This window comes from Bubalus kerabau, chromosome X (genome assembly GCF_029407905.1).
Source record: "Bubalus kerabau isolate K-KA32 ecotype Philippines breed swamp buffalo chromosome X, PCC_UOA_SB_1v2, whole genome shotgun sequence".
Lineage (NCBI taxonomy): Eukaryota > Metazoa > Chordata > Mammalia > Artiodactyla > Bovidae > Bubalus > Bubalus kerabau.
This window is the reverse complement of record NC_073647.1, coordinates 63,402,045-63,690,402: the sequence shown is the minus strand read 5'-3', so window position 1 is coordinate 63,690,402 and position 288,358 is coordinate 63,402,045. Positions and strand designations below refer to the sequence as shown.

The 288,358-nt window shown below is 40.4% G+C and overlaps 4 protein-coding genes and 2 non-coding genes across 24 annotated transcripts in view; 3 read left to right on the top strand and 3 right to left on the bottom strand.

Moving 5' to 3' along the window:
- Positions 1-67,401: 67,401 nt before the first annotated feature.
- SYTL4 (synaptotagmin like 4) lies at positions 67,402-162,745 on the bottom strand. 10 transcript variants are annotated; one of them, XM_055565744.1, is made up of 20 exons: positions 162,642-162,745; positions 160,536-160,642; positions 146,061-146,205; positions 133,677-133,873; positions 100,833-101,004; positions 100,376-100,591; positions 100,129-100,238; positions 99,789-99,891; positions 90,069-90,170; positions 89,519-89,594; positions 88,776-88,866; positions 88,560-88,663; positions 84,143-84,235; positions 82,340-82,518; positions 81,944-82,046; positions 81,262-81,423; positions 74,525-74,633; positions 72,557-72,656; positions 71,331-71,539; positions 67,402-69,069 (listed from the first exon to the last, which is right to left on the bottom strand). In XM_055565744.1, exons 5-20 carry the CDS (start codon positions 100,940-100,942, stop codon positions 68,921-68,923), a joined length of 2,016 nt encoding a protein of 671 aa, XP_055421719.1. In that variant the 5' UTR covers positions 100,943-101,004; positions 133,677-133,873; positions 146,061-146,205; positions 160,536-160,642; positions 162,642-162,745; the 3' UTR covers positions 67,402-68,920. The 10 variants fall into 10 exon arrangements, with proteins under 10 accessions (XP_055421719.1, XP_055421717.1, XP_055421720.1 ...); XM_055565742.1 differs by lacking the exon at positions 162,642-162,745 and adding an exon at positions 162,068-162,624; XM_055565745.1 differs by lacking the exon at positions 146,061-146,205.
- CSTF2 (cleavage stimulation factor subunit 2) lies at positions 162,678-194,431 on the top strand. 7 transcript variants are annotated; one of them, XM_055565752.1, is made up of 16 exons: positions 162,678-162,867; positions 164,010-164,088; positions 164,635-164,804; positions 165,487-165,623; positions 166,389-166,508; positions 166,602-166,739; positions 170,859-170,931; positions 176,794-176,859; positions 179,267-179,329; positions 182,146-182,205; positions 182,837-182,978; positions 183,758-183,933; positions 184,219-184,496; positions 191,143-191,253; positions 191,975-192,099; positions 194,221-194,431. In XM_055565752.1, the coding sequence occupies exons 1-15, from the start codon at positions 162,810-162,812 to the stop codon at positions 192,095-192,097; spliced, it is 1,794 nt and encodes a 597-aa protein (XP_055421727.1). In that variant the 5' UTR covers positions 162,678-162,809; the 3' UTR covers positions 192,098-192,099; positions 194,221-194,431. The 7 variants fall into 7 exon arrangements, with proteins under 7 accessions (XP_055421727.1, XP_055421726.1, XP_055421731.1 ...); XM_055565751.1 differs by having other exon boundaries at positions 170,808-170,931; XM_055565756.1 differs by lacking the exon at positions 176,794-176,859.
- Positions 194,432-196,953: 2,522 nt separating this feature from the next.
- NOX1 (NADPH oxidase 1) lies at positions 196,954-232,897 on the bottom strand. Its single transcript, XM_055565759.1, has 14 exons — positions 232,798-232,897; positions 232,425-232,579; positions 228,918-229,013; positions 221,060-221,170; positions 220,509-220,593; positions 220,030-220,175; positions 219,751-219,932; positions 219,530-219,662; positions 204,170-204,262; positions 202,896-203,131; positions 202,516-202,678; positions 201,941-202,087; positions 201,628-201,752; positions 196,954-197,683 (listed from the first exon to the last, which is right to left on the bottom strand). The coding sequence occupies exons 1-14, from the start codon at positions 232,838-232,840 to the stop codon at positions 197,557-197,559; spliced, it is 1,842 nt and encodes a 613-aa protein (XP_055421734.1). The 5' UTR covers positions 232,841-232,897; the 3' UTR covers positions 196,954-197,556.
- Positions 232,898-237,373: 4,476 nt separating this feature from the next.
- On the top strand, positions 237,374-237,445 carry TRNAW-CCA (transfer RNA tryptophan (anticodon CCA)). The gene has a single exon. It is a non-coding gene; the product is annotated as a tRNA-Trp (tRNA).
- Positions 237,446-254,382: 16,937 nt separating this feature from the next.
- Positions 254,383-254,455, top strand: TRNAE-UUC (transfer RNA glutamic acid (anticodon UUC)). Its single transcript has one exon. It is a non-coding gene; the product is annotated as a tRNA-Glu (tRNA).
- Positions 254,456-287,466: 33,011 nt separating this feature from the next.
- XKRX (XK related X-linked) overlaps positions 287,467-288,358 on the bottom strand; it is a 13,284-nt gene continuing 12,392 nt past the window's right edge. For 3 of the 4 annotated variants that reach the window (XM_055565647.1, XM_055565649.1, XM_055565650.1), the window contains one exon: positions 287,467-287,748. In XM_055565647.1, the coding sequence (XP_055421622.1) occupies positions 287,679-287,748 (70 nt within the window). In that variant the 3' untranslated portion in view covers positions 287,467-287,678. The other variant, XM_055565648.1, reaches the window with a different exon arrangement.

Here is a 288,358-nt window from a genome sequence, read left to right as displayed (position 1 = left end):
CGTCCACTGAGTCAGTAATGCCATCCAGCCATCTCATCCTCTGTCGTCCTCTTCTCCTCCTGCCCCCAATCCCTCCCAGCATCAGAGTCTTTTCCAGTTAGTCAACTCTTCGCATGAGGTGGCCAAAGTACTGGAGTTTCAGCTTCAGCATCATTCCTTCCAAAGAAATCCCAGGGCTGATCTCCTTCAGAATGGACTGGTTGGATCTCCTTGCAGTCCAAGGGACTCTCAAGAGTCTTCTCCAACACCACAGTTCAAAAGCATCAATTCTTCGGTGCTCAGCCTTCCTCACAGTCCAACTCTCACATCCATACATGACTACTGGAAAAACCATAGCCTTGACTAGACGGACCTTTGTTGGCAAAGTAATGTCTCTGCTTTTGAATATGCTTTCTAGGTTGGTCATAACTTTCCTTCCAAGGAGTAAGCGTCTTTTTAATTTCATGGCTGCAGTCACCATCTGCAGTGATTTTGGAGCCCAAAAAAATAAAGTCTGACACTGTTTCCATATATGTGTTAATAGATGATATTTTTGTTTCTCTTTATTACTTACTTCACTCTGTAGAACAGGTTCTAGGTTCATCCACCTGAGATTGATGCCCTGTGGTAACCTAAAGTGGTGAGATAGGTGGAGGTTAGGAGGGAGGCTCAAGAGAGATGGAATACATGTATATTTATGCCTCATTCATGTTGTTGTGTGGCAGAAACCAACACAACATTGTAAGGTAATTATCCTCCCGTTAAAAATATATTTATAAAATGATTCAAAACTGGAATATAAAACAGTGAATTCTAAAATTGAAAATAAAATAGTCTGGAATTAACATATACATACTACTGTATATAAATAGATAACCAACAAGGACCTATCATATAGCAGAGGGAACTATACTCAACATTTTATAATAATCTATAAGGAAAAGGAATCTGAAAAAGAATATATATACACTTATATGCAACTGAATCTATAAATATATATATGTGTGTGTGTATATATATATTTATATATATATATATATATATGAATCATTTTGTGTATCTGAAGCAAACACAACATTGGTACTTCAAGAAAAATATAAATAACATAAAAACTACATTAAAAGTATAAAATCTTCAGAATTATACACATGATTAATTAAACATTAATAAAATGAAGGTATGGAGGTTAAAGTGATTAACTTCAGTGGCAGGGAATGTGGCTAATTCCTCATGGAGTTGCAACACTCTAGTAGGGCCAGGTTTAGATCAATCCAGTAGATATGGTACCATTTGAATACAGACCTCTGATGGTACAGGAGGCGCTTCTGCTATTACCAAGGGCACAACAGGAATATCAATCCATAGGGTAACTGGCTCTACTCAAGTGAAGACCTGAGTTTCAATAAGGGCTCAGTGTAACTCCAGATATTGCCTCTCCAGATGGTACATGGAGGCTCAGTACCCCGAATCCCTGCATCACTCAAGGGTAAACTACATTAGTATATTTGAATGAATGAATTTTTGAGAATGTATGTGAGTCAATGTGTGAGCTTTTTGGTGAATGTGAACCCATTCCTACTTCTGAGCATATTAGTGTGGATGTGAGTGAATATGAGTGTATGTATGTAAGCATAACTATGATCGTAATGTATGTGTTCTTTTCTGTGAGTGAATCTGATTATGTTTGTGTATCACTAAATGTGTGTTCCTTATGTAGAAATGATAATGTGAGGGTGTCTATGTGCATCTGTTAGCAAATGTGTATTTTTGTTTGTGTGAGAGTGTGAGTGAATATGATCCTGTCTATATGTGAATGTGTGATCATGTCCATGTATGTGCATGAGTGTTTTCGGTGTGTGAATGTGTAAATGTACATGCATGTGTGTTTATGAACCTGCAGACCATGTGAATATGTGAGTGTTTGTGTTGGTGAACTTGTTCACACATGAGTGATTTGTGTGTTAGCATGTGGTTTTTAAGATAAAGGTGAGAATGTGTGAACATCTTGAGTGGATGTAGGGAGTGTGTGTGTGAGTGTATAATTGTGTCTGTATGTAGGTTCATGAGAATGTGTCTATTTATGTGGGAATGTGAGTGAAAGTGGGGGTCTACAGTCGTTAGTGACCTATTTGTGAGCACATCTGTGTGTCTGGAAATTTTCATGTTTAAATATGATAATGCATGAGTGAATGTCTGAGTATGCTTCTGCATGTAAGCATGAACATGTGACAATGAAAGAGTGAAGACATTTGTGTTTTGAGCATGTTCATGTGCAAGTGTAAAAGCTTATATTTTTGAATATATGAATTTGTATGTTCATTCATGTCTGAGTGTGTGAGCATGTGCATATATGTAAACACGTTCATGTGTGAAAATCAAGGCATGAGCAAGTTGGTCTGTGTGAAGGTATTAAAGGATAATTATTTTCCTTGATGCAACTGAATATGTAAGCAAGTTCATGTATTGAGCACAATGCAAAATTTTAAGTGAAGTTTTGAGTGTATGTGGGTGTGCATTTGTACATGAATTAATTTGTAAGCAAGTTCATTTCAGTGAATATATCAATATGTTTGTTGGAGCTTGTTTATACATTTACATTATCACTTGTTTATGAGTGTCTACGTGGGTTTGTGTCTGTGACTGAATATTATTATGTACACTTATGTGAAACTTTCTTTTGTGTAAAGTGTCTTTGGTCACTTAGTGCAATTTTTTCCAGGGCAAGCTTCAATAAATGGGACTGGTACTAGAGGAAAAAATCGTTATAAATAACAAATGAGAAAAGAAACCAATAGTTGTAAGGGTATACATTTTGGCAGGGTTTACATTCATCATTATGCCAGGGATTAGGAAGAGCTATGCAAAAGTGAAAGTGTTAGTCACTCAGTTGTGTCTGACTCTTTGCAATCCCATGGAATGGAACTCACCAGGCTCCTCTGTCCATGGTATTTTCCAGGCAAGAATACTGGAGTGGGTTACCATTCCCTTCTCAAGGGAATTTCATGAACCAGGGATTGAACCTGGGTCTCCTGTATTGCAGGAAGACTCCTAACCATCTGAGTCATTTTATCTAATTGCAATCACATAGACTTTGTTAGTATGGCTCTGCATTACAACACTCTTAATATGACTGCCAGAGAAGGAAATGGCAACCCACTCCAGTATTCTTGCCTGGAGAATCCTGTGGACAGAGGAGCCTGGTGCATTGCTGTTCATGGGGTCACACAGAGTCGGACACAACTGAAGTGACTTAGCAGCAGCAGCAATATTACTGCACCAATCACAAGGATCCTGGCTGTAATACTGGGTGCATTCTATCTCTGGGCATTCCGCAAACAAGACTCAAAAGACTGTGGCTCCATGTGGTTAATGGCACTAGTTAATCACAGTGGGTCTCATTTGATCTGAGGTCAAAGTTGGCTCTGACAGTTTTCAAAGCATCTGTGACTCATAGCTGTATCTAAAGAGTCTGGCTTATACAGAATGGGTGTTGCTAGTAGTAGAAGAGACAGGAGAAAGTTGCTAGCCTCTGTGTTGGTATCTGTGGTCATGATAGTAGGATGACCAATCTGAATAGACAACATGATTCCCATTTTCCCCAATCTGGCCTGTGTTGTAAGACTCCCTGTTATGTGCATGTGGTATGGTCTCCAGACAGACCTTGTCAATAGTAGCATGTAGATTACTAGCCCTGGGAGAACCACCAATACACATGGAGTCAACACTGACAAGGGTAGGAACTTCTCAGGTGAGAAGGGACATGGTAACACTGTAGGGCTTAAGGTCACCTGTCAGCAGTAGGGGACCCTATTGTCCCTGGGTAAAGTGTACATGGTGTTACCTGGTCAGAGAGATGTTTAGGTCCACCTTTTGGCTTCCACAGTACCTTCAGTGGACTAAAGTACATGGATGGTGAATAAGGTCACCTCTTTATCTAGAAAGTGGTAGGTAGTTTGCTTTGGTTATACTGGATGATGATAAAAACAGGATAAAGATGGTTTCAGAATCATTGGTATGTGTCAGGTTCTCATCAGGATCAAGAAAGAGGTGGATAAGCTCTGGATTTTTTATGAGGGAGACAGGAAAGATGAAAGTACCAGGTGAATGTTTCTTTTCTACACATAGCAGTGCTTGGGTTTCCATGTCTGTCAAACCAATAACTGGGTTGTGTCTGGTGTGTCTGTGTACACCAGCAGAGATAGAAAGGTCTCTTGGTGGGTTCCTCATTTGTTGTGAACTTAAATATGGTGGAGTTATGCCATAGGGACATGAATTTAATATAATCTAAACCATGGACAGTATTTTTGACCACTTGAAGGACCACTGTCCTTCAGGTTCTCTCACTAGCCCTTGATTTAAAAGTCCATTATGACTTTCCATGATACTTGCTGCAGGAGGGTGATAGGAAAGGTAAAAAACCCAAAAAATGTTTTCTTGTAATGTCCCTTGTTATTTGGCTTTACACTGATATGGGAACATTGGGTTTCCTGTGTAATTTGTATGGCAGTCCCAAGGGCTATATAAGCTATTTTGTTAAACCCTTAATAACATTGGGAGGAGCTGGTGCTTTGCACAGAGAAACTGATTGGAAGGCTTCTATAGAAGGCCAGGAGCACCAAGCTGAGCTCCATGTGCTAGCAGTTTCCCACTAGCTATCTACCTTACATATATTAGTACCAATACATCAATCCTCCTGTCCCAATTCATCTCACCCTCTCCTTCCCCCCTGTGTCCACAAGTCCATTCTCTATGTCTACATCTTTATTCCTGCCCTGCAAATAGGTTCATCACTACCATTTTCCTAGATTCCATATACATGTGTTGATATACAATGTTTGTTTTTCTCTTTCTTACTTACTTCACTCTGTAGAACAGGTTCTAGGTTCCTCCACCTCAGCTTGGAGCTCTGTGACAACCTAGAGTGGTGGGACAGGCAGAGGTTAGGAGGGAGGCTCAAGGTAGAGGGAATAAATGTATACTTGTGCCTGCTTCACAGTGTGGTATCACAGAAACAAGCAAAACATTGTAAAGTAATTATCCTCCATTTATTTTTTTTTTAATTTTATTTTATTTTTAAACTTTACATAATTGTATTAGTTTTGCCAAATATCCAAATGAATCCGCCACAGGTATACATGTGTTCCCCATCCTGAACCCTCCTCCCTCCTCCCTCCCCATTCCATCCCTCTGGGTCGTCCCAGTGCACCAGCCCCAAGCATCCAGTATCGAATAACCCTGTGTACGAGACAGCAAAAGAGACACTGATGTATAGAACAGTCTTATGGACTCTGTTAGAGAGGGAGAGGGTGGGAAGATTTGGGAGAATGGCATTGAAACATGTAAAATATCATGTATGAAACGAATTATCCTCCATTTAAAAATACATTTACAAGAAGAATCAAGAGTGGAATTTGAAACACTGAATTACAAAACCCTAAAATAAAAAGTACTTTGGGATTAAAATATACACACTAATATATATAAATAGATAACCAACAAGGACCTATCATATAGGATGGGGAATTATATTCAACATTTTGTAATAATCTATAAGGAAAAAATATCTGAAAAAGAATATACACACACCTATATACAGGTGAATATATACACATACATATACATATATCTGAGTCACTTTGTTGTATATCTGAAACAACATAACACTGTAAATCAATGGTATTTCAATAAAAATGTAACATAAAAATTAAATGAAAAATATACTCAAGGCTATGGTTTTTCCAGTGGTCATGTATGGATGTGAGAGTTGGACTGTGAAGAAAGCTCAGTGCCGAAGAATTGATGCTTTTGAACTGTGGTGTTGGAGAAGACTCTTGAGAGTCCCTTGGACTGCAGGGAGATCCAACCAGTCCATTCTGAAGGAGATCAGCCCTGGGATTTCTTTGGAAGGAATGATGCTAAAGCTGGAACTCCAGTACTTTGGCCACCTCATGCGAAGAGTTGACTCATTGGAAAAGACTCTGATGCTGGGAGGGATTGGGGGCAGGAGGAGAAGGGGACAACAGAGGATGAGATGGCTGGATGACATCACCGACTCGATGGACGTGAGTCTGAGTGAACTCTGGGAGTTGGTGATGGACAGGGAGGTCTGGCATGCTGGGATTCATGGGGTCACAAAGAGTCGGATACGACTGAGTGACTGAACCGAACTGAACTGAGTATTATACACATGGGATTAATTAAACCTTGATAAAAAGAAGGCTGGGAGGTTATAGAAAATTAACTTCAGAGGCAGGGAACGTGGCTATTTTCTCATGGAGTTACAACAGTCTACTAGGGCCAGACATAGCTCCATCCAGTAGATACATTACCATTTTAATACAGACCTCTGCTATACGAGGAGCTTCTGCTATCACCCTGCTATCAGTGTTTCAAATTCCACTCTTGATTCTTCTTGTAAATGTATTTTTAAATGAAGGATAATTACTTTACAATGTTTTGCTTGTTTCTGTGATACCACACTGTGAAGCAGGCACAAGTATACATTTATTCCCTCTACCTTGAGCCTCCCTCCTAACCTCTGCCTGTCCCACCACTCTAGGTTGTCACAGAGCTCCAAGCTGAGGTGGAGGAACCTAGAACCTGTTCTACAGAGTGAAGTAAGTAAGAAAGAGAAAAACAAACATTGTATATCAACACATGTATATGGAATCTAGGAAAATGGTAGTGATGAACCTATTTGCAGGTCAGGAATAAAGATGTAGACATAGAGAATGGACTTGTGGACACAGGGGGGAAGGAGAGGGTGAGATGAATTGGGACAGGAGGATTGATGTATTGGTACTAATATATGTAAGTGATATCTACCCTGCTATCACCCAGGGCACAATAGGAATCTCAAAATTGTCAGTCGCTCAGTCGTGTCCAACTCTTTGCAAACCCGTGGACTGTAGCCTGCCAGGTTCCTCTGTCCATGGAATTCTCCAGGCAAGAATACTGGAGTGGGTTGCTATGCCCTTCTCCAAATAGGACTCTCAATCCATAGGTTAACTGGCTCTGCTACAGTAGAGCCTTGTGTTTCAATAAGGGCTCAGTGTACCTCCAGAAGTTGTCTCTCCATTGGCAAATACCACTGGACTGAGTCTTTGACTGCTTATGCCACTTAGAGGGGCATTTGGTCCAGTGGCTCCCAGAGTGAATTTTAGGGTGACTCAAACTTCTACCAGTAAGACCTGCCCTCAGAGCACTAGTGGGAGAGCAGAAACGATAGTCTTCTTTAGTTTATCTAGTGCCTATTGTTGCTCAGGTCCCCCCTGAAAAGTGGAACTCCTGAGAGTGACTCTATAGAAGGAGGCCAGCAAATATTGGAGGCTGGCAACAGAGTCCAAACAGAGTCCTGCCATATGTTGGATCTCCTCTACCAACATGGAAGGTTGGGGCACCAGGAGCTTTTCTTTTACCAAATTGAGACTAGTTCACCTTTTCGAGTTCAATTACACCCCCAAATTTAATGAACTAGGAGGTGTCTTGTACATTATGGATGGCAATTGCCCGTCCCCTCAGTGAGGTTAATTAAGCAGGGTGACAATAAACAGCCTTGACCTACCCTTTTTCCTATTTGGAACCAGTCTGTTGTTCCATGTCCACTTCTAACTGTTGCTTCCTGACCTGCATACAAATTTCTCAAGAGGCAGATCAGGTGGTCTGGTATTCCCATCTCTTTCAGAATTTTCCACAGTTTCTTGTGATCCACACAGTCAAAGGCTTTGGCATAGTCAGTAAAGCAGAAATAGATGTTTTTTCTGGAACTCTCTTGCTTTTTCGATGATCCAACGAATGTTGGCAGTTTAATCTCTGGTTCCTCTGCCTTTTCTAAAACCAGCTTGAACATCTGGGAGTTCACAGTTCACATAATGTTGATGTTTGGCTTGGATAATTTTGAGCATTACTTTACTAGCATGTGAGATGAATGCAATTGTGCGGGAGTTTGAGCATTCTTTGGCACTGCCTTTCTTTGGGACTAGAATTAAAATTGACCTTTTCCAGTCCTGTGGCCACTGCTGAGTTTTCCAAATTTGCTGGCATATTGAGTGCAGCACTTTCACCACATCATCTTTTAGGATTTGAAATAGCTCAACTGGAATTCCATCACCTCCACTAGCTTTGTTCATAGTGATGCTTCCTAAGGCCCACTAGACTTTGCAATCCTGGATGTCTGGCTCTAGGTGAGTGATCACACCATTGTGGTTATCTGGGTCATGAAGATCTTTTTTGTATAGTTCTTCTGTGTATTCTTGCCACCTCTTAATATCTTCTGTTTCTGTTGTGTCTATACCATTTCTGTCCTTTATGGAGCCTACCTTTGCATGAAATGTTCCCTTGGTATCTCTAATTTTCTTGAAGAGATCTCTAGTCTTTCCCATTCTATTGTTTTCTTCTATTTCTTTGCATTGATCACTGAGGAAGGCTTTCTTATCTCTCCCTTGCTTATCTCTCCTCTCCCTCTGTAAATGCACCCCGAAGTCCTCAGGCTATTCTCCCATTGAGATCTTATACAGGAGACCACCCCCAGTAATAGAAAAGCTCAAGGGAAACCACCAACAACTAGCTGACCTGGAGATGTCCTGACACCTCCAGGCCCTGGAAAAGTCTTCTGCCATATCACACGAGAAACCTTAAAAAGGACACCCATTCCTTGGGCAACTGGGTTCATCCCTATCAGCCAGGAGATGAGATGTGGGTTAAAGATTAAAAGAAAGAACCACTTCAGCCTGTTTGAGCATGCCATCACATGGTCACACTGGCAACCCCTGCTACTGTTAGAGTTATAGGCATCATCCCTTAGATCCACCACACCAGAGTCAAGAAGGAAGTGGCTTCCTGTGATAAGGACACCTGGAAAACAGTTCAGGACCCCCAAAACCTCCTCAAGGTCAAGTTACAAAGACAACATCCCTCACCTATGAAGGACACTGAGCCCTGCTCTAGTCACTCTGGGAGCTGACTAGTCAACGCATGGCAGAAGCTTGAGGATTCTTCAGCCTTGCTCCAGCCACACTCTGGCAGCTGGATGGTCAATGCACAGTGGAATCTTGAGGGTCCAGCTATCAAAATATCAATGGATTTTCATTGTCAACCCTGGCCTCTATCCCTGATAGGTATTATTGGTGTACTTTTCATTACAGGACCAACTAGACTCCCTGGTTGAGGTGGTTTTACAGAATAGGAGAGGGCTAGACCTACTGACAGCTGAAAAGAGAGGACTCTGTCTCTTCTTAAATCAAGAATGCTGCTTTTATGTAAACCAATCATAAATAGTCAGGGACATGGCCCAACAGCTAAGGGAACAAATCATAAAAAGGAGAGAGAAACTACCTAATTCCTGGGGTAATTAGAACAATATCTAGAGCTGGGCATAGTGGCCTCTCCCTTTAGGTCCTCTCTTCATGCTCTTTGTGGTGCTCTTGTTTGGCCCTTGTATTCTCAATGCAGTTACCCAGTTCATAACCCCTCGGACTGAATCCATAAAGTTACAAATGGTAATAGCTCAATATAGCCCCCTAAACAATGGGGAGCTCTGAATGTTCTACCAAAACATGAGATGATGGTTTCTACAAGTGATAGAAGCATCAAGAGGGGGGAATGAAGAGGAAAAGTTAAAATTTTATATAACCTCCTGCTCCTTCTGCCTCTGTAACCCAGCTTGCTCCTTGCAAAGTCTAGATCATGCAAGTCTCAGAAAGTGGGGACTCACAATACTAGGAACTGGAGCTTATCTCACTCACCCTTATCCTGCTCTTTGCAATCACCTAGCCCCTGGAAACCCACAAACCTGCTTAATCATGCAATGTCCTGCCGGGAGCCACCACAGGAGATCCCACCCATGACAAAGGTCATGCGGAGAAGACCTGACAGGCAAAGGCGGATCAGGACTTGAGGGACCCCCTGGACCTGCTCGAGCATCCACCCACAAACCAGAATCTGTCTGTCTTACTATTTTATGACTGTCACCAACTCCTCTGACATCAACGGGGGGCTATCCCCAACCACCTTTCTCTGAAGGACATCAACTTAGAGCTCTAGTTAATAAGTCTCCTAGGCACAATAGGAGCGTTTCAATCCAAACCCCTCAGATAGCTTTCTAACTTGCCTGACAGGTTTATCCAGACTCTTACAGCTATGCATGTAATTGTTTACAGCCTCCCAACTGCGAGAGGCATGGGAAGCCTAAAACATTCTAACAATATAGAGCCTTTTGAGGAGTTAAGAATTATTAGAATAGAACTGGTGAAGGATTTCACTGTTGAGCCCATGCTTGCTGCCAAGTTTCCAATCCCTTACCCACTGTGTCCCTGGGAGTATATTAATTGATATAATCGGTATATAGAGAAAATAAGTAGTAACCTTGATGTTAATCACCTTAGACCCTTGAGTTAATAAATTCTTTCCTTGTTATCCCCCACTGCACCTTTGCCCTATAGGAATGCAACTTTATCTAGTGCTTTCGGGGAGTGGTGCCAAACTTTAGAGAAATCACCTTTGGAGAAAATAAGTTTTCTGGTTGACTAACCTTTATAAGAGAAAAAATGTTAACAGGCCTCCTGGCCAGAAGATGATGTAAATCACCTAAAGCCTTTGTATATGATAAGTTTGCAGAAAAAAAGCCTGGTCTCAATAAGGGTCAAGGACTGTTGACCTTGCATGACTCCACACCCCCATAGTATCCTCTATGTACAACTGAGGGTATAAAAGCTCCTTTTAAAAATAGAGTTGTGGGCCTTGCTCATCAGACTTGGTCTCCCCATGTCATTCTTTTTTCCTTTTCTCTCTTTTTCCCTCTCTGTTCTTCTTTCAGGATGACTACTTGGAACACAGGGGCTCTCTGAGTTCACTTTTTTGCCTGGACTTCTAAGACCTGATCGGTAAGGCTCCCTGCACCTTCACTAGGGAGAGGGCGTCCTGCGTCCTCACCCCACTGAGAGGGCGCCTGTGGCCTCCGTGAACAGAGCAAGTTCCATATCAGGAGCTTTATTGGCTTTCTGTGTAAACCAAGGAAGATCAAGCCTCTTTCTCTCCCCTTTTACTTTCCCCATTTGCCGACGCTGTCCTCCTGAGGGAATCCCTGGATCCTACTGGGGCTGGACCCTGGTAATGTCCATGTATAAAAAAGCCTGTAACCTCTTTTTTCGGAGCTCAGAGCTTGGAGTGCCAACTCCTCTGGGCATGCCAGTGTAATAAATCTGAGTTCTCCAACTCTCCGAGTGTAGTGCTTGGTTTCTTGAGTACTGGTTTCTGCAACAGAGAGAAGTTGGGATGCTGTTGCAGTAATTCAGGAGGAAAATCACCAAGGCCTAATCTGGAGGTGACTCATGAACAGTGGAGAGAGAAGTACAGAGGTGGGATGTTTTCTGGAGGTAGAACAAATAAAACCCAGTAGGAGTTGAAGACTTGAGGGCAGAGGGGCAAGCAACTTGGTTGGGGTAGGTGAGGTAGATAAGATAGATCATGTGCTCAGTTTTTAACAAACTCAATAGAGTGAGAAGCCAGGGTGCAGTGAATGTGTGCTCAAGTGCCTTCCCCATAGAGCCTGACAGATGGAGCAGAAAATTCTACCTTGAGCAGCATAGCACCCATGGTCTGCACAACCATTTCTTTGGATAGTGCTCCTCTAGTCACACCAGGGTGTGTACTTCATGTGCGCATCCATCTCAAATGAGTGTAGAGAAAGCAGAAGGCCTCTGGCATGTGAATCCAGAGAAATGTGAGAAATTTCAGGGTCAGAGCAAGAAGCCTGGAGGTTGGGAACCTGGGAGTCCCCCCATTGTTGGTCCCTGCAAATCAGGAAGTTGGGATCTGGAAAGGCAAAGTGTAGAGCCTGGGGGAGTGTTACTGTTAAGTTTACATGGTGGGGCTGTTTGATGTGTTTCAGGTATATTCAACTTAACACAAGAGTCTCAAGTGTCATAACCTCCCTTGTGGTCCACTGGTTAAGAGTGCACTCCCTATATAGGGTGCCTGGGTTTGATTCCTTGTCAGGAAACTAGATTCCAAATGCCACAATTAAGAGTTTGCATGCTGCAACTAAAGGTCACATGCCACAAGTAAAGATCTGGCATGCCATAACTAAATACTCCACATGCCACAACTAAATATCCTGCATGCTACAACTAAAAGATGTCACATACTTCAACTGAAATATCCCTCATGTCGCAACTGAAAAAAAACTTGCATGCCCCAACTTAAAGAACCCCAAGACCACAACAAAGATCACACATACTACAACAAAGATTCCACATATCCCAACTAAAGATCCAATGTGTCACATTCCATGTGTCACAACTAAAAGATCCCGCATGCTGCAACTAAAATAATCTCGCATGCCACATCTAAACAACTAAAGATCCCACATACTGCAACAAAGATCCCACATACCTCAACTGAAATATCCCATGTGCCAAAACAAAAGATCCCTCAGGCAGCAACTAAAAAGATCCTGCATGCCCCCAGATAAAGATCCTACATGCTGCAACTAAAGATTCTACATTCTGCAACAAAGATCTCACATGATGCAATTAAAAGATTCCACGTGCCATGACCAAAACACCACATGCTGCAACTAAAGAACTAAAGATTCCACATGCCACAACAAAGATCCCACATGCCAAACTAAAGATCCCAGATGCCACAACTAAAGAACCCACATGCCGCAACTAAAAGATCCTACATGTCACTACAAAGATCCCATATACCAGAACTAAAGGATCCCCGCATGCTAGAACTAAAGATCCTACATGCCACAACAAAGATTCCACATTCTGAAACTAAAAGATCCCCCATGCTGCAACTAAAGATCCCATGTGCTGCAACAAACATCCTACATGATGCAACTAAAACATTCCTCATACCACAATGAAATATCCAGCATGCCACAAGTAAAGATCCAGCATGCTGCAACTAAAAGATCTTACATGGCATGACAAAGATCCCACATGCCACAATTGAAAAATCTTGCAGGCTGCAAATAAAGATACTGCATGCCACAACTAATGATTTCACATGCCAAAACAAAGATCCCACCTGCAGCAACAAAGATCCCACATCAAAGATTCCACATGCCACAACAAACATCCTGCATGACACAACTAAAGGAACCTGCATACCACAACAGTGAAACAACATGCTGCAAATGAAAGATCCCACGTGCCACAACTAAAGATCCCACATGCCACAAGAAACATGCCACATGTCACAACAAAGATCATGCATACCTCAACAAAATATCCCACACACCAAAAGTAAAGATCCTGCATGCTGCAAGTAAAGATTCCACATGTCACAATTAAAAGATTTCCCATACTGCAACAAAAGATGACACATGCTGCAATAAAGATCCCAGATGCCATGACTAAAAGATCCAGTATGCCACAACTAAAAGATCCTCCATGGCACAACAAAGATTTCACATGCCGCAACAAAGATCCCATGTGTCACAACTACTGATCCCATGGGCCATAAGAAAGATGCTGCATGCTGCAACAGAGATCCCACATGCTGCAACAAAGATCCTGCTTGCCATAACTAAAAGATCTTGCATGCTGCATCTAAAGAACTAAAGATCCAGCATTCTGCAACTCTGATTCCACATGCTGCAACAAATATACATCATACAAGAACTAATGAATCCCACATGCTACAGAAAAATGATCCTGCATGTTGCAACAATGATCCCACGTTTGCAACAAAGATCCTGCATACTTCAGCTAAAAGATCTCAAATGCCACAACTAAAAGATCCACATGCCGCAACTGAAAAGATCCCAGATGCCACAGATAAAGGTCCCACATGACACAAAGATCCCAATGCAAAGGTCCCACATGCTGCAAGATCCTACATGCCACAAGAAAGATCCCACATGCTGCAACTAAAAGATCCTGCATGTCACAACTAAAGATCCAGCATGCTACAACTAAAGATTCCACATGCCAAAAGCTCCTGTATGCCACTATAAAGATCCCACATACCACAAAAGAATGCCACAGTTCAAAAATATCCTACATGCCAAAACCAAAAGATCCTGCATGCCACAACAAAAAGATCTTGCAGGTGGCAAATCAAGATTGTATATGTCACAACTAATGATCCCTCATCATGTAACAATGATCTCACATGCCACATCAAAGATACATATGCTGCAATAAAGATTTCACATGCCTCAACAAAGAACCCGTGGGACACAACTAAAAGATTCCATGTGCTGCAACAACAACAACAACAAAAAAAAAAAACTGCATAATGCAACTAAAATATCCCATGGGCCACAAATAAAGATTCCCATGCCACAACTAATGATACTGTATGCTTCAAAGATCCCAGTGTCACAACAAGTTTCCACATGCCACAACTAAAGATTCTGCAGGCCACAACTAAACATCCCAAATGCTAAAACTATAAGATCATGCATGTCACTACAAAGATCATACATACAGCAACTAAAGGATCCCATGTGCCAGAACTAAAGATCCTACATGCTACAAAAAAGATCCTACATGCCACAACTAAAAGATCACCCATGCCACAACTAAAGATCATGCATGGCACAACAAAGATCCCACAGGCTGCAACTAAAAGATCCCATGGGCTGCAAATAAAGATACCGCATGCCACAATGAATGATCCAATGTGCAGCAACAAAGATCCCACATGCCAAAACAAAGACCCCATGTGCTGCAACAAAGATTCTACATGCCACCACAAAGATCCCTCATACCACAACTAAAAGATCCCACATACTACTACAAAAATATCCTTTGTGTTGTAACTAAAGATACTGCATGCCTCAAATGAAAAGATCCTGCATGTGGCAATGAAGACCTCAGATGCCAAAACTAAGACCCAACATAGCCAAATAAATTTTAAAAATATTCAAATATTAAATATAGGAAGATTCATTTAAAAACCTTCACCTGTCTACAAATGAACTTATCTATGAAACAAAAACAGTTTACAGACACACAGAACAGACTTCTGGTTGCCAAGGCAGGGGTGGAGAAAGGTTGTAGGACAGGAATGGATTGCAAGTTTAGGATAGCAGATGCAAAAGATTATACACAGAATGGATAAACAACAAAGTCTTACTGTATAGCACAGGAAACTATATTCAGTATCTTGTGATAAATCATAATGGAAAAGAAAATGAAAAGAGAATGTCTAACTATGTAACACTGAGTCACAATGTTGTGCACTTGAAAATAACACAACACTGTAAAATAATATACATTAAAAAAAAAAAAAAGTGTGTCGAATCACCTTACTGCCAATATATGGACTCAGGGGATATGATGTGGCGTCACTACCCTGTTCAAAACCTTCAGAATCATTTTCATTGGCATAGTTTTTGCTGAAACAGAGAAGTCACTGGTCATCAGTAAATGCCATATTATTTCTCAGAGAACAACAGCAGAGAGTACCCCAGCTGTTACCTTTCCAGGGCCGTGCCTTCTCTGGCATGTAAACATGTACAGTCCTAAGGGTACACATTATATCCCCTACTCCCTTCTCTCCTGATGGTGAGTCAGCCAGAAGGACACAGTGACACAACCTCCTCTTCCTCCCCAGCTTTTATCCAGAGGATGGGGCACAAAACCTGGGTCTATGTCACCAGGCAGGATGAGGGACTAGGTTAGAGGGGGTAGGCATTCTTGCAAGTGGGGAGGAGAGGAAGCAGGCAGAAGGAAGCTCTCAGGAAGAAGTATTACTTCAAACCCCTAAAGAGCCCCATCTGGGAATCAGCATGGACACACCTCTCCATGTTGGTGTGGATCCATCCAGAGGCAGCTGACTGCCCCGGGAAAAGTAATCTTCCACCCTCAGTGTTCTTCTGAGCTGAGCTAACCAGTCTGTATTCTCCAGCACAAGTCACATTTCCCCACTGAGCTGCGACTGGCATTTTGTAGCCACATCCATGTCAACCTTGCTCGTGTATACCTCTGTTTTTAGGGCTGGCAAATGGTTGGACACTGAGAGAACCTTCTGGCACTCGCCCAACAAAATTATTTCAGATTCTTAGGCCTCAAGGTTGTCTTCTCAAAGACATTCATTCTGGGAGCTATTATTTATCTCATGAATCACATGCTTTCAGCCTGAAGGTGTCCTGGATGAGTACAGTTGGCCTCTCCAAAGCTTTCTGATGTGCTCACCCAAGACACCTGAGACCTTCAGGAAGGATGTATTTCCCCAAAGAGCATGGGAATGGGAACAGGCCCTGAGCATCACTGTGATCCTATGGTACTTTCAGATGATGACCAAGGAATATCAGTCTCTGCAATGTGTTTGTGTCTGTTCAATATATATTATATAAAGTCAATACAAGTAATGAATGACTACTAAAATATTGCTCCTAGGGGAAATAAAGGGTTAGGCTCCTGTGGGCCTCTGGTCACAACATTTTCATCAATCAATCAATATATAAACTTGTTTTATATTTCTTTCTGTGGGTAGTGATTCTCCAGTCACATCAGAGAGTATGCTTCAGGTGTAGGTCCTTCTCAAGGAAGTGTAGAGAGAGCAGAAGGCCTCTGGCATGTGAAGCCAGAGAAGTGTGAGAAATTCTAGGGTCATAGCAAAAAGCCTGGAGGATGGAACCTGAGAGTACCCACACTGCAGGTTTCTGCAAGTCAGAAAATTGAGATCTGGAGAGGCACAGTGTAGAGCCTGGGGGAGTGCCAGTGGTAAGTTTACACGGTGGGGCTTGTTTGCTGTGTTTCAGCTCTATTCAACATGACCTGAAAGTCTCAAGTGTCATGACTTCCCTGGTGGTCCACTGGTTAAGAGTGCACTCCCTATATAGGGTGCCTGAGTTTGATCCTTGGTCAGGAAACTAGATCCCAAGTGCCAGAACTAAGATTTCGCATGCTGCAACTAAACGTCCCACATGCCACAATAAAGATCCTGCATGCCACAACTAAATATACCGCATGCTGCAACAATGACCCCACATTCACAACAAAGATCCCACATACTTTAACTAAAAGAACCCACATGAAACCACTAAAAACATCCCACAAGGTGAAAAGAATGGACATACTGCAACAAGGATCTCACATGATACCATTAATAGATCCTGTGTGCCGCAACAAAGAAACCACATACCACAACTAAAATAAACAACTAAAGATCCCACATGACACAACAAAGATCCCACATGCCACAACTAAAGATACTGAATGCCACAACTAAAGCTACCACATGCTGCAACTAAACAACTAAAGATCCCATTTGCCTCTAACCTTATGCTCTAACTAAAGATCCTGCATGTGGCAATGAAGATCCCATGTGCCACAACTGAGACCCAACATTAAAGAAATATTTAACTATTAAATATAAAAAGATTCATTTAAAAACATTCATCTGTCTACAAATGAATATATCTATGAAACAAAAACAGATTAAAGACACAGAGAACAGACTTATGGTTGCCAAGGCATGGGGGCGGGGGGATATAGGAGAGGAATGGATTGGGAGATGCAAAATATTATACACTATATATATTATGCAAACTATTATACACAGAATGGATAAACAAGGTCTTACTGTATTGCACAGGGAACAACTGTATTCAATATCTGTGATAAACCATAATGGAAAAGAAAATGAAAAGAGAATATCTAAATATGTAAAATTGAGTCACTATGCTGTGGACCTGAAACCAATATAACACTGTAAGTCAACTATACTTCAATTTAAAAAAAAAAAAACCTCAAGTGTGTACAAATGGCTTAGGGATAGTACAGGGAGGGAGGAGGGAGGAGGGTCCAGGATGGGGAACACGTGTATACCTGTGGCGAATTCATGTTGATATATGGCAAAACTAATACAATATTGTAAAGTTAAAAAATTAAATTAAATTAAAAAAAAAAAGAAATGGCTTACCTCCAATATATGGACTCAGAGAGACACAATGTGCTGTCAGCACCCTGTCTGAAACATTTAGAACCATTCTCATAGTTTTTGCTGAAACAGAGAAGTCACTGGTCATCAGTAAATGCCACATTGTTTCCCAAAGAACAAACAACAGAGAATACCCCAGATGTCACGTTTCCAGGACCATGCTTTCTCTGGCACACATGTAGACGTGTATAGTCATAAGTGTACACATTATTTTCCCCGCCCCCTTCTCTCCCTATGTTGAGTCAGCCAGAAGCAAGCATGCAGTGAGGCAGCCTCCTCTTCCTCCCCAGCTTTCATCTGGAAGATGGGGTGCAAAGCCTGGGTCCATGTCAACAGGAAGGATGAAGGGTTGGGGTAGTGGGGGCAGGCATTCTAGCAAGTGGAGAGGAGAGGAAGCAGGCACGGGGAGCTCACACACAAAAAAGCATTACTTCAACCCCCTAAAGAGCCCCATCTGGGAATCAGCATGAACACAGCTCTCCATGTTAATGGGGATCCATCCAGGGGCAGCTGATTGCCCCAAGAAAAGTAATCTTCCACCCTCAGGGTTCTCTTGAGCTGAGCTAACTAGTCTGTGTTCTCTAGCACAAGTCACATTTCCCCAACTGAGCTGGGACAGGGATTTTGTTGTCACATCCATGTCAACCTTCATCTTGTATACCTCTCTTTTTAGGGTGAGCAAATGGCTTGACACAGAGAGAGAGTCTTCTGGCCCTCGCTCAACAAAATCTTTTCATATTCTTAGGCCTCCAGGCTGTCTTCTCAAAGACCTTCATTCTGAGAGCAGGCATTTTTCTCATTAATCATGTGCTTTCACCTTGAGGTGTCTTGGATGAGCACATGCAAGTACCCAGACTAAGCCCCGCAGAGAGTTGGCCTTTCCAAAGCTTTCTGACATGCTCAAGAAAGACACCTGAGACCCTCAGCATGAATGTTTTGTCCCAAAGGGCATGGGAATAGGAACAATCCCTGAGCATCACTGTGATCCTTTGGTACTTTCAGAAGATGACCAAGGTATATCAGTCCTTGCAATGTGTTTGTGTCTGTTCACTCTATATTCTATTAGGTAATGAATTAGTGACTACTAAAACATTGCTACCAGGGGAAATAAAAGGTTAAGTTCCTGTGAGCCTCTGATCACAACATTTTCATCAACCAATATATAAACTTGTTTTATACCTGTTTCTGTCTAAAGTTACAATTTAATCCAATTAGAAGCCCAGAATTTACTAAAACAATTTACATTAACAAAATGATAAATCCTTCCAACAAAAGACTCTAGAATCTGTCCATGTCTAAATCAATGGACATTCCCATTAGTGTCTCCAGAGGTTCCTTCACTGTTGAGGCCTTAGTAACCTTTACCTACACCCCCTGGCATTTTTGGACCATCCATGACAGCTATAAGTTGCCCACAGGCCACTGATGCAAGAAACTACCCTTCTAGACCTTGTACTACAAACAACTAGAGAGGTAACTGTAGGTCACGTACTGGGCCATCCTCAAAATAGAGGTCCTCAGAGACCCTGAGCCTGCTACGCTCCATACCCAGTTGCCCAGCATGCCTTGGGTCATGGAACCAGCAACCCAAAACCTCAGCATGGTACTGAGGCCTTCCTGATACAAGAGAGTTTTCTGGCATATACTTCTTGCAAGAGGGCACGGTCTACTGTCCTTAGTCCCTTGTGAGATGAGATAGTGGAGAAGAAGTCATCCCTCTCTCAGACGTCTTGGCTACCTGAGGAGCCCCTGTAATCAACTGAGTGGACAATATTGGGTGTTTGTATACTACATATGTTCTTGTCTCCATCATCCCCTGGAGGGATGGAAAGCAGTCATACAAATGATGGTGACAATACCCATGATAAAGGATGGGACCAATCGGTCAGCACAACTGGCCAAACTTCATTTTACTACTGGATGCCCTGGATAACAAATGGGCCCATCTGTACATTTTTATAAACTCTTGGGCCACTGCCTAAGAGTGTCCCCTTTGAGGTAAAGAACTCTGGGAATCACTTGCCTTGCACACATCCAAAATATAAGTTGAGATGTTATGAACTGAATCCTATTCTCTCAAAATGGGTATCTTGAAACCTTAACCTACAATGTGACTGTATTTGGAGATATGGCCTTTAAAGAGTAATTAAGATTAAATGAGGTTTTTTATTTTATTTAGTATAAGTTTATTTATTTTAATTGAAGGCTAACTACTTTACAATATTCTATTGGTTTTGCCATACATTGACATGAATCCGCCATGGGTGTACATGTGTTCCCCATCCTGAACCTTCCGCCCACCCTCCCTCCCCAGCCCATCCCTCTGGGTCATCCCAGTGCACCAGCCCCGAGCATCCTGTATCATGCATCGAACCTGGACTGGTGATTCATTTCACATATGATAACATACATGTTTCAATGCCATTCTCCCAAATCATCCCACCCTCACCCTCTCCCACAGAGTCCAAAAGACTGTTCTATACATCTGTGTCTCTTTTGCTGTCTCGAACAGTATGGAGATTCCTTAAAAAACTGGAAATAGAACTGCCATACGACCCAGCAATCCCACTGCTAGGCATACACACCAAGGAAACCAGAATTGAAAGAGACATGTGTACCCCAATGTTCATCGCAGCACTGTTTATAATAGCGAGGACATGGAAGCAACCCAGATGCCCATCAGCAGATGAATGGATAAGAAAGCTGTGGTACATATACACAGTGGAGTATTACTTAGCCATTAAATGTCTTTTTAAATGAGGTCTTATTTAAGATTAAATCTTTAATAAAGATTAAATAAGATTAAATGAGTAATTAAGATTAAAAGCATGGAGCTGTAATCCAACAGCAGAGTATCCTTATAAGAGGAGACACCACAGAGCTTTCACTCCCTCCCCACACTAAACAAAGAAAACACCACGTGAACACAGTAAGAAGACAGTTGTCTGCCAAGGACAAAGGTATAAATTCTTTTAGCACATTTTAGATTTCCAACTGGATTAAAGTGTAGGCCATTCAAATTCTTTCCTCCCTCTGTATTCAAGTTTTCTGATTTCTTTCTCTCTCATCCATTTTGCTTCTTTGTCACTGGATGTACTTTGTGTGTGTGAATGGGGAGGTGTCTACTCTGCTCATATTTATGCATTTCTTCTTCAGAGAGCCTCAGCTCAGGTTCGTTAGGACTAGGTGCCTCCCCTATGACAATGGTTGCTTAAAAAGTTTTAAGGACTCTGGCTTAAGTTGGGTTTGATTTCATCTCATCACTGTGTCACAAAAGTGCCATGGTCATTTTGCCCTATAACTAGGATGATTAGGATTTTTACTGCAAAAGAGACAAACGTAACAGAGTGGCACAGCAGAACATTGCTGGGCCCTCAATCCAGACAGGGCTGGACTGAAACCATATTCTGCTATGTTGCTGCCACATTGGTTGCATGGAAATCTTTCATTTTGTCTTTTCTCTCTGTACAAAGTTGTTCAGAATCTTTTTTTGAGCAGTGCAAGTTTACTGCTTTGGATTTTGTCTCCATTTAATCATGAGTGGTCCAGACCTTCTGGGTGGTTATGGGGAAAGGTTCAGAGGCTCAGTGACTCACCTCTTGGGTAGCCCAGGAAAGGAGGACATTTCTGCAGGGCAATGTAGGACACATGAGGGTAGCATTCTGGAACAGACTAAATCAGAAGGGTCGGTGGCAAGAGGGTTTTGCAGTATTAAGTGGGTGAGGTAGCCCCTGATTCCTGAGCAAGATGTGATTGGGTTCTTTGAATGATTCTGCTGGCAGAAAAGGAAACACTATTAAGGGAGAATATGCAGGAATGCATCAGGTGCATTCAATAAGGAGGGTTTCTGAGAGGACCCTATCTGGTGGAGCAGAGTGAGGAAAGAAACTTGGGATTAGGCCATTCAAGATGCTCTCAATTTTACCATGTTAACTCAGCACAAGCTATTAATTTTAGCCCTCACCCCACAACTGGCCGCTCCCTGCACAAGCACACGGGTGCATGTGCATGCACACAAGCACACACACTCACACACACATGAATGGTACATATGGCTGAGGAGAACTCAGTGCCTGGACATGGATGGGTGGATCCTTGGTCATGAGTTCCCCACTCTCTGTGATTTGGGTGCTGTTAGCTACCACAATAACATAGGCACTGAAACAAGAGGACTCCATCTCAACCAGACGTCCCCTTCTCTACCACCAATTCCTCTAGGGACTGGACAGCAGGAAGGGTGCATGGGTAGAGGTTTAAAAGCTCAAGCCAATGTCTACCCGAGCTGTCTTCTTCTAAAATGTATATTCGTTCACTGCCCTCCCAGCGCCTGGCAGCCTGGCAACCCCTGCTTATCAATTAAAGAAGTCCAGAATGACTTTAGGAACATCAGAGGAGAGGTTAGATGTCAAAGTTGAATGTCCAGTTGGGGTTGTTGTCATCACCCTTCAAGAGCTGGAATCTGGTGAGCAATATGGGCACAGGGACTTGCCACTCATCTGGACACCATAGCTCTGAATTGGAAAACACTGGAGACTGCTGGAGAGCTGGTGGAAGACAGAGGAGGGGTGAGTGGGCTAACCATGAGATGGGGCTGGGAGCCTGTTATTCCGCAAATAGCCGCCTCTCACCTGAGACCATTGTGGGCAAGGGAGACAGGGAAGCTGGGACTCGATCAGGGAACCTGAACGTCAGAGCAGTGAAAAGAGCAGCTGCCCAGCAGCTTGACTCCAGAAGCACACTGCAAACCAATCCCTTGGCTTCTAAGAGTGCTAGGTCTGAGGCGCTTCTGGCTGCTAGCGAGGGAGCAGGAAGCCTAGCACGCAACTGGTTCTGCCCACCCTGATGGCATTGCCAGTTTAGTAAATCCTGCAGATGCCAGGAGCCATTCAAAATGATGTCCAATCCTGCCTCCTCCTGTGCTTAGGCACCACCCAGCCCTCTGCTCATTCTGGCCCCTATAGTCATTCCTGGGTCAGCTCCAGAGGAGCTGGAGCACTGGGCTATGGGTTGGTGGTGTGGGGCACCCCTCCCTGCACCTACCCTCTGTAAAAACACAAAATCTTCTTTTCTCTTGAAAGAGCTTATGCCCAAGAGTTTGCTTTGTGTAGTGAAAGGATAATTTGACTGCCCAGCTTGAATTCTGAAAGATTTGGACACCTTTGACGGATTGGGAAATAGATGACTGGGGATCACTTCCAGACCCTTGGGCTTTCAGTGAACTGGAGTGCCTCCCCTCTCCTTGGGAAGGGATGGAAGAGGTTCAGCCAATGTGTTTTTTGATAGGACTCTTGAGCCTCATTAGGACAGAAATTGGGCTCCAGTAGTACCCCACTCCCATTGCAAAAGGAGGCAAAGATGAAGTGAAGGTTCTTGTCTGACATCATAGAAGGGGAAAAGAAGGTAAAGGTCAGTGTATCATATCTTCAGGGCAATTAACTCCTGGAGAGCATGCCACTCAAATGCTCTAGCATTCTGGCCCCAACATGTAGAGAAAAAAACCTCACATTTTTATTGTTGTTGTTGTTGTTTAGTCGCCAAGTGGTGTCACATTCTTTTGCAATCCATCATGGACTGTAATCTTCCTGGCTTCTCTGTCAATGGGATTTCCCAAGCAGACTACTGGAGTGGCTTCTCATTTCCTTCTTTGGGATCTTTCTGACTCTGGGATCAAACCGGAGTCTCTTGTGTCTCCTGCACTGGCAGGTGGATTCTTTACCATGGGAGTAAATGATTTCTTTACCATGAGAGTACTCTTAATGGATTAAAATCTGCTTGTTTGGAATATATTGGATTGGCCAAAAAGATTTTTCAGGTTTTTCTGTAAGATGGTAAGGATAATCTGAACGAACTCTGACCAACCCAATATTTAAACCAATTGGTGTGTAAAAACTGAGTTTGGTACTGCCCGACTTTTCAGCTAATGGGTTACAGCCTGCTGTGAATAAGTAAAGTGAGGCCATCTATGGTTCCTTTATATTGCGGTGTCTGTGTGGAAAAATGAATGTGTGAGCCTCTTCAAGTGTGAGTGTGTTAATAGGAATATAAATTTGTGACTAAGGATATTTGTGCATGTTCATATGCATGAGTGAACAAGTGACCATATCAATGGATATTACCATGTTGGGGTGTGTGTGTGTGTGTGTAAATTTAAGCTTGATTATTCGTCTGATATTTTGGGGAGGGCATGTTGCACAGGTTTCAGGATCTTAGTTCCCTGACCAGATATTGAACATAGGGCCACAGCAGGGAGAATGTCGAGTCCTAACCACTGGACTGTCAGGAAATTCCCCTTCTAATATTTTAAATGCACATCTGACTCTTAAACAAGAGGAGTTTAAACAGGTCTACTATTAAACAGATTTGTTCAATAGCAAATACTGCAGTACTACATGACAGATTATTTGAATCCATGGAGGCAAAACCCAGATTGACAGAAACATCATATTGTGAGAGCAGATTATATGTCAAACATATTCAAATACACATGAATGGACAGCACATCTAACCTCTGCATCACTCCATGGTCAACTATATTAGTATATTTGAATGAATTTGTGTGAGTGAATGTGAGAGTGTCTCAGTGAGTGTGATCACATTCCTACCTCTGAGCATATTAATGTGTATGTGAGTGTCTATGAGTGTATGGATGTTAGTATGATTTAATTTGTTGTCACATTCAGGTGAATGTGTGAGCAGTAATTATGAGTGAATGGGTGTTGGAGCATGTTTGTGCAAGTGAATGTGACCTTGGACATGTACATAATCACATTTATTTGTGTGAGTGATCATGGGAGCCTATTTAAACATATGAGTTTGTATGTTGAAATGAATGGAAGTTTTCATATGGATGAGTGAATGTGTGACCATGGTCATGAATGTTAGCATATTCACATGTGTGAGTGAATGTGCATGTTTGTGAGCATGTGAAATTGATGTATATTTCTGTGAGTTATTGTCCAAGTGTGTGTGTGTATGCTAGAACATCTCTTCATGTATAAATGTGTGAACTTCATGGTAAATGTGAGCATATTCATCTGTAAGAATATGATTATGATGCTGTTTGTGAGTGTCTCGTACCTGGGGAATTGTATATGATGGGATTATATGAGAATGTGTGTGAGTGAATGTGTGAGCTTGTTTGAGGAAATGTATATGTAAGGACATTTTCATGAGTGAGTGTGTAACTGTTCATTAGTATAAGCTTGTTAATGTGTAATTTCATTTTTGTAAAGATGATATGAGTATGTGCTTGTGAGTTTATATGAGTGCTGGTGTGTGTGAAAGTATGAGCTTAGTGATGCCTGTGAGAAAATTTGTGCTCACATATATACGTGAAAATGTTGCTGTTTGTGAGCATATTAATATGCACATGTAAGGGCATCTGAGTATATTGTTGTCAGCATATCTGAAATTGTAAGCATGTTCATGTGTTAGTGGCATGTGAGCATTTTGTGTGAGGGAATGTGTACGATTGTATATGAGTGTCTATGAAAGTGTTAGCTGCTCAGTCATTTCAGACACTTTGTGACCCCATGGACTCTAGCCTGCCAGGCTCTACTGTCCATGGATTTCTCTGGATTAGAATACTGAAGTGGGTAGTCATTCCCTTCTCCAGGCGATATTCCCAAGCCAGAGACCAAAGCCAGGTCTCCTGAATTGATTCTCCTGAAAGATTCTTTGTCATCTGAGCGACAAGAGAAGCCTGACTGTGTCTATACACATGAATAGATTGGTGAATATGTTTTAAGTCTGTGAATATGCTTCAATATTAGAGAATTTGGGTCTGTTGTGCATGTATGTGAACATTTCTTATATCTCAGTGAATCTGTGAATGTGTTCATGTAAAGAATATTCTGTGAATTTGAGTGACTAGTGACCACACAAGTATATGCAAACATGTTAATGTTTGTGTTTCTTACAGTTTTGTTTCCCTGTGATTGATATCTAGTCTCATAGCATTGTAGTCAGAAAAGATGTTTGATACAATTTCAATATTCTTAAATTTTATAAGGCTTGATTTGTGACCCAAGATGTGGTCTATCCTGGAGAATGATAGACCAGGAGAATGTTCCATGTGCACTTGAGAAGAAAGTGTATTCTTCTGCATTTTGATGGAATGCCTGGAACATAAAAGTTAGGTCCATCTTCTCTAATGTGTCACTGAAGGCTCGTGTTTCCTTATTAATTTTCTGTTTTGATGATCTGTCCATTGGTGTAAGTGGGGTGTTAAAATCCCCTACTATTATTGTGTTACTGTCACTTTCCTCTTTTATGTCTGTTAGTGTTTGCATATGTATTGAGGAGCTCCTGTGTTGGGTGCATAAATACTTACAATTTAAATGTCTTCTTCACAGTTTTGAAAGGTTGCTGCTAATATGAGCCATGAACAACGCCAGGATTCTTGGCCTCCTGAGGAGAGGAATTCAATCCGGGGCCAGTGACAAGGCTTAATTGCTCAGAGCTTTTGTGTAATAAAGTTTTATTAAAGTATAAAAGAGATAGAGAAAGCTTTTGACATAGACATCAGAAGGGGGCAGAAAGAGTGCCCCCTTGCTAGTTTTTAGCAAGGAGGTACATAACTATTAGCAAGCTGCTAATTAGAGAAAATAAATGCCTCAAAATTGAGAGAGTGGCTCCAGGCCTCTCGGCCACAACATACCTTTTGAGATAGCTTTGGCATAAGGTGAGTCATCCTGGGCCATAAAACAATTGACATGAATCTTGAAGAAAGACAGATTTCCAAGCAAATACATAGTTTTATAAACATAGCTTAAGAGAATATTTCCATGAGTAAAACCTGCTGGTTTGTTGAGCCATTATTGGTTCTGAGTCTTAGGCAGAACTGACTTGAAGAAAGGTAGATTCTGAGGTAAATACAGAGTTCATTAACATAGCTTACAGAAAACATATCCATAAGAAAAATGCATTGGTTAGCTCAAGGTCTGAGAAAAGTTAAGTTTAGGTGGAACCAGGTGTCGTCATGGCAACACAGAATTTTAAAAGAAACTTCCTTTTAATTTTGTATAGAGAAGGGGGAAAAATGTCTGAAATTTGTAGTTTGTTTCCTCCTGCTGCTTGAGAGAGAAAAAAAAAGTCTGACATTTGCAGTCTATTTCCTCCACTTGGGGACCCCTAGCCTTCTTGCCTGTTACCTTCTCAGTTTGATGACTTGATCATTAGGGAACTGCAGGGAGCTGCCCGTGAGAACGGGGTCCTTTGTCCGAAGGACACAGCTCTGGGAGCTGCCTCAGTCCTTGAGGGTTTGCTTGCAAACATAGCTCTCTGTCCCGCCACCCCAGAGATTAGGTGCTTATTTACTGCAGGCACCTGGAGTTCTGTGCAAACTTCTCACGCACAGAGAAATGTTATCTGGTGTAAGAAATAATAACAGGGTGCCATTCCCATGCTCTCAAGATTTCTTGTGACTGTTTGTAAGATGTGTAGGTCAAACAAAGAAAATGTTAACTATCTTGTCTTTCTCACGCTCTTCTGTATAAACATGAGATGCTGAATAAAGTTGGTGTCAGACTGCGTCCCTTCGTGGAGACGTGTCTGAACCTCTCGACCCCATCTTTGTTGTAGATTTCTCTTGCTTTAGTTTCTTTTCTCAGCCCCGCCGTGCACATTCTCGGGACCTGATCGACTTTGCTGGCTGGCACCGGCAGGGAATGTCCTTTATCTCTTGTAATATTTTATATTTTAAGGTCTATTCTGTCTGATATGAGAATTGCCACTCTGGTTTTCTTTTGATTTATATTTGCATTGGAATAGCTTTTTCCACTCTCTCACTTTCAGTCTGTATGTGTCTTTAGGTCTGAAGTGCATCTCTCGTAGACAGCATATATATGGGTCTTGTTTCTGTATTCCTCAGCCAGTCTTTGTCTTTTGGTTGGAGCACATAATCCATTTATATTTAAAATAATTATTGATATATATGTTCCTATTGGCATTTTCTTAATTGTTTTCCATTTCTTTTTGCAGATCTTTCCCTTCTCTTGTGTTTCATGCCTATAGAAGTCCCTTTAACATTTGTTGTAAAATTGGTTTGGTAGTGCTAAATTTTCTTAACGTCTGCTTTTCTGTAAAGCTTGTATTTCTCCATCAATTTTGAATAACATCCTTGCTGGGTAGACTAATATTGGTTGTAGATTTTTTTTCCTTTCAGTACTTTAAATATATCCTGCCATTCCCTCCTGGCCTGCAGAGTTTCTGCTGAAAGATCACCTGTTAATCATATGGGTTTTCACTTGTGTGTTACTTGTTGCTTTTCCCTTGCTGCTTTTAATCTTTTTTCTTTGTGTTTAATCTTGTTTAGTTTGATTAGTATGTGTCTCGGTGTATTTCTCTTTTGATTTATCTTGAATGAGAGCATTGGCTCTCCTCCGAATTGACTATTTCCTTTCCCAACCTGGGAAAGTGTTCAACTATAATCTCTTCAAAAATTTTCTCAGACCCTTTCTTTTTCTCTTCTTTGTGTATTAAGTCCCTTCACTCAGGTCCAACTCTGTGCAACCCCATGGACTGTAGCACACCAGGCTCCTCTGTCCATGAGATTCTCCAGGCCAGAATACTGGAATGAGCTGCCATTCCCTTCTCCAGGGGATCTTCCTGACCCAGGGATTGAACCAGTGTCCCTTATGTCTCCAGCATTGACAGCTGGGTTCTTTACCATTAGAGGAACCTTGGAAGCCATTCCTCTTTGGGACCCCTATAATTTGAATATCACTGCATTTAATATTGTCCAAAAGGACTCTGAGACTATCCTCTATTCTTTCCATTCTTTTTCCTTTATTCTGATCTTCAGCAGTTATTTCAACCATGCATCTTCCAGCCTACTTAACCATTTTCTGCCTCAGTTATTGTTATTTTTTCCTTCTAGAGTATTTTTAATTTCAGCAATTGTGTTGTTCATCTCTGTTCATTTTTATTTCTTCTACGTCTTTGTTCAGTTCAGTTCAGTTTAGTTGCTCACTCATGTCTGACACTTTACAACCCCATGTACTGCAACATGCCAGACTTCCCTGTCCATCACCAACTCTGGGAACTTGCTCAAACTCATGTCCATTGAGTCAGTGATGCCATCCAACCATCTCATCCTCTGTTGTCCTCTGATCCTCCTGCCCTCAATCTTTCCCAGCATCAGGGTCTTTGCCAATGAGTCCGTTCTTCACATCAGATGGCCAAAGTACTGGAGCTTCAGCATCAGTCCTTCCAATGAATATTCAGAACTGATTTCCTTTAGGATGGACTGGTTGGATGTGCTTGCAGTCCAAGGGACTCTCAAGAGTCTTCTCCAACACCACAGTTCAAAAGCATCAATCCTTTGGTGTTCAGCTTTCTTTATGGTCCAACTCTCACATCCATACATGACTACTGGAAAAGCCATTGCTTTGACTAGATGGACCTTTGCTGGCAAAGTAATGTCTCTGCTTTTTAATATGCTGTCTAGGTTGGTCATAGGCATGCTTTCTTCCAAGCAGCAAGCATTTTTTAGTTTCAGGGCTGCAGTCACCATCTTCAGTGGCTTTGGAGCCCCAGAAAATAAAGTCTGTCACTGTTTCCACTGTTTGCCCATCGCTTGCCATGAAGTGCTGGAACCAGATGCCATGATCTTCATTTTTTGAATATTGAGTTTTAAGCCAGATTTTTCACTCTCCTCTTTCACTTTCATCAAGAGGCTCTTTAGTTCCTCTTTCCTTTCTGCCATAGGGTGGTGTCATCTGCATATCTGAGGTTACTGATATTTCTCCCAGCAATCTTGATTCCAGCTTGTCCTTCATCTAGCCCAGAATTTCATATGACATACTCTGCATAGAAGTTAAATAAGCAGGGTGACAATATACAACCTTGTTGTTCGCCTTTCCCAATTTGGAACCAGTTCATTGTTCCATGTCCAGTTCTAACTGTTGCTTCCTGACCTGCATACAGGCTTATCAGGAGGCAGGTCAGGTGGTCTGGTATTCCCATCTCTTTAAGAATTTGACTTTGTGATCCACAAAGTCAAAGGCTTTGGCATAGTCAATGAAACAGAAGTAGATGTTTTTCAGGAACTCTCTTGCTTTTTCTATGATCCAACATTTGTTGGCAATTTGATCTCTGGTTTCTTTGCCTTTTCTAAATCCAGCTTGAACATCTTGAATTTCTCGGTTCACATAATATTGAAGAGTCTGGAGAATTCTTGAGCTTGTATAATTTTGAGCATTACTTTGCTAGCGTGTAAGATGAGTGCAATTGTGCAGTAGTTTAAACATTCTTTGGCATTGCCTTTTTTGGGGATTGGAATGAAAACTGACCTTTTCCAGTCCTATAGCCACTGCTGAGTTTTCCAAATTTGCTGGCATATTGTGTGCAGCACTTTCACAGCATCATCTTTCAGGATTTGAAATAGCTCAGCTGGACTCTTTACAGTAGCTAAGGCATGGAAGCAACTAGATGCCCATTGGCAGACAAATGGATAAGAAAGTCGTGGTATGTATACACAATGGAATATTACTCAGCTATTAAAAAGAATGCATCTGAGTCAGTTCTAATGAGGTGGATGAAACTGGAGCCTATTATACAGAGTGAAGTAAGTCAGAAAGAAACAAAAAACCAGTACAATATATTAACGCATATATATGGAATTTAGAAAGCTGGTAATGACGACCCTATATGTGAGACAGCAAAAGAGACACAGATGTAAAGAACAGAATTTTGTGTGTTTTTTTAATATAAATTTATTTATTTTAATTGGAGGCTAATTACTTTACAATATTGTATTGGTTTTGCCATACATCAACATGAATCTGCCACGGGTGTACACGTGTTCCCCATCCTGAACCCCCCACCCACCTCCCTCCCCATACCATCCCTCTGGGTCATCCCAGTGCACCAGCCCCAAGCATCCTGTATCATGCATCGAAGCTGGACTGGCGATTCGTTTCATATATGATATTTTACATGTTTCAATACCATTCTCCCAAATCATCCCACCCTCTCCCTCTCCCACAGAGTCCAAAAGACTGAAGAGCAGAATTTTGGACTCTGTGGGAGAAGGCGAGGGTGTGATGATTTGAGAGAATAGCACTGAAATGTGTATATTACCATATGTGAAAAAGATGACCAGTCCAAGTTTGATCCATGAAACAGCACTCAAAGCTGGTGCACTGGGACAACCGAGAGAGATGGGATGGGGAGGGAAGTGGGAGGGGGGTTCAGGATGGAAGGACACATGTACACCCATGGCTGATTCATGTCAATGTATGGCAAAAACCACCACAACACTGTAAAGTAATGAGCCTCCAATTAAAATAATTAATTAAAAAAAGAAATAGCTCAGCTGGAATTCCATCACCTCCACTAGCTTTCTTTGTAGTGATGCTTCCTAAGGCCCACTTGACTTCACATTCCAGGATATCTGGCTCTAGGTGAGTGATCACTCCATCGTGGTTATCTGGGTCATGAAGAGCTTTTTTTGTATAGTTCTTCTGTGTGTTCTTGCCACCTCTTCTTAATATTGAGAGGGTAACAGGAGGAAGGCCAGGGGTCTCCAAATGGAGGAAATAGCCTGCAAGTGACAGACTTTTTTTTTTTTATCTCTCTTAATGGGCAGGAGGAAACAAACTAGCGATATTTTTTCCTTCTCTATACAAATTTGAAAGGAGGTTTCTCTTAAAATACTGCATTGCCATAATGATACCCGGTTTCGCCTGAAGTTAACTATTCTCAAACCTAGAGATAACCAATGCCTTTTTCTTATGGAAATGTTTGTCTTAAGCTATGCTAATGTACTATGCATTTACCCCCAAACTCGGTCTTTAAGTTGGTTCCGCCTCTTGGCTCAGAACCTACTTGACAAACCAGTATGTTATACTCAGATATTGTTCCCCTAATCTATGTAAATGAAACTATTTGTATGGTGGTCTGCCCTTCTTCAAGATTCAAGTTAATCATTTTATGGCCCAGGATAAACCATTTGGCGCCAAGATTATCCCAAAATGCATCTTATGGGTGAGGGGCCTGGTGCCATTCTGAATTTTAAGACATTCCTTTCTTTCATTAACAGACTGCTAGTGACTATATAACATCCAGCTGAAGACTAGCAGGGGGGTACTCTTCTGCCCCCTTCTGATGCCTATGTCAGAAGCTTTCTCAATCTCCTTTATACTTTAATAAAACTTTATTACATAAAAGCTCTGAGCGATCAAGCCTCGTCTCTGGCCCCAGATTGAATTCTTCTCCTCCAGGGGCCAAGAATCCCAGTGTCTTTGTGTGATTCAACAACAACCTTTCAATATCTTCTGTTTCTGTTAGGTCCATACCATTTCTGTCCTTTATTGTGCCCATCTTTGCATGAAATATTTCCTTGGTATCTCTAAATTTCTTGAAGAGATCTCAAGTCTTTCACATTCTATTGGTTTCCTCTATTTCTTTGCATTGATCACTGAGGAAGGCTTTCTTATCTCTCCTTGCTATTCTTTGGAATTCTGCATTCAGATGGGTATATCTTTCATTTTCTCCTTTGCTTTTCACTTCTCTTCTTTTCTCCACTATTTGCAAGGGCTCCTCAGACAACCATTTTGCCTTTTTGCATTTCTTTTTCTTGGGGCTGCTCTTGATCACTGTACAATGTCACGAACCTCCATCCATAGTTCTTTAGGCACTCTGTCTATCAGATCTAATCCCTTCTATCTATTTGTCACTTCTACTGTTAAATGTGTTGATTCTTGCATTTTCTCCATTCTGTTTTCAAGCTTTTCAGATCATCTTTACTATCATTGCTCTGAATTATTTTTCAGGTAGTTTGCTTATTTCCTCTATATTTGGTCTTGATATTTTCTAACTTGGTTCTTCATTTTCACAATATTGCTCTGCCTTTTCTTTCTTTCTTTTTTTTTTTTTTTGTAACTTACTGTGTTTGACGCCTCCTTTTCCCAGACTATAGGGTCATGTTCCTTCTTCCTTTTGGTTTATGCCCTCAGTGCATACGTTTGGTTGAGTGGTTTCTGTAGGCTTTGTGATTGGAGTAACTTGTTCCTGCATTCTGGTGGGAGGAGGTGAATCTTTTTTTCTTTCTTGATGGGCAGGGTTATGTGAAGTGGTATATTTTAGGGTGTTTGTGACAATCCTGTCTGCTGATGACTGAGTTTTGTTTTTGTCTTTCTCTTTACTTTGATGAGGCATCCTGCCCTGGGTGCTGCCACCAGTTGGGTGATTCCAGGTCCTATACACAGGTGGAGGCATTCATGGGAGTTCTCACAAATTAATACTCCCTGATGATAGGAGTTCTCTGGCAGTCTAGGGTCCTGGACTCAGTGCTCCCACTCTAAAATCTCAGGTCTGATCTCTGGCCAGGGAACTGAGATTCCACAAGTAATTTGTTATGGCATTAAGGGGGATAAAATAAACACACAAAACAAAAAGCAAAACATAACAAGAAACAAAAGGTGAACCCAGACAAATGGTAAATACAAAATCAAATAAAAAATCAAATAGACTAATAACAAAAACAATGGTACACAACACACACATACACACAAACTGAACCACAGATGGACAAAGAAAACAAAGTACAAAAGAGTGATCTGGCCAGCAAAGTAAACCAAAGATGATACTGACCAATTAAAAACAAAAATAACTTAAACACAAACTGGAAAACAAAACTGAAACAGAGTGCCAACTGGGGAATAAAGCAAAAACCAAAACAAACAAACATGCTGAAAAAAAAAAGGAAGAAAAGAAAACAAAAAATAGAAAAGCAGTTGTGTGTGTGTGTGTGTGTGTGTGTGTGTGTGTGTTAGTTGCTCAGTCGTGTCCAACTCTTTGCAATCCCATGGACTGTAGCCCACTAGTCTCCTCTGTCCATAGAATTCTCCAGGCAAGAATATTGGAGGCTGTTGCCATTTCTTTCTCCATGGTATCTTCCTGATCCAGGGATTGAACCCAGGTCTCCTGCATTGCAGGTAGATTCTTTACCATCTGAGCCACCAGGAAACCCCAAGCAGTTATATAAAGTATATAAAATTATATATATATATATATATATATATATAAAAGAGTAGAGACTGAGCTATCAAGACAAACATTGGACTAAGATCTGGTCCAAACACATAATTCTCTTGACTTAGTGAAATTGTTTTCCCAGATTTCTCACATGATAGTCACTTCTTTTTGACATCTTAATATGATCCCCTTCTTTGTCTCCTGCCCACAAATGTACAATCACAGGAAATTCCTCTATGAACTAGTACTCAAGAAAAATTTTCAAAAGATGACTTCAAATCCAGAAGCAATAAGGGAAAGTTCATCTATTTGTAGTAGAAACGTTTATTGTTGTTCAGTCCCTCAGTCATGTCCAACTATTTGTGACCCCATAGACTGCAGCATGCCAAGCTTCCCTATCCTTCACTAGCTCCTGGAGGTTCTTCAAACTCATGTCCATTAGTTGGTGATGACATCCAACCATCTCATACTGTGTTGTCTTCTCCTCCTGCCTTCAATCTTTCCGAGCATTGGGGTCTTTTCCAATGAGTCAGCACTATGCATCAGGTGGCCAAAGTATTGGAGCTTCAGCTTCAGCATCAGTCCTTCCAATGAATAGTCAGGGTTGATTTCCTTCAGGACTGATTGGTTTGTTGTCCTAACTGTCCAAGGGACTCTTAAAAGTTGCCAGCACCACCATTTGAAAGCATCGATTTTTTGGCTCTCAGCCTTCTGTATGGTCCAACTTTCACATCCATATGTGACTAATGGAAAAAGCATAGCTTTGACCATATGGACCTTTGTCAACAAAATGATGGCTCTGCTTTTTAATACACTGTTTAGGTTTGTCATAGCTTTTCTTCCAAGGAGCAAGCTACTTTTAATTTCATTGCTGCAGTCACCATCTGCAGTGATTTTGGAGCCTAAGAAAATAAAGCCTGTCACTGTTACCATTATCCCCATCTGTTTGCCATGCAGTAATAGGACAGGGAAGTCTGGCATGCTGTAGTCCATGGGGTCTCAGAGTTGCACATGAGTGAATGACTCAAATTAACTAAACACAGCTCAGATATGGAAGCACAGAGAGTTCAGGCAACTTGCCTAGGATGACACAGATCAGAAGTGGAAGCACAGAGAGGTTAGGAGGTGGCCTAAGATCACACAGCTCAGAAACAGAAGCACAGAGAGGTTAGGCAACTTGCCTAAGATCACAGACCTCCAAAACGGAAGCACAGAGATGTCAATTTGCCTAAAATCACATAGCTCAGAAGTGCAAGCATAGAGAGGTTATACAACTTGTGTAAGATCACAGAGCTCAGAAGTGGAAGCACAGAGAGGTCAGGCACATTTACTAAGGACACACAGCTCATATATGGAAGCACAGTGAGGTCAGGCAACTTGCCAAGATCACACAGCTCAGAAGTGTAAGCATAGAGAGGTTATACAACTTGTGTAAGATCACAGAGCTCAGAACTGGAAGCACAGAGAGGTTAAGCAACTTGCCTAAGATCACACAGTTCAGACATGGAAGCTCAGAGTTTTTACACAACTTGCCTAAGATAAAACAACAAAGATGTGGAAGTTCAGAGAGGTCAGGTGGCTTGCCTAAGATCACACAGCTCAGAAGTGGAAGCACAGAGAGGATAGGCAACTTGTCTAAGATCACACAGCTTAGATGTGGAAGCACAGGGATGTTATGCAACTTGCCTAAGATTACACAACTCAGATATGGAAGTACAGAGAGGCTCATCAACTTACAATCACAGAGCTCAGAAGTGGAAGCAAAGAGATGTTAGGCAACTTGTCTAAGATCACACAGCTTAGATGTGGAAGCACAGAGAGTTTAGGTAACTTGCCTAACATCATGTAGTACAGAAGTCGAAGCACAGAGAGGTAAGGCAACTTACCTAAGGTCACACAGCTCAAAGATGGAGGCACAGAGATGTCAGGCAGTTTACCTAAGATCACACAGCTCATATATGGAAGCACAGAAATGTTATGAAACTTGCCTAAGATTACACAGCTCATAAATGGAAGCACAGACAGATTACACAACTTGCCTAAGATCTCACAGCTCAGATGTGAAAGCACAGAGAGGTCATGAACCTTTGATAAGATACACAGATCAGAAGCAGAAGCACAGAGAGGTCAGGCCACTTGTCTAACATCACACAGATCAGAAGTGGAAGCACAGAGATGTTGCAAAATTTGCCTAAGATCACACAGATCACATATGGAAGCAGAGAGGGTATGCAACTTGCCTAAGGTTACACAACTGATATATGGAAGCACAGACAGGTTATGAAACTTCCCTAAGTTCACACAACTCACATGTGGAAGCACAGAGAGGTTTGGCAACTTGCTTAAGATCACACAGCTCAGATGTGGAAGAACAGAGAGTTTAGGCAACTTGCTTAAGATCACACAGCTCAGATATGGAAGCACAGAGAGGTCAGGCAACTTGCCTAAAATCACACAGCTCAAATATGGAGGCAAAGAGAGGTCAGGCAGCTTGCCTAAGATCACACAGCTCACAGGTGGAAGCACAGAGAGGTCAGGCAACTTGACAAAATCACACAGTTCACTAGTGGAAGCACAGAGAGATTGGGCAACTTGTGAAACGTCACACAGCTCAGATATGAAAGTACAGAGAGTTCAGGCAACTTGCTTAGTTCCCACAGCGCTGAAGTGTAAGCACAGAGAAGTTAGGAAACTTGCCTAAAATCACACAGCTCAGAGGTGGAAGCACTGAGAGGTCAGGCTACTTGCCTAAGATCAAACAGCTCAGAAGTTAAAGCAAGGAGATGTCAGGCAACTTGCCTACGGTCACACAGCTCAGAATTGGAAGCACAGAGAGATTACCCAACTTGCCTAAGAACACAGAGCACAGAAGTGGAAACAGAAAATTTAGGCAACTTGCTTAAGATCACATAGCTCAGAGGTGGAAGCACTGAGAGGTCAGGCAACTTGCCTAAGATCACACGGCTCATTAGTGCAAGCACAGAGAAGTCAGGAAACTTATCAAAGATCACACCTCAGAAGTGGAAGCACAGAGTGGTTAGGCAAGTTACCTAAGATCACACAGCTCAGATATGGAAACAAAGACATCAGGCAACTTGCCTAAGATCAAAGAGCTTCTGTGGAAGCACAGAGAGTTTAGCCAACTTGCCTAAAATTACACAGTTCACAAGAGGAAGCACAGAGATGTTAGGCAGCTTACATAATCACACAGCTCAGAAGTGGAAGCACAGAGGTCAGACATCCTGCCTAAGATCACACAGCTCACATATGGAAGCACAGAGAGTGTTGGCAACTTGCCTAAAATCACACAGCTCAAATATGGAAGCACGGGGAGGTCAGGCAGCTTGCCTAAGACCAGACATCTCAGATATGGAAGCACTGAGAGGTTAGGCAACTTGCCTAAGATCTCACAGCTCAGATTTGGAGGCACAGAGAGGTCAGGCATCTTACCCAAAATCACACAGCTGAAAAGTGGACACATAGAGATGTTCGGCAACTTGCCTAAGGACACACAGCTCATATTTGGAAGCACACAGAGGTCAGACTTCTTGACTAAGATCACACAGTTCCGAAGTGGAAACACAGAGAGGTTAGGCAACTTGCTAAAGTCACACAGCTCATGTATGAAAGCACAGAGAGGTCAGGCAACTTGCCTAGATCCCATAGTGCAGAAGTGGAAGAAGAGAGAGAGGTCAGGTAGCTTGCCTAAGATCAAACAGCCCAGAAGTGGAAGGACATAGAGGTCAGGGCAACTTGCTTAGATCACACAGCTCTTATGGAAGTAAAGACAGGTCATGGAACTTGCCTAATATCACACAGGTCAGAAAGAGAAGCACGGAGATGTTAGGGAACTTACCTAATGTCACAGAGCTTAGATATGGAAGAACAGAGAGGTCAGGCAATTTACCAAATATCACACAGCTAAAAATGGAAGCACAGAGATTTCAAGCAACTTGCCTAAGATCACACAGCTTGAAGTGGAAGCACAGAGAGACTGGCAACTTGCCTAAGATCTCACAGCTCAGAAGTTCAGGCACAGAGCAGATATGCAACATTCCTAAGATGGGTGCAATCTCAGAAATGACACAATGATCTCTGTTCATTTCCACAGCAATCCACTTGATATCACAGTAATCCAATTCTATGCTCCATCCACTAATGCTGAAGAAGCTGAGGTTGAACAGTTGATGATGACCTACAAGACCTTCTAGAACTAACAGCAAAAAAAAAAAAAAAATGTTTTTTCCATCCACAGCAAACTGGAATGCAAAAGGAGGAAGTCAAGAGATAGCTGGTGTAACAGGCAACTTTGGCCATGGAGTACAAAGTGAAGCAGGGCAAAGCCTGACAAAGTTTTGTCAAGAGAATGCACCGGTCATAGCAAACACCCTCTTCGAGGCCCCCAAGACCTGACTCTACACACAGACATCACCAGATGGTCAATACTGAAATCAGATTGATTATATTCTTTGTAGCTGAAGATGGAAGCTCTATACAGTCACCAAAAAAAAAAAAAAAAGCCCAGGATGTGACTGTTGCTCAGATCATGAACTGCTTATTGCCAAATTCAGACTAAAGTTGAGAAAGTAGGGGAAACCACTAAAGCATTCAAGTATGACCTAAATCAAATCCCTTACGATTATACACTGGAAGTGACTGATAGATTCCAAGCATTAGATCTGATAGAGTGCCTAAAGAACTATGGACAGAAGTTTGTGACATTGTACAGCAGGTGGTCATCAAGACATCCCCCAAAAAATGAAATGCAAAAAGGCAAAATGGTTGTCTGAGGAAGCCTTACAAATAGATAAGAAATGAACAGAAGCTAAAGGCAAAGAGAAAAGGAAAGATATACCCATCTGAATGCAGTGATCCAAAAAATACCAAGGAGAGCCAAGAAAGCCTTCCTCAGTGATCAGTGCAAAGAAATACAGGAAACCAATAGAGTGGGAAAGACTAGAGATCTCTTCAATAAAGTTAGAGATACCAAGGGAATATTTCACGCAAAGATGGGCAAAATTAAGGACAGAAACGGTATGAACCTAACAGAAGCAGAAGATATTAAGAAGAGATGGCAAGAATACACAGAAGAATGATACAAAAAAGATTTTAATGACCCAGATAACCACGATGGTGTGATCACTCACCTAGAGCCAGACATCCTGGAATGTGGAGTCAAGTGGGCCTTAGGAAGCATTACTATGATCAAAGCTAGTGGAGGTAATGGAATTCCAGTTGAGCTATTTCAAATCCTAAAAACGATGCTGTGAAAGTGCTCCACTCGATATGCCACCAAATTTGGAAAACTCAGCAATGGCCACAGGACTGGAAAAGGTCACTGTTCATTCCAATCCCAAATAAAGGCAATTCTAAAGAGTGTTTAGACTACCACACAATTGCACTCATCTCACACGCTAGCAAAGTAATACACAAAATTCTCCAAACTAGGCTTCAACAGTACGTGAACCAAGAACTTTCAGATGTTCAAGCTGGATTTAGAAAGGGCAGAGGAACCAGATATCAAATTGTCAATATGTTGGATCACTGAAAAAGCAAGAGTGTTCAAGAAAAACATCTACTTCTGCTTTATTGACTATGCCAAATCCTTTGACTTTGTGGATCACAACAAACTTTGGAAAATTCTTAAAGAGATGGGAATACCAGACCACCTTATCTGCCTCCTGAGAAATCTGTATGCAGGTCAAGAAGCAACAGTTAGAACTGGACATGGAAAAACAGACTGGTTCCAGATTAGGAAAGGAGAACAACAAGGCCGTATATTGTCACCCTGCTTATTTAACTTCTATGAAGATTACATCAAACGAAATACCAGGCTGGATGAAGCACAAGCTGGAATCAAGATTCCTGGGAGAAATATCAATAACCTCAGATATGCAGATGACACCACCCTTATGGCAGAAGAGAAGCAGAACTAAAGAGCCTCTTGATGAACGTGAAAGAGGAGAGTGAAAAAGTTAGCATACAGCTTAACATTCAGAAAACCTAGATCATGGCATCCAGTCTCATCACTTCATGGCAAATAGATGGGGAAACAGTGGCTGACTTTGTTTATTTTTTTTGGTCTCCAGAATCACTGCCAATGGTGGCTGCAGCCATGAAATTAAAAGACCCTTGCTCCTTGGAAGAAAAGTTATGACCAACCTAGACAGCATATGAAAAAGCAGAGACATTACTTTGCCATCAACAGTCTATCTAGTCAAAGCTATGGTTTTTCCCATAGTTATATATGGATGTGAGAGGTGGACCATAAAGACAGCTGAGCACCAAAGAATTGATGCTTTTAAACTGTGGTGTTGGAGAAGACTCTTGAGAGTGTCTTGGACTGCAAGGAGATCCAACCAGTCAATCCTATAGGAAATCAGTCCTGAATATCATTTGGAAGGATTGATGCTAAAGCTGAAGTTTCAATACTTTGGCCACCTGATGCAAAGTACTCACTCATTGGAAAAGACCCTGATGCTGGGAAAGCTTGAAGGCAGAACGAGAAGGGTACGACAGAGGATGAGATGATTGTATGGCATCACTGACTCGATGGACATGAGTTTGAGCAAGTTCCCGGAGTTAGTGATGGACAGGGAAGTCTGGCATGCTGCAGTCCTTGGGGTCTCAAAGAGTCACACATGACTGAATGACTCAAATGAACTGAACACATCTCAGAAACAGAAGCACAGAGAGTTCAGGCAACTTGCCTAGGGTGACACAGATCAGAAGTGGAAACATAGAGAGGTTAGGCAGTAGGCTAAGATCACATGGCTCAGAGTAGAAGCACAGAGAGTTTAGGCAACTTGCCTAAGATCACAGAGTTCAGAAACCTAAGCACAGAGTGGTCAGGCAACTTGCCTAAGATCACACAGCTCAGAAGTGGAAACACAGAGAGGTCAGGCACATTTACTAAGGACACACAGCTCAGATATGGAAGCACAGTGAGGTCAGGCAACTTGCCATGATCACACAGCTCAGAAGTATAAGCATAGAGAGGTTATACAACTTCCGTAAGATCACAGAGCACAGAAGTAGAAGCACAGACAGTTTATGCAACTTGCCTAAGAGCACACTGGTCACATATGGAAGCACAGAGAGGTTAGCCAACTTGCCTAAGATCACACAGTTCCGAAGTGGAAGCACAGAGAGGTCAGGCAACTTGCTTAAGTACCCACAGCTCAGAAGTGGAAGCACAGAAAGGTTAGGCAACTTGCCTAAGAACACATAACTCACGTGGAAGCACAGAGAGGTTAGGCAACTTACCTAAGAGCACACAGCTCACATATGGAACCACAGAGTGCTTATGCAACTTGCCTAAGATCACACAGCTCAGAGGTGGAATCACAGAGAGGTCAGGCAACTTGCCTAAGATCACAGAGCTCTTCAGTGGAAGCACAGTGATGTCAGGCATCTTGCCGAAGATCTCACAGCTGTAGTGGAAGTTCAGAGAGGTCATGCACGTTGACTAAGCTCAAACAGCTCACAGGTGGAAACACAGAGAGGTCAGACAGCATGCCTAAGATCACACAACTCAGATGTGGAAGCACAGAGTGTTTATGAGACTTGCCTAAGATTACATAGCCCATAGTAGAAGCACAGAGAAGTCCAGCAACTAGCCTAGGATCAAACATCACAGATGTGGAAGCACAGAGAGGTCAGGCAACTAGACTAAGATCACACAGCTCAGAAGTGGAAGCACAGAGTGGTCAGGCAATTCCCTAAGATCAAACAGCTCTAGTGCAAACACTGATAGGTCAAGTAACGTGCCTAACATCGAACAGATCCAAAGTGAAAGCACAGAGAGGTCAGGCAATTTGCCTGAGATCACACAACTCAGATATGGAAGCTAAGAGAATTTAGCCAAGTTGCCTAAGAAAACACAGCTCTAGTGGAAGTAAAGAGAGGTTAGGCACCTTTCCTAAGAGCACACAGCTCATTTATAGAATCACAGAGATGTTAGGCAAATCTGAAGGTCAAACAGTTCAAGTGGAAGTACAGAGTGGTCAGGCACCTTCACTAAGGTCATGCAGTTAATAGGTGGAAACACAGAGATGTTAGGCAATTTGCCTAAGATCACACAGCTCAGAAGCGGAAGCAAAGAAAGGTCAGTCAACTTACCTAAGATTAGACAGCTCAAAAGTGGAAACACAGAGAAGTCAGGCACCTTTACTAAGGTCACACAGCTTATATATGGAAGCACAGAGAGGTCAGGCAACTTGCCAAAATCACACAGCTCAGAAGTGTAAGCATAAAGAGGTTACCCAACTTGGATAAGATCACAGAGCTCAGAAGTGGAAGCACAGAGAGTTTACAGAACTTGCTTAAGAGCACAACACTCACATATGGAAGTATAGAGAGGTCAGTCAACTTGCCTAAGATCACACAGCTCAACAGTGGAAGCACAGAGAGGTTAGGCATCTTGTCTAAGAACAAACAGCTCATATGGGAAGCTCAGAGATGCCAGGTAACTGCACTAACATGACACAGCTCTGAAGTGGAAGCACAGAGAGGTTAGGCATCTTGTCTAAGAACAAACAGCTCATATGGGAAGCTCAGAGATGCCAGGCAACTGCACTAACATGACACAGCTCTGAAGTGGAAGCACAGAGATGTCAGGCACCTTGCCTAGGATCACACAGCTTAGAAGTGGAAGCATAGAGATGTTCAGTAACTTGCCCAAGATTACACAGCTCAGAAGAGAAAGCACAGAGAGGTCAGGCAACTTGCCCAAGATCACAAAGTTAAGGAGTAGAAGCACAGAGAGGTCAGGCAACGTGCTTAAGATCACACAGCTCTTTAGTGGAAGTACAGAGAATTTACAGAACTTGCCTAAGAGCACACAACTCACATAAGGAAGCACAGAGAAGTCAGACAACGTACTTAAGATAACAAAGTTCAGAAGTGGAAGTACAGAGAGGTCATGCTCCTTGACTAAGGTCACAGCTATGAGCTAGAAACAAAGAGAGGTCTGGCAACTTACCTAAAATATAGCTTGCCAGTGGAGGGACAGAGGTCAGGCAACTTGCCTAAAATATCACAGCTCAGAAGTGAAACCACAGAGAGGTCTGACAATCTGGCTAAGATCATACATAGCAGAAATGGATACACAGTGATGTCCCACAACTTGCTTAAGATCACAGAGCAAAGAAGTGGCACCTGAGAAAGGTCAGGCAGCTTGCCTAAGATCATATAGATCAGATGTGGAAGCACAGAGAAGTTAGCAAGCTTGCTTAACATCACACATCTCACATCTGGAAGCAGAGAAAGGTTAGGAAACTTGCGAAGGATCTCACAGTTAAGATATGGGAGCACTGAGAGGTCAGACATCTTGCCTAACTTAACAAAGCTAACAAATGGAAGCTCATAGAGGTCAGGCAACTTGGCTAAGATCCCACAACACAGAAATGGAAGAACAGAGAGGACAGGCAACTGCCAAAGATCACATACCTCATAAGTAGAACATCAAAAAGCTCAGACTTGGAAGCACAGAGATTCAGGACACCTCCTTGACATCATAGAGCTCAGACATGGATACATAGAGACATCAGGCAACATGACTAAGAACACAGAACTAAGATCACCCAGCTCACAAGTGAAAGCCAAGAGAGGTCAGGCACCTTGACTAAGAGCCACAGTTCACATATGGAAGCACAGAGATATTAGGCAACTTGCCTAAGATCACACAGCTCACATTAAAGCACAGAGAAATCAGGCACCTTGAATAAGATCACACAGCTCAGAGGTGTAAAAACAGAGATGTCAGGCAACTTGACTAAGATCACATAGCTCAAGAAGCAGAATCATAGAGTTCATGCAACTTTCATTAGAAGACACAGTTCCAAAGTGGAAGCACAGAGAGGTCAGGCAACTTGCCTAAGATCACACAGTTCACAAGGAAAAGAACAGAGATGTCAGGCAACTTGACCAAGATCTCACAGCTCAATAGCGGAATCACAGAAAGATCAGGCAATTTGCCTAAGATGAAACAGCTCAGAATGGAAACACAGAGAGGTCAGGCATCTTGCTTAAGATCACACAGCTCAGATGTAGAAGCACAGAGAGGTTAATCACGTTGCCTACCAGCACACAACTCATCAGTGGAAGCACAGAGAAGTCAGTAAATTTTCCTAGGATCATGTAGCTCAGAGCTGGAAGCACAGAAAGGATAGGCAATTTGCTTAAGATCACATAGCTCTTAAATGGAAGCAGAAAGAAGTTATGCACTTTGCTTAAGAGCACACAGCTCATACATAGAAGCACAGAGAGGTTAGGCAACTTTCCATAGATCATACAACACAAAAATGGAAGCACAAAGAGGTCAGGCAACTTGCTTAAGATCACACAGCTCAGAAGTGGAAGCACAGAGATGTTAGGCACTTTGCCTAAGAGCACACAGTTCATACAAAGAAGCACAGAAAGGTTTGGCAATTTGCCTGATATCACACAGCTCGAAAATGGAAGCAGAAAGAGGACAAGCAACATGCTTAATATCACACAGCTTAGAAATGGAAGCACAAAGACATCAGGCAACTTTCCTAAGATAATACAGCTCAGAAATGAAAGCACAGGTCAGGCAACTTTCCTAAGATCACACAGCTCAGTGGTAGAAGCACAGAGAAGTTAGGCAACTTGCCTAATATCACAGAACTCAGAAGTGGAAGCACATAGAAGTCAGGCAACCTGTGTATAAGATCACACAGCTCTGAAGTGGAAGCACAGAGAGTTGAAGCAACTTGCCCAAGAACACACAGCTCAGAAATGGAAGCACAGTGAAGTTAGGCAACTTGCCTAACATAACACAGCTCAGAAGTGGAAGAACAGAGAGGTCAAGCAACCTGTCTAAGATCACTCTGCTCAGAAATGGAATCACAGAAAGGTTAAGCACCTTGCCTAAGAGCACAGAGCTCATATATGGAACAACACAGAGGTTAGGCAACTTTCCTAAGATGATCCAGCTCAAGTGGAAGCACAGTGAGGGCAGGCAATTTGACTGAAATCACACATTTCACAGGTGGAAGCACAGAGAGGTTAGGGACCTTACCTAAGAGCACACAGCTCATATATTGAAGCACAGAGAAGTTAGGCAACTTGCCTAAGATCACACAGCTCACAAGTGGAAGCATTGAGAGGTCAGGCAACTTGCCTAACATCATACAGCTCAGAAGAGAAAGCAGAGAGAGGTCAGGAAACTTGGTTAAGATCACAAAGCTCATAAGTAGAAGCACAGAGTGGTTAGAAAACCTTCCTAAGAACACATGGCTCACATGGAAGCACAGAGAATCAGGCAACTTTGCTAAGATCACAAAGTTCAGAGGTGGAAGAACAGACAGGTCAGGCAACTTGGCTATGATCACCCAGAGAAGAAGTAGAAGCACAGAGAGGTCAGGCAACTTGCCTAAGATCACACAGCTCAGAAATGGAAGCACAGAGAGGTTAGTCACCTTGCCTACCAGCACACAGCTCAGATGTGGAAGCACAGAGAGGTCAGGAAACTTGCCTAAGATCACACAGCTCTTAAATGGAAACACAGCGAGGTCAGGCATCATGACTAAAAGAATACAGCTCAATGTTGGAAACAGAGAGAGGTCAGGCAACTTGCCTAAGATGAAACAGCTCAGAAGTAGAAGCACAAAGGGGATAGGCAACTTGCCTAAGATCACACAGCTCAGAAATGGAAGCACAGAGAGGTTAGTCACCTTGCCTACCAGCACACAGCTCAGATGTGGAAGCACAGAGTGGTTAGGCAACTTGCCTAAGATCATACCACTCAGATATGGAAGTACAGAGAGGTCAGGCAACTTGTCTATGATCTCACAGCTCAGAGTGGAAGCACAGAGAGGTGAGGAAACTTGACTAAGATCAGAGGTCACAGGTATAAACACAGAGAGGTCAGGCAACTTGCCTGAGATCAAACATCTCAGAAGTAGAAGCACAGAGTAGATAGTTGCCTTGCCTACCAGCATACAGCTGTTAAGAGGAAGAACAGAGAGGTCAGGAAAGGTTCCTAAGATAATGTAGAACAGAGCTGGAAGCACAGAGAGGTCAAGCAATTAGCCTAAGAACACACAGCTCTTAAGTGAAAGCATAGAGTGGTTAGGCATTTTCCCTAATAGCACACAGCTCAGAAGTGGAAACAAGGAGCTGTTAAGCAACTTGGCTATGATCACACAGCTCAAAAAGAGAAGCAAAAAGATGACAGGCAACTTGCTTAAGATCACACAGCTCAGAAGTAGAAGCACATAGAAGTAGGGTAACTTGACTAAGATCACACAGCTCGTAAGCAGAGGCACAGACAGATCAGGGAAATTGCCTAAAATCACACAATTCACATACGGAAGCACAGAGATGTTAGGCAACTATCCTACGATCACAGAGCTCAGATACGGAAGCATAGAGTGGTCAGGCAACTTGCCTAAGATAACACAGATCAGAAGAGGAAGCAGAGAGAGGTCATGCAACCTATCTAAGATCACACAGCTCAAATGTGGAAACACAGAGGTCAGACTACTTATTTAAGGTCACACAGCTCAGAAGTGGAAGCCCAGAGAGGTCAGGTCACTTGCCTAAAATCAAACAGCACTTTACTGGCAGTACAGAGAGGCCAGGCAACTTGCAGAAAATCACATGTCTCACATAGAGGTTAGTCACCTTGCCTACCAGCACACAGCTCCTAAATGGGAGCACAGAGGGGTCAAGAAATTTTCCTAAGATCATGGAGCTCAGAGCTGGAATCACAGAGAGGTCAGGCAATTTGTCTAAGATCACACAGTTCTTAAGTAGAAGCACAGAGAATTTAGTCACTTTGCCTAAGAGCACACAGCTCATAAATAGAAGAACAAAGAGGTCAGGAAACTTACTTAAGATCACAAACCTCAGAAGTGGAAGCACAGAGAACTTAGGTAACTTGTGTAACATCACACAGCTCAAAAGTGGAAGCACAGAGAGGTCAGGAAATTTGCCTACAATCACATATCTCAGAAGTGGAAACACAAGTGGTTAGTCACCTTGCCTACCAGCGTACACAGCTCTTAAGTGGAAGCACAGAGAGGTCAAGCAATTAGCCTAAGGACACACAGCACATCAGTGGAAGTACAGAGTGGTTAGGCACTTAGCCTAATAGCACATGGCTCAGAAGTGGAAACACGGAGGGTTAGGCAATTGGACTAAGATCACACAGCTCAGAAGTAGAAGCAAAGAAGTTAGGTAACTTGTGTAACATCACACAGCTCAAAAGTGGAAACACAGAGAGGTCGGGAAACCTGCCTGGGATCACACAGCTCAAAAGTGGAAGCAAAGAGAGGTTAGACAACTTCCCTAAGATATGCCACTCATAACTGGAAGAACAGAGAGGTCAGGCAAATTGTATAAAATCACACGGTTCAAGTATTGGAAGAACAAAGATGTTAGGCAACTTTCCTAAGATCACAGAGCTCAATTATGGAAGCAGAGTGGTCAGGCAACTTGCCTAGTTAACACAGCTCTGAAGAGGAAGCAGGGAGAGGCCAAGCAATCTGACTAAAATCACCCAGCTCAGATGTGGATGCACAAAGAGGTCAGACTACTTATGAAATGACACAGACATCAGAAGTGGAAGCACAGAGAGGTCAGGCAACTTGCCTAAAATCACACAGCTCTTTGTTGGAAGCACAGAGAGGTCAGGGAACTTGGCTAAGATCACACATCTCAGAAGTGGAGGCAGAGAAAGTTAGTCACCTTGCCTACCAGCACACAGCTCCTAAGTCAAAGCACAGAGAGGTCAGGAAATTTTCCTAAGATCATGTAGCTCAAGCTAGAAGCATAGAAGTCAGGGAGTGTGGCCTAAGATTTCAGAGGTCTTAAGGGGAAGCCGACAGAGGTTAGAAACTTTACTGAAGAGCACACAGCTCATACATGGAAGAACAGACAGGATAGGCAACTTGTCTAAGATCACACAGCTCAAAAATGTAAGGACAAAGAGGACAGGCAACTTGATAAGATCACGAAGTTCAGAAGAGGAAGCACAGACAAGTTAGACAACTTCCCTAAGATATGACAGTTCATAAGTAGAACCACAGAGAGGTAGGGAAATTGTTTAAAGTCACACAGGTCAAATATGGAAGCCCAGAGAGTTTAGGTAATTTTCCTAAGATCACAGAGCTCAGTTACGGAAGCAGAGTGGTCAGGCAACATACCTCAGAAAACACAGATCAGAAGAAGAAGCAGTGAGAGGTCATGCAACATACCTAAGATCACAGATCTCAGATATGGAAGCACAGAGACATCAGACCACTTATTTAAGATCACACAGCTCATAATTGGAAGCACGGAGAGGTCTGGCAACCTGCCTGGCCTCACACAGCTCAGAAGTGGAAACAGGGAGAGGTCAGGCAATCTCCCTAAAATCACCCAGCTCAGATGTGGACGCACAAAGAGGTCAGACTACTTATGAAATGACACAGACATCAGAAGTGGAAGAATAGAGAGGTCAGGCAACTTGCTGAAGATCACACAGCTCTTTGTTGGAAGCACAGAGAGGTCAGGAAACTTGGCTAAGATCACACAGCTCATAAGTAGAAGCACAGAGTGGTTAGGAAACCTGCCTAAGATCACATGGCTCACATGGAAGCACAGAGAGTCAGGCAACTTTACTAAGATCACAAAGTTCAGAGGTGGAAGAACAGACAGGTCAGGCAACTTGGCTATGATCACCCAGATAAGAAGTATAAAGACAGAGAGGATAGGCAACTTGGCTAAGATCACACAGCTCAGATATGGAAGTACAGAGAGGTCAGGCAACTTGTCTATGATCCCACAGCTCAGATTGGAAGCACAGAGAGGTCAGGAAATTTGACTAAGATCAGAGGTCACAGGTATAAACACAGAGAGGTCAGGCAAGTTGCCTAGGATAAAACAGCACTTTTCTAGAAGCACAGAGAGGCCAGTCAACTTGCCTAAGATCACACATCTCAGAAGTGGAAGCACCGAGTAGATAGTCACCTTGCCTAGCAGCATACAGCTGTTAAGAGGAAGAACAGAGAGGTTGGGAAAGGTTCCTAAGATGATGTAGAACAGAGCTGGAAGCACAGAGAGGTCAAGCAATTAGCCTAAGAACACACAGCTCTTAAGTGGAAGCACAGAGTGGTTAGGCATTTTCCCTAAGAGCACACAGCTCAGAAGTGGAAACACGGAGCCGTTAGGCTACTGGACTATGATCACACAGCTCAAAAAGAGAAGCAAAGAGATGACAGGCAACTTACTTAAGATCACACAGCTCAGAAGTGGAAGCACATAGAAGTAGGCAACTTGACTAAGATCACACAGCTCATAAGTGGAGGCACATACAGGTTAGTAAAATTTCTAAGATCACACAGCTCAAAAGTGAAAGCACAAAAAAAAAAAAAGTGAAAGCACAGACAGATCAGGGAAATTGCCTAAAATCACACAATTCACATATGGAAGCACAGAGATGTTAGGCAACTTTCCTAAGGTCACAGAGCTCAGTTATGGAAGCAGAGTGGTCAGGCAACTTGCCTAGTTAACACAACTCAGAAGAGGAGGAAGGGAGAGCTCAGGTAACCTTCCTAAGATCACACAACTCAGATGCAGAAGCACAGAGAGGTCAGACCAATTATTTAATGTCACATAGATCAGAAGTGGAAGCACAGAGAGGTCAGGCAACTTGCCTAAGTTCAAACAGCTCTTTGGTGGAAGCTCAGAGAGGTCAGGAACCTTGCCTTAAGATCACACATCTCAGGAGTTGAAGTACAGAGTGGTTAGTCAGGTTGCCTACCAGTCAAGCTCCTAAGTCGAAGCACAGAGAGGTCAGGAAATGTTCCTAAGATCATGTAGCACAGAGCTTGAAGCACATAGAGGTTCAGGCAATTTGCCTAAGATCACACAGCTCTTAAGTGGAAGCACAGAGAGCTTAGGCACTTTGCCTAATAGTGCACAGCTCAGAGGTTGAAGCACAGAGACGTCAGGCAACTTGCCTAACATCACACAGCTCAAAAATGGAAGCACAAAGAGGTCACGTAACTCGCTTAAGATCACACACCTCAGAAGTGGAAGCACAGAGAAGTTAGGCAACTTGCCTAAGATCACACAGCTCGTTAAGTGGAAGCACAGAGAGGATTGGCAACCTGCCCTGGAACACACAACTCAAAATGGAAACAAAGTTTTGACAACTTCCCTAAGATCTCACAGCTCATAACTGGAAGCACAGACAGATCAGGCAATTTGTATAAAATTACAAGCTCAAATATGGAAGCATAGAGAGGTCTAGAAACCTGACTGGGAACATATGACTCAAAAGTGGAAGCAAAGAGAGGTTAGACAACTTCCCTAAGATCTCACAGTTCATAACAGGAAGCACAGACAATTGCATAAAATCACAAGCCTAAATACGGAAGCACAGAGAGTTTGGCAACTTACCTAAGATCACAGAGCTCAGATATGGAAGCACAGACTGGTCAGGAAACTTGCCTAATAACACAGATTAGAAGAGGAAGCAGAGGAGGCCAGGTAACCTACCTAAATTCACACAGCTCAGATGTGGAAGCACAGAGATCAGACCACTTATTTAAGGTCACACAGCTCATAAGTGGAAGCAGAGAGAGGTCTGCCAACCTGCTTGGGGTCACAAAGCTCGGAAGTGGAAATGCAGAGAGGTTAGGCAACTTTCTAAGATCACACACCTCATACATGGAAGCACAGACAGGTCAGGCAAATTGCCTAAAATCACACAACTCACATATGGAAGCACAGAGGGGTCAGACCACTTATTTAAGGTCAAAGAGTTCAGAAGTGGAAGCACAGAGAAGGGAGACAACTTGGCTAAGATTACATAACTCAGAAATGGAAGAACACAGAGGTTAGGCAACCTGCTTAAGATTAAACAGCTTGGAAGTGGAAGCAGAGAGAGGTTAGTCACCTCTCCTACCATTACACAGCTCATAAGTGGAAACACAGAGAGGTAAGGAAATTTCCCTAAGATCATACAACTCAGAGCGGGAAACACAGAGAGGTCAGGCAGTGTGCCTAAGATCACACAGCTCTTAAGTGGAAGTACAGAGAGGTTAGGCACATTGCCTAAGAGCATAGAATACGTACATAGATTCAGAGAGGTTAGGCAACTTGCCTAAGTTCACACAGCTCAAAAATGGAAGCACAAGAGGTCAGGAAACTTGCTTAAGATCACACAGCTCAGAAGTGGAAGTACAGAGAAGTTAGGCACTTGACTAAGATCACACTGTTCTTAAGTGGAAGCACAGAAGTCTGGCAATCTGTGTGGGATCACACAGCTCACATATGGCAGAACAGAGTGGTTAAGCAACTTCCCTAAGATCACACAGCTCAAAACTGGAAGCACAGAGAGGTCAGGCAAATTGACTAAAGTCAGACAGCTCACATGTGGAAGCACAGAGAGGTTAGGCAACTTTCCTAAGTACACAGGAGCTGAGAAATGGAAGCAGAGAGTGGTCAGACAACTGACCAAGTTGACACAACTCAGAAGAGGAAGCAGGGAGAGGTCAGGTGACCTCCCTAAGATGACACAGCTCTGATGTGGAAGCACAGAGAGGTCATACCACTTATTTAAGGTCAAAGAGTTCAGAATTGGAAGCACAGAGAGGTCAGGCAATTTGCCTAAGATCAAAGAGCACTTTTGTGGAAGCACAGAGAGGCCAAGCAACCTGCCTAAGATCACACATCTCAAAAGTGGAGGCACAGAGAGGTTAATAACCTGCCCTACCAGCACACAGCTCCTAAATGGAAGCACAGTGAGGTCAGGAAACTTTGCTAGGATCATGTAGCTCAGAGCTGGAATCACAGAGAGTTCAGGCAATAAGCCTAAGATCACACAGTTCTTAAGTGGAAACACAGAGAGTTTAAGCACTTTGCCTAAGAGCACACAGCTCATACATATCCAAGAGAGGTTAGGCAACTTGTCTAAGATCACACAGCTCAAAAATGGAAGCACAGAGGGCCCAGGCAAATTGCTTCAGACCACACAGATCAGAAATGGAAGCACAGAGAGGTTAGGCACCTTGCCTAAGTCACAAGGCTCATAAGTTCAAGCACAGGGAGGTCAGTCAAATTGTTTAGAATCACACAGCTCACATATGGAAGCACAGAGAGGTTAGGCAACTTTCCTAAGAGCACTCAGTTCTAGAGTATAAGCACAGAGACGTCAGGCACTTTGCCTAAGAGCACACAGCTCAAACATACAAACACAGACCGGTTAGTCAACTTGCTGAAGATCACATGGCTCAGAAATGGAAGCACAAAGAGGTCAGGCAACTTGCTTCAGTTCACACAGCTCAGAAGTGGAAGCTCAGAATGGTAGGCAACTTGCCTAAGATCACACAGCTCAGAAGTAGAAGCATAGTGTGGTCAGGCAAATTGCCTAAAATCACAGAGCTCACATATAGAAGCACAGAGAGGTTAGGCAACTTTCCTAAGATCACAGAGCTAACATATGTAAGCAGAGAGTGGTCATGCAAATTGCCTAAGACAACACAGCTCAGAAGAGGAAGCAGGGAGAGGTCAGACAACTTATTTAAGGTCACAGAGCTGAGAAGTAGAAGCAAAGAGAGATCAGGCAAGTTGCCGAAGATCACATAGCTGTTTGGTGGAGCACTTAGAGGTCAGGCAACTTGCCTAAGTTTTCACAGCTCTGTTAGTCACCTTGCCGACCAGGATAGAGCTCATAAATGGAAACACAGAGAGGTGATGAAATTTTCCTAAATCATGTAGTTCAGCACTAGAAGCCAAGATTGGTCAGAAATTTCTCTAAGATCACACAGCTCTTGAGCGGAATCACAGAGAGGTTAGGCACATTGCCTAAGAGCACACAGCCATACATAGAAGCACAGAGAGATTAGGCAACTTGCCTAAAAACACACAGCTCATAAATGGAAGCACAAAGAGGTCAGTCAACTTGCTTAAGATCACGCAGTTCGGAAGTGGAAACACAGAGATGTTAGGCAACTTCTCTAAGATCACACAGTTCATAAGTGGAAGCACAGAAAGGTCTAGCAACCTGCCTGGGATCACAGGGCTCATAAGTGGAAGCACACAGAGGTTAGACACCTTCCCTTTGATCACAAAGCTCATAAGGAGAAGCACAGACAGGTCAGGCAAATTGCTTGAAATCACACAACTCACATATGGAAGCACAGAGAGGTTATGCAACTTTTGTAAGATCACAGAGCTCAGATATGGTAGCGCAGAGTGTCAGGCAACTTGCGAAGTTAACACAGCTGAGAAGAGTTAGTAGGGAGAAGTCAGGCAACCTTCATAAGATCACACAGCTCAGATATGGAAGAACAGAGAGGTCAGACCACTTATTTAATGGCACAGACATCAGATGTGGAAGCACAGAGAGGTCAGGGAATTTGCCTAAGGTCACACAGCTCTTTGTTGGGAGCACAGAAATGTTAGGCACTTTGCCTAATAGCACACGGCTCAGAGTGGAAGCACAGAGAGGTTTGGCAACTTGCCTAAGATCACACATTTCAAAAATGGAAGCACAAAGAGGTAGGCAACTTGCCTAAGATCACACAGCTCAGAATTGGATGCAAAGAGAAGTCAAGCAATTTGCCTAAGACCACAGAGCACATAAGTGGAAGCATTGAGTATTTTGGCCACCTGCTTGGGATCACAGAGCTCAGATGTGGAAGCACAGAGAGATTAGGCAGCTTTCCTATGACCACAGAGATCATATATGGAAGCAGAGTGTGGTGAGCAACTTGCCTGAGATAGTATAGCTCATAAGTGTATGCACAGACAGGTCACGCAAATTGCCTAAAATCACGCAACTCACATGTGGAAGCATGGAGAGGTTACACAACATTCCTAAGGTCGCAGAGCTCATATATGGAAGCAGAGAGTGGTCATGCATATTTCCAACTTAACACAGTTCAGAAGAGTTAGCAGGGAGAGGTCAGGCAACCTCCCTAAGATCACACAGCTCAGATGAGGAAGCAGAGAGAGGTCAGATCACTTATTTAATGTCACAGACATCAGAAGTGGAAGTAAAGGGAGGTCTAGAAACTTGCCTTACATCACACAGCACTTTGGTGGAAGCACAGAGAGGTCAGGAAACTTTCCTAATATCACACAGCTCATAAGTGGAAGCACAGAGAGGTTAGGCACTTTGCCTAATACCACACAGCTCAAAAATGGAAACACAGAGAGGTTAGGTAACTTTCCTAAGATCACACAGCTCATAAATGGAAGCACAAAGAGGTCAGGAAACTTGCTTAAGATCAGACAGCTCAGACGTGGAAGCACAGAGGAGTTAGGCAACTTGCCTAAGAACACACAGCTCATAAGTGGAAGCACTGAGAGGCCTGGCAACCTGCCTGGGATCACATAGCACAAAAGTGGAAACAAAGAGAGGTTAGATAATTCCATAAGATCTCACAGCTCATAAATGGAAGCACAGAGAAGTTAGGCAACTTTCCTAAGATCACAGAGCTCTGATATGGAACCATAAAGTCGTCAGTCAACTTGCCTAAGATAAGACACATCAGAAGTGGAAGCACGGAGAGGCCAGGCAACCTACCTAATCAAACAGCTCACATGGGGAAGCACAGAGAGGTCAGGAAACTTGCCTAAGATCACACAGCTTAGAAATGGAAGCACAGAGAGGTCAGGAAACTTGCCTAAGATCACACAGCTTAGAAATGGAAGCACAGAGAGATCAGGAAACTTGCCTAAGTGCACAAAGCTCATACATAGAAGCACATAAAAGGTCACACAATTTGCCTAAAATCACACAGCTCACATACGGAAGCACAGAAATTAGGTAACTGGCCTAAGATGGGTGCAGTCTCAAAAATGACAAAATGAACTCTGTATCCAAGGCAAGCCATTCAATATCACAATAATCAAAGTCTATGCCCCAACCACTATTGCAGAAGAAGCTGAAGGTGAACAGATCTATGATGCCTGCAAGAACTTCTAGAACTAACACCAAAAAAAATGTCAGTTTCATCACAGCAGACTGGAATGCAAAAGGAGGAAGTCAAGAGATACCTGGGGTAATAGGCAAGTTTGACCTTGGAGTACAAAATGAAGCAGGGCAAAGGTTAACAGAGTTTTGACAAGAGAGTGCACCTGTCTTCCAGCACACAAGGAAAGACTGTACACTTGGACATCACCAGGTGGTCAATACCGAAATCAGGTTGATCATATTCTTTGCAGCTGAAGCTGTAGAAGCTCTATACAGTCAGCAAAAACAAGACCAGGAACTACCTGTGTCTCAGATCATGAACTGCTTATTGCAAAATTCAAACTTAATTTGAAGGAAGTAGGGAAAACCACTAGACTGTTCATGTATGACCTAAATCATATCCCTTATGATTATACAGTGGAAGTGACAAATAGATTCAAAGAATTAGACCTGATAGACACACTGCCTGAAGAACTATGGACGGAGGTTCATGACACTGTACAGGAAGCTGTGATCAAAACCATCCCCAAGAAAAAGAAATGCAAAAAGGCAAAATGGTTGTCTCAGGAGGCCTTACAAATAGCTGAGAAAAGAAGAGAAGTGAAAGGCAAAGGAGTTAAGGAAAGATATACCCAACTGAATGTAGAGTTCCAAAGAATAGCAAGGAGAGATAAGAAAGCCTTCCTCAGTGATCAATGCAAAGAAATAGAGGAAAACAAAAGAATGAGCAAGACTAGATATCACTTCAAGAAAATCAGAGATATCAAGGGAACATTTCATGCAAAGATGGGCAAAATTAAGGACAGAAATGGTATGGACTTAGCAGAAGTTATTAAGAAGAAGTGGCAAGATACACAGAACTGTACAAAAAAGATCTTAATGACCCACATAACCACGATGGTGTGATCACCCACCTAGAGCCAGACATCCTGGAATGTGAAATCAAGTGGGCCTTATGAAGCATCACTACAATGCCAGTGGAGGTGATAGAATTCCAGGTGGGCTATTTCAAATCCTAAAATATGATGCTGTTAGGTGCTGCACTCAATATGCCAGCAAATTTGGAAAACTCAGCAGTGGCCACAGGACTGGAAAAGGTCAGTTTTCATTCCAATCTCAAAGAAAGGCAATGCCAAAGAATGTTCAAACTACTGCACAATTGCACGCATGTCACACACTAGCAAAGAAATACTCAAAATTCTCCAAGCCAGGCTTCAACAGCATGTTAACTGAGAACTTCCAGATGTTCAAGCTGGATTTAGCAAAGGCAGAGGAACCAGAGATCAAATTGCAACATCTGGTGGATCACAGAAAAAGCAAGAGCGTTCCAGAAAAACACCTACTTCTGCGTTATTGACTACACCAAAGCCTTTGACTGTGTGGATCACAACAAACTATGGAACATTCTTAAAGAGATGGCAATACCAGAGCACATTACCTGCCTCCTGACAAATATGTATGCAGGTCAAGAAGCAAAAGTCAGAACCAGAAAAAAACAAAGGACTGGTTCCAAACTGGGAGAGGAGTACATCAAGGCTCTACATTGTCAACCTGCTTACTTAACTCCTGCAGAGTACATAATGTGAAATGCCAGCCTGGATGAAGCATGAGTTGCAATCAAGATTGATGGGACGAATATCAATAACCTCAGATATGCAGATAATACCACTCTTATGGCAGAAAATGAAGTGGAACTAAAGAGCCTCTCGATGAAAGTGAAAGAGAAGAGTGAAAAAGCTGGCTTAAAACTCAACATTCAAAAAACTATGATCATGGCATCCAATTCCATCACTTCATGGCAAATAGATGGGGAAACAATAGAAACAGTGACAGACTTTATTTTCTTGGACTCAAAATCACTGCAGATGGTGACTGCATCCACGAAATTAAAAGATGCTAGCTCCTGGGAAGAAAAGCTATGACCAACCTAGATAGCATATTAAAAAGCAGAGACATTACTTTGCTAACAAAGGTCCATTTAGTCAAAGCTATGGTTTTTCCCATAGTCATGTATGGATGTGAGAATTGGACCATAAAGACAGCTGAGTGCCAAAGAATTCATGCTTTTGAACTGTGGTGTTGGAGAAGACTCTTGAGAGTCCCTTGGACTGCAAGCAGATCCAACCAGTCCATCCTAAAGGAAATCAGTCCTGAATATACTTTGGAAGGACTAATGCTGAAGCTGAAGCTCCAATTCTTTGGCCCCCTGATGAAGAACTGACTCATTGGAAAAGACCCTGATGCTGGGAAAGATTGAAGGCAGGAGGAGAAGGGGACGACAGAGGATGAGATTGTTGGATGGCATCACCAACTTGATGGACATGAATTCAAGCAAGCTCCGGGAGTAGGAGATGGACAGGGGAGCCTGGTGTGCTGCCAGGGTCACAAAGAGCGACTGATCTGAATTTAACAAAGCTCAGACATGGAAGCACAGAGAGGTTAGGCAACATGCCTAAGAGCACACACATCTCAGATATGGAAGCACAGCGGGTTGTGGCAATTTGCCAAAGATCACACAGCTCAGAAGTGGAAGCACAGTCAGTTAGACAACATGCTTAAGATCACAGAGCTCAGGAGTGAAAGTACAGAGTGTTTATACATCTTGCCTAAGATCACAGAGCTCAGAAGTGGAAGCACATAGAAGTCAGGCAACCCGTGTACAGGATCACACAGCTCTGAAGTGGAAGCACAGAGAGTTGAGGCAACTTGCCCAAGAACACACAGCTCAGAAATGGAAGCACAGTGAAGTTAGGCAACTTGCCTAACATAACACAGCTCAGAAGTGGAAGAACAGAGAGGCCAAGCAACCTAAGATCACTCTGCTCAGAAATGGAATCACAGAAAGGTTAGGCACCTTGCCTAAGAGCACAGAGCTCATATATGGAACAACACAGAGGTTAGGCAACTTTCCTAAGATGATCCAGCTCAAGTGGAAGCACAGTGAGGGCAGGCAATTTGACTGAAATCACACAGGTCACAGGTGGAAGCACAGAGAGGTTAGGGACCTTACCTAAGAGCACACAGCTCATATATTGAAGCACAGAGAAGTTAGGCAACTTGCCTAAGACCACACAGCTCACAAGTGGAAGCACCGAGAGGTCAGGCAACTTGCCTAACATCATACAGCTCAGAAGAGAAAGCAGAGAGAGGTCAGGAAACTTGGCTAAGATCACACAGCTCATAAGTAGAAGCACAGAGTGGTTAGGAAACCTGCCTAAGAACACATGGCTCACATGGAAGCACAGAGAATCAGGCAACTTTGCTAAGATCACAAAGTTCAGAGGTGGAAGAACAGACAGGTCAGGCAACTTGGCTATGATCACCTAGAGAAGAAGTAGAAGCACAGAGAGGATAGGCAATTTGGCTAAGATCACACAGCTCAAAAGTGAATGTACAGAGAGGTTAAAACCTTGCCTAAGAGTACACAGCTCATATATGGAAGCACAGAGAGGTCAGACAATTTATCTAAGGTCACACAGCTCATAAGTCAAAATACACAGAGGTCAGGCAACTTGCCTAAGATCACACAGCTCAGAAATAGAAGCACAGAGAGGTTAGTCACCTTGCCTACCAGCACACAGCTCAGATGTGGAAGCACAGAGAGGTCAGGAAACTTGCCTAAGATCACACAGCTCTTAAATGGAAACACAGCGAGGTCAGGCATCATGACTAAAAGAATACAGCTCAATGTTGGAAACAGAGAGAGGTCAGGCAACTTGCCTAAGATGAAACAGCTCAGAAGTAGAAGCACAAAGGGGATAGGCAACTTGCTTAAGATTACATTGCTCAGAAGTGGAGGCACAGAGTGGTAAGGCTACTTACCTATGATCACACAGATAAGATTGAAGCATACAGAGTTTAGGCAACTTGCCTAAGATCACAGGGCTCAGAAGTGGAAACACAGAGAGGTCAGGCAATTTGCCTAATATCACACAGCTGAAAAGTGGAAGCACAGAGAGGTCAGGGAACTTGCTTAAGATCACAAAGCTAAGAAGTGGAAGCGTAGTGAGGTAAGGCAACTTGCCTAAGATCACAGAGCTCAGACTTGGAAGCACAGAGATGTCAGGCAACCTCCCTGACATCACACAGCTCAGAATTAGAAGCACAGAGAGGTCAGGGAACCTGCACAAGATCACACAGCTCAGATGTGGAAGCACAGAGATGTTCAGGAACTTGCTTAAGAACACACAGCTTATATGTGGAAGCACACAGAGGTCAGGCAACTTGACTAAGATTACACAACTCAGAAGTAGAAGCACAGAGAGATCAGGAACTTCACTAAGATCACAGCGCTCGAAAGTGGAAATACAGAGAGGTAGCAACTAATCTAAGATCACACATCTCCAAGTTGAAAGCACAGAGAGGTCAGGCAACGTGCCTAAGATAAGAGACTCAGAAGTGGAAGCACAGAAAGATCAGGCACCTTGCCTAAGATCACACAACTCAGAAGTGGAAGCACAGAGATTTTACACAACTTGCCTAAGGTCACACAGCTTAGATATGGAAGCACAGAGGTTAGACAAATTGCCTAAGATCACACAGCTCAGATGGGTATCACATAGCACACAGATGCCAGAAAACTTCCCAAATATCACACAGCTCATAAAGAAAGCACTAGAGGTCAGACTATTTGCTTAGGATCACACAGCTCCAAAGTGGTAGCACAGAGAGTTCAGGTAACTTGCCTAAGATCACTCAGCTCAGAGGTGGAAGAACCGAGAGGACAGGCAACTTGCCTAAGATGACACAAGTCAGAAGTGTAAGCACAGAGAGGTCAAGAAGCTTGCCTAAGATCACACAGCTCAAAAGTGGATACACAGAGAGGTTAGGCAACTTGCCTAAGAACATAAAACTCACCAGCAAACAGAGAGATTAGGCAGCTTGCCTAAGAGCTCACAGCTCGTTAATGGAAGCACAGAGAGGTTAAGCAACTTGCCTAAAATCACACAGCTCAGACATGGAAGCACAGACCTGTGAAGCAACTTACCTAACATCACAAAGCTCATAAGTGGAAGCACAGAGAGGTCAAGGAACTTGCCTATGATCACACAGCTCAGTGGAAGGACAGAGAAGTTAGGCAACATGCCTAAGATCACACAACTCAGATATCGAAGTACAGAGAGATTAGGCAAGTTGCCTAAGAACACACAGCACAAATGGAAGCATGGAGATTTCTGTCACCTTTCCTAAAAGGACACAGCTTATATATGGTAGGACAGAGATGTTAGGTAACTTGTGTAAGATTGGATATCTCAGATATGGAAGGGCAAACAGGTTAGGCAACTTGCCTAAGACCACACAGCTCAAATTTGGAAACACAGAGAGTTTATGCAACTTGCCTAAGATCACACAGCTCCCATATGGAAGCACAGAGAAGTTAGGCAACATGCCTAAGAACACACAGCTCATGTGGAAACACAGAGAGGTTAGGCATCTTGCCTAAGTGCACACAACTCACATATGGAAGCACAGAGATGTTAAGTAACTTGCCTAAAATCACACAGCTCATGTGGAAACACAGAGAGGTTAGGCATCTTGCCTAAGTGCACACAACTCACATATGGAAGCACAGAGATGTTAAGTAACTTGCCTAAAATCACACAGGTCAAAAGGAAGCACAGAAAGGTCAGGCACCTTGACTAAGTTCATACAGCTCATAGGTGGAAACACAGAGAGATCATGCAAATTGCCTAAGATCACACAGCTCTTAAGAGGAAGCACAGAGAGTTCAGGCAACTTGACTAAGATAAGACAGTTCAGAAGAGGAAGCACAGTAAGGACAGGCAACTTGCCTACAATTGCACAACTCAGAAGTGGAAGCACAAAGGGGTTAGGCAACTTGCTTAAGATAAGACTGTTCAAAATTAGAAGAACAGAGTGGTCAGGCAAATTACATATGATAACACAGGTAAGATACTGAAGCATAGAGAGGTAGGCAACTTGCCTAAGATCACAGGGCTCAGAAATGGAAACACAGAGAGGGCAGGATACTTGCCTAAGATCACATAGCTCAGAAATGGAAGCAAAGGGAGGTCAGGCAACTTGCCCAAGATCACACAGCTCATAAGTGGAAGCACAGAAAAGGTCACACAAATTGTCTAAGATCACACAGCTAAGATATGGAAGCACAAAAAGGTTAGGCAACTTGACTAAGATCACACCACTCACATATGGAAGCACAGAGAACTTAGGTAACTGGCCTAAGATGGGTGCAATCTCAAAATGACAGAATGAACTCTGTTCATTTCCAAGGGAAACCATTTAGTATCACAGTAATCCAAGTCTATGCCCCAACCACTAATACTGAAGAAGCTGGAGTGAATGGTTCTATGATGCCTACAAGACCTTCTAGAACTAACATCAAAAAAAAGAAGTTGTTTTCATCTAAGATGATTGAAATGCAAAAGGAGGAAGTCAAGAGATATCTGGAGTAACAGGCAAGTTTGGCCTTGGAGTACAAAATGCAACAGGGCAAAGGCTAACAGTTTTGCCAACAGAACACACCTGTCATCACAAACACCCTCTTCCAACACACAAGGAAAGACTACACATGGACATCACCAGGTGGTCAACACTTAAATCAGATTGATTATATTCTTTGCAGTCGAAGATGGAGAAGCACTATACAGTCAGCAAAAACAAGATCAGGAATGGACTGTGGCTCAGATCATAAACTCCTTATTGCAAAATTCAGACTTAAATTGAAGAAAGTAGGGGAAGCGACTAGACCATTCAGGTATGACCTAAATCAAATCCCTTATGATTATACAGTGGAAGTGACAAAGAGATTCAAGGCATTAGATCTGATAGACAGAGTGCCTGAAGAACAAAGGACAGAGGTTTGTGACATTGTACAGGAGGTGGTGATCAAAACCATCCCCAAGAAAAAGAAATCCAAAAGGCAAAATGGTCATCTGAGGAGGTCTTACAAATGGCTGAGAAGAGAAGAGAAGTGAAAGGCAAAGGAGAAAAGGAAAGTTATACCCAATTGAATGCAGAGTTCCAAAGAATAGCAAGGAGAGATAAGAAAGCCTTCCTCAACGATCAATGCAAAGAAATAGAGAAAGACAACAGAATGGGAATGACTAGAGATTTCTTCAAGAAAATTAGAGATACCAAGGGAACTTTTCATGCAAAGATGGGCACAATAAAGAACAGACCTAACAGAAGCAGAAGATATTAAGAAGAGGAGACAAGAATACACAGAAGAACTACACAAAAAGATCTTAATGACCCAAATAACCATGATGGTGTGATCACTCACCAAGAGCCAGACATCCTGGAATGTGAAGTCAAGTGGGCCTTAGGAAGCATCACTATGAGCAACGCCAGTGGAGGTGATGGAATTCAAGCTGAGCTACTTCAAATCCTGAAATTGATGCTGTTGAAGGGTTGTACTCAATACAGCAGCAAATTTGGAAAACTCAGCAGTGGCCACAGGACTGGAAAAGGTCAGTTTTCATTCCAATCCCAAAGAAAGGCAATGCCAAAGAATGCTCAAACTACCACACAATTGCACTCATCTCACATGCTAGCAAAGTAATGCTCAAAATTCTCCAAGCTAGGCTTCAGCAATACATGAACTGAGAACTTCCAGATGTTCAAGCTGGATTTATAAAAGGCAGAGGAACCAGACATCAAATTGGCAACATCCTCTGGATCATAGAAAAAGCAAGAAAGTTCCAGAAAAACACCTATTTCTGTGTTAATGAGTATACCAAAGACTTTGCCTGTGTGGATCACAACAAACTGTGGAACATTTTCAAAGAGATGGGGATACAAGAGCACCTTACCTCCCACCTGAGAAATATGTATGCAGGTCAAGAAGCAACAGTTAGAACTGGACATGGAACAACAGACTGAAACGAAATTGGGAGAGGAGTACGACAAGGCTGTATATTGTCACCCTGCTTATTTAACATCTATGCAGAATACATCATGTGAAATGCAAGGCTGGATGAAGCACAAGCTGGAATCAGGATTACTGGGAGAAATATCAATAACCTCAGATATGCAGATGACATGACCCTTATGGCAGAAAGTGAAGAAGAACTAAAGAGCCTCTTGATGAATGTGAGAGAGGAGAGTGAAAAAGCTAGCTTACAACTCAACATTCACAAAACTAAGATCATGGCATCCGGGTCCCATCACTTCATGGCAAATAGATGGGGAACCAATGGAAACCATGACAGATTTCATTTTCTTGGGCTCCAAAATCACTGCAGATGGTGCATGCATCCATGAAATTAAAACACGCTTGCTCTCTGGAAGAAAAACTATGACAAAGCTAGACAGCTTATTAAAAAGGAGAGACATTGCTGACAAAGTTCCATCTAGTCAAAGCTATGGCTTTTCCAGTAGTCATGTTTGGACGTGAGAGTTGGATCATGAGCACTGAAGAATTGATGCTTTTGAACTGAGGTGTTGGAGAATACTCTTGAGACTCCCTTGGACTGCAAGGAGATCCAACCAGTCCATCCTAAAGGAAATCAGTTCTGAATATGCATTGGAAGGACTGATGTTGAAGCTGAAGGTCCAATACTTAGGCTACCTGATGCAAAGAACTGACTCATTGGAAAAGACCCTGATGCTGGGAAAGTTTGAAGGCAGGAGGAGAAAGGGATGACAGAGGATGAGATGGCTGGATGGCATCACTGACTCGATGGACATGAGTTTGAGCAAGCTCCAGGAGTTGATGATGGATAGGGAAGCCTGGTGTGCTGCAGCCTATGGGGTCTCAAAGAGTGGAACAGGACTGAGCGACTGAACTGAACTGAACATAGCTCAGATATGGAGCACAAGAGGTCCCTCAACTTGCCTATGATTACACAGCTTACAAGTAGAAGCACAGAGAGGTCAGGCAACTTGCCTTGGAACACACAGCTCAGAAATGGAAGCAGAGAGGTCAGGCAACTTTCCGAACATTACACAGCTCAGAGGTGGAAGCAGAGAGGTCAGGCAACTTACCTAAGTACAGAGATTTGAAGTGGAAGCACAGAGAAGTTAGGCATCTTGCCTAACATCACCCAGCTCATAAGTGGAAGCACAGACAAGTCAGGCAACTTGCCTAAGATTACACAGCTCAGAAGTGCAAGCACAGAGATGTAAGGCTACTTGCTAAGACCAAACAGCTCAAAAGTGGAAGCACAGAGAGGTCAGGCAACTTGCCTAAGATCACACAGCTCACCTATGGCATCACAGAGAGGTTACACAATTTACCTAAGATCATACTGCTGAGATATGGAAGCACAGAGTGGTCAAGCAAATTGTCTAAGATAACACAGCTCAGAAGTGGAAGCACAAAGAGGTTAGGCAACTCCCCTAAAATCACACAGCTCAGAATTTAAGCACAGAGAAGTCAGGGAACTTGCCTAAGATGACACAGCTCAGATGTAGAAGCCCAGAGAGGTCAGGCAACATGCCTAAGATCACACAGCTCTTAAGTGGAAACACAGATGGGTTAAGCAGCTTGCATAAAACCACACAGCTGAGATATGGAAGCAGAGATTTAGGCAACTTGCCTAAGGTCACACAGCTTAGATATGGAAGCACAGAGAGGTTAGTCAACTTGCCTAAGATCACACAGCTTTTAAGTGGAAGCCCAGGTAGGTTATGCAACTTGCCAAAGATCACATAGCTCAGATGTGGAAGCACAGAGAGGTTAGGCAACTTGCCTAAGATCACACAGCTCAGATGTGGAAGCACAGAGAGGTCAGGAAACTTGCCAAACATTACTGAGCTCACAAGTGGCAGAGTCAGGATTTAAACCAAAATGGCCTAGCTCCAGAGCCATTGTTCCTAAACAGGGTGCTATACTGTTTCTGTTTCTCTTTCTACTTTTCATTTAAAGACAGCTGAAAACTCTAAGCAAGGAGAAGTTTTCATCTTTTGTAATTCCACTCAGATGGAAAACTCAGAGTTTGCCCAGGAGGAAAGAGGGAAAAGAAAAGCTCTCAACCCAATAAAACTCACTGTCTCAAGCAGAATGATGGAATGGAAATCGAATGTCCATGACCTATGGATGCAGTGGTGAGTCATAGAGAATCTATTCCACTGAGCTGGTTAGTGAAAATCATTTTAAAAATGAAAAATTAAAAGGCAGTTTCTGGGTAGAATTGGAAAAATAGCAAATGATCCAACTTGGAGCACAAAGGTCCCTTTTCCCTCCCGGGAAATACAGGAGCTCTGAAAGGCAGGAAGCAAGTTATGGGCAGAAGGCAAAATATAGTGAGTCAATGTGGGAAATCTCCAGTCAGACAGGGTCTGTGGCTCCAAAGGCAAAGATTGCACATCAGGTAAAATTAATGCCTTCTTTGTCTTTATCACTCATGCTCCATGTGGCAAGCCAGGGCACGCCAGGGGGTCAAAGGCCTGAGTGAAAACCCAAGGAGGCCTATGGCCTCTCAAGCAGAGTTCCCACCTGGGCCTGATTCTCTATATAAATGCTCCTCTAGCTTAAAAAAATTCAGGAGCTTTTGTTTTGTTTCACTTTATTGCATAGTCAAAACAAATTAATTTTGCTTTATTTCAGTCAAATTTTACTGTTACTTCCTTTGGATTATTAGTCAGGAAATTCTAACTCCTTAAAATAGGGGAAGGAGACACAGTGGAGTCAGATTGCCAGCCAGACCCAAAGGGGTTACTAGACCCAACCCTCTAGGGCCTACACACAAACAAAAACACACACGCTATTCCGTCAGTCTGCTGACTAGGTAACATCAAAGCATTCTAATTGTTCTGCCCTGTGAGCAAAACTCCTTTGAGATATTTCAGAAGAGCCATCCCTTCCTTCAAATCTTGGCCCCTGACATGCATATCATCTTCACAGGAGGCAGCATGTTCCAGCAGAGTCAGACCTTGATTCACATCCCCACTCTACTGCCTGAGAGTTGGTTGATTTTCCTCACCTGTGCAAAGAAAGTTTTCCTTTCCGTTGCACAGCCTCAGTAGGGAGGCCAGAGGTCCCCAAGTGGCAGGAGGAAACAAAACTAGAAGTGGCAGAACTTTTTATCTTTTCTCTTTTTTTTTTTTTGATTTATTTATTAATGTGTTTTCATGGTGACACCTGGTTCTGCTTGAACTTAACGTTATCTCAAACCTTGAGCTAACCAATGCATTTTCTCATGGAAATGTCTTCCTTAAGCTATGTTAATGAACTATGTATTTGCTTGGAAATCTAGTCAAGCTATGGTTCTTCTAGTAATCATGTATGGATGTGAGAGTTGAACCATAAATAAGGCTGAGCACCAATGAATTGATGCTTTTGAACTGTGGTGTTGGAGAAGACTCTTGAGACTCCCTTGGACTACAAGGAGATCCAACCAGTCCATTCTAAAGGAGATCAGTCCTGGGTGTTCTTTGGAAGGACTGATGCTAAAGCTGAAACTCCAGTACTTTGGCCACCTCATGCGAAGAGTTGACTCATTGGAAAAGACTCTGATGCTGGGAGGGATTGGGGGCAGGAGGAGAAGGGAACAAGAGAGGATGAGATGGCTAGATGGCATCACCAACTCAATAGACAGGAGTTTGAGCAAGCTCTGGGAGTTGGTGATGGACAGGGAAGCCTGGCGTGCTGCAATCCATGGGGTTGCAAAGAGTCAGACACTACTGAGTGACTGAACTGAACTGCCTTTCTTCAAGATTCCTGTCAACTGTTTTATGGTCATGGATGACTCACCTCGTGTCAATGCTATCTCAAAATGCACGTTGTGGGTGAGGGGCCTGGTGCAACTCTCTCAGTTTTGCAGCTTGCTAATAGGTATATAACTCCTTGCTAAAAACTAGCAAGGGGGCACTCTTTCTGTCCCCTTCTGATGTCTATGTCAGCAGCTTTCTCTATCTCTTTTATACTTTAGTAAAACTTTATTACACAAAAATCTCTGAGCAATCAAGCCTCATCACTGGCCCCAGATCAAATTCCTGTCCTCCAGAGGCCAAAAATCGTAGCGTGGTTCACAGCTCATAGCAGCAACCTTTCAATAAGGACTTGGAGTAATTAGGGAAATAACATGTGCCTAGCAGAAAGCTTTGTACCCAAGAGGCATTCAATATATTTTCATTCCCTTTTGTACAAGAGATCAAGAATCACTTGGGCTTTACCCAGAAACCCAGAGCTTTATTTTTGAGATGGGTCACTAGGCATCTGGGTTATTTATCTCTCAAAATTACATAGTGGAAGTAGGAGTGATAGAAAAGGCCCCCCTTCTAGAGAAAGTAAAAGATCCAGAAAGAAACAGCAGAGGATGTCTTTCCTCCCCTGTGTACTTTTCTCTCCTTCCTGAAGCTGCAGAGATGGGGTGGGGGTGGCTACAAAACTAAAGGAGGGGTTCCTTTGATACTTTACAGAAAGACAAGCATTGGCACTCCTAAGGTGGGTTCTCATTCTCTCCCTATATACCAAACACAGATCAATGCATCAGACCTCAGAGGAGGTATCGGGCAGTAATGTGGGGAGAGGGAAATTTTCTTTGAGTCAGCAAATGATGCTTAGGGAAGGGCATTTGTCACTTTGGTTCTTATCCTTCAAACCATGTGAAAAGCAACAACAAAGTCAGGACATCAGAGACAAAAGTGTCTAGAGAACTAGGGAATGCAAACACTTGACAAGGAAGAAAGTTTTATTGAAGCACACAGACATTTCAGGGGGGTTGGAGAACAAAGGAGCAAGTGACAGTCCAGGATCCCAAATTATGCTTTCCAGTACAATATTAATCCACACCAAATACTATTTTGTTCACTTCACACATACAACAGAAACCACAGTATCCACCCTCAATCCTGCAGCCTCATAGGACAGGCAGCTGGCAGCTGACTCTACTGAAAGGAACTTCTTCTCCGGTATAGACTCCCTTTACAGATGACTTTGGGAAGGTACAATTGTGAGAATTAAAAGGTCAGTTTGGGACAGTGGGTTTCAGAAAATGAACCTTAGGTCAATAGACCCTTCTTAGGAAGGTTTCAGCCCACCACACCCAGGTTACATCTAGGTCAACTTTGGGAAACAAGAGAAAAAAATAGGAACTGAAGCCACTTCAAGAAGGAGGTCAGAAAAGCTGTGTTCTCTGAACACACTCTCTTGGACACTAACAGCGCCCAGCCCAGAGAAAACACTGGACTGGTTTAGACCATAGCTGGCTATTCAGGCTGATATAACAGTTCAGTTCAGTTGCTCAGTCGTGTCCGACTCTTAGCGACTTCATGAACTGCAGCCCACCAGTCTCCTCCGTCCATGGGATTTTCCAGGCAAGAGTACTGGAGTGGGGTGCCATTGCCTTCTCCATAGGAGCTTTCTAACGACTGCTATATCAGTTTAAAATGCAAAGAATCAGCACGGGCTGAGAGATGCTCCATTGCTGGTCCTCTGGGACCACTGAGAAGCCTGTACTGTGCATGCCTGTGACCTAGTCCAAAGGCCATTATCTAATTAAAGTGCTCTTCTAAAGCAACTCTATTATAAGGGTCCTGCAGAGGTCTAGGGAAGGTGTTCAGAACTGGAAGCAACTTAGACATCTTCTTACCATTTCCAGGAGAACTATTAGACCCAAGCAAGGCAGAAACTGCTCCAAACAAGAGTTAAAAGCCAAGTTTCAGAAATGTGTCAAGGTAGAAATGGAGTGAAAAGCATAAAGTGGAGAAGAAAGAAGGGACCCAGTCACCTCTCTCCAATCTTCTTCTGTCTTTAGTAAACCACCCTTGCCTCCCAGAGCCTTGGCCTCAGACCAGGCACACCCTGAAACACAGACCAGTACAAGTGCCAAAGGCAGCCAGGGCTTCCAGTGCAAGGAGGAACCAGGATAGCAAGACAGGCGATTAAAAAGTTGTTTCAAAAGATAAATTAATTAAATCTCATAAAGATGTAAGAATCATGGATTCTGAAAATATATAGTAGTTAATGCACAAATAAAAATATTTTGAAGAGACCCTTATTCTTAAGCCTGCTTTAAAAAGGGGAAGTCTACATCACTCTAGCATAATGAGATCTGTAGAAATACACATTTATATACACACACATACATCACACACACACACACACACACAAATTATAAATCTTCACCCTTGGATTCTTCGCTTCCTCTGACTTGCCCTGGACAGGGATGGACCTGCAGAGCAGGACAGGGCTCACAAGCCCAGCTTCTGCTTGGCCATTGAGGAACGGAGTTGCAGAGTCCCTTCGGCCCAAGACCCTGGGTACTGTCGCATCTTCTGCCACAGGCTCACTTCTTCCCCAGTCGAGTCCATCCAGTCCACCACTTCCCCGTTACTGATCCCTGAGGAAAAACACCAGAGGAGGCTGAACAGAGATCCCACTCCTCAGCCCACCAAGGAAGATGGGTTATGCATTAAGGGCAGCATCCCATAAAAGACAGTGTGATATGAAGATGGGCTAATGGGGACAGTGTTCTGGGAACAGCTCCCTGTTGACTCTGCACTGCCATATTTCTCTGCTCCTGAGATTCCATCAAGAGACTTAAAGTTGATAAAAGAGGGCTCCAAATGGCACACGGTAGCTCGAGACCTCTTATTCTAAGGCTATTACAGCTAGGGCCATTCTGTTACTGCCAAGTTGACTTATGATGGAAAGGGAGAGGAGGGGAATGCAGGGAAGGGAGGAAGAAAGGAAGAAAGAGGGAGAGAGGAAGGAAGGAGGGAGGAAAGGAGACAGAGAGGGTGAGGGAGGAAGGAAGAAAGAGAGTTAAACACTTTTATTTTCTAGCTGTAGACTCCAGGCTTGAAGTTTGGATCATATGGGGCTTCATTTCTATTCTCTTGTACATTCATTCATTCAGGAAACATTTATCAAGTGGCTACTGTGTACTAAGTACTCTTCCAGGCTCTGGAGGTACAGTGTGAATAATACAGAAAAAGTTCTGCCTACAGGCAGCTTATGTTTGAATAGATAACCTGCAATTAAAATAAATAAATTTATATTAAAAATGATAATTAAAAAAATAAACAAACAAAAAAAGAAAATACAGAAGTAAACCAACAAGAGTGAGATAAGCATCATAAAGCGAATAAACAGAGTGATTTGTAGTGCCTAGATCAGGGTCTCCCTTAGATGAAGTGGTCTTCGGGCCCCTCTGAGAAGGAGATATTTGAGTTAGGAGCTGAAGGATAGAAAGGAAGCAGCCCTTCCGGACAGAGGGAACACTAATTGCAGAGGTTATAAAGTAGGGAGAAACTTGGTATATTTGGAGAACAGAAAGCTAGTCACCATGTTTAGAGCACAGCGAGCAAGCAGTGTTACAGGACAGATAAGAAATGAACAGAGGGTCCAGATCACACAGGGGCCTCTTGGCATGGTGAGAACTTTGGGTTGTTTTCTAAGTACAGTAGGAGCTCCTGAAGGGTTTTAAGCAGGGGACTGACATGAACCGGCTTACATTTGTGAGAACATCATTCTACATGCTTTGTGTTAAATACTTTGTATGAATTAACAATATACAAGTAATAGTCACAGTCACAGGAATGCAGACTGTAGCGACAGAAAAAAGTATTCAAGACTAAGCCTTGAGAACCACCAATATTCCAAGTTTGGCTAGAGAATGAGGATGCCCCAAAGAAAAGTGTGGTGTCAACAGAAGCTAAGTTATTTCAAGAAAAAGGGAGTGATCAGCTATGTTAAATAGCATGAAAATTCTAGAATGATGAAAACAAAATTTTGACACAAGCAGTTGCTCAGTGGAGTGGTGGGACAGAAGTGGGATCACAGTGGACTGAAGGCTAAAGAAGACACGAGGACATGGGGATGACTCTTTTTCAGGGATTAGAGGGGGGACGTAGGCTCAGGAAAAGGTTTGTTTCTGTTTATTAAGACTAGAAATACCAGAGCATATTGACTTTCGCCTCCAATAGGGAGGTAGAGAGAATAAAACTGATCAGACAGGAGACACAGGAGATTCCAGAAGAAAGGTCACTGAGAAGGTGAGGGTGTTGTGATCTAGAACACTTGGACAGAGCTTGGCCTTTGCTAGGAAGGACCCCTTCTTTTATATAACAGGATGGAAGGTGGAAATCAGAGGTACAGATATAGGGACATTTGGGGATGTTTTTGGTGGGAAGCTGATGGCATTTCTGGGCATTCAGGGTACCGTTTATCTGTACACCTGACAGTGTATGAGCTTGGCCTCCCTCCAGCCCTGCACATAGTAGGCACTCAGTACATCCTGTCTGAATGTTCACTGAAAGGAAAGAAGACAACTCTTGACATAGAGGAGCTATGCAGGGAGGAGCTATGCAGTGAAGGTGGCTCAGTCGTGTCCGACTCTTTGTGACCCCATGGACTGTAGCCCACCAGGCTCCTCTGTCCATGGGGATTCTCCAGGCATGAATACTGGAGCGGGTTGCCATGCTCTCCTCCAGGGGATCTTCCCAACCCAGGAACTGAACTTGTGTCTCCTGCATTATGGGCAGATTCTTTACTATCTGAGCCACCAGGGAAGCCCATGCAGGGAGAGGGATGGGTCTATTCAGAGTGAAATATCTAAGAGGCCCTGAAGACAGTGAGGGTGAGGGGAGAAGCTCTCACCTGTGCCGACACTCAGCCTGACCCCACCCAGGAAGTCATTGCTGGCCAGGGGCTCCCGGTCCCACACAGTCAGTTCCAGGCACATGTGTTGGAGATCTTCCAGCCTCACACCATTGTAGACAAATGTATGGTTATAGTGGGGATTCAGGGTCTTCTTCACCACAGGAGTTTTACGCTTACTGGCCTTGTTCCTCAGGGGAAGGAGGTATCTGGCAGACAGTGTGGAGGAGTCAACAACCTACTCAAAGCTAGCAACATCTTTCTAAATTCCCCTTTCCTCTCCCACAGGCCTAGCCCAGGAAAGTGAGTCAAAACTGGGATCCAAGAACACATATTCCCTCCTTTGAATCTGAGGAAGCACAGTTCCTACCACCTCCACTAGATCATTCACCTGATTCAATGCCTTTAACCTGGAGAGAAAATTAACACAATGTTATTAGGGAGCTGTTGTCTATACTCCACCAAAAATGCGTTTTGAATATCTGGTTCCACCTCTATTGGGCAAAGTCCTCTTTAGTAAAAAGCAACAGTAATAAGCAATTCTTGTTGTTCAGTTGCCAAGTCATGTCTGACTCTGCGACCCCATGGACTGCAGCACACCAGGCTTCCCTGTCCTTCCCCATCTCCCAGAGTTCGCTCAAATTCATCTGCACTGAATTGGTGATGCTATCTAACCATCTCATCCTCTATCGCCCTCTTCTTCTCCTGCCTTCAATCTTTCCCAGCATCAAAGTCTTTTCCAATGAGCTGGCTGTTCACATCAGGTGGCCAAAGTATTGGCATTGTAATAAGCATAGGCATTGCCAAACATGATTTCATATTTGCTAGAGAACTGAAGTCAATGGGGGTGAACTGTAACTTGGGAAAAGCTGGCATTGCTTAAATACTGTGGGGAACAAAGTCCTGAGTCCCCATCTTGACAGTCAAGGAATGCAGATTTTTATTCAGGATTAAGAGCACAAATCTATAACAAAGGAAAAGTTGGATCTAACTGTCCACCACTCTCCTTTTTGGAAATCAGCACTGCAGCCCAGTCCAAACTGAGCTCCAACCAGTGCCAACACAGTAGTGGAGGTTGGGCCATTACCTAATTTCAAGAACAAAGTTGGCTGCTGGAGGTGGCAGGACACACAGGGATAATATCCACAGAGAAAGGTTTAGCTAGATTCCTCTCTGAGCTCTCATGTCCTGAAACCGGTTAATTTGGTGCTGGTCCATGGACTCACCCCTTTACAAAGCTGTCTGAAGTCCCTCCTAATTTGGCAGCTGTCAGGTTCTTGGCTTCTTTGATCCACACCTGGAGCTCTCCCCCTTCCCCACCTTTACCTGGAAGGGATATCAGCCAAAGCAAATGAGTTCTTATACCTTCACATTTCTCTCGAGCTTTATCTACATAGCACTTTCTTTCCTGGTTCCTGAAGACAGCCAGCTCCACGATAAGCGGACCACACCTGCCTTGTATTTGCAGTACCCAGCACAGTGCCTGACAATGAGCAACAGGCACTCAAGTCATAATAAAAATAGCAATAAAGGCTTACTGAAAACTGGCTATGTGCCATATTCTACATTAAGCATTTATTCCTCAAAACAATTATATGAGATATAGACTATCATTGTCCTCATTTTACACATGAGAAGATTGAGGCATAGAGAAATAAAGTTGCCTGATATTTGTTGAATGATTGAAAAAAGGAAACTCCTCCACTTCTGTTCTGGATCCCATCCCCATGGCATCAAGACTCATCAGGCATCATCAATTTCAACCCCCAGCTCGCATTTTAATATCTCATTCTCTACTAGTTCCATTCCTTTCAGTCTAAATAGATGCTAATCTCACTTATGCTTTAAAAAAATTCTTTTGAAAGAATATTTCCCTTCACCCTATCTCCTTTTCAAGCTCTCCTCCATTGTTCTCTTTTCTTTCACTATCAATTTTCCTAGAAAATAGAGTCCACATGCATCACTTCTACTTCTTTGCCTCATTCACTCAGCCTAGTTTCTAGTAAAATCTGGCTTCTGCTTCCACTGAGATCCACTGAAAATGTAATCTAACGCCGAGGAGTTGTGTCTTCTCATTGGGCCTGACAGGCCAGTAGGTATTTCAATACTGTTGACAACCCTTGCTCCCTTCTTCAAGCTCTCTTCCAGCATGGCTCTCTTCTGATAAGCCTCTACCTCGCTGGCTTCTCTTCCCCCTCTTCGTACTTTAAATTGTTCCTCATGGTTCTCTCCTTGCCTTTCTTCTCTAGTCATCCTGCACACCCTCCTTGGAAATCTCATTGACTTCCCCAAATCCTATAGATTAAACCTTGCTGCAAGTAACTTTTTAAGAAATTTTTCTTTAAATTTCTTGATTTTCTTGCATTGCCAAAGCATCAAGTTCAACTTCTTACCATTACGTCCATGGCCCTTTATAGCCAGGCTCCAACCCCATCAACAATTCCATCTCCACTCCCACATCTATATACCAGAACTCCAGCCCCACTTAACTAAGAAGTTAACTGCCTCACAGTCACACATCACCTCACATTTACCATGCTTTTTTCAAACCTTTGCTCCTGCTATCTCCTCTTCTTAGAAAGTGCTCTTCTCACCCCATTCTCTTCCTTTTCTGCCTGGTAAAGTCTTAAGTCAAATATCATCATTACTTCCTCTTTAAAACTCTCCCAAATACAACCAGACAGAATTCATCACTCCTGTATCTGTGTTCTTTGAGCAGATGACTGTCATTCTTTCTAAAATAAGCTGTGCAAGGGAGGGCAAAAATCATGTCTTATTCACCTACATATCCACAGTCACTAGTACAGTGCTTGGTGTGTTGACTTACTCTTCCTCAGCCTTCAACTTCCTGTCCCTTATACTTATACACCACCCTTTCCAACCACCTTCTCTCAGTCCTGAAGTTTCTGTTCTGTTCTGACCTCTTAGTAGCCTTCTAGAGCTGGACCAAGGCCAAGTTAGTTTAATGGCATCAAAAAAAGACATAACAAAAAAATAATTTCAACTTGAAGGCATTCCCTTCTGGTTGAAAAACAGAAATGGCTTACTTACTACAGAAATCTTCCTTAGAAGACAATCCAGTGTGAATCATAATCTGGTCTCTCCAATAGTGCTAGCCACTAGCCAGCACCAACCTTGCACAGATCAAGTGCAGAAAACTAAGAGTTAAATCCAAGGCCCCAAAGAAAACTTACTCTTTTTCCGGTCACTTCCAACGGGGAATTTGGAGGCTGGGATATATTTCAATGAAACCACCAACTCGCCTTTGTGTGCTGGCAAGCTAGTCGAGGACTCAGCACTGATCTGAAACACAGGGAAACCCAACAGGTCAGGCTGGGCTATTCAGACTGTTGAGACCTCTCACGGAGGCAATTCTAAAATTATCCTCAAGAAGAGCTTCACAACATAAAATTATCCTCCTCCTTATGAATACCATCCTGGATCCCTAGGCCATGGAAACCAAAGGATTCTAGGCAGTTTCTTCAGAAGGAGCTGCAGAAGAACTAACAAAGAGTCTTCTGTGATGCTGACTGTTTTGCTACTATGGGGATACTGTTACTAGATTCCAAATACCCTTGAAGGTCTTCAAGCAAGGCTGCCATACAAAATGACGTGGGACCGACACCATGATGAAGAATCTTGTTACCAACATTGTTAGTGATAGCCCCAAAGTGGAAACAATCTAAATGTCAATCAATATAGGAAAGGTTAAATGAGTGATTTTAATGCCCTTGTATGGCATATGGCATGTGATCCTCAAAAAGGATGCCGTGAATCTCTACACGCTAACAGGGAAAAATATCCAAGATGTACTGTTAAGTCAACAAAGCAAGATGCAGAAAAAGTATCACACTTATATTTAAACATATTCTTATTTGTATATGTGAATATATATATATGTCAATAATGATTATTATCATTATCACTCATACAGTACTTACTATATCTGCCAGGTATTGTTATAGTATTTTAAGTATATCATTTTGTTTAATCCTCAAGATACTCCCTATGACATGAGTATAATCACCCCCACTTTACAGATTATGGAACAGAGGAACAGAGATGTTAAGTAACTTGCCCAGGGTCACATAGTAATTGGCAGAGCCAGGATTCAAATTCAGACAGACTGGCTCTGGAATCCATGCTTTTAAGCACTATGTTACACTGCATAGAAAAACCCAGAAAGATACAGACAAACTTAACACTTGTATCTTCTAAAGAGGGGAGTAGAATGGGCAAAGGAAAATCGGCTTTCACTTTTTACTCTCTATGCATCTATAGTGTTTTTTTAATGAGAAAGGCAAGTTATCACTTGTATGATTTTCAAAGATCAGAAGTCTTTTTTAAAAAGAGAGCTTGCAGATATTTGAGGGCTCAGTGAAACTTTGTTACTAAGATTTGAATATGCCACAATTTTAACTTTATGTTAGTTTTGGTTAATGACTCTCTCTACCACTAGAATCTAAATGCCAGGAGACAGGAATCAAGTGTTTTTATCATTGTTCATCCTAGCATGCCTGACACTTAGCAATGTACCTGGCATATATAGGTGCTCTACAAATATTTCCTGAATGAATGCAAGAGGGAATGAGTGGGTGTCAGGTAGTATGAGCAGTAAGTGGCCATGAGGAGCAGGATGGTTTCATTCTGCTGGCTCTCTTGGCATGGCTGTGCTCCTTATGCCTTGGAATCCAGAGCATGAGCTGGTGCAGATCAGAGGTGCTCATTCACTGCCTGTGTTCACAGCGGCTCCTCTAACATAGGGCCTCAGCTCTGAGTATAGCAATACAAGGAAGGCATAATCCCCATCAGTCTGGAAAAATGTACCATATACCAAGAATGCACAGCAGTGTAATGGATGAAAGAGACATAGAAGGATAGGGAGGTGGATGCCAGGAAGAGAAAACTGAATGGGAGCAAACGGATCACTAGGGCAAGAAAAAAAAGAAAAATCAGAGACAAAAAATGGAGAATGTTTTCAGTTAAAATAAATATGCAATATTGGAGTGGTCTTTTTGTTGTTTATAAAGTATCTATACAATTTGTTAGTCTCTAGATTGTGAGCTTCAGTGGACTCTAAAAAATTAGGGTTTAACCTTAGCTGGAAATTGGCATAATTGGCGTATTTGTTTCAAGAGCATATTTTCATTCTGGCTCAAAATAATTTCAAAGAGCAAACAGTTCCATTTCAGTGCAGGTTTTTCTTTTGATGGAAGGCATTCTTTGCTGGCAGTAGTTCATGACGGTTTACAATGACATTTCCATTATAATTGTATCAACTGTAGGCCCTTGAGAGAATGACTTATATGCCAAATGCTTAAGAAATTCTAAATTTCTAATAATATGCTATAGTTTTATTATAATGGCTTTCCAATTTTTATTAGTACTTAAAGGGAGATTTTTAATATTGTTACTATATTTTTGGAGGGCAGTAGCTTCAAAATATCGAATGTTCATTTCCTTTGACTCAGCAATTCCACCACCAGAAATTTCTCCTACAGTTACACTCACAAAAGAAGGACTAGATATAGTATACCATAGTTTTAACAGAGAAAAAAAGAGGCAAAAAAATTAAATGCCCATCAGTGAGGGAACTGTAAATATAATACAGGTACACGAAGAATGTGTTATGTGTCCTTAGTCACTCAGATGTGTCCTATTCTTTACAACCCCATGGACTGTAGCCCACCAGGCTCATCTGTTCCTGGGATTCTCCAGGCAAGAATACTGGAATAGGTAGCCATCCCCTTCTCCGTGGGATCTTCTGGACCCAGGGATTGAAACCAGGTATCCTGCACGGCAGGCACATTCTTTACCATCTGAGTCACCAGGGAAGCCCACACGAAGAATACTATCCAGCAATTAAAATGAGATAAACCTGTAGTGATGGCATAGAAAAATGTCCATTATAAATGACAAAGTGTCAAATGAAAAAAATCAAGATATATATACACACAATGAGAAGAGCTCATTTGCGTAAAAAGGAAAATTTTAAATCCATATTTATATATCTGTGCTGCTTAATACAAAATTTCTATAAAGATATTCAAGTAGTTGATAACAGTTCTAACCTACTTTTCTTTTTATATACTTCTATATTGTTTTATGCAATCTCAGAAACAACAGAATGATCTCTGTTTGTTTCTAAGGCAAACCATTCAATATCACAGGAATCCAAGTCTATGCCCCAACCAGTAACACTGAAGAAGCTGAAGTTGAACAGTTCTATGAAGACCTACAAGACCTTCTAGAACTAACACCCAAAAGAGATGCCCCTTTTCATTATAGGGGACTGGAATGCAAAAGCAGGAAGTCAAGAAACACCTGGAGTAACAGGCAAATTTGGCCTTGGAATATGGAATGAAGCAGGGCAAAGGCTAATAAGAGTTTGGCCAAGAGAACGCACTGGTCATAGCAAACACCCTCTTCCAACAACACAAGAGAAGACTCTACACATGGACATCACCAGATGGTCAACACCAAAATCAGACTGATTATATTCTTTGCAGCCAAAGATGCAGAAGCTCTATACAGTCAGCAAAAACATGACAGGGAGCTGACTGTGGCTCAGATCATGAACTCCTTATTGCCAAATTCAGACTGAAATTGAAGAAAGTGGAGAAAACCACTAGACCATTCAGGTATGACCTAAATCAAATCCCTTATGACTACACAGTAGAAGTGAGAAAAAGATTTAAGGGATTAGATCTGATAGACAGAGTGCCTGATGAACTATGGACGGAGGTTCATGACACTGCAGAGGAGACAGGAATCAAGACCATCCCCAAGAAAAAGAAATGCAAAAAAGCAAAATGGTTGTCTGAGGAGGCCATACAAATAGCTGTGAAAAGAAGAGAAGCGAAAAGCAAAGGAGAAAAGGAAACATATACCCATTTGAATGCAGAGTTCCAAATTGCAAGGCGAGATAAGAAAGACTTCCTCAGCTATCAATGCAAAGAAATAGAGGAAAACAATAGAATGGGAAAGACTAGAGATCTCTTCAAGAAAATTAGAGATACCAAGAGAACATTCACGCAAAGATGGGCTCAATAAAGGACAGAAATGGTATGGATCTAACCGAAGCAGAAGATATTAAGAAGAGGTGGCAAGAATACACAGAAGAACTATACAAAAAAGATCTTCACGACCCAGATAATCACGATGGTGTGATCACTCACCTAGAGCCAGACATCCTGGAATGTGAAGTCAAGTGGGCCTTAGGAAGCACCACTACGAAGAAAGCTAGTGGAGGTGATGGAATTCCAGTTGAGCTCTTTCAAATCCTGAAAGATGATGCTGTGAAAGTGCTGCACTCAATATGCCAACAAATTTGGAAAACTCAGCAGTGGCCACAGGACTGGAAAAGGTCAGTTTTCATTCCTATCCCAAAGAAAGGCAATGCCAAAGAATGCTCAAACTACCGCACAGTTGCACTCATCTCACACGCTAGTAAAGTGATGCTTAAAATTCTCCAAGCCAGGCTTCAGCAATAACTGAACTGTGAACTTCCTGATGTTCAAGCTGGTTTTAGAAAAGGCAGAGGAACCAGAGATCAAATTGCCAACATCCGCTGGATCATCAAAAAAGCAAGAAAGTTCCAGAAAAACATCTATTTCTGCTTTATTGACTATGCCAAAGCCTTTGACTGTGTGGATCACAATAAACTCTGGAAAATTCTGAAAGAGATGGGCATACCAGACCACCTGACCTGCCTCTTGAGAAATCTGTATGCAGGTCAGGAAGCAACAGTTAGAACTGGACATGGAACAGACTGGTTCCAAATAGGAAAAGGAGTACATCAAGGCTGCATATTGTCACCCTACTTATTTAACTTATATGCAGAGAATATCATAAGAAACGCTGGGCTGGAGGAAGCACAACCTGGAATCAAGATTGCCGGGAGAAATATCAATAACCTCAGATATGCAGATGATACCACCCTTATGGCAGAAAGTGAAGAACTAAAGAGCCTCTTGATGAAAGTGAAAGAGGAGAGTGAAAAAAATTGGCCTAAAAGCTCAACATTCAGAAAACGAAGATCATGGCATCCGGTCCCATCACTTCATGGGAAATAGATGGGGAAACAGTGGAAACAGTGGCTGACTTTATTTTTCTGGGCTCCAAAATCACTGCAGATGGTGATTGCAGCCATGAAATTAAAAGACGCTTACTCCTTGGAAGGAAAGTTATGACCAACCTAGATAGCATATTCAAAAGCAGAGACATTACTTTGCCAACAAAGGTCCGTCTAGTCAAGGCTATGGTTTTTCCAGTGGTCATGTATGGATGTGAGAGTTGGACTATAAAGAAAGCTGAGCACCAAAGAATTGATGCTTTTGAACTGTGGTGTTGGAGAAGACTTTTGAGAGTCCCTTGGACTGCAAGGAGATCCAACCAGTCCATCCTAAAGGAGATCAGTCCTGGGTGTTCATTGTAAGGACTGATGTTGAAGCTGAAACTCCAATACTTAGGACGCCTGATGCAAAGAGCTGACTCATTGGAAAAGACCCTGATGCTGGCAAAGATTGAGGGCAGGAGGAGAAGGGGATGACAGAGGATGAGATGGTTGGATGGCATCACTGACTCAATGGACATGGGTTTGGGTGAACTCCGGGAGTTGGTGATGGACAGGGAGGCCTGGCGTGCTGCGGTTCATGGGGTCGCAAAGAGTCGGACACGGCTGAGCAACTGAACTTAACTGAACTGATATTGTTTTAATTTTGAACCATGTATACATAAATCCTTTTATTCTTAATGTTCTTGATAAGCAATATATGTAGACATGGTAAAAATTTCAAATGTTATAAAAAGGCATATAGAGAAAACTAAATCACCCTCCCACTTCAGTTTCTCTTTTTAGAAGCAGTCACTACTACTACTTCTATGTCTATCTTTCCCAAGTTATTCTATCTACCATGAACTATTTTTAGCATTGAAAATGCTAATGCTTGGGGCTGGTGCACTGGGACGACCCAGAGGGATGGTATGGGGAGGGAGGAGGGAGGAAGGTTCAGGATGGGGAACATGTGTATACCTGTGGCAGATTCATGTTGATATATGGCAAAACCAATACAATATTGTAAAGTTAAAAAACAAAATAAAATTAAAAAAAGAAATTAAAAAAAAAAAAGTTTTACAGAAGAATCTTGCCGCTGAAAAGTTCTGATAATCAAGAAGTCCTAACTCTGTTTTAGCAATTTCATCTTAACCTGAATGACTGTAACCTACTGAACATCTTTAATGTGCCAGGCACTGATTGGTACTCTGTATACGATCCTGCAGAAGAGAATATTATCATCATTTCCACTTTATAGATGAAGAAACTAAGGCCCACAGAATTTAGGTGACTTACCTAAGTTAGTTTTTAAGTTAGGTAATTTACTTAGCTGTCAAATCACAGTGTCTGGACTCAAATCCAGGTCCACACTCAGATCCCAGGTAATATTACACACTGTGCTACACTCTCCCCTGGGATTCCATCTCCAAAGTAATACTTCCCCTGGCTTGTATGACAAAGAGCATGGGAAGTGGAGCTCCATGAATTGGTTTACTTCCCATTTCTGTAGTGAAAAGGGTAGTTTGGAAAAACAGCACAGATTAGGATACATCCAAAAGGTTAGCTTGGAGAAAAGGCACAAGTCAGAATGTTAGGATACACCCAGACTCTAGAAGATTAGAAAGCAAAGTTTGACACACATATATATGAAAGACTTCAAAGGGGAACCACGGCTTCATCGTTCACCTGGCTTGTAACAGAAGAGATGACTGACACTTGCCATCCAAGAGCATCTGAAATTACTGTTAAACTAGGAAACCCCAGCAGGGGGCGCGAGAACGCCACAAACTACAATCAAAACTGTTCCTGCAGAAGTCACTGCAAATAATTCTACCTCAGATGCAAACTCTACAAGGAGTTGTTAAAGCAGACTACCTTTCCATGTAAAGGGAGACAATGATCCAGTTTCTTATCAAGCTTCCAGGAATCCATCTGGACCTCTGCCTCTCCAAGAAAAGTGTTTCTGCCAAAACGACCATGATGCCACACCGAGAATTGCAAAGTCCTCTGGGCTAAGAGAGATTCTGGGATTTCATACTGTGAAAGGAAAGGAGATACCCAAGATGATTAGTTCACAGTAATTTCTCAGAAAAATATTATTCCAAAATCTGAGCAAGCATACTCAAAGTCCATAGTCCTGATCAAATCATTTTAGTCCCTAAGTACTTTGAGCTTCATCCCTCAAAGCCTTTACTTATCCCATTTCACAAAAACCTACCATACTCCAGGGGAGGACCTGGGATATAAATTTTTCCTTCAGTGAGTGAGAGAACACTGGAATATGCAAAAGAACTGCCAGGGAGACTCCTGATCACAAATGACCCCTTAAAATGAGATTTGTGACCATGAGGCCCTCCAACTTCACCAGAATCCAAGAAAATCAAACCAGCTTTGTTTGCTGAGAAGTCAGGATGTGAACAGATGCCCACAGTGTATCCTCAAACACAGACATGGCCGCTGAAAACCATGTTGACCAGCCATACAGTAGAGGAATTGCTACAGCTCAGCACACAAGACAGAACAAGTTCTCCTATCCTCTTAGACTCTAGCTACTTACTCTGAGGATCTCATCATATAACGGATTAATAGTGTCCTGCTTGATGCTGGTTTTTCTTTTTCCTTGGCGGGATTTGTCTGGCAGAAGATAAGCCTTCACATATCTAAAAGCCAAAGAGAATACTGAGTCATTTGCTGTCTTTTTGGAAACCTGCTTCTCACTTTCCTGCCCTCCATACACATATGCCATGATGAAATGAAAATATCACATCAAGCCCTCTTCTACACACCATTCTTGGATTTTCCTAATCCTGGCCCCTTTCCCACATCTCCCCTAACCACTCTCAATCACACCTCCCTGTCTGCCCAGGAAGTGAGAGCTTTGGTTCAAGGGTGCCCAGAGAGATGTTGGGGTCTGATCATCTCCAAGCACTGCGCAGGGTCCAGAAGCACTCACGGATTTGAGCGCTTCTTGGCTTCATCAGCATAGGCCAACTGTTGGCACTCCTTCACGTGAATGACCAGAGCCTGTGTTTGCTGCTCGTACTTCAGAGAAAAGGCAATCTTTCCAGTCACAAAGATGTTCCCGAAATCACCGGCTTCACTATAGATGCTCATCATGCTGCCAATCGTACTCTGAAGATAAAGCACCCACATAACAGGTGGTAACTAGACTTATCATGGTGAGCATTTTTAAATTTACAGAAATCTATGTTGTATAACAGGAACTAACATAGTGTTATAGGTCAATTATACTTCAAACACAAACAAAACTCATAGAAAAAGATAGCAGATTTGTTGTTATAAGAGGCAAGGGGTCAGGGGAGGGGGAATTATATGAAAGTGGTCAAAAGGTGCAAACTCCCAGTTATATGATAAATAAGTGCTAGGGATATAATACACATGATACACACACACACAGTATAATTAACACTGCTGTGTGTTATATATATATTAAAGTGGTTAAGAGACAAATACTAAGAGTTCTCATCACAAGGAAAAAACTTTATTTCTTTAATTTTGTATCTATATAAGATGATGGATGTTCCCAAACTTATTGTGGTAACCATTTCAAAATGTATGTTAGTCAAATCATTATGCAGTACACCTTACACAGTGCTGTATGTCAGTTATATCTCAATAAAACTGGAAGAAATAAACAAACAAGATAAAGCACCCATAAACATCTGGTGAAGGCACACTGTCCCTGCCACATTGTTCACATTTTCACTCATGAGAAAGTCATAGTCACTAAACAAAACAAAAGCCCCTGCAACTAACCAGTACTGCCAATGGTCTTGTACCCAGAATATAAGAGACAGCTAACAGCACACTCACAACTGCTTACAAGTGCTCAGGTTTATCAATCAGCTCACCTAGGCTCTGAGCTGCTCTTCTTATTCTCTTTTTATACATTTTTATTGTTAATTTTCAACTGCCCCAGAAGGTGGGCAAGGAGTAGAGGCAGCGTGCAGCTGAGTCTGATTTTGGTGTATACTATGTATGTTACGATGTTGGTTAGAAGGGATCAGTTATCAATTAAAACAAGGAGCGTTAATTATCTGTGGGTCTCTTTTATCCACCTTATCCCTCTCAAGGCCTACAGAGAAAAGTGACTGTGTCAGATTTGGAGGGAAAACCCCACCTGAGGTGAAAAGCTACGTTCCTCTCAGCTAATAATCAACTCTGCAAGCCTACTGTTCTCTTCCTGTGTGTGAGTGTGATCATCTATTCACCCTGCTTTCTGACTCTGTTTCCCCTAAACATCAATCTTCATACTTAATGACAGAACTAGGCCCCAATTCTTAAATGTCCCTTTAACTTTATGATTCCGATTGGTATAGTTTTCCCTTAGCCATATCCTGATGCTAGGTAACCCTGCCAAGACCCTTCTCATGGCATTCACCACCCTTGAATGTGAGACTTGGGGTGTGCTCTGATGAGAACACCTGATCTTTCTCACTTTGTGGCCTGGGTACCTTTTTAGGGTAGAAGTTATAGGTTACTGTTCACAAAGCTGTGATGAACATCTCTAGCCCTAACTACCTGAAATAAGAATTTCCAGGGCAGAGACTGAGAAAGTCACCTAACTGCACTAAGCAATTATGGTCTAACTTGAGAAAAGGAACAAACAAATGCATCTCACTTACCTAGAAAGAATAACCAAAACTTCCCCACATCCTGACTCTGCTCTAGGGAAGTAGTTCCATTTTACCTGGTACCCCAACATGTCCACAGCCACAGAACTAACAGAACTTACCATGGAGGAACCACTTCTCATGCTGCTTCTGGCTAGCTTCTGACGATGCAACTTCACCAGGTGGTCAATGTCTTCTTCTTCTTCTTCCTCTTCCTGGAATGATAAATTTACATTCAGAGTTAATAGAAAAAATAAAAAGTTCAAAAATGAATATCTTTCCTTTAGTAGGGGCCATAATTGTTGCTAAGCTCTGAGGTGTCATGTGCACACATACATGCTTATCTCTATCTTTGGGTTTCCCTATTTCAGGCTCCCAAACTACATCCCAACCATCCTTCTCAAATCACAAAATAGTAAGAATATCTCTTTCTAATTTGACTGCCCCAACCCAGCCATCTCTTTACATTTTATTAAGTGTGGCATAAATCCCTTGGAGATTGCCATTAGCCCCACCATTGAGCCACGGAACAGATGACCCACAAACTGGAGAACAATTATATCAAAGAGTGTCCAGGAGTCTCCAGTGGACGCATGGGTCAACAGTGGCCTGCTGCGGGGTCAGGGCACTAAATACAACAGACCTGGGAGCTGCAGAGCACGCTGGCATAAGTCCTTTTGAAGGAGGTCACCATTACTGCCATTACCCCTATCATAGTTCAGGCCAAAATACAGGGAGGGAATATAGCCCCACTCATCAGCAGAAAACTGGATTAAAGATTTACTGAGCATGCCCTGCCCCCATCAGAGCAAGACCCAGATTCCCCCACAGCTAGTCCCTCCAATTAGGAAGTTACCACAAGCCTCTTATCCTTATCCATCAGAGGGCAGACAGAATGAAAACCACAATCACATAAAACTAACCAAACTGATCACATGGATCACAGCCTTGTGTAACTCAATGAAACTATGAGCCATGCAGTGTAGGGCCACCCAAGATGAACAGGTCAGGGTGGAGAGTTCTGACAAAATGTTGTCCACTGGAGAAGGGAATGGCTTCAGTATTCATGAACAGTATGAAAAGGCAAAAAGATATGACACTGAAAGATTAACTCCCCAGGTTGGTAGGTGCCCAATATACTACTAGAGAAGAGTAGAGAAATAACTCCAGAAAGAATGAAGAGGCTGAGCCAAAGAGAAAACAACACCCAGTTGTGGATGTGACTGGTGATGGAAGTAAAGTTCGATGTTGTAAAGAACAATATTGCATAGGAACCTGGAATGTTAGATCCATGCATCAAGGTAAATTGGAAGTAGTCTAATAGGAGATGGGAGTGAACATCGAGATTTTAGGAATCAGGGAACTAAAGGGACTGGAATGGGTGAATTTAATTCAGTTGACCATTATATCTACTACCGTGGGCAAGGATCCCTTAGAAGAAATGGAGTAGCCCTCACAGTCAACAAAAGAGTCTGAAATGCAGTACTTGGAAGCAATCTCAAGACAACAAAATGATCCGTGTTACAAAGGCAAACCATTCAGTATCACAGTAATCCAAGTCTATGCCCCAACCACTAATGCCAAAGAAGCTGAAGTTGAATGGTTCTATGAAGACCTACAAGACCTTCCAGTACTAAGACCAAAAGAAGATGTCCTTTTCTTCATAGTGGACTGAAATGCAAAAGTAGGAAGTCAAGAGATACCTAGAGTAACAGGCAACTTTGGCCTTGGAGTACAGAATGAAGCAGGGCAAGGCTAACAGAGTTTTTTCAAGAGAATGCAGTGGTCATAGTCAACACCTTCTTCCAACAACACAAGAGATGACACTACTCATGGACATCACCAGATGGTCGATACTAAAATCAGATTCACTATATTCTTTGCAGCCAAAGATGAAGAAGCTCTATAGAGTCAGCAAAATCAAGACTGGGAACTGACTGTGGCTCAGATCATGAACTCCTTATTGCAAAATTCAAATTTAAATTTAAGAAAGTAGGGAAAACCACTAGACCATTCAGGTTTGACCTAATACAAATCCCTTATGATTATACAGTGGAAGTGACAAATAGATTCAAAGAATTAGACCTGATAGACACACTGCCTGAAAAACTATGGACGGAGGTTCGTGACACTGTATAGGAGACTGCGATCAAAATCATCCCCAAGAAAAAGAAATGCAAAAAGGGAAAATGGTTGTCTCAGGAGGCCTTACAAATAGCTGAGAAAAGACAAGAAGTGAAACGTAAAGGAGTTAAGGAAAGATACCCAACTAAATGTAGAGTTCCAAAGAATAACAAGGAGAGATAAGAAAGTCTTCCTCCATGATCAATGCAAAGAAATAGAGGAAAACAAAAGAATGAGCAAGACTAGAGATCTCTTCAAGAAAATCAGAGATATCAAGGGAACATTTCCTGCAAAGATGGGCAAAATTAAGGACAGAAATGGTATGGACCTAGCAAAATAAGAAGATATTAAGAAGAGGTGGCAAGAATACACAGAACTATACAAAAAAGACCTAATGATCCACATAACCATGATGGTGTGATCACCCACCTAGAGCCAGACATCCTGAAATTCAAAGTCAAGTGACCTTTAGGAAGCATCACTATGAACAAAGCTAGTGGAGGTGATGGAATTCCAGGTGAGCTATTTTAAATCCTAAAAGATGATGCTGTGAAAGTGCTGCACTCAATATGCCAGCAAATTTGGAAAACTCATCAGTGGCCACAGGACTGGAAAAGGTCAGTTTTCATTCCAATGCCAAAGAAAGGCAATGCCAAAGAATGTCCCAACTACTGCACACTTGCACACATGTCACACACTAGCAAAGTAATGCTCAAAATTCTCCAAGCCAGGCTTCAACAGTACGTGAACCAAGAACTTTCAGATGTTCAAGCTGGATTTAGAAAAGGCAGAGGAACCAGAGATCAAATTGCCAACATCTGCTGGATCACTTAAAATGTAATGGAATTACAGAAAAACATCTACGTCTGCTTCATTTACTACACTAAAGCCTTTGACTGTGTGGATCACAACAAACTGTGGAACATTCTGAAAGAGATGGGAATGCCAGACCACCTGACCTGCCTCCTGAGAAACCTGTATGCATGTCAAGAAGCAACAGAACAAGACATGGAACAATAGACTGGTTCCAAATTGGGAAAGGAGTACATCAAGGTTGTATATTGTCACCCTGCTTATTTAACTTACATGCAGATAGTTACTGTCACCCTGCTTATTTAACATCATGCAAAATGTCAGGCTGGATGAAGCGCCAGCTGGAATCAAGATTCCTAGAGGAAGTATCAACAACCTCAGATATGCAGATGACACCACCCTTATGGCAGAAAGTGAAGAAGAACTAAAGAGCCTCTTGATGAAAGTGAAATAGAGTGAAACAGCTAGCTTAAAATTCAACATTCAAAAAACTAAGATTGTGGCATCTGGTCCCATTACTTCATGGCAAATAGATGGGGAAACAATGGAAACAGTGACAGATTTATTTTCTTGGGATCCAAAATCACTGCAGATAGTGACTACAGCCATGAAAGTAAAAGACACTTGCTCCTTGGAAGAAAAGCTATGACCAACCTAGACAGCATAATAAAAAGCAGAGACATAACTTTGCTGAGAAAGGTCCGTCTAGTCAAAGCTATCATTTTTCCAGTAGTCATGTGTGGATGTGAAAGTTGGACCATAAAAAAAGCTGAGTTCCAAAGAATTTATGCTTTTGAACTGGGGTGTTAGAGAAGACGCTTGAGAGTCTCTTTGACTGCAAGGAGATCAAACCAGTCCATCCTAAAGGAAATCAGTCCTGAATATTCATTTGAAGGACTGATGCTGAAGCTGAAACTCCAATACGTTGGTCACCTGATGTGAAGAACTGACGCATTTGAGAAGACCCTGATGCTTGGGAAAGATTGAAGGCAAGAGGAGAAATTGACTCGATGGACATGAGTTTGAGCAAGCTCCAGGAGTTGGTGATGGACATGGAAGCCTGGCATGCAAAGAGTTGTACATGACTGAACAACTGAACTGACTGACTGAAGTATTTACTTGAGCCTCCAACCATATATCAAGCAATGTTTAGAAGACAAAAGAGATAGTGAAATATAATCTCTTTCTTTAAGCAATTTAGCAATCAGATTTACTCTAGAATTGAGAGAGAAATCAAAATTCATGTTGCCTTTTCCTAAGGAACTAAACAGGTAAATTGAGAGTATCAGGTAGTAAAGTCAACTTTGCTTGCGTGCATGCTAAGTTGCTTTAGTAGTGTCTGACTCTTTGTAACCCTCTGGTCAGTAGCCCACCAGGCTCCTCCCAGAATCCTCCATGGGATTCTCCAGGCAAGAATACTGCAGTGGGTTGCCATGCCCTTCTCCAGGGGATCTTCCCGACCTAGGGATTGAACCCATGTCTCTTACATCTCCTGCATTAGCAGGCAGGTTCTTTACCACTAGTGCCACCTGGGAGGCCCAAAGTCAACTTTATATATATAATTTTTCATATGGTTACCAAATGAAATACAAGGGTATTTACCATATCCACACTGAGGCCTGGGACAGATTTGCTCCTGTCTCCCAAGGCGCCACTTTCATGCCCCACATCTTCCGGGCGAAGATCGATCACAGACTTAGTATATTCTGAGTGGAAAATCAAAAACCAAAGCAAAAGAAACATACTCTTCTCCATACCAATAACCCACCAAGTATTCCGAACATCAATCTCAAAAGGCCATGAAGGGAAACCAGCTACCTGAAGGCCTGAGGATTTTTCTGGTGTTCTTCTTGAATATCATTTCACCCTCGTCCACAGATACCACATTTTGACCCCTAGGCTGAGCTTCCTAGGAACAGATAAGGGCGAAATAATGGAAAAAGACAGTTGGGTAGGTGGAAGAGTTGATTAGGGGAGAAGACTCAGATATTCACTAAATTATGACAAACTTAAAGATTAATTTAATCTTAGGGCTTTAACTTAATCCTAAGAAGTTGCACAAAATCTATTTTTTTTTGTTTGTGGTTTACACTAACTTCTTAAACTTTTATTTTGTATTTGGATATAGCTGATTAACAATGTTGTGATAGTTTCAGGTGAACAATAAAGGGACTTGGCTATATATATACATGTCTCCATTCTACCCCAAATTCCCATCCCATCCAGGCTGCCACATAACACTGAGGAGAGTTCCACGTGTAATACAGTAGGCCCTTGTTGGTTATCCATTTTAAATACAGCAGTGTATATATGTCCATCCCAAACTCCCCAATTATCCCTTCTCCTCATCTTTCCTCCTGGCAATCATAAGTTCATTCTTTAAGTGTCTTTCTAAAACCTATTTTCTCACATTTCAACCAAAACCTTAGAAAATGCTACCAGAGATATCTGAACTAAAATTTGTTTGCTTCAATTCTTAATTTAAATTCTTCCTGAGAAAGGAAGGAGAGAGAGACAAAGACAGAAAGACAGAGAACAACCAACCAGTAACTAAAGCTTACCTTTTCTACTTGAGGTTTTGGGGCAGACATCTTCTTCCATTCTGGAAAAAGGCCAGATTTATCCAGAGAGTCTCTCCTGGGGGCAGATACAGAAACTGTAATAAAATCACCTCCTCCTCCCTTCCCTGTCTATCTAGGGACCCAAGCTCTGTGGAAGGAAAGCCACTGGCTTAAGGTCAGTAACTAAATACAGAAGGTAAACTTCACATCTGATTTACCTTGAAGGAATGTAGACAATCAGATAAGTAGCTTTGTACAAATACAAACACTCACACCCCCATGCCTAAGGGATAGCAGCATCCATTGCTGCTGGTCCAGGGGTCCAAGAACACTCTCCAAGATGCAGCAGCCTGTGGAAGTTAGTGTGTTTCAGAAGGCTGTGCTCAGAGAAGTGCTAGTGGGAGACTTGCAGCAACAGAGAAAATACTTCATTAGCCTTACCAAGTACAGAAGTCAGGAACACTGAAGGCAGGAGAACCCCACACCCTGGCTCTAGAGAACAAAACAGGAGCTCGGTTGAGCAGAATGGCTGGGACTGGGGACATCTCACCTGGACATGGTATCCGAGTCAGCTGTATAGCTATCCAGGCTCTCACTCTCGGCTTCCAGTGCACTCCTTCCACTTTTCAGCTTGGGCACTTCAAATGACATGCTACAATAAAAACCAAGAGCCAACACATAAAGAAAGTGGGCTCTCCTGCTGGGTGTTGGGCTTCCTTCCAACTCCTTCACAGTGGTAGCCTAAGTGATCTTTCTAAGAGCTGAGTACACTTTTAAAACTGCTCAGAGGTTCTCTATTGCCCTTGGGATTGAGTTCAAACTCCTTAGCATGGCAAGAAAATCCTTACGAGTTGACCCCCTGCTCATTTCTACAGACTCATTTTTCACCCTCTACCTCTCCTTATACTTTACATTTATGGAATGATGAAGCTCTCTTGGTTCCCTGAATATGACAAAACTGCTTTTCTTCCCTCTTCTCTCTGCCTGGGATGGTCACAGTGGCCATTTTTCTTGTTTACTTGAAACTCCTGGCTAAATCTACTCATTCTTCCAGTCTCTCCTTACATGTCAATTCCTCCACATCTCTGACCATGCCCCAACCCCAAGTATGGATTAGTAGCCTTCCTATGTGCTCCTAAAGCAACCTGATGTCTTTGTAGTAATCATATGCATAATTATGTCCTTTATACAAATTATTTAATTTGCTTGATAATTTGCTTGATAAACAAACAACTTGTTTAGTGTCTTTTTCCTCCATTAGACTAAGTTCCAGGAGATCAGTGATCACATATTTTGTTCACTGCTATGTTCCCAATGCCTAGCAGAGAAACCAGCATAGACTGGGCACTCAATTATTTGTTGACTGAATTCTTGACTAAATGCCTTCAGTGGGGCTTAAAGTATGTTCATAAATAAGCAGTATGCTTTGAAGATATTATTAAGAAGACCAGAATTTCTTTTCAGTTTAATGAAGGATGACCCTGGGCATTCAAAACAACAGTCCTCATCTCTAAAGGGAAGGACACAATTCCTGGACCCCTTACCTCAAGGAATGCTTGTAATAATAATCTCCTAACTGAACTCCCTACTTCTGCCCTTGTCCCCATACAATCTATCCTCAACACAGCAGCTAAAATGAGCTTTAAAAATATAAACCCAGGGAATTCTCTGGTGGTCCTGTGGTTAGGACTCCACACTTCCACTGCCAGGGGCCCAAGTTCAATCCCTGGTTGCGGAACAAAGATCCTGCAAGCCTGGCAATGTGGACTAAATACACACACACACACACACACACACACATATATATATACAACTATATATATATATATATATATATCTCCAATACAGAATTACCACACAAACCCAGCAATTCCACTCATAGGTATCTACCCAAGAGAACTGGGAGCACGTGTCCACACAAAAAAATTGTATATAAATGTTCACAGAAGCATTATTCACAATAGCCAACAGGTGGAAACAGTCCAAATGTCTATCAACAGATGAACAGATAAAGGAAATGTGGTACAGCCATAAAATGAAATCTTATTGACAACAAAAAGGAATGAAGTTTTACACATGCTACAACATAGATGAACCTTGAAAATATTATGCTAAAGTGAAATGCCAGACACAAATGGCCACATTCTGTATGATACCATTTATAGGAAATGTCCAGAATAGGCAAATCCATAGAAACAAAAAGCAGAATAGTTGCTGCAGAAATGAGGAGTGACTGCTTAATGGGCACAGTGTTTCTTTTTGGAGTGATGAAAATGTTCTGAAATCAGGCAGTGGTGATGGTTGCACAATATTCTGAAAGTACTAAAAGATACTGAATTGCATACTTTAAAACTGTTAAAATGATTAACCTTATGTGAATTTTACCCCAATTAAAAAAAATAATATCACATAATTCAGAGCCCTCCTTCTAACTTGGAATAAAGACAGAGTCCTTACAAGTGTCAAAATCTTACATGATCTGCTTCTCACCCAGCCTCTGTCTTTATCCCCTACCCTCTCCCCTTGCTTGCCAGTTCCAGATGACTCATACTGCCAAACACAAACTCACTTTAAGGTTGTTATACCTGCTGCTTTCTCTGCCTAGAAAGTATCTCTTTCCCCCAGATGCTCTCAGGGTTTGTGTCCTCTTTGCTTGTCTCCTCTCAAATGTCATGTTATTATTATTTATTATTATTATCAATTATGTATAATAATTATTAATTATTATTAAATCTTTCCCTGCACTGGCCTAGATAAAACTGCCTGCATACATACATGCTTTCCTGGTACTCCCTTTCAGACTCCTTCAGTTTTCTCCACAGCGCTTGTCAACATCTGACATATATTTACTTGATTATTCACTTACTGTCTGTGTCCCCCACTACCAAATCTACACTCCTCAAGCAAGGAACTTTGTTGTCGTCACCAGTATATACTATTGCCTAAAATAGTGCCTGGAAAATAGTAGGCATTCATAGACAAACAAATGAAGGAATTAATAAGAAAAGAACACAGAATGAAATAGCCAAAATGTATAACGTCTTAGGCAGGAGAGAATAAATTTTCCAAGTTATCATAACATGATATTTGAGATATCTCTATGAAAACAAACAGCAGGGGTTGAAATCCTAGGGCATGCCAGAGGTGAAACAGTGTCATTTCTTGAGAGATATATTAGCTTTATAGTCAAAAACACGCAGGGAGCTTGATTTCATTTTCACTTTAGAATCATTCTTTTTCCCCTCTTTGCTCCAAAGAACAAAGAACCCAAAGCAGAACCATTCCTCTAGAGAGATAGTTTAATAGTGGTCCATGGAGAGTGTTTTCTGCTTGTATTTTTTCCTAAAGATTAATACGTACTGATCCAAAGCTGATACAAACCACTCTAGGGCAAAAAAGCAATTATTTGACATCTGTGCAGTAGAAAAATAAACTTAGAGATGGGAGTCCTGGGCTCTAACTATCTGATGATCTGAGGTAAATCACTTACCCTGCTTTCTTTTCTGCAAAAATAAGGGAGTTGAATTAGATTATTTGTGAGGCTCCATAATTTTATGAAAAATATCATTTATGGCCACTTAATCCGTTTTCATGTTTAGGATAAATGAAAGTCTTCTGGGTTCAATGAGACAAGAAGTCATAGACAGCCAGAAGCAGTGGGCTTCAGAAATTACATTATGACCAGTGATGTCAGATGTGTTCAATCAAGTTCAGGAAATAAAAGCCATTTTTATCCACAAAAGAAGGGGAGGGGCTCATCACCTAAAACAGATGAGTCACCCAACCAAGTCTGTGTGGATAAAATCATAGTACATACATACAATGACATACCATATGAGAACAAAAAGAATGAGGCAGACCCCTGGGGCTGACATAGAAAGATGCCAATGTTATATTTTTCTGTCATTTTTTTTCCATTTGCACCTTGGGCTATAACTAACATTAATAAAGTGCACGTGTTTAAGTGTTTGATTTGATGAGTTTTTTTATTTATTTTAATTGGAGGCTAATTACTTTACAATACTATGGTTTTTGCCATACATCGACATGAATCAGCTATATGTATACATTTGTGAAACCATCACCACAATTAAGCTACTGAACATGTCTATCACTCCCCAAAGTTTCCTCATGCCCCTTCATAGTCCATTTCTCCCTCCTCAGACCTGTCTTCAAGTAAGTGCTGATCTGCTGTCATTAACATTTAGCTTGATTTTTCTAGAATTTTATATAAACAGAGTCATACAGTAGGTCCTCTTTTTTTGTTTGACTTCTTTCACTCAGCATGATTATTTCAAGATTCATCCATGTTGTTGCATGTATCGGTAATCCATTCCTTTCCATTGCTGAGTAGTATTCCACTGTATAAACAAAGCAAAGTTTATCCTTTCACCTGCTGATAGACACTGGAGTTATCTCTAGGTTTTGGCAATCACAAAGCCGCTATGAATATTCATGCACAAGTCTTTGTATGGACGTATTCTTGTGTTTCTCTTGAGTAAATATCTAGAAATTTAAAGGCTGATTCACAAGGTAGGTGTACGTTTAACTGGTTAAGACACTACTAAACTCTTTTTCAAAGTGGCTTCACCATTGGATGTTCCTACCAGCACTGTATGAGAATGCCAGTTGCTCTACATCCTCATCAAAAATTGGTATGGTTGGGGATCGGGTCAAGATGGCAGAGGAGTAGGACGTAGAATTCACCTTTTCCCACAAATATATAAAAAATACATGTGAAACAATTCTCACAGAATATCTACTGAATATTTTCACTGAATATCTACTGGAAGAAGACCTCAGACTTCCAAAAGGGCAAAAAAATCTCCATATAACTGGACAGGACAAAGGGAAAAAGGAAGAGAGAAAGGAATCAGGACTGGGACCTGTGCCCCTGAGAGGGATCTGGGAGGGAACTGTGAAAGTGAAAAGGGTTCCACCCACAGGAAAGTTCCTTCACTGGCGAGAGATCAGCCAAGACAGAGGAGCAGCTTTAGAGCCTCAGAGCAGAGTGTAGTAACAGGTCTGCAGAGGGCAAAACAGACAGGGACCTGCACAGACAGTGCCAATGGCATTCCCCAGCCTGAGACACTGGTCTTTTAGGGCGGGTCGGGGCTAGGTGCTGAGTCTCTATAGAGGCCAGAGCTGGGGAGAAGACTGGGGTTGCCTGCATAAAGACAGTCTGAGGGGGCTAGTGTGTGGTGCGCCACATAACAGTAGTACAAGAAGAAGCCTGGGCCCACCAGAGAGCCAAGGTGCCATTAGAGGGGGGTGAGCTAGGAGAGGGGTGGGCTCGCCATAGAAGCTTCTTTCCCCAACCATGTACTCTCATATTGGCAAGGCACTGCCTACAAAAGCTCCAGGCATGGGTGCGAGCCACCACTGCCATCTCAAACCCCAGAAGAGGGCACAGTCTGCTGCTAACAGTGAGGGCCCCACAACCGGGTGCCAACTGCTGTACCTGCCTTCCTGGGAGCGCACTTGCACTCTCCCTGTTAAGGGGATAACAGCCAACACACTGAGGAAAGAGACAGCAAGCATCCAAACCAAAAACAGCCCTCATGCCAAAAAAATATTAAACACACTACGCTATGCAGGAACACTCCTGCAGATAAACAGCCCTTCTAGAATAAAGTAGATATTTGTTTCTCCTAAACTCACAAAGAGAAACATAAGCAAAATAAAGAAGCAGAGGAACCACTCCCAGTTAAAAGACCAAGAGAACTCCCCTGAAGGAACAAACAATGAAATAGATCTCTTCAGTCTAATAGACACCAAGTTCAAAAGTGGGGTGATGAAAATACTGAAGGAATTAAGAAAGCATAGTAAGCATAGTGTTAGTCACTTAGTCGTGTCCGACTCTTTGCAACCCCATGGACTGTAGGCACTCGACTCCTCTGTTCATAGAATTCTCCAGGCGAGCATACTGGACTGGGTTGCCATGCCCATCTACAGGGGATCTTCCTGACCCAGGGATCAAACCCGGGTCTCCTGCACTGCAGGCAGATTCTTTAGCATCTGAGCTACCAGGGAAGCCCAAAGAAAGGAATTAAGAAAGATGAGTATCAAAGAATTGATGCTTTCGAATCATTTCTATGTCGAATCATTGACATAGAAAGATGTCAATGTTATATTTTCTGGAGAAGACCCCTGAGGGTCCCTTGGACAGCAAGGAGATCAAACCAGTCAATCCTAAAGGAAATCAACCCTGACTATTCATTGGAAGAACTGATGATGAAGTTCCAACACTTTGTCCACCTGATGTAAAGAGCTGACTCACTGGAAAAGACCCTAATGCTGGGAAAGATTGAAGGCAGGAAGAGGAAGGGATGGCAGAGGATGAGATGGTTAGACAGCATCACTAACTCAATGGACATGAATTTGAGCAAACTCCAGGAGATAATGAAGGACAGAGGAGCCTGGCATGCTGCAGTCCATGGGGTCACAAAGAGTCAGACACAACTTAGCGACTGAACAACAACAATGTATACAGTATGATCTTTTTGTAAAAAGAAATTAAAATTTTAAGAATCCAACTCATATTTGTACATTGAGACAGTGTGGTAGTCTATACACCAGAATTATTAATGACAATAAGAACTGTCTGGGGCAGAAAAAGTAAACTTACTGGGGACTCATTTGATATATTTCTATATTGCTTTTCATCAATCATATAAAACATGATAAAATCTCGTTTCTCTTTGGATGAGGGAAAGTTGGGGGGGAAAAACACAAATAAAAAATCAAAACTTCGCCAGCAGCAACCAAATGAGGAAAGGAATAAAGCCTCAAGATATGAAGTTTGAAAAGTGAAGGCTAATAAAACAGAAGAAAGATCTAGCTTGGCTAAACTTCTTCCAATGTGTACAGATTAAGTGAATGAGTAGGGAATCCTGGGGTAAGATAAAGAAAACAAAAATCCTCAAGATTTATACCCCAGATATCAATGGGCACCCCAACCAAGGCAGACAAGCCTTCTGTGGGATGTCATCTCTCAGGGCACTGGTATGAACTAGAGGATGCATATAGAGCTAGATTGAGTGAGACCAGACACTTAAGACTGAGTGAGCCAGACAGGGAAGCCTGGTATGCTGCAGTCCATGGGGTTGCAAAGAGTAGGACATGACTGAGAGACTGAAAAACAACAAGACACTTATGAGAATTTCAGGAGACTGAAACCTAGTATCCCCAAGTTATCTTTTGCCCCTCCCTTCAGTTTAGTTCAGTTGATCAGTCGTGTCCAACTCTTTGCGACCCAATGGACTGCAACATTCCAGGATTCCCTAACACCAACTCCTAGAGCTTGTGCAAATTCGTGTCCATTGAGTCAGTGATGCCATCCAACCATCTCATCCTCTGTTGTCCCCTTCTTCCTCCTGCCTTCAATCTTTCCCAGCATCAGGGGCTTTTCGAATGAGTCAGTTCTTCGCATCAGGTGACCAATGTATTGGAGTTTCAGCTTCAGCATCAGTCCTCCCAATGAATATTCAGGACTGATCTCCTTTAGAATGGACTGTTTGGATCTCCTTGCAGTCCAAGAGACTCTCAAGATTCTTCTCCAACACCATAGTTTAAAAGCATCAATTCTTTGCTGCTCAGCTTTCTTTATAGTCCAACTCTCACATCCACACATGACTACTGGAAAAACCATAGCTTTGACTAGATGGACCTTTGTTGGCAAAGTTATGTCTCTGCTTTTTAATATGCTGTCTATCTTGGTCATAGCTTTTCTTCCAAGGAGCAAGCATATTTTAATTTCATGGCTACAGTCACCATCTGCAGTGATTTTGGAGCCCCCCAAAATAGTCTCTCACAGCTTACATTGTTTCCCTATCTATTTGCCATGAAGTAATGGGACCAGATGCCCTGATCTTAGTTTTCTGAATGTTGAGTTGTAATCCAGCTTTTAAATTCTCCTCTTTCACTTTTATTAAGAGGCTCTTTAGTTCTTCTATTTCTGCCATAAGGGTGGTGTCATCTGCATATCTCAGGTTACTGATATTTCTCTTGGCAATCTTGATGGCAGCTTGTGCTTCATCCAGCCCGGCATTTTACATGATGCACTCTGCATATAAGTTAAATAAGCAGGGTGACAATATACAGCCTTGACATAATCCTTTACTGATTTGGAATCAGTCTGTTGTTCCATGTCCAATTCTAAATGTTGCTTCTTAACCTGCATACAGATTTGTCAGGAGGCAAGTAAGGTGCTCTGGTATTCCCACCTCTTTAAGAATTTTCCACAGTTTGTTGTGATCCACACAGTCAAAGGCTTTGGAGTAGCCAATAAAGCCGAAGTAGATAATTTTCTGGAACTCTCTTGCTTTTTCCATGATCCAACGGATGTTGGCAATTTCAAATCTGGTTCCTCTGCCTTTTCTAAATCCAGCTTGAACATCTGGAAGTTCTTGGTTCACGTACTTTTGAAGCCTAGCTTGGAGAATTTTGAGCATTACTTTGCTAGTACAATTGTGCAGTACTTTGAACATTCTTTGGCATTGCCTTTCTTTGGGATTGGAATGAAAACTGACCTTTTCCAGTCCTATGGCCACTGCTGAGCTTTCCAAATTTGCTGGCATCATCTTTTAGGATTTGAAATAGCTCAACTGGAATTCCATCACCTCCACTAGCTTTGTTCGTAGCGATGCTTCCTAAGGCCCACTTGACTTTGCATTCCAGGATGTCTGGCTCTAGGTGAGTGATCACACCATTGTGGTTATCTGGGTCATGAAGAACTTTTTTGTATAGTTCTTCTGTGTATTCTTGCCACCTCTTCCTAGTATCTTCTGCTTCTGTTAGGTCCATACCATTTCTGTCATTTATTGTGTCCATCTTTGCATGAAATGTTCCCTTGGTATCTCTATCCCTTTGTAATCCCTCCCTTGGGTTATAGAAAAGAAGTATATAAAAAGCAATTCCTTTTTTCACTAAGTATTTTATTTCATTATTTTTAATTTATTTTTAAATTAAAGTATAGTGGCTCAGACAGTAAAGAATCTGCCTGCAATGCAGAAGACCCAGATTCAATCCCTGGGTCAGGAAGATCCCCTAGAGAAGGAAATGGCTACCCACTCCAGTATTCTTGCCTGGAGAATGCTATGGACAGAGGACCCTGGCAGGCTACAGTCTATGGGGTCACAGAGTCAGACACAACTGAGGGACTAACATGTCCACGTAAAAACTCATTACAAATGTTCATAATAGCATTGGTCCAAAAAGTGGAAAGAACCCAAACATCTATCAACAGATGAATGGATAAACAAATGGGGGTATTTACATATAATAGAATATTATTAGGCAATAAAAAGAAATGAAGTACTGATACATGCTTCAACATGGATGAACCTTGAAAACATTATGTTAAGTGAGACAAAACAGTCACAAATGACCACATATTTTATGATTCTATTTAAATAAAATGTCCAACACAGAAATTAAAAGTAGATCAGAGACTGTTTAGGGATGGGGAATGATATGGAGGTGGGTGGGGGGCAGTGATAGCTAAAGGTTACAAGGGTTTGTTTTTAAGGTAATAGAAAGTTATAAAATCAATCGAGGTGGTGGTTGCACAATTCTGTAAAATCTACGTCATTGTACACTAGTAATGGGTGAATTACATGGTCTGAATTATAGCTTGATAAGGCTGTTACCAGAAAGATACTACACAAAAATGACTAACTGCTCGGTGGTTTTCATAATATTTTTTCTTAAGTTTAGAGGGATACTAATGATTAATATCCTTTACAGTAAAGAAACATTCATCTGAAGATTAGTGATTCCTGTATTTTATTTCAGTGTTTATTCTGTTAAATTCAAGTATAATGAACCACAGCTTTTAATTTAATATATTATGATCCAATATTATAAAAGTTTTTTTGATTTATCCATCCACCCATCCCTTTATCTATACATATGCAAAAAACATATCTGAAATAACTTCATATAATATGAATACTGGGGTAGTAAGGTTTTGGGTGATTTGTTGTTTTCTTTATTGTTTTCTATACTGGTTAAATGTTTAATAATGAGTTTGTGTTATTTGTATTTTGTCTTCAAATTGTTCTTATAAAGAAAAAAGTAAATATACCAAAATGTTAATGTTTATATGTAGGTTACAGGATTAGGAATTTTTTTTCTTCCTTGTTTACTCTTTTCTGTACTTTCCAAATTTTCCTACAATGAATATCTATTATTTTATAAATAGAAGTTAAAAAATAAAACAATTAGAAGCATGTATAGTCTTTTCTTTAAATGATTGCTTGGTTCTTACCTGGGCTCCTTCTGTTGCTCCTGAATGATCTTTCTTCCTGGCCAGATATCACCCAATTGTGACTGATGAAGGAGAGACTGTTCCACTGTCTCTCTTTTATTCACTTCAAGACAAACAAAAGCATGGCATATGGGTGATGATGGGGGGGATGTGGGGGAAGGGGAACACAGCATGCTTACAGAAAGGATGGCAACATAGTCTTTATGTTGCCCACAAATGGGTTGAGCCCACGGAATGAAGGAAGACACACCACCTGTAAGAATACACTTAGATTCCACACCAGAGGGTCTATGACTGAAGTCAAGCACCTCAAGGAACCATATCCCAACAGGTCTGGTACCTGCAGGTTTGCGGCGCAGGGACATCCTGATTATCTCACTGCCGGTGTGGTAAGCAAAGCGATTCACTTTCTGGTCATAAAACCAGTCTCCAGTTGCTTTCTTCAGCTCTCTGGGAAGGAATAGAAGAAAACAAGAAATGGATTTTTTAAAAAATGGCCCTTGACATTCAACTAATAAAGGACAAAGGGAGAAATGCTAACCACAACTGGGGCCCTCTTTCTTCTCTCAACTCTAAGTAACACTCACATTTCCTTGGCGCACACCTTGCACCTCCAGCTACCATTGCTTTCCTGAACGCGGCAGTCCCGACACACCAGATGATTACAACTCCAACAAGTGTTGGTCTTGGGAGTCAAACGGCCCAGGCTCTCCTGGCACCGGGCGCAGGTCCGATTGCTATAGCGCTGGCTGCCCCTTTTGGCCCCTTTCCTTTTTATCTCCAGTAAGTCGTTCTTCAGTCGCCTGCCAATACCCAAAAGAGAAGCACAAGTGATTTGAAGGCTGCATGGGCTGGATAGAGATGGGTTGAGAGGTGGAGACAGTGACTATTTAGTTCTGTGAAAGCAACAGAGCCCAACCTGACTCAGTGAGGAGTTGTAAACCTCATACACAAGTTCCTCTGAAAGTTAGATGAGAAGTATAAGGAAAAGTCCAGTTATCATTGGTTAAAGGCCTGGGAACAAGATTTTTCTGGGACTCTTACCTAATCCTTTTCTCATCTGCTTTTCGGAGTTCCTCATCTCGTTGTAGAACACTGAGGATCAAATCCCTTTCCATCTCAGACAGAAAAGAGAGATCAAGTATCTCCGACATGACTTGTCCTAGTTTTTCCTTCTACTCTTCTTTCTTCAAATCTACCAGGCCACCAGATTTGCCTGAAATAAGATAAAAACTAATTTTGCACAGATAACTATTTCCCCCTTGAGCAGGCTCAACAGACAACACAGCCCATGTGACCAACGCGCCATTCCCACTTCCAGGCAGCTCCTACCCTGAAAATGAAGAGACTAAGTTTTCAAGAAGAAAAATTTATTCATGACTCTGGCAAACAGTTGGGTCTTTCAACATAAGCTTCTTAGTCTGGAAAGAGGACACAACAGCTGAGTCAAATTCTCCTTCTACCAAGTGGATCCTCAATTATCTAATTTTCAATACTTTTAATGTTCTCAAGTCACAAATCTATTAAGCCAAATAATCAGATAGCTCATCTCTGTAGTGGAGAAAACCACACAGGGACCTCTGCCAGTTGAAGCCTATTTCCTTCCAAACCTTTCCTGACCAGAGTTCTGGATTCAGTCAGCTTTCTGCTACACTTCAAAATGGCCATCACCTACTCTATCTCCCAAAGTTCTTATTGCTAACACTACCTCAAGAGTATCTTCACCTATTTCACCCACATTTGTTGAGAACCCACTCTGACAGGCGTTGTGCAAAGTGCTATAGATACAAAGATGAGTGAGGTACAGTTCCTGTGCTGAAGAAGATCACAGAAGAGAAAGGTACACACAAACACAGTACAGTGTACTAAGCACTCTTGCTAAGTCGCTTCAGTCGTGTCCGACTCTGTGCAACCCCATAGACGGCAGCCCACCAGGCTCCCCACCCCTGGGATCCTCCAGGCAAGAATACTGGAGTGGGTTGCCATTTCCTTCTCCAATGCATGAAAGTGAAAAGTCAAAGTGAAGTCACTCAGTCGTGTCCGACTCTTAGAGGGATAATAAATTGTTGTGGGAACTTAGAGAAGGGAGTAATTTGTTCTATCTTGCCTAGAGAGGGACGAGACAGAACTACATACATGTGGAAGGTTTTATAGAACAGGTGGATTTTGCCTTATAGAACAGAGTATATGTTTGTTTGTTGGGGAGAATGGTAGGAAATATAGCTGGAAACCTGATTATGTAATTCTCAAATACTCTTAAAAACTAAGAATTTGTAAATTGATGACACAGCGAATAAAAATCCATCAAACACCTTTGTTGCTGCTTTGTTTTTGATATTGGGAAGTCACATACTCAAATTTGTTTTACAAAGATCACTCTAGCTATAGTATGAAAGGCTGTTTCAAAAGACAAATTGAAGTACAGTAACACATCGTTGTTCAGTTGCTCAAGCAAGTCTGACTCTTTGCGACCCCATGGACTGCAGCATGCCAGACTTCCCTATCCTTCACCAACTTCAGGAGTTTGCTCTAACTCATGTCCATCGAGTCCGTGATTCCATGCAAACATCTCTTCCTCTGTCATCCCCTTCTCCTGCCTTCAATCTTTCCCAGCATCAGGGTCTTTTACAATGAGTCAGTTCTTTGCATCAGGTGGCCAAATTATTCGAGCTTCAGGTTCAATAACACATTGTAAAATGTGCATACTCCAAAAGCAAGCAATACCACATCTAAGAATCTAGCTAATAGAAATATTCACATAAATGTGTATTCAAGGTATATGTACAAGAAGGTTACTGCAATATTATTTGTAAGAGCAAAAACAAGTTCTTTAACAAAGAAATCTTTAAACAAAATAATATTTCCATATGATGGCATACTACGCATCCATTTTTAAAATGTGGTAGATCTGTATGAAAATAGATCTTGAGTGAAAAATAAGAGTCATTTTAGGACTATACTTGAATGATCTGTTTGCTAAAGCATCTATCTATACATTTGTATATGCAAAGAAAAAAGTCTAGAACAAAACCCATTATCATTGGTTCCTCTTGAGAAGCAGAACTGAGGGGGGCAACTTTTACTTTTTATTTTATACAGCTCTGATTTTTTTTACAGATAAGTCTTACTTTTAAATTTCAAGAAAGAAAACATTCAAAGAAGACAGATTACTGGACAAAAAGACAACCTAAGTTTATTTAACTATGCTTTTAACCAACTGGGCAAAGTCACTGTGTCTCTGTCATCCTCTGGTTTTTCAACTACAAAATGAACTACTTCTCAAAGGTGTCAAGAAAATTGAATAATGTGTGCTAAAAATCCCATCAGTGTTTGGAACACACATTTGGAATACATGTACTCACTGAATCTGCTGCAGGGCAGACCTAAACCAGAACAGGAAGACAAGAGAACACAAATAGGTTTGAGAAGTAGAACTGACAAAATGGAGTGACTGACTGAATGGAAAGAATGAAGGTGAAGGCAAAGATGCCTAGTGTGCATGTCAAAGTTAAGCACCTGGCTAGTAAGAGTTGTAACAGTGACAGGGGCTGTAAGAGAAGAAACAGGTATAGAAGTAAGGCAAGAAGCTTTGTTGTAGTCATGCTGCTGCTGCTGCTAATTCACTTTAGTCATGTCCGACTCTGTGCGACCCCACAGACGGCAGCCCACCAGGCTCCCCCATCCCTGGGATTCTCCAGGCAAGAACACTGGAGTGGGTTGCCATTTCCTTCTCCAATGCAGGAAAGTGAAAAGTGAGAGTGAAGTCGCTCAGTCGTGTCCGACTCTTAGCGACCCCATGGACTGCAGCCCACCAGGCTCCTCCATCTATGGGATTTTCCAGGCAAGAGTACTGGAGTGAGTTGCCATTGCCTTCTCCATGTTGTAGTCATATTGAGAGTCAAAAATGAGGATCATACTTACCTTCTCTGTTCTCCCTTGAAATTACATAAGTGCTTCACTTTTTAAAACTAATTACCAACAAGACAATAATAGAGAGTACAAACAAAGCAATGGCAACCCACTCCAGTATTCTTTCCTGGAGAATCCCACAGACAGAGGAGCCTGGTGGGCTACACTCCATGGGGTCGCAAAGAGTCAGACATGACTGAACACACTGAGCACAAACAACATACCAAAGCTACACAGGTTCTGGAAATATCAACACTTTCTTGATTTCATTATTTCTTGGTCTTTATTGAACTATAAAATGCTAAGCCTCTTTTATAGGCTCTTTCTTAGGAAGTCTTGAGGAAATATCCTTAATTTCCACCCTCAAGGAGAATATACTCTCCATGAGAACAAGGACTTTTTCAACATCATTCTATGTATCTGGCCCAGCACCTAACACTGTATTTGGCACATTGTGCTGTTGCATATGTCACCACTACTGTTGATCACCATCACTGTCATCATCAACGCCAACAGTTCCATTCATTGAGAATTTATTACATGCCAGGCAACAAGTACTTGACATACATTAACTTAATGCTCACAACAACCCCAAGAATGAGGTACTATTATTATCCACATTTTATAGATGAGGACTCAGGAGAGGTTAGGTTAGCTGGCCCAAGAATAAACAGAGGGTAATTGAAGGTTGCTAGGATTCAAGCCCAGGCAATTGCATTCAAGAGCTAGGGCTCCACTGGCTCTATCCAGGCAGGATCATGGCCAAAACAATTATAAAATATTGAACACAGCAATCAAAAGCACTGTGGAAATGAATTCCCATACGTGTAATTATGGTTGAAGAACTGGCCCAAAAAATCAGCGGCTCCTGGATAAACTAGGTATCACCAATTGACCGGCAATTAAAGACCAAGGATGGCAGAGACACACTGGAAATGAAAGCAAAACCAAATTTATTAGACAACTGATATTTATGGAGAGGCAGCAGAGTTCTGTGATGAGACAAGCACACTGGCACAATAATGAGACCAACTAGTAGTAAAAGCCAAGGAAGTAAGAGTGTCATTGGGGAATCAAAGATAGCATGACAACAAAATGGAACTGCTAATACTGTACATCTTCCCTTTATTTTTCACTCATGGAATTGACCAACCAGGACTGACTCTCTGAAATCTTAAATTCAAGAATCCCTATTTTTCAATTACAGCTTACTCCCACTATACCTATCTACAACCTTACCAAGACCACAGTCTCTTGAGCCTTCCCTCCACTTTCTCTTGGTCTACTTGCCTCCCATTGATCTATCTTCCTTCCCTATCCATCCTGGACTCCAGATAGTGCAACATTTGAACCACTCTCACCAATATCTTCCATATCCATGCACCTTCATCCCACTGCAGCAACTGTCCATCAAAATCCCAAACCTGTACCAAGGCTATATAGTCTGCCTTGTCTGCTCCTATACCCAGGTCCTAAATAATTCCTGGTCTACAACCTCAGCTGTACCCTCACTGTCATCTATAAGTCTTATTACTTGCCTTTAGTTCAGTTGGTGGCTTCCTTGGTGGCTCAGATGGCAAAGAATCTGTCTGCAATGCGGGAGACCCAGGTTTGATCTCTAGGTCAGGAAGATCCCCTGGAGAAGGAAACGGCAACCAATCCAGTATTCCTGCATTGACAGGTAGGTTCTTTACCACTGAGCCACCTAGGAAACCCCCCACTCCAGTATGCTTGACTGGGAAATATTATGGACAGAGGAGCCTGGTGGACTTTTAGAATCCATCAGCATGACAAAGGTAATAAAAAGTAATTAAACTAATTATTAACAAGATAATAGAGCATATAAACATCACAGCAAAGCTACACAGGTTCTGGAAGTATCAATATTTTCTTGACTTCACTATTTCTTGGTCTTTACTGAATTATAAGATGCTAAGCCTCTTTCACAGGCCCTTTCTTAGGTAGTCTTGAGGAAATACTCTTAATTCTCATTCCCAAGGAGAATATATAAGCCATGACCTCCATCAGCTTCTTGCCTCCTCTGCCCTATCACTTGCCAATCTGACTACTTTCAGTAAAGCTACATTCCATCCTCAACCTCACCTTAGATGATAGGTTGCTATTTTCAGTGTTAACCCTGTTACTAGCCAGCTCACTTGAGATGTGATCTTGTAGAGTCAGTAATGGGGAAATAGAATAAGGAAAAAAAAGTTAAAGGCAAGGAGAAAAACCATAGAAAAATGAAATAAATAGAAAACTAAACATAAGATGGTAAAAAAAAAAAGCTCCAATATATCAACTAACATTTTTAAATGTATAAGTAAAATTCATACTTTAAAATACAGAGGTTAACAGACTACATCAGAGAAGGCAATGGCACCCCACTCCAGTACTCTTGTCTGGAAAATCCCATGGACGGAGGAGCCTGGTGGGTTGCAGTCCATGGGGTCACTAAGAGCCGGACACAACCGAATGACTTCACTTTCACTTTTCACTTTCCTGCATTGGAGAAGGAAACGGCAACCCACTCCAGTGTTCTTGCCTGGAGAATCCCAGCGACAGGGAGCCTGGTGGGCTGCTGTCTATGGGGTCGCAGAGTTGGACACAACTGAAGCGACTTAGCAGCAGCAGCAGCAGCAACAGACTACATAAAATTTAAAAATCCAGGTATGTGCCATTTCACAAGGGACACATCTAAAACATAAAGATCACGAAAGACTGAAAGTAAAAAGATGGAAAAAAGATATACCAGGTAAATGAAAACCAAAATAAAGTTGAGACAGTTATATTAATAGCTAAAAAATAAAATTTAAAAATAATAAAATCATTATAAAAGACTACTACATAGAGTTAAAAAAAATCAAGTATGTTTTATTAACATGCACTCAGGAAGTCCCTCCAAATATATAACAGAAGATTATGTACAACTAGAGAGAGAAACTGAAAAATTACCATCAAAATGAGAGATCATATAAAATAAGCCAAAAGGATACAACACAGGGAATATAGCCAATATTTTATAATAACTATAAAAGAAGTCTGGGCTTCCCTGGTGGCTCAGATGATAAAGATTCTGCCTGCAATACAGGAGACCTGAGTTCAATCCTTTGGTCAGGAAGATCCCCTTGAGAAGGAAATGGCTACCCACTCCAGTATTCTTGCCTGGAGAATTCCATGGACAGGGGAGCCTGGTGGGCTACAGTCTGTGGGATTGCAAAGAGTCGGACATGACTAAGTGACTAACTCTATCACTGTCACTTCTAAATGGAGTCTAACCTTTAATAACTGTAAATCACTATATTGTATACCTTACATATAACTATATGTAACATATAATAATGGAGAAGGCAATGGCACCCCACTCCAGTACTTTTGCCTGGAAAATCCCGTGGATGGAGGAGCCTGGTGGGCTGCAGTCCATGGGGTCACTAGAGTAAGACACGACTGAGCGACTTCACTTTCACTTTTCACTTTCATGCATTGGAGAAGGAAATGGCAACCCACTCCAGTGTTCTTGCCTGGAGAATCCCAGGGACGGAGAAGCCTGGTGGGCTGCCGTCTATGGGGTCGCACAGAGTCGGACACGACTGAAGCAACTTAGCAGTAACATATAATAAAGTATATTAACTATTATTATTGTTGTTTAGTCACTGAGATGTGTCCAACTCTGTGCAACCCCCTGGACTGCAACATGCCAGGCTTCTCTCTCCTCCACTATCTCCCAGAGTTTGTTCAAATTCATGTCCATTGAGTCGATGATGCTATCTAACCATCTAACCCTCTATCGTCCCCTTTTCCTTTTGTCTTCAGTCTTTCCCAGCATCAGGGTCTTTTCCAATGAGTTGGCTCTTTGCATCAGGTAGCCAAAGTACTGAAGCTTCAGCTTCAGCATCAGTCCTTCCAATGAATATTTAGGGTTCATTTCCTTTAATATTAACTATACTTCAATTTAAAAAGAAAATATGATGCAATCTATGTAAATTAGCACTATACTGATAGGTGTAGTCAAGATATAAAATAGAATTTAAAAAAAAAAGAGGGGAAATAACATACTTCTTTCAATTATTAATAGTATAAGCAGATAAAAAATTACTAAATATAAGACAAGTTGAACAAAATAGGTCTAATTTAATGAACATATGTAGAATTCTATATCCAGTTGGAACATTTACTGCCCACCCCACCAAATGATCATGTACTAAGTTACAATGCAAGTCTCAGTAGATTTCAAAGAAACCCATTCTCATACAGACCATGGTCTCTGACCTCAAGAAAATTAAATATGAAGTCAACAACAAAAAATAATCTTTAATCCTGATACTTTTTGGAAATTTAAAGATACTTCTTAATAATTCATATGCCAAAGAAGAAATCATAATTTCATAACTGTACTAAACCTATCATTAACATCTTAAAGAAGAAACCTGCTCCCTGCCTCACCACCACCACCATGCCCATACCATAGGGTAGAATGTTTCCTAGAAATTCATAAATGAAAACAAGGTATTTGCAATGACTTAAGTGATATATTTTTATGGCAAATGGCATATCACATTTTGAAAAACAGAAATCAAAAAAATACTGAGGCACAAATAAGAAAGCCAGACAGATTTGCATCACAGAAAACCTGTGACCTTTCATTTTCTCACAATTGACAAACACAGTACTAAGATTTAATGGAGAGACCAAAGCCCAAGAAAACTTTAGTCCTTCACTGAAATTCAATTACAGGTATACTGGCGGCTACAGTCCACAGAGCCAAAAAGAGTCAAACACAACTGAGCAGCTATCACTATCCAGTCAAAAGTGTAAGGATTATCCACTGAAAAGAACCCCAGCTCAGATAACATGAGTGTCCAAACCCAAGCTCTGATGGACAGTTTGTTCCACGTTAGTTGTGGGGTGTCAAGACTCAGCTGAAACATCTTATGGGCTTCCTGCCCACAAGAAGATATTTTAGGAAAGATGGTGCATTGAGTTATAAAGTTACAAATACTTATTACTCAAAATTCAGGAAAATATTGTAATGCAAATACCTACAAATCAAGTTGCTGCTATTGTTTAGTCATTAACTCATGTCTGACTTTTTTGCAACCCCATGGACTGTAGCCTGCCAGGCTCCTCTGTCCATGGGATTTTCCAGGCAAGAATACTGGAATGGATTGCCATTTCTTTCTCTGGGGGATCTTCGGAATTCAGGGATTGAACCCATGTCTTCTTCACTGGCAGGCAGATTCTTTACCACTGAGCTACCAGGAAGCAAGAGGGAATTGAAAAATCTACCATCAAAATGGGAAGTTAACCACAATATTGTAAAGTAATTAGCCTCCAATTAAAATAAATAAATTAGTTTTTTAAAATGGGAGGTTAATATACATCTCTCAATTACTGATAGCACAGCAGATAAAAACTTTGTGTATGTGTGTAAACTTAAACAACACAATAATCTTGGTATAATGAACATATGTAGAATTATTTATCTAAAGAGATATATCTATTTTATATCCTATTCCTGTAGATTAAGAGAACATTAACACCAACACTAACAGAGCTAGTTTTCAAGAAGGGGTGGGGGAGCTCTCTTGAATTGTCTTAAATTCTGCTGCTGCTGCTGCTGCTAAGTCACTTCAGTCATGTCCGACTCTGTGCGACCCCACAGACGGCAGCCCACCAGGCTCCCCCGTCCCTGGGATTCTCCAGGCAAGAACACTGGAGTGGATTGCCATTTCCTTCTCCAATGCATGAAAGTGAAAAGTGAAAGTGAAGTCACGCAGTCGTGTCTGACTCTTCGTGATCCCATGGACTGCAGCCTACCAGGTTCCTCCATCCATGGGATTTTCCAGGCAAGAGTACTGGAGTGGGGTGCCATTGTCTTCTCCCCTTAAATTCTGAAGACCAGCTAAATAGAGCAAAGATTTTTATTAGTTATATGATCTTGGGCAATGGCCAAAATATAAAAAAAAGACCATCAAAGACATAGAATGCCTTGTAAGAACAGTGCTTGATTTAAAATCTTTGTGGTATTCCCAAAACAGAAACTAATGTGAATTAGAAAAATATCAAATAATGTCCGTGTAGTGGCCAGCAAATAAAACAGATTTTTTTGTGTTTAATTTGTGGGCACATCGGTACCCCTCCCTCTCTCAAACATGCAATGCACATGGCACATGTAAATGGGAAGATGGTAATACTTATGCTCAAACTAGAAACTTCTACCAGATGTGGCCTTCTTGAAGGTAGGCACTGTATCGGGACTTAGTACCCCCAAGAGCTTACTTGGCACAGTGTCTGATACACAATATGAAATCAATAAACTTTGCTGAATGTCTTCACCCAGAAATCTATTTGTATTTATATGCTTAAATTTAAACTCACAGAAACTGAAGAGTGGCACTAGAGCTGAGAGCAAAGTGTTTTTATATTCTTGTGGCAGTCTGGTATCAGGCCAAAAACATGGCCTTTGGACCCCAACTGCCTGAGTATGAATCCCAACTTTATTAATGACTATCTGTGTGACCTTGGGCAAGCTACTAAACCTCTCAGTGCTTCAATTTCTTCATTGGTCAAAGGAAGAAAACTGTGCATGTGTGCTAAGTTGCTTCAGTCATGTCCAACTCTGTGTGAACCTATGGACTGTAGCCCTCCAGACTCCTCTGTCCATGGGCTTCTCTAGGCAAGAATACTGGAGTGGGTTGCCATGCCCTCCTCCAGGGGGTCTTCCCAACCCAGGGATCGAATTCATGTCTCTTATATCTCCTGCACTGGCAGGGGGGTTCTTTACCACTAGCACCACATGGGAAGCTCCCAAATTCTTCACTGGTAAAAGGAAGAAAACGGTACCTACTGTCTTGGGTTTATTATAAAGATTCATGAGTTTTTAAAATATGCAGCAGTGTTCTTGCCTGGAGAATCCCAGGGACAGGGGAGCCTGGTGGGCTGCCGTCTGTGGGGTCACACAGAGTCGGACACGACTGAAGCAGCTTAGCAGCAGCAGCAGCAAAGTAATGTGAACAGAGAGAGTGCTAAACTCTAAGTTTTAGCTATTTTTATTTTTGTCAGTTTTTATATGTGCATTTGTTCTTTAAGATGTAACTGGGTCTTACAAAGTGACATTGATTTTCTATTAAAGAATACAGATGAATTGTGAGTTAAACTGCATTTAAGTTTAAAGTTTCAGGCCTTTTTTCCAGTGAGAAACTATGCTGACAACTTTAGAGATGTCAGAGAATTCCAGAAAAACTGAACTATGCTTAAGGGCAAAAAGACTGAACCAGTATTAAATTATTCCTCTAAACCTATGGGTAATAATTATGTGATGGTTTTGCATATAAATCCTATTCCATCATCAGTCATGTCCCATTTAAGTGATAGAACAAAAGCATTTTGCTGTTTGGGCCAAGGGCAATGGACAATTTTGGTAAAGTTTATAGCTCACTGAAAATGAAAAAGTGAACCAGTGTCTTTCAAAGGACATTAGTTTAACCAAGAAACCCTGAATGAAACTGCTATCATTAAGCAAATGATGGTATGCTTTACACAGAAACTGATAAGTGATATGGAGAGACTTGCATTGCTGCATGTCATTCTGAATACTTTTGAACAGATATTTAAAACTGATCTAGCTATGTCAAGAAACATGATGATGTATACATTTTTTGAAAAATTAGAACTGAAATGGAGCTACAAATTATAATTGCTCATGAAAATTGGGGATTATAAAATGTCAGTGGCCTTCTATTTCTGGCCAAGAATGGATTTTTACCCTGCCTGAACCCCCTCCACCTCCCCAAATGAATAAAATATATAAAACAATGGTAATTTTGAAGACACGGAGTATCAGGCAATGGAGGACTGTGATCCCTGGGAGACAGGAAGCAAACAGGGTGAGCCCTCTGACTTTTCAGGCTCATTGTCTTGAGAGAGTTTCCAGGCCATAGTGCAGGGAGGACAAATACAGGCAGGGCCCGGTGAACTCCCTGAGTTGTGGTGACAGAGATGAGAGTCTGGCTGGAGTTCATAGGACAGAGTACCTGAGAGAGTCACAGAGAGAGAAGTGCAGGGGGTCTACAGAGGGTCTCCCTCACATATTCAGCAAAGGACGGGTCAACAATGTGGCATGCCTGTGAGGAAATTACACTAGGCCAGAGAAAGAACCCTAGCTGAAAGGATTCAAAAGAACAGTGCCTGTCACTCAAACATGACCAGAAATAGTGCCTGTTCCACCAGTCAAACTGGAAAACCGCATGATTCACAGGGTACTGGGCAGAGTACTCAGAAGGATCTTGCCTATATAATGGGAAATAATTAGTCCTAGATTGTGCACTGCCTAACAAATCTAAACAGAAGAGCCTGAAAGGATTAATCTATTTCAAGTAACTCAAGTGCATCCAAGAACAGACCTCGAGCATATCTGTACTAATATAAAAATATCAGCACCCAACAAGGTAAAATTTATATCTAGTATCCAATAAAAATAAATAGGCATGCAAAAAAGCAAGAAAATACAGTTCATGATGAGAGGAAAAATTAATCAAAAGCTGACCAAGAATGGACACAAATGTTAGAATTAGCAAAGTCATTAAAAGAGTTATTGTAACTGTATTCCATATTTTAAAAAGCTAAATAAAGACATGAAAGGTGTTTTTAAAAAGACTCAAATCAAACCTAGAGATAAAAAACAATGTCTTCATGTTGATGTATGGCAAAACCCACCTCAATATTGTAAAGTAATTAGCCTCCAATTAAAATAAATTAATTTAAAAAAACAATGTCTGTCCACAGAATTGGATTAATAGCAGATTACACATTGTAATAGAAAAGATTATTGAAGTTGACAGCAATAGCAACTATTCAAATGAAACAGAAAAAAACACAGAAAAAAACAGAGCATTGAGCAGTTGAACAACTTTCAGCTGCCTAATATGCATGTCATTGGGGTCATCAAAGGAAATGGGGGCACTGAAAAAATATTTGAGAAAATACTGGTCTAAGTTTTTTCTAAATTTGATGAACAGTATAAATTCACAGATCGAAGAAGCTCAATGAATTTCACAAGCAGCAGAAAGAAAACTGCACCATATGGGACAGCATAGTCAAATTTTTTAAAACTAGAGATAATAAGAAATTCTTAAAAGCAGCCAGCAGGTGGGATGCAGGAGAGAAACAACATACCATACTCAGAAGAATAAAGATAATGATGAAAGTAAATTTACCACTGGAAACAATGCAAACGAGAAGACAGTAGAGCATCTCTAAAATACTGAAAGGAAAATATCTGCCAACCTAGAATTCTAAACCCAGTGAAATGTCATTCAGAAACAGAGGTGAAATAAAGACTTTTTTTTAAATGTAAAAATTGAAAGAATTAATCACAATCAGATCTGCAACTATAAAAAATGTTAAAGGAAGTCCTTCAGGCAGAAGAAAAATAACACCAGATAGAAATAATAGAAATATGGATCTATAAAAAGTAATGAAGAACACATGCTATAGTAAATATGTGGGTATGTGTGTGTCTTAGTCACTCAGTCGTGTCTGACTCTTTGCGATCCCATGGACTGTAGCCCACCAGGCTTCTCTGCCCATGGAATTTTCCAGGCAAGAATACTGGAGTGGGTTGCCATTTCCTACTCCAAAATATGCAGGTAAAAAATATTATTTTCTTATTTAAGTTTCCTTTAAAATATAATTGACTCCTTAAAGCAAAACAATTTATAAAACATATTGTGAAGTTCAAGACATATACAGAACCAAATTAAAAGAGTTACACAATCTGTTTTCAAGACTTATAAATCTACAGTAATCAAGGGAGTGTTTTAGTAGAATACAGGTAGACACTGGAAGAGAACAGAGCCTAGAAATAAATCCTTATGTTTATAGTCCCTTAATTTCTGATAAAGATGTAAGGGAGGAGCTTCCTTGGTAATCCAGTGGTTAAGAATTTGCCTACCAATGCAGGGGACATGGGTTCAATCCCTAGTCCAGGAAGATCCCACATGCCGTGGAGCAACTAGGCCCATGTGCTACAACTACTGAGCCAAAGCACCACAACTACTAAAGCCCACCCGCCGAGAGCTTGCGCGCCACAACAAGAGCAGCTACCACATGAGAAGCCTGCACACAGCAAAGAAGAATAGCCTCACTCACCGCAACTAAAGAAAGCCTGCATGCAACGATGAAGACCCAGCACAGTCAAAAATTAATTTTTTTTAAAGATGCATGGGAATTCAGTGGAGAAGTGACAGTCTTTCCAACAAATGGTGCTGAGAAAACTGGGTAGACATATGCAAAAAATGCAGAGATTTCTTAGATATAATAGCAAAAGCGTGATCCAGAACTTGCAAAAACATAAACTAAAAACTCTGCTCTTTGAAAAATGCTAATAAGAAAAATTTTTAAAAACTATATATATGGGAAGAAAATATTTGTAAACAGTATATCTGATAATGACTTGTATCCAGAACATGTAAGGTACTCTTAAAACTACACTCTACAATGTGGTATCACCTCATACCAGTCAGAACAGCCATCATCATTAAAAAACTTACAAACAATAAATGCTGGAGAGGCTGTGGAGAAAAAGGTACCCTCTTGCACTGTTGGTAGACATGTAAATTGATATAACCACTATGGAGAACAGTATGGAGGTTCCTTAAAAAACTAAAATTAAAATCACCATAGGACCCAGCAATTCCACTACTGGGAATACACCCTGAGAAAACCATAATTCAAAAAGAAACATGTACCCCAGTGTTCATGGAAGCACTATTTACAGTAGCCAGGACATGAAAGCAGCCTAGATGTCCAACAACAGATGAATGGATAAAGAGAAGTGGTATGTATATACAATAGAATATTACTCAGCTATGAAAAGGAATGAAATTTGTCATTTGTAGTGATATGGATGAACTTATCATCTGCCATATAGAGTGAAGTTAGTCAGAAAGGGTAAAGCAAATATCATATATTAATACATATATATGGAATCTAGAAAATAGTACTGATGAACCTATTTGCAGGGCAGGAATAGAGATGCAGATGTAGAGAACAGACATGGTGTGGGGTAAGTAGAGGGTGGGACAAATTGAGAGAGTAGCACTGATATATATATATATATATTGCTGCTGCTGCTACTAAGTCACTTCAGTTGTGTCCGACTCTGTGTGACCCCATAGATGGCAGCCCAACAGACTCCCTCATCCCTGGGATTCTCTAGGCAAGAACACTGGAGTGGGTTGCCATTTCCTTCTCCAATGCATGAAAGTGAAAAGTGAAAGTGAAGTTGCTCAGTCGTGTCCGACTCCTAGCTACCCCATGGACTGCAGCCTACCAGGCTCCTCTGTCCATGGGATTTTCCAGTCAAGAGTACTGGTGTGGGGTGCCATTGCCTACCCTGTGTAAAATAGATAGCTAGTGTGAGGCTTCTGTATAGCACAAGGAGCTCAGCTCAGTGCTCTGTGAGGACCTAGAGGGATGGGAGGCTCCAGTGGGAGGCTATATATGTATACTTAGAGCTGATTCATGCTGTTGTACAGCAGAAACTAACACAACATTGTAAAGCAATTATGCTCCAATTAAAAAAAAAAAAAGTAGTTCTTGCTATTCACCCCCACCAAAAAAAAAAAAGAAACACAGGATTGGGACACAAGAGCCAAGAAAAATCAATGCTTTGTGTGTGTTAATGTTTATCTTTACTTAAAGATTTTTGAGACAAAAAAATTCTAAACTTTTTAAACGAACCAAAAATTTAGGCAAATGTATCACCAAAGACATATAAATAGCAAATAAGCATCCGAAAAGATGTTCAACATCATTAATTCTTAGTGAGATGCAAACTAAAATCACAACAAAATGCCACTACTCACTTATTAGAATGACTGAAACTAAAAATGTAACAAATGTTGGCCAAGATTTGAAGCAACTGGAACTCTCACACACTGCAGTGGGAATGTATTAATAAAATGATACAACCATGCTGGAAAACATTTTAGTAGTTTCTCAAAAAGTTAAACATATATCTCCCATATGGCCCAGACTTTCCACTTCTAGGTATTAACCCAAGAAAAGCAAGAGCATATGTCCATGCAAAGACTTGCATGTGAATGATAATAACAGCATTATTCATAATAGCCAAAAACTGGAAACAACCCAAATGCCCATGAAAAGGTGAATGGATTTGTCTTACTTGAGGTATATCTATATAATAGAACATTGCTCAACAACAGAACAGACTGAACTACTGACAGCAATATGGACGAATATCAAACTAATTATGTTGACTGAAAAAAATCAGACAAAAAAGAACACACAGTAGTACATTATTTCATTTACATAAAACTGGTAGAAAATGAAAAATAATGTATAGTGACAGAAAACAGATCAGTGGTTGTGAGAAAACAGGGATATAATACAGAGATGAACAGGAAGAAAGGATTGGTGTGGTTTGTTTAGTCACTAAGCGGTATCCAACTCTTATGACCCCATGAACTGTAGCCCACCAGGTTCCTCCAAGGAAGGATTATAAAATAGCAAAAGCAAAACTTCTGAAGGTAATAGATATGATTACTTTCTTGATTTTGGTAATTGTTTCATGGATATACAGAGATGTCAAATTTTGTTAAATTGTATACTTTAAATATGCACAGCTTATTGTATGTAAATGATGACTTAAAAACGTACTTTTTAAAGTTTTAAGGTTAAATGTAACTAAACATTTTGTAACCAGCAGCTTTATACCCCCAAAATACCTCTAAGGCAGTAGGAGACTTTAAATGCATTCAAACAGTAAAATATTTTTTTATCAAAGGGGCTTTTATAAAGAATACAGAGTAGATTTGAAATTTTTTCTATTATTATTTAATTATTACCTAAGAGATGTATTTCATTTTCTAATCCTTCCAAATGAAGATATTCCATGAGTATTGAACCATATGTTAAAAAGACGAAAAGACAGCATGCTGAGAGCTAAGAAGATGGAACAACAAAACGTCTGTATAACTGTTTCCTGAAATTAATATTTATACTGTTATTTAGTAAGTGCATCCAACAATGCACTTTTTTTTGTATTTTTTATTTTATTTTTTAACTTTACAATATTGTATTGGTTTTGCCATATATCAACATGAATCCGTCACAGATACACACGTGTTCCCCATCCTGAACCCTCCTCCCTCCTCCCTCCCCGTACCATCCCTCTGAGTCGTCCCAGTGCACCAGCCCCAAGCAACCAGTATCGTTCATCAAACCTGGACTGGCGACTCGTTTCATATATGATATTATTCATGTTTCAATGCCATTCTCCCAAATCATCCCACCCTCTCCCTCTAGTTTTGTGAGGTATCCTTTTTCAGCTACAACAGTCATTAAACTCAAGTATAAGGGCTTCCCTGGTGGCTCAGTGGTAAAGAATCTGCTTGCCAATGCAGGAGACACGGGTTTGACACCTGATCCCATGCTGTGCAGCACCTAACCCCACATGCTGCAGCTACTGAAGATTGGGTGACCTAGAGCCTGTGCTCTGCAACAAGAGAAGCTACCTCAATGAGAAGCCATGGATTGCAACAAACAGTAGCCCCATTTGATGCAACCAGAGAAAAAGCCTGTGTGGCAACAAACACCCAGCACAACAAAAAATAATTTTTTTAAAAAAATCAAGTATTAAGATAAACAACTTAGAATCAGACCCTCAGGTAGCCGTATACCATAAACCAAGATTTTGTTCAAATGAAGCACCACAGTGTCACTGCTCTCAAAGTGAGACAGCAACGGTTGTTACACTATTAATAAATATTAAAATTAATCTTAAAGAGGGTTTGTTTCATCTCATACCCTTCTTTATTTTTGTAAATGCCTTATAAAATATTGGGACAGTGAGAAATATATAGTTTGTAAATAAATTTATGTGTATTTTTTGTTGTTGTGTAGTTGCTAAGTCATGTCCAACTCTTGTGACCCCATGGACTGTAGCCCACCAGGCTCCTTTGTCCTTTGGATTTCCCAGGCAGGAATACTGGAATGGGTTGCCATTTCTTTTTTCAGGGAATCTTCTCCACCCAGGGATTGAACTCAGGTCTCCTCCTTGGCAGGCAGATTCTTGACCACTGAGACACCGGGGAAGCCCTTGAGTATATTAGAGGTGATCAAAAATTTTGCTGGTAAGGGCGAGTGATCAAAAAGTTGGGAAACAATTTGCTTAAAGGAGGGTGAAGAGAAACAATTCTTACTAATTGCCATGTATTATCATGATTCTGCTTACATATAGTTATATGTTAATTAGGAAAGAATAAATCATTCTGATGACTGTAATGCAGTTGCCCAGATGCAAGCAGGGCAGCTTAATGAATGAAGATCATGCTGCCACAAGGTACATTCCACAGTGGACTCTATTAGCTAATTGTGATGAAGGCAATTACCGTATCTGAAGCAGACCAATCTATCACAGTCAGAATTAATCCTTATTATGTGTGCGGGTTTCCAAAACATGAGTGAAGCATACCTAGCAAAATCCAGCCCACTTTGGAGGAAAAGAACTAATTATTTTAAAATCTAAAGGCAAAAGAGAGAGGATTTTAGAGCACGGAGAAATGAAACCCAAAACATGTTATGTGGTGAGTCTGCCAAACTCACCCTTGCCCCCCAAAAATGTCTCCATGTAGAAAAGAAAGTTCCCAGGGATGCAGGGCTTCCCTAAATCCCCTTGTTTGGATCCAGCCATCTATATACAAAAGCACCAACTGAGAACATCCTCTTAGTTGGTAACAGCTGAGTGACATGCAACATTGCTTATAGTCAAAAGTTTTACATTAGGATACTATGTTGGTTATTTTATCAATCGTCCCTTTCAATTTTAAGGTGATGTCTGTCCAAGAAAAGAAATCTAAATGTTTATTAAAATGTCTCTGTCTTCTATATCTAGTCAAGGTTGCTCAGACAAATTTAAGGTAGATTCAAACTGCAAAGGTGCTAAGTCTGGTTTCTCAGATCTTTCCAATTTTTATTGGATACAGACTCCCACTCTTATCCCCTGAAGTCCCTGCTGGCTCCTAGATTAAATGACGTAAATGTATCTGGCCCCAAAGATTATTCTGTGAGATCTCCCTCTCCTGTACTGGTAGTTATCTCTGAATGTCTGTGTGGTTTCAGGCCTTTGAAATTCTACTTCTTTCCCTGACGTGGAGCTCTGTATTCTGCACTGTTTACAGAACTGCTGACTATTTAGGAAGGCCAACTATGTGCTAAGTGCCGTGCTCACAAAACAATGCAGAGTATCTGCCCACAAAGAACACACAGTCTATCGAAGGAAATACTTAGAGAGACAGTCATAAAAGAACATGGTAATCAAAGAAATATACACACAGGGTATTATGAGAATGCCAAGTTGGGGCATCTATTCCAGCTTGCAGAAAGGGAACTAGAATGAAACAGCAGTAGCACATGAAATGGTTGTAAATATCTACTAGATGGTTAACCAGGTAGAGGGCACAGCATTTACAAAAGCAAAAGCATAAGCATAGAGGCACAAAGCAATGTGGTACAGGCAAGAAGTGCACTGATATTGTATAGCAAATTGTAAGGAAGGATGTGGAAGAGGCAAATGGGGATCAAAGGAGGAGCTTGATATGCTATGCTCAGAGACATGGATAATTAGCCTTGGACAATGGGAATGACTGAAGACTTTTCAGGAAGGCAAGGACTCATTAGATCACTCTGACAGTTTTGCAGAATATAGATTTGAGGAGGATCTAGTATAAATCCAGGGGGAAGATGATGAGAGCCCAAAGTAGAGGGCAGTGATAGAAGAGATGCAAAGGGGCCATACTGAAGATTTAACACTGAGATAAAATCTGCCAGACCTGTGAATGTTCTATAACACAGAACAGCCTCTTCTACTAGGACTTGGAGTTCTGATTTGCTAGGTTTCTAATTAAGAGCAGTATGGCATAGAAAAGTGCCTACAAGGACTGGATCTAGAGCGTTCAAATCATAGCTTCACTACTTTTTAGCTGTGTGACCTTGGGCCAGTTATTCAACCTCCCTGAATCTGTTTCCCCATCTGCAAAAAGTGATTAATAATAAGAGCCACTTAAAGCTGTGAGGATTCAAGTATAATCACTAGTAAAGGGCACAGCATAGTGCCTGGTCTAGAATAAGCATTCAATTTTGGTAGCTGTTTAATTTTATTATTATTAACCATATGCTTTAGAAAATATATGAGCAAATTGCAGTTTTGACATCTTACTACAAAATTTAAGAAATCAAATCAGCACTCTTGCCCAGATAGAAAGTCACCATACGTCTATGCAGGGAAGAGGCTGACAAGCATAAATATTAAGCAAATGCTAGTAATTAGAAATGATCAGTTTAAAAGATATTTATACACCGTCCCAGACTACATTTAAAGTGACTCATAAAGATACATAGTGAAGTGAGTGAAGTCGCTCAGTCGTGTCCGACTCTTTGCGACACCATGGACTGTAGCCTACCAGGCTCCTTCGTCCATGGAATTTTCCAGGCAAGAGTTCTGGAGTGGGTTGCCATTTCCTTCTCCAGAAGATCTTCCCGACCCAGAGATTGAACCTGGGTCTCCCGCATTGCAGGCAGATGCTTTACCATCTGAGCCACCGGAGAATATAAAGATATATAGAACAAGATAGCAGAAATTTAAAAACCAGTATCAAAAAGAAGAAAAGCAAGAGCGGAGACAAAACAGAGTAAAAATCAAGGCTTCAAAACAAAAGGGCAACTGAGGCTTCTCAGTGGTCAGGAGGGTCTCCAGACCCCCACAAGCCCACCAATGGAGCAAATCTACACAAATCTACAGTAATCTTGCCTGAAAAATTCCATGGACAGAGGAGTCTGGCGGGCTATAGTCCAAAGGGTCACAAAGAGTCAGACATGACTGAGCACACACGAAAAAGAATAGAATGCTTTAAAACCCAGGTCATTTATATGCATAAAACACTTTTAAGTCTAGTGAGAGTCGATGTGTCATTTTTTCAATAAGCCTTATCACCATCACCGTGTGAAACTCCATTATCTTTCCTTAGTCAACCAGCTTTGATAAACCAGCATGCCCCTCAGGGAAGATCTTCTTCTCATGCCTGGGTCACAGATGGTGGGGATTTCTAAACTGAACTCTAGCTAGCATCTAATTTTTTCTTGCAGGACACATCACCTAAAAATCACCCACGCAGTCCCCTTAAATGAGAAATCATGATGGTTCATGACTAATCCAACCCATGTTCACACGTAGCTGTGATTTCCTGCATTTGGTTTCTTTTTTAATTTTAGGGATGCTGTGATCTAGCTATGGCCACAGAAACTTTAAACACAATGAAATAACCTGTAGTTGAACTTGAATTGAACTATATATGTGGCAGATAATTTTACGGTGTTATTTAAGGCCTACAAGACATAAAATAAATGCTAATTTCCTTCAAATATAACATTAATAAATGTATATATGAGTATATGTAAGTGGAAGAGTAGGTATAAATTGGAGAATATAAAATAAACATACAATATTAACGTACAGGCTCTCTTTGCCTCCCAAACTGCTTAATCATAATTACACATTACATCAAATCCCTAGAACAAGATTAGTACATGTATTATCAACATCTGGTCAATAGCTAGAAGCAATATCCTAATATTTAAAAAATACTATAAAAACTCCTAAAAATAGTTTTTATGTATAGTTCACTATGTATCTTTATGAGTCACTTTAAATGCAGTCTGGGACAGTGTATAAATATCTTTTAAACTGATCACTTCTAATTACTAACATTTGTTTAATATTTATGCTTATCAGCTACCTCCCTGCAGAGACGTATGGTGACTTTCTATCTGGGCAAGAATGCTGATTTGATTTCTCAAATTTCATAGTAAGATGTCAAAACTGCAATTTGCTCATATATTTTCTAAAGCATATGGTTATAGTAAAAAATACTATGAAAACTACTAAAAAAAGTATAAAAAAATTAAAACTGCTAAATATTCAAATTTCATGTGCATATATTTGTTTTATCTTCAATTGTGACACAGCATATAAAGTACCTTTAAAAGTTCCAAGGGGGGAAGATAAATTAATTTTCATTATTCAGTTAATGTAATTTACAATAAAGCAAGGCACTAAGTCTAGATGGACTTTCCTAGCCCCATATACATAAACATTTGACCTTGGTATTACTATTATTTCTAAACAGAACTACACAATCAGTAATCAGCATATCAATGAGGTGCCCTTTCACTTTATAAAAATGAATAATCTCCCTCACTAGATAATTAACTATATGAGAGAGGGGGCTTTGTTTTGTTCATCTCTGTGTCATTCAGTGCCAAGAGTGCTGTCTGGTACATAATATGCCCACAATAAATGCTTGTTGAATGACTGAGCTGGCATTAAAAATACCATAGATCACATTTAGCCACACCCAAAAGTTTATCACCCAGGACTTCTCTACATTTGACATCATTAAGTCAAATACCCCACTGTAGCTACAGTCGCCTGTCCTTCTGGCCTGTTCATTCAATGACCTCTCCCAGCCCTAGTTCTCAGTTCTCAGTTCTCAGACCTCATGGCGGGGAGGTAGTCCTCATAGACCTTTCACTTCCGCTCTGTCAGCTCCTTCCTGTCTTCACTTCTTTTCCTAGACAGTTTGGATTCTATTGTTTCAACTGCACTCTTGTCATCATCCTCAATAACCCATTTCATTGCAAGTATCTAATAAAAACGTAACCCTGGAGGAGCCCAACTGTTGTGCTTTATGCCGCACTGGGACTACTGAGATCTGCTGGAGAAAAAAAAATCACAATATGGTGGATTATGATCAATATGAATTCTTGGTTGCCAAGCTCACTTCAACACTGCCTGACACTCCAGCTATGCTTCTGTGGTCCTAGCTTGCTCTCCTGTTCATTACAGTATTTCTAACTTTCCACAAGCACCTCAATACTCCATCCCAAACCCTGCTTCACTTCAACCCCTTGCTCTAAGAGGATTACCTTTCCTCTTCCATCATAGAGAAATATAACACCCTCAGACAAGCTCCTGCCACCGAATCTATAAACTTATTGTTATCTATATCTATTCACTTTTTTTTTCCTTCAAAACTGTAATGTCCTTCCTCTTGTTTAAGGGTAATCTCTCCACTCCATTCTGGGATCCTCTCCCATCTGGCATAAGGACTTGATTTGGTAAGGACTTTGCTCTATCAATTATCTCTTTCCATAAGCCTTTAAAGACATCTAAGTCTTCCTAAATTTAAAAAAAAAAGAAAAGAAAAAACTTCTCTGGATTTCAATTTTTCCCCTACTACCACCCTTTCTTTGCTCTTCAGAGGCAAATTTGTCTAAGGAATTGTCCATATCCACTGCCTCCACTTCCTCATATCCCCAAATATTTCCCAACCCATCAAAGTCTAGCATTCCACACCCCACTTCCCTGAAATTGCTGGAAGGTCACCAACAACCTCCTAAATCCAATGGATAGTAGTCAGTTTTTATTATCGTAGACACCTCTGAATCTTTAGCAACATTGACTATTTTTTAATGGAGCCATTCCATCTTGAAAAACTTATCCTCCTGATATTCGAGTAGATACACAAATATATATTCTAAGAATGTTCAGTGTTTAAACCAGCAAAAAAATTATACAATTTAAACATCAATACAAAACTGATTAAATAAACTATGGCACATACATATTATGGAATGCAATGTCACTGTTAAAAAGAAAGAGGTAAGGGACTTCCCTGATGGCCCAGTGGTTAAGATTCCATGCTTCTACTGCAGGGGACAAGGGTTCCATCCCTGGTCAAGGAACTAAGAACCCACATGACACACAGTGCAGCCAAGAAAAGAGAGAGAGAGAGTTTTACATATGCTAACACTGAAAGCATGCCACAAATGTTAAGTAAAAAATACATTCCAGAACATACGTATGATAATTCCATTTGTATTTTGTAACATGTAACTACAGACAGGATGGATGAATAGACTAATGGAAGGAAGGAGGGAAATATTTCATATGGGCAGGGAAAATGTCTGAAAGGGGATACAAATTTAATATTGTTACCTGTGGGAAATAGGATATGGAGAGGAGAATGGATTACTTATATGTTATCTTTTATTGGGTCAAGTAATAAAAATGTAGTCAGATCCCTAAGCACACCAACATTTCCAAAGCAGGTAAGAAAGAAGTTCAAAGCAGATCAAAAGGGAATGGCCAGAGAAACTGGGTAAAGTATATTTTAGTGTACCAGAGATAAGGTAGGAGAGAGAGAAAGGTAGCTAAAGGTTTTAAACATGGAAAGAAAGATCTACTAAAACTAAGAAGAGGGAGGTGTACAATAAATAAAGAGCATGATTTCTTGAAGAAGGTCAAATGACCAATAGATGTAAAAGAGAAAAAAGTTTCACTCTTACTTACTGGTAATAAAGATTTTTTTAATGTTTGCCTATCAATTAAGCAAAATTTTAAAGACAATATTCAATTTTAAAAGGGAAGATGTAAGAAGTACTCTCACACTTCATTAGCAAATGCAAAACAGTTTTGATCTAATAAGGACCTACTGTATAGTATAGCATAGGGAACTCTACTCAATACTCTAATGACCTCAATGGGAAAAGAACCTTAAAAGAAGTAGATATGTGTATAACTGAGTCACTTTGCTGTACAATAGAAACTAACACAGTAATTTAACTCTACTCCAATAAAAATTAAAATAAATAAATTTAAATTTGATTTATAAAAAACCAAACTTCATACAACTTATCACAATTGCAATTAAATCATTGATTATAAAATATGTTCCTTTTTAAAACATATACTCCCTGGTTGAAATAAGTTCTACTCCCAAAAAAGGGCATCATCTACCTTTTTATACACTCCATCTCAAGCACCTAGTCTAGAAACTGGCACCCTGTTGACTCTCAGTAAATAAACCCATGCATGCATGCATGCTCAGTTGCTTCAGTCGTGTCTGACTCTTTGCGACCCTATGGACTATAGCCCACCAGGCTCCTCTGTCCATGGGATTCTCCAGGCAAGAATACTGGAGTGGGTTGCTGTGCCCTCCTCCAGAGGGTCTTTCTGACCCAGGGTTCAAACCCGAGTATCCTGCATCTCCTGCACTGCAGGCAGATTCTTTACCACTGAACCACCAGGGAAGCCCAAATAAACCTATATTTTCTGAAAAGTGACAAGCAATAGTTTAAAGACACTGATACTAAAGTTATTATAAAAAATATTTATTTATTTATTTGGCTGTTCTGGGTCTTAGTTGTGGCATGTGGGATCCAGTTTCTTGATCAGGGATCGAACTTGGACCCCCTTGCATTGGGAATGAGGAGTCTTAGCCACTGGACCACCAGGGAAGTCCCACTAAAGCTATTCTTATGCCTGAGTTGACAGAGATACAAACAAGAAACAATGCAGAAGTCAAGGAAATTTTCCATCTCTTATGAATTGTTAAACATCAAGTTAGGTTTAGATAGACACAGATATGAAAGCCACAGTGGTCCATCACTTCAACTATTCTGGCAGTACTGTCCAATTTCCTACCCTCTTATATTTCTGAAACAGCCACCCAGAAATGTCCCCCAAACTAGATAGTCTCCACGTTGTTCCTATACCTGGGCTGATGAGGGCTTCTGGAGAGAATGGATACAGAGTTCTGTGACTTGGAAGGAGACAAATTCAAGTTATCCAAGCCTCTCTGGGCTCACTATGATGTGGCAATCTGGATGATTTGCTGCTAAGGGGCTCCTCTATTCATCCTTCTCAAATGCTGTTCCAACCCATCACCACTCTCATCAGTTGGGATCACCTCCAAAATCCTGTCCTTCCACAGCTCCTTCCTTCTTCACAGCTCCAACAATCCTGCTCTCATTCCCTCCTGCCTCAATGGAAGAGCTAGCTCTCTTTCTCGAAGACCCATCTTTTCACCTCTTTCATGCTGAAGCCCCCACCCTCCTTCATCCTCCAAATCAATCAACCTGGCATCAATCAAGCTCTGAAACGGGTTCATCTCTCTCCTATATTTAAAAAGAAACAAAATTAACATTTTCTTCTCCCCTGTGCTCCACTGTCTATGGGAAACACTCTCCTTCCCATCAGAGCCAAGCCTCTTCAAAACGTATATCATATTCCCTATCAGTCCCTCTAAATGCTACTCCCAACCCTCTACAATCTGCCTCTCTCCTCCTGCTGCATTGATATCATCACTGACATCCTAATTGCCAAATCTAATGAACATGTTTTTTAAATGTTTTATAGTATGCTTTATCTAATTACAAGAGGGGTACACATCATGAACAAAGTTACGACTATGGCAGACTAAAGAGAAAAAAAAAACTTGCATTGTGTAATAGACAATGGGTAAATATCCCTAAAAAATAGTGTTCTTATAAATAAATGAAATATATAATCCAAAAGAGAAATGTGGGAAGGATGTTGAGAGGAAGTCTCAGGAAAAATACAAGTAGCTAACACACATGAAGATACTCAGCCTTACTAGTGACCAGATAAATGAAAGTTAAATCAGTTAGATACTATTTCTCATTGTCAGATTGGCAAAAATTAAAAAGACTGTCCATCCTCAGCAAGGAAATGAGGAAAAACACTCTCAATGGAGACAGTGTAAATTTCTTGGATGCCACTTTTCTGATGCCTATTCACATTTTTAAAATGTGCATGTCCTTTGACCCAACAACTATCCTACTAGAAAGCTGTCCAGCAGAAATACCTGTGTGTTTACCTAGCTCTACATACATCATTGAGCACTGTGCAAAGATGCTTATTGCAGCATGTGGTGGCTTGGACTAGGGGGATAGGCAGAGGAGATGGAGACATGGCAGAATATAATAACATGATGGATAGGATTTGCTGATGAATTGAGTGTAGGGAGGGGGAGAGAGAATGAGAAGAATCAAGGGTGACTGTAGGTCTTTGGTGTGAATGGATGATGGTGTCATTTTACTGAGACAGGGGAGGGTTGAGGGAAGGAACTAGGGATTTGAGAAGACTCGAGCCCTGTTTTGGAAACAGACTCAGAGACATAGAGAACAGACTGGTGGCTGCCAAGCAGGAGGAGGTTGGGGAAGGGATGGATTGGGAGTTTGGAAGTAGTGATGCAAACTAGTATATGCTGCTGCTGCTGCTGCTGCTGCTAAGCCGCTTCAGTCGTGTGTGACCCTGTGCGACTCCATAAACAGCAGCCCACCAGGCTCCCCTGTCCCTGGGATTCTCCAGGCAAGAACACTGGAGTGGTTGCCATTTCCTTCTCCAATGCATGAAAGTAAAAAAATAAAGTGAAGTTGCTCAGTCATGTCCGACTCCTAGTGACCCCATGGACTGCAGCCCACCAGGCCCCTCCGTCCATGGGATTTTCCAGGCAAGAGTACTGGAGTGGGTTGCCATTGCCTTCTCCAAAACTAGTATATAGAGGATAGATAAACAACAAGGACCTACTATATAGCAGAGAACTATATTCAATTATCCTATGATAAACCATAGTGGAAAGAATGTTTAAAAAAATAATGCATAGGGAATTCCCTGGTGGTCCAGTGGTTAGGACTGCACACTTTCAATACCAAGGGCATGGGTTCAATCTGTGGTCTGGGAACTAAGATCCCGTAAGCTGTGTGGCAGGGCCAAAAATAATGTATGTGTGTGCGCCTATATATATAACTGTATAAATATATATATATATATATATATATGTATGTATACATAACTATATATATGTATACCTGAATCACTTTGTTGTACAGCAGAAATTAACACAACATTGTAAAACAGCTATATGTCAATAAAAAAATTTTTTTAAGAGTATTGTTTTGGCCATGTTAAGTTTGAGATGCCTATTTGATAGCCAAGTAGGAATGCTTAATAGCTCATTAGATCTATGAGGCTGCAGCTTAGAAGAAAGACTTGGGACAGAGACATAAATTTTGGAGTGACAGGGTATTTAAAACCACTGGGCTGGATGAATGCTTCTAGAAAGATTCTGGATAGAGAAAAGTCCATGGACTGAGCCCTGGGTCACTACACTATATGGAGAAGTTGAGGAGAAAAATTGAGCAGAAGAGGTTGGGCAGAAGTTTTTTGTACAAACCAGTTTCAGAGAAGTTATCATTCATTAAATGGTGGAGAATCACATATTTACCAGTGTATCAAGAGTCCAACTCCTTCCAGCCTGTCTTTGGAAAGATTCTAGCCTTATTTTTTTTTTTTCTGAATGTTTCAAAACATTTAAATAGAACAGTACTTTTTTTCTTTCCTGTTACATAGTGGTTCCCTCACATGGTATAATTCTCCTAGTATAAAACTTGTCAAGTACCACACAAGCAGTAATCAGCAATGGGTTTTTCATAAAGTTAATAATCCAATAAACACATCATGCCTAAAAGGCTAAGAGTGACTTGAGGCCAGAAGCTTAATTTGTTAGGCATCTTTTATTCTTTTGAGCTGTTCACTTCCCTATCACACAGCAACTTTCTCCAGCTTATTACTGAGCTCACTGGATAAAGGCCTTAAGACATCTGACAAGCCATACCCCTCTTCCTAGTGCAGACCACAAGGAACACAGCATCTTAACATTTCCACCTTAAATTTTAGAAGTTTCCATCCAGAGACTCATGCCTTAAAAAAAAAAAGAGAGAGGAAGTACTTCCAAGGAGGTCAAAGTTGTCATCAGGCATGCAATCTCAAAGCAGAATTGTATGAGAACTGGGCCTGGGGCAGACTGAGGACACTTAAGTTTCTGGTCCAGGAAAACATAAAAGCGTGTCAATTCCTACAATGGTGATGTCATATATTAATTTATTTAACAAATATTAGCAAGCACCTACAATGTGCCAGGCTCTGTTATGGATGCTGGGGTCCACTGGTGAATGAAACAGACAGCAATCTCTGCCCACATAGAACTTACACTATGGAGGGAGAAGAAAATTAAAATGAATAAGAAAGAAAACAAGAAAATAAAAAGAATAACAAGAAAGAAAAATGAATAAAATACACAAAATATTACATTAGAGTAATAAGGTAGGGAAGGGGCATATATCAACAGAATGTTCAAGGAAGGACTTAAAACTTTAAAACTTATTTAAATAAGTTTAATTAGGGTGGTTAGGGATGACCTCACTAAGGTGACATTTAAGTACAAAGTCCTAGCTGTAGATTCAAGTGCCTCAAAATAGCATCTTCTGTACTTCAGTCCCATCATCACCTGACCTAAGGCCCTTGAAGGGCCCTTGAAGGGATGGTATCCCCAGGTCCTTGTACAAATATTTGTTAATCTCTTGTGCTCAAGACAAAGGGAGCTCCAAGATCTAGACCTTGTCTTAGATTACAACCTTCGAGATGGAAAACCAACTGTGGTCAGCACATACTCAGTCACTTAGTCATGTTTTGACCCTATGCACTGTAGCCCGCCAGGCTCCTCTGTCCATGGGATTTTCCAGGCAAGAAAACTGTCATGGGTTGTTATTTCCTTTTCCAGGAAAATCAACTGAGAGAGGTTTTAAGAGATTTTCCTGAGGTGTAAACAAAGAGTTTTAGGACACAGAATAACTGGAAATTCTGCTTAGGGGAAGGAACTGTGTGTTCAGTAAGGTTGTCCCACAGGAGGTGACTTTAGAGCTAAATCTTGATGAATAGGAATTAATGGCAGGGAAGTGGGTACAGGTGACAAAGTTATCGCTTCAGGGAAAAAAAAGAGAGAGAAAAGAGAGAGAGGAAAAAAAGAGTAATTTAAGCAAAGACCCAGAGATGGGATCAGGAGGGAAATTTTCTCATGGACTGTTCTTCCCTAAGGTAGTCCATCCATTCCATGATAAAACAAGCCCACGCTAAGCCTCAGACATTCTGGCCTGGCTGTTGGGAAATCCTTACCACTTTCCACACCCTACCTAGTGGAAAAGGAAAAAATTGAGCCAGGCACACATCCCTAGAATCAAGGGTCACCTTCTCTAACTTCAGGACAATTCCCTCTGAGCTGATAGCCCTGGAGGTTCACTCACCTGGGTACACGGGGCCAGGTGGGGGGGATGTGCTTATAGTGGCAATGTGGCAAGCATTCCCACAGTGGAAGTGAAGTGGGTGAGCCATCAGTGAGGTAAGTGCTCCAAAGTCTCTGCAGTCCCTCTCAGGTGGAATCAAGGACCAAAACTTAGGCTTTAGCTTGGAAGGGAAATTTTTCATCACTTAGCCCTCATCTGTGAGCTATTTAGTGTTCCTAACCTCATGCGAAGAGTTGACTCATTGGAAAAGACTCTGATGCTGGGAGGGATTGGGTGTAGGAGGAGAAGGGGACGATGGAGGATGAGATGGCTGGATGCACCACTGACCCGATGGATGTGAGTCTGAGTGAACTCCAGGAGTTGGTGATGGGCAGGGAGGCCTGGCGTGCTGCGATTCGTGGGGTCGCAAAGAGTCGGACACGACTGAATGACTGAACTGAACTGAACTGGACTGAACTATCTAAGACAGCAGAGTCGGTGTGATAGGGGAGAAGAATACAGCTCAGCTGCAGTCAGATGACCCAGCTCTGGCCCTCATCAGTTGGGTGATTTGAGACAAGGTACTTAAACTCTCAGAGTCCCCCTTTCATTATGTTGTTGTTGAGTCACTAAGTCATATCTGACTCTTTTGCCATTCCACGGAATATTAGGCTGCCAGGCTCCTCTGTCCATGGGATTTCCCAGGCAAGAATACTGGAGTGGGTTGTCATTTCCTTCTCCCCGGGATCTTCCCGACCCAGGGATCGAACCCATGTCTCAATATGTACTGAAGACTAATTTCTGCAACAAATGTACAAGGTCTAGGATCAACCCTGCCCAAAGCAGTATTCTGGAATGCTAGGTCCTCTGGTCTTGGAGAAGCAGGCAGGATACTTCAGGAAGAAAAGTTTGGTTAATTAGAAACATCACCTGTTCCAGTCGCCAAAATTCTAACCCATCTTATTCAACGTTAAGAGTTGGAGGGACATCTTTTCTACCCCTTTACAAACCATCACAGATGGAAATGTTCTATGTCCCTTCTGAAGGCTCTGAGGACCCTCTTTCAGAAGCGTTCCTCGCTGACCTCTGTAAGTTGTCCTTTAGTGGCTAAGTCGTGTCAGACTCTTGTGTGACCCCATGGATTGTAGCCCATCAGGCTCCTCTCTCCATGGGATTTCTCAGACAAGAATACTGGAGTGGGTTGCCATTCCCTTCTCCGGGGGATCTTCCCGACCCAGGGATCCTGCATTGGCAGGCAGATTCTTTACTGCTGAGCCACCAGGGAAGCCTAAGGGTGGCAAGATAAAGAGGTTCAGCTCCAGAGCACACAGCCAGGTCCTCAGCCCCAAGCGCAGAGGGTGCCCACTGAAGCAGGACTAGGGGCCAACCGGCCTCCAGCCTTTACCTGCGGTGGATCCGCGGAGACCAGGGAAGTGGACGCCGTGAGGGCCGAGGTCCGGAAGCAATGAGGAGCCCAGACACCGCAGAAAAGGTGACTCGACGCCTCGGAGGGCGTAGTTCCCACTAGGAGATCGGCCCCACCCCCGCCACTAGGGCCAGCTCCCGGGAGGTGCCCCGGCTCCCGAGGGCGGGAAAAGCCGTCCACACTGGAGGAAGCAGAGCCCCGACGGGCACAGCCCTCGGCGGCGACGGATGGGCCGGGGAAAGGGCCTGGAGACTAAGGTAAAACAAAGTGGTGGGGAGGGACCGCCCAAGCTGACGGGAGTCAAAGCGTGGGGGTGCGGTCCGCCCAGGCGGACGGGGCCAAGGGACAGAGGGTAAGCTCCTGACAAAGCGAGACTGGGAGACCGGGAGCGGGGAGGGAAGAGCGCAGGTCCCCTAGATGGGGGTGGGGGCGCTTAGGCAGTGAAAAGGGGCTGGGGGCCCAGGAGGCGTCCCGGACCGAGTGCGGAGGGACGGCTGTGGGCCATGGACCTACCTGTCACCTGCAACAGGTGCCACGAGAGGGTGAGACGTCCCAGTGCCGGATTCAGGGAAGGGTCTCCTGCTCCGGGAAAACCGCAGCCCCGCTCCGGCAGCCAGCCCTTCTCACCCTCCCTGGAGGCGGAAAAAGCTGCAACTTTCCCTGGAGCGGGGAGGAGCTGGACTCTTAAAGGGGCCGCACAGCACTCCGGGCTCCATAACAGGGGGCCGCGCCACCGGCCACCCGAAGGGGAGCTCTGAGGACCAAATCCTTAAGGCACTGGAGGGATGCGGTCCCAGGTTAGCAAAGGGAGCTTGACGACTGACATAGGAGTCTGACTAGACCTGGGTTTCATAGGTGGTCCCTCTCTCAGATGATACATCATGTCTCTCTTCAGTTCAGCTGAGCCACAAATTGTTGTGTACTTCTAAGAAGCGAAGACTCTCGACCATATAATTTGGGAAGAAAAAATACAATGCTATTCTGATCCTTTGACTTTAAGTTTTTTATGGCAAATAAAAGTGTCTGTCCAAAACAGAAACGTTTTGGGGAAAGGACATAGAATAAATTCACACACAGACACAACTGGTTAAAATATTCAGCTCACTAGTAATCTAAATGGAGTAAATTAGAACCATAATGAAACTCTTTAGCAAGGGTTTTTGTTTGTTTGTTTGTATAACACTTAATGAAGACAAAGTGGCCACAAAACAAGCTCTTTCATAATTGCTAGGAGGAGTGTGTTTTGGCTTAAAACCCTTTTAGAAAGCATGTGAGCAGTATATATCAAGAGACATTAAAATGTTTATATTTACCCAATAATTATAGATTCCTCTCCCCAGTCTCCCTACTCCCCCTCATTCTTCTCATCAGCTATTAACCAGGCTCAAGTCCCTTCCATCTGTCATCAGCAATTAAACATGCTCAAGTCTCTGTCACCTTGAAAAAAAAATCCTCCCTACACACTAGGTACCTCTCTAGCTCCTCTTTATGGGCAATTTCTATCCCCTTCTTACTCAGCAATTTGGCTTCCTTCCCCCCAACACTCCACTGAAACTGCTCAACAAGATACTCAACCAATGAACTCTGTGTCAGAAAAGCTATATTAAATAAATAAATGCGGTGTTTTCCCTGCTTATCTTGCTTGACCTCCCCCCTACATTTAACACTGTTAACCATTTCCTCCTCCTTGAAAGTCTTCCTGTGGCATGCCACACTCTTGCTTTGCCTCCAAACCCTTTGCCCTCTCTTTGGTCTCTTTTGCAGATTCCACTTCTGCTATCTAGCCTCTGAAAGCTGGACATTCTCAGGACTAGGCTACCTATACTCTTTCCCTGTATGATCTTTCACTCATTTGGCATGAATTACCATCTATATGACCACATCTGTAATTTTATACCTCTATCCAGACTTCTTCACTGAGCTCTGCTTTCTTGACATTTCCACTTGGATGTCTCAAACTCAGCACATCTGAAGCTGAACCCACCACCTTTTCTCTTAAATTTGCTCCTCCTCCTTATCTCAGTAGCTGACAACACGTCACCCGAGGCAGAAACTTTGCACCAAGCATAGTACCTGGCAAACAGTAAGTCCTCACTAATATTTGCATATAATGAATGAATGAATATTTCCTAAGGAAACAGAAACGTACACAAATTTTTTGCAGAATGATGTAAATCCCAGTATTACTTAGAATAATAAAATACTAGAAAAAATCCTTATGGTTCACAGTGATAAGAGAACAGACCCTCTATGATTTCAATACCTTTAGACCATGAATCTTTGCATCTTGTTCTATGTCCCTGGATATATTCCAGTGTCTCCTGGCTTATATAGTCTGTGAGAACTCAAATAGAATTTGTTTTCTAATGTTATGTGAAAATTGTTTAAAACTTAATTATGTTGAAAAAAATTCTTATGGTTCAAAGGTTAAGTAACTTATAGTATAGTCACAGAATATTATATAAACAATAAAAATGATATTTACACATAATTCCTAATGACAGGAAAATGTTTATACTCTAGGATTAACTGAAAGTATGTGCTGTACTTACTTGCTCAGTGCTGTCCGACTCTTTGCAACCCTATGGACTGTAGCCTGCTAGGCTCCTCTGTCTGCGGGATTCTCCAGGTAAGAATACTGGAGTGGGTTGCCATGCCCTCCTCTGGGGGATCTTCCCAGCCCAGGAATCGAACCCAGGTCTCCTGCATTGCAAGCAGATTCTTTACCGTCTGAGCCACCAAGGAAGCCCTGAAAGTATAATACAACTTTAATATAAGATATGATCACAAGAATTAGTGGAAATGAGTGGAAAAGGCTAAAAAGAAATGCGGAAAATAGTAACAGTGGCTGTCTCTAGGTGGTATAACAAAATGAAGTTTTGCTTTCCTCCTTTTTTTGTATTTTCAACTTTTTTTCTTATTTCTATTGAAGTATAGCTGATTTACATTGTTGTTAATTCCTGTTATACAGCAAAGTAATTCAATTATACATATATATATACACATTCTTTTTTAAATATTCTTTTACACTATATTTTTTTCTGTGACTGTGGTTTTCAGTCTCTCTGCCCTCTGATGGAGAAGAATAAGAGGCTTATGGAACCTTCCTGATGGGAGGAAATGACTGAGGGGGAAACTGGGTCTTGTTCTGATGGGCGGGGCCATGCTCAGTAAATCTTTAATCCAATAAGATTAAAAATCTTTAATCCACAGCCTTGTCTAACTCAATGAAACTATGAGCCATGCCATGTAGGGCCACCCAAGATGGATGGGTCATGGTGGAGAGTTCTGACAAAAGGTGGTCCACTGGAGAAGGGAATGGCAAACCACTTCCGTATTCTTGCCTTGAGAACCTCATGAACAGCATGAAAAGGCAGAAAGTTAGGACACTGAAAGATGAATTCCCCAGGTCTGTAGTTGCCCAATATGCTACTAGAGATCAGTGAAGAAATAACTCCAGAAAGAATGAAGAGACAGAGCCAAAGCAAAAACAAAACCCAGTTGTGGATGTAACTGGTGATGCAAGTAAAGTCCAATGCCACAAAAAGCAATATTGCATAGGAACCTGGAATGTTAGGCCCATGAATCAAGGCAAATTAGAAGTGGTCAAATAGAAGATGGTAAGAGTGAACATCCACATTTTAGCAATCAACAAACTAAAATGGACCAAAACGGGTGAATTTAACTCAGATGGCCATTATATCTACTACTGTGGGCAAGAATCCCTTAGAAAAAATGGAGTAGCCATCACAGTCAACAAATGAGTCCGAAATGCAGTACTTGGATGTAATCTCAAAAATGACAGGATGATCTCTGTTAGTTTCCAAGGCAAACCACTCAATATCACAGTAATCCAAGTCTATGCCCCTACCAGTAATGCTGAAGAAGCTTAGATTGAACAGTTCGATGAAGACCTACAAGGCCTTCTAGAACTAACACCCCCAAAAGATGTCCTTTTCATTACAGGGGACTAGAACACAAAAGTAGGAAGTCAAGAAATACCTGGAGTAAGAGGCAAATTTGGCCTTGGAGTACAAAATGAAGCAGAGCAAAGGCTAATAGAGTGTTTCCAAGAGAACACACTGGTCATAGCACACACCCTCTTCCAGCAACACAAGAGAAAACTCTACACATGGACATCACCAGATGGTCAATTCCAAAATCAGATTGATTATATTCTTTGCAGCCAAAGATGGAGAAGCTCTATATAGTCAGCAAAAACAAGACCGGAACTGACTGTGGCTCAGATCATGAACTCTTAATTGCCAAATTTAGACTTAAATTGAAGAAAGTAGGGAAAACCACTAGACCATTCAAGTGAGACCTGAATAAAATCCCTTTATGATTATACAGTGGAAGTGACAAATAGATTCAAGGGATTAAATCTGATAGACAGAGTGCCTGAAGAACTATGGACGTAGGTTCACGACATTGTACAGTAAACAGGTATCAAGACCATCCCCCCCAAAAAAGAAATGCAAAAAGGCGCAATGGTTGTCTGAGGAGGCCTTACAAATAGATATGTGAAAGGCAAAGGAGAAAAGGAAAGATATACCCATTTGAATGCAGAGTTCCAAAGAATAGCAAGGAAAGAAAAGAAAGCCTTCCTCAGTGATCAATGCAAAGAAATAGAGGAAAACAATAGAATGGGAAAGACCAGAGATCTCTTCAAGAAAATTAGAGATACCAAGGGAACTTTTCATACAAAGATGGGTGGGTACAATAAAGGACAGAAATGGTATGGACCTAACAGAAGCAGAAGATATTAAGAAGAGGTGGCAAGAATACACAGAAGAACTATACAAAAAAGATATTTACAACCCAAATAATCATGATGGTGTGACCATTCACCTAGAGCCAGACATCCTGGAATGTGAAGTCAAGTGGGCCTTAGGAAGAAGCACTACGAACAAAGCTAGTGGAGGTGATGGAATTCCAGTTGAGCTAATTCAAATCCTAAAAGATGAGGCTGTGAAAGTGCTGCACTCAATATGCCAGCAAATTGGGAAAACTCAGCAGTGGCCAAAGGAGTGGAAAAAGTCAGTTTTCATTCCAATCCCAAAGAAAGGCAATACCAAAGAATGCTCAAACTACCACATAATTGTACTCATCTCACACACTAGCAAAGTAATGTTCAAAATTCTCCAAGCTAGGCTTCAACAGTATATGAACCATTAATTTCCAGATGCTCAAGCTGGTTTTAGAAAAGGCAGAGGAACCAGAGATCAAATTACCAACATCCGCTGGATCATCAAAATAGCAAGAGAGTTCCAGAAAAACATCTACTTCTGCTTTATTGACTACGCCAAAGCCTTTGACTGTGTGGATCACAACAAACTGTGGAAAATTCTTAAAAGAGATGGGAATACCAGACCACCTGACCTGCCTCCTGAGAAATCTGTATTCAGGTCAAGAAGCAACAGTTAGAATTGGACATGGAATAACAGACTGGTTCCAAATTGGGAAAGGAGTACGTCAAGGCTGTATATAGTCACCATGCTTATTTAACTTATATGCAGAGCACATCATGGCACAAAGGAAGAAGAACTAAAGAGTCTCTTGATGAACATGAAAGAGGAGAGTGAAAAAGTTGGCTTAAAACTCAACATTCAGAAAACTAAGATCATGGCATCTGGTCCCATCACTTGATGGCAAATAGATGGGGAAACAGTACAAACTGTGACAGACTTTATTTTTGGGGGCTCCAAAATCATTGCAGATGTTGACTGCAGCCATGAAATTAAAAGACACTTGCTCCTTGGAAGAAAAGTTATGGGCAACCTAGACAGCATATTAAAAAGCAGAGCCATCACTTTGCCAACAAAGGTCTGTCTAGTCAAAACTATGGTTTTTTCCAGTGGTCATGTATGGATGGGAGAGTTGGGCCATAAAAAAAGCTGAGCCCTGAAGAATTGATGCATTTGAACTGTGGTGTTGGAGAAGACTCTTGAGAGTCCCTTGGACTGCAAGGAGATCCAACTAGTCCATTCTAAAGGAAACCAATCATGAACATTCAATGGAAGGACTGATGCTGAAGCTGAAACTCCAATACTTTGGCCACCTGATGTGAAGAACTGACTCCTTGGAAAAGACCCTGATGCTGGGAAAGATTGAATGCAGGAGCAGAAGGGGACAACAGAGGATGAGATGGTTGGATGGCATCACTGACTCAATGGACATGAGTTTGAGTAAACTCCGGGACCTGGTGATGGCCAGGGAGGCCTGGAAGGCTGCAGTCCATGGGATCATAAAGAGTAGGACTCGACTGTTTGACTGAACTGAACTATATTTTTTAAATTTTAATTTTCAACTTTCTTATAATGAGCAAATATGGCATTGATGATATAAAATTTTTGGAAAAACCTTAAAAGGGAAAAAAAATTATTTTAATTCTAACAGACAAAACGGCAAAATTCAGCTTTTCCAGGCTCTACCCTTATTTTTCTTCCATACTTTAGTCCTTCAGTACCCTGCCTACAGCCTGAAGTGTGAAGAAGCCACTTCAAAAAGGAAATCCTTTTGTTCTGTCTGGCTTTGCCAACTCAGCTCACAAAGCCTGCTGCTCAGCCCTGGGCTATGAATGTGTTCAACTCCCTATCCTGGCCTGTGGGGAACTCAGACCAAGCACTTCTCTGCTTCTTCTTTGCAGGTGGTCTTTGGCAGAGCTGGTAATACCTTCATCCAGTAGAGAATTCAGAAAATATTTAGTCCAAACCCCTTATTCCTCAGTAATAGTATTTTGTGTTCTTACTTCTTTCTGTATATGCACTTTCTTATTCTCCAAGGTCTACCTTATTAAGGAGAATGTTAGGATCTGACTCCTTTACTCTAAGACAGTCTCACGAACCAGCTACAAATACACAGGGACAAACATAAACGATGAACCAAAACAGTTAGTCAGCGGCCTATTTACACAGATTCCATGCCTTACAAACTGCTGTCTATTTCTGTTTGAGCCTCCTTGTTTGCCCCAAGGATATTGTGCTTAAATCTTATACCAAATATTGTGAGGGGTCCAATGCAAGCAAACCCAGACACTCACAGTTCAGTTCAGTTCAGTCATTCAGTCGTGTCTGACTCTTTGCAACTCCATGGACTACAGCATACCAGGCCTCCTTGTCCATCACCAACTCCCGGAGTTTATTCAAACTCATGTCCATTGAGTCAGCAATGCCTTCCAGCCATCTCATCCTCTGTCATCCCCTTCTGCTCCTGCCTTCAATCTTTCCCAGTGTCAGGGTCTTTTCTAAGGAGTCAGTTCTTCACATCAGGTGGCCAAAGTATTGGAGTTTCAGCTTCAGCATCGGTCCTTCCATTGAATATTCAGGACTGATTTCCTTTAGAATGGACTGGTTGGATCTCCTTGCTGTCCAAGGGACTCTCAAAAGACTTCTCCAGAACCACAGTTCAAAAATAGCCAGACTGGTTTCCCAAGTGGCTACAGCATTTTACATTCCCACCAGCAATGTATGACAGTCCTAATTTGTCCACATCCTTGGTAACAGTGGTTATTATTGTGTTGTTGTTTTTTTTTGATTAGACATTCCAGTGGATGTGAAGTGGGTTTATTATTGTAGTTTTGATTTGCATTTCCCTAATAACTAAAAGGGAGAAGGCAATGGCACCCCACTCCAGTACTCTTGCCTGGAAAATCCCATGGACGGAGGAGCCTGGTAGGCTGCAATCCATGGGGTCGCTAAGAGTTGGACACGACTGAGCGACTTCACTTTCACTTTTCACTTTCATGCATTGGAGAAGGAAATGGCAACCCACTCCAGTGATCTTGCCTGGAGAATCCCAGGGACGGCGGGGCCTGGTGGGCTGCCGTCTATGGGGTCGCACAGAGTCGGACACGACTGAAGTGACTTAGCAGCAGCAGCAGCAATAACTAAAGAGTTGAGCACCTTTTCATGTATTTACTAGCCATTGGTATATCTTCTTTGAAGAAATGCCTATTTAAATCCTTTGTCCATTTCTAAATTAGATTATTTGTCTTTTATTATTAGTTGTTAGGGCTCTCTATATATACTACTTATACTCTTGAAAAGAGAGGATGGGTTGAGGGAAGGGAAAAGGGAGAAGGACATTCTTAGGAGAAGTGGCATGGAGTTGAATGCAGATGTTAACAGCAGGTTTTGCTGTTTGATTCAAGAGGAGGGTTGACATCAGGGTTAAATGTTCTGAATTTTATTGAGAATGGGTCCTTTGTGATTATGGCCAAAATAAATAAATGCAGGACTGGTTTATTCTTTGAGGGTTGGTAACTTTTAAGAACTATTCAAAGATTTATTCTGAGTGGTCATTCATTCTAATAAAAGCATTTCTGAAGGAAGGAAATCCATTATTTACCAGGCTATGAAAGCAAAAGATAGGGGCGCCTTGTTACAAAATGTAATGACCTATGTGTTTTATTTTCCTTTGCCACTCTAGCAATGTTTGATGCTATTGCCCGCTTCTTACTTACTTAAGTCTCTTCTCCTATGAAAGTGACAAAGTGTTAGTCACTCAGTCATGTCCAACTCTTTGCAACCCCATGGACTGTAGCCCATCAGGCTCCTATGTCCATGGGATCCTCCAAGCAAGAATACTGGAATAGGATGCCATGCCGTCCTCCAGGGGATCTTCCCAACTCGGGGATCAATCCCAGGTCTCCTGCATTGTAGGCTGATTCTTTACTGCCTGAGCCAGGGAAGTTCTCCTCCTCTCCTATCATTTCTGGAATATCATAGCTTCCTGGTTCTCCTCTCTCTGTTTTTCTTACTCTTCTCAGACCACACTTTGCCCACACTTTAACATTCAAGGCTTAACCATCACATTTACTCAGGAGAAATCTGTGGGCACTAACATTTACTGCTGCTGCTGCTAAGTCACTTCAGTCGTGTCCAACTCTGTGCGACCCCACAGACGGCAGCCCGCCAGGCTCCACCATCCCTGGGATTCCCCAGGCAAGAACACTGGAGTGGGTTGCCATTTCCTTCTCCAATGCATGAAAGTGAAGTCGCTCAGTCGGACACGACTGAGCAACTCCCTGGACTGCAGCCTACCAGGCTCCTCCATCCATGGGATTTTCCAGGCAAGAGTACTGGAGTGGGTTGCCATTACCTTCTCTGCTAACATTTACTAGTACTTATTAAATGCATTGGTTTTGGAGCTGGAAATGCAGCAGTAAACAAACAAACAAAGATCTTGCACACACGGAGCTTACATTCTAAGTCAAAGAACAATAAATAGTAGCACAGTAGCAAACACACATCACACTTACTATTATTCCAATTACTATTCTAAGATATTAATCTAAGACACACACATACACATTTAGTCCTCACAAAAAAATCCTGTGATATAGATACCATTACTACTCCCATTTTACAAATAAAAAAACTGAGGCACAGAGAGGTCAAATGGTTTAAGTTGGGATTTGAAAAATGGCTCCAGAGTCTATGTTCTTAACTAGTATTTTATATTGCTTCTCAGTTATAAATAATCACATCAAATAAGTACTAAGAGGTAGCTAAACTGGTATTTCAATTATCATTACTCACCAGTCACCTCCCTTACATCCAGGAGAACTCTAGAAATTAATTCGAGGAAGAGAAAGAGAATGTTTAAGAGGATTCATGGGAGTAGAAGGCACTATGGTTCCCCTGTTAAGTATGTTAGTCACTCAGTCATGTCCGACTCTTTGCAACTCCATAGACTGTAGCCCACCAAATTCCTCTATCCATGGGATTCTCCAGGCAAGAATACTGGACTGGGTTGCCATTCTCTTCCCAGGGGATCTTCCCGACCCAGGGATGGAACCCACATCTCCCACATTGCAGGCAGATTCTTTACTACCTGGGCCAGGGAAGCTCTGTTCAAAGCAAGCAAAAAGGTCTCAGTTAAACCTTTCAAGAGGTGAGACTGGTATCTTAATCTCAGGTTGAAGGCTTGCTGCACTACAGAAATGTTTAGGCCTGCCTATGTAGCCACTAAAGCAGGAAGGGTTCGTGGGAGAACTTAACATATGTCCTGTGGTGTTTGAATAAGGCAAGCTTGTGCTTGACTTTCACCTGAAGAAAACTGAAGGCAGAAAACTGGTTGAAGTTGTTCACAACAGCAGGACAAAGAGAGAGGTCTAGACTTCCAAGGGACCATGTTTTCTATGGGCCAGGTAGTTTCCTTAGAGTGTATCTGGCAACTCCAGCAGAAAAATGAGGATCCCATGAGGAGAAAGTTGTGTGAGCAAGAGCCATAGGGGAAGACAGTCAAGTCAGTGTATATTGTTCCCATCAGGAATGGCACAGGGAGGAGGTCCACTAGGGGAATGGGAAGTGAAGGCGTCTCTGAAGAAACCACAAAAATACATTGCAAGAAAAGGCAGTGCTGGGGCACTGATAGCCAGATTACACCAGATCCACTCAAAGATCCACTCAGTTAAGCCTCACTGTCCCTTTAAGCGGAGAAGGCAATGGCACCCCACTCCAGCACTCTTGCCTGGAAAATCCCATGGACGGAGGAGCCTGGTGGGCTGCAGTCCATAGGGTCACTAAGAGTTGGACACGACCGAGCGATTTCACTTTCACTTTTCGCTTTCATGCATTGGAGAAAGAAATGGCAACGCACTCCAGTGTTCTTGCCTGGATAATCCTAGGGACGGGGGAGCCTGGTGGGCTGCCGTCTATGAGGTCGCACAGAGTCGGACACGACTGAAGCAACTTAGCAGCAGCAGCAGCAGTCCCTTTAAGACTCTCTCTTCCTACCTACTGGGACTGTCAACACTAGAGGAACGTGAAGCAGCAGAGCAAGTAGGGCAGGAAGGAGCCAGGAGAGTGAAAGAACAGACTAAGTCACTTTTCTTCATTGAAGATCTGTGGGATCTCCAGTCAACTGCACTGGAGGTAGGGGGATGAAGAAGCTTTAAATTGAATGTGAGAAAAAATTTTAATTTTAGTGGTTGAACTCTGTAATGCCTATTGATTATACTATTGTAAATATCTGAGAGTAGCCTAAAAGCTAACGGGTCATATATGTAGCATAATGTGCAATTGTAATGTGTTACCAAATGAAAGCAGGGTAAAGGAATAGAGTGATGAGGTGATATTTTACATAAGTTAGTGAAGGAACGTTTCTCAGAGGATGTGATACAAATGAAGTGAAGAACCAGGCCCTAGGAATATCCTTAGCCCTCATCCCTTTTCAGTATACACATTCTCCTTGGACTATTTCATCCATTTCCATGGCTTGTTTCTCCTGATGACTCTCAATCTTGAATCTTTACCCTAAATTCTCTCCTGATCTTCAGGCTCATATATTTAATGTCTACTAGATATCCCCACCTCAGTGATCACAACTATTTCAAATTCAACTTCTCCCAAATTAAACTTCATCTGCCTACCAAACCTCTTCTATCCCCAATGTTGTCCATCGTAGTGAATAGCATACAAACAGGACAAACCAGAAATTGTCCCCATACCTAACTCATCCCCAGATCCTATTGTTCTCATCATATACACAAATCTTGAAATCCTTCTCACTGCCACTACCCTAAGTCAAGTCATAATCATCTCTCACTTGGACTACAATAATAACCTCCTGACTGGTCACCCTACTTCCAATCTGTCTTCTACCCTGCAGCTAAAATAATCTTCCTTAAAGTCAAACAAGATAATGGAGAAACTCAATGGCTCTTGATAGTTCTCAGAGTTGTCTTTCATGTGGCTTAGAGGGACTTTCATGATCTGCTTCCTATCTTTTTTTTTTTTTAATTTTCAATCAGCTTTATTTTTATATTCTCAAAGTTTTTGTTAAAGGGTAGGCTCTCTTAGCTATTTTTTAAATGTTATTAATATTTTTAGCTGGTGGAAAATAGTTTTACAGTTTTGTGTTGGTTTCTGCTGAAAAACAACATGAACCAATCAAAATTATATATATATATATAAATATATACACAATCAAAATTATATATATATATATAAATATATACACACACACCATATATATATATATATATATATATATATATATGGTGTGTGCGTGCTCAATCATGTCCGACTCTTTGCAACCCTATGGACTGTAGCCTGCCAGGCTCCTCTCTCCATCAGAGTCTCTAGGCAAGAATACTGGAGTGGGTTGCCATTTCCTTCTCTACGGGATCTTCAGTACCCAGGGATTGAACTGGGATCTCTTGCAACTCCTGCCTTCACAGGTGGATTCTTTTACCACCGAGCCATGTATATATCCCTTCCCTCCTGCCTCCTAGTTCTTACATGCCATCTCTTCCACACTCTTTGTTCTTGAATGCTCCTCTCCCAATCAACCTAAATGATCTGCACTTCCAACCAAACCCCAAATTCTCTTACGTCTCTTCCATCCTCCCTTTATCTTTGCCAGGCTAATCCTTTCTCATTCTTCAGCTCACATATGATCTCTTCTGGAAAGCCTTTCCTGTACCCCACTAATATGGGTGCCTGACCTCTGGGCCCCCACTGCCCCACAGCACCTTCTATATATCTCGGACGCAGCACTCACTCCATGGCATTCTCGTTGTTCAAGTGGTGGACCTTCCCATTAAAACATGAGCCCCTTGAGAGCAGAACCTATGTCTTATTAATCTCTGTATCAGTAAGACCTGAAATATAACACAGGTTCTCTTTCAAAGTTCAGAGTGTTCCTCGCCTGAATTCTTCTTTTCTTCATTCTTCCTTGCCCTTTAAATTACCAATCCTTCCTAAAGATTTCATTAGCTTATCCTACAGGATGTTTGTGTGCTAAACAGCTAGCAGATTCATTTCTCCTAGGTTCTCAAAGTTGCCTCTTGTCCCACAGGACATTTGGCAATATCTGGGGGTACTTTTGGCCAGCACAACTAGGGGAAGGAATGAGGTGCCACTGGCATCTAATAGGTAGAGGCCAGGGATGCTTCTAAAGAACCTGTAGTATACACTGGAGTAGGTTGCCATTCCCTTCTCCAAGGGATCTTTCTAACTCAGGGATCAAACCCAGGTCTTCTGCATTGCAGGCAGGTTCTTTACTGTCTGAGCCAGCAGGAAAGCCCCCAGTATACAGCACAGCCCACCACCCCCACCCCCACCCCTGCAACAACAAAGTAGTATCCAGGTGAAAACATCAATAGTATGGAAGCTAAGAAACCCCACCCAAGGACAAGCAAAGCCCTCATCTCTGGTGGAATTTCTAGCCTTGTTTTTCTTATGCTGAAATACAGAGCTGCCTATGAAATCCAGTCCTGTCTTCTGGGGTCTAAGATAACAATGAGGAGGAAAAAGGAGTCATAAAGATGAAGCCCTTGTGGTCCTGGGTTTTCCTGGATGAGCAAAACCACATTTCAGTGTGTGTTAAAACTCATATTTGGAAAATACTTTCTCTACAGGGAGATGTACCATTCTACACATGGCCCAAAGTGCTTTAACTAGATTCAGAGAACTCTTTAGAGCTACTATTTTTGGCTTTACATGCATATCTCTTTTAATCCTCACAATAGCCCTATAAATTAGGCAATGTTACTATCTCTGCTCTACAGATGAAGAAACTGTGGCTCAGAGAAGTTACTGCTAAGTCGCTTCAGTTGTGTCCAACTCTGTGCGACCCCATAGACGGCAGCCCACCAGGCTACCCCGTCCCTGGGACTCTCCAGGCAAGAACACTGGAGTGGGTTGCCATTTCCTTCTCCAATGCAGGAAAGTGAAAAGTGAAAGTGACGTCACTCAGTCATGTCTGACTCTTCGCGATACCATGGACTGCAGCCCACCAGGCTCCTCTGTCCATGGGATTTTCCAGGCAAGAGTACTGGAGTGGGGTGCCATTGCCGTCTCCACAGAGAAGTTAAGTAACACATTAATGATAAAGGAAGGAATAAGTACTTAAATCCAACACCTTTCTATTACACCATGCTAGGATGATTCAGTACTGAAAGCATAGAAAAATCAAGTTCTCAACACAGAAAATATCTTCTAATTCTTCCAACAGTTTGTTTGCTTCTATCAAACTTAAAAAAGAAAAAGTAGTTTGGTATCCACTCTTCAGTCCAGTTAACCCTTTGCTTGATTCTTCACACTTGAGTAGGACCTATCTTCCTTTGGTACATTTCCATTAGGGGCACTGTAGTCCAAAAGGATCAGGCCTGGGCTGAGAATCAAAAAGATATAAACTCAATTCGATTAATCATGTGTGCTTAAAAAAGTGATTCTCATGTACATCACTGTTCCTTGTTTTCTCACCTTCAAAATGATAAAGTTTGATTATGATAACAATAGGATATGAGAGGTGTGATATATCCCACATAAAGGCTTTTCTAATATGCAACTTTAGTGTCATTTCTCAGGCTCAGGTCCAGTCCCTAGCCAAAGGTCCCTAGGATTCCATCTGCTTTTCCTTCTTTGCAAAAGTGCTGCCGCCATTTCTATTCCCTTGAGGTTCCCATCAGTATTCCCATTCTACCATTCTGTAGAGTGGGAAACCATCTCAATACTCTAGATGACAACCACAGGAGTTCATTTTATGTAATTTGTTATATCATCACAAAACTAACCCTTCCCTTACAGGAAGTGACTATTACACGGGCAAGAATCAGAGGAAAGCATGGATTGTACAGCTTTTCTGTTGTTAATAAGAACACTATAGAAGACTGTTCTAGCATCATATATAATGCTTCATAAGAATGGTAGTCACCGTAATAAGATTGTGCTAGCCTTATAATGCCTCAGTTAATTAAGCATCCACATGCCTCCAAGCAAAGGACAGTTTTTGCTGATGCAGTAGCCTATAGTCTAATCATTTCATACCACAACCTGCATTACTGATCTCTCTCCCATTCTGCTTATATCAATTCTCATACCACAGGCTTAATCTTCAAGGATCTGGAGGTCACATCTCCATCTGTCTTGCTGCTGCCATTCCTTTTTGATAAGGCAATTCAAAATTTCTCTCTTTAGACTTACAGGGAAGGGCTGTCTGCACATCTCTTCACTTAGGTTTAATCCCTGCTTTTTCTCTTTGAATTCTCTTTGTGGTTCTTCTTGCACTCCTGATTGACAATCTTGAGGCTATTTCCAGTGTGTAGCCAAAGGTATGTGAGGATGAAACCTGACAAAAATAGATTAAAATTATATGTGCAACTAGTAACTGGGAAGCTTCACCAAATTTTCTGTGTCCTAGCACCAATTTTGAGTAAACAAACAAGTGCACTGAGTGTCTACCCTTTCCTATCTTTCTATTTGAAGTTCAGTAAACTGACAGTTAGGGGCTTCCCAGGTGGTACAGTGGTAAAGAATCTGCCTGCCAATGCAGGAGACACAAGAGACGTGGGTTTGATCCCTGGGTCAGGAATATCCCCTGGAGAAGGGAACGGCAAGCCACTCCAGTATTCTTGCCTGGGAAATCCCATGCACAGAGGAGCCTGGTGAGCCACAGTCCATGGGGTCACAGAGAGCACACATCCAAACTGATAACTATCTCATCTCTGGATGAACTGAAAAGTTGCAACAGGATTTAGAAAAGAAAGATATTTAGCTAGAGGACTTAAAGTGGTCTTTCTTAAAGAAGAAGATTAGTTCCCTCTGAGCTCTAAATCCTATGACTGGCCTGTGTCAAAGTTTTCAGATGGTATCTCTTTCTGTAGGTCTTCAAAATAATCACAACAGGAGGTTTTTTTAGAGTAAAACTAGGGCCTTGAAGAAAAACAGAACAGGAAAGAAAGAACAAGGATGATGTCAAAACTCCATCCTTCCATTGCTTCTGAGGAAGAAATTGGTAGAAAGTTGATACTTCTGTTTCTCTGAAGCAGTGACGAATAGACAATCAGATAGGACACCCCCCAGAGGGGGAAAAAAAAAAAACAACTGCACATTGGCATCAGCTAGGTCAGAGTAGCCTCCACTCTATATACACCTGATAGCTTATGGTGAACGACGTTAGATTCATGATCTCCGAAGAAGATATAGCTTCAGGACCAGGGACCAGGCTTGATCACTCCAGAGCTTTGGTGTAGCAGAGTTTTATTAAAGTACAAAAAGGGACAGAGAAAGCTTCCAACAAGAGACATCAGAAAGGGGATGGAGAGTGCCCTACTCACTAGTCTTATCAAGGCCTTATATACTTTTATCAGACCCACTCCCCCAACATACATCTTAAATTAACAAGATTCAGTTCAGTTCAGTTCAGTTCAGTCACTCAGTCGTGTCCAACTCTTTATGACCCCATGAATCGCAGCACGCCAGGCTTCCCTGTCCATCACCAACTCCCGAAGTTCACTCAAACTCACATCCATCGAGTCGGTGATGCCATCCAGCCATTTCATCCTCTGTCGTCCCCTTTTCCTCCTGCCCCCAATCCCTCCCAGCATCAGAGTCTTTTCCAATGAGACAACTCTTAGCATGAGGTGGCCAAAGTACTGGAGTTTCAGCTTTAGCATCATTCCTTCCAAAGAACACCCAGGACTGATCTCCTTTAGAATGGATTGGTTGGATCTCCTTGTAGTCCAAGGGACTCTCAAGAGTCTTCTTCAACACCACAGTTCAAAAGCATCATTTCTTCAGCACTCAGCTTTCTTCACAGTCCAACTCTCACATCCATACTTGACTATTGGAAAAACCATAGCCTTGACTAGACAGACCTTTGTTGGCAAAGTAATGTCTCTGCTTTTGAATATGCTATCTAGGTTGGTCATAACTTTCCTTCCAAGGAGTAAGCGTCTTTTAATTTCATGGCTGCAGTCACCATCTGCAGTGATTTTGGACTCCAAAAAAATAAAGGCTGATACTGTTTCCACTGTTTACCCATCTATTTCCCATGAAGTGAAGGGACCGGATGCCATGATCTTAGTTTTCTGAATGTTGAGCTTTAGGCCAACTTTTTCACTCTCCTCTTTCACTTTCATCAACAGGCTTTTTAGTTCCTCTTCACTTTCTGCCATAAGGGTGGTGTCATCTGCATATCTGAGGTTATTGATATTTCTCCGGGCAATCCTGATTCCAGTCTGTGCTTCTTCCAGCCCAGTGTTTCTCATGATGTATTCTTCACATAAGTTAAATAAGCAGGGTGACAATATACAGCCTTGACATATTCCTTTTCCTATTTGGAACCAGTCTGTTGTTCCATGTCCAGTTCTAACTGTTGCTTCCTGACCTGCATACAGATTTCTCAAGAGGCAGGTCAGGTGGTCTGGTATGCCCATCTCTTTCAGAATTTTCCAGAGTTTATTGTGATCCACTCAGTCAAAGGCTTTAGCATAGTCAGTAAAGCAGAAATAGATATTTTTCTGGAACTCTCTTGCTTTTTTGATGATCCAGCTGATGTTGGCAATTTGATCTCTGGTTCCTCTGTATTTTCTCAAACCAGCTTGAACATCTGGAATTTCACAGTTCACGTACTGCTGAAGCCTGGCTTGGAGAATTTTGAGCATTACTTTACTAGTGTTTGAGATGAGTGCAATTGTGTGGTAGTTTGAGCATTCTTTGGCATTGCCTTTCTTTGGGATTGGAATGAAAACTGACCTTTTCCAGCCCTGTGGCCACTGCTGAGTTTTCCAAATTTGCTGGCATACTGAGTACAGCACTTTCACAGCATCATCTTTCTGGATTAGAACTAACAATAGAAAGGTCTTACTAGACCTTACAACATACCTCTTAAGATAACAAGATTAGTCGGAAGGTTCTTGTTAAGGAGAAACATGTCCTTGAGCAAAATACATTGCTATACTAAGACAAAGCAATCTAGAAAAAAATGTTTGTCCTTTTCTCCTTCTTGACAGCCCCAGACCCCTTTCTGCTCCTCAGGGACCCTGGACTTCTTATCAACCTGCCTAAGAAGTATCTCTCATTCCCCCTCTTTTCTTTTATATCCAATGAATATTTTCTTCATATCCAATGAATATTCAGGACTGATTTCCTTTAGGATGGACTGGTTGGATCTCCTTGAAGTCCAAGGGACTCTCAAGAGTCTTTTCCAACCCCACAGTTCAAACGCATCAATTCTTCATCATTCGGCTTTCTTTATGAATCCAACTCTCACATCCATACATGACTACTAGAAAAACCATAGCTTTGACTAGACAGACCTTTGTTGGCAAAGTAATGTTTCTGCTTCTTAGTATTCTGTCTAGCTTTGTCATAGCTTTTCTTACAAGGAGCAAGTGTCTTTTAATTTCATGGCTGCAGTCACCATCTGCAGTGATTTTGGAGCCCAAGAAAATAAAGTCTGTCACTGTTTCCACTGTTTCCCCATCCATTTCCCATGAAGTGATGGGACCGGATGCCATGATCTTGTTATAAGTATATATAAAGTTATAAACTTTATATAACTATCTCAGTTATAAGTTTATATAAAGGCCTGGCAAGTTTCCCATAACTCAGAATCCAAACGTGCAGTAGCCTGTAATGCCTAAGAATCCTCTCAATAGTCTTAAAGTCATAGTTAGAGGATGATTTAGCATAGGCTTAATTCTAGAAAGCATCCTTCAAATCAATGACTGAAAAATAATTGGCTGGTTCAGGGATTTTGGACAATAAAATATAAGGATTAGGCACCACAGGGTGTAAAGGAACCACAGCCAAAGCTCAGAGCCTTGTTAGTTAGCAAATGTCTTTCCCAGAAGAGAGCCTATCTGCAAGGCTGTTTTTAAAAACAAAACAAAACTAATTTTCCATTTAAAAAATTACAAAGCATACAAAGAAATAGGGGGAAATGCCACATTCAAAGGAAAAAAATAAAGTGGCAGAAACTGTCCCTGAAAAAGCACAGGCACAGAAGTACCAAAGACTAAAACAACTATCCTAAGTATGCTCAAAGAACTAAGAGAAAATACAAAGAACCAAAGGAATCAGGAAAGGGATATATTTTTTTAAATGAGAATATCACAAAGAGGTTAAAAATTATAAAAAGGAATAAAAAAAGAAATTCTAGAGTTGAAAATACAGGAGCTCAACAAAAATATCCACTAAAGGGTCTCAACAGTAGACTGAAACAAGAAGAAAGAATCAGTGACACTGAAGATATCATGTGAAATGATCAAGTCTGAGGGGCAAAAACAAATGAAGAAAAGTCAACAGAGATTAAAAGACTTATGGGACACCAAGTAACATATGCATTATGACAGTCCCAGAGACTGAAAGAAAAAAGGAGTAGAGAGGTTATTTGAAGAAATAATGGCTGAAACCTTCCCAAATTTGAGGGAAAATATGGATTCACAAGTCCAAGAATCTCAATGAACTCTACGTAAGATTAACTGAAGAAGCTTACACCAGGATACATTATAATCAAACTGCCAACAGCTAAACTGAGAATCCTGAAAGGAGCAAGAAAAAGTGATTCATGTGCAAGTGATCCTCAATAAGATGATCAGCAAATTTCTAAGTGAAAACCTCAGAGTCCAGAAGTGGCATAACATATTTATAGGGCTGAAAGAATAAATGTTAACTGAGACTTCTATATTATATCTGACTAAACTGTCCTTCAGAAATGAGGAAGGAATTAAAACATTCTCAGATAAACAATGTTCAATATCAAAAAGGAAATTTTAGCCACAGAAAGTAGACAAGAAAATTAAAATAAAAGGGATCCAAATTGGAAAGGAAGAAGTAAAATTATCTGTTTGCAGATCATGTGATCTTGTATGTAGAACTTTCTAAATATTCCTCCCCCAAAAAAATCTCATTAGAACTAATAAACTAATTCAGTAAATTTGCAGGGTACAAAATAACATACAAAAACCAGTTGCATTTATATATACCCATAATGAACAATCTGTAAAGGAAATTAAGAAAATAGTTCCATTTATAATAGTATCAAAAAGAGTAAGTATAGGCAACAAAACCAAAAATAAACAAGTGGGACTACATGTAACCAAAAGGCTTCTGTACAGCAAGGGAAAGCATCAACAAAAGAAAAAGGCAACCTACCACATGGGAAATATGTCTGATAATATTTTAATATTTAATTAAGTAATATTTAATTTAATATTTGCAGATAATATGTCTGATAAGGGGTTAGTATCCAAAATATATAAAGAGCTCATAACACTCAAAGGGGAAAAAGCAAACAATCTGATTTAAAAATGGGCAGAGGATCTGAATAGACTTTTTTCCAAAGAAGACAAACACATGGTCAACAGATACATGAAAAGGTGCTCAACACCACTAGTCTTCTGGGAAATGCAAATAAAACCACAATGAAATGTCACCTCAGATCTGTCAGAATTGCTGTTTTCAAAAAGGCAAGAGATAACAAGTATTGGTGAGGGAGTGAAGAAAAGGGAATTGTTGTGCACTGTTGGTGGAAATGTAAATTGGTATGGCCACTATGGAAAACAGTATACAGGGTCTTCAAAAAATTAAACATAGAACTACTACATGATCTAGCAATTCCAATTCTGGGTATTTATCTGAAGGAAACAGAAACACTAAGTTGAAAGTAATTATGTGAACCCAATGTGGACTGCAGCATTATTTACAATACCCAGAATATGGAAACAGCCTAAGTGCCCATGTACGGATGACTAGAAAGAAAATGTAATACACATATACAATGGAATATTTCTGTTGTTTAGTCACTAAGTTGTACCCAACTCTTTGTGACCCCATGGACTATAGCCTGCCAGGCTCCTCTGTCCATGGGATTTTCCAGGCAAGAATACTGGAGTGGGTTGCCATTTCCTTCTCCAGGGCATCTTCCCAACCCAGGGATCAAACCCATATCTCCTGCAATGGCAGGTGAATTCTTTTACCTTTGAGCCACCATTCAGTCACAAAAAGAAGGAAATATTACCATTTGTGACTACATGGATTGACCTTGAGGGCACTATGTTAAGTGAATTAAGTCAGAGAAATACCATGTGAGGTCTCTTATATGTGAAGTCTTATTTAAAAAAAAATCCTCACAGTTATACTAGACTGGTGGTTGCCAGGGGCCAGGATTGGTGAGTGGGTGAAAAGGGTGAAGGTGGTCAAAAGATACAAACTTCCAGGTATAAAATAAATAAGACCTGGGATGTAATGTACAGCATGGTGAATATACTTAGCAATACTTCATTGTGTACTTGAAAGTTGCTAAGAGAGTAGATCTTAAAAGTTCCAGAAGAAGAAGACAAAAAGAAAGGCCATGAGAAAATACTTGAGGAGATAATAGCTGAAAATTTCCCTTAAAGGGAGAAGGAAATAGCCACCCAAGTCCAAGAAACCCAGAGAGTCCCAAACAGATTAAATCCAAGGCAAAACACCCCAAGACACATATTAATAAAATTAAAAAGATAAAACACAAAGAACAAATATTAAAAGCAGCAAGGGAAAAACAACAAATAACACACAAGGGGATTCCCATAAGGATAACAGCTGATCTTTCAATAGAAACTCTTCAGGCCAGAAGGGAATGGCAGGACATACTTAAAGTGATGAAAGAGAAAAATCTACAACCCAGATTACTGTACCCAGCAAGGATCTCATTCAGATATGAAGGAGAAATCAAAAGCTTTACAGTCAAGCAAAAGCTGAGAGAATTCAGCACCACCAAACCAGCTCTTCAACAAATGTAAAGGATCTTCTCTAGGCAGGAAACACAGAAAATGTGTATAAACTCGAACCCAAAACAACAAAGTAAATGGCAATGGGATCATACTTATCAATAATTACCTTAAATGTAAATGGGTTGAATGCCCCAACCAAAAGACAAAGACTGGCTGAATGGATACAAAAACAAGACCCGTATATGTGCTGTCTATAAGAGACCCACCTAAAAACAAGGGACATATACAGACTGAAAATGAAGAGATGGAAAAAGATATTTCATGCAAATGGAGACCAAAAGAAAGCAGGAGTAGCAATACTCATATCAGATAAAATAGACTTTGAAATAAAGGCTGTGAAAAGAGACAAAGAAGGACACTACATAATGATCAGAGGATCAATCCAAGAAGAAGATATAACAATTATAAATATATATGTACCCAACATAGGAGCACTGCAATATGTAAAGCAAATGCTGACAAGTATGAAGGGGGAAATTAACAGCAGCACAGAGACTTTAATACTCCACTCACACCTATGGATAGATCAACTAAACAGAAAATTAGCAAGGAAACACAAACTTTAAATGATACAATGGACCAGTTAGACCTAATTGATATCTATAGGACATTTCACCCCAAAACAAGGAATTTCACCTTTTTCTCAAGTGCACACAGAACATTCTCCAGGATAGATCACATCCTGGGCCATATATCTAGACTTGGTAAGTTAAAAAAATTGAAATCATTCCAAGCATCTTTTCTGATCACAATGCAGTAAGATTAGATGTCAGCTACAGGAAAAAAAAACTATTAAAAACTCCAACATATGGAGGCTAAACAACATGCTTCTGAATAACCAACAAATCACAGAAGAAATAAAAAAAGAAATCAAAATATGCATAGAAACGAATGAAAATGGAAACACAACAACCCAAAACCTGTGGGACTCAGTAAAAGCAGTGCTAAGGGGAAGGTTCATAGCAATACAAGCTTACCTCAAGAAATAAAAAAAAAAAGTCAAATAAATAATCTAACTCTACATCTAAAGCAACTAGAAAAGGAAGAAATGAAGAACCCCAGGGTTCGTAGAAGAAAGAAATCATAAAAATTAGGGCAGAAATAAATGCAAGAGAAACAAAAGAGACTATAGCAAAAATCAACAAAGCCAAAATCAACAAAGCCAAAAGCTGATTCTTTGAGAAGATAAATAGACAAACCATTAGCCAGATTCATCACAAAACAAAGGGAGATGAATCAAATCAACAAAATTAGAAGTGAAAATGGAGAAATCACAATGGACAACACAGAAATACAAAGGATCGTAAGAGACTACTTTAGCAACTGTATGCCAATAAAATGGACAACTTGGAAGAAATGGACACATTCTTACAAAATTGAACTAGGAAGAAATAGAAAATCTTAACAAACCCATCACAAGCAAGGAAATAGAAACTGTAAACAGAAATCCTCCAGCAAACAAAAGCCAAGGACCAGATAGCTTCACAGCTGAATTCTACCAAAAACTGAGAGAAGAGCTAACACCTATCCTACTCAAACTCTTCCAGAAAATTGCAGAGGAAGGTAAACTGCCAAACTCATTTTATGAGGCAACCATCACCCTAATACCAAAACCAGATAAAGATGCCACAAAAAAAGAAAACTACAGGCCAATATCACTGGTGAACATAGATGCAAAAATCCTTAACAAAATCCTAGCAAACAGAATCCAACAACATATTAAAAAGATCATACATCATGACCAAGTGGGCTTTATCCCAGGGATGCAAGGACTCTTTAATATCCACAAATCAATGTAATACACTACATTAACAAATTGAAAGATAAAAACCATATGATTGTCTCAATAGACCCAGAGAAAGCCCTTGACAAAATTCAACATCCATTTATGATAAAAACCCTCCAGAAGGCAGGAATAGAAGGAACATGCCTCAACATAATAAAAGTTATATATGTTAAACCCACAGCAAACATTATCCTCAATGATGAAAAATTGAAAGCATTTCCCCTAAAGTCAGGAACAAGACAAGGGCGCCCAGTTTCACCACTACTATTTAACATAGTTTTGGAAGTTTTAGCCACAGCAGTCAGAGAAGAAAAAGAAATAAAAGGAATCAAGGTTGGAAAAGAAGAAGTAAAACTCTCACTGTTTGCAGATGACATGATCCTCCAAATAGAAAACCCTAAAGACTCCACCAGAAAATTACTAGAGCTAATCAGTGAATATATAAAGTTTCAGGATATAAAATTAACACACAGAAATCCCTTGCATTCTTGTACACTAACAATGAGAAAACAGAAAGAGAAATTAAGGAAACTATTCCAATCACCATCGCGATGAAATAATAAAATACTAGAATAAATCTACCTAAAGAAACAAAAGACCTATATATATAAAACTATGAAACACTGATGAAAGAAATCAAAGATGACACAAATAGATGGACAAATATACCATGTTCATGGATCAGAAGAATCAATGTGGTGAAAAATGAGTATACTACCCAAAGCAATCTATAGATTCAATGCAATCCCTATCAAGCTACCAATGGTATTTTTCACAGAACTAGAACAAATAATTTCACAATTTGTATGGAAATACAAAAAACCTCAAATAGCCAAAGCAATCTTGAGAAAGAAGAATGCAACTGGAGGAATCAACCTGCCTGACTTCAGACTACACTACAAAGCTACAGTCATCAAGACAGTATGGTACTGGCACAAAGACAGAAATATAGATCAATGGAACAAAATAGAAAGCCCAGAGATAAATCCACACACCTATGGACACCTTATCTTTGACAAAGGAGTAAAAAATATACAATGGAGAAAAGACAATCTCTTTAATGAGTGATGCTGGGAAAACTGGTCAAGCACTTGTAAAAGAATGAAACTCGAACACTTTCTAACACCACACACAAAAATAAACTCAAATGGATTAAATATCTAAACGTAAGACCAGAAACTATAAAAGTCCTAGAGGAAAACATAGGCAAAATACTCTCCAACATAAATCACAGCAGGATCCTCTATGACCCACCTCCCAGAGTAATGGAAATAAAAGCAAAAATAAAACAAATGGGACCTAATTAAACTTAAAAGCTTTTGCACAACGAAGGAAACTATAAGCAAGGTGAAAAGGCAGCCTTCAGAATGGGAGAAAATAATAGCAAATGAAGCAACTGACAAAGAATTTAATCTCAAAAATATACAAGCAGCTCCTGCAGCTCAATTCCAGAAAAATAAATGACCCAATCAAAAAATGGGCCAAAGAACTAAACAGATATTTCTCCAAAGAAGACCTACAGATGGCTAACAAACACATGAAAAGATGCTCAACATCACTCATTATCAGAGAAATCAAATCAAAACCACAGTGAGGTACCATCTCACGCCGGTCAGAATGGCTGCTATTCAAAAGTCTACAAATAATAAACGCTGGAGAGGGTGTGGAGAAAAGGGAACCCTCTTATACTGTTGGTGGGAATGCAAACTAGTACAGCCACTATGGAGAACAGTGTATAGATTCCTTAAAAAACTAGAAATAGAACTGCCATACAACCCAGCAATCCCACTGCTGGGCATACACACTGAGGAAACCAGAATTGAAAGAGACATGTGTACCCCAATGTTCATCACAGCACTGTATACAATAGCTAGGAATGGAAGCATCCTAGATGTCCATCAGCAGATGAATGGATAAGAAAGCTGTGCTACATATACACAATGGAATATTACTCAGACATTAAAAAGAATACTTTTGAATCAGTTCTAATGAGGTGGATGAAACTGGAGCCTATTATACAGAGTGAAGTAAGTTGGAAATGAAAAACACCAGTACAGTATACTAATGCAATATATGGAATTTAGAAAGATGGTAATGATGACCCTATATGCAAGACAGGAAAAGAGACACAGATGTAAAGAACAGTCTTTTGGACTCTGTGGGAGAAGGTGAGGGTGGGATGATTTGAGAGAATAGCATTGTAACATGTATATTATCATATGTGAAATAGATTGCCAGAACAGGTTCAATGAATAAGACAGGGTGCTCAGTACTGGTGCACTGGGATGACCCTGAGGGATGGGATGGGGAGGGAGGTGGAAGAGAGGAACAGATGTACACCCATGGGTGATTCATGTCAATGTATGGCAAAAACCACTACAATATTGTAAAGTAATTAGCTTCCAATTAAAATAAATAAATAAAAAAAAAAGTTCTCATCAGAAGTGTGATTATGTGGGGTGATGGATGTTAACTAGACTTATTGTGGTGATCATTTTGCAATATATACAAATAGGGAATCATTGTGATGTACATGTAAAAATACAATGCTATATATCAAATATATATACACATGCATATGTATAAAAAATAAAATACTCAGGAATAAACTTAACCAAAAGGTGAAAGTCTTTTATGCTGAAAATTATAAAAGGTTACTGAAAGAAATTAAGGAATACACAAATAAATAGAAAGCCATCCATGTCTAGGAATTGGAAAATTCAATATTGTTATGATGCCACCAAAATCAATCCTTATTAAAATCCCAGTGACATTTTGGCAGAAATTTTTTAAAATATCCATCCTAAAACTCCTATAGTATCTCAAGGGATTTTGAATAGTTACAAAAATCTTGAAGAAAAAAAAGTTGGAGACCTCATACTTCCCGATTTTGAAACTTAGTACAAAGTTACAATAAACAAAACAGTGTGTTACTAGCAAATACAGACATATAGATCAATGGAATAGAATTGGGAGTCCAGAAATAAATCTTCACACATATGGTCAATGGTCACACGATTTTCAACAAGGGTGTCAGGGCCATTCAGTGGGGTAAGGGCAGTCTTGAACAAATGGCACTGGGAATACTGGATATCCACAGGCTAAAAGATGAAGTTGGATCTTTACCTTAAACCAGATACAAAAATTAATTCGAACTGGACCAAAGACTTAAATGTAAGAGATAAATCTATAAAACTCTTAGAAAAAACATAGAAGAAAGGGTTCATGACACTTGATTTGGCAAAGTTTTCTTGGAAATGATACCAAATGCACAGGCAACAAATAAAAAAAAGATAAGTTGATCTCTATCAAAATGTAAAACTGATGTGCATCAAAGGACACTATCAACACAGTAAAAAGGCACCCCACAGCATGGGGGAAATATTTGCAAGCCATATAACTGATAAGGGATTAGGATCCAAAATATATTTTTTTAAACCACTACCACTCAACAACAACAAAAAACCAAACAACCAGATTAAAAAATGGGGAAAGGAATTAAATAGACATTTCTCCAAACATATACAAACAGCCAAAAAGCTCATTACTCCTTAGGTGTGAGATAACAGAAAACATATATATTTGGTTACATTCTTGGTTTCTAGCACAGAACTCCTAAAACCCTTTCCTAAGAGCACTAGGAGCACCTCTTATTCTAATATTTGGTCTTTCACCCCAGTGGTAAGAGCACTAGGAGTATCTTTGTTCTAATGAGGCAACTCCGGGTGAGCTCCTAGATGCGGGCTGGTTATCAGAATGACCAAGCTAGGATCAGAAGCTTGGACTTTTTGGCTCCACTTTCTCCCTATCCTGCAGAGAGGGGAGAGAGACTGGAAATAGAGCAATAATTGATCATACCTATGTGATGAAGCCTCCATAAAAATCCCCAAAGTAGGAGTTCAAAGAGTTTCCCAGTGGGAGAACACATCCAACTACCAGAAGGGTGATGTACCCCAGCTCTTCAGAGACAGAAGCTCTCGTACTCAGGACCCTCACAGAGCTCATCCTATGTATCTTTTTATATGGATGTTCAACTGTATCCTTTGTCATATCCTTTAATAAACCAGTAAATGTAAGTAACTGTTCTCTGGAGTTCTATGAGCCACTCTAGTTAATAAGTTGAAACCAAGGAGGGAGTCACTGGAACCTCTCATTTATATAGCCAGTTAGTCAGAAGTACAGGTGATAACCTGAACTTACAACTGGCACCTTAAGTGGAGGTGGAAGGCAGTCTTGTGGGACTGAGCCTTTAACCTATGAATTTGATGCTATCTCCAAGCAGATAGTGTCAGAATTGAGTTAAATTGTAGGACACCCACCTGGTATCACAGAGAATTGCTTCATGTGGGGAAAAACACAGAAGTATTAAAAGTGAAGTGTTCTATGTTAAAGTAAAAGAGACACACAGGAGAGGAGAATGGTAGGTTTTTCCAATATAATAGGGAAATGCAAATCAAAACCACAATGGAATATCACTTCATACTCATTAGGGTGGACTGTATTTAAAAAAAAAAACAAACAAACAATGTTGCTGAGGATGAAATAGGAACCCTTGTGTACTCCTGGCAGGAATGTAAAATGATAGGATGTAAAATGACAGAATGTAAAAATAGGATGGTTCCTCAAAAAGTTAAACATAGGGTTTTCCCTGGTGGCTCAGTGGTAAAGAATCTGCCCTCCAATGCAGTAGATACGGGTTCGATCCCTGACACAGGAAGATCCCATATGCATTGGAGCAGCTAAGCCTGTGTGCCAAAACTATTGAGCCTCTGCCCTAGAGCCTGTGAGTGTTACTTGTTCAGTCATATCTGACTCTTTGCGATCCCATGGACTGTAGCCCGCCAAGCTCCTCTGTCCATGGAATTTTCCAGGCAAGGATACTGGAGTGGTTTGCCATTCCCTTCTCCAGGGGATCTTCCTGACCTAGGGATCGAACCCAGTCTCCTGCATTGCAAGCAGATTCTTTACTGTCCAAGCCACATGGACTGTAGCCCACCAAGCTCCTCTGTCCATGGGATTCTCCAGGCAAGAATACTGGAGTGGGTTGCCATGCCCTTCCCCAGGGGATCTTCCTGATCCATGGATCGAACCCATGACTCTTATGCTTGTTGCATTGGCAGGCAGGTTCTTTACCACTAGTGCCACATGGAAAGCCCCGCCCTAGAGCCCATACTCCGCAAGAGAGGCCACTGCAATGAGAAGCCCACACACCACAACTAGAGAGTAGCCCCTGCTCCCCACAACTAGAGAAAGGGCCACACTGCAACGAAGGCCCAGCACAGCCAAAAATAAATAAATAAAATTATTTTTAAAAATTAAACATAGAACTACCACACAATCCAGCAATTCACCTTCTGCGTATATACCCAAAAGAACTGAGAGCAGGGACTCAGACAGATATTTGCACACCCATGTTGATAGCAGCATTACTCACAATAGTCAAAAGGTAGAAGCAACTCAGGTGTTCAACAACGCAAGAAGGAATAAACAAAACGTGGTATATACACACAATGGACTATTATTTAGCCTTAAAAAGGAAGGAAATTCTGATACATGCTACAACATAAATGAACCTTGAAGACATTATGCTGTTAAACAAACCATAACCAAATAAAAACAGTGCTATAATTTCACTTATGTGAGGTATGTCTTCAAATTCATAGAGACAGAATGGTGGTTAACAGGGGCTGGGGAGAGGGGGAATTAGTGTTTGCTGGGTACAGAGTTTCGGTTTTTGAAAATATGAAAGTTCTGGAGATGGACAGTGATGATGGTTGCACAAAGTGACTATTCTTAATGCCACTGAATTATACACTTAAAATGGTTAAAATTATAAATTTTGTTATGCATATTTTATCACAATAAGAAAAAAGACAGCACACTAAAACTGTCTCCCATGTTTTGTGAGAATCAAGTGAGATCTATGTAAAGAAGCTCTGTAATCTATTGGATTGGCCCCAAAGTTTGGGTTTTTCTGTAACAGCTTGTGGAAAAACTCAAACTTTTGGGCCAACCCAAAATATGGCCCTTCACAAATAGTAACTCTTTTTAATCATCACCCTGTTTATCCCAACCTAATACCATTATCCACATGCTCAATCAAGCCCTGCTCACCTAGCAGCATACTGTTGGAGTTTAAGTGCTATCCAGTGATGTCCACCTTCATTTCACTAGGCCCTGGATTCCATGTGCCAAGGCAATGGTCTCCCAGATTTCTGGTTCTGAAACAGAACAAGACCCCAAATTGACAAAAGTTTTAGACAAGCCTGGTGGTTTCTATATACAAAAACCTAAAAGACTTCCTCCTTTTAATCAGTTTTCCCCAATGCTTAGTTTGGAAGCAGTCCTCAATCAGCAACAAGAGGTCAGCATGCCACTGCCAAGAACAAATGAAATCTTCCAATTCAGCTGACTGCCCAACTCCCTGGTCTGCTACCAAGCAAAAGATCTCATAAGGCAGCCTTTGGACAGGTGAAGAATCCCAAACCTCCTTTGAAGGAACAGGATTCTGGGAAAGGAATATAGAAAATATATTCATTAAGCATGAATTAAGAAAAGTAGCTAGATAAGAAATAAAAAATGAAAATGTTAAAACCAAAAGACTGAATAGCCAGCTTTGATGGATTAGACAATTATCTGTAGAGTAGCCTCAGAGCTGAACCCTCAAGCATTCTCAGAAAGTATAAACACTGGTGCAGAATCAGTGTGATAATGCAGTAGTGCAAAACCTAGGAATGATGTTTCTTTCTGGAAAGCAAGGCAATTGGTACCCATAGCCAGATACTGATCAGGATCTGTGTCAACATTCAGGTGCTCTCTGAGGGTCCCAAGTTACCTTATGTCTGCAGGCCTCCTAGAGGATTTTCTTAACTTAGGTAATGCTACAAGGGCTATTTTGAATCTTTTTCCATGAAAAGACGTCTATCCAGAAGTTGCTACCTTTCAGAGGGGGATGTAATTCCATGACTCTCTGAGATGTTATACCTATAACAGCATCAGACAACACCTTCTGTCTTCATTTGGCTACAAACTGGAGGCAAAACAAATGTGCCTCTCTGGGAGTGAAGCAATATAAGGGAAAAGACAATCATGGACAATAGCAATGAAACGTAGGGTCATAGGTATCTAGCCTGTATCTGAAACCTCCCCCCCCCCCCCAAAAAAAAAAGCTTAGGAAATATCCCTTGTACACATCTCTTCTTTTTTTTTTTAAAATTTTATTTTATTTTTAAACTTAACATAACTGTATTAGATTTGCCAAATATCAAAATGAATCCGCCACAGGTATACATGTGTTCCCCATCCTGAACCCTCCTCCCTCCTCCCTCCCCATTCCATCCCTCTGGGTCGTCCCAGTGCATCTCTTCTTTTTTAACCAACAGGAGTGGTTGATGAATTGACAGAACCAACAGTCCATTCTCCACAAATGGCTGAAGGCAGAACAAGCCTTGGTGCCTCAACCTGTTCTTTAGTGGTTCATTATTATGAGCCATTGATCCACCATCACTGGGCCCTATGCTCTAAGTTCTTTCCCCAAAATGATTTCAAGTTACGCCATTAAAATTCTGAGTTATATTTGAAAGTAGTAGATATAACACATAAACATTCATCCTCTGGAGCCAAAGCAACCCGAGTTAAAATCATACCTTAGCTGCTTGCTGTGTACCAGGGATCAAAGATACTTCCAGTTTCGATGTTTTCTGATACCCTGCCTGCCAATATCCTCCGTCGCCCCGCCCCCTCACCACCAAGCAAACGGAGCCCACAGGCTACATGAAAGCAGGCGAATTTGTTCTGCTTTTACTTCCCCATATCCTCAGCTATGTTGACGCCTTGACACTGAGCAACCCTCATTCTCTAGGATGCCTCGACTCTCTTTCTCTCAGTCCGAACGTTCACAGCTTTTGCAAAAGAATAAAACTCACGCCGCTGGAGCGGGGCCATGCGTTTCCCTTCCCTAACAGGGAGGAACTAAAGTTAAAGTGCCAGGGTTGTTTATCAAATGACTTCCCTGTTACTATGGTAAAGCCGCCGCCGCAATCATTTTTGTGGTCGACATTCACTTGCGTTAGCCTAAGGAAAAAATGAATAATAAGAAATTCTATATACTAAAAGCCTTCAAATTAGCCGAGCTTTAGCTCAGAACCGTTATTCTCAAGCGGGGTACGGGGAGAGAGGGGCAGGGGCGACGGCAAGTGCTCTAGTGAAAGTAATACGTACCGACTGTGACGGAATGACGCCGAGGGAGGGACCTTGCGTCCATCCGGCCCAAGCGTCTCTGTCTCAGGCGCTTCCGGCTCACCGGCCGTAGGGAAGTGTGGTCCGCGCTGGGCTGAAGCACTGTACAGAAGTGATCTTCGGCACACCGGAAGCCGCAGGAAAAGAGCGATGGCGGGTTTGACTGTGAGAGACCCTGCGGTGGATCGTTCTCTACGTTCCGTGTTCGGTGAGAGAAATTATGTGGAACTGTCCATCGGGGAGGGACAGAAAAAGACAGGGAGCGACGGCGAATCCCCTCCCTGCGCCTCAGGAATCGCCATGGGAGCCATAGGTCGGGCTTACAGCTCGATCCTGTGGGGCCCCCAGCCTGATAGACTCGTGATCAGAGTGATGCACCCCTTCCCCCAAGGTCTCTCAGCAAAAACTACCGTGTTGCAAAAAACTACCGTTCAGCTTCTATGCGTTTCTCTTTTCATGAGCTTCAATTATTAGCCAGAAGCGAGGGATCATGGCAATGTCCTGTGGTACTTCTCACCCTCTAGCCTAGAATACAGGTTGTGTGCTGAGGGTATAGAGCCTTGTGTTCACTTCCCGCCCTCTCATAAGGGCTTTCATCCTCTGCTTTTTACCGGTTACATTTTAGTTCGTGTTTATTAGTAGTGGCTACCTGGCGTCTTAAGGTAGATTGTAAATGAATGAATGAATGAATGAACGAACGAACGATTAAAACCTAGTTGAAGAAATTTTTAAGAGGGTCAAGTCTATTCTGAGTAATCTCCAGCCGAAATAAGTTGGGGTTTTGTTTGTTTGTTTGTTTTTTAAGTACGCGTGGTGATTTTAAAGCATCTTTTGGAAGAAACGTGAGGAAACAGTTCCCAATATATTTTGTTATAGTTGTTTTACAACAGAATAATTTTTAAACATCCTCTAGTACACTCATGGTCATTCTCCTTTGAGTGCATGTATATGTAAAAATAAAGACATATGCGCCAGCTTTAAAAATTATAATATTGACATTTTTAGTAGTTAATGATAAAACTTAAACAACTTCAGATAAATACCAATGCCTAAGTATTTATTTTCACCGTAGTTAAGGGAAATCTAACACTTGTCAGTCTAGTCTGAAAACTGATACTTAAAGAATGCCTACTTTTTTGTGTCCAGTCTCAGTGGTTTTATTTCTCTTGTAATTAAAGTCAGCAGCCAAAATTAAAATCTTATCTAAGGGACTACCAGGAAACTGGGATTGAAGGAACATTGTATTTGAACCAGTTATTACATTGTCAGTGATATATTCAGATACTTTGTCACTAAAGATCTAGGTTACAAAAATCAGAATTTTGATATGTTATCTATTTTCTTCCTTAGTGGGGAACATTCCTTATGAGGCTACTGAAGAGCAGTTAAAGGACATCTTTTCTGAGGTTGGACCTGTTGTTAGTTTCAGGTGAGATCCCCTTTTACTACTTGGTGGAAGTTTCTTAAGAATCACCACAGGTTTGGCCCTTAGTAATAATGGTAAGATTTTTACTGGTGAGTTTTCACATGCATTCTTCTTCTTTGTTAGTTTGTAACAGCTTCATTGAGATTCACATACCATAGGATTCACATTCATTTTTACTAAGATATATTGTTTTCACTTAAAAAGACGTGTAAAAAATGTTTCAATGGGACACAGCAATGGGGTTATCTGTCTTAGGTACACCAAATTACAAGGCAGTGGTAGTGGGAGGGGCTTCCCAGGTGGCTCAGTGCTTAAGAATCCGCCTGCCAATGCAGCAGACTTGGGTTCAATCCCTGGGTTGGGAAGATCCCCTGGAGAAGAGAATAGCAACTTACTCCAGTATTCTTGTCTGAAAAATCGCATGGTGGGTTACAGTCCATGGGATCACAAAAGAGTTGGACACAACTTAGCGACTAAAACAACAGTAATGGTAGTAGGAACCCTGTGTGTATGTAACATTTGCACCTGATGCTTGCTTCTGCTCTCCAGGCTGGTTTATGATAGGGAGACAGGAAAGCCAAAAGGTTATGGCTTCTGTGAATACCAAGACCAGGAGACAGCACTTAGTGCCATGCGAAACCTAAATGGGCGTGAATTTAGTGGGAGAGCACTTCGAGTGGACAATGCTGCCAGCGAAAAGAACAAAGAAGAGCTGAAGAGTGAGTATACTTCCAAGCTGTATATAACATGAGTTAGTAAAGATGTAACAATGAAGATTTCTCACTCACTGATATGTTTTAGTATCTGTTGAAATGGTTATCAGCCTTTTTACTTGACCCACCTAGTGCTTAGGGAAGTGTGTGTGTGTCTTTGAGAAATAAGGTAAAATTGGCTTAAGCCCTTCCATCTCCAAGGAGTTGATTTCCAATTGAAGATGAATTTCAGGCTTACCAAGCCATAAGTCATGTTAACTGTCATTAGTGTTTGCCACTCCTGTAATTATGTTGCCAGATCTGTAACTGGTGGGGATACCAAGGCATTCTCATGGCTTTTTTCACAAGGTAATAGATCCAGAAATTCCATTTTGAAATTAGAATTTTTTCTGTTTGAACCTTTTGCTTCTGAAACGACTTGTGAAAGGAAATGGATATGCCTAGTCCCTAATTTAGGTTAACACTGTTCACCTGTATGATCTTGGTCTCAACTTTCATCAGAGAACAGAAAATACACTCTGTGACTTTACTTCACAGAAATAAAATATTTGCAAATCACTGATTTCTAGGCTCCAGAAAATTTAAAGTTATCAACAAGTTCTTACAGCAGCCTTGGAAAGTAGATACCTGAAGTGATTTAGCTCTTTATTTTACCTCCTTAACATTTTTGTATCTTCTTCCCAATCAGGCCTTGGAACTGGTGCCCCTGTCATTGAATCACCTTATGGAGAGACCATCAGTCCTGAGGATGCCCCTGAGTCCATTAGCAAAGCAGTTGCCAGCCTTCCACCAGAGCAGATGTTTGAGCTGATGAAACAGATGAAGGTGGGAGGAGGGATTAGGTTATGATTAAATCATATTTTATCATATCAACTCTTCAAGGAGTCATTGATAAGTTAATGGAAATGATATCCTGAGCTCAAATAGTAGATGTGCCTGTTAACCAACATTTCTTACACCTTCAATATTCCACATGTACACAGTGTATTATATATTTCATACAAAGAGTTTTCTATTTTTTGTGCACAGACACACCTACACAATCTGGCTGGGTTTTTGTAGCCCATAGATATCATATGTAGATGTTAAAATGTGGCTTTTTTCCCTAAATGGTGGTATTATGGTATTTGAAATACCTCCTCCTATTCTGGCCTGCCATGCCCAAGATTTTCTGTGCTGTGTAAAAATTGATAATTGCTTCTTTTTTTAAAAGTAATTAATTATCTATGGCTGTGCTGGGTCTTCATTGCTGCACGGGCTTTTTCTAGTTGCAACAAGTGGGGCTAACCTAGTTGCAGTGTGCCAACTTCTGATGTTGCAGAGCATGGGCTTTAGAGCATGCGGGCTCAGGACTTGTGGCACATAGGCTTAGTTGCCCTGCAGCATGTAGAATCTTCCTGGACCAGGGATGGAACCAATGTTTCCTGCATTGGCAGGTGGATTCTTAATCAGGAGACCCCCAGGAAAGTCCCAGTAATAGCTTTAAAAGCCTCTTGCATATTACATTTCTCAGATGAGAATAGCTCTAAATCACTGTCAATTTCTGAGTAATAAGTATTGAACCTATGATGAATCTGTTTATCTTCACAGCTCTGTGTCCAGAATAGTCCTCAAGAAGCACGGAACATGCTGCTTCAGAACCCTCAACTGGCTTATGCTTTGCTACAAGCACAGGTAGTCATGAGAATTGTGGATCCAGAAATTGCCTTGGTAAGTGCTTCTGGTTCTTTTATGGAAATGCTAAGGTAAACCATGAGTAGGAAAGAAACAGACAGCACATAGATTTGTCTTCTCACTTTTTAGAAAATTTTGCATCGCCAGACAAATATCCCTACGCTGATTGCAGGCAACCCTCAGACAGTCCACAGTGCTGGACCTGGCTCAGGATCCAGTGTGTCAATGAACCAGCAGAATCCTCAGACACCTCAGGCCCAGACTTTGGTAAGACTTTATCCCTTAACATTTTTTTAAATCTGCCTTGAGAATGTCATTTTCATTTTAGAAGGGTATATTGAAAGAAGAATGTTCAGCAGCCAGAGATGATAATTTCAATTTCCAGGCATAAAAACAGTTAACAAGGTTGCATAGTACATGACATCTAAATGAAGACATATTTGGTGCCAAGTTTGTAAAACAAAGATCCTTGCTTTATGCCCTTTTTTATAAGCTAATTTTGTGTATATGCATGCATGGCACTGTGGTTGGCACTTTGTTCTTCCATAGATACTATCTCATTTAATACTTAGAGCATTGTATGATGTTGGCAATCTTATCTCCATTCTTACCGATGAAAAAAGTGAAGCTAATTTTCCAAGTGTGACACAAAACCTTGGAGCCATGAAAATCAATATATTTGAAAACTGAAAAATCCTGTATGGAGAAAAAGAAATAAATACCGGAGACAAACGACAAATTGGAAAAAAGTATTTGCCATACACATAATGCACTGCAGGCTGACTACTTAAGTTAGTCATGTTCTAGAATATTTCTCACCACTTTATAATAGTGAAAAATTGGAAACATCCTAAATGTATAACAATGGAAGAATGGAGAAAAGTGTATTTATTTAATGAAATACTCTGTAACAGTTCAATAAAATACATTGTGTCACTATGAATAACTTTCAGAATGTAGTTTCATGTAGCAGTTAAGGTGAACTAGGATACATGCTATCAACACAGATAACTCAAAAATGTAATGCCGTACAGAAGTGAAAATAAGTAAATGGGCAATGGCACCCCACTCCGGTACTCTTGCCTGGAAACTCCCATGGACAGAGGAGCCTGGTAGGCTGCAGTCCATGGGGTCGCTAAGAGTTGGGCACGACTGAGCGACTTCACTTTCACTTTTTACTTTCATGCACTGGAGAAGGAAATGGCAACCCACTCCAGTGTTCTTGCCTGGAGAATCCCAGGGACAGAGGAGCCTAGTGGGCTGCCGTCTGTGGGGTTGCACAGAGTCGGACACGACTGAAGCAACTTAGCAGCAGCAGCATTTCCAAAATATGGGATGTATGTGTCTGTACATATCCCAAAAGCATGTTGAATGAGTTGCAAAGAATATGTTCAGTATGTAATTGATTACCTAAAACTTCAAAATATCCATCAGAATTGTTCAGTGGTTGTCTTAAGAGGGAGATGCAGGGTGCAACTGGGAAAGACCTATGGGAGATTTCAATTGTATATATATATGTGTGTATATAAATGTATACACATATATGTATATGTGTATGTGTATATGTATGTATATGTGTGTGTGTGTGTGTGTATATATATATAAAATATGTTTCTTTGGGCTGGATGAAGCAGAAGCTAGAATTAAGATTGCAAGGAGAAATATCAATAACCTCAGATACGCAGATGACACCATCCTTAAGGTAGAAAGCAAAGAGGAACTAAAGAACCTCTTGATGAAAGTGAAAGAGAAGAGTGTAAAAGCTGGCTTAAAACTCATTGTTCAAAAAACTAAGATCATGGCATCCAGGTCCCATCACTTCACGGCAAATAGATGGGGGAAGAAATGGAAACAGTGATGGATTTTATTTTCTTGGGCTGCAGAATCACTGCAGATGGTGACTGCAGCCATGAAATTAAAAGACACTTGCACCTTGGAAGGAAAACTGTGACAAACCTAGGCAGCATTTTGAAAAGCAGAGATGTTAGTTTCCTAACAAAGGTCCTTCTAGCCAAAGCTATGGTTTTTCCAGTAGTCATGTATGGATGTGAGAGTTGGACACTAAAGAAAGCAGAGGGCCAAAGAAATGATGCTTTTGAACTGTGGTGTTAGAGAAAACTCTTGAGAGTCCCTTGGACAGCAAGGACATCAAACCAGTCAATCCTAAAGGAAGTCACTCCTGAATGTCCATTGGAAGGACTGATGCTGAAGCTAAGGCTCCAATATTTTGACCACCTGATGTGAAGAACTGACTCATTGGAAAAGACCCTGATGCTGGGAAAGATTGAAGGCGGGAGGAAAAGAGGACGACAGAGGATGAGATGGTGCAATGGCATCACCGATTCAATGGACATGAGTTTGAGCAAGCTCCAGGAGCTAGTGATGGGCAGGGAAGCCTGGCATGCTGCAGTCCATGGGGTCGCAAAGAGTCAGACATGACTGAGCAACTGAACTGAACCAACTGAGTATGTTTCCTAAGATGTATGGTTATTTTATTCTCTCTATAACATATATCTGGAATTTTTCACAATAAACAACAACAACAAAAAAGACCTCAAATAAATTAATAAGAAACTTGCCAGTAACCCAGTAGAAAACTATGCAATGGACATGAACTGTTCATAAGCATAGAAATGCAGATATATATTAAATGTGTGAAAACTGTTCAACTTCACAACAAGATAAATGTGAATGAAGTACAATAAGCTACCATTTTTCACCTATTAGATTGGCAGAGGTAAACAACTTGGATGACTCATACAAAGGTTTATGGTAAGGGTCAGCAAACATCTTCTAAATGGCCAGATAGTAAATTTGGGGGCAGCTTTGCAGGCCATGGGATCTGTCTTGATTACCCAACTCTGCCATTAGAGTATGAAATGAACCATAGGCAATATGCAAACAAATGTGCATGATTGTGTTCTGGTAAAACTTTATTTATGAAACCAAGCAGTGAGCCAAATTTGGCTCCATGGGTCATAGTTTACCAACCCATGCTCTGATTCAGTAAATGTGGAAATAAATTAAGATCCAGAGAGGTTAACTGCTCCAAAAATAACAATCTAAGTGGCAAATCCAGGATCTGAACCTGGTTCTATCTGTCCTCATAGCCTGTTTTCTCTTAACCACCTCACTATACAGTTTTCTTTTTTCTGTTCTAGAGTTTCGTGTGTGTTCTCTGAGACCATGTGATTTTTAAAATACTTGTATACCTTAGTTTTATTCTGTATTTATTGAGCTCTTTCTATTCCAAGGGACTCCTCAGTTCTCTTGGAAATACACAGATGAAAACATAACATTCCCTTTCCCTCCAGGAGCTTTAATGTAGCATTAAATTGTTTTGTTGTTTACATTCCCCTCAAACAAGAATTGTATCTAAGAAAAGTGATGAGAAAAGAATGGTCAAAAATTTTTTTTTCACCTTAAAAATATAGACTGCCAACAGTTCCATTTTTAAAAGGAAAAAGTCCTAAATTCTTTCCTCTTGGTTTCAAGGCACTTAAAAAAAAAAAAAAAAAACCTCTTACTGCCAGGCCCTGGTCTTGAAGTCAGCAATAGGTGTTATATATGGCCTTGGAAGAAAAGTTATGACAAACCTAGACAGCATATTAAAAAGCAGAGACATTATTTTGCCAACAAAGGTCCGTCTAGTCAAAGTTATGGTTTTCCAGTAATCATGTATGGATGTTAGAGTTGGACCCTAAAGAAAGCTGAGTGCCAAAGAATTGATGCTTTTGAACTGTGGTGCTGGAAAAGACCCTTGAGAGTCCTTTGGACTGCAAGATCAAGCCAGTCAATCCTAAAGGAAATCAATCCTGAATATTCATTGGAAGGACTGATACTAAAGCTCCAATACTTTAGCCACCTGATGGCGAAGAGCTGACTCATTAGAAAAGACCCTGATGCTGGGAAAGATTGGAGGCGGGAGAAAGGGATGACAGAGGATGAGATGGTTGGATGGCATCACCGACTCAATGGACATGAGTTTGAGCACACTCTGGGAAATGATGAGGGACAGGGAAGCCTTGTGTGCTGTAGTCCATGGGGTCACAAAGAGTTGGACACAACTGAGCCACTGAACAAAATGGCCTCACTGCACAAACAAGACTTGTGTATCTCTACTTTTAGAATATGGTCTCTCTTAGTCGTGTTCTGTGTAACCAGGCTCATTGTATGTATTGCAACTTCTGTTCAAAGTGTTATAAATCTAATGTTGCATTAGACATGCTGTAGGAAAAGGGTATTTGGTAGAATATTTGGTGGTATCCATCTGAAGACTTTGCATGTTGAGTCTCCACAGAGGCATATACATACTCTGGTTTTTCTCTTGGTCAGAGTGGAATGCATGTCAATGGTGCGCCTCCTCTGATGCAAGCTTCCCTGCAGGCTGGAGTTGCAGCACCAGGTCAGATACCAGCCACTGTAACAGGACCTGGCCCTGGTTCCTTAGCTCCTGGAGGTATGTTTTCATTTAGAGTCTTTGCCATTTTGGTGTTTTGCTAGAGTTTCGTTATAGCAAATGGCATAGTATATAGCAAAATTATGATGTGGCAATGAGATCTTGATACTAATGTATAGCTAGGCAGTATATATCCTAGGTGGAAGAAATAGTTGATTTATTGTATACAAATTTACATGTCTGATTATGAGAGCAAGGCAAAGAATGATAAAATTCCAAGTTAATGAGGAGAAAAATAGAATGAATGGGAACTAGACCAAATCAACAAATACAGAGAAAAGGAAACGACATTGTGAAGTTATAATAATAAACACAGAGTTAAGGTGGAAGGAATAAAGTCTCATGTAGTCATTCTGCTAAATGTGAATGGACTGAATTCTCCCACTAAGAGCCAGAGACTGTTAGGTTAGGTTAAAAAGTACATGGGGTGGGTTGGGGGTGGGAAACAAAAACAAAATGCCTCGTCATGTTCGTTGTTACCATTATGTTTAACAAACATAACACTGTATTTCATGAACTATAGTGCTGCTAAGTTGCTTCAGTCGTGTCCAACTCTGTGTGACCCCATAGTGAGACAACAACAAAAGGAAGAAAAGAATTTTAAAAATTAATATGTTCACTAAAATTGTGTATGTAGGAATTAATATTACACTTACAGCTTTTCATCATTCAGCAACCGTAACTTAGAATGTTATGGGTGGAATAGTGATTCCTCATATGAAACACCTGTGTGAACATATGACCTGTATTTCAGAGAAGGCAATGGCACCCCACTCCAGTACTCTTGCCTGGCTGCAGTCCATGGGGTCATTAAGAGTCGGACACGACTGAGTGACTTCACTTTCACTCTTCATTTTCATGCATTGGAGAAGGAAATGGCAACCCACTCCAGTGTTCTTGCCTGGAGAATCCCAGGGACGGGGGAGCCTGGTGGGCTGCCATCTATAGGGTCGCACAGAGTCGAACACGACTGAAACGACTTAGCAGCAGCAGCAGCAGCATGCAACAAACTTGTTTGTTATTTTATCTAATCTGGGTTAGATTAACTAACACAACTGATAGGTGATAATTTGGACTTAAATTTTTCTGCTTTATAAAGAAACCAGTCTAAAGATCTAAGTTGACAGGGAATGGGAAAAGGGATTTTTATTAATTTATTTATTTATTTTAATTGGAGACTAAATACTTTACAGTATTATAGTGGTTTTTGCCATACATTGACATGAATCAGCCACAGGCGCACATGTCTTCCCCATCCAGAACCCCCCTCCCACCTCCTTCCCCATCCCATCCCCTAGGGTGATCCCAGTGCACCAGCCCTGAGCACCCCGTCTCATGCATCAAACCTGGACTGGCAGTCCACTTCACATATGCTAATATACACGTTTCAATGCTACCCTCTCAAATCATCCCACCCTCGCCTTCTCCCAGAGTCCAAAAGACTGTTCTTTACATCTGTGTCTCTTTTGCTGTCTCGCATATAGGGTCATCGTTACCATCTTTCTAAATTCCATATATATGCATTAGTATACTGTATTGGTGTTTTTCTTTCTGACCTACTTCACTCTGTATAATAGGCTCCAGTTTCATCCACCTCATTAGGACTGATTCAAATGCATTCTTTTTGATGGCCAAGTAATATTCCATTGTGTATATGTACCACAGCTTTCTTATCCATTCATCTGCCAATGGACATCTAGGTTGCTTCCATGTCCTGGCTATTATAAACAGTGCTGTGATGAACATTGGGGTACACGTGTCTCTTTGAATTCTGCTTTCCTCGGTGTGTATGTCCAGCAGTGGGATTGCTGGGTCATTTGGCAGTTTTATTTCCAGTTTTTTCAAGAATCTCCATACTGTTCTCCATAGTGGCTATACTAGTTTGCATTCCCACCAACAGTATAAGAGGGTTTCCTTTTCTCCACACCCTCTCCAGCATTTATTATTTGTAGACTTTTGGATAGCAGCCATTCTGACTGGCATGAAATGGTACCTCACTGTGGTTTTGATTTGCAGTTCTCTGGTAATGAGTGATGCTGAGCATCTTTTCATGTGTTTGTTAGCCATCTGTATGTCTTCTTTGGAGAAATATCTGTTTAGTTCTTTGACCCATTTTTTGATTGGGTCGTTTATTTTTCTGGAATTGAGCAGCAGGAGCTGCTTGTATAATTTTGAGATTATTTGCTATTATTTTCTACCATTCTGAAAGCTGTTTTTTCACCTTGCTTATAGTTTCCTTCGTTGTGCAAAAGCTTTTAAGTTCAATTAGGTCCCATTTGTTTTATTTTTGCTTTTATTTCCATTACTCTGGGAGATGGGTCATAGAGGATCCTGCTGTGATTTATGTTGGAGAGTGTTTTGCCTATGTTTTCCTCTAGGAGTTTTATAGTTTCTGGTCTTACATTTAGATCTTTAATCCATTTTGAGATTATTTTTGTGTATGGTGTTAGAAAGTGTTCTAGTTTCATTCTTTTACAAGTGCTTGACCAGTTTTCCCAGCATCACTTGTTAAAGAGATTGTCTTTTCTCCATTGTATATTTTTTCCTCCTTTGTCAAAGATAAGGTGTCCATAGGTGTGTGGATTTATCTCTGGGCTTTCTAGTTTGTTCCATTGATCTGTATTTCTGTCTTTGTGCCAGTACCATACTGTCTTGATGACTGTAGCTTTGTAGTAGAGCCTGAAGTCAGGCAGGTTGATTCCTCCAGTTGCATTCTTCTTTCTCAAGATTGCTTTGGCTTCTGAAATTATTTGTTCTAGTTCTGTGAAAAATACCGTTGGTAGCTCGATAGGGATTGCATTGAATCTATAGATTGCTTTGGGTAGTATACTCACTTTCACTGTATTGATTCTTCCAGTCCATGAACATGGTATATTTCTCCATCTATTTGTGTCGTCTTTGATTTCTTTCATCAGCGTTTTATAGTTTTCTATATATAGGCCTTTGTTTCTTTAGGTAGATTTATTCCTAAGTATTTTATTCTTTTCATTGCAATGGTGAATGTGATTGTTTCCTTAATTTCTCTTTCTGTTTTCTCATTGTTAGTGTATAGGAATGCAAGGGATTTCTGTGTATTAATTTTATATCCTGCAACTTTACTATATTCATTGATTAGCTCTAGTAATTTTCTGGTGGAGTCTTTAGGGTTTTCTGTGTAGAGGATCATGTCATCTGCAAACAGTGAGAGTTTTACTTCTTCTTGTCCAATCTGGATTCTTTTTATTTCTTTTTCTTCTCTGATGAAGAAAAGCCAGAACTTCCAAAACTATGTTAAATAGTAGTGGTGAGAGTGGGCACCCTTGTCTTGTTCCTGACTTTAGGGGAAAAGCTTTCAATTTTTCATCATTTTTCATCAACAGGATAGTGTTTGCTGTTGGTTTATCATATATGGCTTTTATTATGTTTAGGTATGTTCCTGGAAGAAGGGATTTTTAAATAAATTTCAGCAAACAGTTTTCCCTTATCCTATAGAGTTACCGTTGAACTTAAATTACCTTTCACTGAAAGAAAGAGATTCCATGTTTTATATATTTTCTTGTGTTATAGGTTCCTAGCTTACCTTAAAATATCACAAGTTGTATGTAACGTGGTCCTACTACACATGGCAAGTGTGCAACTTGTGACATGCAACTCATTACATGAGTTGAGAAACACCTAAGCTGGTCTATACCCTGTTCAGTGAGCCTAGTGCACATCATGCATTTGTATGTCACAGCAGTGTCAAGTTTCTATAAAAATGTCTGCTATCCATTTCTGTACTTAACATTGTTATGAACTGTTAACATACAGTGTATAAATCATTGTCATCTGTAGACAAAACATAAGTAAGGATGTTGAAAAATAAAATAATGGAACCAGTAAGCTTGATTTAACATAGACAGCCTTACATATTTTAACTAGAAAATATACTCATCCCATTAAAAAGTGACTACTTAGCCATAAAAAATAAAAACAAGTTTTAATATGTAGAGATTTTACATGCTGCATTCCTTGCTTATAAGCCAATACTGCTACTGCTAAGTCACTTCAGTCGTGTCCAACTCTGTGTGACCCCATAGACGGCAGCCCACCAGGCTCCCCCGTCCCTGGGATTCTCCAGGCAAGAACACTGGAGTGGGTTGCCATTTCCTTCTCCATTGCATGAAAGTGAAAAGTGAAAGTGAAGTTGCTCAGTCGTGTCTGACCCTCAGCGACCCCATGGACTGCAGCCTACCAGGCTCCTCCATCCATGGGATTTTCCAGGCAAGAGTACTGGAGTGGGGTGCCATTGCCTTCTCCATATAAGCCAATAAAGATAGGAATAAATAATTAAAAAGCAACTGTAAAAAACCTTTTAGAGTTAAGGAGCATATTCTTGGTAGTCCTTGAATTAAAGAGGAAATAAAAAGAAATTTATAAATTATCAAAAATACAACAAAAAGTAACACACTCCATTAAAAAGTGTGTGGGGAAATAGTGAAAGCAGTATTTAAAGGAAAGTGAATATCCTTAACACCTTATTAAAGAATAAAGGAACTTTGCTAGTTCTAGAGTATTAGACAGAGAAGGCAATGGCAACCCACTCCAGTACTCTTGCCTGGAAACTCCCATGGACAGAGGAGCCTGGTAGGCTGCAGTCCATGGGGTCACTAAGGGTCGGACATGACTGAGTGACTTCACTTTCACTTTTTACTTTCATGCATTGGAGAAGGAAATGGCAACCCACTCCAGTGTTCTTGCCTGGAGAATCCCAGGGACGGGGGAGCCTGGTGGGCTGCCATCTATGCGGTTGCACAGAGTCGGACATGATTGGAGCGACTTAGCAGCAGCAGCAGCAGCAGAGTATTAGAAACAGAAAGTAAGTGTAAAAGGAATTTAAGTAATTGAATTTTCAAGTTTTTTTTTTTTAATGAGTTTGTAGCATTTATAGTTCTAAAGTTATTAAAACTTCACTACAAGTTTTGGGATACCCTGTACGAAGCTCTTTGGCAATTGCTGAGAAGGGAAAACAAACTAGTAGAAAAGTAAGCAAAGAAAATGAGTAGGCACTTCATAGAAGAGCAAAGCCAGATGGCAACAAAAACATTGGTTTCTTTTCAGGGGATTGCAAATTAAATAACAAGATTTCACTATACTTGAGCCTAGCAGACAAGCAGAAGTTTTCAGAGATGACACTTGGTGGAGGGAGTGATACTATACATTGCTAGTGGAAATGTGAAGTTTTTCATCCTTTTAATAGTCTCACATTAAAAATTCATGTACACTTTAACCCACCAATTCCACTTCAGGGAAGCTAGCCCGTACAAATAAAGGTGCCGTTATGTAATAGTGTAATGAGAAATTAGGCCCATGATGCCTTCTGCTACTGCTTACCTCAGATCCTACATCTTTGTATTGTTTTGGTGAGTGGTCTGAATAAATCGTAGCATGTTATAGCTAAAAGAGAACTTTGAAATCATTTAGACCTCAGATGTTAATGTGCATTAGCTTCACCAGAAGGGCTTATTAAAACACAGATTACTGGTCTCCACACCCAGACTTTCTAATTCAGCAGGTCTGAGGTAGGGCTCTGGGCTTTGCAGTTCTGACACATTCCTGGTGATGCTGATGCTGCTCATCTGGGGACCATGTTCTGAGAAGATACTCATTCCCTGTACAGATGAGCAAGCCTGGAGGCTATATTAATTTTATCAAATCAGTTGTCTAAAATGACAATTACTTAGTAACATTTTTAGGGCTAGCACAGATTCAGGTTCTCAATTTATGGCTCTTTGGTGCCTGACATGTTAAATGGGATAAGAGAATGTGACATGTTCTTGGGTATTTTAGATAAGTATTAAAGAACTGCAAATAGTTCAGCCTGTCTTTTCTCCCCTTTTGCAGCAAATATTACTGTTTTGAGGAAAAGAAAATTACTGCTGTGTGGGAAGAACCAGACAAGTATTTATGGTATATGTTTAGTCTTTGTATAGCAATCATACCCCTGCTGGTTAGAGTAGACCTGTCATTCTCAACACTATTAGACCCAGTGACTCCTTTTTGTAACAGATATCTTACACTGATGCTTTCAGTTCAGTTCAGTTCAGTTCAGTCGCTCAGTCGTGTCTGACTCTTTGTGACCCCATGAATAACAGCACGCCAGGCCTCCCTGTCCATCACCAACTCCCGGAGTTCACTCAGACTCACGTCTATCAAGTCGGTGATACCATCCAGCCATCTCATCCTCTGTCGTCCCCTTCTCCTCCTGCCCCCAATCCCTCCCAGCATCAGAGTGTTTTCCAATGAGTCAATTCTTCGCATGAGGTGGCCAAAGTACTGGAGTTTCAGCTTTAGCATCATTCCTTCCAAAGAAATCCCAGGGCTGATCTCCTTCAGAATGGACTGGTTGGATCTCCTTGCAGTCCAAGGGACTCTCAAGAGTCTTCTCCAACACCACAGTTCAAAAGCATCAATTCTTCGGCGCTCAGCCTTCTTCACAGTCCAACTCTCACATCCATACATGACCACAGGAAAAACCATAGCCTTGACTAGACGGACCTTTGTTGGCAAAGTAATGTCTCTGCTTTTCAATATGCTGTCTAGGTTGTTCATAACTTTCCTTCCAAGGAGTAAGCATCTTTTAATTTCATGGCTGCAGTCACCATCTGCAGTGATTTTGGAGACCAAAGAAATAAAGTCTGACACTGTTTCTACTGTTTCCCCATCTATTTCCCATGAAGTAATGGGACCAGATGCCATGATCTTCGTTTTCTGAATGTTGAGCTTAAAGCCAAGTTTTTCACTCTCCACTTTCACTTTCATCAAGAGGCTTTTTAGTTCCTCTTCACTTTCTGCCATAAGGGTGGTGTCATCTGCATATCTGAGGTTATTGATATTTTTCCTGGCAATCTTGATTCCAGCCTGTGCTTCTTCCAGCCCAGCGTTTCTCATGATGTACTCTGCATATAAGTTAAATAAGCAGGGTAACAATATACAGCCTTTGACGTACTCCTTTTCCTATTTGGAACCAGTCTGTTGTTCCATGTCCAGTTCTAACCGTTGCTTCCTGACCTGCATACAAATTTCTCAAGAGGCAGGTCAAGTGGTCTGGTATTCCCATCTCTTTCAGAATTTTCCACAGTTTATTGTGATCCACACAGTCAAAGGCTTTGACATAGTCAATAAAGCAAAAATAGATGGTTTTCTGGAACTCGTTTGCTTTTTGTATCATCCAGCAGATGTTGGCAATTTGATCTCTGGTTCCTCTGCCTTTTCTAAAACCAGCTTGAACATCTGAAAGTTCACGGTTCACGTATTGCTGAAGCCTGGCTTGGAGAATTTTGAGCATTACTTTACTAGCTCTTATCTTTTTCTTATCTGATGCTTTAATATCCTAAAATGAAATGTGCAGATGACATAACATACTTAACATGGTTTCCAAGAAAATTCAGTATAGTTACCCTAACTATAATATAAGGGGGAAGTAAAAGGAAATTAACTTATAATAAAAAAATATTATAAATATGCAAGTATTTAAGGACAAGTTCACTGGAAAACAAAAATTAACAGATGCTTGCACCTATACTGTAAAAGACAGATCCAGGTATGTTTTGGCAATTCAGATAGCACAAGGACCATTGACACTGATGATGTGATTTTCTGAATGGTGAAAATGAAAACTCTTGGTAAAGTTATTAACAAGAGACAATACCCATAATACTTCAGTAATTGCATTTTTGGATAATTCAGTATGTGTATGTGTTGATGTAGAAACAGGGCAAAGAAGCTCTTTGCTTACAAATAAATCAGACAAGTTCTAAGTTCAGATGGTTGTAAAAAGATTTTCATTTATGTGAATATTCAGCAAGACGTGAAAGTTTTGCAAGATAGAGTAATTCTCGATTTGATAGAACTGTCTCACACTTACAGGACATCTATTAATAGTATACCTATTGGCTTCTCATAAAATGCCCGCTGTGCCCCCGCAAATCTTTGTCACCCCTGAAACAGTATACTCACAGATTTATAATACAAAGTACCCTGGGAACAGTACTACGTCTTGTGGGAGGAAGTATGTGCCATTATGTTGTATTACAGAACCCCCTGCCAAGGTTTTGGTAATGAGTGAGATTAAGAATCTTAATCTTAACTCACTTAATCTTACTTAATCTCACATAACTCACTTTTCTGTCACTGAAGCTTAAGTACACTAACAAACTCCATCTTTTGTATAAATCCATTGTTTAGTGGTAGTTAATGATCCTCCTTTGTAGGTTTCTGCTTGTGGGGCAGAAAGAGGAAATTTGTTAACTCAGCCACTGTCCAAATTTTTACCCTACTGTCTTTATGTTTTTCTTTCGTGCCCTTTATCTTCTAGGAGGAATGCAAGCCCAGGTTGGAATGCCAGGAAGTGGACCAGTGTCCATGGAGCGGGGACAAGGTAAATAAATACTAATATCCAATTAATGTGGACTAGACTTGGAAATGTTCTATATCTGCACTGATATGGCAGCCAGAAACCACACGTGGCTATTCAAATATGAAATTAATTAAACTGAATTAAATGGAAATTAGGTAAAATCTAAAACTCAGTTCCTCATGTACACTAGCTGCATTCTAAGTGCTCAGGAGCTGCATATGGCTAGGATACCATACTGGATATTGCAGATATAAAACGTTCCTATCATTGCAGAAAATTCTGTTGGACAGCACTGTCCAGTGATTTAGAGCCCAACTCTACAAGAATTAATGATGAAGCAAATGAATCCTTTGTTTCTATTTAACTTATATTACATTTTCCTGGTAGTTTAATGCTTTTTTTTATGTTTTTATTTTTTATTGAAGTATAGTTAATTTACAATGTTGTGTTAGTTTCTGGGAGGTTTAATGCTTCTATTCACATATTCTCTCTCCCTCTATGGAGATCTGAGTAAGGAATTTTAGTAATGAGCATGTAACATGTGGCTAGATATGTGGAAGACTAAATTTAAACCCCAGAGAAAAGTGGGTGGGGGGGAGTGGGAATCAAAGGTCTGTGATGCCTGCTTGGTAAGTGTATGTTATACTGTGGTAGTAACACTGGATACCACCACAGCGACAGCCACTCCAAAATCACCACGTATTTTCTCTCTGTTACTGAAGTTTGAAGAAAAAGAATGCAGTGATGTGTTTGAAACCAATATCGGGAAGAGAAAAAAAAAATACAGAAGGAACTAACAGTAAAACTGAGTGCATCCTATAGGCCACACACTTTAGTTTTCATAAACGACCTTGTGAGTTAGGTGGGGGTGGCAGCACTTCAGTTTTCAGGTGAAGAGCCGGAAGCTCAGAGTTCTAAGTTACCGTTTCAAGGGGACAAGGTAAGTAAATACTGGTATCTGAATAATGTAGACTAGGCTTGGTGCACTCGTCTTCTCTTCCAGCTAATAAGTTGCAGAACTAAGATTCCAAAGTCTCTGACTCTAAAATCTCTCCTCTGTCAGTCCACACTGCTTCTATTAACTTCCAAAAATGCTTTTTAATGTATTCTGTTCTAATTCATGGGCTTCCCTGGTGGCTCAGATGGTAAAGAATCTGCCTACAATGCGAGAGAGAGAGCTGAGTTCAATTCCTGGGTCAGAAAGATCCCCTGGAGGAGGAAATGACAACCCACTCCAGTATTCTTGCCTGGGAAATTCCATGGACTGAAGAGCCTGGCGGGCTGCAGTCCATGGGGTCGAAAAGAGTTGGACACAACTGAGTGACTAAGCACATACTCCTGTTCATTGTGTCCTTGTGATTAGAAAGAACTGCTTTGGATAAGTATAGGGAAGCTTAAATTAATTATTAGCCTGTGGTCTATAAGTAAGACCCATTTTTGAATTATTTTTTAATTTTTTTTTTTTAGCTATGCCCCATGGTTTGGGGGACCTTAATTCCCCAACCAGGGATTGAACCAAGGCCACTTCAGTAAAAGCACTGAGTCCTAACCACTGGACTGCCAGGGAATTTCCCCAAACCTTTTTTTTTTTTTTTTTTTTTAAGCAAAATACTAAGATAAAAGTCTATGCACTGTACTCCTTGTCTGTGGTTTATATACTGATATGGGTGGCTGAAGTGACAACGCATAACCTTGTCAGGCTGTTGACAGTGGAACAAGCTTTCGTCCAAATACCTCATCTGAGCAGCCCATGCTTTTGTGCTGTTGTGCCCTACCCAGCTCGGCCACTATCACTAGTATGTGTCACAAAGTATTTCTGCTTTGAATATTTAGAAAGAAGGAATTAGAGTTTCAGTCATACCTTTGCCTCTCCCCCAGCCATGAATAAACCAAACTTTGTTTAATACATACTTCCATAAGACATCTTCCCTCTTGATGTAGTTATCTTCACCTTTCTGGTCAAAAGTTAACAAAGGGAAATGAGTTGAGTTTTGAAGGTATATCAAGGATGTGTTCATGAAGAGATAAAATGAGACTTTCCTTCCTAGTTTTCCTTTAGTACCCAGCAGAAGCAGCAAGAATCTTTCATTTGTACCCAGTTTGTCATTCTTTTCCTGCAATCCCTACTTCTTTTGAACATTTGTAAAGGTGAAAAGAGACAGTGAGATGTTTGAGACTTCTTGCCTTCTGCTGCCTTACATTGGTGCCCTTGTCATCTTATTAGTCTTTAATTATGTTGTGGTGTTTGTTTATCGAAAACTTACAGTGGCTGAGTACTTCTTGAGGAGTGATATTCTCTTTCTTTATCTAAAGTTCATTCACTGTATTTCCCCATTTGATAGCAGAAATTTGTGTGCCTTAAAGTATGACAGAAGTAATACTGTCCCACTTTTGTTATGGACTTTTCCAGAATAAATCTTGCTTTCCAGATTCACTGCAATTTCTTCCATTTTTTGCTTATGAAAATATGTTTGCCTTCTTTGCCTAACTAGAGATTCAGTAGCATCGGTTTTATATTTTGTTTCTTTTTTTCATAGTAGCATAAGATTTAAGGGGAATCCTAGTAGCAGAGGTGAAAATTACAAGTGGCTGGTTATTCCTGCCCAGATAAAATCAGTGGCCCACAGGTTTTACCTTAGGAAGCAATCTCTTCAAAGCAGGACAGTTTCAGATCATATAATTTAGGAAGATTTTGTAGCCCAAGGCAAGCTAATGACCTCTTAGCTTTTTAACTGATACTATGTATAAATCTCCAGTGTCTGTATGCTTCTGCATGTGTGTATGCAAGCTATTTTAAGTGTCTGCTCTTTCTCCTTTTGAACTTACTGCTCACTTAGGAACTGTACAGCACTCGCCCGTGGGACCCACCGGGCCTGCATCAATTGAGCGAGTTCAAGGTACCCATTGTATCTGCGGGTTTCCTTTTGCTTGTGATGTTCAGGGTGGGACATTGAGAGGATAAGGACTGCTCGACGGTCATCCTCACGTTCGGAACCCTAAAGGGTAGCGTTTGGGGTTGTTTTCTCCTCTTGGGGCCACAGGCCTAAGATTGATGTCTTCACACAGGGCAGAGAACATGGAGGATATGGGCATCTGTCTGAGGCTGTACTCCCTCCCTACTGGTGTCAGGAGGCTTGGATGGAATAGCAGTCTGTAAGGAGATAGCCGGTTCTCACAGAGCCATGGCAGTGTTCACATATGCCAAGACCCTAACTCTTTTGTGGCTCTGGTCCTTGAACTAAGATTGAGTCTAAGCAAAACCAAGGGCCCAAGTTTCTTCTTCAGATTGTAGTGCTAGGCCTTGGCAGGTTGCTCCCCAGTTTGTTCTTTATATAATTCCATCCATACCTCTGACCTGGCACAGATTCTGCCTATACCCTGCTTCTGTTCTTGAGCTGCAAGAGGACTCTGCTGTGGTGAGATTTCATCCACTCTACAGTGTCTGAACTACATTGTCAGTGGTAGAGTCATTCCTTGTTGCTGTATGTGTGCTTCACAGCAGTAACTCCCCGTTTGTTTCCCTGTCAGTGCCAATGCAAGACCCCAGAGCAGCTATGCAGCGTGGGCCCTTGCCTGCCAACGTCCCAACGCCTCGAGGTCTATTGGGAGATGCTCCAAATGACCCACGTGGAGGCACTTTACTTTCTGTAACTGGAGAGGTAGAACCTAGGTAAGCCCTGACACAGAAGAAAAAGATTGGAGGAATTCGAATTTTCCCTTGCTTTGAGACCAAAGTCTTCTTTTACCATTTGTGCCTGTTTGCCTATTTCAAAAGATAAATATTCATGACCACTGTCCAAAATGAAGCACTTGCTGGGCAGAATCTGTAGTTGAAGTATGTCATTTTGAACTAACTGTTGCTACTTCATCCTCAGGAATTAGAAATTCTAGCAGACATATTGGACTGGGGAAAAACTACTAATAATTGCAATAATAATAATAATGGATATTAATGGGGTTTATGCCTCTGAATCTGCTTTGAATACTTTATTGAGATTATTTCATTAAATCTTCACAACAACCCTGTTGTTGATACTAACCCTGAGGTTGATACTAATATCAGTCCCATGTTACAGATGAAGAAACCAAGGCATCAAGAAGTTAAGCAAATGTGCTGAAGATCACACAACTAATACGTGATAAAGCCCATATTTGAATCTATACAGTAACCCATGTTCTTAAGCACCATACTGTGTATTCATTATATATAATGGATATCCATTAATTCCTCCTTAATATGTGTTCCCTGACCAAATATGAAATTCTGAAATACATGGGTTTACATCTCTATAGTTTGTCTTTGACCTGTTTTGTGTTATTCTCTTAGAATTTGAAAACTGATGTTTGTATCAGTTCTTTATCTAATTTTTACATACTGATCTTCTGGTTGACACTTTTCATGTTGTTTTGTTCTCTTTTAAAATATAACATTTTTTTCTCCATCTCTAGAGGTTACCTGGGACCACCTCATCAGGGTCCGCCCATGCACCATGTCCCTGGCCATGACAGCCGTGGTCCACCCCCACATGAGATGAGGGGAGGGCCATTAACTGAGCCCAGACCTCTAATGGCAGAGCCAAGAGGACCCATGATAGATCAGAGGGGTCCACCCTTGGATGGCAGAGGTGAGGGGAAACCATATCACAAAGCTGACTGGTAGTTGTGGACTCATGATGAATGCTCTGTCTTAGGCTCCAATCTGGGATACAGAATGCTGGGGCAGTAGAGTTGGCAAACATTTTTCAAGTTTATCTGCAAATTTGAGAAATTGAGAAGGAGAAAGCAATCTCATGTAGCTGGGGGACATGTGACTGGAGAAAATAGATTTCTGTCTTTCTTTGATTATTGGTTCTTCTTGCAGTAAATGTGGGTAGCTACCGAATAGTTTTCTTTCAACTTTTTTTTTATAGGTGGAAGAGATCCCCGAGGCATAGATGCACGAGCCATGGAGGCTAGAGGATTAGATGCTAGAGGATTAGAAGCCCGTGCAATGGAGGCCCGTGCAATGGAGGCCCGCGCTATGGAGGCCCGTGCTATGGAGGCTCGTGCAATGGAAGTCAGAGGAATGGAGGCCAGAAGCATGGATACAAGGGGCCCAGTGCCAGGCCCAAGAGGCCCTATGCCTAGTGGAATCCAAGGTCCCAGTCCAATTAACATGGGGGCCGTTGGACCCCAGGGATCCAGACAGGTATGTGTAGTACTCTCACTTCCATGTGAAGTCTTGATCTATTCAGGAATTGGTTATTGAGGCTGATTATTACTGCTTTCTGGTTTCTGAGCTTGTTGGGGAAGATTAGGATCTCCCTTCCTTTTGTTTCTCTGTTCCTTAGGTTGTGGTGGTTTTCTCACTGCCAGGAGTATAGTCCCTAAGTGTAACCTTGTCCCACAATTTCAAATTCCATTCAGAACAGAGCCCCTGATTTTAAGGGACAGCATGTACATTAGTAGAATCTAGGCATGGATAATTTGAAAAGCCTCCCCCAAATGATTCTAATGTATAGCCCTAAGAACTACTGCATTCAAGCATATGAAGAGCTATTAGTTAGTGGTCATTTAGCTAATCTTAGGTTTGCAGAAATCTGTTTTACTTTACTTTCATCACATAGCCTAAAGTGAACAGTGGAGTTTGAACGGCAGTTTACTAATGCTCACCTTAAAAGCTGTGCAACTGAATTTTCTCTTCTTTCTCTTTATTTGGCTTTCTCCAGCTATGTGTTATGATGGGCTATGATTATCTATATGTTGTCATCTCCATCCTTTTTACCCTGCAGGTAGTATGCATGTATCTTCTCCGTGAGTTTGTTTGCTTATTTTGTTTTGGTTTTTTTCTGCTAATACTTTTGTTTGCCTCTAGCTCTTCCACCTTCATATTTCTTCAGTGTGACTTCCTCCTTCCTCTATGTACTTGTGTTTCTCTTTTCTCTCCCATATGTTTCTGTGCCTTATTCCCTCTCAGGCATGCATGTGTACGTGTGTATGAGAGAATTGTATGGTCCGAGTGGAATGGGACATGTCAGACATTCAGTTCTCTCATTTTATAGGCTTAGAAACCGAGACCCAAGAATTCAGGTGACTTATCCAAATTCACAAAACTAAAAAGTGGTAGAGCAAGGAATAGAACCTATGTTGTTTCCTACTGTACTACTATGTCTCTGTTACCTGCACATTGTATATTGTGTATATGTGTATCTGTCCCTCCTCTTTAATATGAAATGTGAATATGTTCTTTTCTGGTATGTGTAGGAAAAAACTTGGTTACTGTTTTTCTAATTGTACTTTTTTTAAAAATGTGTTCTGGGGCTTGATTTTTATTGTGCCCTCTGTGGTCAGTAAGCTTCATACTTAAAATGGGTTTTTAATGCTTTCATTCAGTTGTTCAACAAATATTTGTTGAGCACTTACGGTATATCAGACAGAGCTATAGGTAGTGGGGATAGAGCAAGGTGAGCAAAATAAAGTCCTGCTCCTGTAGAGCTTGCATTCTAGTGGAGAGATAAATAACAAATAATTGCATGATGTCCTTATATAATTCTATTGAGAAGTCTTTTGAGAAGAATGTCAAAAATAATGGTTGGAAGACCGTTTGTCAATAATTCCTTGGTCCTTTATCTTCTAGTACTTGGACTTGTTACTCTGCAATGTTAAATTTGTCATAGTTTTCATTAGTAGATTTTGTAAAGCCAATTAGATTTGAGGTAGAGAAAAAATTTTATCTTCAAACTTTTAAAAATGTGTTTTCTTATAAACAAATAATATAAAATACATTCACTCATGTATAAAAAATAGACAGTAAGAACCTCCCTTCCTCCTTATACCTGTCTCCCTGTGACTCCCATCTCTTGTAGATAACCACATTTTATTATAGTGTATCTTTCTAGCAAATCAGAATACATACTGTTTTTGCAAATATGAATATACATGTATTCTTGTTTTTTCCTCCTTTCACTGTTCTGCACCTTGTTTTTTTTAAACCTAATAGTATATCCTTAATTCATAATTTTAAATCAAATTTTGAATTTAACTTCTGTCCACCTAGTTGGAAACTTGTTGATAAAGGCTTCTTATTACTAGGGTAATTATATAACTTATTGTCTATACAGAGATACATTTGAGGGTGCTGTCAGTAATTACTGTGAGGTAAAAGCATAAACTGGGACTGTCTTAGTAAACCTAGATTCATGCTCACCTGTATTATTACTTGTCTGCCTAGAACAGGTTCTTCTAGAAACTTTAAATGGCCATTATTAAATGGTTAGATCACATTGCAGTACCTCAAATTAGTATTGACTGAAGCCTCAAAAATGTTATTCTCATAGATATTTCAGGTCCATAACAGATCATTAAGGTTCAGACTGGTCTCTGGATTCAGTATTGATAAAGAACTGAAAGTGATAGTATGTTAGCAATCTGTACAAAGCTGTTATAATGCTTCATGTCTCTAGTGTCTTTGGGAACTGAGTTAATGCATGCAAATGAATATTCCAGATAATAGAATTATTCAACCAAGTTTTTAAACTATTTTAATGAAAAATCATTTATAAAATATACTATGCTTTCTTCTTTTCTTAAACAGGATGCAAAAAATGATTTTGATCATTTTTGATTACTCAAGGTCATCATTAAATGTACCCACTCATTTTTATATATGCTATAATAGAAATCATAGTTATTTCCTGCTTTGCTTTCTGGTGTCCTTCACTGTCAGACTGTCACCTGGTTCTTCACAGTGCTATTATATCTGCTCCTAATGGTTTATCCATATTTCTTTTGTGCTTTTATTTTTTTGCTGCTTTTCATCTGCTGGGGAAGCAGGTAACATGTTTATTAACAATTTGTGTTTAATAAGAGCAGAGATCAAATTGCCAACATCCATTGGATTATAGAAAAAGCAAGGGAATTGAAAAAAAAATGTACTTTTGCTACACTGACTATGCTAAAGCCTTTGACTCTGTGGATGACAACAAACTGGAAAATTCTTAGAGGTGGGAATACCAGACCACCTTACCTGTCCCCTGAGAAACCTGTATGCAGAACAAGAAACAATAGTTGGAACCAGACATGGAACAACAAACTCATTCCAAATTGGGAAAGGAGTATGTCAAAGCTGTTTATTGTCACCCTGCTTATCTAACTTATATGCAGGGTTCAGTTCAGTTCAGTCACTCAGTCATGTCCGACTCTTTGCGACCCCATGAATCACAGCACGCCAGGCCTCCCTGTCCGTCACCAACTCCCAGAGTTCACTCAGACTCACATCCATCGAGTCGGTGATGCCATCCAGCCATCTCATCCTCTGTCAACCCCTTCTCCTCCTGCCCCCAATCCCTCCCAACATCAGAGTCTTTTCCAATGAGTCGACTCTTCACATGAGGTGGCCAAAGTATTGGAGCTTCAGCTTCAGCATCAGTCCTTCCAATGAACACCCAGGACTGATCTCTTTAGGATGGACTGGTTAGATCTCCTTGTAGTCCAAGGGACTCTCAAGAGTCTTCTACAACACTGCAGTTCAAAAGCATCAATTCTTTGGTGCTCAGCTTTCTTCACAGTCCAACTCTCACATCCATACATGACCACAAGAAAAACCATAGCCTTGACTAGACAGACTTTGTTGACAAAGTAATGTCTCTGCTTTTCAATATGCTATCTAGGTTGGTCATAACTTTCCTTCCAAGGAGTAAGCGTCTTTTAATTTCATGGCTGCAGTCACCATCTGTAGTGATTTTGGAGCCCCCCAAAATAAAGTCTGACACTGTTTCCCCATCTATCTGCCATAAAGTGATGGGATCAGATGCCATGATCTTCGTTTTCTGAATGTTAAGCTTTAAGCCAACTTTTTCGCTCTCCTCTTTCACTTTCATCAAGAGGCTTTTTAGTTCCTCTTCACTTTCTGCAATAAGGGTGGTGTCATCTGCATATCTGAGGTTATTGATATTTCTCCCGGCAATCTTGATTCCAGCCTGTGCTTCTTCCAGCCCAGCGTTTCTCATATAAGTTAAATAAGCAGGGTGACAATATACAGCCTTGACATACTCCTTTTCCTATTTGGAACCAGTCTGTTGTTTCATGTCCAGTTCTAACTGTTGCTTCCTGACCTGCATACAAATTTCTCAAGAGGCAGGTCAAGTGGTCTGGTATTCCCATCTCTTTCAGAATTTTCCACAGTTTATAGTGATCCACACAGTCAAAGGCTTTGACATAGTCAATAAAGCAGAAATAGATGCTTTTCTGGAACTCGCTTGCTTTTCCCATGATCCAGCGGATGTTGGCAATTTGATCTCTGGTTCCTCTGCCTTTCCTAAAACCAGCTTGAACATCTGGAAGTTCACGGTTCACATATTGCTGAAGCCTGGCTTGGAGAATTTTGAGCATCACCTTACTAGTGTGTGAGATGAGTGCAATTGTGTGGTAGTTTGAGCATTCTTTGGCATTGCCTTTCTTTGGGATTGGAATGAAAACTGACCTTTTCCAGTCCTGTGGCCACTGCTGAGTTTTCCAAATTTGCTGTCATATTGAGTGCAGCACTTTCACAGCATCATCTTTCAGGATTTGAAATAGCTCAACTGGAATTCCATCACCTCCACTAGCTTTGTTCGTAGTGATGCTTTCTAAGGCCCACTTGACTTCACATTCCAGGATGTCTGACTCTAGGTGAGTGATCACACCATTGTGATTATCTGGGTCATGAAGCTCTTTTTTGTACAGTTCTTCTGTGTATTCTTGCCACCTCTTCTTAATATCTTCTGTTTCTGTTAGGTCCATACCATTTCTGTCCTTTATTGAGCCCATCTTTGCATGAAATGTTCCCTTGGTATCTCTAATTTTCTTGAAGAGATCTCTAGTCTTTCCCATTCTGTTGTTTTCCTCTGTTTCTTTGCATTGATTGCTGAGGAAGGCTTTCTTATCTCTCCTTGCTATTCTTTGGAACTCTGCATCCATTGCCTTCTCCATTTAGATGCTTATATCTTTCCTTTTCTTCTTTGCTTTTCGCTCCTCTTCTTTTCACAGCTATTTGTATGACCTCCTCAGACAACCATTTATGCAGGGTATATCATGAAAAATGCCAGGCTTGATGAAGCACAAGCTGGAATCAAGATTGCCAGGAGAAATATCAGTAACCTCAGATATGTAGCTGATACCACTCTAATGGAAGAAAGTGAAAAGGAACTAAAGAGCCTCTTGATGAGGTTGAAAGAGGAAAGTGAAAAAGCTGGCTTAAAACTCAACATTAAAAAAACTAAGATCATGGCATCCACTGCCATCACTTCATGGCAAATAAATGGGGAAACAGTGGAAACAGTGTCAGACTTTATTTTCTTGTCTCCAAAATCACTGCAGATGGTGACTGCAGCCATGAAATTAAAAGACGCTTGCTCCTTGGAAGAAAAGCTATGACAGACCTAGACAGCATATTAAAAAGCAGAGACATCACTTTGCCAGCAAAGGTCCGTATAGTCAAATCTATGATTTTTTCTGGTAGTCATGTATGGACATGAGAGTTGGGCCATAAAAAATGCTGGGCACTGAAGAATTGATGCTTTCGAGTTGTGCTCAAGAAGACTGTTGAGAGTCCCTTGGACAGCAGAGATCAAACCAGTTAGTCCTCAAGGAAATCAACCCTGAATATTCATTAAAAGGACTTATGCTGAAGCTGAAGTTCCAATTCTTTGGCCACCTGATTGCAAACAGCCAATTCATTGGAAAAAACCCTGATGACAGGAAAGATTGAGGACAAGAGGAGAAGGGGCAGCAGAGGATGAGATGGTTAGGTAGAATCACTGACTCAATGAACTTGAGTTTGAGCAAACTCCAGGAGATAGTGAAGGACAGGGATGCCTGGTATGCCGAAGGTCATGGGTTCACAGAGTCACAAAGAGATGACTTAGCAACTGATCAACAACCACTACCTAAGCTCTGGGTGAATGCTTTGAGTGTGAACATAATTCCAGCGTAGGGACCTTTTAACAAGTATTCTAGGCGCTCTGAGGCCTTTTCCTTGGGTTATTGTTGTTTTCCAAAAGATTGAACCCATTGAAGATCTTAAATACCAGTAAGAATGATATAACTGCACTTGGTTAACTCAGGTCAGTCATGTTTTTTAGTCTGTATTTAGCAGAAAGCATCTGCTGCATATTCTCTGAGGGAAGTTATAAAAAAACAAATGTTGGGCTAATGTAGTCTTTTCCCCAGAGACCTTCCCGTCTCCTTTCTGCCTCTGCCATGATGATTGTTTCTGCCTTACTTATGGGATAGGGCCCTTTGGGACGAACTGTGTTTGATTGAATTAGAGGTAGGCAGTATCCCTGTGAATGTAGCTCCCCAGTGGGCCAGCATACATTATTCTACAATATGTCAGCTTTCATTTCTGTTTCCACTGAGCAATAGTTTCTCGGATGCTGTCAGTTTTCCCTGTGCTTATGTGGCTGAATTTTGCTTGATTTAATAGTATCCAGTTGTGCTTTGTGGAGAAGGAAATGGCAACCCACTCCAGTATTCTTGCCTGGAGAATCCCAGGGACAGAGGAGCCTGGTGGGCTGCTGTCTATGGGGTCGCACAGAGTCAGATACAACTGAAGCGACTTAGCAGCAGCAACAGCAGTTATGCTTTGTGGTATTTGTTGATGCTGCTGGTGCTGTCATAAGCAAATGTATCAACTTACTAGTTGATCTCTGCCTTCTGTGGTTGCTAGCAGTAGGAACTGTTCTTCAGAGTCATTTATTTGCTTTTTTTACTCGTCTCCACAATCTGATCCTATTTTTTCACGTTGCTAATATTACTGGATTCTGGTAACCTAAATGAGAAGTACCGAAAATCTCTCCTTGTCTCTGTGCACATAGGTCCCAGTCATGCAGGGAGCAGGCATGCAGGGAGCAAGCATTCAGGGTGGAGGCCAGCCTGGTGGCTTTAGTCCTGGCCAGAACCAAGTCACTCCACAGGACCATGAGAAGGTAAGTAATGTTGTCCAGCTGCCTCCATTTGCACAAATCTTTTTGGAGTCCTCTTTTCATAGTCACCATGTGGAGGCCCCGGGTCTTCAGAGTCCCTTTGGAAATGATGCTTATACTCAGAATTCTTTATGATCTTGTTACCTGAAAATCTGTGGGCTAGGTCCTAAAATTCTTAAATGGCTATATGTCAGTGGTAGCTTGTCTTACTTTTCAGACTCATCTGCCAATAGATATTTTGTGTGCAGGCCTGATTGACTTGGAAATCCAAATGTCTTTGTTCCTCCCTTTTATACCTTATCCCTAAAGATGATAGCAGATTCCCCACAAGCATATCTTTCTGTTTCTATATTTGACCATTGTAGGGAGCTCAAAACTTGTGAAAAGGAGCAACTTTCAAAGCTCCTTTCAAAGGATTTAATTCTTTCAAAGGATTAAAAACTGTAGATTTCCCAGGGGTTACCAATACCATCTTCATCTGTAAGAATTTGGGGTTCATGAAGGTGTCTGCTTTGAATCTTCTAATCTTAGCCATTGTACCTGTGCTTTTCATTTTGCCTCTTCTCACCACCTAGTTTTGGTTTTTTCTCTGGTTTGGTTTCATTTTTTAAATTTTTTTTTTGGTTTAATGTATGTGAACTATCCTTCTGCCTTGGACAGAAGCTGGTGGTAGTTTTTTAGCCACCATCGTTAGAACTCATTATGTTTTTTTTCCTCTGCACAGGCTGCTTTGATTATGCAGGTTCTTCAACTAACTGCAGACCAGATCGCCATGCTGCCTCCTGAGCAGAGGCAGAGTATCCTGATCTTAAAAGAACAAATACAGAAATCTACTGGAGCTCCTTAAAGGTGAGCAGACTTACTGTGCCTGAGTCAGACAAGCTCCTTGTGCATTTGGGGTATGTACTTTTCAAGCTTAACCAACAAGAGTCTCTTGATCTCAAGACTACCCGAGGCCTGTACCCCTCTTGACTAGACCCTTCACTCTTCAGTAACTCAGTCCCTGTCATGGTAGGGGAAGGTGATAGGCATTTGTTCAGTTGTTGAATTGATTGTAATCTCATTTAACCTTTTTTTCCTAAAATGGGCGAAAGTGACATATGATCAATTTAACCAAATTAATCAAATACAGAAATGTAGAAAGTTCAGGGTAAAAGCTCTGGTTTCTCAGTCTCATTCCAAAGACATAACTGCTAAATATAGTTTGGTATGTATTCTTCCAGAATCAGTTATTATTTTATTCCCAATTATCCCATCAAAATGAAAATACAAACCATTTCAATAAAATATGTAAACATTTTAGTTTCAAATATTTATTTTACATAGAATATTTTGAGGTTAAACTGTTAGAGCACATAATTTAGGGTAGTGAATGTCCACCATCACCATCAGTCCCTGTACATTTTAGAGGTTGCTGTAAACTACTGCCCTTAGTTTTCTTGCTCTTCAGTCAGCTAGAAACGAACATAATCATGTGACCTAACCCGATTACATGTATAGGGTTTTTAAAAAAGTTTTTCCCCAACATCTTGTATTTCATAAACTATTTTGCTTTTTTTAATTTAAATTTATTTATTTTAATTAGAGGCTAATTACTTTTTTACATTGTCCCAATATCAATTGGAATTTCACATTTTGAATTTCTGCTTTTTATTCCCTCTTTGTAATAATTTCTGTCCATATATTATTTAACAGTGGTCTCATTTATACTAACTAGCAGTCTTTACTAAATATATTGTATTTTAATCCATATTTGTAATATTGTTAAAACTTTTAAACTGTAAATATGTATTATATCTGTATCTAGACATTAAATTGACTGAACTTTAATGGGAAGCTGTCATAGATGGATGGCACCAGACTTAACAGTGCAACTAGAACTTTTAGTCCAGATACCCAAGGCATTCTATTTTCTTTAGTGAAAGTGTAGACTGCCTATTATAGTTAGAGGAATAGATTTTTTAAAAACTATTTTTTTAAAAAAACTACTTTTTCTAATCTATTTATGCCAGAAAAGGTTTCCCCTAGAATGTGAGAAAATTATGTTTTGGGATAGTAGAGGTAAAAAACGTTTCTGAAATTTCTCTCCTTGTGTATTCTTGTTTATAAGGTACCTCATTTCAAAGCCTTGCACATATACCACAGAGCAGGGTTTTTTGTTTGTTTTATCTTTTATTTTGAAATAATTAGAAATTCACAGGAAGTTGGGAAAATAGTACAGAGAGCCTCATGCACCTTTCCTTTAGCTTCCCACAATGATAAAATTCTGGGAATCTATTGTACACAATACCTTTTTGGTTTATAGTGCAAAAGGAAGAAATGTACATTGGTACATTACTCTTAACTAGACTACAGACCTTATTCACCTTTTATCTCTTTTAAACCTCCACTAATATGTACATGTGGTGCATGTAGTTCTTTGCAGTTTTCCACTGGGAAGGTTTGAATGTGTATTTGCTGGTATTGGTGCATACTGTAGCCAAGAGGCTGGCTCTCCCTCCATCCTATACCTTACTGGTTGTGATCCAGCTCTGCTATCACTGACAGGCTTATGTACCATTACCATTAGGTCAGTGGTTCTCAGCCAGAGGTGGTTTTGCCCCCTACACGATACTGGGAAATGTCTGGAGACATTTTTGGTTATCATAGCTTTAGCGGGTATGGTATGCTACTGGCTTTCAGTGGGTAGGGACCAGAGATACTGCTACACCTCCTGTAATGCTCAGGACACCCCCTGATAACAAAGAGTTATCTGGCCCCAGATGTCAGTAGTGCTGAGGCTGAGAAACTCCACTGTAAGAGATGATTATTTTGGGGAAGCAGGAGGCAGAGACCTTAGGAATCTGTTCCTGGTGATTTGTTCTTATGAATAGCCTCCTTCCCCTACCTTTAAATTCTTTTCTTCCTGATGTTTGGGGAAGAGAACTTTGTCTCCACTTGTAATGGCTTTCTCCCAACTTTTCCTTACAGGTTTTCAAAAATACCTGGCAACAGATACGGAAATTAATTCTATAACTTTGTTGAAATGTTGAAAAAAGATGATTTCTGCATCCTAACCCTTGAACGACTTAAATTGGTGCCAGGTGGAGGACTCCTATCACCTTCTCTCAGAACAAAATCAGATCATTCTGTTGTCTTAGTTTGTATATTTTCTGTGACTTGAAATAAACTTTGAACACAATTTTAGTATACTGCAAATTGATATGCATAACCTTTTTTGCTTTTAAAAGGCTGAACTCCAAGGGTGAAACCTCACACGTGTTTTCTACCCTTACTGCAATATTGTACTTTAATGTTGCATAGCTGTTTTTCCTTTTAAGTTAACCATTTATTCTTCTTAATGATATTTGAGAATTTCTCAGAAACAGGGTTTTCTGGAACTTAGTTTTTGCTTAGTTTGCTTCCAACAGGAATAATAATATTTGCCCTTTGAGAACTTGCTAGAGCTTCTGAGTCTACTCAGAAAATAGCATGTGCTTACAGCTGTAAAATGGTCAGAAGGCCAGCAAAGCAAAGAGCCTACATAGCAGAGCAGTGTATTTAGTCTAGAAAAATCCAAATATAAAAATGTATTTTTTGGTCAGTACCAGGAAGGGGACGACAGAGGATGAGATGGTTGGATGGCATCACCAACTCAGTGGACATGAGTTTGAGTAAACTCTGGGAGTTGGCAATGGACAGGAAGGCCTGGCATGCTGCAGTCCATAGGATCACAAAATTGGACAAGACTGAATGACTGAACTGAAATGAACTAAAGTCTATTCCCATACATAGTTCAGAGTTAAGACAAGGACGATGTATGATCACTGGTTTTAATGTGTCAGCAACACAAGAGACTGTTGACATTTTCTTGTTCTAAAACTTTTCAGTCTGGGTAGTTAACTTTAAAAGTTTAGAAAGCTACTAATTTTTCCTATGTTCAAGATGAAATAAACACTGAACAGACAAACAATACATTTCATCTTGCCTTCTAAATAATTACTAATCTGCAGCCCTACCCAGTAACCAGATTTATTCTGGGAAATTAAAACATAGAAATTCTAAAATTTTTACATTTATATTTTTCTCATTTATTTCAAAAGGACCAAATGTATAAGCAGTCAGATTGCCCATTAGGCCTGACCCTGCCTTCTTCCTTTCAGATGGGTGTGAACACAGTCAGTGCCACTGGCTATAACCTACAGCTCTTCCGGCCTAGTATTCTCTCTCATAGTGGCATTAAGGAGAAACATGATTTATCTCCATCAGGCCAACCTCAAGAGGTTAAGAGGTGCCTTAATAATTAGTAAAGTTCCACTGGAACTACTCCTGAGTCTGTTTATATTCTCAAAGTCCTAGCCTCTGCGTTAGGATTATGGTCAAGTGAATTAAAAACCTGCCATAGGTGTAGAGAATGTAATAGCATATTGCTTACATGTCAAGCAAAAGAATGCAAAGATAATCAAAATTATGAGGGACATTAAAATTGAGAGATTTTCTACTCATATATAAGCATTGACTACAACAAAAGTTTACTGAGAAAGATACTCGATAATTGCAACCTAGGAAGAAAAACTTGATCAAAACAGCTGAGAAGCTTTCTAGGTAGCCTGCTCATCCCTAATTTGGGCTTAGATGTTGATTGTATGTAGGATTTATTATTATCATTACCTTTTCTGCTAGCTTCCATGAACATTCTAGGCCTTGATATGTTGATTTTAGCAGCAGCCATGTCTTGAAGTGTCAAGATATTGAGACATCAAGACCAAGAATACAGTCTTTCTCCTTAGGAACACATTATAATAAGTTTTAAGGAACACTAAGATTCCAAATCAGACTCATTGGAGATCAAATTATAATTTGGTCAGCAGTTGTCTAACAGGAACCAAATCATCAAGGCTGCAGTGTGCATGTTCCTGAAGCCTTATTAAATTTAAATTAGCTGAAATCCAGGAAATTGGTAACAGCAGGGGTATCCCAATCTATTCTCTTGGAAACATCCATTAGTATTTTTTCTTGATGTCCAGTTAATACATGAAACACAATTAGCTACCATGAGTTCATGACCTTCCTTTATTTTGTTCAGACTAGTGACTGAAAAAATCAGTTTTTCTAATCCTTCAAGTCATGTAGATTTCTGGAGAATTAGAAGCAATCATTCATTTTTGGTCACAACGGTAGAGAGAGAGGTGCACTAATGTTAATTCAGTAGAAATATTCTTGTAAATCTTATGATTTGAATTGTCTTTGAGCACAACAAAATGTGTATTATTTTTCCTCTTTTAAGGGCCCCAGTCTTCTTTCCTTCTACTGATTCACTGTGACTACTGACACCCCAGAGCCAGGTGGATGGAAGAAATAAAAGAGTATTTTGATAGGAGAAAGAAAAGGCATTTTGCTTATGTTACTGAACAATTCCTTAATAGGTACGTAGGAGCCAAGGAAATGTTGTCAAAATTTTAAATTATCTTTGTAAGACAAGACATTAATAACTCCCCTTGATTAAAATGGTAATAAAGAGTCCTTGTTGACTAAATAATCATCCTAAGATGGAGTTCAAGTTTTCACAATTATTTCCAACAGAACAAGGCAAGCTAATGACAACATAGCTGTCTTTCAATTATGATACAATTTCAGTTATGATTAGCATACTTTCAAGATTATCTTTCCTAAATGGAGAGCCTAGATAAAGTAACAAATGATTTATTCATTAAACAGAGAAAAATCCTTCATTTTTTGATAAGCAAAAATGAGTAAAGCATAAGTTGCCGTTCACACTGGATAAGATCATGTTTAACAGAATGTACATACTGTTATATAGGGATTGAGTTCTTGGTAATTTTATGTTTGTTGTTTTACTATTTATGTTTATTATATTTTGTCATTAATTCTTTAATAAATTTTTATTTGAAAAAAAAATCACCTTACTTAGAAATTTTCTTGGTGGGTAGGAGGACTAGGAGAATGACCCAGAGTCCAGGATATGGTTAACACTTGGAATCAACAAAATCACCCGAGGTTAAATTATGTAACTGTCAGCTGCATCTGCTATCAGGCCTTGCTGCAATCAGGACATTCCAGAAGGATTTACAGTGATTTCCAAAGAAAGAATCCATGGGCTTTGCAATTATGATAACTACTAAAGTTCTTAGGTCCATGAAGCTCAGTGATGACTAAGTTGAATCCAATCAAAAAAGAGTGCCAGGGACTTGAGCCTTGAAAGAAACATGTTACTGTCTTTAAGTGGTTGCCTCAACCTGACCAAACCAAGTAAATTGTTGACGATGAAGAGACTTAAATGCAGATTACTATCCTTATTCCTATAACTCAGAAATTTTCTTTGTTGAAGTAGAATTGAACCTTCCTAGGATCCAGGCTGGAGTACTGGTGACAGCATTTGCTCAGGCTCTTTGCCAAAGTCTGGGGACCACATAGGAAGACTCCCACCGCCGACCTGCAAGAAGAGAATGGTAGCCAGAGCTAGAAGGCAGCAAAGGCTGCTGATGGTTTGTGGGAATGTTTTCCACCTCTGCTATGCCTCTCCTCCCACCAACCTTACATAAAAACTCAGTCATTGATGGTCTGACGTTCTTCATGTTCATCTCACCTTTTCTGTTTACAATCCCCAATATGCTCCCAGCCCTTAACCCTCTCAGTACTTAGCCTTGCCTATTCTACTGAGCACACCCATAGGATATGGAGAGCAGTGCCCTATGAACTATTGGACTCTAAAGCCAGGCTGTCTAGGTTCTAATCCCTGTACTGACATTTGTCCCAGCTGTATGACTTTAGGCAAGTTTCTTAATCTCTCTTTCACCATTCCCCCCGACCCTGTAAAATGGGGATAAAAATAGTATCCAGCTCATAGTCTTGTTTGGAGGTTTAAACAAAAACAACATGTGTAAAGCAATTAGAAAAATGCCTGGCACATAGCAAGTGCTTATGTTAGCTGCTGTTAAAGCCATCCAGTGTTTTCTCACATTGAAGAGGTGGTGATTCTTCTTGCCAAAGATACTCTTTCTAACTAGGCTCTGGGCCTCACTCTCTCCTTCCTTCCCTCATATCTTCCTCTCCTCTCTTTTATTTGAAATGTAATTCCCATGACATAACATTCATCCTTTTAGAGTGTGCAGCTGGTGCTTTTTAGTTGTGCAAAATCACAAGCAAAACCAAGTTGTGCAAAATCTGAGAACATTTTCATCTCAAAAAACCCATACACATTAGCAGTCATTTGCCATTTTCTGCCAACTGCCCCCACCCCTGCCCTAGATAATCAAATCTACTTCTTGTCTCTAGATTTGCCTAATCTGGAATCAAATGATATGTGGTCTTTTGTGTTGGATTTCTTGCACTTACTGTACTGTTTTCAAGGTTCACCCATGTTGTAGCATATAACAGTACTGCATTCCTTTTTACAACTGAATAATATTCCCTTGTGTGAATATATCACATTTTGTTTATCCATTCATCTGTTGATGGACACTTTTGTTTCCACACTTTTTGGCTATTTTACATACATTCATACACAAGTTTGTGTGTGGACATATGTTTTCATTTCTTTTGGGTATATACTTAGGAGTCAAAATGCTGAGTCATGTAGTGATGGAATTTAACATTTTGAGGAAATGCCAGAGTTTCCCCAAAGTGGTGCACTGTTTCACATTCCCATAAACAATGTGGGAGAAACCCCTTTTGCATGTTTATTTTGCATGTTTATTTTATTCCTATCTACTGGCTCCTGATCTGTCTATAAATATGGTTAGATCATCCTTAAACTGAGCATTCGCTGGACCCTGCCATTCCTCCAACAGTGCTGACAACACTCCTCTAATAACATCCTCTCTTTCTGTGACACTGCTTCTCCACTCTCCTAATTCTTCCCTGGTTCATCTTTCTCTTTTCCCACATAATGTAAGCATTCCTTAATGCAGCTTCAACTATGGTCAACCTGAAATAATAATTAACATAATCTCTTGTTTATATGCTGCTTTCCAGTTTACAGGGCATTTTTTATATATTGTCTTGCCTATTATTCATGACAATCCTGCAAGTGAGTAGAGCAGGCACTTACTAATATAAACCCCATTTACAGATGAGGAATCTGAAGTTCAGAATTTTCTTTCTAGCTCAGGTTTCCAGAACTGGAATCTAATACAATCAGCTTAATCTCCTTCCCATCTGAATGGCTGATTTTATGACTGATTTTCATGTTCTAGCATGTCTCAAAACCCCTCAGAAAACTGAGGTCAGGTCATCAGTTTTTTAGTTTTGTGCTCAGTCATGTTAGACTCTGCAACCCCATGGACTGTAGCCCGCCAAACTTCTCTGTCCATGGGATTCTCCAGGCAAGAATACTGGAGTGGGTTGCCATGCCCTCCTCTAGGAGATCTTCCTGACCAGGGATTAAACCCACGTCTCCTGCAGCTCCTGCCTTGCAGGTGGTTTCTTTACTACTGAGCCACTGGAGAAGCCCATATGTAGTGGTGTATATCTGTTAATCCCATACTCCCAATTTATTCCTCCCCCTCCCCTTTCCCCTTTGGTAACCATAAGTTTGTTTTCTATCTTTGAGTCTATTTCTGTTTTATAAATAAGTTCATTTGTACCATAGTTTTTAGATTCCACATATAAGTGATATTATATCTTTGTCTGACTTATTTTGCTTAGTATGGTAATCTCTAGGTCCCTCCATGTTGCTGCAAATGGCATTATCTGAGTAGTATTCCATTGTGTGTGAGTATGTGTATCACACCCTCTTTATCCATTCATCTATCAATATTTAGGTTGCTTTCATGTCTTGACTATTGTAAACAGTGCTGTTATGAACATTGGGATTGCATGTATATTTGCAAATTAGACTTTTCTCTGGATATATGCCGCAGAGTGGGATTGCTGAATCATATGGTAACTCTAGTTTTAAAGAGACCTCCATACTGCTTTCCATAGTGGCTTTAATTTATATTCCCACTAATACTGTCAGAGGATTTCCTTTTCTTCATACCCTCTCCAGCATTTGCTACTTGTAGACATTTTGATGATGGCCATTCTGACTGGTCAGAGAAGGTGATGGCACCCCACTCCAGTACTCTTGCCTGGAAGATCTCATGGACGGAGGAGCCTGGTAGGCTGCAGTCCATGGGGTCGCGAAGAGTAAGACACGACTGAGCAACTTCACTTTCATGCATTAGAGAAGGAAATGGCAACCCACTCGTGTTCTTGCCTGGAGAATCCCAGGGATGGCGGAGCCTGGTGGGCTGCCATCTATGGGGTCACACAGAGTCGGACATGACTGAAGCAACTTAGCAGCAGCAGCAGCAGCATTCTGACTGGTGTGAAGTGATACTTCATTTTTAGTTTTGATTTGCATTTCTCTAACAATTAGCAATGCTGAGAATCTTTTCATGTGCCTGTTGGTCACCTGTATGCCTTCTCTGCAGAAATGGCTATTTAGGTCTTCTGCCCATTTTTTAATAGAGTTGTTTTTTTGATATTGAGTTGTATAAGCTGTCTGTATATTTTGAAAAGTAAGCCCTTGTCAGTTGCACTGCTTGGAAATATTTTCTCCCGGATATTTATCTTTTCATTTTGTTTATGGTTTCCTTTGCTGTGCAAAAGCTTTGAAGCTTGATATGATCCTATTTTTTTTTTTGCTTTTATTTCTTTTGCCTTGGGAGCCTGATCTAAGAAAATATTACCATGATTTATGTCCAAGAATGTTTTACCTAGATTCTCTTCTAGGAGTTTTATGGTGTCGTGTTTTACATTTTAGTCTTTAAGCCATTTTGAATTTATTTTTGTGTATAGTATGAGGGAGCATTCTAACTTCATTCATTTACCTGAAGCTGTCCAGCTTTCCCAACACTATTTGCTGAAAAGAATGTCTTTTTTCCATTGTATATTCTTGCTTCCTTTGTCAAAAATTAACTGGCCCTAAGTGTGTGGGTTTATTTCTGGGCTCTCTGTTCTGTCCCATTGATCTATATGTTTGTGCCAATACCAAGATGTTTTGATTACTGTAGCTTTGTAGTATTATCTAAAGTCTGGGAGAGTTATTCCTCCAGCTTTGTTATTTTTCTTCAGAATTGCTTTGGCCCAAAACAATGCATTTGAATGGTTCTAGTTCTCTCTTTTATTTGGTAATACAGCCAGAACTGAGTTTCTTTGCCTCACTGTTCGAATGCAGGTGGGGACAACAAACGTCTTCTCATCAATTACAAGATCAAGACCCCTATTTGGCTGAAATCTCAGATGAAATTTTCTCACTTTTAAGCAAGAATCTAAGATTGGTACAAATAGTTTTGGCCCCAGAAATCTTTTCCCAAGAGTGTTCAACATGCTGTAATACTTTTCCTAAACCTAATTCTGCAAAATCAACCAACTAGAGGAGAATACACTTACTTGGGGTGAGCGGTAGCTATTGTAGAGAACTCATTGTCCCACATAGGTCTCCCAAAGAAAGTTTTCTGTTTCAGACCTGTCAGGATGTCATTGGCCTTATCAAAGTTTAGTGCTGCATGACCAGCCTGGAGTTGGAGAAATAGGAAGTTAGAAAAAGCAGGTCCTGATAGCTGCCCTTCCTTCAGCCACTTTTAAACTTGGGTGTGAAGGTGAGAGCAGGTAGGAAATCATAAGATATGATTATTTCTGCTCAGCATGCATTATGTTTTATCTGTCCTTCATCTTAGGGAATTAGTGTGTTGTTTGAACTCACAAAGTTGCTGTCCCATCCGGTGAGGAAGAGACGGTAGTTTAGAAAACCCACTTTGCCTAATTCCTCCATGTCCTGTTCCAGGGAAGCCAATAGGTCATTGAACCAAGCAAAAGCACCCATCTCCCTGCAGATCCAGTAGAAATAGATCTGAAATCAGCAAAAGAGAATATAGCCTTATTAAGTGCCTCTTACAATGTGCACTATGGTGACATGATTATGCACATATATACTATATTTGTTGATCAAGTCTAAGAGTGACCTGGAAAAAATCACTTCTACAGAGCTGCTGACCTCAAGTGGCATTAATGTCCAGAGTCCTGACAACTTCCCTTATGGAAAGAGCTTCCCTTATGGAAACATCAGCTTCAGTTCAAGGTGCTTTTAAACTCCAGTTGAAGATGAAGACCCAGTTCTTATGGCAAGTCTGCAGAAGCAGATGCCTTGGCTGGGAGAAGTGATCACTTACTCTCGTAACTCCAGGGAGAGGTTACTCTCTAATTGTAAAATGCTTAGCCCATGAAAACCGTGGACCTGTCAGGCTCAGATCAGATGAAAAATGGTACTCAGGAGTGTACCTTTTGTGTTTTGAGGTTGTGATCTGCATGCTTAAATTTGTACCAGATGGATTTCAAGATAGAAGCAAAGGGGGTAACCCCAATTCCTGCTCCAACCAACACAGCCACTTCATACTGGAAAACATCCTCACTGACAGTGCCAAAAGGTCCATCCACCTGGATCCTGGCAGAAGGCAAAAGACAATGGGCAAAAGTGAAGTCTCACCTCTACCTGCAACCTCAAACGTCCTCCCAGAGGCATAACTGCTCCACGGCTCATTGTTGCTTGTTTATTTTAATCATATTCCATTTTTACCAGACTTAAGGTTCAGTGAGGAATTACTTTCTCTTTTCTGCCTGCTGCGTTCTGGTCTGGGTCTCTATTGCTCTTAAGGACCTACCTGGGAACTGGTGAATACTGTTGTTCAAAAGTCCTTATGAGATTTTCTGTCCAGTCCCCCACTGCTCGGATATGAATGGAGAAGAAGTCTTCCTCTGGAGCAGAGGTCAGGGTAAAGGGATGCCACTCCAGGCTAGAGATTGAGGGGCAATTAACAAAAATATACTGTCCCACTTCCATACTGAAGCCATGCTTGTGCATCTGCAATTCCAAAACTTTGGATGGGTGCATGACAACCTATGAACGAAGCACAGAGGCCAAGAGGCAAATTCAAATGGTGACAGGGGCAAGCAGATAAAGTAAATGAGTAAAGCTGGAGGGCTGGTGATGACAGTAAATTGCAAACAGAACTCCTTTCTGAATGGGGCAGCAATTACCAAGTCCAGGCAATGGTTGCACTATGGAGCAGAGATTCAGCATTATCAAGTTGCTTGATTCTTCAAGAGAGGCTAAAAATGCCAGTTTTAAATTGAAGCATAGTTGATTTACAATATTGTGTTAGTTTCAGGTATACAGCAAAGTGATTCAGTTATTTTTCAGATTAAATTCCATTCTATCTTGTTACAAAATATTGAATACAGTTCCCTGTGCTATAACTGGATAAGCTGGAAAACCAACAAGAAATGACGTTTTTTTGATGTGAAAGCCTCCATCCAGGTTTCTAAATGTTAGCGACCAATTCGACTTTCTAAACAATCGGTGTAAGGGTCAAACAAAATACGTCTGTGGGCTAGATTGTTGTTGTTGTTGTTCTAGTTCATTTGCTCAATCATGTCTGACATTTTGCAACCCCATGGACATGCCAGGATTCCCTGTCCTTCACCATCTCCTGGAGTTTGCCCAAACTCATGTCCATTGAGTCGGTGATGCTATCCAACCATCTCATCCTTTGTCATCCCCTTCTCCTCCTGCCCTCAATCTTTTCCCAGCATCAGGGTCTTTTCCAATGAGTTGGCTCTCCGTATCAGGTGGCCAAAGTGTTGGAGAAGGGAATGGCTACCCACTCCAGTATTCTTGCCTGGTGAATCCCATGGACAGAGGAGTCTGACAGGCTACAGAGATATGGTGTAGACTGCCTGTTAGCAACTTCTGACATAGACCCATGCTGATGATTTCTGCCAAACCTCTCCAGTTCTGTCCAGCACCAGAGGAACTCAAATATATTGCCCTCAAGTTCTTTTTTATTCCTGTGAAGGTGACAACATGGCAATTTATTTCTATAATCAGGAAGAACAGAACTCTTAGCACAGCAAGAAGAAAGTGCATATTCTTTACCTTGGTAATCACAACCTTCTGCTGAGAGCGGTAAAATCTGAGGATCCTTTCAAAGATGTAAAGAATGCCTGGTGCAAGGATCCATTTCCAAGACTGCACACAGAGACAATAAAAAGTGAGGTTACACACTAATCTCTTATCTAGGATTTATTTGTGTAGCAGTTCATTCTTTCATTCAACAAATAAATATTTTTGAGTGATGTGTATCATTTTTAAGCCACTAATTTCACCCAAACTTGAAGACGGAAATGGAAAGGAGTAATCTACAACAGTTTTATTAATCTATTACTCATAAAGCAGATCATTTCCTGAAATTTTACAGGTCTCACCAGGAAATGAGAAAAGCAGAGAAATAAACTACATGGTAATAATATATATTTTAAAATTATATTTAAAGTTTAATTTTTAGAATCTAAGGCTGGGACTTCCTTGGCAGCCCAGTGGTTGGGACTTCACCTTCCAATCCAGGAGGCATGGTTTCAATCCCTGGTCAAGGAGCTAAGATCCTGCATGCCTCTCAGTCAAAAAATCAAAACATGAAACAGAAGAAATGCTGTAAAGACTTTAAAAAAAAAAGAACTGAAGACTCTCTTCCAGGACAACTTGTCCAATCTGAAAAGCCAACAAAGAAGGTTGATGTGAAATAGAAGCAGATGATTAAAAACAAGGCAAACAAAAAAGTGTGTGGCTCACACTATTGATAACAGCAATATATAAAGCTTGGTATTTATTCATCACCTCTTTTCTCAGGTGCTCAAAACATCTAACATAGTAATACACTTTTTATCTTGTCTACTTAAAAAAAAAAAAAAAAAGCCTTTCTATTCCTTAGATCTTCTCAAAGGCAGAAGGTTGCTTCCATACCCACAGGGGCTTCTAAAAATGTGTTTCCCAGCAATGCTAAGTCATGTTATTTTTTGCACAATTGCTCAATCACAATACATTGGTACTCTGTGGAAAGAGATTTCTTATGCTGTCTCAGGCAAGATACTTCCTTGGGTATCTCTGGGGAAAAAAGGGGCAGAGACAGGGCCAGTAAACCTGAGAAGGGGCATATTAAAATTTGATGCTACCTCTTATTTGGAAAAAAAATCCCCAGATGATTCAGAAGACATGAAAAAATATATTTAAGAAGTGGCTAGTCACCAATGGGGAGGGGAATGTTAGCTTTGAAAGTAATCAGAGAAAATAAATATTAAAACAAAATAGCATATTAGCCTCTCAAATTGGAAAACAGCTTTAAACAATGATGCCCACCATTAACTGGGATGCACAGAAATAGATGTGCACCATTCACATGTGTACCTGGGAAGTACAAATAAGTAGCATCTTCCCAAAGAGAAATTTGGCAACACATCTAACAGCCTTGAAAGCATTCATTCTCTTTGACACAGGAATTTTACTCCTAGGAAATGGAGCATAAAGGAATAATTAAGGCATGCACAAAGTACATGAGTATAGTCATGACTATTTATTAAGGGAAAAAATGATAAAAATGGCATACTATATAGATTTTTTTTTTTGGAGACTAAACTGTCTTTTCTTAATTTTATGTATTTTTGTATTGAGATATAATTGACATATAACATATTAGCTTTATGTGTACAACATAATGATTTAATATTTGTAAATATTGCAAAATGATCACCACAGTACCTCTAGTTAACCTTCTGCACCATGCATGGTTACAAAAATTTTTTTCCTGTGATGAGAAAGCCTAAGATTCACTTTCTTGGTACCTTTCAAATATCCTGTACAGTATTATTAATTATAGTCACCATGTACATTAAGTCCTCAGAACTTACTTCATAACTGGAAGTTTGTACCTTTTCACTACTTTCACCCATTTAGCCTACTCCCCAACCCCTGCCTCTGATAACCACCAGTCTGTTCTCTGTATCTATAAGCTTCTTTTTTCCTTTTTTTTAAAAGTAGAGTCCCGAGAAAAACTATTAAAAATTCCAATATATGGAGGCTGAACAACACGCTGCTGAATAACCAACAAATCACAGAAGAAATCAAAAAGAAATCAAAATATGTAGAGAAACAAATGAAAACACAACAACCCAAAACTTATGGGACACTGTAAAAGCAGTGCTAAGGGGAAGGTTCATAGCAATACAGGCATACCTCAAGTAACAAGAAAAAAATCAAATAAATAACCCAACTCTACACCTAAAGCAACTAGAAACGGAAGAAATTAAGAACCCCAGGGTTAGTAGAAGGAAAGAAATCTTAAAATATTAGGGCAGAAATAAATGCAAAAGAAACAAAGAGACCATAGCAAAAATCAACAAAGCCAAAAGCTTGTTCTTTCAGAAGATAAATAAAATTGACAAACCATTAGCCAGACTCACCAAGAAACAAACGGAGAAAAATCAAATCAAAATTAGAAATGAAAATAGAGAGATCAAAACAGACAACATAGAAATACAAAGGATCATAAGAGACTACTATCAGAAACTATATGCAAATAAAATGGACAACTTGGAAGAAACGGACAAATTCTTAGAAAAGTAGAACTTTCCAAAACTGAACCAGGAAGAAATAGAAAATCTTAACAGACCCATCACAAGCACGGAAATTGAAACTGTAATCAGAAATCTTCAAGCAAACAAAAGCCCAGGACCAGATAGCTTCACAGCTGAATTCTACCAAAAATTGAGAGAAAAGCTAACACCTATCCTACTCAAAATCTTCCAGAAAATTGCAGAGGAAGGTAAACTGCCAAACTCATTCTATGAGGCAACCATCACCCTAATATCAAAACCAGATAAAGATGCCACAAAAAAAGAAAACTACAGGCCAATATCACTGATGAACATAGATGCAAAAATCCTTAACAAACTCCTAGCAAACAGAATCCAACAACATATTAAAAGATCATACATCATGACCAAGTGGGCTTTATCCCAGGGAAGCAAGGATTCTTCAATATCCACAAATCAATCAACATAATACAACACATTAACAAATTGAAAGATAAAAACCATATGATTATCTCAATAGATGCAGAGAAAGTCTTTGACAAAATTCAACATCCATTTATGACAAAAAAAAAACCCTCCAGAAAGCAGGAATAGAAGGAACATACCTCAACATAATAAAAGCTATATATGACAAACCCACAGCTAACATTATCCTCAATGATGAAAAATCGAAAGCATTTCCCCTAAAGTCAGGAACAAGGCAAGGGTGCCCACTCTCACCACTACTATTCAGCATAGTTTTGGAAGTTTTGGCCACAGCAATCAAAGCAGAAAAAGAAATAAAAGGAATCCATATTGGAAAAGAAGAAGTAAAACTCTCACTGTTTGCAGATGACATGATCCTCTACACAGAAAACCCTAAAAACTCCACCAGAAAATTACTAGAGCTAATCAATGAATATAGTAAAGTTGCAGGATATAAAATCAACACACGGAAATCCCTTGCATTCCTATACACTAACAATGAGAAAACAGAAAGAGAAATTAAGGAAACAATCACATTCACCATTGCAACGAAAAGAATAAAATACTTAGGAATATATCTACCTAAAGAAACAAAGGCCTATATATAGAAAACTATAAAACACTGGTGAAAGAAATCAAAGAGGACACAAATAGATGAAGAAATATACCGTGTTCATGGATGAGAAGACTCAATACAATGAAAATGAGTATACTACCCAAAGCAATCTATAGATTCAATGCAATCCCTATCAAGCTACCAATGGTATTTTTCACAGAACTAGAACAAATAATTTCAGTTTGTATGGAAATACAAAAAACCTCGAATAGCCAAAGCAATCTTGAGAAAGAAGAATGGAACTGGAGGAATCAACCTGCCTGACTTCAGGCTCTACTACAAAGCCAGTCATCAAGACAGTATGGTACTGGCAGAAAGACAGAAATATAGATCAATGGAACAAAGTAGAAAGCCCAGAGATAAATCCATGCACCTATGGACACCTTATATTTGGCAAAGGAGGCAAGAATATACAATGGAGAAAAGGCAATCTCTTTAACAAGTGGTGCTGGGAAAACTGGTCAAGCACTTGTAAAAGAATGAAACTAGAACACTTTCTAACACCATGCACAAAAATAAACTCAAAATGGATTAAAGATGTAAATGTAAGACCAGAAACTATAAAACTCCTAGAGGAAAACATAGGCAAAACACTCTCCAACATAAATCACAGCAGGATCCTCTATGACCCACCTCCCAGAGTAATGGAATAAAAGCAAAAATAAACAAATGGAACCTAATTAAAATTAAAAGCTTTTGCACAACAAAGGAAACTATAAGCAAGGTTAAAAGACAGCCTTCAGAATGGGAGAAAATAATAGCAAATGAAGCAAGTGACAAAGAATTAATCTCAAAAATATACAAGCAACTCCTACAGCTCAATTCCAGAAAAATAAATGACCCAATCAAAAAATGGGCCAAAGAACTAAACAGACATTTCTCCAAAGAAGACATACAGATGGCTAACAAACACATGAAAAGATGCTCAACATCTCTCATTATCAGAGAAATGCAAATCAAAACCACAATGAGGTACCATTTCATGCCAGTTAGAATGGCTGCTATCCAAAAGTCTACAAACAATAAATGCTAGAGAGGGTGTGGAGAAAATGGAATCCTCTTACACTGCTGGTGGGAATGCAAACTAGACAGCCACTATGGAGAACAGTGTGGAGATTCCTTAAAAAACTGGAAATAGAACTGCCATATGACACAGCAATCCCACTGCTGGGCATACACACTGAGGAAACCAGAATTGAAAGAGACACGTGTACCCCAATGTTCATTGCAGCACTGTTTATGATAGCCAGGACATGGAAGCAACCTAGATGTCCATCAGCAGACGAATGGATAAGAAAGCAGTGGTACATATACACAATGGAGTATTACTCAGCCATTAAAAAGAATACATTTGAATCAGTTCTAATGAGGTGGATGAAACTGGAGCGTATTATACAGAGTGAAGTAAGCCAGAAAGAAAAACACCAATACAGTATACTGACACATATATATGGAATTTAGAAAGATGGTAATGATAACCCTGTATGCGAGACAAAAAAAGAGACACAGATGTATAGAATGGTCTTTTGGACTCTGTGGGAGAGGGCAAGGGTGGGATGATTTGGGAGAATGACACTGAAACATGTATATTATCATATGTGAAATGAATCACCAGTCCAAGTTCGATGCATGATACAGGGTGCTCGGGGCTGGTGCACTGGGATGACTCAGATGGTACGGGGAGGGAGGTGGGAGGGGGATTCAGGATGGGGAACACATGTACACCTGTGGTGGATTCATGTCAATGTATGGCAAAACGAATACAATATTGTAAAGTAATTAGCCTCCAATTAAAATAAATTTATATTAAAAAAATTTTTAAATAAGATATTATAGCTAATAAAAAAAAGAAGAAGATGATTACTGGGGTTTCCCTGATGGCTCAGTGGCAAAGCATTTGCCTGCCAATGCAGAAGATGGGGTTCAATCCCTGATCCGGGAGGATCCCACGTGGTGAAGAGCAATGAAGTCCATGTCTCACAACCACTGAGTCTGTGCTCTAGAGCCCGTGGTCTGAACCAAGAGAGACCACCGAAATAAAGCCCATGCACTGCGACTAGAGATAGGATTCCCCACTTGCCGCAACTAGAGACAAGCCCAAGCAGTGACAAAGACCCAGCACAGCCAAAAATAAATAAAGTTACAAAAAAAAAAAAGTTGGAGGAGGGAAGATCTCCCTTTTTCTTTAAAATAAAAGCAGGGAGGGTATCAATCACATCAAGAAAGAGCTCTTGGGACTTCCCTGTGAGCCAGTGGCTACTACCGAGCCTATGCTCTAGAGCCTGGGGACCACAGCTACTGAAACTCATGTGCCCTAGAGCCTGTGTTCCACAAGAGAAGGAACCACAATGGGAAGTGTGCACACCACAACTAGAGGGTAGCCCTCGCTCACTGGGACTAGAGAAAAGCCTGAGCCACAGTGAAGATCCAGAACAGTCAAAAATAAATAAATAAATTTATTTAAAAAGAAAGAAAATGGTAACTATAAAAGTCAGGCTATGTATTCATTTCAGGGGAATGAGAGGGCTTAGATTGGAGAGGAAAACCTGGAGAACGTTGTGGGGAGAGGAGTGCTTGCAAAGTTCTCTTTAGTAACTTGGGATGTAGTTACAAAGTTATTTGCCATAAGATGACTCATTAAGCCATACGTTTATTTTGTGTGGTTTTCTGTACCTGTGTTCACTTCACAATAAACTTAAAAAAAAAATAGAGTCCACATATGAGATCATACAGCATTTGTCTTTTTGTGTCTGACTTATTTTTACTTAGCACAATTAAAAATAAGTAATACCCTCAAGGTCATTAAAATTGACTAGGTGGGGGGAAAATGACAAAATGGTATACCATACGGCATTTTAAAAACAAATGCATGATACAGGATGCTCGGGACTGATGCACTGGGATGACCCAGAGGGATGGTATGCGGAGGGAGGTGGGAGGGGGGTTCAGGATGGGAAACATGTGTACACCCGTGGTGGATTCATGTCGATATATGGCAAAACCAATACAATATTGTAAAGTAATTAGCCTCCAATTAAAATAAATAAATAAAAAATAAAAATAAAAACAAATGCTGTGGGGAATTCCCTGTTGGTCCTGTGGTAAGGACTCCAAGCTTCTGCTGCAGCCAGCATAGGTTCAACCCGTGGTTGGAGAACTAAGCTTCTGCATGCAGTGCATTGCAACAACAAAAAAGTTTCAGAAGAATATTTGACAATATAGGAAAGGATCCATGATATAGATTAAAGAAAAAAATTATTACTTCTAGGTGGTAAAGAAATTTTTATTTTCTTCTAAATATTTTTCTGTATTTTCCAAATTTTCTACAATAAGCATGTGTTAATATTATTGTTATAATTTTTAAATGGGGAGACTATGAGAGAGTATTTTTGTGTGCGTTCATGAAAGAAATAAACCAATACATTCAAACAGATGGTAAAACTGATATTCTCTCCCTTTCAGTGTTACATGCCTAATCAAAGCAACTCCCAAGTTCTAAGTATACAACCAAATAGGCCAAATATACCTTTATCTCAGGTAATGGGAAAAGGATAGAAGCTGATGCTCAAGATAAGACAGGTAACTAACTACCTTAGCTAGTAAGGGACTAGTCAAGCTTTATAGCTTTCTGTCATTAAGGACCTCTTGTCTACTGGTCAAATAATATGAAAGGTGTCTGGTCATAGCCTACAAGTTCCACTGACTTTAGAAATGAAATGTGCTATTAAGATATGCGAGGTATGTCCTTTTAAAATTATTTTTAAAGTAGGTAATACACAGACATGTCATACAACTCAAAATTATGAAAGAGTATACAATAAAAAGTAAATCTCCCTTCCAGCCCTGTCCTCAGCTCCCCAAGGCAATCAATATTATTATTTTGTGAATCCTTTTGGAGAATATATATTTAAGTGAAAGTATTTCATTAAGTACAAGTGGTAGCAGACCATACACACTGCACTGCCTTTTTTATTTAACATCTTCCAGTAGTCATGTATGCATGTGAGAGTTGGACTATAAAGAAGGCTCAGCACTGAAGAACTGATGCTTTTGAACTGAGGTGTTGGCGAAGACTCTTGAGAGTCCCTTGGACTGCAAGGAGATCAAACCAGTCAATCCTAAAATCAATCCTGAATATTTATTGGAAGGACTGATGCTGAAGCTGAAACTCCAATACTTTGGCCACCTGATGCAAAGAGCCAACTCATTGGAAAAGACCCTGATGCTAGGAAAGATTGAAGGCAGGAGAGGAAGGGGATGGCAGAGGATGAGATGGTTGGATGGCATCACTGACTCAATGGACATGAGTTTGAGCAAGCTCTGGGAGATGGTGATGGACAGTGAAGCCTGGCGTGCTGCAGTCCATGGGGTCACAAACAGTCAGACATGACTGAGCAACTGAACAACAACAACATCTTAGAGACTGCTCCATATTCATATCTATAAAGCTACCTTTTTCTTTTCAATGTCTACAGAGTATGCCATTGTAGGAAAGTCCTATAATTTAAAGAGTCTACTGATGGGCACTTATTTTCAATCTTTTGCTCTATCAAGCAATGCTACAATGAATAATCTAATGCATGTAATTTAACACATATGCAAGCATATTTTAGAATAAATTCCTGGAAGTAGAATTTTAAAGCTTGGTAAATACTGTAAAATTACACTTGAAAGCAGCTTTATAGATTTACATGCTCACCAGCAATGCTTGAGAGCATTACCAACACAGCATGTGAGCAAAATCTTTGATCTTTGCTAATCTGTTAGGTTTATTTCTGTGATCACTTTGTTCATCTCCTCTACATCTTTCTTTTAATCAGGTTGGGCTATTATTGATTTCTATATTTGTATATTAGGAAATTAATTCATGGTCTGTGAATTGTAAATACTTTTCCTACTTGGTAATTTGTTACCTGTCTTTATTTATGATGGGGGTTTTGCAAAGAGAGAGGGAAACAATAAATAAATTTTAAGAAAATATATAATATCTTTCCTTTTCTGGCCTTGACCTTTTAAAAATGTTATTTAGAGTATTTTTACTAACACTCTAGTATTAGAAAAAATTCCCATGAGGACTTAGGGTACTTCTATGATGTCTTTCTTTTTTCAGAATTTAAATCCTTGATCAATGTATCTTGGACCATATTTTACTGTAAAGTGGAATACAGAGACAGCTTTTTTTTTAGATTTCCATCCTATCCTAAAGAAAATTATTGAATAATGCATCTTTTCTTCCAACTGATTTGAAATGTCAACTTTAGGGGATTCTTAAAAAAACATTTTTCCCTTTCTATATGAGGACTGAGCTATTGCTCTTAATTCTGTATGTGATTTAAAGATTTTAATTATCCTCAGAGCACTTTAAGACACCACAAGTCAAACTTTCCTTTCCATTCCTTCCTCAATCTAACATATTATGAACAAGCAAAGGTAAAACATAATAATATCTATGGTAATTAACTTGAGGCACACCTTAAGATTCCTGGAACCCAGTTTATTGATCATGCATGATTTAATAATAATTTCCAAGCATGTTCTTACAACAGCAAAGAAAGCCAACTTCAAGAATGTTTTAAAAATTAAATTGAGGAGGCTTCCAGTGTGTCCTCTGCAAGGTACCTTTGGCAAAATAGGACACTAAGCTCCCTGAGCTTCAGGTTCCCCATCCAAGGACTGAGGAGAAGATCTTCCTTCAGAGGGTCCTTTTTGGCATTTTATGAAATCATGAGGCAGCAGACTGTGACCAAGATGGTGGACTAGGAAGACCCTTAGCTCACCTCCTCCTACAGACACAACAACATTATAAATATTTACAGAGCAACTCTCTTTGAGAATTATCTAAAGACCAGCAGAAAAGATTTTCCACAACTAAAAATATAAAGAAATAACCAAAACGAAATGAGTAGGAGGGGTAGGGTCATGTTATAGTCACTTACCCAGGTGAATAACCCACAAACAGGAGAATGATTACAACCGCAGAGGCTCTCCTCAAGGAGAAAGAAATCTGAGCCCCACATTGGGCTCTCTGGCCTAGGGTCTTGTACCGGGAAGATGAACCCCTAGATTTTTTTTTTAGCTTTGAAGGCCAATGGGGCTTACTTTTGGAAGGCTACTGTTCTTGTAGAGCCTCTCAGAGAGGCAAGAGGTCATTGGAGCCCAACCTCTGGGATATAGACACTGGTGGCAGCCATTTGAGGAAGGTTGTTCTTCCACAAGGACACTGATGCTGGCAAGGGACATTTTGGAGTCCTACCGCTAGGCTATTAGTGCTGGGAGCTTACCCACCCACCAGTGGGCTGGCATTGATGTCCCCCCAGCAGCACAGGTAGTCACACTTGGACATGGACCCACCCAACAGCAGGCTGGCACCAACTCTGGGACCCCCCAGACTGTGAAGGCAGCCACATAGGAGATTCAGACCCCCAGTAGGTTGGCAGCCACCCCAAGAGGCAGGGTCTGGCAGTCAACTGGGCCAGAGGCCAATCATGTTTACCAGTATGCCCACAGGCCCACAGTAGTCAGCCTCATCACAACAGAAGAAACCATGCAACTCACAAAGGGGGTGCCCATACGGCATATAGTTCTGATGATCAGAGAGGCGTGTGCTACTGGGCCTCAAAGGATGTCTCCTATATAAGGCTACTTCTTCAAGGTCAGGAAATGTAATTGACCTACCTAATACACAGAAATAAATAAAGAGAATTAGCCAAAATGAGGAGACAGAGGAATATGTCCCAGACAAATGAACAAGACAAAACCTCAGAAAAACTAGGCAAAATAGAGATAAGTAATCTACCTGATGAAGAGTTAAAGGTAATGATCATAAAGATGCTCAATAAACTCAGGAAAATAAAAACCGAACACTGAGAAGTTTTAGCAAAGAGTTAGAAAAGAGAAAGAGGAACCAAACAGAACTGAAATAAAGTAACTGAAATAAAAAATACACCAGAAGGAATTAACAGTAAATTAGATGATGCAGAAGAGCAGATCAGCACACTGGAAGACAGAGTAATAGAAATCACTGGAGCTAAACAGAAAAAACAATTTTTAAAAATGAGGAAAGCTTGAGAGACTTCTGGGACCTTGTCAAAAAGGCTAACATTTGTATTATAGGGGTCTCAGAGAAGAAGAGAGAGAAAAGGGGGCAGATAGCTTATTTGAAGAAATAATAGATGAAAACTTTCTTAACCTGGGGAAGGAAGCAGACATCCAGGTCCAGGAGGCACAGAGAGTCCCAAACAAGATGAACTCAAAGATGTCCACAGCAAAGCACATTATAATTAACATGGCAAAATTAAAGATAAGGAGAGAATCTGAAAAGGAGCAAGAGAAAAGGAACTAATTATGTACAAGGGAGCTTCCATAAGACTACCAGCTAACTTTTCAGCAGAAACTTTACAGGCCAGAAGAAAGAGGCACTATATATTCAAAGGGATGAAAGGAAAAAAATCTACAACCAAGAATACCTGACAAAGCTATCATTCAGATTTGAAAAAGAGATAGAGTTTTACAGTCATGCAAAAGCTTAAAGAGCTCAGCATCAGTAAAGATCAGAGTGGAAACAAATGTAATAGAGACTAAAGGAAAAAAATCAATGAAACTAAAGGCTGGTTCTTTAAACAGATAAACAAAATAGATACATTTTTAACCATACTCATCAAGAAAAAGAATGGTCCCAAGTAAATGAAATCAGAAATGAAAGAAGAAAAGTTACAACTGACACCATACAAATATAAAGGATCATAAGAGATTACTACAAAAAATTATTATAGGTTAATAAAATGGACAAAGTAGAAGAAATGGATAAATTCCTAGAAACATATAATCTCCCAGGAATGAATCATGAAGAAATAGAAAATATGAGCAGATTGATTACGAGCAATGAAATTAAATCAGTAGTAAAAAAAAAAAATACTCCAAACAAACAAAAGTCTAGGACCAGATGGATTCATAGGTGAATTCTACTAAACACCTGAAGAGGTAGCACCTACCCTTCTCAAATTATTCCAAAAAATCACAGAAGAAGGAACAATTCTGAATGCATTCTGTAAGACCTGTACCACCTTAATACCAAAACCAGACACTACAAAAGAAAATTACAGGTCAATATCACTGGTGAACATACATGTGAAAACTCTCAATAAAATATTAGCAAACATAATTCAATAATACATTAAAAGGATTATACATCATGATCAAGTTGGACTCATCCCAGGGATGCAAGAATGGTTTAATATTGCAAATCAATCAATGTGATACATCACATTAACAAGTTGAAAAATAAAAATTATATGATAATATCAATAGATGCCTAAAAACTTTTGATAAAATTCAACATCCATTTATGATTAAAAAAAACTCTTAATTAAAAAAGTGGGCATACAAGAAACATACCTCAACAAAATAAATGCCATATATGACAAAGCCACAGCCAACATTATATACACTAGTGAAAACATGAAAGTATTTTCTCTAAGATCGGGAACAAGATGAGGATACCCACTCTTGCCACTGTTATTCAACATAGTATTGGAAGTATTAACCACAGCAGACAAGAAAAATACATAAATGAAATCCAAATTAGAAAGAAAGAAGTAAAACTGTCACTGTGTGTAGGTAACAAAATAATATATATAGAAAACTCTAAGGCCACCACCAGGAAACTATTAGAACTAATAAATGAATTGAGTATAGTTTCAGGATACAAAATTAATATATCAATAATATATATTAACAAGTTAAGAGCTACCTCCTATGGGCCCAGCCTGTGGCTGGCATGTCTGGGACACATGTCCTGGTGCTGCAGCCAGGCTGGCATTTTCAGTTTTGTTCTTACTTTTGAAGTTCTTTTTTCCTATCCTAGTGACACTCCTTAGGATGCACTGTAATAGCCAAAGAAAGCACTGTGGCTCTTAGAAAGGTCACAGGCAATGTAACTGGGGACCTGGGAAACTTTGGGTCTGGACCACTCAGCAGAATGAGTTAGTTAGGGCAAATCCACTGCAGCCTTACTTTCCTGTCTTATTAGGTCAAAGTGGATGAAACTGCTGATGTTGAGCAATTATCCCACAAAAATTGCAGTTTCATCCAGTTCAACCTAAATAGATCTTATTCTAAAAGTACTAACAAATGTAGGCTTCCCTGGTGGGTCAGTAGTAAAGAATTTGCCTGCCAATGCAAGAGACGAGTTTGATCCCTGGGTTGGGAAAATCCCTTGAAGAAGGAAATGGTAACCCCCTCCAGAATTCTTGCCTGGGAAATCCCATGGACAGAGGAGCCTGGTGGTCTACAGTCCATGAGGTTGCAAAGAGTCGGACACAATTTAGTGAATAAACAACATGTTAACTAATATGTTAATTATGTATTCTGTTAACACAACAGAAATGCTGTGTTTCCATACATTAAAAATGAACTATCAGAGAGAGAAATGAAGAAAGCAATCCTACTTACAATGGTATCAAAAAGAATAAAACACTAGGAATAAACCTAACCAAAGAGGTAAAAAAAAAAAAAAATCTATACTCGGAAAACTATAAGATATTGATGAAAGAAATTGAAGAGGATACAATACATGGGGTGATATACTGTGCTCATGGATTGGAAGAATTATTATTGCTAAAATGATCATACTGCCCAAGGCAATCTACAGATTCAGTGCAATCCCTACCAAAGTACTAATGGCATTTTTTGCAGAACTAGAACAAATAATTCTAAAATATGTGTGGAAACACAAAAGATCCTAGATAACCAAAACAGTCTTGAGAAAGAAGAGCAAAGCTTGAGCTCCTGTGTTTCAAACTATACTACAAAGGTACAGTAATCAAAACAGTATGATACTGGCACAAAAACACGTATAGGTCAATGGAGCAGAATAGAGAGCCCAGAAATAAATCCACAGTTAAATGATCAATTAATCTATGACAGAGGCAGCAAGATTATGGGGAAATATTATGGGGAAAACATACTCTCTCCAATAAATGGTGTTGGGAAAACTGAACAGCTACATGCAAAAGAATCAAATTGGACTAGTCTCTTACATTATAAACAAAAATAAACTCAAATGATGATGAATTAAAGACTTTAATGTAAAACTTGAAACCATAAAATTCCTAGAAGAAAGTAGGCAGCATGGTCTTTGACATCAGTCTTAGTCATTCAATATTTTTTTAATATGTCTCCTCAGTCAAGAGAAACAAAGGCAAAAATAAACAAATAGGACTATATCACATAAAAAACTCACACAGTGAAAGAAACTATCAACAAAATGAAAAGATAGCCTATAGAATAGGAGAAGATACTTGCAAATGATATATCCAACAAAGGGTTAATATCCAATCTATGCAAAGAATTCATATAATTCAACATCAAACAAACAACCCAATTTAAAAATGGGCAGAGAACCTGAATAGACATTTTTTTAAAAAGATATACAGATGGCTAACAGACACATGAAAGGATACAAAATGTCACTAAATTATCAGGGAAATGCAAATCAAAACCACAATGAGATATTACCTCACACTTGTCACAATGTCCATTATTTAAAAGACAACAAATAACAGGTGTTGGTAAGAATGTGTAAGAAAGAGAATCCTTACACACTGTTGGAGGGAGTACAAATTGGTGCAGCCATTAGTAAAACAGTATGGCAGTTCCTCAAAAAATTAAAAACAGAACTATCATAGGAGCTAGCAACTCCACTTCTGGGTACAGTTAACCCTTGAACAACATGAGTTTGAACTGCACATGTCCATTTATATGCAGGTTTTTCAATAAATACATACTACAGTACTACAAGATCTGTGGTTGGTTGAGTCTACTAAAGCCAAACTGTGGATGCAAAAGGCCAAATGTAAAGTTATACACAGATTTTTTACTTCCCAAGGATTGTCACTTCTAACTCCTCTGTTGTTCAAGGGTCAATTGTATCTTTCCAAAGTAACCAAAAAACACTAACTGGAAAAGATCCACTGCATCATTATTTAAAATAACCAAGATATGGAAGCAACCTAAGTGTCCATTGATAGATGAATAAAGAAGATGTGATGTTATATGTGCATATATAATGGATGTCATATATATATATTATACATATTATTACTCGACCATAAAAAAGAGTGAAATCTTGCCATTTGCAACAACATGGATGGACCCTGAGGGTATTATGCAAAGTTAAATAAGTCAGAGAAAGACAACAAATACCACAGGATTTCACTTACATGTGGGATCTAAAAAGCAAAACAAATGAACAAACAAAACAGAAACAGAATCATTGATACAGAGAAGAGATTGGTGATGCCAGAAGGGGTATGGGGGTGGAATGTATAACACAGGTGAGGAGATTAAAAGGTACAAACTTTCTGTTATAAAATAAGTCACAGAGATTTAATGTACAGCATGTGGAATATAGTCAATAATATTTTAATAACTCTCTATGGTGACAGATGGCATCTGATTACAGTGATCATTTTGTAATATATTAAAATACCAAATCACTCTGTTGTACACTTGAAACTAATATATACTGTAAGTCAATTATACTTCAATTTAAAAAAAAAAGAAGTTGAACTCAAAAACAAAGTAGTAAGGGAGAGCTGGAAGGTAAGGGAAATTGGGAGATGCTGGTCAAAAAGTATAAGCATTCAGCCATAAGATGAATAACCTACAGCATATGTCCTCCACAGGAGTCAGCACCAGGCTGAACTAATAATGATTATAAGAAGAGTGATAATAACAACAATGACAATAACATCTCCTAGCAAGAGTCTACTATCCTTGTCCTGGTTGTACCTCAGCAGGGAGCCCTTCAAATTGGGGAGGCTTGCAGTAGGAGGCAGGATCATCCCACTTCTCAAAAAACTCTGCACACTTGTGAGGATGATTCTCAGCCATGCTCTCTTCTGTTTGGACCCGGACAATTCCACTGAGGCAGAAAAAATGGACAATATGTGGCAAAGAATTGTACAAGATCAGGAACTGGGGCATGAAAAATGGGAGTTTGAGGACCTTACCCAAGACCATGAATTCCTAAGCCAATGAAGTAGATGATAAAAATGTGGTGTGTATACCAGAAGACCTCAAAATAACTCCTCCGGATAAATTCCATAGCTGAAGTCACCATGAGAACCAGAGCCACTGTGATGATCACTCCAGTGAGACCAGCAATACTGGTGAATGTCACATACACCACTGTCTATGAAAGGAGAAATTTCAGCCAGACACAATGTCCACCAAGGACACCATGACCTTCCCACTCAGATCCCAGATGCTTTTCCCTTGAATCAACTCACTGTGTTTGGGGACTGGATGGGATTTAGCCATGAATAATGCTCCTGATGAGGTAGGTTGGAGAGAATGGAAGCAAGGGATCCATCTGTGGCCTGTCTGCTTCTGCTATATCGTTCAAGGTTAAACAGGTGTGCAATGATGTGAATAGCTAAATGGAAAGATGGAAAGGAATGTGAAAGTTGTCTCAGAAACATCATGGCAGGCATGCCTCACTAGAAAGGGAAAATCCAACATGTGGTACCAAGCAGAATGGTGAGTCCACATAAAGTGCCCAATAATGATTACAGAGAGAATTAAGATTTTTTTTATATTCACTCCCAAAGGAACAGAATGTAAATTCCATGAAAGCAGGTCTAAAACGGTGCCTGGAAAATAGTGCCAGGTGTTCAATAAATATATTTTGAATGTTTATACACATGAATGAATGAAACAAGATTCTGAATGTCTGGAATCCTGCAGGTTCATCCATTCCCCCAGTTACCTGTGTGTAGGCAGATCATATATCCCACCAGTTTGTGGAAGGCGAGGTTGTGATCCAGTTGCTTTCTCAGGGTACTCCTATAAAACTACAAATGTGAAACAATCATGGTCAGGTGTCTCCAGGAAGCTTTATGAAATTCACTATATGGGCTTCCCTGGTGGCTCAGATGGTAAAGAATCTGCCTGCAATGCAGGAGACATAGGTTCAATCCCTGGGTTGGGAAGATACCCTGGAGAAAGAAATGGCTACCTACTCCAGTATTCTTGCCTGGAGAATTCCAAGGACAGCAGAGCCTGGCAGCCTACAGTCCGTGGTATCACAAAGAGTTGGACACAACTGAGCAACTAACGCTTTCACTTTCAATATATAACCAACATGTCTTACATAAAGAATGCCAATACCCACCCACTCTTGCTCACCCCCTAGCCTCACCCCCCAAAGGAGATCTCTGGCTTCCATTCCTAGGGGCCTGGTATTGAGCTGTCCTACTGAGATGTACAGAGTCTTTTGTCTTCAATGTGAAAAATGACCTACAAGTGGTTAGGACTCACTGAGCAGGTGCCTCTCAGGAAAGACAGCAAATTTCGACACACGGGAAGAAGAATCAGCATGCTGTTAAAATTCAAGCAGCGAGCAGAGGCTCGGGCCCAGGCCAGTGCTGACTAGAACAGAGGAGAGAAGAAACCATCAGCTGCTTCATCTCCTCATCTAGCAGGTGAGCACGGGCCTGGTCCACTTGTCTGAGACCCGGACAATGAGTCCAAACTCTGTTTACAAATGACAGAAAATTTGCTGAACTTAATATTTAATTGAGAAATCCTCTTGACAGTGGTTTGGAAATGTTTGACAACACATTTATCAATATGAAAGAGAACAGGATTTAATGATTTGACAAATAAATTCTATGAATGTAACACTTTGCATTCAGGATTTTTGCTTAATACAGTCAATTATGAATTTAGTTCATCATTTGTAAAACAATCTTGAATATATATATTGCATTTTAAATATAGCTTAGATATTTTGACTTATAATTATAGTGACTATTTTTCTCTTTTCTATGCTTTCAAATGTTGCAGTTATAAGTATGTAATAATAATGTAATAAAACAATAAAAAATTAACTGTTTATATTTAAAATCCCTTTAATAATTGAAAAAAACAAAACAAAGAAACTCCTCACAGTAAAAATTTAAACTTAGGTAGACATTTGAGAAGGGAGAACTTCTAAGAACAGAATTTCAAAATGATTTCCTTGGGTGGTCAGGTAGCATACATCAGTTCAGTTCAGTTCAGTTCAGTCACTCAGTCATGTCCAACTCTTTGTGACCCCATGAACTGCAGCATGCCAGGCCTCCCTGTCCATCACCAACTCCTGGAGTTTACACAAACTCATGTCCATTGAGTCCGTGATGCCATCTAACCATCTCATCCTCTGTCGTCCCCTTCTCCTCCTGCCCTCAATCTTTCCCAGCATGAGGGTCTTTTCAAATGAGTCAGTTCTTTGCATCAGGTGGCCAAAGTATTGGAGTTTCAGCTTTAACACCAGTCCTTCCAATGAACACCCAAGACCGATTTCCCCTAGGATGGACTGGTTGGATCTCCTTGCAGTCCATGGGACTCTCAAGAATCTTCTCCAACACCACAGTTCAAAAGCATCAATTCTTCTGCATTCAGCCCTCTTTATAGTCCAACCCTCAAATCCATACATGACCACTGGAAAAACCATAGCCTTGACTAGACGGACCTTTGTTGGCAAAGTAATGTCTCTGCTTTTTAATATGCTGTCTAGGTTGCTCATAACTTTCCTTCCAAGGAGTAAGCATCTTTTAATTTCATGGCTGCAGTCACCATCTGCAGTGATTTTGGAGCCCAAAAAAATAAAGTCAGCCTCTGTTTCCACTGTTTCCCCATCTATTTGCCATGAAGTGATGGGACTAGATACCATGATCTTAGTTTTCTGAATGTTGAGCTTTAAGCCAACTTTTTCACTCTCCTCTTTCACTTGCATCAAGAGGCTCTTTAGTTCTTCTTCACTTTCTGCCATAAGGGTGGTGTCATCTGCATATCTGAGGTTATTGATATTTCTCCCGGCAATCTTGATTCCAGGTTGTGCTTCTTCCAGCCCAGCATTTCTCATGATGTACTCTGCATAGAAGTTAAATAAGCAGGGTGACAATATACAACTTTGACGTACTCCCCTATTTGGAACCAGTCTGTTGTTCCATGTCCAGTTCTAACTGTTGCTTCCTGACCTGCATATAGGTTTCTCAAGAGGCAGGTCAGGTGGTCTGGTATTCCCATCTCTTTCAGAATTTTCCACAGTTTATTGTGATCCACATAGTCAAAGGCTTTGGCATAGTCAACAAAGCAGAAATAGATGTTTTTCCTGAACTCTCTTGCTTTTTAGATGATCCAGCGGATGTCGGCAATTTGATCTCTGGCTCCTCTGCCTTTCCTAAAACCAGCTTGAACACCTGGATATTCATCATTCGCATATTGCTGAAGCCTGGCTTGGAGAATTTTGAGCATTACTTTGCTAGCATGTGAGATGAGTGCAACTGTGTGGTAGCTTGAGCATTCTTTGGCATTGCCTTTCTTAGGGATTGGAATGAAAACTGACCTTTTCCAGTCCTGTGGCCACTGCTGAGTTTTCCAAATTTACTGGTATATTGAGTGCAGCACTTTCACAGCATCATCTTTCAGGATTTGGAATAGCTCTACTGGAATTCTATCACCTCCACTAGCTTTGTTTGGAGTGATGTTTCCTAAGGCCCACTTGACTTCACATTCCAGGACGTCTGGCTCTAGGTGAGTGATCACACCATCATGATTATCTGCGTCATGAAGAATCTTTCTGTACAGTTCTTCCATGTATTCTTGCCATCTCTTCTTAAGATCTTCTGCTTTGGTTAGGTCCATACCATTTCTGTCCTTTATTGAGCCCATCTTTGCATGAAATGTTCCCTTGGTATCTCTAATTTTCTTGAAGAGATCTCTAGTCTTTCCCATTCTATTGTTTTCCTCTATTTCTTTGCACTGATCAGTGAGGAAGTCTTTCTTATCTCTTCTTGCTATTCTTTGGAACTCTGCATTCAAAAGGGTATATCTTTCCTTTTCTCCTTTGCTTTTCGCTTCTCTTCTTTTCACATCTATTTGTAAGGCCTCCTCAGACAGCCATTTTGCTTTTTTGCATTTCTTTTTCTTGGGGATGGTCTTGCTCCATGTCTCCTGTACAATGTCATGAACCTCCGTCCATAGTTCATCAGGCACTCTATCTATCAGATCTAGGCCCTTAAATCTATTTCTCACTTCCACTGTATAATCATAAGGGATTTGATTTAGGTCATACCTGAATGGTATAGTGGTTTTCCCTACTTTCTTCAATTTAAGTCAGAATTTGGCAATAAGGAGTTCATGATCTGAGCCACAGTCAGCTCCTGGTCTTGTTTTTGCTGACTGTATAAAGCTTCTCCATCTTTGGCTGCAAAGAATATAATCAATCTGATTTCGTTGTTGACCATCTGGTGATGTCCATGTGTAGAGTCTTCTCTTGTGTTGTTGGAAGAGGGTGTTTGCTATGACCAGTGCATTTTCTTGGTAAAACTCTATTAGCCTTTGCCCTGCTTCATTCTGTACTCCAAGCCCAAATTTGCCTGTTCCTCCAAGTGTTTCTTGACTTCCTACTTTTGCATTCCAGTCCCCTATAAGAAAAAGGACATCCTTTTGTGTGTTAGTTCTAAAAGGTCTTGTAGGTCTTCATAGAACCATTCAACTTCAGCTTCTTCAGCATTACTGGTTGGGGTATAGACTTGGATTACCATGATATTGAATGGTTTGCCTTGGAAACGAATAGAGATCATTCTGTTGTTTTTGAGATTGCATCCAAGTACTGCATTTTGGACTCTTGTTGACTGTGATGGCTACTCCATTTCTTATAAGGGATTCCTGCCCTCAGTAGTAGATATAATGGTCATCTGAGTTAAATTCACCCACTCCAGTCCATTTTAGTTCGCTGATTCCTAGAATGTCGATGTTGATTCTTGCCATCTCCTGTTTGACCACTTCCAATTTGCCTTGATTCATGGACCTAACATTCCAGGTTCCTATGCAATATTGCTCTTTACAGCATCAGACCTTGCTTCTATCACCAGTCATATCCACAACTGGGTGTTGTTTTTGCTTTGGCTCCATCCCTTCATTCTTTCTGGAGTTATTTCTCCATTGATCTCCAGTAGCATATTGGGCACCTACCGACCTGGGGAGTTCATCTTTCAGTGTCCTATCTTTTTGCCTTTTCATACTGTACATGGGGTTCTCAAGGCAAGAATACTGAAGTGGTTTGCCATTCCTTTCTCCAGTGGACCACATCCGATCTAATAGTAGAAGCTGCCAGAAAAGGAGACAAGGAATCAGTGCTTCAAAGTATTGAGCCAAGAAACAGGCTTGATTAGGTATAGACTGGACAGAATATGTTCAACTCTGTGGTAGCTAATTTCGATTTCTCTCCTCAACTGTACAACTGGTCTCTGAGTCAGCTCCATGTACTTGGGACTGCATACAATGTAGCATGACAATTTCACAGCAGCAATAAAGGTGGTGGCAGCAGCCAGGCAATTTTTGTTGCACTTCATCTGACTGGCCAGCCTTACATTTGTGCCTGTCAATGACTTGCTAAAAGGAAGAAGATGAGGCAGAGTTAACAATTTCTTTGCCTTTTTCTTGGAGAAGGAAATGGCAACCCAGTCCAGTATTCTTGCCTGGAGAATCCCAAGGACAGAGAAGCCTGGCAGGCTACAGTCCATGGAGTGTCAAAGAGTTAGACATGACTTAGAGACTAAACAATAACAACTAAAGAAGCAGATAGATATATTACTCTATCACAAATTAGTTTTATTGTATAATTTGATTATATTTCAATATAATTGGTTTCTATTATAATCCCATGTATTTTATTGACTATGTTTAAAAATATTATTCTGAAAGGGAGTTGGTAGGTAGGCTTCACTAGACAGAGTAATCCATGGTATTGAAAAAGAACCCCTCTAGTTATGCAATTGGTTTTTACAATAAACAATTTGTCACTGACTTTGTATCAGGAAGATCCCCTGGAGTAGGTAATGGCAACACACTCCAGTATTTTTGCCTGGAAAATTCCATGGACAGAGGGGCCTGGTGGGCTACAGTCCATGGGGTCACAAGAGTCAGACATGACTGAGCAACTAAATCATCACCACCACCCACCTTTTTGTAATAATCTTTTTGGCACAAAGACTATTTTTCCACACAACCTAAACCCAGACAACATGAGACTGGCTTAATAAGCCAGGTCAAGATCTGCCTACATCCATAATGGCTTACAATGTCTGGCAGTACAGTAAACACGAGCTGCCCTACTGTTTTCCATTTCTGACTCTTCCACATGACCTGTGTTTTCTCCTTCTGCTGAGTCACATCCCAACTGTTTTTGGTAGAGATAGCCTGTTCTGTTTCTGAGTAAATTTCCTCTGCTCATCTCAAAGATCCTGCATTTCCACCTTAGTTCCCACTGCTTGCTTATTTGAATCACAGAGGTTCCTTAAAGCTGAAATTGACAAGTAAATTAAAAAATATAGGACTACAATTTCACAGCTTCATATTCTGTTGAGGATATCTGTATGGGATGAATTTTTTTCAGAGCAAATCTTTTTTTCCCCCATAGCAGCACATTGAAATACACCAATTTATGTTCACTTTTCAACACTAACAGTAACTGATGTTTTAATTCAATTGCAGCTGTCATTAATGCCTCATTGACTATGGATTTAAACTCATTCCTCTGAATAAAATAACTCTGTATTTTCCTAAAGGAAGCATAAATTTAAGACATACCCTTTGGAGTGATTAAATAAATTATGGTGCCTCAATGCCATGAACTGTTATTCTCTTAAAAGAATGAGCGTTATCTACATGCAATGGTGGAAGGCTGGTAAATGCTTCACAACCAGTTTTCAGGGGAAGGGAGATTCTTGATTTCCAGTGTTTGTCAATTTACCTGTTGTAAATACTCCCACCATGGCAGACTCCAAGATACCAAGCTTATGTCATTAAACAACACTGGCTATAGGGTTGGGAAGCGATACACAACTGGCAACTGCATACTGGCATGAGCTAGTTCCAGCACATCACTGGTTATGTACTTACATGGAGAGATATCTGAGATACTCTAAGTGTAAGAAGAAATTTCCAGTCAATATCTACAATGTGATCCTTTTTTTTTCCTTTGGTTAATTTTTTTAAAAAGTGTTCTATTGAATGTGTTTATCAAAACTCATAGAAGCATACACCAAAAAGATCAAGTTTTACTGTTTATATGGAATAAGTGAATAAAAATATTACCTATCTCAAAAACAAAACCTATACGTCTGATGCACTTGTGAGTATACGTCAGTGTGTCTTTAGAGACACACAAGTCGAACCATTAACAAAGGTTATCTCCACGGAATGTGATGGGAGAGTAATTTTCACATTTTATTCTAACATTTCTATATCATTTGATCTCCTTGAAAGCAGTATCATTTATAGTTAATTTTTTATAGAAAGGATTTTACAAAATGAAATGTCCACAGGATATCAGCATGATTCATTTTTCTGCTGCTGACTTTTTGATCATAAAGCAATTCTGTTAATAGTTAGTCACATTTATCACATCATTCTCTTAGTAAAAAACTATTTTTTAAACAAATTAACACTTCCTTTGGAGTTATAGTTTCCAAAGAAGGATCAAGGACCAACATTTAAAATGGAAAACAGCAGGGTGAAATAAGTCTGAACAGAACATTCAAATGAGTTGTGATCTCAACACAAATCGTTTGATTATGAAGAGCCAAGAAGGATTTTTAAAAAGGACAAGCTGTCTTTAAACATGTACACCGGGTGAGTCTTCCTGGAGAGCTAATGAAAGTGACTTCTTCATCAAGATGAAAGTGACTTCTTCAAATCCTTACATGTTACTGAATAACTGACAAAAGTTAGCAGTCAAATTTGTTTCTTTAACCAGGCAGTGGCCAGATTGACGAGCCTGTGAGAAAACCATTCTCATCTCCAAGCTTCTTCTTGTTCACTTCCATGCCAACGTGCCATACCCACCTCACCCTTCCTCTCCTGTCCTTATAATCTGCTCCTTCCCCAGGCTTCTCCATCCTGTTACTCTGACTTGACCCCATCATTCTACAGGCCTTGAATTTGGAAACACCACCCACTCCACAAAACTCACCACACCAAGTATCCCTCTTGTTTGATAGGTATTTTTCTGTGAGATCAGTCCACAGCAATGGTTTTCAAGTTGTTCATTCATTTGTTTTCAGTCAAACTCTTTCTTAAAATCATAAGCAGGAATCCACAAGACAGATAAATGCTGCTTTGGTTGATGTAGGGACACTGTCCTGTTAGCTTTCCCCTCACACTCTGCAGGGACACCTGGATTTCTATGGAAACCGGTTCAAAAATTACTCAATATTTCTTTATTGTGTGTTTTCATTATTGGAGCCATGGAGTGTGCCCTGGATAAGGCTGTCAGATTAGCAAACAAAAATATAGGATGCTCAGCTAAATTTGAACTTTAAAAAATGAATCATTTTCTGATATGCCCCTGTCTCATGCAATATTTGGAATAAATGATACCCCCCAAAAATACTTGTTGGGACTTGCCTGGTGATCCAGTGGTTGAGAGTCCACTTTGCAATGAGTGGGGTGCACCGGTTCAATCCCTGATGAGGGAACTGGGATCCCACCTGCCATGCAGCAACTAAACCCACCCACCACAGCTACTGAGCCCAGGTGCTACAACTAGAGTCCGTGCACTGCAGAGCCACAAGGAAAGCTCTCTCATGCCGCAACTAACGCCTGACACAGCCAAATAAATAAATACTAACTAAAAAAAAAAAAGATTTGGTGCTTCCCTGGTGGTCTAGTGGTTAAGATTTCGCCTTGCAATGCAAGGGGCACCTGTTCAATCCCTGGTCCGGGAAGATCCCATGTGTGGTGGAGCAACTAAGTGGCCACAACTATTTAGCATGTGCTCTAGAGCCTGGGAGCTACAACTACTGAAACCCAGATGCCCTAGAGCCTGTACTCCACAACAAGAGAAGCCACCATAGTGAGAAGCCTGGGCACTGCAAAGAAGAGTAGCCCTGGCTCAATACAACTAGAGAAAAGGCCCGCATAGCAGTGAAAACACAGCACAGCCAAAAATACATAAGTAAAATAAATAAAAAAGATTTGTTATTTTTCTGGAATTCAAATTTACCTGGGTAGCCTGAAGATTTTTTCTGGTGACCCTAACTCTAGGGTAAATGAGGGCATTGGGTCACAAAGGAGCCAGAGTTATAGAAAAAAGAGAGATTCCCCACATCACAACTGTGATACTCACCCCAAGTATTTGTCTTGTGTAGTAGTACTTGGTGGCCTTCTCAAATGACAGGAAGGCATGCACGAACAGGAAAACATTCAGCCCCAACCAAGCAACCTAGAGGAAGAAAAATGAAGCAAGGAATAAAGTGAAATTTAGGTATGGGAAGGAGTAGATAAGGGGTAAAGAATAGTTTCACCATTTGGCTATTTTGTGTTTGTATGTTTTCTTTTTTTGGCAGAGGGCGTGCACTGCAAGGCATGTGGAATCTTAGTTTCCTGACCAGGGATCTAACCTGTACCCCCTGCAATGAAAGTGCAGATTCCTAGCCACTGGACCATCAGGGAAATCCTATATCTGTTTTCATTTTAAATGAGTAAACTTAATCTCAGAGTGAGTCAGGACTTCAAGACATGCACTAATGATGCTAATCACCAAGGTCAGCCAATCAAGGCTCATAGGCCAAATCTAGCTCACCACCTGTTTTGTACAGCCTACAGGCTAAAGAATGGGTTTTATATTTTTTCCCATTTTTAAATGGTTGGAAAAATCAAAAGAAGAATATATTTCATGACATGCGAAAATTATATGAAAATCAAATTCCAGTATCTATAAATACAATGGTATTGGAACTTAGCCACACCCACTTATTTCTGTATTGTTTATAACTGCTTTTGTGATTCAAAGTAAGTGTTGAGAAATTGTGACAGAGAACATATGGCCCACAAAGCCTAAAATTGTACAATCTAGCCTTTTACAGAAAACATTCGCCAACTCCTGGACCAGATCATTCAAACTATTGCACCTAAAAGATGGCAATAAGTGAATAAATGGATTTCTAAAGAAAGAATAAATTCAACATCTGTAACAATACCCATCTGAAGGGAATAAACCATTCCAGATGGGCCTGCCTCTTTAATTATACCCTGACGTACACCTCCCTGTTTTTAGATTGTTATTCTTTTCTTCAAATTAACCTATCATTGCTGTGGACTCATTTGAGCACTTAAGACTTTGTCTGTCCCAAGATCTGTCTCCATTGGCAAAGAGAGAAATTTGGAACCTACTCCCCATTGCTTTGGAGAACAAAGTCTGTAATTGATCAGGACTCTAGGGGCACTGGAATATATACCTCTAATCTATATCTATGGCCCTAGGATGGTCCAGAATCATCTCAGCCCTATGGGTAGAGGGCCTTTAGTCTAGAATATGGCCCATTCAGATTCCCTAGATCTGGACCAGTCACATACCTGTAGCATCATAACATAGTGATTTGAAGCATGATGTTGGAGTCAAACTCCCTGGGCTCAAATTCTAGTTCCACCACTTTCTAGTTCTGTAATCTTAGATCTGTGATTTAACTTTTCTGAACTTCAATTTCTTCACTTATAAAATGAGGATAATAACAATATCTACACCACAGCAATGCTGTGAATGTTACATGAAATAATACATGTGAAGTGATTAATACAATGCTCGGTGCATTGTATAAGCTCAATAAATTCTGGCTGTGTCATCACCAGACTGGCTTTTCCACTCAATTTATTTCTGCATTCTTTGCCCACACACCCTTTCCAGAGTTGTGTGTCTTCCAGAGATCTTTGACCTTAATGGAAAAAGAGAGGTGAAAGCCACAGATAATTCAAGAGTTTAGAAGACAAGGTAGAGAACCTTATTTAGAGAGAGCAAAAATATTTCAGAATCTGACAGGGACACAGAGGCAAAGAACACTGTGTCAGCTAAATAATCAACTGCAAGAAAGATGAATTATGAAATACAGTGACATCTGTAAGGAATTCCATTCCCTTCCCCACATAGACTATAATTTCCTCCACTATAAATGGAAAAGAAAGTCAAGTAGAAGACCTGGCAGGAAGGAGGAGCAAAAGTATTTTGGGGGTAATTTATTTTTCATTAAAAAAAATAGCAAAGGAGTACATGTCAGAGATAAGAAGAAGTCTGAGCCCTCTGGAGAGATTGGTGCAAGGTGGAAAGATATTTAAATCATCATCATCTAAGAAAGGAATTATAAAAAGAGGATTTTAGAGCTAGAAACACTCATATTTATATGTAATCTAGTTTTCATTAATCCTCCCCCAGCTACAACACAGGTGACCTGAAGTATAGAGAAGATATGTAATTTGATCTTGGTCATTCAGTTAATAGCAGAAATGAAGCTAGAGTTCAGTTAGAGAGTGTGTTAGGAGAAGGGGATTGTGTACATGTAGTGTGGTAAAGGAGTTGTGGCTTGAACGCTGGGGAGCTGGAACTGAGTGATGGCTCTGCAACCAACTGTGTGACATCTGGGTCTTATTTTCCCTTGTAAAATCAAAGAGTTGGTTTCTTTCTGCACTACCTAAAGCCATAGCCACTAACCACATGTGGCAACTAAGAACACGAAATATGTCTAGTTTTAATTGAGATGTGCTGTAAGTATAAAATACACATTGGATTTCAAAAACAGTAAAAATAAAATAATATAAATTATCTCATTAATATTTTCGTATTGATTACATGTTTAAAGGATAACATTTTAAATACACTGGGTTAAACAAGATATTTTACTGGACATTCATGTCACCATTTTCTTCTTAACTTTTTCAACATAGGTATTCAGTTCAGTTCAGTTGCTCAGTCGTGTCCGACTCTTTGTGACCCCATGAACCACAGCATGCCAGTCCTCCCTGTCCATCACCAACTCCCGGAGTTTATACAAACCCATGTCCATTGAGTTGGTGATGCCATCCAACCATCTCATCCCCTGTCATCCCCTTCTCCTCCTGCCTTCAATCTTTCCCAGCATCAGGGCCTTTCCAAATGAGTCAGCTCTTCACATCAGGTGGCCAAAATACTGGAGTTTCAGCTTCAACATCAGTCCTTCTAATGAACACCCAGGATGGATTTCCCCTAGGATGGACTGGTTGGATCTCCTTGCAGTCTAAGGGACTCTCAAGAGTCTTCTCCAACACCACAGTTCAAAAGCATCAATTCTTCTGCGCTCAGCCCTCTTTATAGTCCAACTCTCACATCCAAACATAGGTATTAGACAATTTTAAAATTACATATGTGACTTCACATTATATTTCTAGTGGACAGTGCTACGCCATAATCTCTAAGATCACTTCTACCTCAAACATTCAATGATTTTATGATTTCTTGGTGTGAGCAGGATAGAAAGAATGGAGAGAAATGAGTGCTCCATAGCAGTAGTTAGAAGTAAAATGGAAAAGAAAAAGAGAAAAAAAAGAAAACAGATTGAAATTCCAAATACTTGTTGTTTATATTCTTGTCTCTTTATCAATCAATTTCTGGAGTTGGACTGGTTTCTAAAATACTGAAATACATCATACACAGAAAAGTATATTAAACATATATATGCAATCCTAGGATTGGACCTTTCAGTGATAACTGACCTTGAAAAGCTCAATATTGTCATGGAATTTTTCCCTTTCCAGTAACTACACATATTAACAAATGTAACATCTTCTTACTCTAAGAGTAATTAACAGAAAGTGAAAAATCACTTACCAGAAACAAAACTGAAAACCAGTGATTAACCACCCAGTTTCCCATTGTCAAAAGGTGGTTTGGAGCCTCTGCAGGCAGCAAGGAAGATTCAGCAACTTGGATTCTGGAGAGGTTCTTCAGGGTTAGCACCTCTGTCCAGCTCAGAGTCTGTGAAACTTTAATATTGCAGATTACAGAAAGATGCACATCTACCCGCAAAGCTTTCAGAAATGAATAAATGCACTCTATCTTCCTCCTCTGGTCAGAACTATGTTATCAGCCTTGGTAAACCAGCCCTACCTATAAGTACCACAGGGGTTTTCCCTCGTGGGGTTTTATCCCTTCAGGAAATAACAATCTTCTTAGGTGAGGATATTCTCTCCCATTAACTTACCAACATGACTTAACGTGAGGCATTGTCTTCCTTGATAAGACATTCGCTAAGGTTTCTCAGAAGGAAGAATTTAGGCTGAAGCTATAAACAGATGACCTCTGGAAAAACAGGGCAGAACACAAGCATGTTAAGGAAGCTGCCTTGAGCTGGGTTTTCAGAAGAGTTGTTGCCTCTGCTGGCTGCAATTTGGACCTCAGCTTGGCTAGCTCAGAAACTTAGTTTACCAATTCTCCTGGAAGATGACCTGGTTCTGGAGAGCTCTTGACTGGTTGGAAGGACAAGTGAAAAGAATGGCCACATAGAATAAAAGAAAATTTAGCAGGTATAAATGTACACCTCAGCTCAGAGGAAAATAGAGGCAAAGTATTTGTCTCAAAATATTTGGGAATTTTTATGTTACATAGATAGATAAAGCTGAAAGCCACTGTTGAGTTAAGACTGTATAATAAAATCAGTACAACACTTTTCAGTTGAATGATTTGTCAAATCAGATTTTAGGTTACTTATAAAAATATTCTAAGAAGATAGTACACCCATATGTACAAATGTGTCTGACAATTTGTTATATAAGGGGGTATTATGAAAATGAAGGAAATGGCAACCCACTCCAGTGTTCTTGCCTGGAGAATCCCAGGGACGGGGGAGCCTGGTGGGCTGCCGTCTATGGGGTCGCACGGAGTCGGACACGACTGAAGCGACTTAGCAGCAGCAGCAGCAGTAGTAACATTTAACATCTAGTTTATAAAGTTTGAATTTTTCTCCACGAATGCAACTAATTTTCATAAGTAAATGCTGGGGTTTATGAGCTTCCCTGGTGGCTGAGGGATAAAGAATGCACATCCAATGCAGGAGATGTGGAGACCAGGTTTGACACTTGGGTCAGGAAAATCCCTTGGAGAAGGAAATGGCAACTCACTCCAATATTCTTGCCTGGAAAATCCCATGGACAGAGGAGGCTGTTGGGCTACAGTCCATGGTGTCAGAAAGAGTTGGACACAATTGAGTTACTAAACAAAAACAGCAAAGTATTTAAAACGAGGGAGATGATTGTCTTCTAGTATGATGGATTAGCTAGAGTTGTGTGTTCAGTTCTGGGCATTGCTATTTATCCTTTTCTAAAATGATGAAATATATGCAGAAGAATGTGTAAAACATATATATGTAATTTTAAAATAATTTTAAGGAGTGAATATCTATGTATTCAGTACCCAGGTTTAAAAAATTGAATATTCATTTCCAGTATCTTAAAGTCCTCTGTGCATCCCTCCGTGATCACAATCTCCCTTCTTCCCCAGATGTAACTACTATCCTGAAATTTGGAGTAATCATTGCCCTGTTTTTCTTTATAGTTTTACTAACTAAATGCATTCCTAAACAACATATTGTTTAGATTTTCTCTGTTTTTGAACTTTTAAATAAATGGAATCTAGCTGTTTGTATGTATGTATATATGCTCCTGTGATTTGCTTATTTCACTCAACATTATTTCTGAGATTCATACATGTTGGCACATGTAGTTCCCATGGTATGTAGTATCTCAGTTCCCTGAACAGGGATTGAACCCAGGCCACATCATTGAAAGCCTGGAATCCTAACCACTAGGTCACCAGGGAACTCCCAGTTGAACATCTTTTAATTCAACTGTTGGCCATTTGAGTTTTCTTCTTTAAGAAATTGCCTATTCTACTTTTTGACCTTTCTTTTCTTTTATTTACTTACTTTCCTTCCTTCCTTCCTTTTTTCTCTGTGTAAATTCCCAAGTCTTTATCATGTGGTTACAGAGGATGTGGTCACTGATTTCAGGAGTTTTGATGTGATGGGAAAGACATTGTATTCCCCTAGCTCTTCAGTGTTTCTGTAGGATTCACCATGCTTGGTTCTGCATCCTTGTTTGGCCCCCTTACACCATGTGACTGTTGCGGAAATCAAAAGGTTCAACCTGTCTTGGGCCCCTCTTGGAAAGGTGATATATGAACTTGTTTCTTCCCTTTTTCTTCTCTTTCTTTTTTCTTGATGTTTCATCTTTTGTTCCACCTCATTAAGAGTCTATCTTTATATCTTTAGTTGTATTAATAGAAGATCTTTTCTGCTAGTCTTTTGTTTTTCTCATCAATAGTTTCCCTGTAAATAATTGTAATTTTCATGTGCCCACAGGAGGAGGTGAGCTCACAGTATTTCTACTCTGCCATCTTGGCCACTTTGCCCTCTGGCCTGTATTTCTGTTGGTTTGTTTTTCAATGGCTTAAAGATTCTTAGAGTTCTGTTTATAATTGGATATCAATCCTTAATTGGTCATGCTTATAGCATGTGTTCTCACTCTCCTAATAGCGTTTTCTGATAAGTAGAAATTCTTAATTTTGATATAGTCTGATTCACCATCTTTTCCTTTATGATATATACATTTTATGTATCCTTTTAGAAATCCTTCACTTACTCAGAGATCATTAAGGTATTCTTTTATATTTTCTTCTAAAATTTTATATTTTTGCTTTTCACATTTATGCTTTGAATCCATCTGGAGTTGGTTTTGTGTGTGTGTGTGTGTATGGTGTGAAGTAGGGGTCCAATTAATTATTTTTTTATATGAAAAACTAATTGTTCCAGCACCATTTTTGAAAAGTACACTTTCTTCACTGATCTAAAATATCAGTTCTATTATACATTAAATGTCTATATACAGGTGGATTTGTTCTTGAACTCTCTATTTAGTTTTCCCCACACCATAGCCTTAATTTTTATGACTTTATAATAAGTCTTGACATTTGATAGGGCAAGATTCCCCATCTTGTTTTTCAAGAGTGATTTGGCTATTCTTGGTCTTTTACACTTTCATGTCAATTTTAGATTCAACTTCTTCTGTCTTGCACCTTTTTGCTACATTTATTGCTACTTTACATTTTTCTAAGAATGTAAATTATATATTTTACTTGAAATTGTGGTTATTATATAAAAGTGCAACATATTGACTTTTGTGTCCAACAATGTTGCTAAATGCACTTGTTAATTCTAATAATATCCCTGCATTTAGTCTTTCACTTTTTCTATAAACAGTCATATTTTTTGGTATAATAACAATTTTACTTCTTCCTTTCTGATTTTTAAATCTTTTACAGTTGACCCTTGAACAACATGGGTTTGAACTGTATGAGTCCACTTAAACGTGGCTTTCTTAAATAGTAAATATTACAGTATTACTTGATCCCCAGTTGGTTGAATCTGCAGATGCAGAACCACAGATATGGAAGTACCACAGACCCTAAACAGAGGGCTGACTATATGCAGATTTTCAACTGGGCAGAGGGTCGGTATTCCTAACTCCCATGTTGTTCAAAAGTCCACTGTATTTTCTTTTCCTGGCTTATCTTACTTACTAGAACTTCTAACACAATGTTGAACAAAAGTAGTAATATCAATTCCTTTGTCTAATCCCCAGTCTCAAATGGGATTCTTTCAACATTTAACCCTTAAGTATGATGTTTGGTGTAGCTTTTTATAGATACCTGGCTATATATTCTTACTTTACTTCACTTTAGGCACAAAAGTGAATATTTATTTAAAATTAAAAAAGGAAGTTACAGCACATTTTAGCAACTTTTTTGAGATATAATTTACATACCATAAAATTTCCCCATTGTAAGGGTACAGCTCAATACATATAGCACATCTTATATTTTAAAAAGCTGTAAAATTTCTTCAATACCACAAAGCTCATAAAATAATATAACACTTTCTTAACTGTCTAACACACCTGCAACCTAGTGTCGCAATGCTGCGTGAAATTAGCACAGTTAGTGCTAGGAGTATTCCTGGAAACCATTCCTACACTAGGACAATCAGTTGATGTACACAAAAGTATCAGTGAACCACATAAAGTAAATGAAAAGTGAAAGTGAAGTCACTCAGTCGTGTCTGACTCCTAGCGACCCCATGGACTGCAGCCTACCAGGCTCCTCCGTCCATGGGATTTTCCAGGCAAGAGTACTGGAGTGGGGTGCCATTGCCTTCTCCGAAATTCTTTTAAGTTCAAACTAAATACATTACCAATGCAACTTCCCCTTTGCTGTATTCCAGAATTCACATGGCCACTCCAGCATTGCCTGACAGGAGGGGAATTGTGACAGAGGAGAAGGAGGAATGGAAAGAGACACTCATTTTAGCGATTTGTGATGAAGATATTTTAACTTTCGCAAATGTTACAAATACACTTGACCCTGTCTAAGACCACAGCTTAAAAGAATAATTAAAGCCTGTCCATGAGAGGGTGACCAGGATGCTGTAATGATTTGAAACTACCCTATATTAGGAACTTTTTTAAAATTTGGAGAGTTTGGCCTGAAAGAGAGGTTTGTCAGGGACATGAGCTTATCTATGGTTTCTTGTTTTTGGAGGCTTAGTTTGTTTTGTAGCTGGGTACAAGGAGGCAAGCTAGGACTGGAGCCTCTAAAATGATATACTTTTGTTCAATATAAAACAGAATTTCCTATCACAGGTGTTCAAAGAAGTAAAGAGATAGTAAATTTCCTGTTTCTTGAGATGCTCAAGGAAAAATTAATGACCCTCTTGCCATTATAGGGCTTCCCTGGTGGCTCAGAGGTTAAAGCGTCTGCCTCCAATGCAGGAGACCCAGGTTCGATCCCTGGGTTGGGAAGATCCCCTGGAGAAGGAAATGGTAACCCACTCCAGTATAGCTGCCTGGAGAATCCCATGGACGGAGAAACCTGGTAGGCTATGGTCCACGGGGTCGCAAAGACTCGGACATGACTGAGCGACTTCATTTTCACTTTGCCATTATAAGAGGAATTTCAGCAACAGATGGATAGTTAATTAAATGTCTTTGAAGTACCCTCCAATCTTGAGATCTTGTGATTCATTGGAGAATGACATAATTTAGATGATAATTTATGTACAACCCAAGGAGGACCCCCATTCCCAATGTGCTAGGAAGTCAATTGATAAGTTGGTGAGCGCAGAATCTGAACAAATCTTAATGGAATATTATTAAGCTACAGCAGCAGGATCAGTTGGGCCCTCTGAAAACAAGATTATATCAGCTAATCCAACTAAAACATTCATGACCCAAAACTGAAGTCTCTCTTCCTTAGGCAATGCTGAACATACTAAAAACTTTTTTAGCATCAAATTCCCTTTCTTGTAAATTCTCTAAGAATATTTTTCCTTCTTTTGGTTCTACATATTACAATGCTTTCCCTCCCTCTTTGTTTCACTAGATTATCTTAATGTTTGCATTTCCCAGGCTTATAGACTGACATTACTTAAGTGTGACATTGGCTGCTTCCTGGAGACCTCTAGGGAGTATTCAAATGTCATCAGTAACTTATCCATAGTTATGGTATTGATATAAATAGGCTTCAGTCTTTTTGAAGGATTTCCTGTAGACAGTTGATTCCACCCATCGTAGGTGGATTTTGTAAACTGCAAACACAGAGCCCTTCTCTGACTTGCTTGCTCTCTTTTCTGATCACTTGTCTCTGTCATTGTTTGTCCTAAACTTACTTTCACAGTTATAACTCTTGTATACAATTCCCAGGAATTAATATGTAATGGTCAGTGTTGAATTACTTAACAGTTTAAACATGTACTTGGGACATCCAGAAAAATGTTTTTAAGAATTCTTCTAAAAATTTGATTGTTGGTGTTTCAAAAAGAAAAAAGATTAAGTAGTCACGATGGGGAAAATTGGTACTTTGTTATATTTATTTTAGTGTTTATAAAGGTTTTTAATTCGAATCCATAGAGAATGGTGTTGGAATCCTTCTCTTTTATAGTTTAGAGTCTAACAGTATTAATCTGGCCTTGACTGAAGTGTGCAAAAATGAAACATCCCATAATGATAAAAGGGGTTGATGCATGTGGAATCATTTGAAATCAATTATTTTCACTATGTTGGATCAGAACCAGACTTCGCAAAGTGAACATAAAGATAGCATGGTATAGGACTTCCCTGCTGTGGTTAAGAATCTGCCTTCCAAAGCAGGGAACACAGGTTCCATTCCTGGCCCAGGAAGATCCCATATGCCTTGGGGCAACTAAGCCCTAGAGCCACAACTGTTGGGTCCACACAAACTAGAGCCTGTGCTCTGCAACAAGAGAAACCACTGAAATGAGAAGCCCATATACCACAACTAGAAAAAGCCCACATACAGCAACAAAGATGCAGAGCAACCAAAAATACATAAATACATAAATATTATTTTTAAAAAGATAGCATGTTGTGATGGAACTGGATTTAACTCCCCACTCCGCAGTCACAACCAATGCTGCCCTGGAAAGTCTAACTTTTCTAGGACTCAGTTTATTCATCTATAACTTAGTGCTCTGGTTCCTCAGGAAGCAACTGTCCAAGCAGTAACCTACATTGACAGGCAGAAGGTGGGGTGGTGGTAGAAAGAGACAGTGAAGCAGTATGGTATAATGGTTGGAAACACAGATTCCACAGCCAGTCTACCTGGGTTTGAAGACTGCCTTATTTTACTTTTCCATAAAATGGCTTGTTGTAAGATTATGAGTTAAAATATATAAAGCATTTAGAACAATGCACTCCATAGTTGCTTACTACTCTGATGATGATGATCCATAAGAAAATATAAGCAGATGCCCTGAACCCAATGGTACTTCCTTTTACTTTTGAAAAGGGGAACAGAAATTATAGTTTAAAGGCCATAATTATATGAACCTTGTAAGATTATAGAACGTTTGCCACTCTCTTATGTCTGTTAACTTTATTCTCTGTTTCTCCAGGGTAGTTAGCAGAGAAACCTTAAAATTAAATGACATTATGCTTGATTTCAATGTCAGCAAACAAGTAGGGGAGGTGAAGAGACCATGTATCATTCTGCAGCTAGGTTTAGGAAGACCACAACAAAAGAAGAGAAAACAGGTGTGTTCTTGCGGCTACAAGGAAGAAGGAACATGGCGAGCTGACCTAGGCCTGGGAAGGGGTCTGACGACTTGATTATGGCAAGGCTCTTGTGTTTTCTTGTCCTCTCTATTTCCCTCAGAGGACTGTGGCCAAGTGACCTTATAACATTGCTTTTTAAGCTGGTAAGTGTTACAGAGACATCTCTTTAATAGCAGTGTGTACTTTCATTTTTACAACTGTTGCATTGGAAAGCTGAACTCAAAAGTGTGAATTATTTACAGACAAACAGGCATATTAAAAATATTGATTTGCATTTCTCTGATAATGAGTGATGTTGAGCATCTTTTCATGTGTTTGTTAGCCATCTGTATGTCTTCTTTGGAGAAATGTCTATTTAGTTCTTTGGCCCATTTTTGATTGGGTCATTTATTTTTCTGGAGTTGAGCTGTAGGAGTTGCTTGTATATTTTTGAGATTAGTTGTTTGTCAGTTGCTTCATTTGCTATTATCTTCTCCCATTCTGAAGGCTGTCTTTTCACCTTGCTAATAGTTTCCTTTGATGTGCAGAAGCCTTTAAGGTTAATTAGGTCCCATTTGTTTATTTTTGCTTTTATTTCCAATATTCTGGGAGGTGGGTCATAGAGGATCCTGCTGTGATGTATGTCAGAGAGTGTTTTGCCTATGTTCTCCTCTAGGAGTTTTATAGTTTCTGGTCTTATGTTTAGATCTTTAATCCATTTTGAGTTTATTTTTGTGTGTGGTGTTAGAAAGTGTTCTAGTTTCATTCTTTTACAAGTGGTTGACCAGATTTCCCAGCACCACTTGTTAAAGAGATTGTCTTTAATCCATTGTATATTCTTGCCTCCTTTGTCAAAGATAAGGTGTCCATATGTGCGTGGATTTATCTCTGGGCTTTCTATTTTGTTCCATTGATCTATATTTCTGTCTTTGTGCCAGTACCATACTGTCTTGAAAACTGTGGCTTTGTAGTAGAGTTTATAATAGCCAGGACATGGAAGCAACCTAGATGTCCATCAGCAGATGAATGGATAAGAAAGCTATGGTACATATACACAATGGAGTATTACTCAGCCATTAAAAAGAATACATTTGAATCAGTTCTAATGAGATGGATGAAACTGGAGCCTATTATACAGAGTGAAGTAAGCCAGAAGGAAAAACACCAATACAGTATACTAACGCATATATATGGAATTTAGAAAGATGGTAACAATAACCCTGTGTACGAGACAGCAAAAGAGACATTGATGTATAGAACAGTCTTATGGACTCTGTGGGAGAGGGAGAGGGTGGGAAGATTTGGGAGAATGGCATTGAAACATGTAAAATATCATGTATGAAACGAGTTGCCAGTCCAGGTTCGATGCACGATACTGGATGCTTGGGGCTGGTGCACTGGGATGACCCAGAGGGATGGTATGGGGAGGGAGGAGGGAGGAGGGTTCAGGATGGGGAACACATGTATACCTGTGGCGGATTCATTTTGATATTTGGCAAAACTAATACAATTATGTAAAGTTTAAAAATAAAATAAAATTTTTAAAAAAAAGTAAAAAAAAAAAATATTAAGAGTTTATTTGAGGAAAAAATGATTTGGATAGAGCAGCACCAAGTCAGAAGTGGTTAGGAGCACTCCACCAACAGGAACTAAGGGAATGACGTATATAGAAAAGGTATGGAAGCAAAGAAAGGATATTATTCGGCCACAGCCTAAAGCCTCATTGTCTATTTGTGATTGGTTATCCTTAAGTTTCTATTTCTTAACACTGAAGCATGTACAGGTATAGGTTTGGATTTGCTCACCTAAGTCATGAAAGCATTAGAGCCACCTCGGTCTAATGGCCTGCTTGTTTAATTAATTTAACAGTATGTAACACGTTCAACTCATTGAACTCAGTTCAATGGTTAAATGTCATTGAAACAATATTTCAGTCTTGCCTTTTCTTTAAAACCGATTACACAAGTTCTGCTTCTTCCAGGAAGTCTTCTCTGAATACCTTAACAATCACATCACACTGTGTTCTAATTTTCATAGCAGAAGTTCCTTTTATCTTCTTACCTCTCCTGTGGCCTGTGAAACCTTCCTTATTTAATCTTTTCTCAGTTAATCCTGCCACACCCAAATGACTCCCTAAGGCAGAGTATGAAACTCTCTATGCACAGTAAGTGTTCAATAAACATTGTCAAGTGATGGTATGGTAGGAGGTATCATGTTCCCCCCAAGACATTCACATTCTAATCACTGGAACCTGTTAATATGCCATTTTACATGGAAAAGAGGAGTTAAGTTTGCAGATGGAATTAAGGTTGCTAATCAGTTGATCTTAAAATAGGAAGATTAGTCTGGATTAGCTTCAGTTCAGTTCAGTTCAGTCACTCAATCCTGTCCGATTCTTTGTGACCCCATGAACTGCAGCATGCCAGGCTTCCCTGTCCATTACCAACTTCCAGAGTTTACCCAAACCCATGTCCATTGAGTCAGTGATGCCATCCAACCATCTCATCCTCTGTCGCCCCCTTCTCCTGCCTTCAATCTTTACCATCAGGGTCTTTTCAAATGAGTTAGCTCTTCACATCAGGTGGCCAAAATACTGGAGTTTCAGCTTTAACATCAATCCTTCCAATGAATACCCAGGACCAATTTCCCCTAGGTTGGATCTCCTTGCAGTCCAAGGAACTCTCAAGAGTCTTCTCCAACACCACAGTTTAAAAGCATCAATTCTTCTGTGCTCAGCCCTCTCTATAGTCCAACTCTCACATCCATACATGACCACTGGAAAAACCATAGCTTTGACCAGACAGACCTTTGTAGACAAAGTAATGTCTCTGCTTTTTAATATGCTGTCTAGGTTGCTCATAACTTTCCTTCCAAGGAGTAAGCGTCTTTCAATTTCATGGCTGCAATCACCATCTGCAGTGATTTTGGAGCCCAAAAAAATAAAGTCAGCCATTGTTTCCACTGTTTCCCCATCTATTTCCCATGAAGTGATGGGACCAGATGCCATGATCTTCGTTTTCTGAATGTTGAGCTTTATGCCAACTTTTTCACTCTCCTCTTTCACTTGCATCAAGAGGCTCTTTAGTTCTTCCTCACTTTCTGCCATAAGGGTGGTGTCATCTGCATATCTGAGGTTATTGATATTTCTCCCGACAATCTTGAGTCCAGCTTGTGCTTCTTCCAGCCCAGCATTTCTCATGATGTACTCTGCTTAGAAGTTAAATAAGCAGGGTGACAACATACAGCCTTGATGTACTCCTTTTCTTATTTGGAACCAGTCTGTTGTTCCATGTCCAGTTCTAACTGTTGCTTCCTGACCTGCATACAGGTTTCTGAAGAGGCAGGTCAGGTGGTCTGGTATTCCCATCTCTTTCAGAATTTTCCACAGTGTATTGTGATCCACACAGTCAAAGGCTTTGGCATAGTCAATAAAGCAGAAATAGATGTTTTTCTGGAACTCTCTTGCTTTTTCCATGATCCAGCAGATGTTGGCAATTTGATCTCTGGTTCCTCTGCCTTTTCTAAAACCAGCTTGAACATCTGGAAGTTCATGGTTCATGTACTGATGAAGGCTTGCTTGGAGAATTTTGAGCATTACTTTACTAGCGTGTGAGATAAGTGTAATTGTGTGGTAGTCTGAGCATTCTTTGGCATTGCCTTTCTTAGGGATCGGAATGAAAACTGACCTTTTCCGGTCCTGTGGCCACTGCTGAGTTTTGCAAATTTGCTGACATATTGAGTGCAGCACTTTCACAGCATCATCTTTTAGGATTTGAAATAACTCAACTGGAATTCCGTCACCTCCATTAGCTTTGTTCATAGTGATACTTCCTAATGCCCACTTGACTTCACATTCCAGGATGTTTGGCTATAGGTGAGTGATCACAGCATTGTGATTATTTGGGTCATGAAGATCTTTTTTGTACAGTTCTTCTGTGTATTCTTGCCACCTCTTCTTAATATCTTCTGCTTCTGTTAGGTCCATATGATTTCTGTCCTTTATTGAACCCATCTTTGCATGAAATGTTCCCTTGGTATCTCTAATTTTCTTGAAGAGATCTCTAGTCTTTCCTATTCTATTGTTTTCCTCTATTTCTTTGCATTGGTCGCTGAGGAAGGCTTTCTTATCTCTTCTTGCTATTTTTTGGAACTCTGCATTCAAATGGGTATATCTTTCCTTTTCTCCTTTGCTTTTTGCTTCTCCTCTTTTCACAGCTATTTGTAAGGCCTCCCCAGACAGTCATTTTGCTTTTTTGCATTTCTTTTTCTTGGGGATGGTCTTGCTCCCTGTCTCCTGTATAATGTCATGAACCTCCATCCATAGTTCATCAGGAACTCTATCAGATCTAGTCTGATTAGTTTAAAGGCCTTAATTGAAAAGACCCTGATGCTGGGAAAGATTGAAGGCAGGAGGAGAAGGGGAGGACAGAGGATGAGATGGTTGGATGGCATCACCGACTCAATGGACATGAGTTTGAGTAAGCTCCGGGAGTTGGTGATGGACAGGGAGGCCTGGGGTGCTGCAGTTCATGTGGTCGCAAAGAGTCAGACACAACTGAGCGACTGAACTGAACTGAGTCTGGATTATGCAGATGGTCATAATGTAACCACAAGGATCCTTAAAAGTGGAAGAGAGAGGCAGAAGAAGAGGTCAGAGTGATGTGATATGAGAACACAGCTCTCTACTCCTGGCTATGTAGGTGAAGGAAAAAGGCCAGGAGCCAAGAAATATCGGCAGCCTCTAGAAGCTAGTAAAAGGCAAGGAAATGGGTTCTCTCCTAGTGTTACAGCAGGCAGCTAGTTAGGTATGATCAGAGAAATGGGGGCAGGGGCAGGTGGCAGGAAATCACACATCTTGTAAATAGTGAGGATCAACAGGCAGACAGAGGAAAGAAGGAATTTTCAGACTGACAGGAAGCCACACGTTTTGGGTGATTAGAGTTCCAGTAGCAGACAGCGAAAAGTGGAGAAAAGCAGGAGTCTCCTGAGTCTGAATGGAACCTTTTACTCCTTATGCTCTCATTACAGTAAGATTAGCCTTGCAGATAAGATGTATTTCTGATCTAAGCTAAACGAGGACAAAAATCCCTCCTCCCCTCAGGGAAATGGAGCTGGGATGAAAAGCCAGGACAAAGACCCCCAAATTTCTCCTTCCCCAGTGAATATTCCACCCCTTCAGTTGTAATCCTCTCATTTCCCCGCTTGTCAAAGAAACCCAAGGCAGCAGGTCCTCACCTGTCTGACTGCTCTCCCTCTTAAGGGCCTATCCTTCCTTAAATAAACTTTCACTTTATTCTCTTAACCTCTACTGCTTGTCTCTGAATTCTTTCATGATGAACAAGGAACCTTAAATTCACCAGGCACACTAGAACCTACAGAAAGGAATGCAGTCCTGCCAAAACCTTGATTTTAGCCTATGGGACCTATTGCAGATTTCTAACATCCGAAACTGTAAGATAATAAATTTGTGTTGTTTTTAGCCACCAAGTTTGTAGTACTATGTTACAGTAACAACAGGAAGCTAACACAGATGGCAAGAAATGCTATTCCTGTGACTGTATTCACTGGTTCTGAACTTCCTACTCTGCCTGAGGCAGAAAATAAGGCCTAAGTTTTCAGAGCTAAAGGTTGATAGTCTATAGTCTCAAGAAATAACATGTACTGTGGGGCAGATGAGCTAGAACTGTTTCGTTTGCAAGTAAAGCAAGATGTTAATGATTGGTCTTTTTAATATATGTCAACTAAAAATAGATGCACAGCTTGAGAGTTGTGAATTGCTTTATTTGGGCCAAAATGAGAACTGCAGCCCAGTAGTCAAAATATATATGATTTTATTTATTTGTGGCTGTGCTGAGTTTTTGCTTCCGTGTGGGCTTTTCTCTAGTTTCAGTGATCAGGGGCTACTCTCTAGTTGTGGTGTTCAGGCTTCTCTTTGTGGTGGCTTCTATTGTGGAACACAGGCTCTAGGGCTCTCAGACTTCAGTAGTTGTGGCACTAGTCTCAGTAGTTGCGGTTCCCAGGCTGCAGAGCACAGCTCAACTGTGCTTGTGGTGCACAGGTTTAGCTGCTCCAAGGCATGTGGGATCTTCCTGGATTAGGGAACGAACCCTCATCTACTGCATTGGCAAGTGGATTCTTAACCACTAAGCCACCATGGAAGCCCAGTGATTTGGTCTTTTTAACAAGGAAATGCAACTGCTTTTTAAAAAACCTTTCTAGGTATAAGGACATGCTCACAGAACAGGATGCAAATTTTGGCTCTCCCTTCCAAAGTGTACAAGATAAGATTATCTAAAATTTGAAGACTGAGACTTTCTTGCTGTCAAGAAAATGGTTTTTCATTGTTAAGGACATAGACTCTGGTTTGAGGTTCTTTACCATGGGTCATCAAAGTCTCTTGGTAAAGAAAACAGAACTGGGCTTTGGATGGAAAGGAAGTATCTGGAAACCTAGGGAAGATCTGGAGTGGGAAAGACAAGGAAAAGAATTGCTGGATAGGTTAGGGAAGAAAAAGCAGGAGAAAAGGGTGGCACAGGGAAGGGCGGCACAGGTGCTCAGAAGTTCAATCCTAGAGTGGTGTCCCCAAGTCTATAACTGCTCGAGTAAACTGAGAGACGTGCCTTGCTAAAGGGCATCGGTCCTCCAGTCTGCGCATGGGCAAGAACATGACTCTGTCCTGCCAAGTGCTTTACTGTCATCTGATCAACCTATTGGAGGGAGCAATACTTGAACTTCAAAAAGATTTGTGTCTGTGTCCCTAGGGGCTCAGATGGTAAAGAATCTGCCTGCAATACAGGAGATACAGGTTAAACCCCTGGATCAAGAAGATCCCCTGGAGAAGGGAATGACTACCCACTCCAGTATGCCTGCCTGGAAAATCCCATGAAGAGAGGAGCCTGGAGGGCTACATTCCAGGGCGTTGCAAAGAGTCGGAAACGACTGAGCCTCTAACACTTTCACTTCATTGATAAAATAAACATGACATTAAAATTCACCATCTTAACCAGTTTAAAGTGCACAACTCAGTGGCATTTAGTACATTCACAATGTTGTGCAAATCATCACCAGTATCTAGTTCTGGAGAATTTTTGTCACCATGAAAGGAAACCTTGTGCCAAGTAAGCAGTCAGTCTCCATTCTTGCCTTCCCTTAGTCCTTAGTGATTGCTTTCTGCTCTCTGGTATCTTCTTTCTGACTCTATGGAGTTGTCTGTTCTGGACATTTCATATAAATGAAACATTACAGTATGTGTTTCAGGGAAGAGCCAATTCTGACTCTATATTGGAACTGTTTCTTTGACTTGCTTTTCATTGCTTTTGTTATTATGCACATGCATGCTAAGTTGCTTCGGTCATGTCTGACTCTTTGCAACCCTATGGACTGTCCACCAGGCTCCTCTGTCCCTGGGATTCTCCAGGCAAGAGTACTGGAATGGGTTGCCATGCCCTCCTCCAGGGGATCTTCCAGATCCAGGGATTAAACCTGCATCTCTTACGTTTCCTGCATTGGCAGGCAGGTTCTTTACCACTAGCACAACCTGGGAAGCTCGTACATAATAGCTTGCCTCAGAGAATCCTGCCCCTCTGCCTGTTAAAGTGCCTTTGTTCAGTGCACACAGAGATAATCTGACCCTGCCCACCTGTGAATGACTGCAAGAAAGAAGACATTAACACATCCCTTCCCAAGGCTTGCCGTTCTAGAAGTTATTTGCAGGATTAATGGCCTTTTAACTTTATTTCCTCACCTCCTCTCATCTCTGTTCTATAAAAGAACCTGGCATCCAGACCCTGACAAAATGGTTATTTTGAGACTTTAGTCTACCATCTTGTTCGTCAGCCAGCTTTCCAAATAAAGTTGTTATTCTTTACCTCGACAGGCTTCCTGAGTAGCACAGTGGTAAAGAATCTGCCTGCCAATGCAGGAGATGCAAGAGACATGGGTTCAATCCCTGGGTGGGGAAGATCCCCTGGAGAAGAAAACAGCAAGCCATTCCAGTATTCTTGCTTGGAAAAGCCCATGGACAGAAGACCCCAGGTGAGCATGGGGTTGCAAAGAGTCAGACACAACTGTTTCAGGAAGGGGAACCCCTTCCAGGGTCCAAAAGTGGGCTCTTGTCTAACACTCGGAAATGAATTGTGTGTCAGACACATGTGCTGACAAAGCAAGAGATTTTATTGGGAAGGGGTGCCCAGGCAGAGAGCAGTAGGGTAAGGGAACCCAGCAGAACTGCTCTGCCATGTGCAGTCTTGGGTTTTATGATGATGGGATTAGTTTCCAGGTTGTCCCTGACCAATCACTCTGACTCAGAGTCCTTCCTGGTGGTGCATGCATTGCTTAGGTAAAATGGACACCAGCGAGAAAGATTCTGGGAGGTGGTTGGACACGTGGTGTCTCCTTTTGACCTTTCCCAAAGTCTTCTCATTGGTGGTGGCTTATTAGTTCCTTACCAGGACCTCCTGTCATAAAACAACTCATGAAAATGGTTACTATGGTGCCTGCCCAGGGTTGGTGGTTTCAGTCAGTGTGCTTCCCCTACCACAACTGAGCGTGCATGTCTTTCCTAAATACCTCATCTCCTTGGCTAATTGGCCTGTTGTATGGTGAGCGGAGCTGGCTTGAACATACGTAACGTATGTGACTTTTGTGACTGGCTTCTTTCACTTAGCATAAGGTTCCAAAGATCGTCCATATTGTAGCATACATCAGGACTTCATTCCCTTTCCTTAATGAATAATATTCTGTTGTATGAATATACCACATTTTGTTCATCCATTCATCCATTGATGGACATTTGGGTTACTTCCACCTTTTAGCTATTGTGAATAGTGCTGCTATGAACATTTATGTACAAATTTTTGTCTGAACACCTGTTTTCAATTCTTTTGGGTATGTACTTAGTAGTAAAATTGCTGGGTCATGTGGTAATTCTATATTGAACATATTGAGGAACTGCTAAACAGCTTTCCACAGTGGCTGGACCATCTCACTTACAATAAAACTTTGCTAGGGAATGTAATGTACAGTATGGTAATTATAATGAATAATACTGGATTGCATATTTGAAAGCTGTTAAAAGAGTATATCTTAAAAGTCCTCACCATAAGAAAACAAAAATTCTAACTATATATGGTAACCAATGTTAACAAGACTTATTGCGGTGATCATTTGACAATATATACAAATGTTAAATCATTGTGTTATGCATCTGAAAATAATATGTTATATGTCAATTATACCTCAATTTAAAAAAAAAGATTTTGCTCTGTCGTTAACCACCTATCCTATGCAGATATCTCCTCACAATACCCACAAACACCCCTTGTTCGGGAACTACTCTTCCACAAGTCTCTCATGTTCCTACAAATATCGCTATGCCAAAAATGCAAGGTCCTGACCTGCTCTTTACCGAGGCCATTTCTGAGTCTTATGGCAGTGAGCAGCCTTGAGAGATGAGTTAATATCTCCTCACAGACAAAGAGTGGCCTTGATTCTGCCTGCTATAAATCAATAAATCCCCCAAGCTAAGTGTTCCTTGGCCACAAAGCAAACCCATGTCATGTACAGCATCAGCCTGGCCCCGCCTTACTCTGCTTATGTCTCCCCTATGGGTCCTGAGAGGCGTGGGGAGCTCACCAAAACCAGCATGAAGTTCATGCTGCTTGCTGTGTCATGAATAATAAAATCCTCTGTCTCTGACCAGAAGTCTCTTGTCTTCACCCATCCGAAACAGTCTCACTTGTTAGTTTGTAAGGTAAAATCCCTGCCCTTTCAGTTCTTAAAACCTATAAGCCTTGGACATCTATTTAGGTAGTGGAAGTAAGTTTCTGCATCTGCTCTGGGAGAAAATACAAGCTGATCAAGCTTAAGCTCCAGGGCTGGGACAGAGCACTTTGGTATTTTAAAATGTCTTTCATGAACTATTATTATTTAACCATAGAAGTCTTGCATATTTTTCTGTATATTGATTACTAATTGTTCATATTTATTATTGCCTGATATTTTGAATATTTTAAATTTCATCTTTAATCTGTTTGTCATCTATATAGGATTCAATTGGTATATTTATTATTACCCAAGAGCCTAGCTCAATTCTTTTTAATTCTAATAACTAAACTGGACTTTCTTTCAGACTTTACAATTTAAAAATTAATGAAGTTCAGGCATCTTGTAAGAAAAATCATTATTACTTAATGCAAGTTGAACAATATTTTTCAAAATATAAGGTCTACCGAGGGAAATGTAAAGAAAGAAGTCCTAGGTGATGAAAAGGTTGTGATCAACCAAACTATGCTATCAGATCTTGATGACTTGCATGCATCAAAAAAATGGAATTTGATTTTTATTGGATATCTGTTCTACACAAGGTGTAAGGAAATCAAAGATGAATAAGACATAGTCCCTTTCTTCAAGGAGCTCACAGTGTAGCAAGAAGGATGGAAGGAATGTCTTTAATGTTTTATTTATGCAGAAGCCACCAACTTCACAATCTACCATCATTATCCCTCCAGGCTACAGTGTTTTTTTTTTCCTTTGTTATTGCTTCTTTTCTCACTCTGATGCAAAGAACAGAAACCAATTCAATGCATGGCAAGAAAAAAAGAGGCCCTATTTTCAGGTGTTATCTTCTCTGTTCTTTTTGTGGATTACTTTTCCTCTCATCTCTATATCTATTCTGTTCCCTCAGCAATATTTCTGAGAACAGAATTTGATTGGCCCAGCCTTTCTTATGCTACAGGCCAGGTGTGATAGCTGGCCATTCTATTAGATGAGATTACTTATCCTTGGGTTATATGATCATCTGATCAATTAATGTGATTATTAGTGCAGGATAATGGTCACGGAGGCAGGAGAAGGACAAGTGGCACAGTGGTAAAGAATCCGCCTGCCAATGCAGGAGACACAGGAGACGAGGGTTCAAGCCCTGGGTTGGGAAGATCCCCTGGAGGAGGGCATGACAATCTGCTCCAGTATTCTTGCCTGGGGAATTCCATGGACAGAAAGGCCTGGTGGGCTACAGTTCATGGGGTCACAAAGAGTCAGACATGACTGAGAGAATAAAATACAACAACATGGTGTAGGTAGAGCAGGCAATCATTTACATCTCTAGTAGGGCATATTTATCTCTTGAGGAGCCCATTTTTGTTTTTATAAATGAGCATGAGAATAAACTACCCTATAAAATATTTTGTGCTGTGGTTTGAAGGTTTAAATAATTTTAGATAACTAATTTCAATTCTACCAAAATAAAGAAATTATATAAAAATTATTGGGTGAAATATTGGTCAAATATTATCAGGATCCTTTAAGCTTCAGTAAACACCAAATAATGTATTGTCATCCAGTGGGAAACTTCATTCAGATTTCTGTTGCTTCTCTTGCTATGGAATTGCAACTCCTTTGTACATAAATGTGAAATAGACACTAATATGACAGTTTCATGGTTCTACTTCTAAAATAAGAAAATGCTGCCTTTAATGAGACCAAAGCAGACGACAGGTAGAGGAGAAAGTAAATCAGGTTGACAGTCTCCTATGTTGTATAATTTTTTTTTCAGAAATTCAAAATGATATTTCTCTTCCCTCTCCTACTAAAATAGCTTTTTTATTAGTCTGTCATAGGACAAGAATTCTTACGATTGGAATTATTCCTTTGGGGAAAACTATGTTCTCGGAGGCTGTGACTAAATTCCACTGTTATCTTGTGTTGAAGAAGGGGTGGGGGATGGGCCCTCTGCTCTAGGGAGAGAGGGGAAAGTTTCTAATCAGCCCACTATCACCTGTAACTTGTATTTTCACAGAAGGTAGGGTCCACTGAGAAAGGGACCTATTACAGGTCCCTGGGGCATCTGGCAGTAAGGAGTAGTTAGAATGGAGCACTGCAGCAGAGGACTCTGGAAAACAAGGGTGCATTGGCTATTCAGAGGTGGGCTGAAGCCAAAGTGAATGCGTGAAGTCCCACTTAATCCACCTATAATATCCTCTCCACGCCTACTGAATCAGAATTTTCATTTTGACAGGATCACCAGGTGATTCATGTGCACATTAAATTTGAGAAGCATTGCTCTACAGAGTCTGCAACCCACAAGGGCTCAAATATTTAAGCAGGTTTGGGAACAGATTAAATGGGGAAAAAAATTGGGGCACTGATCTCGCAAGATGGTTTAATTAGATTCCTTTCTTGTCCTTTAAGAAATGGTTTAGAAACTGAAAGACTTCCCTAGTGGCTCAGGTGGTAAAGCGTCTGCCTACAACATGGGAAACCCGGGTTCAGTCCCTGGGTTGGGAAGATCTCCTGGAGAAGGAAATGGCAACCCACTCTAGTATTCTTGCCTGGAAAATCCCATGGACGGAGGAGCCTATTAGGCTACAGTCCATGGGGTTGCAAAGAGTCAGACACGACTGAGCAACTTCACTTTCACTTTAGAAACTGAACCTCCCTCTGCTCTTGCTTGACTCTTGCCAGATCATAAACCACACACACTCCCTTTTTTTATGACAGGAAAAGCCTGAGTTTAGGTGAATAAACATCAAAAATTCTGGCTTGGAGTCATCTTTTGATCATTAAGGAAATAGGAAAACAAACAATTAAAAAAAAATCCAAGAGACTTTGTTTAGATATCATTTTATCTCAGTGCCTGTCAGAAGTCATACAGCTGAGAGCTGGGAGATACCTGACAGGTCAGATCTCAAAGTGGACTGTTCTTTTTAAAAGACAAACAAATAAAATAAAGAACAAAATATAGCCATTTCTCTGACTTAAGGCTGTTAAATCTAGAAATCTCAGTTGGAAGGTAACTTAGTTCCTTAGCCTTTTCTGAGCAAACTGATTCAATGAAAAGGGATCCCCTACTTTTCCTAAGGTGGCACTAGTGGTGAAGAACCCACCTGCCGATGCAGGAGACTTAAGAGACACTGGTTCTATCCCTGGGTTGGAAAGATCCCCTGGAGGAGGGAATGGCAACCCACTCCAGTATTCTTGCCTGGAGAATCCCATGGATAGAGGAGCCTGGTGGGCTACAATCCATGGGATCACAAAGAGTCAGACAGGACTGGGTGACTTAGCACACAGAATCAAGTCCAGCTAGGCCTGTTAATGTGCACCTACTAGAAGTGAAGGCTTCCCAGGTGGCGCTAGTGGTAAAGAATCTTTCTGCCAATGCAGGAGACTTGAGAGACGCAGATTTGATCCCTGGGCTGGGAAGATCCTGTGGAGAAGGGCATGGCAACCCATTCCAGTATTCTTGCCTGGAGAATCCCATGGACAGAGGAACCTGGAGGGCTACAGTCCATGGGGTCAAAAATTGTAGGACACGACTGAAGTGACTTGGTATGCATGCACGCCACATGCTATACAGCAGCATGCACTAGAGGTGAAAAGAACTAGCCAGGCTGGAGACAGAGCATGTGGTAGACAATCTTTGAGGAAAAACTGAAAGTGTGCCTCTGCCTTGGAACTGCCCTCTCTCCACTCTGAATTTTTGCTGCCCTCAGGTGGCTTTCTGGTAGTACAAATGGAAGGAAAAAAGGTAACTTTGGAGGAGAGGAGGAATATCATTTTGCTGTTTTATAATTGGATAATAAGTTAGTTCATTTCAAGGAGGAAATTAATATCTTGGTGTAAGTTCCATTTTCTCAGGGAAAACTTGATTCTACTGAGCTTTCCAGAGACTAAATCAGAGAATCAACAAAGTGAGCATTTGCTCATTCAAATGTTCACTCAACAAACATTTATTAAATATTTACTTTCTAATAGCCATTGTGTTAAGAGCTGATGATACAACAGTAAATAAGATGGACAAGTTCCCTGCCCTTATAGAACTTATATTCTGATGGGAAAGACAAATTAAAAATAAAAAGAGGACTTCCCTGGTGGTCCATTGGTTAAGAATCTGCCTGCCAATGGAGGGGGCATGGGTTTTATCCCTGGTCCAGGAAGATTTCACATGCCATGGGGCAACTAAGCCTGTGTGCCACAACTACAGAAGCCCTCATGCCTAGAGTCCGTGTTCTGCAATAAGAGAAGCCACTGCAGTAAGAAGCCTGCACATCAAATCTAAAGAGTAGCCCCCACTCACTGCAACTAGAGAAATCCCATGTGCAGCAAGGAAGACCTCAGTTCACTCACTCAGTCAGGTCCGACTCTTTGCGACCCCATGAATTGCTGCACGCCAGACTTCCCTGTCCATCACCAACTCCCAGAGCTTGCTCAAACTTGGTGATGCCATCAAGTCAGTGATGCCATTCAACCATCTCATCCTCTGTCGTCCCCTTCTCCTCCTGCCTTCAATCTTTCCCAGCATCAGGGTCTTTTCCAATGAGTCAGTTCTTCACATCAGGTGACCAAACTAGTGCAGTCAAAAAATTTTTTGAAAGTAAAAATAAATATACCAGGTAAAGATGAGTGCTATGAAGAAAGTTGAAGCAGGGAAGGGAGTAGACAATGATGTGTGTGGTAGAGGGGTTTTTTTAGCTAGGATGATCAAGGAAGACCTCTTTGAGGAGGTGACATATGAGATGACACTTGTGTGCTGAGAAGGGAACAGTTGTGCTTCTTTGGGGTTCTAGAGGGAGAACTAGTACATATAAAGGACCTGAAGTAGAAATGAGCTTGGTGTGCTAGAGGAACAAAAAGAAGGCCAGTGTTATGGGTTGAATTGGGTCTCCTCAAAAATTCATATGCAGGGGAATTCCCTGATGGTCCAGTGGTTAGGACTCAGCACTTTCACTGCTGAAGGCCCAGGTTCAATCCCTGGTCAGGGAACCAAGATCCCACAAGCCTCGAGGATTGGTATATATATATGCAGATGCCCCAGTACCTCAGAAAGCAAATTTATTTGGACGTAATTTGTTAAGAGGACATCATACTGGAGTAGGGTGAACTTCCAGTCCAATATGACTAATGTCATTATAAAAGGGAATTTGAATGCAGACATGTACACAGGGAGAACACATGTGAAAATGAAAACAGAGATTAGAGTGATGGTTCTATAAGCCAAGGAACACCCAAGATTGCCAGTGAACCACCAGAAGCTAGGGGACAGGCATGGAACAGATTCTTCTTCACAGCTCTGAGAAGAAAAAAACCCTGCCAACATCTTGAACTAGAACTTCTATCCTCCAGAAGTGTGAGACAAACTTCTGGTGAAGCCACTCAGTGTGTGGTATTTCGTTATGGCAGTCCTAGCAAATGAATGCAGCCATGAAGAGGACTGAGAGAACAGGGTAAGCAATGAGTCCAGTTTTTATGCTCAGTCATGTCCATCTCTTTGTGACCCCATGGACTATAGCTTGCCAGGCTCCTCTGGCCATGGGATTTCCCAGGCAAGAATACTGGAGTGGGTTGCCATTTCCTCCTCCAGGGAATCTTCCTGACCCAAAGACTGAACCCATGTCTCTTGCATCTCCTTCATTGCCAGAGAAATTCTTTACCACTAGTGTCACCTGGGAAACCCCTTGTGTTAGTAGCTCAGTCGTGTCCGACTCTTTGTGACCCCATGGACTGTAGTCCACTAGGCTCCTCTGTCCATGGGATTCTCCAGGCAAGAATACTGGAGTGGGTAGCCATTCCCTTCTCCAGAGGATCTTCCCTACCCAGGGATCAAACTTGGGTCTCCCACATTGCAGGCAGATTCTTTACCATCTGAGCCACCTAGAAAAGGTAGGTAAAAGTCAGATTATCTAGGGACATGCAGGCCTTTGCAAATGTGATGGCAATGGACTTAAACCCATTGTTTTTGGTAGACTTAGGGAGCCTCTGAAGATTAGAGGTAAGTGAGGGTTATAGGATTTACCTCTTCCACAACCTCCCTTACTGCTGCTGCTGCTGCTAAGTCGCTTCAGTCATGTCCGACTCTGTGTGACCCCATAGATGGCAGCCCACCAGGCTCCCCCGTCCCTGGGATTCTCCAGGCAAGAATACTGGAGTGGGTTGCCATTTACTTCTCCAATGCATGAAAGTGAAAAGTGAAAGTGAAGTCGCTCAGTCGTGTCCAACTCTTAGCGACCACATGGACTGCAGCCTACCAGGCTCCTCCGTCCATGGGATTTTCCAGGCAAGAGTACTGGAGTGGGGTGCCATTGCCTTCTCTGACCTCCCTTACTAGGTAGAACATTACAATGAAGGCAAGCATCAGACTAAATTCTATGGCACATACAGTTAGTAGCAATCATGGGTTCAAACAGTCACATAGGCTCTTCTTGTCTTTAGAAACTCCAGCAAGTTGCTTGCATGAAACATTTACCTGAAACAGGTGGCCTAATTATATGGTGACAGGATCAGCCTATCTTCTGGATGGAACAGGAAAATCTTTCATTCAGTGGTATACATTAGTTATCTACTGCTGTGCTACAAATTACTGCACATTTTCGTATTTATTTCAAACATTTATTATCTCCCATAGTTTCTGTGTGTCAGGAATCTGGAAACAGCTTCATTGGCTGGTCCTGGCTGAGAGTCTCTCATGAGGTTGCACTCAAGATGCTGGCTAGGGCTGCAGTCATCTAAAGGCATGATTGGGCCTGGGGATCTGCTTTCAAGGTGGTTCACTTGTATGCCTAGCAAGTTCATGTTAGTGGTTGACAGATCTCTGTTCCTCACCACATGGCCCTCTCCGTTTCTCATAATGTGTAAGTTCAGAGCAGTCATCCAAGATAAGGTAAGACAGAAGCTGCAATGTCTTTTCTAACCTAGCCTGGGAAGTCACACTTGGACATTTCCATAATGTTCTGCTGGTTACAGTACAGTAGTTATATCATTCCCTATTCAGTGTGGGAAGGCAGTAACCATACAAGGAAAGAATCACTGGGAACTGTCTGGCAGGCTGGTGATCATGCAGTGGGATATAAGACCACACAGAGTCTGAGGTATAGAATGCTACTCCAAAGAGTGCTGAGCTGTTAGAATGGCTTGCAAGATTTTTATATTGTATTTATGCAAGGATGGAAGCACCTGGACAATATTTCTAGCGACTCCACATATTTTGAACACAATTCATTTCACCAATGAAATGTATTTTTTACAAATCTTATGCTGATAAGTGGAGGCTGTGGTGCAAGGTTTCTTAACCTTTGATCCTGTGGATAGAATCCAGGGGGATCTGGGACTTTGATGGGGAAAATGTCTTTATTTTATCAATTTCTAATTGAATGTAGTCAAAAACCACAGTCTTATTAGCAGTACCTGTGATTTTGTCACCAACACGTACCAAACATTTTCATATCACATTATGGCTATTGCCGATATCTCAAAAGATTAAACGCATCACTATTTCAAAATTATGGTGATTATTAACCATGCCACTAAATCTTGTTATTTGCTAGGTTAATAAAGAAGTATACATAATAATATGTCAAACTTTTTATAATTGCATTTCAACTAGTTGGTTTTAATTGTAATTGTATGTGTTTCATCTTGTTGTGCATAAAAAACACGACTCTGAAATGGCTTCACCAGTTGGCCAAAATGGCCCATGGCACAAAGAAAGTGTAAGAACTGCTTTAGCACAGGTTCAGATAGGAAACTGTGTACATGGAGTGGGGGTGTGTGTGACTATCTTTAGGGTAAGGTCACCTGAGTAGGATCTTTAAAATGCAAACTAACTACTCCTGAGTGTATATTCCTTTTAAATCTTTTTTTTTTTTTTTTTTTTAATTTTGACCGCATTTGGTCTTCACTGTGGTGCATGGGCTTCTCTAGCTGTGGCCGTCAGGCTTCTTTTGTTAAGGAACTTAGGCTCAGTAACTGCCACACGAAGGCTTAGGCATTCCCTCCCCTCACCGCCCTGCATGTGAAGTCCCCCTGAGTATATATTCCTGATCAGGATAACTCAAATGTTAACTAACCACCCCCAGAGTGTAGATTAAAACTAATTTACAATGACTTGAATAAATTGTTTATCAATATGAATAAACATTGCCTGTTTTTTCTCTACTTCAAAATATATACTAAACCCACTGCTTCTTCTTACTTCCACTGCCCCCACTGTAGCCCAATATTTCAGGAGATTACTTTTTAGACCAATACACCATTTCATTAAATCATTGATTCTATGAATTCAAGATGTCCATACATTGTAAGACCCTTATTTCTCTTATGCACCAAGGAGAAAAATTGCTTGCAATTAAAATATGATGTGCCATTAACAGTAAAATTAATCCCAATTTCAGAGGTGATAAAAAGTGGGACAAGTATGCATCTTAGATTAAAGAAGGTATATTATATAGCTGATACTTAAGTGTTAAGTCAATTAGAGGCAATACAGAACATTGCACACATATAATATAACATGTCAAAGAGACTGGATTTTATTTTAAATGTGATTTTATTTAAATAAAATCTGGATTTTATTTTAAATGTTGCTCAGTCATGTCCGACTCTTTGTGACCCCATGGACTATTCAGTCCATGGAATTCTCCAGGCCAGAATACTGGAGTGGGGAGCCATTCCCTTCTCCAGGGGATCTTTCCAACCCAAGGATTGAACCCAGGTCTCCCATATTGCAGGTGGATTCTTTACCAGCTGAGCCACAAGGGAAGCTTAAATGTGATAGGAAGCAGTTTTGAGCAGGGAAGAGAAGTGATCTGGTTTTCTTTTTTTCTACATGTACCCTGGTAGTGGTGCAAAGAACAGCTTATGGGAGAGATGGACATGACCAGAGAGGCTTGGTCTAAGTTTGGATCAGTGGAGGTTGGAAGAAAGGGTGGATTTAGGAGATATCAGTGGCTAAAAATATGCCTGCAATGCAGGAGACCCAGGTTTGATACCTGGGTCAGGAATATCCCCTGGAGAAGAGAATGGCAACCCACTCCAGTATTCTTGCCGGGATAATTCCATGAACAGAGAAGAGTGGTGGGCTACAGCCTATGGGGTTGAAAAGAGTCAGACATGACTGAGCAACTAACACACTTTTCACTTGAGGAAGAGGACTAGTAATTTCATTCATATTGATAATGTATACAACTCATTGAGCAAAAACAAAACATTGCTATAAATCTAAATAATTCCCAGAATTCTGAACTCTTGTTTTGGCATTTATTAAGTCAGTACTACAGAATTTCTGACTTTCAGAACCTCTACCAATCTTTTGCTGTGCTGTGCTTAGTCACTCAGTTGTATCCGACTCTTTGTGACCCCAAGGACTGTAACCCATCAGGCTCCTCTGTCCATGGGATTCTCCAGGCAAGAATACTGGAGTGGGTTGCTGTTCCCTTCTCCAGGGGATATTCCCAACCCAGGGATGAACACGGGTCTCCTGCATTGCAGGCAGATTCTTTACCATCTGAGCCAGAAGGGAAGCCCAATTTTTGTACTGTCTGCAGCTAATTTCCACCTCCAGGTGCCAGTATTTCACTTCATTGTAAAGGAGAAAGCAGCCTGAATGACTAGCACAAGGGCAGGAATGACTGACAATAGCCCCTTGTGTAACTCTTCCCCGGGGGCATTGATATTTTCATATATTTTCATATGGGTGCTTTAAAATATGAAGTAGATATGTGTATCAGTTTGTTCACACCACCTTAACAAAATAGCACAGACCAGATTGCTTCTCTGGTGGCTCAGCAGGTAAAGAATCTGCCTGTAATGTGGGAGACCTGGGTTCAATCCCTGGGTCAGGAAGAACCCCTGGAGGAGGGCATGGCAACCCACTCCAGTATTGCCTGGAGAATCTCATGGACAGAGGAGCCTGGCAGGCTACAGTCCATAGGGTCGCAAAGAGTCAGACACTACTGAAGCAACTAAGCACAGCACAGATTGTTTAAACACAGAAGTTTATTTTCTCACAGTCCCGGAGACTGGAAGTCCAAGACCAAGGCAACCACCAAGTTGGTTCCTGGTGGAACCTCTCTTCCTGGCTTGTAGACAGCTACCTTCTCGGTGTGTCCTCACATGGCCTCTCCTTTGTGTTAATGGAGAGAGGGAAAGAGAGAGGGAGACAGGGACACCAACCCTAACAGATTAAGGCCCCATCCTTACAAACTCAACCTTTATTACCTATTTATGTGCCTTATCTCCAATACAGTCACATTAGGGGTTAGGGCTTCAACATATGGATTTTGGAGACACACAGTTCAGTCCATAAGACTGATTTTTCAGAATATATTAGGGACATAATTTGAAGTACAGAAAAAATTATGAATAAAGACGTGCAGAGAACAAGACAGCAGGGGAGTAGGTGGACATGGAGTACATCTCTCTCCATGGATACATCAGGAATACACCTTCAGACACAGAAGTGCATGCAGAACACCAGTTGAGAGCGGACAGGAGTACCTGACCAGCAGAAAAGAATATACAGACCCACGCAAAACTCAGTAGGATGAAGGAACTAGGGGGGAAAACGGGAGTGTTAGTAGGACTGGACCTGCCCTTGGCGGGTGGGGGAACAGAAGCAGGGGTCTGATACCCACATTGGGGCAATTGTATGAGTCAGAGGAGAAACATTTAAGGCTGAGAGTGAAGCAGCTGATCTGTGGCAGCCTAAATGGAATGAGAATCAGATAGTCCTTGCAGCAGCCATACATACCCCAGACAGGGACGTAGATCCCCTGGAAGGTGCAACAGCTGGGAGCTGGAGTTTAGGGATTGTGCAACAATCCCAGGGTGAGGGCTGATGTTGACTGCGGAGAAACTGATGGAGGAGATGTGAGGGAGGAGACTGTGGTGGGAAACACCTGTGGAGGAAAGCCAGGCAGCCATGGAAGGCAATACTGCTGAGTCACGTGTAGTGGGTGGAGCCATCACCAGAGCCTCTCTACCCACACACATGCCAGCATCGGCAGCTGAACAATAGAGAGGCTGGCCCATCAAACACCTGATGCACTGAACTACAGAGTAGGACCCCAGCCAGGGGGGTCCCTCTATGTGCCTGACATTCCGAACAACAGAGATGGACCCCACTTAGAGGCAAGGGAGCCATCTAAGTGCCTGAAGGGGCAGAGCTATGGAAAAAGACTGGCCAAAAAGGCCTTCTGATCACCAGTTAGTCTTTTCTCTTTTTTAAAATTTAATTTTTAATTTTTAAACCTATTATTATTTTTTCTACATTTATTCCTTTGTTTGCTTTTCCTACTGTTCTTTCCCCCTTGCAGTTAATCTTTAATGTATATAAATCTTCTTTATCTACCTCTATTTAACTTTGCATATCTATTCTTTCTTTCCTTTCCTCTCAAATATTTGCTAGTTTTATTTTCATTGCTTTATTCCCCACTTGGCACCTTGCTTTAGTTTTGTTTACCAGTTTGTACTTTAGTTAGTTTTTTTCTGGTAGATATAATTTTTGGTTTCCTTTGTTTGCCAGGTCAATCTACTGTACTTTGCTTTTGTTGGACTGTTTTGATTTTGCTTATCAGTGTACATGTATATGTGTATATTCAGTTACACTTTTTACTGTTGCTATAAACCTCTGCATCTACATTGGGCTTTTGCAGTTCTATGTTTTTTTCTTTTTTTCTTTCTTTTTCCATTTTTTCCTTTTTTCTTTTTGTAATTTTAATTTTTAATTTTTTAAAAGCTATTATATTTTTCTACATTTATTCCTTTGTTTGCCTTTCCTACTGTTCTTTTCCGCTTGCAGTTAATCTATAATGTATATAAATCTTCTTCATCTACCTCTATTTAACTTTGTATATCTATTCTTTCTTTCTTTCCTTTCCTCTCAACATATTTGTTAGTTTTGTTTTCATTGCTTTATTCCCCACTTGGCACCTTACTTTAGTTTTGTTTTCCAGTTTGTGATTTAGTTAGTTTTTTTCTTAACTGGTAAATATAATTTTTGATTTCTGTTGTTCCCTGGGTTGTACTGTTATTTTATTTCACTGTTTTGACTTTGCTCATGGGTGTATATGTATATGTGTATTGTACATTATTTTAATTATTATCTGACTGATTTTGTAACTGCCATTTGGGGTTCATCTTTGGTTTCCCGTTTTTGGATATTTGCTTTACTCTCACTTAATGCCATAACAAACGACTTGTGGAAACTTCATACCTGACCAGAGATCAAGCCCTGAGGCTTTGGAGTGGGAGCGCTGACTCTAAGACCCTTGACTACCAGAGAACTAACCCTGCTGCTGTTCCTGCTGCTGCTAAGTCGCTTCAGTCGTGTCTGACTCTATGCAATCCCATAGACGGCAGCCCACCAGGCTCCCCCATCCCTGGGATTCCCCAGGCAAGAACACTGGAGTGGGTTGCCATTTCCTTCTCCAGTGCATGAAAGTGAAAAGTGAAAGTGAAAAGTGAAAATGAAGTCGCTCAGTCATGTCCGACTCCTAGCGACCCCATTGACTGCAGCCTACCAGGCTCCTCTGTCCATGGGATTTCCAGGCAAGAGTACTGGAGTGGGTTGCCATTGCCTTCTCCGAGAGAACTAACCCTAGGGAGTATCAAATAGTGAGAACTCACACAAAGGAAACCACCTCAATACAAGAACTGGCATCATCCAACCACCAGTAGCACCCTGTCCAGGACACCTCATCTAAGCAACAAGCAAAATAAAAATACAAACCCAATTATCAGTAGATAGGATTACCACCTCACTCAGCCTTACCCATCAGAGGAAAAACAAACAAATAAATAAAAACTCAATACAAACCTCACCCTATACAAAGCTTACACAAATCTCTGGACCAACTTTAGGGGGGCAGAAACCAAAACGAAGAAAGAATGCAACCTTGAAGCCTGGGAAAAGGAGATCTCAAACACAATAAGATTTAAAAAAAATAATGAAAAGCCAGAGAAGTACTACAACAAATGAAGGAACAAACTAGAAACACAGAAGTCCAAATAAATGAAGAGGAAATAAATAGGCAAACTCCTTGAAAAAGAATTCAGAATAATGATGATAAAGATGATCAAAAACCTTGAAAACAAAGTGGAGAAAAAGCAAGAATCAATTAACAAAGACCTAGAAGAATTAAAGAATAAACATATGGAGAAAAACAACAAAATTACTGAAATTAAAAATACTCAAGAAGGAATCAATAGCAGAGTATCTGAAGCAGAAGAACAAATCAGTGAGCTGGAAGATAAAATGGTGTAAATAACTTCTGAAGAGCAGAATGTAGTAAAAAGAATGAAAAGAACTGAGGATTTTCTCAGGGACCTCTGGGACAATACCAAATGCACCAGCATTTGAATTATAGGAGTCCCAGAAGACGAAGAGAAAAAGAAAGGGCATGAGAAAATTTGTGAAGAGATTATAGTTGAAAATTTCCCCAACATGGAAAAGGAAATAGTCAATCAAGTCCAAGAGGCACAAAGAGTCCCATACAGGATAAACCCAAAGAGAAACACGCCAAGACACATACTAATCAAATTAACAAACACTAAACACAAAGAAAGAATATTAAAAGCAGCAAGGGGAAAGTAACAAGTAACATACAAGGGAAACCCTATATGCTTAACAGCTGATCTTTCAGCAGAAACTGCAGGCCAGAAGGGGATGGCAGGATATATCTAAAGTACTAAAAGGGAAAAATCTACAACCAAGATTACTGTACCCATCAAGGATCTCATTCAAAATTGATGGAGAAATAAAAAGCTTTTCAGACAAGCAAAAGTTAAGAGAATTCAATACCACCAAACCAGCTTTACAACAAATGTTAAAGAGACTTATACACTCAAAAAATACAAGAGAAGAAAAAGGATCTACAAAATCAACCCCAAACAATTAAGAAAATGGCAATAGGAATATATATATCAATAATTACTTTAAATCTAAATGGATTAACCAAAAGACACAGACTGGATGAATGGATACAAAAACAAGACCCATATGTATGCTGTCTACAAGAAACCCACTTCAGACATCAAGACACATATAGACTGAAAGTGAGAAGATGGAAAAATATATTCCATGCAAATGGGAAGCAATTGAAAGCTGGAATAGCAATCCTCATATCAGACAAAGTAGACCTTAAAATAAAGAAGATTACAAGAGATCAGAAAGGACACTACATAACGATCAAGGGATCAATCCAAGAGGAAGACATACCAGTTGTAAATATCTATGCACCCAACATAGGAGCACCTCAATACATAAGACAAACACTAACAGATGTAAAAGGAGAAATTGACGGTAACACAATAATAGTAGGAGACTTTAACACCCCACTCACACCAATGGACAGATCATCAAAACAGAAAATTAATAAGGAAACGCAAGTCTTAAATGATACATTAGATAAGATGGACCTCATTGATATCTTCAGGACATTCCATCCAAATGCAGAAGAATACACCTTCTCAAGTGCACATGGAATATTCTCCAGGATAGACCACATCTTGGGTCACAAATCAAACCTCAGTAAATTTAAGAAAATTGAAATTGTGTCAAGGATCTACTCAGACCACAACACTATGAGACTAGATACCAATTACAAGAAAAAAACTGTAAGAAACACAAACACGTGGAGATTAAACAACATGTTTCTAAATAATCAACAGGTTACTGAAGAAATCAAAAGGGAAATCAACAAACTTATAGAAACAAATGACAATGAAAACACGACAACTGAAAACCTATGGGATGCAGCAAAAGCAGTTCTAAGAGGGAAGTTTATACCAATACAATCCTACCTCAAGAAAAAAGAAAAACATTGAATAGACAACCTAACTTTACACCTAAAGCAACTGGAAAAAGAAGAACAAAGAAACCCCAAAATTAGTAGAAGGAAAAAAATCATAATGATCTGAGCAGAAATAAATGAAAAAGAAATGAAAGAAACAATGTTAAAGATTAATAAAACTAAAAGTTGTTTCTTTGAGAAGATAAACGAAATTGACAAATCTTTAGCCAGACTCACCAAGAAAAAAAGAGAGAAGAATCAAATCAACAAAATTAGAAATGAAAAAGGAGTGGTTACAACGGACAATGAAAAAATACAAAGGATTATAAGAGACTATTATGAACAACTATATGGCAATAAAATAGATAACCTGGAAGAAATGGAGAGATTCTTAGAAAAGTTCAATCTTCTAAGGCTGAACCAGGAAGAAATAGAAATCATGAACAACCCAATTACAAGCACTGAAATTGAAGCTGTGATCAAACATCTCCCAAAAAACAAAAGCCCAGGACCAGATGGCTTCACAGGAGAATTCTATAAAACATTTAGAGAAGAGCTAATGCCTATCCTTCTAAAACTCTTTCAAAAAATTGCAGAGGAAGGAACACTACCAAACCTATTCTACAAGGCCACCATCACCCTGATACCAAAACCAGACAAAGACAACACAAAAAAAGAAAACTACAGGCCAATATCACTGATGAAGATAGATGCAAAAATCCTCAACAAAATTTTAGCAAAAGGAATGCAGCAACACATCAAAAAGCTCATACACCATTATCAAGTTGGGTTTATTCCAGGGATGCAAGGATTCTTCAATATACCCAAATCAATCTATGTGATACACCATATTAACAAACTGAAAGATAAAAACCATATGATCATCTCAATAGATGCAGAAAAAGCCTTTAGCAAAATTCAGCACCCATTTATGATTAAAACTCTTCAAAAAATGGGCATAGAAGGAATCTACCTCAACATAGTAAAGGCCATATACAATAAGCCTAGAGCACACATTATTCTCAATGGTGAAAAACTGAAAGCATTCCCCCTAAGATCAGGAACAAGAAAAGGGTGTCCACTTTCACCACTATTATTCAACATAGTCCTGGAAGTCCTATCTACAGCAATCAGAGAAGAAAACGAAATAAAGTGAATTCAGATCAGAAAAGTAGAAGTAAATCTCTCACTGTTTGCAGATGACATGATATTGTACATAGAAAACCCTAAAGATAGTATCAGAAAATTACTAGAGCTAATCAGTGAATTTAGCAAAGTTGCAGGATATAAAATCAATATACAGAAATCACTTGCATTTCTATATACTAAAAATGAAAAATCAGAAAGAGAAATTCAGGAATCAATCCCATTCACCATTGCAACAAAAAGAATTAAATATCTAGGAATAAACTTACCTGAGGAAACAAAAGAAATGTATACAGAAAATTATAAGACACTGATGAAAGAAATCAAAGATGACATAAACAGATGAAGAGCTATTCCATGTTTCTGGGTAGGAAGAATCAATACTGCGAAAATGACTATGCTACCAAATGCAATCTACTGATTCAATGTGATCTGTATCAAATTACCAATGGCATTTTTTACAGTTCAGTTCAGTGCAGTTGCCCAGTTGTGTCTGACTCTTTGCAACCTCATGAACTGCAGCACACCAGGCCTCCCTGTCCATCACCAACTCCCGGAGTTTACCCAAACTCATGTCCATTGAGTCAGTGATGGCATCTAATCATGTCATCCTCTGTTGTCACCTTCTCCTGCCTTCAATATTTTCCAACATCAGGGTCTTTTCAAATGAGTCAGCTCTTCACATCAGGTGGCCAAATTATTGGAGTTCAGCTTTAGCATCAGTCCTTCCAATGAACACCCAGGACCGATTTCCCCTAGGATGGACTTTTTGGATCTCTTTGCAGTCCAAGGGACTCTCAAGAGTCTTCTCCAACACCACAGTTCAAAAGCATCAATTCTTCAATGCTCAGCTTTCTTTATAGTCCAACTCTTACATCCATACATGACCACTGGAAAAACCATAGCCTTGACTAGACAGACCTTTGCTGACAAAGTAATGTCTCTGCTTTTTAATATGCTGTCTAGGTTGGTCATAACTTTCCTTCCAAGGAGTAAGTGTCTTTTAATTTCATGGCTGCAGTCACCATCTTCAGTGATTTGGGAGCCCCAAAAAATAAAGTCAGCCACTGTTTCCCCATCTATTTGCCATGAAGTAATGGGACCAGATGCCATTTTTCACAGAACTAGAACAAAAAATTTCATAATTCATATGGAAACACAAAAGAACCCGAATAGCCAAAGTGGTCTTGAGAAAGAAGAATGGAGCTGGAGGAATCAACCTTCCTGACTTCATATTATACTACAAAGCTACAGTCATCAAACAGTATGGTACTGGCAAAAAACCAGAAATATAGACCAATGGAACAAGATAGAAAGCCCAGAATTAAACCCATGAACCTATGAGTACTTTATTCTTGACAAAGGAGGCAAGAATATAAAATGGGGCAAAGACAGCCTCTTCAATAAATGGTGCTGGGAAAACTGGACAGCTATGTGTAAAAGAATGAAATTATAACACTTCCTAACAGCACACACAAAGATAAACTCAAAATGGATTAAAGACCTAAATGTAAGACCAGAAACTATAAAATTCTTGGAGGAAGACATAGGTAGAATACTTGATGACATAAATCAAAGCAAGATCCTCTATGATCCACCTCCTAGAGTAATGGGAATAAAAACAAAAGTAAACAAGTGGGACCTGATTAATCTTAATAGCTTTTGCACAGCAAAGGAAACTATAAGCAAGGTGAAAAGACAACCCTCAGAATGGGAGAAAATAACAGCAAATGAAGCAACTGAGAAAGGGTTAATTTCCAAAATATACAAGCAGCTCATACAACTCAATGCCAGAAAAACAAACAACCCAATCAAAAAGTGGGGAAAAGGCCTAAACAGACATTTCTCTAAAGAAGACATACAGATGCTAACAAACACAGGAAAAGATACTCAACATGGCTCATTATTAGAGAAATGCAAATCAAAACTACAATGAGATATCACCTCACACTGGTCAGAATGGCCATCATTAAAAAGTCTTGTGGAGAAAAGGGAATGCTCTTGTACTGTTTGTGGGAACATAAATTGATACAGCCACTATGGAAGACAGTATGGAGATTCCTTTAAAAACTAGGAATAAAACCACCATATGACACAGCAATCCCACTCCTAGGCATATACCCTGAGGAAACCAAAATTGAAAAAGACATATGTATCCCATTGTTCATTTCAGCACTATTTACAATAGCTAGAACATGGAAGCAACCTAGATGTCTACCGACAGATGAATGGATAAGGAAGTAGTGGTACATATACATGATGGAATATTACTCAGCCATAAAAAGGAACACATTTGAGTCAGTTCTGATGAGGTGGATGAACCTGGAACCTATTATACAGAGTGAAGTAGATCAGAAAGACAAAGATAAATATATTCTAACACACATATACAGAATCTAAAAAAGTGGTACTGAAGAATTTGTTTACAGGGCAACAGTGAAGAAACTGACATAGAGAATAGACCTATGGACATGGGGAGAGGGGAGAGGGAAAGAATAACATGGAAGCTTACATTACCATATGTAAAATAGATAACCAACAGGAATTTGCTGTATGTCTAAGGAAACTCAAACAGGGGCTCTGTATCAACCTAGAGAGGTGGGATGGGGAGGAAATGGGAGGGAGGTTCGAAAGGGAGGGGTTATAATGTATCCCAATGGCTGATTCATGTTGAGGTTTGATGAAAACAATAACATTCTGTAAAGCAATTATCCTTCAATTAAAAAAAAAAGATGTTCATTGCAGCATTAGCTATAGTGGTCTAAAAAAAAGAGAGAAAGAAACAATCTAAATGCTCAATAACAGAGAATAATCAAATCAATTGTTGTATATCTACACAGTTATTTAAAATAATGTAACAGGAAAATGTGTATGCTTAGAAGTTAATGGAGGAAAAAAGCACAAGATATTAGAATAATCAAAACAATGTATAATTTGGCAGGTGAAAAGCCTGAAAGGAAATATATCAAAATATTAAATGGGGCAATTGGTAAGTGGTGAGCTTCTTGGTGATTTTTTAAAAAGTTTTCTACATTTTTATAATGGGCAAGCATCACTTTTATTTATTTTTATTTTTTTATCAAAGCTATATTCATTATCATAGTTTACTGAGTTTTAAAGTTCTACAAGTTTTGTTATTAAAAACAGTATCCTTTGCCCTTCCCTATAATTTCCCACTCACCAGAGGCAAGAGCTTTCAACACTTTTTGCTGATTCTTTTTATATTTACCTTGGTTCTCTAAATAACATTATTTTATTCCCATTTCTTGTATTTTAAGTTTTTGACATTGTTTATTGGCGTTGCCTATACTCACCCTGCTCCCTCAAATCACTCAAAGGCCCTTATTATCCCTATATTCTTCTAATATAGGCATATGATAATTTTGGTTAGACCTCTATTCAATATTTACAGTATGGTGACCAAGAAAATATTATTCACAGCCTTGAAGTGTTACAAATACTTTTCCTTACTTGCATAACTTCTTGTTTTTACTGGTACTCATAATTATTTTGCTTTTTCTTCAAATAATTTTCTATGTACTTAGCAGGAAATTCAACTTCACATTTTTGATCAGTTAACTGCAGCTCTTCAACATGTGGTTAGTTGTATCAAGTATCTTGAAGATATCTCTCCTGAAGTCTTCTGACCTGTATGAGCTAGTTGACCTCCATCCCTTCTTAGTGTGCAGTTGTCATCCTGGAACCTACCTTTACCCTCCTCTGGAGCTTCCCTTTTGCCTCTTTCTTAGGCTGGATCCTCTCCCCACTAACCCATTTCCTTCTTCTTTCTTGATTTCTTCTTCTTCTTTCTGGTGGCTCAGATGGTAAAATGTCTGCCTGCAACGCGGGAGACCCAGATTCAACCCTGGGTCAGGAAGGTCCTCTGGAGAAGGAAATGGCAACCCACTCCAGTACTCTTGCCTGGAAAATTTCATGGACTGAGGAGCCTGGTGGGCTACAGTCCATGGGGTGGCAAAGAGTCGGACACGACTGAGCGACTTCACTCACTTCTTGGTTTAAAGAGATTTCAAACATCGAACTATATCCTGTAATAAACAATAATGGAAAAGAATATTAAAAAGAATATATATATATATATATATACACACACACACACACACACACATATGTGTGTGTGTATAACTGAATCACTTTGCTCCACATCAGAGATTGGCACAGCATTGTCAGTCAATTATATTTCAATAAAAAATGTGTTAAATAAAGAGCTTCAAGAGGTTTAAAGAGATTTCTTTCTTGGTTTCAAGAGATACATGGGGTAAATATTTTAAATTAATTTTTAAGTATAGTTGCTTTACAATGTTGTGTTAGTATGAGGAGTAAATTTCTGAGACATTATTTGTCTGAAAATGTATTTGTTCTATCCTCACACTTGATCAACACCTTGGCTGGGAACAGAACTCTAGGTTGAAAATAATTGTTCTTCAGAAGGCATTTTTGCTAATCTCCTAGTTTCTAATGTTGATATTAAAAAATTCAAAGCCATGTGATTCCTGTTCCATTATATGTGACCTGTTTTAACTTGTAGAGCTTGTAAAGTCTTCTTTTTAACTCAATGTTGAGACTGGTTCCAAATAGGAAAAGGAGTATGTCAAGGCTGTAAACTGTCACCCTGCTTATTTAACTTCTATGCAGAGTACATCATGAGAAACGCTGGGCTGGAGGAAGCACAAGCTGGAATCAAGATTGCCGGGAGAAATATCAATAACCTCAGATATGCAGATGACACCACCCTTATGGTAGAAAGTGAAGAGGAACTAAAAAGCCTCTTGATGAAGGTAAAAGAGGAGAGTGAAAATGTTGGCTTAAAGCTCAACATTCAGAAAACGAAGATCATGGCATCCAGTCCCATCACTTCATGGCAAATAGATGGGGAAACAGGGAAACAGTGGCTGACTTTATTTTTCTGGGCTCCAAAATCACTGCAGATGGTTATTGCAGCCATGAAATTAAAAGATGCTTGCTCCTTGGAAGGAAAGTTATGACCAACCTAGATAGCATATTAAAAAGCAGAGATATTACTTTGCCAACAAAGGTCTATCTAGTCAAGGCTATGGTTTTTCCAGTGGTCATGTATGGATGTGACAGTTGGACTATAAAGAAAGCTGAGCGCAGAAGAATTGATGCTTTTGAAGTGTGGTGTTGGAGCAGACTCTTGAGAGTCCCTTGGACTGCAAGGAGATCCAACTAGTCCATCCTAAAGGAGATCAGTCCTGGGTGTTCATTGGAAGGACTGATGCTGAAGCTGAAACTCCAATACTTTGGCCACCTAATGTGAAGAGCTGACTCATTTGAAAAGACCCTGATGTTGGGAAAGATTGAGGGCAGGAGAAGGGGACAACAGAGGATGAGATGGTTGGATGGCATCACCTACTCGATGGACATGGATTTGGGTGGACTCCGGGAATTGGTGATGGACAGGGAGGCCTGGTGTGCTGCAGTTCATGGGGTCGCAAAGAGTCGGACACGACTGAGCGACTGAACCGAACTAACTGAACTGAGAAATTTTATGAAGCTGTGTCTCTGTGTGGGTCCATTTTCATCCATCAAGGATATTTCAACCTGAAAACTCATGACCTTCACTTTGGGGGAAATTTCTTGACCATATTAAATATTTTATTTCCATCATTTTCTCTTCCATTTAGAATGCCTCCTATTCAGCTATTTATCTGCTGGACAAGTCCTATAATTTTCAAATATTCTTTCTCCTATTTCAATCTTTGTTGTTCTGCTCTCCTTTCTGGGAGTTTCCTTCAACTTTACCTTCAACATGGCTATTGAATTTTTCCTGCTGTTATATTTTTGTTTCCAGAGAGCTCTTTGTTATTCTGATTTTTCCTTTTAAAAAAGTGCCACTCATCTTGTTTATGGGTTCTCTTAACTCTAGGGATACTAACAATAGTTTTTTTGTTTTGTTTTGTTTTTTTTATAAAAAGTCTTTTCTTTTCCTTTGTAGCAAACACCTGGTATGCATTGCTTCACATCCTCTCAGCCTACAGTTAAGCCCAGCCATCGCTATGGCAATTAGTTTTTTTCACAGGAGTAATCTGACAGTGCCTCACTTTAGCCGCACCAAACATTGCTTTACACCCTAGGGCTCTTCTGACCTACAGTTATGTTTGGGGAAATCAGCTCTCCACTGCAGCCTATACAACCTAGAAGTGCAGGGTAGTTGACATCCTTGACCAGTGAGAAATTGGAGCCAGTGGATTAATGCTGTCCTTTTTCATGCCTCAGGAGGATAATTCTGAGGTAGGTTAAACATAGCTCCTCAGAAGGCACTGGCAAGATAGAACCCCAGTTGCCAACAGCAGTCACTACTTGATAATACATCCTTTTTTTCTTTCCCTGTTTTATTATCCCAAGTCTCCATTCTTGTTTCCTGGGATTACATCCCCAAATAGATCACCTGCAGATAAGTCTACCTCAAGCTCTGCTTCAGGGTATAGGAAACAGAAAAACTTTACATACCATTTTTGCTATGTTGGCCATTATCTGTCGTATTAGAGACCTATTAGATCAGGTGTGTACTGATCTTTGGACATCTAATTATAATTAACAACAGGAAACTCAAAAGCTAATTGAAATTCAAAGCCTGCAGTTGGTGTTAATTGTGACACTCACTGTAGGATAATGTAGTCAGGCCATTTCATTGGGGAACACTTGACTTCAGTATATTTAGGTCTTTATTTTGGGGCTCTTCTGATTCTCCAGAGAAGAGTCTTTCAGTCTCCTATCTGGAGGACACATACCTGGCCACCAGCTTTCTGGAAACTGAGTGGAGAAGAGGACTAAAGTATCAGTATTCAGTATGTAAATACTCACGTAAGAAAGAAGTTAGTCACTCAGTCATGTCCGACTCTTTGTGACCCCTTGGACTGTAGCCCGCCAGGCTCCTCTGTCCATGGAATTTTTCAGGCAAGACGACTAGAGTGGGTAGCCATTCCCTTCTCCAGGGGAATATTCATGACCCAGAGATTGAACTCAAGTCTCCTGCATTGCAAGTGGATTCTTTACTGTTTGAGCCACCAGGGAAGCCCAAACATTCACTTAATCTCTATGCTTATGGTTGGATGACTTTGTCCTCAATTGTATCCTCCCCCCAGCTGGAGGTTCTCTGTTTTATCTTTTCCATAAAAGAAATCTGCAATCTTTTGCTAGGAAAAAGGACAGTTGCTATATGCATGAAATGAAGGAAGGATTCTGGGGATTTGCTTCTTAGACTTTCAACCAATGCCCCTATTTTTAGCCTTATCTTCATTCCCACTTTCAAAGGAGCTGTCAATTCCTGAGTCCTTTTGGGGGTCAGTGAAAATTGTTTTTTTCTCACTATTGTTATAATGTTCAGCCTTGTCAGATCTGCTAAGTAAATTACCCACTTCACCATTTGGTTTCCAGCTTTTAAATACTATCTATGCTGTCTTCTTTCCTGTTGTTGTTGTTGTTGTTGTTGTTCTTGTGGGTTATGCCTTTTTTTAAAAATCCTTTCACTATCATTTTTACATATTAAAAACACATATTCTGGATACTAATCCTTTTGTTACTATTTTGCAAGTCTTGGAGGTTTGCTTTCACTGTCATTTAAATGGATCTTGGTGAAGGAGCAAAACCAAATTCATATGTTCAATCTGCCAGCCTCAAGTAGAACCATGCTTTGCTTTTACAATTTAAAATACATATTTTCACATACAAGTGAAAATTTCCAGAAGTGTAAAAGTCTAATGGAAAACATCTGTTTGGCCCCGGAGTCTTTACAGAACCCTTTGGGTCACACCTTTTTGACTACCACTGAAACATCGGTTCTGCTGTGGAGAACTTTAATGAGCAGCAGTACCCAGCATGTATCATGGAGAGAAAGAACTGATAGAATACTGTGAAAATTTGCCATTATATTGGAAAGTGCTTTCAGTACCTCTCTCAGCTTGCTAAGTCAGAGTCCCTGCAGAGGCTAAATAGACAATGTTTGCATGACATGATTTCAGGAAAAGGTCTCACTCTCAAGTTTGTATACTCCCTTCATTCTGCCATTGCCACCCTCCTTGGTGCCTGAAATCCTTTTAGCCAAAAGACACAGTCTTTCTTTTCACAATCAAAGATCAAATTCTCCAGGAGAGGAATGTGATGACATATGGTCACAAGAGGCTATTGATGGGTGCAGAGACCACCAGGGTTCTGAGTATTTGAGGTCAGAGAGAAGGCACCTTGAGGAAGGGCTGGGAGCACAAGAATAAGCGGAGGTCTAGATAAAGGAAACTTGGAACATTGGAAGTGAACATTTTCTACTTCACAGTGCTGTCAAAGTTGGCAGGGGTGGAGCCTCAGCCTGTTACAGCTTAGAAAACACTTTCTTCACACTTATGAAAAGTCAATATTTCAATTCTTATGCCTGCTGACCTGCAATAAGATGGCAGGAGTCCAGGGAGACATGTGGAGAAGCAGTGAATGGAAGTGAAGACAAGTGCCACAGATGGAAGAAATATCAACCACAATAACAATGATGCATTTGTCTTTTGGATGCCTCCAGTGGGGTTATTTCAAAGTTGACAATAGCAAACAGAAAACAAGTATTTTAGAGAAGTTTAAAGATGCACATCTAATGTGCCATTTGGCCTTGTGCTTACTGGTCTATGCTCTTCAGTCACAGGGCCATAGGCAAAATCACATGGTTGGTATAGGCAGCAGACAATGTAGACTCGTTTGCAATCAGGCTGTCAGGGCTGTTTAATGTGTTTTGGAATGTACTTCAACCTCAGGCAGCTTGTGACATGGCTCATAACAAGACAAAGCTTGCCTCATTACTTTGGTCCTCATTACTGTCAGGCAACCCATTTGTTTTTAGCACAGGCTACGTAATAGAGAAAATAATGGGATGCAAGCTCTGGTATGTATCTGTGGGATGAATGGTGATGAAGGTGAAGTCTCTCCTGTGCCATGAAGGGCAGAGTTACCAATTTGATCTGCACTGGCTATATGGAGAGATACAAAGAGGTTTGACCTTTCACACATTGGTGATGGGAATAGAAAATGGCATAGCCCCTATGGAGAGAAATTTATCTCAATCTAGTAAAATTAGATGTGCATACATAAACCAATCACATTTTCCAGAAACTATTCCAAAGACATACTGAGGAAAAAAAGCAAAAATGGCATATGTCCAATGTATTCATTGTGATATTATCTGTAATAGCAAAAGACTGAAAGAAACCCAGTACATCCATGAAATGGAATAATATACAGTTACTTTGGCTACCTGATACAAAAATTCAGCTCATCTGAAAAGACCCTGATTCTGGGAAAGACTAAAGGCAAGAGGAAAAGGGTGTAACAGAGGATGAGATGGTTGGATGGCATCACTGACTCAATGGACATGATTTTGAGCAAATTCCAGGAGATAGTGAAGGACAGAGAAGCCTGGCGTGCTGCAGTCCATGGGGTTCCAAAGAGTCAGCCATGACTTAGCAACTGAACAACAGTTACAAAAAGGGATAAAGAGAATTTTCATGTATTGACATAGAATGATCTCCAGGATATACTAAGTGGTAAAAAAGTAAGAGAAGTTTCTATAGTTTGCCATTTTTCTGTACAAAAAGGGTAGAAATCATATTTGCTTATATTTTTCAAAAAGAAATATCAATAGTATAAACCAAGCTCTTTAAAAAACTGGGAGAAGGAAAGAAGAGTGCAGTGATAGGAATGGAAGCTAAACTTCTCTGAATGTACCTTGTTATCTAGTTTTGATGTTGGAAGTCTTACTAAAAGTAAAATTAAATCTGAAGTAAAATAAAAAAGCAAACCTTAAAAACTGAAAACAAACTGAAACAATTGAACCTCACTGTATATTAAGTTGATAGCATAATCACACAAAGGAAAGAATCATGTCAAATGACTTTAAAAAACAGTATTTTGGCTGTGTATCCCTAGAAATATATGGTCTAAGAATAAAATGATCCACAAAGATGGGAATTTGGCTCCCAGTGCAGGGGACATGTGTTTGATCCTTGGTCTGGGAACCAAGATCCCACAAGCCTTGCAGTATGTCCCAAAAAAGAATCCCATAAAGAAATCTTAAACTGCTTTCAGTAGTTTTATTTTTAATCTCATATTGGCATGTTATTTTTAAATTACTATCGGCTTTTTTACAAGAAAGCAAGTAAGTATGATGTATTTAGAAACCAAGATTATTGGGGTAAGAGAAAAAAAGATATAAGTACAAAATAAAGAAATTAGGTAAAACTCTATACTATTAAATTTTAATTAGAAATATTATAAACTCATATTTTTTTATGTTTTCAAAATATTTTCCTTAACTCTATCCAGTGACAAGCCTAGAAGGAATGACAACTCAGTAGCAACAAATGTCCAGGTCTGAGTCAGTAAATGTATAAGATGAGCCTGAGACATCTTGTAGCAAAAAGCAAGGAAACTATCAAAGATTACTGGGATTCTGTCAAAAGAAAAATAAGCCATTTTTAAGGAGATTCCACTGGCCAATGATGAGACAATTTGTGCATTAAAAGTAATGAATGGATATCTGCTTTTTAATTTATTTTTAATTGGAAGATAATTGCTTTACAATATTGTGTTCATTTCTGCCATATATCAACATGAATCAGCCATAGATATATGTATGTCCCCTCCCTCTTGTACCTCCCTCCCACACCCCCCATCCCATCCCAACCCTCTAGGTTGTCACAGAGCACAAGGTTTGAGCTCCCTGTGTTATATAATAAGTTTCCATTTAGCTCAAGCATATTAAGAGCTTGGAAGTGGAATTGCCATCCTTACAAAAGTTTTTTAAACAATGGAGGGCACCAAAAATGGTGGAGTAGGTAATTCCAGGGTTTGGTCCATCCACAAAAGCAATTAATAAGCTATTAAACTTTCAGAACGAACTTTCTGGAATCTCTGGAATCTAGTAAAAAAAAAAAAAAACAAAAAAACACCTCATACCAACCATGGGAAAGCTTAATGAAAATGATGCTACATCACGAGAGGACAGTGGAATTTTTTAAAAATTGTATTTATTTATTTTTGGCAGTGCTGGGTCTTCGGTGCTGCTCAGGCTTTTCTCTAGTTGCAGAGAGCGGGGGCTGCTCTCTAGTTGCAGTGCACATGGCTTCTCTTGTTGCGGAGCATGGGCTCTAGGGCGTGGGGGCTTCAGTAGCTGCAGTGCACATGGCTTCTCTTGTTGCGGAGCATGGGCTCTAGGGCGTGGGGGCTTCAGTAGCTGCAGTTCCCAGGTTCTAGAGCACCGGCTCAACAGTTGTGGTGTACAGGATTAGTTGCTCTGCGGCATGTGGGATCCTCCCAGATCAGGGAACAAACCTGTGTCTCCTGCATTGGCAGGTGGTTTCTATATCACTGAGCCACCAGGGAAGCCCCAGGACAGCAGAATTTTAAATTGTGTGCTTGCCATTTCTCACTCCAGATTGGCAGCAGCTGTGGCGATAACAGCCTGTACTCCTGGTGCAAGTTGCTGTGCCAGAGGAAACGATGATATAGACCTTACGCTCCAAGAATTGTGAATGTGTATTTTGACCTGTCAAATCTGCTGCTTCCTTATTACTTGCTTCCAAAAGCTAGAGTATGGGGGGAAATATTACAGCGGAGGAACCTGGCAAACACTACCTCAGCCAGGTGATCAAGTTTAACATCATTAGTTATGTCATATTGTTAGCATGTATCCTTGATATGATGATGACAAGCTTTATCTCTGTGATCTTCCTCCCAAGAACATGTAACTCCAGTTTAATCATAAGAAAAATATATATAAATTCTACAAATTACATGAACACTACTTCTCAGAACTGCCTTGGTCATCAAAAAATAAGGATAGTCTGGGAAACTGTCACAGACCAAAGGAGGCTTAAAGAGACATGACAGTTAAATGTCCTATTGTATCCTGGGTGGGATCGTGGGAGAAAAGGGGCTCTAGGGGAGAACTAGGAAAATCTGATTAAACGATGGAGTTTAGTTAATAAGTGTATCAATAATGGTTTCATAGCTGTGACAGATGTACCATAGTAATGTAAGATATTAAGAACAGGAAAGGATATATATATATATATATATATATATATATGATTCATATGTATGAAATCACTTATTATAAGTGATAAGCATATGATTCATTTTGTTGTACAGCAGAAACTAACACAACATTGTATAGCAATCATACTTCAATTAAGAAAAAAAAGAAACTGGTTCACGAATGCAAATGTAGGAACTGGTATACTGTTAAAACAAAATAAAAGCTAAATTTTTCTTTTAAAGGGAAAAAAGAATAGGGGAAATTATATGAGGGATACATGAGAACTCTCTGTATTATCTTTTCAACTTTTCTGTAAATCTAATACTACTCTAAAATAAAAAGTTTATTACACAAAGAACAACGACTGCATTGGATTGAAGCACATCAAACATATAAAAATACATAAATTCATAATGATGCTAAAAACAAAAAAAAAAACTTTGTTGAACACCATTGGAGATTGCTAAGGCAACAACTTATTACTCAAAAAACCAATAAAGAGAAAACGAATGAATCATTTATCCTGCCTTTCCTTGTATAAATGATGTCTCAGAGTAAGTACATAGCTGATGAGAGACAATTGTTATTTATGGAATTCCAGCTAATAAATGCAGAAAAAAATGTTAGCATTAGAAAATCACCATTTTACAATTCCATAATAGTCTAGGCGATGATTATTAGATAAAAGGTTGATGGAAATTTTACAATAGGGGAGATAAGCTGGCATCATCTAAACTCACTGATCGATTTAGCATCAATCAAAAGGAGATATGCAGACATGATGAACCTCAAGGTGCTGCAGTAGGAAGCACCTGGCACCATCTATCAGGTGTCCTTGCCAAAATATTGATGCTGAATTTAATCAATAATCTCTAGACCTAACGGTTCATAGGAAATATAGGTGACAGGACAGCAAGTTAAACAATATCGTAAGAAAGCAATTGCCCAAATCCAGAGTGCATGATAGTCTACAGAAAAAAATGAGCCAGTTTCTTCAACAAATTAGTGACTTAAAAAAGGCAGTATGGACTATTACAGGATAAAAGAGACTTGAGACCCATTACCCAAGTGCAATGCACAAATTTTGTTTGGATCCGGATTTGAACAAACCAACAGTACAATGACATCTTGAAAGCATTTGAGAAAATTTGAATACAGACTGAAATTAAGGAATTATTGTTAATTTCATTGGATGTGACGATGGCATAGTGCTTATGTGTATCTCTTAATGCCTTTAACAATTATAAATTGCACACCAAAGTAATTATTGTAAAATTTCCTTTAAAATCCTCCAGTCAGATGAAGATAAACAATGATTGGAAGCTGATGAAATAAGAATGGCAAAATGATAACTGTTGAAGCTGGGTAGTGGTACATAAGAGTATATTATATTCCCTCTTTTATGTATGTTTGAACACTTTTATAATAAAAAGGATTTTTTAAAGAAATATAGATTAGGGGTATGAGCCCTACATCCCATTCTGATTTACCCTTAGTTGTGTAATTCTGGTCAAGTCACTTCATTACAGTACCTGAACTGTTTCCTTAATGACTTAGAAATATAACTGAGGAGGGAGGAGGGGTCAGGATGGGGAACACGTGTATACCTGTGGCAGATTCATGTTGATATATGGCAAAACCAATACAATATTGTAAAGTTAAAAAATAAAATTAAAAAAAAGAAAAAAGAAATATAACTGATAAAATGATGATGATAAATTTTATTGTGTCTAATGTGTGCCTAGAATTATATCAAGTGGTAAAAAGGAACAAAGAACTGCATATATCCTATTCTCCAGGCATCAGGGTTGGGGTGTGAGAGCTAGAGGAGAGGAAATATGGCTTTGTAAATGTAAACTATTATATAGAATAGTTAGAATAGTTTATATAGAAGTTTCTTATATAATAGTTTCTTATATAATGTAAAAGTTTCTTATATAATAGTTTCTTCTTATTATATAGAAGAAAACTATCATTTGTAATTCCATCATGCAGAAATAAACACAGTAAGATCTTGGTATATATTTATACACCTTCCAGACATTTTACTATCTACATACACTTGTCTTTTTTAAAAAATAAAATTTGAACTATTCTGTATGTGTCTTCTTGTGTCCTATTTTTGTTTGTTTTGTTTTCTGTCTCTATGTGTACCATTATACCCTTGGAGTAATCAGTGGACACTATAGTATATGGAAACAAAAATATGTAACCATGATCTAGTTTCTTTTTTCCCTTACACCTCTTTGATTAATTACAATAAGCCCTTTAATGAATATGTACCACATATGGTCATCTCCAACTTAAATTCTTGAAGCTGGTCTCTCGATATGCAGTTTTACTCTCTTGCAATTCATCCTTCACACAACTCCAAAGTGATCTTCCTGAAATAGCCCTAACTACATCACTCCTCTGCTCAGAAACTCTCAATGCAAGAGGTTGTGTGATTCCATATGTATGACATTCTCAAAAAGACAAAAGTATAGGGAAAGAGCACAGGTCAGTGGTTGCCGGGGTTTAGGTGTGTGGGGAGGGTGTGACTATAAAGGAGTAGTATAAGGAAGTTCTTTTATTAATTGATTTTTGGTTGCACTGGGTCTGTTGCTGTGTGCAGGCCTTCTCTAGTTGTGGCGAGCAGGGCCTGTTCTTCATTGTGCTGCACAGATTCAGTGCAGTGGCTTCTCTTGTTGGGGAGCACAGGCTCTAGGGTGCATAGGCTCAGTAGTTGGGGCACATGGGCTTAGTTGCTCTGCAGTGTGTGGAATCTTCCTGGACCATGGATCAAACCCGTGTCCCCTGCATTGGCAGGTGGATTCCTATCCACTGTGCCACCAGGGAAGCCCAGGAAATTCTTTTGGGTATTGAAATTGTTCTTTGTCCTAATTGCAGTGAGCCAAGCCATGGGGAAAGAGCAAATTGAAGGGTCAAGTGAGGCAGGCAGAGATGGGTAAACCAGAGAAGCAGAGTCAAATGGGTCCAGAGAAAAAGAAGGGACTGATATCCAAAGCCAAGAATATGAGCACATGGAGGACAGGAAATTATATAGAGCAGGCTAAGCCATAGGCTAGTTTGGGTAAATATTAGAGATAAGCTTTCTTCATTCCCTTCTGTAAATGCATCTGCCCCCTTTAAAGAGCCAAAGCTGAGTATAAAGTATCAAGTGACTTCAGTCCTACCCAGTCTAGACCATCGGACCAAACATCTATGGGGAGCCAGTGTATTAGAATGGGAGAGGTGTGAGCTTTGGAATAAAAAAGACCAGGATTCAAATTCTGCCTCTTTCTCTCAGCACAATAGTTGTGTGACCTTAGGCAAATCCCTCTCAACTTCAGTTTCTTCATCTGAAAAAATGGAGATAGATAGCATCTACCTCAGAGGACTGTTGTGATGAAATAAAATTATGTAAATGATCCAACACGAAGCTTGGTATCTAACAAGCACTAAACAGATAGGAGCCCACTTCCTTCACAGGCATCTATCATACTTGGCCTTATATTTCTAGTGAGTTGTATGCATTACATCTCTCCCTCTCCAACCAGATATTAAACTTGTTGGGGACAAACACTGTGTGAATCATTTTTAGCATATATTTACTTTTTAAAGTAATATATTTTTCAGACTACAAACACCACATAAAAGTATACAAAAGTCAAATATTGCAAACAACACAAAAGAAATCCCCAATCATCTTCCCCACTTTCCCATCCAGAGAACTGCCGTAAAGAGTGTGGAACATTTTCTTCCAGCTCCTCCCACCACCATATTGTTGTTTTAGTTTTTTGTTTTTTTGTTTTGTTTTGTTTTTGTTTTGTTTTTTTTACAAAAAATGGGATCATTGTTGAAGTATGAGTCTCAAAATGTTCAGGAAAAGTTTTATACAAAGAGTGTGAGCATGTGTCAAAGTTTAATTTTAACTCATGAAGGAGGAAACCAGCAGGATGGTAAAGTTAACTCAAAAGAGGATGTGAGAACTGGTATTTATATACAGTCAGTTAAAAAACAAAGGATTGCTAAAATAACATTGCTAAGCTAGAATCAAAGTTGATTAATGCCCAAAAGGGCAATAAGAACCAAAATCGTGATGTCTTCTTTAGGTGGACAGAAAACATCATTGCATCAGTTTTACAGAATTGTAGAATGACTAAATCCTCATCAGTTGTGCTAAATTATACTTCTCTAGATCTAGAGAGTCAGATGACACCTAAATAGGTGTGTTGGAAAATGCTTTCTTTTTTTTTTTTTTTTATTTTTTTATTTTTTTGGAAAATGCTTTCAATGTGACATTAAAGCATCAAGTAATCATCTCTTCCCTTTGTATTAATTTCCTATGCTGCTTTAATAAATTACCAAAAACTAAGTAGGTTTTTTAAAAAAATATTTTCCTACAGTTATGACAGTCAGAAATCCAAAACCAGCTTCATGGACCAAAATCAAAGTGTCAGCAGGGCCTGGCTCCTTCTGGAGGCCTTATGGGACAATCTATTTCCTTGTTTTCATCCTAGAGCTTCATTTCTCAGTTTGTAGCCCCTTCCTCCATCTTTTTGTAAATTGTTGTCAACATATTTTCTTTTTTAAATAATTAATATTTTCTTGGCTGCACCACCATGGGGTCTTAGTTCCCCAACCAGGGATTGAATCCGTGGCCCTCATATTGGCCAGGTGGCACTAGTAGTAAAGAACACACCTGCCAATGCAGAAGACAGGAGAGACTCGGGTTTGATCCCTGGGCCAGGAAGATTTCCTAGAGGAAGAAATAGCAACTCACTCCAGTATTCCTGCCTGGAGAATACCATAGACAGAGGAGCCTGGCGGGCTACAGTCCATGGGGTCATAAAGAGTCAGACATGACTTAGCACCCTTGCAGTGGAAGCATAGGGTCTTAACCACTGGACCACTAAGGAAGTCCTCTCTTTCTCCATCTTAAACCCAACATTATAAAATCTTCAACTATCTCTGCCTCCATCTTCACATCATGTTCTCTATCATACCCAGATAATCCAGGATAAGGTCCTATTTCAAGGCCAACTGATTAGCAATTCTCCCTGGCCATATAAGATGGCATATTCACAAGGTCTGAGGATTAGGACATGGAGATCTTTATGGCAGAGCAGGAAGGGGTGGGCATCATTCTTCCTATCACACCCTTGTTTCCAAGTTTGAGTAATTCTTCATAACCTTATCCTATACATTTTGTTCTCCAACTTGCTTTTTTTACCTGTCTTTTCACTCAGCACATGCTGTATATACCTACACGATTCTTCTTAATGACGGGATAATATTTCAATTATGGAGTTGCAAGAAGTTAATCTTTTCCTTATAGATGGAAATTTAAGTTAATAATTTTTCATGGAGACAAACAGTGCCTCAATGAATATCCTTATACATCTTTCTCTGCACAATTGTGGCTATGTTTCCATGGGGAAAATTTTCTAGAGGTTAAAATTCTGAGACAAAAAGTATGCCATGTAATTTTGACAAATACTGACAAGTGACCTTCTGAAAATTTGTGCCAATACTTCACTCTCATACCAGTAATATGAAGGTGCCTATTTATCTCCAACATCACTTATACTCAATATTTCGGATTCACTTGTCTTTCAGCATCTATGTAGCTCTTTGAGATATCTACATAGACTCTGCAGGCACAAAATAAGAATTTAAAAGTTGATGAACAGAACTGAAAATTAGTTATTGTATTTACTTAATATACTCATGGCTGAATTTATCTTTGTTACATTCTCCTTGCTAGGCTTCTTTTTTTTAATTGAAGTATAGTTGATTTACAATGTTGTGTTAGGGTCACATTTATAGCGTGATTCAGTTACACACATGGACACACATATATAGATATATTCTTTTTCAAATTCTTTTCCAATATAGGTTATTATAAGATATTGAGTAAAGTTTCCTGTGCTATACAGTAGGACCTTGTTGCTCATCTATTTTATATATAGTAGTATCTATACGTTAATCCCATCCTCGTAACTGATTCCTCCCATTAGAACAATGCAAACCCACGTGCACAACTCAGAGGGCTTGTCCTAACAATGACACATTGGTAAGAGAGCTAATATGTGTAAGTGTGTCTTGAATATTATAAAGTGCTATTCAGATGTTATTTCCATATATGGAAATGGGTTTTTGCAGGTAGCTTTCATATCTTACACAGACTGGCCTTGCTATTTCCCAGATTCACATGGCATGTGTTTTGTTGCCAAGGCCCATAACATACTTTTACTGTGCACTGCAGAGTTTCTAAGGCCTGAAGTGTATGACTGATGGTGCCAGTCTTTCAGGAGGAAAGGCATAAAATTGTGGGCATATGCGTCCTCTGAAGACAGTAATTGTGTGTCTGAATCAAACTGACCCCATTTTGTCAGCTCTTAGGGCCAGAGTCCTACTCCCTTCCTTCTCTGCATGACTTAACTTTAGCCTACTCACTAGGAATGCACCCAAGCCAGTTGAGTTCCCTATTAACTTTTAGCTTTGCCTTCATCTGATATGAAAACTGGAAGAATACTTTTTGCTGATCTGGATGATTAATGATAATGAGACTCCTTGGATGGGAGAGGAAAGAACCCTGGTTCCCATAGGTGCAAATGTGTGTCTCCCTTGGTAGCCAGATTCTGTTTTTAGCTTTGATCCCTTTTCAACTCCTCCATACCCCTTTCGGGGGCACAGAGTGCAGCTCTGAATATCCCTGGGTCATTGTCCACCAGATCCTGCCTATGCCCACAATAAACTTCATAATTGCACTTTATGGAGTTGCCTGCTTCATTTTTCGGTCTTAAAGTTCCTTCTCAGTTCAAAGGATATAACTCAATATCCCTGCCTCCCAACAGTAATAAAGCCCAAAAGCAAAAACTTCAGAGAAGGAGGATCTCCACTCTTGGGAAATATTTTGGAGGGTCCAGAGTCAACTGATTTTGTGCTAAAAGATTTGTCAGAGACAGAGCCTCATGGATTTATATGGACTGTTTGGGGGAGTACCCAACCCTACAGCCATCCAGCTCACCCTGTCCCAGGAATTAGTAATCAGTTCTGTAAAGCTAAAGACTATGGCCTTGTAAGGTGCAGGCATGAGGAGGGCTAGCTGAAAGAGCACTCAAGGTTGACATAGACTCTGAGCTATGACAGCTCCTGGAGGGCTGTTATTCTGTAGTGTCCCCATCCTCTAGCATGTTCTGTGGGTCAGCTTCTCAATAGCAGTAAGGGCAGTGTCGGCCAGAGAAAAGTATAAGAGAATGGGCTTCAGCACTCCCCTGCTCCGATTGGTTATTTCTGGAGGAAGTGGTCATACAATCCTGACTGGAATTGCTCCCTCCAGTTTTACTTCCACAACCAGGATCTGGAAGGTGTGTGTCTAACAACATAAGGAGTCAAAATCCTGAAACTAGAAAGGAAATGATTCTCTTCACCATCCTTCCCCTCCCCATCCAATCCCACTTCCCAACCCTCTCAGTCTCCAGCCTACAGGTGCATGTGAACACATTCTCGGTTTTCCTCGTAGGCTTTTCAGGACTTGACCCTTCTCTAGAGTGAATTGAGTGGTACCCCTTGATAAGTATTTGTGAAAAAGCATGCTTGATATAAACCCAGCCACAGCCCACAAACTATTCTTGAAACCACTAACACATTAAAATAATTTCACAAAGGACCTAAGAGGACTTAGCCAAGTTTACATCATGATCAAGAGTATAAGGTCTGGGGCCTGAGTGCCCAAGACTGAATCCTGGTTCTGACACTATCTGTGACCTCAGGCAGGTCACTTCACTTTTCTATGCCTTAGAATCTTCATCTGTAAAATGCAGAATCACAGTACTTACCCTCAAAAGAGTTGTTTTGAGGATTGAATGAAATAATGCATATAAAGCACCATGCCAGACATAATAGTAAGTGCTCATAAATATTAGCTAGCATTTAATTCTCCTACAGTGCCTCATGGTTCTATGCCCATAGTCTTTAAAATTGACAACTATTATTTATTAATAATACATTTCCTTAATATGTTCATTTGTCCATACTTAGCCTACTGAATTTTCAATGACATAAGAATAGTTGTTGCTACAATGGCCTAGCATTCCCCCCTGCACTTTGTAATTCTGTACTCCTTTTCCAAGGTCCATTTGCTGGCCCCATCTCTGCTTCCTCTCCCACTCAGACTTGCCCCTACAAAAGTACCCTGTGTTGAACCTTCCTCCCACCTCCCACCCCTTCCTACCCCTCTATGTTGTTACAGAGCCCAATATTATAAAGCAATTATCCTTCAATTAAAAATAAAATTTAAAAGTACCCTGTGTTGCTTTAAGATTTCAGAAGGTAAAAAGAGAGTAATCAAAGAAGTATTTGCAGATGGAAAGGAGCACACTCCTTTGCTCTATTCTTATATTCCACAATGCATCTCCTGTGCATCTATAAGATTGCTATGGGACAGAAAGGCCACCACCTATAGGAGGTTCTGAAGGTTCATTTGCGTAATGTATCACTGGTGTCTCTTCTCTGTGGAAAACATAGCAGCTGGTTTTTCAAGTGGAACTTGCTCCACAATCTTCACCCTAAACTCTGCATTCCTGGCATATTAAGTCACTGAGGATGGAAAGGATACATGCAGGAAAATAAGTCTAGTCTGGCATGAGCCACATTTTTCTGCCCTCTGTATCTCCACTTCAGCTCCAATTGGCTTGCCTGGGTCAACTGTGTGTTTCTATGTTCTCATAGCACTTGATCCTTAAGTAGCTGACTCACATGGCTTTTCTGGACTAAATTATAGCTCCACACTCCTCTTGCTCTTAAATAATGGAAGGCACATTAACCACTAGAGAGAAATTATTGCTTGAATTCCAAAGAGGCAGTGTGTTCTTCTGGAGATTTGGTAGGTTATTTCTTTCAAATTTACCTTGAATAACAATCAGAGGACAGTGGTGTGTGCTTTTTATGACAACCACCTACATTTCCATCATGAAAGATGAGGATGAGGAATAGAGAGTTATGTTGAAAGAGGAAATCTCCACTTCTCAAAAGCAAGTCACTTTACTCTTCCCCAAAATAAGTATCCAATCCTTTCAGCCCCAAACAGTGGTTGAAGATGGCAAAACCACACAAGACATGTCAGGAAATAGGACAATTTTGGCTCACACCCTGCTGCTTAGCAGAGGGAGTTCTTCCAACATTAGATAAGAGGAGGAGAAATGGCAAAAGATAAATTCTTACCAAGATGCCAAGAGTAAGACTGGATGAGAATGAGGAGTCTTAGATTAGATTGTTCACAATTCCTCACAGCATTGTGGTGGGCACAACTGATTCATGCTATTAGGAGTTAATCTTACTTTCTTGGTCTGTGAGGGGCAACCATTAGTTAGGTAAATGCTAGGATACTCAGTCCCAATTGTCAGTGGCCATGGAAGCTTAATATCCTTGGTGACTTTAGAGGCATCCAGCTGACTTTCTCATCAAAATACCCAACTCATATGAATGAAAGTTACTCAGTCATGTCCAACTCTTTGTGACCCCATGGATTATACAGTCCATGGAATTCTCCAGGCCAGAATACTGGAGTGGGTAGCTGTTCCCTTCTCCAGGGGATCTTAATAACCCAGGGAATGAACCTAGGTCTCTTGCATAGCAGGAGGATTCTTTACCAGCTGAGCCACCAGTGAAACCCAAGAAAACTGGAGAGGGTAGCCTATCCCTTCTCCAGTGGATCTTCCCAATCCAACTCATATGAGATATAAATATTAAGATACATAAGGAAGGGAGATCTGCATTCCTCCACTGGGGGTGTAGGAATGAGCAGATGGTTGATAAGCATATGCTCCTTATTAGAAAATAAAATTTTGTGGGCAGAAAGCAGTACTGATGATGATTTAACGTGATCTGGTTTTCCTCCTCTGCCTTCACTCCACCTAGGGGTGTTAGCCACTTTCCCAACCCCAAACAACATAAAGGTGATGTCCTAGGTATTATTACCTCTCTTGTTCTCTGAAAAAAATGAATCAACAAAATACTGAGGAAAGTAGGAGACACAAAGCAATTTTCATTTCTTCCACACATTAGAAACATTTTCAATTACAGTTCAGCTTCTCTGAGATCTACATCAGTGTTGGTCAAAGAGCACAACAAAGCCAGGTTGGAGGGAATCCTTGATAAAGAGGCAAGAAGTAAGAGCTTTGACTCAACCACTCCACTCAGCACACTGGAGGCTCATGCAGGTCCCTGAGATAAAGAGTCATGCTGCTTTATGCCTTGAATGAATCCTACTCTGAACTCCCTCCTCACAGTGTGTCTTTGAAGGGCTTCTGGAAAAGAAAAAAGATCCCTGATGAATGATCACTAGTAAAGTCCTAACAGCTCTTTCAATAGTGAGGGTTTACCTCTTAATCACTGTTTCTCATTGGAATTGAAAGACTCCAGCCCCGTTCACAGTTACAGGTTCCACATTAGTCAAACTGTTTCCTGGGCAGTACCCATAGCTGGTAAGCAGTCACATCCTCCATTCAGTCAGGATATATTCTGGTGGGATTCTGAGTCATTCAGTTCAGTCCACAGAAAGCTCAGTAATGCTCAAGGGAATGAGCAGAGCTTAAAGGTCACAGAGAGCCTTAGGTGCATGGATGTAAGTTATCTCACAGGGCAGCCAGACAGATGACCAGGGTGGATGGAATATGAATGACATCTCTGACCCTCCCAGATATGTAGTAGTTACCTTGGTGTTCAAACATAGCAGTCAATCTGAGGAGGAGCTAAGATGGCGGAGGAATAGGACGGGGAGACCACTTTCTCCCCCACAAATTCATCAAAAGAACATTTAAATGCTGGGTAAATTCCACAAAACAACTTCTGAATGCTGGCAGAGGACATCAGGCACCCACAAAAGCAGCCCATTGTCTCAGAAAGGAGGTAGGACAA

Excerpts from the sequence above, each read along its gene's own strand:
- SYTL4 (XM_055565744.1), bottom strand. The coding sequence starts at position 100,942 with ATGTCGGAGATACTTGATCTCTCTTTTCTGTCTGAGATGGAAAGGGAT. Across the intron at positions 100,239-100,375 it reads AAGGTGTGCGCCAAGGAAAT|AGAGCTGAAGAAAGCAACTG; the intron begins GTGAGTGTTACT and ends ATTCCTTCCCAG. Across the intron at positions 82,519-84,142 it reads TGAGAAGTGGTTCCTCCATG|AGTACGATTGGCAGCATGAT; the intron begins GTAAGTTCTGTT and ends CTTTATCTTCAG.
- CSTF2 (XM_055565751.1), top strand. The coding sequence starts at position 162,810 with ATGGCGGGTTTGACTGTGAGAGACCCTGCGGTGGATCGTTCTCTACGT. Across the intron at positions 162,868-164,009 it reads TTCTCTACGTTCCGTGTTCG|TGGGGAACATTCCTTATGAG; the intron begins GTGAGAGAAATT and ends TTTCTTCCTTAG. Across the intron at positions 166,740-170,807 it reads CACCTCAGGCCCAGACTTTG|AGTGGAATGCATGTCAATGG; the intron begins GTAAGACTTTAT and ends TCTCTTGGTCAG.
- NOX1 (XM_055565759.1), bottom strand. The coding sequence starts at position 232,840 with ATGTCTTATCAAGGAAGACAATGCCTCACGTTAAGTCATGTTG. Across the intron at positions 219,663-219,750 it reads TTAGGAATTCATGGTCTTGG|TGGAATTGTCCGGGTCCAAA; the intron begins GTAAGGTCCTCA and ends TTTCTGCCTCAG. Across the intron at positions 197,684-201,627 it reads ATAGCTACCGCTCACCCCAA|GTCGGCGGTGGGAGTCTTCC; the intron begins GTAAGTGTATTC and ends CTCTTCTTGCAG.